Source organism: Lepisma saccharinum, chromosome 5 (genome assembly GCF_977018435.1).
Source record: "Lepisma saccharinum chromosome 5, izLepSacc3.1, whole genome shotgun sequence".
NCBI lineage: Eukaryota > Metazoa > Arthropoda > Insecta > Zygentoma > Lepismatidae > Lepisma > Lepisma saccharinum.
The window spans coordinates 1-223,118 of record NC_139233.1 but is presented as its reverse complement, the minus strand read 5'-3'; the positions used below and the strand labels follow the sequence as shown (position 1 = coordinate 223,118).

The following is a 223,118-nucleotide window of genomic DNA, read 5'->3' as shown; positions in this document are numbered from 1 at the left end:
TAAGAAGTATTTACTCCAGCACCTTAACACAGTGTCTCACGAGTCTCTCTTGACTAATACTGTCAAATGTGAAGTGATTTTATGAATAAAATTTTCCGCCTGATTACGTCTAACGTTGCGCAGATTTGGTAGTTCGCAAACGGTGTAATTATTTCGTGTTACCTTACGCAACAGCAAATACATTTCATAAGACTGTTCTGAACACGACACTTGCGTCAGTAAACAAACAAGCATTTCGTCTGTTGCAGTATCACTGGAAAAGAATATCGTCCTGCAATGTTCAAGCCTCTAGATATTTTCCATTAATAATGTCTAATCACAATAATAAGTTAGAACAAATAACTCGCATTTTCGCAACTACCAATATTCTCGTTTTTCTTCATCACTTCGAAAATTATTTCTCGAAGATATCTGTTATACTACAAAAAGCAATTCAAAATTAAAGTAAAAGTTCAACTACATGTATACCCAACGACATTTACAATATTGGAGGGACAGAATACTTAAAAATTGTTGTTTCAATCGAAGGTAAGAGCGTGGTGTAGTGGTTAGAGTTCTCGATTGGGCTGCTAGCGGTCCCAGGTTCGATCCTCCATACTAGGTGTTCTTTTTATAATTCTCCTTTTATTATAAACAAGAGCATGGTAACATTATTTGTAATAGCAGTGCAGTGGCGCAGGAACGTTTTTCATTTGGGGGGGTACAAAATTCAGCCTCCCATATATAAAAACACACATACTACTGCACATAGAAATACATTTCGGGGGTCCAACCAAGTGTTGCAATAATAATAATAACAATAATAATAATAATAAATAATCTGTGCATAGCACCACGCCATGAAGGCGTATAGGGTTATAATTATAATAATTATATTTAATTAAATTCAAATATTAATTAAATATGTAAGTTAATTAATATTGTATTGTTGTTATTACATGAATAGGTAAAAGATAGTAAAAGAGTAGAGATATAAAAGCATATAATATTCATTATCCAGCTTAGGTCTAGTTAAGATCGCCAAGATTTGCATAAAAACAACTGCCCTGGCAAGGAATTTAATGTCAAATAGAAAAATAATTGAATATTTATTGAATAACAGACAAGGAGTTAGATCCAATTAACGAAAAGTAAAGTTTCTGATTAATATTTTATGGATATTATCATTAGTTGTTTGCATAAATCTTTTGGAACCCTTCGAAGCCGTATGAGCCAAATTCCTTGCCTTCCAAAAAGTTCAGCGGAAATAACCATCGATTATATAACAAATGCTATACAATTATATTTTGATTATTTACTTTTACTTCTTGGTAAGTCTTTCGGGGGGAGTGTCCGGACCCCCTCCTAAATACGTCCTTGATACTTAGGTATAATGTGAAGGCATGGGAAATATTCTGTTTTAGAACAACACACACGAATGTCCTGTTATTTAATGCAAAATTTGCATAACTATTTTTTCTTTATTTTTCTTAGAATTTATGTGTTTTTTAAACAGATTTTAAAACCAAATAACAATTCTGAAACACATAAAGCTCTGGACTTCGTTCTGGCCTTATTTGAATTTAACGGAACGGAAAATCAGGAGTTCGAAATGTGAAAATTGCGAACAAAGATACATCTATTCATTTTAATGCAGGTTGAGATTAAAGGGGGTGAGGAGGATCTTGAGCCACCCCAACCAGGAATAATCACCTCCCACCCACTGGATATAGAAACCACATTATTGAATATACCATACTTATAGAGTTCCACTTCAGTTCATTCTAATTTCAAATTCTCATAGCTACGCATAAAAATATCTTTAAACAATTTATGGCAGATGTGTACCACATCCAATGTCTTTTAGAAGCCATGTATTTGGTATTTACTCAGACATCTGCAGGACGTTGTATTAAAAAAAGGAAAAAAACTGAGTTTATATGGTTCCCGTAAAAAGTCTAACTTTGAAATATTTGTGAAAAATTTGCCAAAGCTTTTATTTGTTATATATTTAGCTGTACCTAATGACACTCTTCAAGCACTGAAAGTACTATCATTACAAATACAAAACCGAAATCCTTCAGATGTCAGAGGAAGCAAGGTAAGGCATACGCTCAAAATGTTTTTTTTTTCGTTTCAATCTTTGGTGGACAATATGAAGAACCGCCCAAGGTTTCCTTTCCTATGTAGTGGTATTAAATGCAGATACATGCGTGTGTTTTAGGGTGACATGTCAATTTCTCGTTTATGTGAAAAGGTAAACTTTAATGTAAGCAAAGCATGTGCGCGTCACAGTTAAAGATTTTCGCATCTACAAAGAAAATCCAAAACACATTCCCACCTCGCCAGCCTCCGGGGTTAGCTTAGCGCGCTTTGACGCCAGAGGTCCCAGGTTGGGCATGTGAGTGTTCATCAATTTCATGATATCATCGCCCATCCTCATTTGTGCGATTAGTCAAAAGTAGCAGAAATGCGAAGTCGAATAAAACATACAAATCAATCAAACATTCTCATCTCACTCAAAGACCTTGCGAATCCAATCCAAAATCTACCAATAGAACCTGCAGTGAGTTTCATTTATCTCGTGCAATCATCTGACTAATGTAATTTTCTTACAGATTAACTTTAGGGTTTAACTTAAAATGGCATTGTGTTGCATTCGATACCAAAATTAGATTTTAAGCAATTAATGTCCAATTATAAGTATACCTAATACATAGGTAAAAATAATCCCCCTCTGATAATATCGCAAATTGCACCTTGTTTAAATGTGTAGGAAAAAAAAAATCACCCAGGAATGATATCGCGATGCGATGAGTCGAAAATTGTCACAGCCTTATCTCGTCTCCTGTGTGGCGAGGTCCGTGTTAATTTTTGTTTCGGTTTCCACTCGGAAGTCATTAAAACTTATTCTAGATTCACTTCATGGTCAGCTAGGCTAATCGGGACTCTCTTAATATTTAGGTTTAATTATAGTTTTCCGAACACCGCCTTACAAAGTTATGAAAAACATGGGTGAGGTACCCCCCCCCCCCCCCAAGTTGGTCTGTAGTATCTCGTCTCGATCGTGTAAGTATTTCGTTTTGGAAAATTCCATTTTAAATATTCAAAAGAAAATGGGATCAGTCATATACCCTTCGAATCGACGCGACCATTTCTTTAGAAAAGTGTACACCCCCCCCCCCCCCCCGCCCTTACACAAAGAAGCATTCGTCTGCAGCGTGATTTTCTGAGAGCAAGTCTGATTCCATCGTTCCACACACATTTTAAACAATTTTCTTCTCCTTAAATAGGTTTCCAAGAACTTAGGTCACTGAACTAACTATAGCAGAACCACGAGCAAAACAACCTGCGCACACCCGCGACTCCTGTGAACCGAACTCTCGCGAGGAGGGGAGGGGTGAGTGGACCATGCTTCCTTATGGCCCGAGCTGAACGGAATAAGGGAAAGCTGCGCGGGGACTTTTCGTCCAAGGTTTTTTTCCTTGTGGTCCCTCAATAGTAGAATAAGTTAAGAATGGTTTGAATTTCTGTGGTAAGGAAGATAATGTTTGTAAGTTATAAACAATATACACTTTTTTATTGGGCGAACTGAAAATAGGTTCTTTTAACAGTAGCACCTTGCGTCTGCTGTCAAATTATCAAGGGGGGGGGGTACAGGGGGTACAACTCGATTTACGGATTTAGAGGGGTACAGTACCCCCTTCAAAAAATTTAGGGGGGTACAATGTACCCCTGTACCCCCCGTTCCTGCGCCACTGTAGCAGTGTATAGTGGCTACATTGTTCTGCATATGGAATTTATAAAAAAATAAAAAATAAATGAATTGACACACATTCAAAGGGATATTTTCATGTATAAGATCTTGAATTATGATACTCTAACGATAATTGTGTACTGCTTCAAAGACATTGACAAATATTAATGAAATAACTATTTATAATTGTGGCAATTCAGGACATACTAATTTTACCCCTTTTCCCACTCGAGTTCAATGCAAGAATATATCCTCCACAAATATCGAATGAAAAGTTTTCATCATGTGCAATTCTCCATTAAATGTTTTCGCCGAGTCGTACTACCTTAGTTTTCTTTGTTACAAACAAGTATTGTTTGCACATTACATGTAGGAGGAGAGTTGCATCTACATTTCACATTGGTCAGCTCCTTCTACTTACTTTCAGGAGCGAAAGCTTTTAGGGTAGTGTTTACCGTTCAGGAGTGTCAATCTGATGGTCGTAGGTTCAAACACTTCCGGTGGCAGAAAATTTTTGGAAGTTTTAGACCTATCCTATAGTGTTCATTGTCCACGCCGTATGAAACGGAATGATTCAGTTTGGAATTAACGATGGAGGGAGGGGAAATATTAAATTACAAAATCTCCATTTCAACGAACCGAGAAGTGGACAAAAATTGGATAATCTTATAAATATACATATTACATTCATGTCTCATCGCAGGTAAAATCAAAGATCTTACATGGAAGATTTTACCTTGCTCTGAACTAAGCCAAAATGCATTTCGAACCGATCTAATACATTCTCCAATACATTTCAAAATGTTATTGAATGTTTCATTTCGATAATTTGACTAATGCATCAATTCTTGACGCTGAAACGATATTTTCTGCAACTACCTCTTCTCTTATCAGTCCCTTCTGTTCTTCTCTTCTCCTTCTCCTCTCCTCTCCCCTCCTTCTGCTCGCTCTGCTTTTATCCCATACCCAGTAGCGAAGCGTAGTCTTACGAAGGAGGCAAGCAATGTTTCAGTACAACGACATGCCGAGGGGAAAGATTCAAGGTTTATAGCCTCATTTACCCAGTCGCTGGATTTGTCAAAATATCGTAATAAAGTGACTGTACTAAAAATAAACCATATGATCCGCAAACGTCACATTTACTTTTTTAAAAAATCCAGGTAACGTTATTCATATGATATTAAACGTTTTGCATATGCGAACTTTCCGCATACGACTAAAGGGAGACGGAATTTCTTACTTACTTATTAGTACCTTTATTTGTTCATTATTATTTAATATGGTCAAACGGTGACGAAACCGATTTAGATAAAAAAAAAATGGGAATCATTTGTTTATTTTACGCTGCATGATGTAATACAGTATTTTTGGGCACCCTAAAAACCTCATTGGAGTAACTTAAACACTAAATAAAAAGTTAAACACAAACAATAAAAAAATCATTTCAAAGCAAAGAAACACATGCATAGACGATGTACTCACCACAATAAATTTCAAACTCTTGGTGTTGGTCGACCCCCTTCCACGATTTTCATTTTAACACTTATCTCTCTCGAGCTAAACGAAGCAATTTTCAATTGCTCAATAATACACCCGCACTTCACATCAACCGTTCCTAAATACGCGTTCATTCCGATAAATTCACAGCACAAAACACGAAGCAACAAACACTCACACTATCCCACGCGCTTTCCACATCTGCAAATGCAAGCATCCACACAAGATCACTTTGAAAATCTCTGAAACAACAGAAAGTGATACCAACCTATTTCCTTAATTTTATCCGTCACAAAGGAAAGATATATCAGTTTGGAGATAAAAATTACGCGGAGGAATCAGAATCATTTCAGCAGAACGAGTATGTACATTAATATTTAAGTAATAAAGTGTCATTCAATGGCGTGCCCGGGGCGAAGGGGGGGGGTGGTGGATGGTAGACATAACCCCCTTTTGGCCCAGTATATCTAAGAAAAAACGTCAAAGGAAGGAAAAGATGACAAAATGGGGACCGTAAAAAGACCCTGGGAACACCACAAGCGTCATAATAATAGAACTTAAAACATATTCGGGCCTGCCCGATGGCGCAGTGGTAGTGTCGTCGCCTTGTAATCAAGGGGTTCCGGGTTCGATACCCGGTGGAGGCACAAGTGTTTCAGATCCCATTTTAAACTGTAGGTCCAGTCCCGATTAGCCTTACTGTGCATAAAGTGGACTTAAAACAACAAATCAATCAATCAATCATTAAAACATATTCTTGTGCTCATAATATGCAGAATGTATACGATTTACTTCTATGCCATGTACAAATATCAGTAGATAGTTCTTTCTCAGATAGCTTTATTTTCACCCCAAGTTTTATTCAAAAGCAGTCATTTATTGAGTGTAAAATTTGTGAAAGAGCTCACTTGAATTACTGCGTAAATAATTTGGCAGTTGCAAACACTGGTAGCGGTCAACACTTCTGGCGTAATTTGAGCTGGACCGACCAGGAAGCAGGGTGCAGGACCAAGGTCCGTCCAATCTTCCCTCCCTCCCTGAGAAAACTCTTCACGGGGGTGCAGAAATTCCACTGCCCCAACTCCCAATGTCAACTTTTTTTACGCGTTTTACATTTCGCGAAATCTAAAATAATTTGTAATATAATATGATATATATGGAATTTAGAACAGTGATAATAACTTCTTTTAGTTATTTTATGACTAACAATTATTACTATATTTGCGATCTTGTTTACGTGTTCATGAAGACAAATATTCGTTACTAGTTTTTGCTGGCAACGTACCCATAGATGAATCCTTCTGCTTTCTGTTGAACTCGGCTATTTTCGGGAATCACGCAAGCTCGGAAAGCACAGCTTTTTGTAGAAGCTTTGTGGACGGGTTCCACCAGAATTTCACGCTTCGCCATGTGACTCCATCGGAGGCCTTATTTTCCCGCAGAACGGCTGCAAGCATTGAGGATGGTGCTTGCTACAGAGCTGCTGGGGGAGTTTGCGGCCGCATTTTTTTCGCGAAATCGAGTGCGATGGAAACTAAATACGGTTAGAACATTAAGTACATTAAATGATATTCGAATTATGCAAGCAGTGCTTGCATTGCTTGTACTATATCTTCGCCTCTGCCCATACCGCCTTCCCTACTTTTCTCGCATCTTATCTCCATCCCACTCATCTCCACTCCTCGTATCTCCTCTCCTCTTAGATTTCCGACTCCACTGCACTCTTCTCCTCTTCTTTTCGTTCTTCTCTTTTTCTCTCCTTTACTTTACTCTCCACTCCCCTCCTCTCATCTCCTCTTCTCTCTTATTTGCTCTATTTTCCTCATCTCTCCTAGAATCTTTTTCCATTCTCCTCACTACATCTCCTCTACTCGTCTATCCTCTCCTTCTTCTCTCCTCTACTTTTCCTCTTCTCCTTTCACTTTCTCTTTCTCCTCTCCTTTGTCACCTTTCGTTTTCTATCACCTCTTTTCCTTTCTGTAAACTCATCAGCGATGAAATACTAAAAAAACTTTTTTTCAGAAAGAATTTTGTCACTTGCGATATAATAGTGATATTTTTAATAATTTTATACAATATTGCTTGCTTTATTCCTTTCGCGTATTTTATAAATATCTATTGTGCATGTGGCAACCCTGAAATTGAGCCTAACTCTACACGCAACCCACCAACGCCTTGTGTAAATTGGGTTGCCTAGTTTAAAATGTCGTTGTCCTAAAACTTTTGAGAGACACTGTACCTGTTATCTTGGAAAAGGATGTAAGTGATACAATTAACAAACTAAAAGGCAGGTCTTGTCCTGATGGCATACCTAATTTTATTTTGAAGGTCTACAATTGCAAATTTATTGGTTTTAATAGACTCTCTTAAATCTAACATTAGGAAGCAATCCCAGACTGATATTTTATTTATTGACTTGGCTAAAGCCTTTGATAGTGTCAGCCATCAGCTATTAATTTACAAACTCGACCAAATGGGATTATCACCACGATTTCTGAAATGGTTTTCCAACTTTTTAGTAAATAGAAGATTCTCTGTTAAGATTGGTGAAACAACTTCTTCTAAAAAAGAAATACTTTGTGGAGTACCTCAAGGGTCGCCACTTAGCCCAATTCTGTTCGCTGCTTTTATCAATGATGTTACATTATGTTTTAAATCTAGCACATGTTTACTATATGCAGATGATATAAAAATTTTTAAGAGTATTTTAACAAATAATGATGTCGCTCAACTTCAGGCTGAACTCGATAGAATGACATATTGGTGCAAGATTAATGAAATGGAAATTAACTTGAAAAAGTGTAAAGTTTTAAAATGTACTAAGAAAGTTCATTATATAGTCTCCAACTATTTTCTTTATGAAAATAAAATCCAAGTGTGCGACAGTCATAAAGACTTAGGAATATTGATAGACTCCTCTCTCATATTTGATGAGCACATTTCAGAAATTTGCAAAAGAGCAAAGAGAATGCTTGGTTATATATTTTTCTCATGGAAAGTTTTTAAAAAGAAAAATACCTTAATATTCCTGTATAAAACGATAGTTCGGCCTATTCTTGAATATGCAAATGAATTATGGTTTCTGACTGCAACCAGTCACCTTCAAAAAGTTGAATCAGTTCAAAAACTTTTTATCAGGTTATTATGCACATAGTTTTTTAAAAAAAATACTATGACCAACATTACTCTGAATGGTTATCACAGTTTAATATGTTTTCCTTAGAAGAAAAAAGAAAAATGAAAAGGAAAAATTTTGTAGAGAAAATATTAAATTTCCAAGTTGACAGTGAATACTTTTTGAATAATATAGTTTATAAAATTCCCAGATATTCCCATAGGTATATCTCAATTCTCACATGCCTAAACAAGGCAAGAGGTTTGTTGAAACCTACAATTTGAATTTATGTTGATGTATAAGATTGTAGGATCCACTGTTTATTTTATAATTATGTATTCAATTTTTTAATTTTGTATAACCAATTTTGACATAGTGATATACCTGGTTGTTTAATTGTTATCATCACTTCAATAATAATAATTATTATTATTATTAGAACAATACACAGTTAATTGCACAATATTATATAAGAATAAACAGTTATTAGTATCAGGGTGGGTCAAAAGTCGCAATACACCTAAATAAAAGAAGCCACTGTGGGGATAGGTGTCAGTGAGTGTTGGATATGCGTGTTGGGGGTGGGGGAAAACTTTATGATGAGGTTGATCTTGACGGCCGCCATCTTGAAGTCCGCCATCTTGGATTCAACTTCATTTTTTTAAATGGGAAGGGGGTCGTGTGACACATAATTTTAGGCTAGAATTTTGTCAGGAATTAAATGGTGTTGTCCATTTTGATGTATCTTTATTTGTGTAGGAGTTACAAAGGTTTTCTCTTCGTTGCAGGTTGACAGGACAACATGAAACTAAGCGACGCTGAACGGGTTGAGATCATCCTAATATCAGGGGAAAGAAGTTCTCGCACCATTGCAGCCGATTTAAACGCTCGCCATCCAGACCGACATCCAATTTCCCACGCCACAGTTGCATCACTGCTGTCCCGGTTCACTGCCACAGGGAGTGTGAAACATACGCCACGGTCTGGGAGGCCACGTTCATCAACAGATGAGGCGACAACCATCGCCGTGTTAGGTAGCTTCGCCCTCAGTCCCACAAGGAGTGTGCGTAGCATGTCTCATGTGACTGGTGTTGGCAGATGCTCCATACGCCGGATCTTGAAGACACATGTTTTTCATCCATTCAAGCTGCAGTTATTACACCACCTTTCTGAAGACGATCCTGACCGCCAGCTTCAGTTTGCGGAATGGGCAACAGCACAGCTTGCAGATAACCCACAGTTTGCCCAGAATGTGCTCTTTACGGACGAAGCTAACTTTTACGTTAACGGGGAGGTTAACAAGCAGAACCTGCGTTATTGGTCAGACCACAGAGAAGATAATTTTATATCCAGAGGAATCCCGCTTATGGCCGTCACCCTTCACCACGCTTGACTGAGCACCGGTAGTTTTCTGAGCACTCTTGCACTTCTCTGTGGTCAGACAGTAACCCACATTGGACTGATCCATCCAAGATGGCTGGACATACCAAAGTCATGGTGTGGTGCGGGATCTGGGGAACATGGGTCATTGGTCCTGTGTTCATCCACAACAATTTGAATGCCGACAGCTACAAAGAGATGTTGGAGGAGCTGGTGTTCCCATCCGTAGCGACGGAGGATGGTGACTTCCCCTTATGGTTTCAGCACGACGGGGCACCACCTCACTACGGTCTGCAGGTACGTGGATTACTCAACGAACAGTTTCCACAGCGCTGGATTGGCCGTCGAGGTCCAGTGGAGTGGCCTGCAAGATCCCCCGATCTCACTCCCCTGGACTTTTACCTATGGGGCCACCTCAAAGCCATGGTGTATGCGGTCAAAATCAATGATCTTCGCCACCTGGAACAGCGGATCATTGATGCCTGTACGGCTATTACACCAGATGTCCTGTTACGTGTGCATACGGAGTGGCAGAAGAGAATGGAAATGACTGTCCAGCATGAAGGAGGCCACATCGAACACATCATGTAAAGTGTGCCACTTTTCAAAACTTGAAAAAAGAAACCTTTGTAACTCCTACACAAATAAAGATGTCAAAATGGACAACACCATTTAATTCCTGACAAAATTCTAGCCTAAAATTATGTGTCACACGACCCCCTTCCCATTTAAAAAAATGAAGTTGAATCCAAGATGGCGGACTTCAAGATGGCGGCCGTCAAGATCAACCTCATCACAAAGTTTCCCCCCACCCCCAACACGCATATCCAACACTCACTGACACCTATCCCCACAGTGGCTTCTTTTATTTAGGTGTAATGCGACTTTTGACCCACCCTGCAGATCTCGTTGAAAACTGTAACTTGAAGTGTAAATATGCAAACTTGTTATGTTATGTTATTCTACAGCTTACGTATTTTATTCGTGTAACTTTGTACTTTTATATTTGACTTAGTATTGTATTAGGTTTCATACTGTGCTCAACACTTAAAATAAACGATTATTATTATTATTATTATTATTACAACCAATTAGGCCTAGTGCTTGGGCAAGAAGCGACACATTGTAAAATCCCCCTCCCAAAGAAGCCAGTTGAGAAACAGGATTTTGTCCGTTCTGCGCTGTGATCGCACACCGTTTCCTGCGACGGAAGAATTATAGTTCAATTTTTATTTTTTCAAGTGAATAAAAATGTCGGTCACTTCGGTGTGAAAGCGCACATAAAATGAAAATGAAAATCGGATGAAAAAGGGAAAAATTGTCACTTCTTGAAGGGAAATTAGGTCTTCAGATTTCCCAAACTCGTATTGTGGCAACACTGAGTCGCGTGGCTGTTTTGACACAGTACCCCTTATTGAACAACACTTTAGCAACCTTTCGTACTGACGTCAGATGAGGAATGCGTACGAGATTAGGTTAGGCCTGTTAGGTTAGGTTCCATTAGCATAAATACAATGAAAAATTATTATTTAGGCTAAGAGAACTAAACCTTGCTAGCCTAACGTGACAACGTAGGTATGTAGCCTAAAATTAAAAAGTTTACTCCCGTGACGTCAGAACACAAGGTTGTTCAAGTGTTGTGAAATAGGCGAGACCTGTTTTGACAACTCTTCGCTGTAGCTGTTTCCTCTCTGGCTCTGCCTGGCTGTGCTGTGAACCAAAAAGTTTTGTGGAACAATTTTAGATTTTGAAAAAATTAAACAGTAAAATATGGCTGATAGTTTACGTCCATATTTAGCTGTTGTGCAGCATACATTGGAAGCAGCTATGTGCCTTCAAAATTTCAATTCGCAGATTGTGGAAAGACATAATAAGCCAGAAATGGAAGTAGGATTAAATGGTGAACTTATATTGGCACCTCTTGTGATAAGAAGAAATGAAAAGGAAAAGGTATTGATTGAAGCTTGCATCAATTGCGTCCGAATTAGCATATCACTGAAGCAAGCAGATGAAGTCGAACGTATTTTGTCTTTTAAGTTCATGAAATTTATGATGAGAAGAGCAGAGGATTTCCTTATTCTTCGCCGGAAACCTATCAAAGGATATGACATTAGTTTTCTCATAACTAATTTCCATACAGAGGAAATGTTAAAGCATAAATTGGTGGATTTTGTGATATACTTTTTGGAAGAAATTGACAAGGAAATTAATGCGATGAAACTTTCATTAAATTCTCGTGCAAGGATTTGTGCCATGGAGTTTCTTAAGTGGTTTTAGGAACTTGAACTAATCATGATTAGTAAAATATGCAAAGTACACAAATGCATGTTTGGCATATAATGCAAATAAAATGTTACAGGTGTGCACGAAAGTTTTTTTTCACCCAATGGGTAAAAGACTACGTCCTTTTTCTAAGGAATACGTGTCATATATCGTTGGAAAGCTTATTGTATAAGGAATTCAACAACGTAAATCCCAAAGCGAGGAAAAATTACCTGGAGGAGGAAATCGATAACAATCGTTGTTGTCCAGATATGTGTAATTGAACGTACTGAGGAAATTTTTCGATGATGAAGCACATATGGTAAATGTCTGTTATATCGGAGACATTTTTACAGAAGAAACTACTTACGGAAATGAGTTTCTGTAGCACTTTGAAAGTTCGTGGAGGTATTTTCTCACCGTAGAATGCTGCGCAACAAGAAATGCAAAGCGACAACATTATGCCGTTGTTTCCATTATGTACCTGCAGATGGCGCGAGCGTCGAAAGTCTCGCGGTCTCGCCAGTGTTTCCAAACATGCCTTTTTTTACGAGAATTTTTTTTAACTATGCTTACCTAACCTAATCTTGCCGGAAATGGTCCATGGGGCTATCGTGAATGTTTTTTGGGCTATCGTGAATGTTTTTTGTTGCTATCGTGAATAGTTTTTGGGGCTATCCGTCAATGGTTCGTGGGGCTATCGTTAATGGTTTTTGGAGCTATCGTGAATAGTTTTTGGGGCTATCCGTCAATGGTTTGTGATGACATAATAAACACAAAATTAGGTATAACACTGCATACCCACTCCAAATCGACAATACACAAGCACGACGCACGATGATCCACAGCTGTGCGTGCCATATTGTATGTTCCGCAACGGAAGAAATGACCCAAAAGAGTAACTTGTAATGTGAAAAATCGAAGTTATTTTCATTTAAAAAGCATAATAGCACCTTCAACTATGTTCCGCAATACACAATTGGTTAGTACGAACCATTTGAAACTGAAAATATCCGATAGAAATGTGTCTCCGATATAACAGACATTTACCGCACATATTTAGGGGTGAAATGAGTGCTAATGGAACCGAACCTAACCTCGTAGGCATACCCCATGAATGGTTCGTAGGGCTATCGTGAATGGCTCGTGGAGGCTACCCGTGCATGGTTTTTGGAGCTAACGTGAATGGTTTGTGGGGCTACCCCTGCATGGTTTTTGGGATTAACGTGAATGGTTTGTGGGGCTACCCGTGAACAGAAAGTGTAAAAAGAAAAAGGTACGTACCTGAAGAGATGCCGGCTGTCTGCAAGCACGGTTTTGAACGATGCACTAAATTATTACTGGGGATAAACATATTTTACACTATCTACAAGTTTTTGGAACCTGTTCTTTTTCATGCACCATACACACGCACTGAGAACGCAAAGAAGCAATCACTACGCAAATAAGCAAAGCCCACACATTCACAATGCGGACACAAAGACTAGCCTCCAGTGTTGTTAACTCCTATCGGTTACCACTAAAAGGCAATAAGGACATAAAGTAGAGTCTATCCACCCAATGATATTTGTGATATTCTTCTTAGTCAAATTTTACGTTTAGGCATTCTCCATTGATGGAAGCAACAGTAAGTGCCATAGACTAGTGAGAATGAATGTAGAAGTAATTTGGAACCTTCCTGAAACTAATCAGCACAGTTTTAATTTTGAAAATGTCCAATTTATTGGTAAAATAAAATGTTAGAGGTACCTTGCGGGCTGCGATCAGCAGTGGAATGCATTTAGGGAGCTTTATTTTAATGCTAACAGAAGTAAACCTGACCTACCTAACCTAACCACAAAAGCATTTAGGGATATTATCAGTGGCGGTCCCTCCATGGAACAGATGGAACAGGCTGTTCCCTCCTACTTATCGTGCTTTTGAGCTATGTAAATTATTTATATTAACATAATAAGAACACTTCTTTCTCCTGAAATCAACGTTTCCAAAAGTAATGCTGAAGAAAATCTTTCACCGTGGCTGGACGTTTGTTTACGTCACCTACCCCCAACGCATCATGGCTCTCACCCTCTACTGTCTGACGCCGAGTATTTCCGACCACGTGCGAAGGTAAACGATCCACACGGCACCACGGAAGCTAAACACTGTAGCTGTTCCCCCCTCCCCCCCCCCGAGATATTGCGGATTCGCTTTTCTTCCAGTTTTTGCTATGTGCTGAAGTTGAATCGCGTCACAGGTGATACATTTGAGTGTAGAAAGTCTATAACTTCCTAATCTCGTTGAGAACTTGCGTCTGACATTCATAACGAACAGTCTAAGCTTCTGCTAGATGCCTTGGCTAAATGCTGGGAAATAGCTTCCGAGGGAACAGCTCACATCCACCAAAGTTTCAAGGCACGCAGTGGCAGGACAAGAAGCGAGTGTTGTATGATCGACCAGCTGAGGACGAAAGCCTTTAGTTCATTGAACTTTGCAGAAAATACAACAAACCAACACATATTCTAACTGAATTAAAAATTAAAACTAAATCACACACGGCATTTTCAAAAGAGTTACTACAACTCTGTAAAATTATTAACTGGATATTTTGGATATTCTTCCAGTGGCAAATTATATTGTCCTTGTTTGATCCTGAGAAGGGAGTCTGGAATAGTTCGGGTTTTGTCGCATTTACAACTACTAATCTAGCGAACGTCATGAAAAATACTCAGCCATCTGTGTGCCATTATTGCATTGAGGGCGTTTGAATTACAAGAATACTCAACTCTATGAAAAAAACAACTTAATCTACGAATAAAGAGATGAAACAGGTTCCGATAAAACATTTTTTTTCTCTGATCACTCAAAAATTTTTCTTTGTTGTGCATCAACAATTTTATTTTTAATGTTTTCTTTATATCACATTATTATTGTCATATAATTTTAACGTGCCTCATGTTTGTCACTTCTGACAATTTGTAATAGAGTATATGTATCGTATATTTATATGGTTAATTTCAATAAAGGTTGAATTTTACTTGATCTGTATTATATTAAGAGACCCATCAAGGGGGGGGGGGGCAAGTGCAGGTGACCTGTTCTCCTGCTTGATTTATCACCGCATGCCACTGGTTATTATTAAAATGCTAAGGCAACTAAACCTTACCTGCCTAACCTAACTACGAAAGCATGTATTGAACAAAATCTTCGAACATTTTGATACGTAGTAAACGAATGGCTGTTGGCAAGTACAGAATTATATAGGAGTATATGGAAGTGAAAAGCCAGTGTCAAGGAAACATGCAGTAAGTAATTGCTAAATCGCTGCAGTATGTGTTAACAGACGTAAATCAAAATCGAACCATGTAAAAGTTGCATACATAGCATGATGAAATTGCAATAAAACAAAAAGGAACTTGGGCCAAAATGTTTCCTAAACAAATTGAGCTTTTGAAAATTGGCAAAACAGAATCGATATCATAGCTGTGATACCACGCATGTGCTGTAGATTATGTATTTCCAAAGGATATTATCTATGAAACAAGTACAAATAGTATAATTTAAGTGCATAGCATGTAATTTTCTTCTTGTATACATATTTTATGTTACTAATATAAGCATTCATGGTTCGAACTTACTTTGTGCTATGAATTTTGTCCATTTGTACCAACGCAGAAAATTTAGCTAAATTGTCCATTTGTACCAACGCAGAAAATTTAGCTAAAAATCATAACACATACGAACTGTGCCTTACTTATGTGTGAAGTTCGTTTATTTCAAACATTGCATTCCCAGAGATTGGCAAGCTTCTCAAAATCTGTTTACATGAACAATGCCGGAAATTAAAGTGTTGCAGTTGATTATATTATGCACATCATGGTATCCCAGTTTATGGAAAGGATTATTTGAAAGAAAAATCTAAAGGAGCAATGGATGGAAATATATCTTTCTGTGACAGACATGTACGCACAGATCAAGAAAATATTTTTATAATTGTTACCTTGTTTCTAAGCATAATAAAGATTTTTTTCCGCACAATATTATAACTTAATAACTTGTTAGGAGTCTGTGAATCATCCTGCATGCAGTAAATATACAAATACTTTTCTGATGAATTTATGATTAAATTATGAAGTTATAGCAGTCAAGGTGGCTGTGGAGCAGAGACTGGTGAAGCCTGAAGTAAGAGCGTATCTTCCGGCATTTACACCCACAGCTGTACGCTGACCTTGGCATGGGATGCATCAGTGCTTCAGTATGCAGATAGCTGGTATCCAATTTGCACGTGTTTGTGAAGTGTTAAGGTGTTATTAACAAGTGTTTTAGATTGTTTTGTTTTAGTTTACGTATTACTGGTGCTTTTCTGCTGTCCAATAATGCCACTCAATCCGTACAATTTGAAACAACAAATTTTTATATCTATGACACTTACGTTATTACTAATTCTTGTAGGAAAGTTAGAATGCAGTTTGCAGCAGAATTCTCAGATGAACCTCTTCCAAACAGTGACAGTGTTCGGATACTTGTGAACAACTTTAGGGAATCAGGGTCTGTTATTAATAAAAAGCAAAGGGTAAAACAGCATGTGCTTACTGAGGAGAAAGTAGACGACGTTGGAGCACGATTGGTGAATACTCCTCAAAAATCCCTCTGGTACCTTGCACAAGAAACAGACATTTTTATGAGGTCTGTGTGGCGAGCTACCAAGCTTTTAAACTTGAAGCCATACGTTAGAAGAGTTGTAAGAAAATATCAGGAGAGAAATTGAAGCATTTTTGGAAGAGGAACTGACACGTGTTCAGGGTAATTCCATGTCAAATTAACCAGTGCATAAACCTTTGATGTCATGGATTTGGCTAAATTTATGGTATACATGTTTCTTATCATCTGAAATAGAGAAAATATATTTTTTAATTATTATTGATGTTGCCAGTTTTTGAGTTATTACATTTTGGAAATTGACAAAATTGCCCAAAAACCGCTCACCACTGAAACTTTAAATACAATTTGCAAGATACCTGTTTGAACTAGAGGGCTGGGCAAGGTCTCATTTTAAAGCTTATGAAGATGGCTTTCATTTGATATACAACATGCTTGTTTTTTTGTGAAAAACAAATTTTTAAAGTTTTTTCAAAATTTTATTTTACAAAAAGATTTCAAAAATTGTATACATATTGGTACAAATCTACTGAAGGTAGTATCTCTTTGGTATGATGAGTGAGATACAGTTAAAGCTCAAGTGCGAGTCATCCCTTTTCTGCAGTGACTTGTTTATTCCTGCTCTCCTATGCTTCTTTGTCCAACTGGATCAGTTGTGGTCTAGCTGTCAAGAGTGTGTACATCTCAGTTAACTTCTGTGCTGTGAATTGTTTGAAACTTGCTTTCTTAGTGTCTTCATTTTTTAAAAAAGAATCTTGATATGGATGGCAAGAAGTGGTCCATTTACTGTTGTAATCCTTTGAAGAAAAAGGGACACTGGTGTAGTAAAGATCTGAGGAATGTGGCAGCTTGGGTGATTTCTTTAATTATGAAATTGAAGAAAACATGAAAATTTGAACTTCCTGTAGACTGTATTTGGGGAAGGAAAAGCAGGCTATTGTTCCAGAAAAAGAAAATCCTTCAGGGCCAGACGATAATGCTGATCCTAGTTGCAGTAACCAAGATTCAGAATTTATGGATGTTGATACAGGGTTCAGCTACTTGCATTCCTCTTTGATCTCTCTTGGTGAGTCTCCAGTGAGTAAGAAGAAACTGAAAAGTTCGAAAAGGTACTGAAAATAAGAAATACTTTACCCAATCCCTTTTTAATGCAGAAGGTGATAAAGATGAAGAAGAATGCCACTGTAGCAATTCAGAATCAGAAATCTTTGAGCATCTTAAAGAGAGATTTAAAACTTTAAATAAAAGTGAAAGGTTCATGATTTTGTCTATTTTGCCCAAAAGTTGGTCATGTGGAAAAATTGAAAAGGAGTTTGGTGTTAGTAATTACATAGCAAGGAAAGCAAAAAAAACTCGTCGAAGAGAAGGGGATTTTGTCCTCACCTGACCCCAGACCTGGAAAAACTTTACCAGAAGAAACAGCATCATTAGTTTAAAGATTTTTACTGCAGTGATGAAGTTAGCAGGCAATGCCTGGCAAGAAGGACTATGTTTCCGTGAGGTACACAGATGGTAAACATATCCACATTCAAAAAAGATTGATCCTGGGAAATCTGAGAGAAATATTCAGACTTTTTAAATCTAAATACCCGCTACTTAAGATTGGGTTTTCAAAATTTCTAGAATTAAGACCAAAGAGTTGCATAATAGCAGGAGCCAGTGGTACCCACACTGTGTGTTTGTACCACTCATCATAATGTTAAACTAATGATAGCTGGAGCCCACTTAAATGAAATACCTCTCACAGGACATACAAAGATTTTCTTTCAAAAATGATATGTAGGGTACCACAACAGATGCATTTTCTGGATGAGTGTGATTCCTGTCCCAGCATAATTGATTTCAAGGAAACCTTGCTAACAAGCCTTGAGGAACAGATTATTGAAAGCGGATATCGGTGATCAACCTCAAGAGAGACGATTTTACAGCCAAACAGCAATCAGTATATTTTTCTGAAAAGAAAAGTTCTCTAGTGCATGATGAAACTGTGGTGACATGATTTTGCTGAGAATTACTCATTTATTTTGCAGGATGAAGTACAAGGGTTCCACTGGGGACCATGAAGATATTCTTAAACGTGAAAGAGTTATGCCTTCATTTCAGACTGCTTGATTCACGACAGTTCTTGTCCATGTTTTCCAAAGAAAGCTTTTAGATTTATTGAAAATTGATTGTCTGCCAAACTCACAGAAAGTATATTACTTCTCTGATGGTTTAGCAGCACAATTTAAGAACCACAAAAACTTTGAAAATTTGTGCAACCATCATAGAGATTTCAATGGCATTGAGGCTGAGTGCCATTTTTATGCAACAGCACATGGTAAGGGAGTGTGTGATGGTATTGGAGGGACAGTAAAGAGGCTGACAGCCAAAGCTAGTCTCCAGAATCTTCTTTCAAACCAAATCGTGACACCAGCTATTTGAGTGGGGAAAGGAGAACATTCCATCAATAACTTTCTTTTATGTGACAAATGACGAATATTTGGATGAGAGACTTTTTACAGACACGGTTTGGTGAAGCTGTAGCTGTAACAGGGACTCGGAAGTTGCATGCATTTATGCCAGTAAGCACAGAAAAAGTGGAAACTAAAGTGTTTTCTGCATCTGAAGAAACTTGGGTACATTGTGTTAAAGTTAATGCAGATGTTGAAAATGTACCCTTTGAACACATCACAGGTTTTGTTGCATGTGCATATGATGCCAATTGGTGGGTGGAATGTGTACTTTCGAAAGATGATGTAGAACATGAAGTGCAGGTGTCTTTCTTGCATCCTTGTGGTCCAGCACAGTCATTAGTTATCCAAGGTGACCAGATGTTCTTAAAATTCCAAGACACGCAGTCCTTTGCAAAGTGGACCCTGTAACAGCCACCAGTAGAACATACCAGCTGAAGCAAGAGGAGATGACACAAGCATCATACATTTTATCAAAAAAAGACTTTCTGTTTCACTAAGCAGTTTCTTGGTATGTATGCTTCTGTATTTATAATGTGGTTAGGTATGTAACATATGTTAACTTAAATCATCGCATGGTCTTGAAAGGATTTCACTTTTCATATGATACGAAAGAGGTACCACCTTGAAATTTTGACTGAACCTTCAGTAGATGTGTACCAATATGTGTAAAATTCTTGAAAATTTCGTTTTTTGGAAATTGTAAAATAAAATTTTGAAAAACCTTTCGTAATTTGTTTTTCGCAAAAAGCCCTCTTCATAAGCCTTAAAATGAGACCATGCCCAGCCCTGTAGTTGAAACAGGTCTCTTGCACATTGTACAAGGGTCGTTCAAGGTTGACTGGGACTTTTATTTCTGCAGAGGAAATAGGTAGCAGAAGAAACACCAAACTATGTCAGTTTTTCAAAGTATTCTCCGTGCGCGCCGAGGCACTGTTGCCATCGTTCTGGCAGCTCCCGAATTCCTTTGGCGTAGAAATAACTTGGTTGTTGTCGTAGCCACTGGAGGACATCGCTCAGCAGTGCTTCGTCTCTCGTGAATTTTTTCCCTCCCAGATGGTCTTTAAGGGGTGTAAACAAATGATAATCACTGGGGGCTAAATCCGGACTGTAGGGGGGATGGGGCAGAACTTCCCAGCGCATGTCGCCCAGAGTTGTTGTTGTTGTCACATTGGCCGTGTGAGGGCGGGCATTGTCATGGAGAAGAATGACATTACCAGATAACATCCCAGGTCTTTTCTTGCGAATGGACTTTCGTACAGCACCACTCAACAATGTGGAGTAATACTGGGCATTAATCGTGCTCAATTTGTCCAGAAAATCCACATGGATAACGCCCTTCATGTCCCAGAAGACACTTGCCATGATCTTTCCAGCGGACGGATGCGTTTTGCTTTTCTTGGGGGGCGGGGAACCTTATGCCGTCACTCCATGCTGCGTCTTTTGGTCTCTGGGGTTGAATTGTGCAACCAGGTTTCAACACGTGTTGATGGATTGCAACAATTCATCACCTTCTGCTCGAAACCGATTCAGAAGCTGTTCACAGACCGTCCTGCGAGTCCACTTCTGATCGAATGTCAGGTGGCGGGGAACCCACCTTGCACAAATTTTGCGGAAGCGTAAGTGGTCGTGAATGATTGTCTCAACACTCCCGACACTGATATTCACCTCGGCAGCAATATCCCGCACTGTTACTCGCCGGTTCTCAAGAATCATTTGCTCAACACATACGATATTCACTGGTGTGACTACAGTCGGGCGAATGTGTCCATGCGCTTCATTTGTCACCAGCTCCCGACCTTCGCGAAACTGCTCACACCATTCGTACACTCTTGTCCGCGACATCGTTTGTTCACCATGCTGTGCTTGCAATCGTCTGAAAATCTCAGCTGGTTTCACTTTCTTCACGAGAAATTTGATTACACACCACAGACTCCACAGCCACAGACACACTGCTTGCCTCCATGTTCGCTGCAACTGCTGCGCAGCACCACATACATCATGTCGGGCGCTAGTTACTTGCGAAGGAATACATTACGTCACCCGCACGTTCCATCATGATCCGGCTATTCATCGATTTTTTACGTACGAAAATCCCGGTCAACCTTGAACGACCCTTGTATTTAAAGTTTCAGCAATGGCAGTTTTGGAGCAAATTTGTTAATTTTCAAAATTCGATAACTCAAAAACCGGCAACATGGAAAAATAAATATATATTTTCTATTTTTCAAATTATAAGAAACGTGTATACCAAAAATTAGTCAAATCCAAAACATCAAATTCCAAAATGTATTTTTTCTTGGTTGGGGCCTCAGGACTTCCCACTTGAATTTTTTCAGACATTCCTTTGTTGCATTGGCTGTGTGTGGTTTAGCGTTATCGTGCAATAGGACACCCTGAGAAAGGTGACCAGGACGTTTCGACGTGATTGCCTTCCAGACCTTCGTTAACGTTTCACAATACCGCTGGGCATTGTCTGTAGCTCCATGCTCCAGGAAGACGACGAGGAGCGGTCCCTTGCAATTGAAGAAGAATGAAAGCATGAACTTGCCGGCACTAGTGGGGGTGTCTTGAACTTTTTTTTTGGTGGAGGGGAATCTGCGTGCTTCCACTGACAACTTTGCCATTTTGACTCGGGCTGAAAGTGGTGGGACCAACTTTTGTCGCTGGATATATCCTTTCCATTCGTCGATAGAATATCTTCCGCTGTCAAGAAGTGCACAACACCCTGCTGCTCCTCTTTGGATGCCCATTACGCATCGCAGTCAGACACCTAATGCCATCTAGTGAGAAAATGTGTGCGAATCAGTTTCGTCACACCTGCACCTCCATTTCGGGCCCATCGATCCTTTTCTAACTACCATAGTTTTGGTGTAATATACTCTGCCTCGTTATTTATTGACTGAGCCTCATATATACAGGGTGTCCATAAAGTCTCACCCCACCCTGGGTATTGTGAGAACGGCTGTAAATAGGAAGAAATGGCGAAACACCTATTCCATGATGTTCAGGGGGAAACGTTTTGAGGCCAACCATCCCCTACCCTGGCCCCGCACAAGGGAGTAGGCTGGGGTCGACTCAATTTTTTCAAATAGCAAAGGGGGTTGAAGAATATGTTGTTTGAAAGGTCTTATCATAACAACAATAATTACAGCAAATCCGGGGTCTCTACATAGCTCCAATTGACAATGGCATGAAATCAAATGTGGAACTTTTACCAGCTTTGGACAGGACTCCAACTCCTACAGTAGTAATCCTAGACAACAGTGGGAGCTGGAAAAATGTTCCTACACTGTAGCATGATTCGCAGATATCCTAGAAGTGTCTACAAATACATATACCCCCCACCCACAAAACCGCATATCATTGTTCCCCCTGAGATTGCTACCAGGAGGACAAGGACCGACATGCACAATCGCAACTCAAGTCAAATGGTGAAGGAGGCACGTAGTTACATGTACAATGTCAATTGAAGGCAAATGGGGGGGTTACAAGATGATGTAAAGGCAATTGCACAATAAGGCGATGCCTTTATTTACAAACAAACTTCTCACTACAGATAAAAATAAATAAATACAGTTGTCTAAATTTAACAATATTTTTGTTTAGTTCAATGAAGAGAAAGAGCTTATTCAAATTCATTTTGTTTTGATTAGTGTAATGATTTAATAAACATTGTTGAATTACGTATTACAATCATGCAGTGAATTCTTCACTGAAGAGGAAAAATTGCCAATTGAAGTGGCACTTGTAACAATCTTATAGTTATATTTTTCTAGCATGATTTTTCAGTGTTAACCTAATCCTGGTAGAATGTTAACATAGTCTGGTGTTAATGATTTGTCATCACCAGCTGAAATGCACAGTATAATTTGTTTGTAAAACTGTACACTATTTCTAAACAACTGTAGAGTCTGTCAGTGGTCGAGATCTTCCAGCGATTCCACCAACATCTGCTGCTCCTCGTCTCTGCCTTTCTTCTTTGTTACCATGATGCTTGGGATTGTTTTCCTCTTCCGGCGATGCACTACACCATCTTGGTTGTCCATCATCTTTATGATTTGAGTCTGGTCAGATGTGTCGAGAGGCGCCACTGAGATGTCTCTCACAGCACGAAACTTACCGCAATTGTTCAAGTGCTCATTCTCAAGTCTGAAGAAATTCCAAACGAAACGCCTGAAATGAAGGAAAATGCTTTGTGTCTAAACAATACTGTCTTCACCAACCGGGTAAATAAACAAAAATCTTAAATATATGGTGTTTTTGTAATTTGAGTCATTGCTTTCATATTTCCACTCAGTATCTTATAAACAGAGCAAGTTAAAACAATATGAAATGGCCTGAAAACTTACTTTAAAAAAAACAACATGAAAATCCAGGTGTAAGGGATGTCCTTCTGAGGATGCACGGAAAAGTTAAGCTCTCTTCCATGTAGTCAAGATTGTTTCATTTCAATCGTATGATTAAAAAAAAGAAATCAAGTGATTTAAACCACCTTAGAAAATGATAATAATTTGTAGACATCATAATCACTTTTGGTGAAAGTTCATTAATCTTGCAATCATTCAATAATGGTGTTGATGAGGCTCTTTGATACTTTAACATTTTCTAAGAAAAAGGATGATAACGAAATATATGTACTGATGGGGTGAAGCTCATAGGAAAGAAAAATGTAATATGTAGAGTGCTAAACACACTAAATTTCCATTGCTTTAAAACCTAATAATTTCATCGGCAAAAATAGCAATATTTGTGTAGAACAAAATACTAATAATGTTAAACTGTAAGTGTCATAGCTGCTGATAATATTTGACAAATTACCAGGAGTTGTATTTTTGCAGGCTAAAAAGGGTGCGTGCGGTTACGTGTTGCATTTCTTTGTCCTGGCATGTGCCAAATTTCCCTTTAGAGTCCCAGCTGTAAAAGTGCTTTGGGGCATGGAGATTTTAATCCTTGTCTTGGAATTCTCTGCATGCTTTGTACCTAACTTCCCTGCAAAAATTCAACATCAAATATTAAGTCTTTGTGCAGTTACCCTTTCCTCATGAAATCAAACACTTTGCACTGAAACAGGAACGAGCGTTTGACAATGCAGGAACAGGGGGAATAATGGAAACAGCTGACTGATCCAAGCTCCCTGCATGCAGTTTAATAATTCGACTACACAGGGACAGTTTATTTTGGCCAAGCTGCAAAAAGCAAACAATACCAGACATGTTTGGAATGCCAGTTTCCCTTTTAGTTGCCCTTTGTTGTCCCTGCAATGTTCGGAACAGGGTGAGAAGGACAAGATACCATCGAAATTTCCCTTTTCTAAAAAAAATCCCTCAATGTATGGGTTGCCTCGACTCCATCACATGGTCTCGAATGGAATGGGTTTGCAACACTACATTTCAGCACCTGCTACTTGTAACGCACCAACCGCTGCACAAATATAGTCCCTAATGATGCAAAACTCCCAGGCAAAGTGCCCAAGCCAGAAGACCCAATCAGCTTTCTCTATGCGATTGTCAGATGTAACAAAACTCTTAAATGTGGCAGTGCGCCACAGTGATCGCACACTTTATCCACTGCCTTTCATAGTGAAGCGAAGAAAATGTCGGTTGAAGCATTTGCTGTTTTGAAGGAGATGATGTTCAATGAATAAGTATAATAATAATGATTTGCATTACAGATTTATTTGGGTGTGCACTTTGCGATATCAGCTGAGACTTGTTACACTTGAAGCTCCTCTTGTGGAATTGGGGATTTGGGGGAGCAGGGCAGAAAGTGGCTTGCCACCCAGAGTCAGGATCTGTGAACATTAAACTGATTGAATAAAGGTTAAGAAGAATATGGTGAACCCCGATTTTACATTTTCCTGCATTATAAATTCAATCTTGACGGTCCCAACATACCAAAATGTTATAAAATTTTCTTTGATTTTACATTTTCCTTTATTTTGAGTTTTTTCAGCTAGGTCCCCTGAAAAATGTAAAATCGAGGTATGTTGGAATGTCAGTCTCAGAAACATATAATCATCTCCAAATATCTGATAATCACTTACCTGAATACCTCTAATGGCGACAATATTGAGGTCATGAGGTCCCCTTGAACGTAGTGTAGCTCGGTGAGTGCCAATGACATGGCCCATGCAAAGCGCAATACGAAGTCCTCAACTATTGCGAAGTAATAGTATGTCTAAAAATAAAAGAACCAAAGTGATAGAATATAATGTACCATTATATATGTTGCTCATGCGAAAATTACATACAATAATGATCATATCAACTACATAATACCAAAAACCATTCAGAATTTAATGTTCATGAATATATGTGTCAGTTGCTAAATCTTTCATAATTAATGACGTTATTATGTGTAAACAGTAAGAAAGGAAAATGAAGTATCTGTACTTACCACTGAAGAATATACGACTTCCTCTCTCAGGAACTTGTTTTCCCCTGCTTTCTTGTCAAAGAGTCCCCAGTCCATTTTTATGTCCCATGCATAGGCATAGCAGGAGCTGATGATGGAAGCCATTATCCATAAGTAGAAGAAGGGGTTTTCTGTTGTTGATTCATAGCTGTCTGTGTGAACACACATAAAAGAATATCAGTTAATTCAATGACATTAAATGAAGGGACATTGGATCTTTACCTTTTGGTACAGACAGCTGTGTTTTGCATAAGGGTAAAATCTAGCATCATCTCTAAACATGTGTCCCTACGAGACAGATAAATCGAATTGAATGGAAGATACTTTGAAGGGATATATTTTTTAGTTATATCTTATTTGTATTTCTCCAACGGACTTGCTTCAAATAAACGGAAGTATGACGCCCAATGACAAGCTTTTACAATCACATTTCGGTACATCCTATTCTTTTCTTTATCCTCCGCGATTTAGCAAATTAAATGAAATCGGTAGAAAGCTGGAGGTCACAAATGAAACATGAGCCGCCGTTTCCAATCGTGAATTTTCGACAACTTTTTCAAGCACTATACTAGAATCCATTTAATTGGTTGGTTTATCCATTGTAATTGATTTGATGTGTGAAATTCTCAAACATTGCTTAACTATAATAAATAATGGATAAACCAAGTTCACAACTCCAAAATAGCTGCATAAATTGAACCTAAAACTACATAATTAGTTGCATTTACCATAATTTAAGGGTTGGAGAAGCAATATTCTTATCATGGGATTGGCAAAACACACAACGACAGATAAACGTATTATTATGTTTATCTGTGGTTGAACCAATCAGCTTGGTCCACTCCAAAGTGGGTACAGTGTTGCAGCTAAATGGAATGGATAGTACATGTGCTGTTTAATTGAACACATTTTCAAAGTCTTTCCTCGGTCTGTTTACCATAACTTCCTACACCTTAAAAAAAATGAATCGCCACTGACAACAGTGTCAGTATTGGCTCAGCCTTAGTAACTTAAACATTTAAATAGAAAGTACTTGCCAGCATAAACTCCTCGAAGAGTACTAAACGCAACAACAAAGAAGGTTGTTGAATATTTTCCGGCATTAACCAAATGCGGGAAAGCCTCCCTTGTGTCGCGGTATCTCCTGAGGCATTGGGCAAATCTGAACCAGGCAGGAAGGCAGTTCACGATGGGACGAGCAATGTACGATTTTTCCATACATTGTCCAGTATCTGGAAAAGTCAAGAAATAAACGGCTATGTAAGACTGGAAGGCATAAATTAAAGTGGTTCTCACCAGTGCTCAATCTGAGGAGGGAATCATCTTTCAGGCTAGGAAAAGTTCCGTAAAGCATTTGCCTGTTTCAGTGTCACATTGTGTATTTAAACCATACAAGCACTTATCCACCTGATCCTCAGAGTGAGGCAAGTTCTTTTTATCAAAATGATTTTTCTTTCGTTACAGTCGAAGTTTTTATTTTTATTTTTAATGACTCCTCCATAGGCAGGTAATTCATCAGAATTACTGCCTTGCAAGGTGTCTGTAACTTCCTCTGTCTAGTGGAAACATTGGGTCCATCACTGCATATCAGCAACTGTACAAACCTTCAAGACACACATTCTCTTGTTTATTATTAAAACATTCTTAGCATGTAACAGTACTAGATAACAAAATTTGCTATATTGTTCATTTAGCATAATATTGATAATCTCATTTTCATTCTTTGTAAACTTATTGTGAAGAATGTATGAAACAGAATATCAGTTGAATTACATGTTTCCAAAAATCCTGCAACTAAGAAACTTTAATTAGACCTAAGCGAGTTACTTGTAGAGGTTCTATTAATTTCGGTAGCCTCTGCCTCCATCCGCTTGGGAACTTGTTAGTAACTCGCTTATGCCTTTTATTCCCCAAATATAAAAGAAACTTTACTCAGGTGAATCTACAATAAGGAATAAAATATAACAACCAGCCATAGTTGCATAACAAGAGAAACTCGAGCTACAATTTGCAGGAATTTATAAACCACAATATGATGAGTCTAATGGGGAGAACCATTTGTTTGCAAAATTTTTAGATGTGCAGAAAATGCTTCCTTCCCAAAATATATTGTTGTGTGTGCAGGCACTCAAGATTAGAAAATTGGATTCACAATTATTTTCTTCATCAAAATAGTTCCACCTTTATGTGGTAGGTATGGGTGTCATTAGCAGAGGGAGACATGGGGGATGTGTCCTCCAGATTATCTGGAAAAAGGTACGATGTATATTTAAGTTGCAAAGGTAACAGTGCTAATAGTGGTAGGAAAGATTGTTGAAAATAATTTGTCTGTGAGGGTGATCTTGTTATAACTTATAATCTTTTTTGAGCCAACTTTACATAAACCCATGCTGAAAACTTAAGGATATGCAGAGAATGTGGTCAATTTGACTGTGGGGCTGTGTTTTTCTCAACAGTAGCTCCAAGTTCAGTCTGTATAGAGTGAGGCAGCTTTCAAACCAAAGTGGACATACAGCATGTGACCAGGGCCGGATTAACCTATGGGCAACTGGGGCAATTGCCCTGGGGCTCCCACCAAAAGGAAGCTGTGAAGGGCCTTTACCAAAAAAAAAAAAAAAATTAACCAGCTGGCTATGCTTGTGAAAAATTACATAAGAAGTTGTATTTGAAAAATAAAAATTTGATATTGTCGTATGTCTACACTCTTCTGGATCCAATTGCAGCACAGCTCTCAGTCAATCTGTCTGTATATATCTGAAGCTCAGTATACTTTATACCATGCAGGGGTGCCCATCCCCACAAAGGCCAATGGCCCAATCCCCCCAATACCTTGTCATGCGTCCCCCCCAAATCATATCATTCGCGGCCTCAAACCATATCGTAATTCCCACGAAGTATTAAATTACGACATCATGTCTACTGAAAGTAACTTTTTTCTTAGCTTTCCTGAACACTATACTTGATAGAAGTGCCCATCACTTAAGACTGGCCCTAAAATCGTTCATCATAATTCCCCGAAACTAGTTTGGATGAATAAGTAATAATTGAGGTCTATTTGAATGAAATACCATGTTAAACTGTCCTAACTTTTTAATTGTTTGATTTTCGAAAAAGAAAACTTAAAGATTTGATTGGTTAAATGTAGTAAATTAAATATAAACTCGCAATTTGGGTATTTAACACAAATTGTTACACAACTTAAGATAGAGATAGAAAATTCAACCTTGGCAAACCAAATAACATGCTCCATTATTATTATTTCTGAGACACTTGGTTCGGACCCCCCCCCCCCCCCCCGAAACATATTTCTAGATACGTGTTTGGTCTGAACCCGCTTAGTATTTACTATATATTGTAGTTATGGTGTTCACTCTTCATAATATACTGTAGACATTTAGATGCAGAATTTTACTGCTGCTATAGCGCTGTAATTTTCGTCATGTAACATTATTTTACTGTGCTATTCTCCCTGCAAACCTATCTGCGATATGTTTGATTGTGAATGACTACTGATTCTAGAATCAGGTCTACCATTTCAACTGCTGAAAATTGGTGGTTAACATATTGAGCTAATAAAGCTCGTAGTAAAAAATAATTTAAAAAATGGGGGGGCCCCACCAAACATTTTGCCCAGGGGCCTCCACCAACCTTGATACGGCGCTGCATGTGACACATGACAAGCACCACAAAACAACAATGAAAGAACAACATTAAGTGCTTCAAGTAACCAGCTTAATCTCCTGAGAGACATGTTGCATAGAATTCTACAGGATCTCAGGACAGTACTGGTTGGAAAGTGGGACTCCACTGCAAAATGACAGCTTGATATTCGTGATCTGAGTATGCCAAGGAACTGTACCACTGTGGTGACACATGCAGCATTTTTTTACCACACTATGTGGCTTCTGGCACATTTGTTATTAACTAACTAACTAACTAACTCTCTAGCCTTCTTAAACCCGAAGGTTTTTGGCTGCAGCAACACAAGTCTTCCATCTGTCCCTATGATGAGCAAGATCAATTCAATCTTTTCCATCCTTGCAGATTTCCTTTAGGTCCATCTCAATGTTATCCCTCCATCTATGTCTTGGCCTTCCGACGGGTCTCTTACCATCAGGTTTCCCAACAAGAATCCTATAAACTCTTCTTCCCCTTCCCATTTGTGCCATATGGCCTGCCCATCTAAGTCTTGTTGATTTAATTATTCTAATAATATCTAGACATGAATACATAATATGCAGTTCTAAATTATGTAATCTTCTCCACTCACCGTCTCCACATTCCCTTTAGGTTTAAATATTTTTCTAAGGATTTTATTTTCAAATACTCTTAATTTATGTTTGTTGCTAGTTTTATGGAGCTGCTTCAATTTGAGCCAGCTCTTTTCTTCTTCCCACAATTATAATTTTGACCCTTTTCCTCTGTGTATAAATTAATTTGGTGAGTCCAATTGGTTACAAAATTTATGTCGTTTAATGTTTGAGCATGAGCCTATGCTATGAGCATAGAATGAGGGAAATTCTCTGAAAAATCTCACCACCAGCTTTCATCCAGTCACCACCATTAGTCAGGTAGAAGCAGATGAGGTACTGGAAGTCCAACAGGGCACTCACGAGGCTGTTGAGTTGGTCAGCCAGCCAGAAATCAGCAAATCCTACATAGACGAATGGAGCACAGAGAATCCGACCCTGAAAAATAAAGTTGAGAATTTACAAAACTAAAAAATCATATGAACCTTTGACACAGACCTAACAAAACTGAATATGACAGCTTTGGTCAATTCCGCTGTTACAAATTAGCCACTATAAAAGTTAAAGTTGAAGATTATACATGATAAAGTCACACCTAAATCATTTAACTTTTCTGTACCCCTGAAGTTTATCCACTTGGAAAAGGACTTTCCTGTTCATGTGTTTCTGATATGATCATGGATGCCTGCACTATGGTCAAGAGGGAGAAAAGGTCACTTGACCTTCAATTTGGACAAATGAAAAATATGACTACCTTTATTTTGATTCAAATATTGCACCATTTTTCTTCATTCTACAAAGATCGGTCAAAAAGTAATGCACAATCCACTGTAGCTTGGGAATGGTAAGGACTAGAGAAATGAAATTTTGTACTTAGAAGCATTGGTCCTTTGGTCCTTTAGAAATGTCACTCAAAGTATGATCCATGTGCTTCACTGCACTACAGCCATCTTTGTTTCCATGACACAAATGCACGTTTGTAAAACACTCGAGGTTGGTCTTTACACAACTTTTCACACTCTTTCACACACGCAAATGAGCTCGTTGTTATCTCCAAACTGTTTCACACACAGATGAGCCTTCAGTCGTCCAAACAGATAGAAATCTGATGGTGCTAGGACAGGACTGTATGGGGGTTGTGGCACTACATCCCAGATGCCCAATCTTCTGAACTATCATGATTGCAGCATGCGGTCATGCGTTATCGTGGTGCAACTTGTATATCCCAATTTGTTGGATTCTTCTCGACATGGAATTAGGTGTTGGTTAGGTGGTAAAGGACCACTGCTTCTACCTACAAAATTTCATTTCCCTAGTCCTTACCATTCCCGAGCTACAGTGGATTGTGCGTTACTTTTTGACCGACCTTTGTATTTTTTACATCTGTATTTGTAATTTATTTGTATCCTTCCCTGAATTCCTGTATTTTAGTCTTATGTTTCATCCCGTATCTGTTTTAATTTGCTTCCACCTAATTCACCTCTTCTCCTTAATTCATTTCCTACCTTTTCTCTCATGGCCGTAAACAGAAGAAACTTTCACTACTGTTGTGCTGTTATATTGATTTCCCTGATCTTTTTAGGTTTATCAAGATTTCAAGCCATCTTGCTTGTTGGCATCTTCTTCAAACTTTAGTTAATTACACATAAAATCATGCACCCATAAGAATTTGTCTTATTCCTTGGAGCATCCTGCAATAATTCAAAGCTTGAAATACCCATGACAGAGATTTTATCTTCCTTTGTTTTTTTTAGGAAAGCTGAGGCTGATGCACTGGAAGGCATTTGCGTATTGAACTGAATCATCCCAGCAAAAGAAGACATTTCTGTGAGTACACACCTGTAATGTAGGAATTGTCTTGTATAATAGCAAATCTAATATTTGTTTGATTTTATGTTGAGTGGGGCTAGACTTGCACTAATATATGCAGTAAAGGGTAAAATTATTTAGCACAAACAATCTTCTCTTTCTCCATCATCTTCTCTCTCTCTCTCTCTCAGTGGCGACTCCTGGAATTTTTGGGGTGTAGGAAGTTATGGTAAACAGACCGAGGAAAGTTTTTGAGAAATGCGTTCAATTACACAGTGACATGTATCGCCTGTACCTAGGATTAGCCATTGGATTTGTAATGTTAGCTGCAGGCCCTCCCTGCCTGTCATGTGTGGATTAAGAACAGCTTTGCCAATACCAACCTCCTGATAAGAAAAGGTGCTGTTTCAACTCATAAATTATGCTAAATGTGATAAAATTATGCTAGGGTTTATTATTATTATTATTTTTATACAATTATTATTAAATTATTATCATCATTTTTATGATGACTGTAGTAGTTTTAAGTTCAATTTTATTTTGCTATTTTGGAGTTGTGAACTGCATTATTGATTGTAGTTAAATAACATTAGGAATTTCGACCATTCAATAAAATGGGTTTAGCATAGTGCTTGAAAAATGTTGAAGAAAATTCTATGACTGGTAATGGCATCAGTTTGTTTTATTTGTGATCTCCAACTCTTTCTACCGATTTCCTTTTATGAAATGTTCCTCCCTTGTTAAATCGGAGAGGATAAAGAAAAGATGAAAACAAGAGGATAAATCAGGCTGTAAAAGCTTGTCCCTTGGTCGGCATACTTCATTTTGTTTGAAACAAGTCTGCTAGAGAAGTACAAACAAGATCTGGAGATTTTCTTAAAAATAAATATTTCCTAAAAATATCTTCATTAGAATTCAATTTCTCTTTTTCCCAGGGTGCCCATTTTTGAGATGATGCTGGATTTTCCATTATGCCAAACACAGAGTACTAGGTGACAACGAAGTTCAAATTTTGCTAGGTTTAGAACCATTATGCTAGGGTTGGCATCACTGTTGAGGAACCCATGGACCTTCCTCGCGGACCGCATAACTGGGCAACCCCCTCATACCTCCACCCTCCCTTGCACTGCCCCTAACCCATCTGCCTGTAGGATGATGAGAAAGGTTCCTCAGCGGCAGGCAAAGACGGTCCGGATATATGATCTATGGACGGTCATCTTTAGGCAACAGATCTGGAACGAGTGGGTGATAGCTAGCACATTGACTCTTGACAGTTAAGTAGGGAACCTTGATTGCGCTCAAAATTTTATAATGCTCATTAAACTCTTAAAAAGTAGAAAACTGGAAATAAGTATAAATGAAACTGTAGGAAGTTCCTCACTTCCCATATGGAGGAATCGCCACTGCTCTCTCGCACACGCACACGCACACACACACACACACACACACACACACACACACACACACACACACAAGTACTGATGTTAACAGCAGTATGACTGGACTCAATGTGCCAATTTGGTAAATTATATGGGGAAAAAACCTCTTGTCTTTCAAGTATAAAACAGGCTGTGAGATGCAGAGAACTTTGTTTTTTTTTTTTGTAAATTCACTTGGGTTGGCTCTGTGGCTGAGCACATTAAGTGATGCACTTTTAATCTTACCACTGACATTCCTGGGTTCGAATCCCAGTCTGGACATAGGTGTTCTTTGTATCTCATCCTCATTGTTGCTATTAACCAAAAGCAGCAGAATAGCAATGCTAAATAACAAAAAATGGAAAACACAAATAAAATTCACTTGGTATATGTCATCCTGTAATCAGCCTGTAGACTAACTTAATAATATGTACTTTAACATTTTCCGTATTATTTTCACATGTTTAATTGTATAATTACTCCATATAAGTACGATTTTTTACTATTTTATAATCAATCCCAGATAAAGAAATTCAAATTCTCTATCAATATGTTTATGCACAGGTCAAGTGTTTGTATCTACAATAATTACTAAAAATTCAATACAAAATGTTTGTTTTTGATTAATTTCATACTTTCAAAGAATTGTATATTCCTATAATTACAAATAACTTCCCCAAAATATTTTATCAACATTTTATTTTCTCATGCATACATTTAACAAGGGGGGGCTGCAGTCCCTCATTGGTAGATGATAAAGTTGTAAATGGGGGGGGGGGGGTTCCTGTTACAACTCACCATGTGTTTCAGCGCCCAAAACCTGGCTTCATGGCGAAATGTTTGTAATGGATTGAGAATGAAGATCGCCATTATAATGAGAAGTGCGAGAGGATTGACGTAGGCTGGGATGCTAAGTGAATCACTGTAGAGAAAACTTAGAACGCTGAGTGTCCAGATGACGCCAAAGATGGAGGCGAGTTCCATCAGATGCTGTTCTGACAAATGGTTGCGTGGGTCGAGCTCAAATATCAGCACATGGTTTACTCCCGACGATCTCCAGCCGTACACGTTGATTCCCATGAGGAACAGGAACTCAACAATCAACAAGGGCCCTCGGTACAGGCGGAACACCGTCTGCCAGTCTTCTCTTCCAGGATGGAATATTGCTGGAAAAGGATATATTCACTGACATAATGGTCAACACTGCTTCATTGTTAAGTTTTCTACTTTTCAAAGCTAACTTAACTGTGAAACTGGAAATTAGTGCATTCGCTTCCAGTATCTGGCCAGTGTTGGAGTTCTTCATATATTGTACTCAGTATAAATGAAAATATTAAGTTAGTTTTTTTATGAAAACTGTGGAAGATCAGATTACTACTAGGGAGAGTCAAATGAAAATCTTCATTTGTTTTTGTTTCTTATCTAGTAGATTTCTTTACGTAGGGTTGCACAAGTATGCTGCATTTTAGCACACCTATTGCTGATCTACATAAACTTCGAGTTAATGCCTGTATTCCTTAACCTCTTAACTGGGTATGACGTAATACTCCGTTCTGGCTCTACTGATTTATAATGGGCATGACGGGATACTACGTTCTCATGTTCTTACTGCTGATATCTGTTGTGTATGACGAGATACTTCGTAAAATTACTTTCTTCTTTGTTTCACCAGATGGCTCTGACTTCCAGACTGTTGTAACTGTTAGAGTTAGCGGGAAGCAACGAACACAGCCCAACGTTCAGTTCTATCGCATATGCAATAATGGCTCAGGCAAATCGGAAGCGACGGCGTGTTTTTCCTGCTGAGGAAATCCGAGATATATTGTAGTTGTAAATCTCGCATATTGTAAAAAGTACAACAAGGACCAATAAAAGAATAAACAATACCTAAATGGTATGCCATGGAGCACAGAAATATTAACTAAAATATTGGTTTACGAAATTCATCAATTTATCAACAAAAATTCCCAGGGCAGATTGGGCTTTCGACGAGGAAATTACCCAGTTAAGAGGTTAAGAAGAATAAGTCTTTGGGGTCCACATGCAGTCACTAATGAGTCACCGCGAAGGCCCATCTGGCTACGAACTGAGGCTATTGTCAAACTTTCTCCTCCATTAGTAAACTTACTGGTGTGGTAAGCATGCACATAGACATTGAATTTTCATTTTTTGAGAAATCTCTTTCAGTTTTAGGCCGACAGAGGAAAAGAAACCATTCTTCTTCATTGGTGCAAGTGTGTAGAGGAGGCGCTATTTTTAAAAATGACAAAAATGGCAGTTCGAAGCTCACTTGAGTAGTGTTGCAGCCTTGAGGTTTTGTAAATAACAGTTGATACCTCGGGTAAATTTGAGCTGTGTACAGTCTATACTACAATTTTTATTGGACTTTTTTAAGGTTTTATTTGACTCTCCCTTGTCAATATAGATAAGAGGAGTATGTTCTCATCGGCTTTAAATACAGAACTTACAAATTTTATTACTTGCCTCATCCACTAGAAAGGTACCCCTGGACATAAAGATTGTATCTCTTGAGCAGTTGAACGAATCTAAGAAGATTGGAATGAATATTCAGGTTCAGTTCCATTTGTGTTTTGTAGTAGTGTACAATGAAGAAGCAGGTCTCCTCTCAGGGCGATCACACTCATTATTGTTAGTTTTGGTCATTTCAAGGTGTGATCACTTAATTTTTAGACATCAAGGGGTGGAATTATTGTCTAGATGTGAAAGGGGAAGATGATCGCCATTTAGTTTTATACTTATTGGTACTTTTAGATATGTTGAAATGGAGACAAATATTGTCTCTATACCGTGAGCCAAAAGTTTTATTTGCAAGTGAATTGCTGTGAAAAGTTGTCGTAGGTTGAGAGGAAGGTTTAGCCTCCTTATGTATGTTGTGTGGTAATGATTCATCAGTTTTTCGATAGAGGTCAGTCAGTTGTAATACTGTGGTTGGGAGTCAGGTTTTCTGTCAGATGTCTGTCCCAATGTCACATTGTAGTGGTGTGCATTACTCATGTATTTGGTTTCCCAACTTGTTCAGTTCAATAGTTTTCCATTGATTACTGAATTTTCTTTCACAATAATATTATATCAATTGTAACTTTTGGTTCACCCTGTACACTTGTCAACTGATGGTTTCAACAGAGAAATTTATCTCTGTATCAATCAGAGCTTATTAGAATTACTTGTTGAGGAAAAAAAAGAAGAATGAGTTACTTAACCCTCCTACCTGAAAGAACAACTGCTATGAAGAGAACAATGAACGACCCTGAGAACAAACCAACTTTAAAAGTTGTCCATGGGCTCTGTTGCTCCCCGAGGGGTGGCACCCTCAGTCTCTTCATTGCCCTTTGCCTGTCGCCTCCCTCAAGTTCTTGAGTGACTGTCATCTCTGTCTCTCGGATAAGGCGGTCAATGTCTTTGTTTGTGTAGAAGGAGGATGTTTCCACATGGTCCATTCTCCATATAGCACCAGCATCCACTGATAGTAACTATTGCAAATGAAGTGAAGCAAACATTATGAAATTGTGGTAACAGAAATTAGTTATATTAGTGAAATGATGGTATATTTTTGGCAAGAGTAGAAGCATCAATATTGCTGATGTTACAGTAAGACTTATTTCTTATTATTTCTCAGACACTTGTTCTGTATGATTTGGTTTGCATATAATTTATCAAGATCCCTATTAGCCTATCTGAGCTTGAAGCGGACTTAGAACAAACAAACAATTAGGAAGTTCTCCATTTGTTCAGTGTGTGGTATTCAACAGAGTGGCAGAAGTTTCAATCTGAATGCACTTGCATCAACTATTATAATAAAGTGCCTTGGAGTAATCAAAAAGCAATATTTGTTTTACTAAAGTTCTCATTGATTGTTCAGGAAATCACAACCATTGCACATGAAATGAATTTTTAACATACTCTCTGCTATTTCTGATCGTATTTTTGTTTTACAGATTAGTGCCTTCCTCATTACCGTAAAGAAAAAAAGTAAAAGTACACCTGTGCGTGTGCACACATGCCATGAAGGCACATAGGGTGATGTGGTCAGCATCACGCCCAGCCACCCTTACCCTGCAGGTACGCATTTACGAGGCTGGGTGGTACTCAGAGCCATGCAGAAACAGGGAAATGACTGGAAAAATTCCTGGTCCAGATCACCTGCTGCAGGATTCGAACCTGGATTTTCCTCGTGGTAGCCAGATGTTCTACCAAGTGTTAGGACATACTTCCACACAGACCCACAAATGTCAAAACTAATATGTTAACAAAAGGAGAAAAAAAAATACATACAACTATAAATGTATGGACTGCTTGGCAGAGATGCCAAGATCAACAAACAGGAAATTACAGTTATTACTGGTAGATAAAGTTATGCTGTATGCACTTATATTTAAACTGACAAATGATAAATGACACATGTGACTTAAAAATTAGCAAATAAATCACAATCTTTTACATCAAAGTGGCACATCATGTTGCATATGCTTGCATTCAATTGGTTGATCTTTAAATGACATACAGCATGATCACGCAACACTTCAGTATTAAACTGGCCTAACTTAATTTAACCTGAATGCAGTCAAATAGCAAAATCAATTTCATTATGATAGATTTAACACGTACCTTATCATGTTTCTTGAGGATTTTACGAAACCCGGTGAAGTTTAGATTCTGGTAGTTTTGCAAGAGGATGAGGCTAAGATAAAACTCGCTGAATGCCAATTTCAGTTCCTGAATCTTCCTCCCAGACACATCTTGCTTCCTCAAAATACCAGACTTGTTTCGGATGTATCCGTTTGCATTTTTATGGTTATGGTCAGGCCCACATAATTCGCTCTGCAAAGTAGCAAATTTTCGAGTTGCTTCTGCTAATTTCTCTGAAAACAATAAACAAATAAATGTGTTTTGAAATTATTAAATATGAACTACATAATTATCACACAATCACATTGTGAACTAAGATTATTCTGATCCGGGGCAGTTTTCTGGGGATAACAAAGAGGCTTTGAGCTTAGTGCATACCGGGTGATACCTTCTCTCCTGCAACTGGAAGTGCAATCCTTTTGAGCAGCAAGCAGTCAGAGTTAGATCAATTAAAAACCACAACCTTTACAATTCCACTATGAAACTGGGATGAGGAGAGGGTAAACACTCTAATAAAGATAATGAGCTATTTACCCAGATCAAACCCTTGAAGCTGGTGTCATTGCTATTCTGAGAGAGTCAAAACAGTCAGTTGACCCCTCATTCCTTCAGAAGGAAAACATCATAGGGTAACTTCGGTGAATAACGCCAGGCGGGAAATAACGCCATTTCAAAGTTTCAACTCTGAAAACATGGACGCATGTAAAGTTAAGGTGTGACTCACCGTTGTGCGATAAACAATGGTACCTGGTAACATTGCTGATAAGAACGGTTGCCATTGTCGAGCCTTCATTTAAGAGAAACACTTTGAACAGTGTAGACGTTTGAGTTGAGTTTAGAGGAAAAAGGGTCCACATTTTCATCGCGCCGACAAAGGTGAGTGTTTTTCTATTGTAGGATTAGATTTTAAATGTTAACAATGCTGTACGTACACAATACGTTTATTACGTAAGTGAATGATGTGTGTACGGTTTTCATGGTCGGTGTCGTAAGTTTAGAACAGTTGGTTAAACTACAGTCTGTTGTTTCGGGAAATAACGCCATTATCGTGTCGGGGTATAACGCCACTCAATTTAAACTCAAATTTAAGGAAATGTTGATTTCGAAAATAGGTTTATCCTTGCTCAGTTACTTTCGAGGCGTACAGATATTTATTCTCGGCTAATTTCCTCTTTCAGATGGCGAGGAAATGTAGAAATATACGGGCCAAATGGTCAGTGGATGACTTGAGGCAAGCTATGGCGGCCATCAAACAAGGGATAGAAGATAGCATGTGCTGCACGTTCCTCGCAGAACTTTGAGGGACTGGGTATCGCGAAAAGACAAAAAAAGTTGTTTTTTTCTAATAACTTACTACAGTAATTATTTTTCCTAGTACAGTTTAGTAAAGAAAATGTGAATGTTTTACTTGTAATTAGGATAATGTGAATGTTTTACTTGTAATTATGAACATGGCGTTATTACCCGACAGGTCTGGAAATAACGCCATTTTGCATTAACACAGAATTTAGTATTTTATTGCTTTCATTATAACAGTGCAATCAATATTTTATTATTACACAATAGAGGAAAGTTCATTCTCCTATACATGTAAGTTTCATGTTCCTAACAATAAAAATGTATGAGTTCTAGAACGAAATGACCAATTGGTGGCGTTAATCACCGAAGTTACCCTATATAATTTCAAATTAGAAAAAAAAAATAGAAAAAACAAACAGCTTAGTATTTTCATATTCAATAACAGAAATAAATTTTAGTTCATATTCAAAGAGAATTGTGAACAAAAGCAGGTTCTGCTACATGATGAGAATTCTGAGAAATGTTTTATCTTTAAATGATTTAAGGACAGTATATTTTGGACAGATTCAACCTGTACTTACATATGGTATCTCTTTCTGGGGCAGTTCACCCAAAATGCAGAAATTTTTTATTTGTCAAAAACGGATATTAAAAATTATGAAAAATGTATCCCTCTCAAGCCCAACGAAACAAATTTTCAATGAATTTCAAATATTACCTCTTCCGTGTTTGTACAAATTAGAAACATTGTACTTTATTCATATAAATTCTGAAATCTTCTCAAAAAAATATGGACATACACAAATACAGCACTCGTATGCATAACTCCCTCCACCTTTCTACTGTCCGCACATCCAAAACACATAATGGTCTAGGATTTCAAGGTGTAAAACTTTATACCAAACTGCCAGAGGAATTCAAGAATCATAATTCAACTAAATTTAAAATGACAGTAAAGAGCTTGCTAATGAAGTATTTGTTTTATAGCACAAAGGAATACTTAGATCATATTTTTCATTAATAGACATAACCTTTGATTTCTCTTCTATTTTTTGTTATTTTATACTCTTTTATACTTTTAATATGCATAAGTATGTGTTAATTCCTTTGTACTCAAAATTATACATGTAATTGATCTATCCCACATCATACTGCTATTTGTACTTATATGATCAAGTGGATGGAAATAAATCAAATATCAAATAAATGAATTAGGCTCAAAACATTGAGTGTAAAATATGGATCCTAGTCCGAACTACCATGTTTTCATATTCTTCCACTTATTTCACCCCTGCCACCAACACACACACACACACAAAGGCTGCATGACTTTTCAAAATTCCTTAAAAATGTTCATTTTTACTTGAGAGGTCACACATGTTATCAAACATATCCATGGTACAGAAAAAAACATATTTATTCCTTTAGCATAATTTCTGACTTACTTCCGTTCCCTGTTTGAGAAAAATGCAATAATTTTTATTTATTGTTAATATCAGAGAAAATATTTTATTTTATTTTTAACTTACCAGAGAAAAAGGTATCGATTTTCTTCAGCTCCTTGTCGCAGAAGTGAAAAAAGATCTCATCAAAGTTTGTGTAGTGCCGTGCCAGAACTTCAGGTTCTACTTCTTCAGCTGATGGGACTTCCTCTACAGTAGTGTAGATCATAGCTTTCATCTCCTGAAAATGATAATAATAATAATAGAAAATAGCCCAATAAAAGAATTTGTACGCAAATACTAAGTCACGAAACTGTGATTGTACTGTACTTGAACATAAAAACAAAAAAACCTGAATGGATAAAGCAGTGGTCGGAAGTAGCATGCTACTTGTAGCGATGCTACTGTAGCTAGTTACAAAATTTGTACCTGTAGCAGTAGCGGTGCTACATTTTAAAAATTGTAGTTGTAGCTGTAGCAAAACTACAAAATTCCTGTAGTTGTAGCTACATTTATTCTCGGAGTTTTGAGGTAAATTTTATATGCAGCAACAGTGGCAAAAAAAAAAAAAATCGATAATAATACTTACTTGCGTAGGAGGTTTAAAAAGACCACGTCTATTACAAGATAATGGCAATACAGATAATCGACATGATAAATGTCCTGAAATCGCAGATTATAAATATCCATGTGTAATTTATTTCATTGGTATATGAATAATTCTTATATCCAGATAACCAAATGACATAAATCAATATAATCCAGCCAATGGCTATTTATCATTAAAAAAAATGTTGATATAAAAACATAAATAAAAATATGTTAATTGCAAAATATGTCAAATTTGAGTAACACCCTAATTGTACGAGTAATACTCGGATATCAAATTTGTACCAATTTCCCACTTATATACGCACAAATCATTCTCAAACACTAGTAAAAATAGGTTACTGCAGCAGCACTACTATCAAAATGATAGAATGATGGGTATCATAACAGAAACTATTTTCTAGTAAGTACAACTGCTAGGGGCTTCTTTTGAATTGAATACCCATATTTTTCTTTAATGAAAAATTAGTGCAAAAGTAGCAAACAGGAGAAGCGTAGCGAGATAAATGTAGCTGTAGCTGTAGCTGTAGGTGTAGCGGAGCTACTTTTAAAATGTAGCGATCTGATCACTGGGATGAAGCCATCCTTATCTGGTCAGAGAAATCATTTAGAAATTTCAAAAACATGCTTTTCCTTTCAATAAGTGGATTTCCAGTGGATTGCTTTGATGCCGAAACATCTGCAACCAAAATGAATCACTGGCACCAACCGGCAAACCATCGAACCTGCAGGAACAGTCTCATCTATTGAACAGATTTACATAATTTTCTGAGAGTTGATTTTGGAATTAATGATATCGATTTATGTTTCATTTGATATAAAAATTACATTTTAAGGAATAAATGTTCATAATCATACATAATATGTAGGTTAAAGAGATACTAACTTATAATTTGTCACACGCAGTGAAAGAAACAGGCTTCACCATCATTCGAACCTGGGTCTCGGGCATACCATGCCATTGCTCTACCAACTGAACTACCAAACCAGTCCCGTTTTCACCTGATTTTTCACTTCTGCTGTTTAGATTATGTTGCATGTAAGGTTTCAATTAATGGAAACCTACTTTTCTTGGGAGCTATTAACAAAGATCTGTAAGCTTATTAAGCTAGTTAATAATAATAATAATAATAACCCATGGTGCAACAGCCCAGTTTAGTGCCTGGGTCTACCTACTGACTGGCAGCCTCACTCCCACATGATCTTACTCACTCACTCAAGGTCAGAGATCATCCAACCAGTTATGGGGTGACATGTGGTCAGCACTACAAACCCCCGGTTGTTGTAGGTTTTCATGACCAGACTATGCTACTCATTCTTAGCTCCCCAATTTCCTCATGGTGGTGGGTGGGTATCGATCCCATACACAGGCCAAAATCTCTGGAGAAAAGTTGTTACGTTTGCCCCCGAGACTCACAACTGCATGCATCCCGTAGCTGGAGCCCAAAGCATGATGCCTTAGACAGCACGGCCACAGTGTAGAACATTAAGTTAGTTAAGTTCTGATAAAATCACAAATTGCATCCTGGCAGTGGAAACAAGGGGATGCATTTTCCAAACAATTTGGAAAAACGTTATGTACGAGTATATGTAAGATAATGGTGCATAGTAGAGCATATCCCCCTCCTCCCCACAATAACTCCCTCATACTACCCTGATGCAGCCTACAGGATTCTGCATCATCCAACATGGCAAAGGTACATGCCAAGGAACTTTTGTTGCTTCAGAAGAAGACCAGACCATCATGGGGAGGGCAAAAGTGGGCTCTAGGCCACTTGAATGTAATGCATAAGAAATATTCAGAAACATTTATAGTAGAGTAAGAATCACGTGCAAAGGGAGATTGATACAGAGGGGAGGATATGGAAAGAGAAAGAGGAGGTTGTAGTAATCATGACCTCCAAAGAGCTCATCCACGGGAAATTCTCTATCAATGCCACTGGAAGAAGACATACAAAATCCTTTTGTCCAGTTCTTTGTAAAAGTAACCTTATAGTAATCTTACCTCATAGTTTATGTACTGCTTCCTCCATTCTGGAGTAATATGGGCTTGTAGGTGCTCAGCGAACTTCATGATGGATAAAGGTCAGGTAATACTGCCACAGGAAAATCCTGAAAGAACAAAATGCAGTGTTAGGTTTGACCCCAAGGCAGGGGTGCCCATCCCCCTCCCAAAGGGCCCCCAAAAGGTAGAACACCCCCCCCTTATGCCGAATTATTTACTCAAATTATTTTGGTCAGACAGAATTTGCGGAACAATATAATACAGACATATTTAAGCAATATATGTTTACTTTAGGTTGTTTAGCCTCACTTTCATGTTTGCTAATATACAACGTAAAACTGCTCACACTCACTGCCATTGTTAGTGTACTGAACTTTATTCTTAACAGGTTGTCTGCTTGACTAACCTTGTATTAATGCGAACTGCAAGTTACTCCCCCCCTCCTTTCCAAATCAATTCTAAAGGCATAAGAGTGGTGTTTCATTTCAACTCAATCGCCGCAATCACCCACGGGTAGGTAGAAAAACTGTACATAATAACCATAACTAAAAATCCATAACAAATCAATCAAAGAAACGATCCCCCCCATTTCTCACCTGCCTCAAGGTCGTGCTGGGATATGGAATCCAGGGTGCAGAAGGGGTGTTATGCTAAGAGTTCCAACAGAGCCTGGATGCGGCGTTAAATTTAACAGCAATGTTAAACCTCGAATTACCTTAATGATGATTGAAAGAATGCTTCAAGTGTTAATGTAGCATTAAATCGATTTATCGCATCTTTAAAATTTAATGAAGTTTCCACAAACTGGTGTAGAGTGAAGAGACCTTCCAGCGTGTTTACAGTTATAAAAAAGCTTCAATTAATTAATTATCCGCTGTTCTGTATTTCATGACCAAAACCTACCCTTGGAGATGAGAATGAGACTGGATTCTTCAAGCCTCGCCTTTTTATAATTTATGGTGATTTATCCACTACCCCGCCCCCCAAGAATGCCCTAGCACACCATAGGTTTTTCTAGACTTACCTAAAAATTCTCAGACACACCTAATTTATTTAGGGCTAAATTTAACTTTACCTCACATGAACGTATTACCCTCCAGTTAAGAGGAAGTCCACAATAGACAGAGATGCTCCCCCCCAGGAAAATGGAAGAGAGCAAGCATCTCTTCCCCTTCTCTCTCTATCTCTATCTGTGTATGTGTGTGTGTGCAGAGCAGAGAAGAAAGAAAAAGTATTTCTTACTCCCACGGAATAAGAAAGAGAAATTAGAGTGAAGGAAGTAAGGATGTTCTTTCTCTATATATATGTAAAGGAAGAAGGGACGGAGAGAAGCGATTTCTGTCTCCTTCTTTTTATCGTTCTTCTCTCTCTTCTTCATTTCCCATCTCACTCTCTTGCTCCTACGAGAGAAAGAAAGAGGGTTTTCTTTCTTCTTTCTTTCGAAAAACAGAAAGAAAGAAGAGAAATCTCTCTCTCCCCCCCCTCTCTCTCTTTTTTCCCCTTTCTTTCCCTTCCTTTCTTTATTCTGTTTCCAGTCGAGAGAGAGAAACAGAAATGGCGCAACAGAGAGAGAGAGAGAGAGAGAGAGAGAGAGAGAGAAACAGAAATGGTACTACAGAGAGAGAGAGAGAGAGAGAGAGAGAGAGAAATATTCTCTCCTCTTCTTTCTTTTTTCTTGTCCCTGCTCTGTTCCTGTACCTATATGCGAGATCAGACACAGAGAGATTTTTCTTTCATTTCTTCAATTACGCGATAGAAAGTCGTTAATCCACCAGCTCCGGCTGTCAATTTTGATGAGAAATAGGCTATTTTAAAAGACGAAAATCGAGGTCGACAAGCCTTATCATTAAATGACAATTTCGAATAAATGAGGTGATCAATCTACCAATGTCAATGATGTGACAACAATTAAAGTCCAAAATAGCAAAGAAACACGTCGCAGGGTCTGTGGCGTCGGGCTAATGAATCGGTGAGAATTCCATTGTCTTCCACCTGCTTTCGTCATTGTTTGTAATATTTTTCTACCTTTGGGTTAATTTTGGGATCCATGCGGCTTCCATGGGTGATGCGGGCGTTGTCTGTCTTCCGCTATTAAGAGACGCGGTCAAATTCATTATGACTGAAACCCGGTTCGAAACCATGTCATTGTTCCAGATTACTAAATATACAGTAAAACCTCGTTAATCCGGACTAATGAGGGGACAAGTTGACCGGTTTAACGAAAGTCCGGATTGACTGAAATAGTCTAAAAGAACAGTAGAAAGTTCATTAAAACTCCGTTTATAGCAACAAAACACGTTTATTATAGTGGATTTAAAGGGCATAGGCCTAAATATACTAAACAGTATAGACCAACACACGTATCTCTACCACGATCGGCGCAGCACAACGAGAAAACCAGTGTTGCTAATCTGTTCGATAGAAAAATCGCTACAGTGCGCCGAGGGACAGCTGTTCGTAGAACAAAAAAAATAGAGAACTCAGCTCTATCTAAACGTTGAGTTTTAAACGCCATGCATTAGAACGAAATTTGCGTAAAATTATGATGCAAAGAAAACTTCTTCATAGTGATTCATTATTTCAATTTGTGTGATAAATAAAGTTAACAATGTATTATTTTTCCATTGCATTAATTGACCTGGTGGCATTTTAACTGTTCACTCCCAATAAGCTTATCCACACTGGTACTGGAACTGCAAAGACACGTGATTGATACACAACTGACACTTTTTTTTACCACTGGTTTGAGAACTAATAACCTGCGCTGCGAACGTGTTAAACCTCGACAATTGGACCACAAACACTCCTCCTTAAGCAGTATTATTGCCTCTCTGTGATGGGCGACAGCCTTTGTTGTACATTTACAAACGATGCCGGTTTCCGCAACAATAACAAGAATAACAAGAAAATAATAACAAGTAAGCCACACGGATTTTTCTTTTGTTATGAACTTGCCACCAAAGCATGCCAATTTTAACAAAGAAAACAATATGCATCGCATTAAGCAGCAAAAATAACATCTTCCTTCCTTCGTACAATTCCTACAAGAACACGTGACAGAGCCGAGAGTTAAAATGCTCATGTATCCACATAATTTATTTCTTTTGAGCAATACTAAAGTGATGAAATATGAACAATAGTACTGGAGGCATTATGGTATTTAACGTTCACTAACCAAACACATGCACTTTCACATACACACACGCAATACACGCACACAACGTCAAACGGGTCAAGTACTTAAAATAACATTATGGTGCTTCCAATCCAACAAAACTCACAGTCACTTTGTCTTTGTCCTTCCGTGATAGAAATAGTGCTTCATTAATACAGTTGGCCACACTAGTTACTAACTAGCCAATGAAATTTAACTGCATAAAAGAAGCAACCATTACGTCATGCTATATTGCCACATTAACGTCCCTGTCAGGGGTGCCCACAAGGGCGTGGGGATTATGGCGCAGGTTGCGCCATCGAAATTGTTTGGGGATTTTTTCCCTTCAAATAATATAAAAATTAACATTTATATATTTTTCCAAAATATATGTAAAAATTTTACACCTAAATGCACCATATTTAATCCATTAGATGAAGAAAAAGTGTTTAAGAATGTTATCGAAGGGAAGGGGATGGGAGAAATATCCACCTCCAAAATATTAAGCCTTATTTTACACATGGGTTCTGGGAGAATTCTGAATTAAACGTTGGGGGGGACAGTATCCAACTCTAGGTCTTAGATTTTAGTTAGAAGGGGATTGAGCATTAAATTGAGGGGTATTAATATTGACTTAGACTGTTGCGAAAAGTTGTTCGAAATATGTTGATTCAAATCTAAAGTGATAGAATTTTTGAGGTGAAATGTACCTTTCAGGCTGTCGAGCCTCAATGGCAGCCGAGAATGCCACAAACTTGTGACGTTTGTTACTTTCTCCCTATCACCATTCATTCTCATCTATCTCTCTCTCTCTCTCTCTCTCACACACACACACGCACACACAACGGTAGAAAAAGTCACCCGTCCGCTAGGACAGAACAGTGATAGCTAATCTGCCACTGCCAAGGACCAGAATCTCTTTCTCTCTGGAATTCTACCCAATGTCCGATTACAATATTTGATTTATTGTCTGGTTATCGACCAAAACGGTTTGTTGTTATCTTCTGGGATTTTGCGACACCGACATCATCCACCACTTATATCAATCCTCTCAATAAATAGTCCTGGAGTGGGGGAGGTTTGGAGGTCATCTGTCGAAAATAACTTCATAATAATAATATGACGCATTAAATATTAACTTCCTTTGGTTATTTCTTTATATGGCCACACACACACACAATGTGGTATTTGAAACATTTTCAGTGGAGGGAAATTCAAGTAACTTCTGTCGAAGCATTTATTTTTATAGTAGAGTGCAACACACATATCTTTGCCGTTGCGCAGATACAAATTTTCGTTTCGTCTCCCTCTCTCTTAGCATCAAGTGTTCTACGCTGCTCGCCAACCTTCGCTATTGTTGCCATATTGTCATTCCATTCCTGGACACACTCGCGCAAACATAATTGAAAACAATTGAATAGCGCTCCAGCTCGCGGTTCACACCGTTCGGCAGGGACGGTAATGTGGCAATATAGCACGGCGTAGTGGTTGCTTCTTTTATGCAGTGCATGTTCATTGGCTAGCTAGTAACTAGTGTTGCCAACTGTAATAATGAAGCACTATTTCTGTCACGGAAGGGGAAAGGCAGGTAAAGTGACGGTGAGTATTGTTGGATTGGAAGCACCATATTTTTATTTTATACTTATTTGACCGGTTTCACGTTGTGTGCGTGTATTGCGTGTGTGTATGTGAAAGTGTGTGTTTGTTAATGAACGTTAAATTCCATAATGCCTCCAGTTCTGTCAAAGTTGAAATCAAGAACCTTGCATAGCCAAGCTCGGGAAACTCTAAGCAACGTGCACGAGTTCATGCAGGAGGAAGCCAGTCAATGTGTTAGCATCCCAATAAAGAATTTTGACAAGAGAGCAGCGGCTGCGACATTTTATTGTCAATATTTTTCCATATTTCTAACTTTAATACATACTTACTTTTACATATTTAAGGAAAATATACTTAATTTTACATATTTCAACAGGTTTATTTCACAAATTGTTCATATTTCATATTTTTGGAATTGTTCAAAAGAAATAAATTATGTGGCTCCATGAGCCTTTCAACTCTTGGCTCCGGCACGTGTTCTTGTAGAAATTGCATGGAGGAGGCTGTCATTTTTGCTGCTTAATGCTATGCATATTGTTTTCTGTGTTAAAATTGACATGCTTTGATGGGTGTCAAGTTCATAGCAAAAGAAAAAGCCGCGCAGCTTATAGTCTAGTGGCAGTATATGTACTTGTTATTGTTGTGGAAGCTGGCATCATTTGTAAATGTACAACAAAGGCAACCGACGGTCGCCGATCACAGAGAGGCAATAATACTGCTTGAGGAGGAGTGTTGTGGTCCAATTGTCGCAGGTTTAACACGTTCGCATGTTATTAGTTCTCAAAGCAGTGTTAGTGTCGGTCGTGTATTATCTGTCGTTGCAGTTCCGTACCAGTGTAGACGGGTTTTGGGTGTGAACAGTTAGAACGCCACCAGTGCATTAATACAATGGAAAATAATAAATTGTTTATTTTGTTTGAAATCACTCAAATAAGGAATCACCAAGAAGAAGTCTTCTTTGCAGCATTTTTGGTAATTTCACGTATGTGTTAGTCCATATTTTGCGAATTTTTAGTCCATATGTATGTAGCTACATACAAAGCCACTTGTTAGTACATATTAATCCTAGTTCTGGTATAATGCATGACGTTTAAAACTCAACGTTAGATAGACCTGAATTCTCTAATTTTCTTGTTGTACGTAAAAGCTGTGCATCGGCGCACTGCAGCGATTTTTCTATCTGTTCCTGTTGAAGATTGTAAATAGTAGTGCCTTCCGCTCCTCATTTGTTTTTATTTTACTCCCGCTGGGAGCTTCTGGCAAGAACGCTGAATGCTGGGAGTGTGTGATTCGAACAGAGGCATGGTGCATGTCGGCTCGCGGCAGCGGGAGAACATTTCAGCTAGCCTACCAGATGTGGGCCTTTTTGTATTATTTCAGTGTGCAAACGCATTTAATTATTATATAGTACCAAGTGAATTAAAGGACTTATATCATATACGAATTTGTTGCTATATCCGTTGTTCCAGCCCTATGGTAAGATAGACAATATGGCGTCATACCCAGAGATGCCAGTTTTCTTTCATGTTGATACGTGGAAGGTATCTTCAAACATTATTGGTCCTCCGCATTCCGGATATAGTGACAGTTTGTTTCGTGTAGGTCAGTGATCATCAGTTGTGGCAGTGCTAATTGTGACAGTGTTACAGAGCAAACAGTGTTTTTGGTTTGCACGCATACATGTTTTCCGCGCTTTCGTAACGAACATCGTTACAACGAATTTTGCAGTGACCTTGAACTCGGTTGCGATTACAGTAGCATTAATCGTCACGGTACGGTGGAATCAGCTGTTTCAGGAACTCTTGTTTCGTCGTAGGATGATGCATTCTCTGTTTCTTCACGACCGTCGTGGGAGGAGGGATTGACTTTCTACGCGAGCATCAAAGAAGCCAATCGGTGAGTAAGTCTGGTTCATTTTACATTTCCTTCCTTGTATTTTCCTTACCTTGCAACCATGGCCGACATTCAGCGTCTTATCAAAGAGAGAAATGCATGCAAGCGCAAACTCAAACGTATAGCTTCGTATGTTGATACTTACGATGAAGCATCAAGCAACATTCTAACAATCAAGACTCGCTTGGAGCATTTAAACGAGGTTTGGCTAAAATTAGAGGAAGTTCAAGACAGCATTGAACTACAATCAGTCGAAGGTGAACATGACGCGGCAAGAGAAGAAATTGAATGTATGTACTTTGATTTGAAAACAAGAATGCAAACTTTGATTGACAAGCATGTCACAAAGCCAGTTTCCCCTGAAACTAAACAATCTGTATCACGAGGAAGTACGCAGGTGAAACTTCCGGCAATTGCATTACCACATTTTAGCGGTAATTACACGCAGTGGGTGTCTTTCAAGGACACGTTCGTGTCGCTGATACACAACAATGTAGATATTTCAAATGTTCAGAAGTTTCAGTATTTGCGCGTATCGTTGAAAGGCGAGGCCTTACATCTAATTCAAAATTTGCCAATGACAGAAGCAAATTACGCTATTGCTTGGGAGCAACTCAATGAGCGATACGACAATAAAAGGTTGATAGCGGTGTCACATGTAAATGATATTTTACATATCAATCCAGTTGTAAAGGAGAATTGTCAGGAACTTCGTGCATTTACAAACACTGCAGTTAGCTCTATTTCAGCGCTCAAAATGATAGCTGAAGACACGTCGTTAACTGATATAATTTTAGTTCAGCATTTTGTTTCAAATCTCGATCCTGCAACGAGAAGAGCATTTGAACTAGAAAGTAATGATACTGAATTTAGCACATTAGATCAGCTCTTTAGTTTTCTAGAGCACAGATGCCAGGCTCTTGAAAAGATTAATCCAGTTACGAGTGAAGGTAACAAGATAGCAACAAAATCATCTACAAATATGCACAAACAGTACAGTGCTAAATGTCAACAATCTTCGAAGTCATATGTTACAACAGATTCTTCATTGTGCATGTTTTGTAAAGCAAACAAACATCGCTTATTTTCGTGTGAAGCCTTTAAGAAAGCTTCTATTTCACAAAAGTATAAATTTTTACGTGAGAATCGCGTATGCTTTAACTGTCTTAGCAGCAACAATCACGTTTCGGCACAGTGTAAATATGGAGTGTGCAAGCGATGTAAACAGAAGCATAGTACTTTACTTCATGTAGATGAAGGTACATCCAATGTAAACCGGCAACGAGAAATGTCATCTGGGGGTCACGTGAACACATCGATGTTAAACAATACAAGCGATTCTTCACAGCATTCAGATCAAGCACCTCAGGTTTCTTATTGTTCAATTAAGCAGAAAGGTACTTCACAGGTGTTACTTGCTACGGCAATTGTTCAAGTACAAGATATAGCGGGCAATTGGGTCAATTGTCGTGCTCTCTTGGACGCGGCGAGTCAGAATAATTTCATTGTTGAAGACGTTGTTCAAAGTAATCGTCTTAGAAAGGTAAAGCATCGAGTTCCCATTCAGGGAATCAACAATTCGTCAGCTGAATCGAGTCATTCAGTAGAGATCCGTCTGAGATCTAATAATAGCAATTTTACGACAAGTATTTCGTGCTCAGTGTTGCCAACCATTACAGGACTAATGCCTTCAGAAAAGTTTGATGCATCTGAATTGAACATTCCAACAGATATTCGTTTAGCAGACCCAAACTTTTGTTCGCCGGGCAAAATACAGATTCTGCTTGGTGCAGAGGTTTTCTTTACCGTTATGAAGCCTGAAAAGAGAACAAAACCAGGAAATTTCCCCATTCTTCAAGACACAGAGTTTGGATGGATTATTGCAGGGAAGATTCCAGCAACATCTTCTAGCAACAGTATTACTAGGTCATTTTTCACGAGAAAGGAAGATTCTCTCAGCTCGCAGCTCCAACAGTTCTGGATCATAGAGGAGATCCACACGAAACTGCAATCACCAGAAGAAATTGCTTGCGAGCAACATTTTCAGCGAAATGTGACACGAGATGAAAGTGGCCGTTATACGGTCAGGCTGCCATTAACTCGATTTCACCAATTAGAAACAAGGCTTCAACGTCAACCACAATTAAAGGCTGATTATACAGAATTTATGCAAGAATATTACCAGTTGGGACACATGGAACCCATAGGGAATTTAAATGATGTACAAACAAATGACTGCACAAAATTTTTCATTCCGCATCATTGTGTTTTCAAGGAATCCAGTACAACGAAAATACGTGTTGTTTTTGATGGGAGTTCGCCATCAACAAGCGGTGAATCAATAAATAGCATACAAATGGCTGGACCTACCATACAGGAGGATTTATTTTCAATTGTTCTAAGATTTCGAACTCACAAGGTGGCATTGGTTTCTGATGTAACAAAGATGTATAGAATGATAAACATACATCCAGATGATAGGCCACTGCAATGCATTCTGTGGAGAAACTCTCCTCAGGAACTCATAACAGTATTTCAATTGAATACGGTTTCGTATGGGCTTACATCAAGTGCCTTTTTAGCAACCAGATGTCTGAAGCAGTTAGCCGAAGATGAAGCAGTTAACTTCCCACACGCATGTAAAGTGTTGCAGAGTGATTTCTATGTTGATGATTACGTTGGAGGAAGCAGTAGCGTGCAAGGTGCGTTACAACTTTATCAAGATCTTTCAGAACTTCTGAAAAGAGGAGGATTCATCTTACGAAAGTGGTGCTCCAACAGCACTGAAGTACTCAACGCTATTCCAGAATCACTGAGAGAGACTCAAAATCTAATTCATTTTCATACCGAAGGTGTTAAGACTCTAGGAATTTCATGGAATCCCTCGGCAGACACTTTCATGATTAACATTGGAGCCAAGTCTGTCAACATGATGTCACACAAATCAACCAAACGTCAAGTAGCCAGTGTTATTGCCCAGATATTTGATCCAATTGGACTACTTTCACCAGTAACTGTAATGTATAAGTATTTTTTACAACAGTTGTGGCTTCACAACATAAACTGGGATGATCCACTTCCAGAAAGCCTGCAAGTTGAATGGGTTCATCTTCATTCTCAGCTACCAGTCATCAGTGAAATGCAAATACCACGTTTCATCCTAACACCTGGTTGTGTCAAGAATATACAAATCCATGGCTTTTCCGATGCATCGGAGAAAAATTATGGCAGTTGCTTGTATGTTCGTTCAGCAAACGAAGAAGGTTACGCCGAAGTGCACTTACTGTGCTCAAAATCACGGGTCGCCCCGATCAAGAAAACAACTCTCCCTAGATTGGAACTGTGCGCTTCAGTCTTATTGGCCAAATTACTCAACAAGACTCTCCCAATTTTGAGACTTAATATTGACAATGTTTATTTGTGGACAGATTCACAAATAGTTCTGGCATGGCTCAGATCGCCAGCAAGCAGATGGAAGCCTTTTGTATCCAACAGAGTAGCGCAAATTCAAGAATTTACTCAAACTTATCAATGGAGACATGTTTCGTCCAAGGATAATCCAGCGGATTTAATCTCCCGTGGAGTTAAACCTCAAGATATTCATCATCATTCGCTATGGTTTCATGGTCCAGCTTGGTTGCAAGAAGATGAAACGTGCTGGCCATCATCATCATCTGACACAAGTCTTAACAACAAACATGTTCCTGAACAACGAAAGCTTCCTGTAACCACACTGGTGTCTCATCTGCAATCAGAGGCAATAATAAACGATTTTTCTACATTTTTCAAATTGTTAAGGATTGTAGCGCTCTGTAAAAGATTCATTCGCAATTGTAAAAATGCAAGTAACAAACAATGCGATCCACTTACTTCAATTGACATTGAAGATGCCACTCAAACGTGCGTCGTTATGACACAAATTTCGTTCTTTCATCGAGAGATAAATGATCTCACTGCCAAAGGGCAAGTATCCAACAAAAGTATCCTTAAAGACTTACACCCCTTTCTGGATAATCAGGGAATTCTTCGTGTCGGAGGTAGGCTAGAAAATAGCAACTTGGAATTCAGCAGCAAGCATCAAATCATTTTGCATCCAAAAAGTCACTTCGCCCGTCTACTAATTGCATCAGAGCATGAACGATTGATGCACGCAGCACCCCAATTGTTAATCTCATCCATTCGAGAAAGGTACTGGATACCTAGAATACGACAAGTTATTAAGCAAATCATTCATCAGTGTTTAACTTGTTATCGTTTGAAGTCATCCGCAGCACATCAGCTAATGGGACAGCTCCCATCCATCAGAGTTACACCTAGCAAGGCATTTATTATGCCGGACCATACGTCATCAAAGTAGGGTCAATCAGGAGTAAAATCACAAAGAAATGCTACATAGCTCTTTTTACGTGCCTAGCCACGAGAGCAATACATCTTGAGCTAGTAACAGACCTTACTTCTGAAGCTTTCATAGCAGCATTGCGACGCTTTACAGCAAGGCGAGGCAAGTGTTCCACCATTATCAGCGATAATGCCACAACATTTCAAGGAGCGAAGAACGAACTTCAGAAACTTCAATTGCTATTTCAATCACAAGGATTCAGTGAAGACATTCAAAGGTATGCAGCACAAGAAAACTTTCAGTGGAAAAATTCACCCCCACGTAGCCCAACATTCGGTGGTGTCTGGGAAAGCGCCATAAAATCTATGAAGTACCATCTTCGCAGAGTCGCCAAGAATGCTGTACTGACATACGAAGAGCTGTCAACTCTTTTGTGCCAAATCGAAGCTTGCTTAAACTCTCGACCTCTTACATCCTTACCTGACTCTCACGAAGAATTTATATACCTCACTCCAGGCCACTTTCTTATTGGTGGTCCACTAACTTCCTTTCCTCAACCAGACTTAACTGATCTCAAGGAAAATAGACTTTCCAGGTGGCAACGAGTTCAACAGTTTCAACAAAGGATTTGGAGAAACTGGTCCCGAGATTATCTTCATGGTATGCAACAGCGTCAGAAGTGGACAACCACGCAGCCCAACCTGCAACCAGGACTACTTGTGCTTCTGAAAGAAGACAACCTACCCCCATTATCCTGGAAAATGGGCATTATAGAAGAAGTGTTTCCAGGGAAAGACAATTTAGTTCGTGTAGCTGTGGTTCGCACCAAGGATGGAGTGTACCGCAGGGCTCTAAGTAAGATTGTGCCTCTTCCAGATGGGAAGATCAATTAAACTTCCATGATTTAGTTTGGATGCTGTGCATTCCAACGGGGGGGAGAATGTTGAAGATTGTAAATAGTAGTGCCTTCCGCTCCTCATTTGTTTTTATTTTACTCCCGCTGGGAGCTTCTGGCAAGAACGCTGAATGCTGGGAGTGTGTGATTCGAACAGAGGCATGGTGCATGTCGGCTCGCGGCAGCGGGAGAACATTTCAGCTAGCCTACCAGATGTGGGCCTTTTTGTATTATTTCAGTGTGCAAACGCATTTAATTATTATATAGTACCAAGTGAATTAAAGGACTTATATCATATACGAATTTGTTGCTATATCCGTTGTTCCAGCCCTATGGTAAGATAGACAATATGGCGTCATACCCAGAGATGCCAGTTTTCTTTCATGTTGATACGTGGAAGGTATCTTCAAACATTAGTTCCATTAGCAACACTGCTTCTTGAGTTGTGTTGCGCATCGCACGGCAGAAATATATGTGTTCGGCTCTATGTCTCGAGCATAAAAAAGGCAACCAGAAATATGTATTTCACCCCTTCAGGTTTCTTCACCCTTTCAGGTTATGAGGAACAATTTTCGGGGGGTTGATCAATGATTTTGAGGGGATGCGTCCTCGGCCTTGGGGGGGATGGGCACCCCTGGTCGTCCCTATATGTTTATCATTATTCATTTATCTTCATCTTCGCAATTAGCCCATCAAAAGTGGAAGAAAAGCGAAGTAAAATAAAACTAAATCAATCTATCTGTTCTTTATTTCTCTCGGTGTTTTTCCATCTCCTTCTACGACTTACTTCCTCTTTATTTCCGTTCTTCATTCTACTTTCAATAATTTCCTTATTTGCAATGGCGGAGTTAAGGCATAGGCCTTTTCTTCCACTCAACCATTTTTACAGTATGTAAAAAAATAAATGTATCCATCCCTATAAATGTTTCTGAAAGTTTCTAATGTAGCTCTTTGGATGGGCAGTCGTGACTAAGAATTTTTCACGGTGGGCTAGAGCCCACTTAGTCCCCTAGATGGTGATGCTTCTACTTGATTGCTGAAATCAACAAAAACACTAGATACTTTCGGATAAGCTTTTCGATCTTGACAATATTGCTAATCTATTTTGGCGACAGAAAACACTTAACTGCATTTACTTTTTCCTCTTGCGCTGTATATCAAACTACAATCATTGTTTCGTTCAACAATGGCTCTCGTCATTATTTGCCGAATGCAAATTACGCCTGGTGCATTGTTTCGAACAAATTCCAGAGAAGAGAGACAAAGGCGAATAACAAGACTCGATTCATTCTTCTCAAATCTCCCTTTGTGTTTTCCTGTCTAAACAGATTAGTAAGCTTACGATACGTAAGATATATATCCATTGTTACAATTTGGTAGGAAGGTTGCGAGAGAATTTTCCTTCTAAGGTTATTTTCACAAGCTCCCGTTGAAACTTATCGAAGTTTCCACCGGTGTACCATCAGGAGTATGCGGCGCCAGGGGGTGTGTGGGGTTGATTGCGCATCCCTTGTTCTATGAACTGCACCCCTAGATTTTCTGTCGCGTCGTTAGTGACAATAATAATTCACGAATGAGTACATCCATTCTCTGTTAGATTCTATGTAACCAATCAAAACCCGTCGTCGCCTTGTAAAGAAGGGGTCCCGGGTTCGATACCCGATGGAGACACATAGTGGTTCGGATCCCACTTTAAGCTGTAGGTCCAGTCCCGAACTCCCGATTAGCCTTACTGTGCATAAAGTGGACTTAAAACACCAAATCAATCAATCAACCAATCAAAAACAATTTATTTTCAAGCAGTTCTTAATATGCTATTGTCCCTCCCGCCTGTTTCTTGAATTGCAAACAAAACCTATGCTATCAAATTATAAGAACTACTCTGATTTGAAACCCGATATTAATTTTTTTCCCACAAGGAATTTAAAATATAATCAGAACAAATGTAAATTTGTTAATTTCGTAGTGAACAACATTGGAGCAAGTAGCCAGCCAGTTTCCGCAACGAGGGATTCAAAATCAAAAAGGGCCTCCCCGATGGCCCAGTGGTAGCGTCGTCGCCTCGTAATCAAGGGGTCCCGGGTTGGAGGCACATAGTGGTTCGGATCCCACTTTAAACTGTAGGCCCAGTCCCGATTAGCGTTACTGTGCATAAAGTGGACCTAAACCACCAACTCAATCAATCAAAATCCTACGTTGGTTTTTAGCAGGGACGTCATTTATGGGGACTCGTCTTCCCCAATTTTTTTGTGGCTCTAATATTAGGTAAAGGTAAAGTTTCCCGTACACATAGATAGCACCGTGCCATGAAGGCACATTTTGGGGATTTGGTGTGATGTGATCAGTACCACGCTCCGGCCGCCTTTACCCCTCCCCCCAGGTAGAGGACAACACACATATCTTTGCCGTTGCGTAGATACCAATTTTCTTTTCGTCTCCCTCTCTCTTAGCATCACGTGTTCTACCCTGGTCGCCAACCTTCGCCATTGTTGCCATATTGTCATTCCATTCCTGGACACACTCGCGCAAACATCATTGAAAACAATTGAATAGCGCTCCAGCTCGCGGTCCACACCGTTCGGCAGTGACGGTAATGTGGCAATATAGCACGGCGTAGTGGTTGCTTCTTTTATGATGTGCATGTTCATTGGCTAGCTAGTAACTAGTGTTGCCAACTGTAATAATGAAGCATTATTTCTGTCACGGAAGGGTAAAGGCAGGTAAAGTGTGGTGAGTATTGTTGGATTGGAAGCACCATATTTTTATTTTATACTAAGTATTTGACCGGTTTGACGTTGTGTGCGTGTATTGCGTGTGTGTATGTGAAAGTGTGTGTTTGTTAATGAACGTTAAATTCCATAATGTTCTGTCAAAGTTGAAATCAAAAACCTTGCATAGCCAAGCTCGGGAAATTCTAAGCAACGTGCACGAGTTCATGAAGGAGGAAGCCAGTCAAGGTGTTAGCATCCCAATAAAGAATTTTGGCAAGAGAGCAGCGGCTGCGACTGGAGTTCCTGAACGAACAATCAGGGCTATCATGAACGAAAGACAATCTCTTGAGATGTCAGAAGGCCCCTCCACATCATTCCACACTCCCGGGAAAGAACGACCAGCGACCAGGGCGGCAAAATTTGAAGAGAAGAAAAAATAAGCCTATTGAAAATTGTGGTCGAGCGAGATATTCTTTTGCGCTTAATAGTATTGAAATAGCCTAAGAAGTATCATTATTTATTTTATATTTTGATGTTTTACTTAGGAATATATTGATTTTCAATTTCCCGTTGCTGCGTAATGACGGGGGGGGGGGGGGGTTCGAAATGGAGCGGCATCTGCGGCCACCGCCCAGGGAAGCAAAATGACTAGCGCCGGCCCTGGTTCATAGCAAAAGAAAAATCCGCGCAGCTTATCGTCTAGTGGCAGTATATGTACATGTTATTGTTGTGGAAGCCGGCATCGTTTGTAAATGTACAACAAAGGCAACCAACTGTCGCCGATCACAGAGAGGAAATAATAATATTGCTTGAGGAGGTTTAACACGTTGGCATGTTATTATCTGCCGTTGCAGTTCCGTACCAGTGTATACGGGTTTTGGGAGTGAACAGTTAGAACTCCACCAGTGCATTAATGCAATGAAAAATAATATTATTTTTTTTATTTTGTTTGAAATCACTCAAATAAGGAATCGTATGAAGAAGTCTTCTTTGCAGCATTTTTGGTAATTTTACGTATTAGTTCATATTTTGCGAATTTTTAGTCCATAGCCTATGTATGTAGCTACATACAAAGCCACTTGTTAGTACATATTAATCCTAGTTCTGGTATAATGCATGACGTTAGATAGACTTGAATTCTCTAATTTTCTTGTTGTACGTAACAGCTGCGCATCGGCGCACTGCAGCGATTTTTCTATCTGCTCCATTAGCAACACTGCTTCATTAGTTGTGTCGCGCATCGCACGGCAGAAATATCTGTGTGGGACTCTACCCGTTGATTGGAGGCTGGGTGAGCCCCAGACCCGCTTTATGCGGGGACAAGGCCTGAAAATTTCCGACCTTAGATCTTATTATTATGAAGAAACTCTAAAGTTCAGGATGGAGTGCATTTTGTGAATTCCCCTTTTGAAAACTTGGCCGAAGTTTTCATTACGTCTTCAAATCACTTTCCATGCACTACTACTTGATATGGCATATAACGTATGTTTTTGTGTGTGTTTAACATGTAGAAAACAATTTATAAGCAATAGTATATGTACACACGCACTCTTTTTTTCTCTCCCCCAATATTCTAAGATATAAGAAAGAATGCAGATAAAAAAAGCAAATAAAGGAATAAAAAGTTTTTTGTTATTTAGCGTCGCTTTTTGCCAGGATGAATGATAATTAGATGCAAGTGATGAAGGGACAAAATAACACACATGCTCAGAACTCGAACCCGGAAACTTCGGTTGCGATTTCGAAAGTCTACCACTTAATGCACTAGGCCACCGGGTCCGAAAGGCTAGTATTTTTTTTTTCATTCCTGGGCACATATGGTCATGATTAACCTAGAGAGAGATAGAGAAGCCATGTCATGTCAAATAAAAAAATGCAAGTGCAACCAATAGACGAAGTGAGAAAATGCTATTTGAATCGCTCACCAGCCGGCGGGAAACAAACGGCAAGCAAAGAAGTCATTAACCATTAACCGAGATGCTCAAAGTGTCGCACACAATGCTCCTAGCCTCACTTGCTTCCTCGCTGCGAGGATGTTATGGCCAACAGCCACGGCATGCATCATTGACGGTCAAGGCAAATGAAAAATCCAACACTGTAACAAATAGATGGAAATTGAAATGCAAAACGCGCGCGTGGTAAAGGTCACGTGATCCGAAATTTTATCTCTCCTCGTCCTCTACCCCTCTCTTTCTCATTTCCCCCTCTTCCTTTCTCTGTCCTCATTCTCTTTCTCTCTACCTGTTCCCTTTTCTTTTTTCTATTTCCTTCTCTCTCTTTTCTCTATCTACACTATGAATGTAGGCAGCGGGCGAGTACATACTCGTACATAGGCTCACCGAATGAGGACTCACGGGCGGCGACAATCCCTTCCTTTAGACAGTAGCGTGCCATAAAATTTCGAGAATAGTTGCATTGAAAATTATTCTCCCTCTTCACCGTCTTCTTTATATGATCGCACGTCAACAGCAACTCCCCGAACGCAGGAATTGTTTTGCATTGCGAGGGGAGAGAGCGAGATTTTTTTTATTAAATCTCTTTCGTTAGAAATCGACAACAGTATAACTTATTACTCATGTGCAATACAGGGTGTCTATAAAATAACTCCGGGGTTTTGAAGCTAAATATTTTATTAAAAACTCAAACTCAGGAAAAAGTAAATACATGTTTTTGAAGGCAATGTTATCAAGTTTTGTTTACAATTTAGTAAATTTCAATGTGTGTCCCTTTTGTAGCACGGCACACATCCAAACGATAATCCACTTCCTGCCACGTGCTGGCCAACATGTCTGGGGTGATGGGCCTCCCCCATGGCGCAGTGGTAGCGTCTTTGCCTTGTAATCAAGGGGTCCCGGGTTCGACACCCGGTGGAGGCACAAGTGGTTCGGATCCCACTTTAAACTGTAGGTCCAGTCCCGATTAGCCATACTGTGCATAAAGTGGGCTTAAAACACCAACTCAATGTCTGGGGTGATGGTTGTCACAGAAGCGATAATTCTTTGCCTTAGATGGTTGACATCTTGAATTTTCTCCGCATAAACCATGTTCTTGACGTGTCCCCATAGAAAAAAGTCTAAGAGAGTAAGGTCCGGACTTCTTGGGGGCCATGGAATAGGCCCTTTCTTTCCAATCCACCTGTCGCCGAATCGATTGTTTAGTGCTTCTCGCACACGCAAGCTGAAGTGGGGCGGAGCTCCATCTTGCTGATAGAAGACGCGACCCTTCTCTGCATCAATATCACCCAATTGAGGAAAACATAGAGCTCTAGCATGTCACAATACACATCACCATTGATGGTACTTTCGGCAAAAATGAAGGGTCCAATAACACGGTCATGTTGATGCTCAATGAACTCATGAGGCGGCTGTGAGCCCAAAATGCGACAATTGTGTCGGTTAACAGTACCACTGACATGAAAAGTTGCCTCATCGGTGAAAATAACATCGTTTAGAAAATCATTGTTTTCTTCAATCTTGTTCAGCATAGAAACAGCAAACTGTGATCTCTTAGTCTTGTCGGTAGGCTTAATTTCATGCAAAAGTTGTACCTTGTAAGCTGTTAGACGAAGCCTCTCGTGCACCACCTTATGAACAGTCGATCTTGGTATCCCCAACTCAGGCGCGGTTGGCCCTATAGCGCACAGGATCAGTGAACCCCCAGTAATATACGATAATCACCTCGAGAATGAACAATAAACAATGTCTTTACATTTTCACATTATTTCGCTAAAAATTCTACACAATAAGTCATGTATTTGTGCCCGTAATACGGTGAACTCTTTTGCTGAGAAGAAGAAACCGCGATTCGGCCGCCCTGATACAGACCCTCAGTTGAACCCCCACAGGACAGCTCTTGCCATTGTGAAAGCTTCGTGCGGGAGCAGAAGCTCGAGGAGGGTATAGGACAAAATACATGGGAGATGAGATTTGCAGAACCTATGTTCAACCCAACGGTCATGCGCAGTTCGTTCTCTCGCAGAAGGCGCGGGACAAGGCTCCGATTTCGCTGCTTCCTCCCTTCCAGTGTTGCTGTGTGCGGTTCAAGTTTGAAGCGCACACATTACATATTCAATATTCTCTTTGTATCATTTTTGTACTGAACTTCTTGGAATAAATGCAAAATTGTGGCAGAGATGGATGAGTGGAAACAAATAAAAGCTGGAATTAGATGCGATGAATTAAAATAAAGGAGATACATTACCAAAATAGCTCGTGCATGCATTCAGAGGTTTTTCCTTAAAGGTGGAAACACTTCGGGTTCGCGAAAGAGAAAGAATGGCGCGAAGACGTGACTCGCTGTCGCTCGGTGTCAATCGTCTCAAATTTGTTAGTTTTTGAAGTGCTTGGATACTTGTTGGAAAGTATTAAGTGATGCTGCGAGTGAAGCGAGGGATGGACTTTACCTAGGTTATGTCACATGATGCAGTGTAGGCGTTGCTGTCCGCGCAGGTAAGAAATGACCGATAGAAATGCACGTAATTAACGTAAACGAACTTCCTTGTCCACTGAAAAAAAAGCGTGTGCTGGTCGACCAGCCCCAAATTTGAACAAAGCTATCTTGTATCAATGAAAGGGTCTCAGGTTCGATTTCTAGTATGCACATGCCATTAGTTGCCATTTCCCTTTAATAAATGTAGGACCAGTTCTGATTAGTCGGCATGGACGTCCGGAAGGGGAAAAGGGGGCAGCCCCCCATGGAAATTGAATGTAAACCAAAAATTATATATTACACGCATATAATTTAATTTCAGTCACAGTAATTTTTGGTAATTATTATAAAAGCGTTGCAGTAACTTCAGACTGAAGGAGTGTTTTTTGCTCCTCCTGAGGAAAAAAATATATTACTTGCCCCTACTTGAGGACGTCCATTCCAACAAAACTCAACTTTTTTCATAAAGGCACAATTTATTGTAGTTTCAGCCCTAAATTTATTCGCACACCCCTAATACAAAACCTTATACTCCCATATAAAAAAAATTCTGGACAAATCTTTTAAGCCCGCCCCCCATCCTTTTGTTAGGCGAAGGAAGTTTATTTTGCGGAAACTGAATATATGTCACATGACTTCAGTGAACCCCCGGGTAAATAATGCACGAGCCGCGCCTGCCCCAACTGAAGACTGCGTCGTGTCAAGGATTTTTTGGGGCTTTGTACGCATCAAGTGCGAATTCTTTCCACGTCCTCTTCAGAAACACGCGGCCTACTTGGCGACTTTTGTTTCAGAACTTCCAGTTTCTTTAAACGCCTTAAGCCATTGACGAATGATTTTGTCCGAAGACGCAACACCACCATACTCGCGTCGAAAGTTCCGCTGTACAGTAACTTGTGGCGTCGTCATTGCACTGAACTACAATGACTGTGTTCGGCTCGGCTCGGCCACTTCAAGGTCAACGCTGCGTTGCCAACCTTTGTTGGAATAAACTCCAAACGGCGTGAATAAAACTTGATGAGCTATTGATTTCAAAGTAATTAACTAACCTGAGTTACCTAATACCGTTTGCACGCTATGATTGTTTACACACCCGGAATTCTTTTATAGACACCCTGTATATGCATTGAGACGTAGAAAACTTTCGAATTTAAATTTCATTGATTGATTTATTTGGTGTATTTTACTTCGTTTATCTGCCGATTTTGGCTAGTTGCGAAGATGAGAATGACTGATGGCATGATGAAATTGATGAATGGACACTCACAAACACCCATCCCCAGGCCATGATTCGAATCTGGAACCCCTGGTGTTGTATGCTAACCAATCCGCCACGAAAACCGGCAAATTTATATTTCGATATGTTATCTTGCATAGAGATAAATAATAAATTGTAGTTGTGTGCATCATAAATACATTTTTAGAAACTTTCATTAAAATTATATTAATTACCGATAAATATATAATTGCCGTTAATAGTCTAAAAAAGGGTCATGGTCTTTTATAGGCAGGTGTAGGGAAGTGGGAATTGACGGTCTTAGACTTTTTACAGTGTGTGTGTGTGTGTGTGTGTGTGTGTGCAGAGGTTTATCAGGAGAAAGAGAGTTAATGATTGACTGACGAAATGGATAGCTTTCACTTCACACCCTACCCAGGAATCGAGTCATGGAGCGCTCGACGATAACCACTCCGCAATAGAAGCTGCCTTTCCTTTGTTTAATCGAGACTACTTTTACTTCCATCACGCCACTCTTGCACTTGACTTAGATTAGGTTATCGCGTATCTTACATAAACAGTAGCGCATTTCGAGACGGGGGGGGGGGGGGGGGAGCTATCAAGCTTCAACTCTCGACTTCTTCTCACCGCGATACAAGGGCGTGCGGAGAGATGTGGTGTTTTGGGACGTGAAGCTCGGTCGGCGCCAAGAATCATGGTTGGCCATCATCCAGCCAAAATCAAGCTGAAAATTGTAAGAGGCAACTTTTGTGATAAAATTAAAATGAAACAATAGATAACGATGAATGCGATGGATGTTGGTACAATTTTAATTGAATTCGCATAATCCTTGAGTGAGGTGGAAATTTGTTTTGGATTTTGGGTGTCCTGTAAGCAAGCCAGAAAAGGTACAGGCGTCGGGCATGCCCTGGTCGTCCAGTCCTTTCCCCCTCTAAGAATTATGTGGATCTAAGTATCGTCTTCATTATAAAAGTGTTCTGTGTTATTACAAGACAGTAAATTTGTTGAAACGAAAGTATAACATATAAATTGTGTCAGAAGAAAGTTTTTGACGTTTTCTTCAAGTTTTCCGAACTCACAGTCCTTTCTTTACCCCCGCTGGTTTGTTGTACTGTACAATCACTCGCAAGAATAAAAGTAGGAAAATTTCACATTTACTTCATTCTGTTTTTATTTAGGGGGTGGAATTGTGCCTGTGTCAGAATTATTGATTACATTTATTTTACGTCGCCTTTCTTCCAGTTTTGGATATTCGCGACAATGGGGATGAAGATGAAACGGCTGACACAGCACAAGTCCCCCCCCCCCCACCCGTGGCGAAGTGATTAGCACATCGCACTACGACGCCGTCAGGGGTCCCAGGTTCGAATCCTGGCCTGGGCATGGATGTTTGTGTGTCCATTCAACAATTTCATCATATCATCACTCATCCCAGCCAAAAGTAGCACAAAAAGCGAAGTAAAATAAAGCAAATCAATGAAGGAATCAACATCACAAGTCTCACTGGCCGTGAGTCCCGGCGCCAGAGCCTTGCTGGTGTCCCCTACGTGTTAGTGAGGTTATCCACAAACACCTGCAATTTTTCACAAAGGCCATTCCATTTTATCTCTAAATTTACCCCACATGCTAAACCCCTGCCTCTGCTTATTCCTGTTTTTCGTTTAATTTCTTGAACCACACGATGCGGAAGCTGGAACACTTGTATTTTAAAGTTTCCGCAAATGAATACGTACGCAAATAATATGCTAAAAGAATACTTACAATATCCTGCTGAACAAACAGAAACTCCGGACACAACAATAGAAGCTACCCGAAATAAGTTCGTAAATACGGCACCGTGCGCTGACGCTTTGACTCACGATCTTGCCGCCGAAGGTTACGGGTTCGACTCCCAGCCTGGGTTTCTTCTTCAGTTTCCCCATCGTCACGATTTCAACAGAGGTAGAAAAATGAAGAGAAGCAGGAAAAGTACAAATAGAAAACTAGGCCGTGAACAATCAAGCAAATGTGGAGGCGAGATTTTCTCTGAACTTGAACTTTGAGATTAGAAACTCGTAGCAAGAAGCAGAATCTCCCCGGTGGACACGGAGGGGGCTGATGGGGTTACAGCCTTCGGAAAAAAACCAAAGTGGTAAATGGAAACTCCCTTTAAAATGATCTCGGGCTCCGATTACAATTTTTTTTAAAACGAAGGTTAAAAATTGTAATTACGAAATATAGTGTATTCGATGCGCAGTGGATATACATCCAACGCCAAAAGAAATAGTAGGTGAATTGTCCATCGTTTTAATTCAGTCTGTTTTCCACAATGTAATAATCTTGAATTGAAATATAATTGTCAAAAAGCTGAAGACAGCAGAGGATGTAGAATAAAATCAAAAAGTAGTGATTGAAAATTTGCCTACTATTATTTTTGCCGTTGCTGTACATTGCTATCCAGTCTGAGAATAAAATTTACTTAAAACAAATGTTGACAGTCCTCTTGAATAAGCAGGCAACACTAATATACATTTCGTCTTTTAAACGAACAATCTCTACAAGTTGTTATTTCATTTTGATCTTCTTTCTGCTGCTGCTGTACAAGAAAATGCAAAGTATTGTTGTGTATGCGTACATGCAGTTAAATAGCTAGATGTTACGTAAACTCTCACATAATTCAGTTTCGATCCACAAGTTGAATGTCAACATATAGCAATCCAGCAGCCAAGGTTCAAACATTCGATACTCTCCCTCCCACGGCAAAACATTGCAAGGTCTTGTAAAGCCCGACTTCCTGGATCACCCGCTGTTGATAAAGAAACTCAACTCACCTCTTTACTTGGGAACCCTGACCTTCTGCCTGCCTCGGGCGTATCTGCTTCGCACGGCAACAACTCCCACCCACACTCAACACAAACTCACTTTCTCCATCTTGCGAGCCAAGTTCACTTCACAACTTGCGACCCATTTTTTAAATTTTTTGAACGACTTGTTTCTGCGCGTTCGATCACGCCGCAGTGTAATAAGGTACTGTCGGGGCTTCAGAACAGGCTTAACTCTCCCGTCAACTGTTCATATGACGTCACCTTAGGTGATAACGAAGAGCGTTGAGTAATGCGCATACATGCATTTTGGACTTCGTGACGTTTTGCAAGGCGATCGCTTTCAGCTGTGCTTTCCCAGCAGCGGGAATCGCTACATGGCTGAGTTCTCAAAATTGTTATTCTGTTGTGTTTGCACTTTGCCGCCAGTTCCTACTCTCCACATCATGGCCTTTCCGTATTTATAACCCTCATTCTGTGTGCGCTTTTTTGTTTCCTTTTTCTGTCTTTCCTGTGCGCTTCTGTTTTCTTCCTTCCTTCTTTCGTTGCTTCACTTTTTGTTTCTCTACCTCTTCCTTTCTCAGTTTCTATTTGCTCGTTTCTCTCGCTCTCATTCTTCTGTTCGTTTATATCCTTCCCTCCTCTCGTTCTCTTTCTATCTTCATATACCTATCTCTATATTTTATTTTTTCATTCTCTCTGTTTTTCATTCGTGTTTTTGTTGTCCATTCTTTTTCTGCTTCTTTCTCTCTGTCACCTACTCTCTCTCTCTCTCTTCTGTTCGTGTATATCCTTCTTCCCCTTTTACATTATTTTTCCTCTCTTTCTTCCTTCCTCTGTTTCTCCATTTTTTTAAATTCATTCTATCTCTGTTCTTTTCTCTCCGTTACTTTATTATTCTGTTTATTTATCCTTCCTTTTTTCTTATGCTTCTGTCTCTGTCTTTCTTGTGTTCTTTTATATTTTCTTTCTTCCTCTTGTTCTTTTCTATCTCTGTCTCCCTTCCTACTTCTCTCATTTTTCTTTCATTCATTCTTGATTTCTTTCTGTCTCTCTGTTTCTTTATTCTTCTGTTTATGTATCCTCACTTATTCTGTTCATTTCTCTCTCTCTTTCTTCTGCTCGTTTATCATCTTCTTCCCTCCTCTCGTTTTTACCCCAGGGTTTTCCTGATGGCGTAGAGGTAGCGGTAACGTCGTCACTGACAGGCATTGTATGTGGTCCTTCCATATTTTCTTCTTATGCCATGGTTTGTGATATTTACAAAGTTTGAAATGAGGAAGCGAAGAAAAACATTAAAAAACAATAGGTTATATTTAAAGATTCGTAGTTGGTATTTCAGATTTAAAAAGTTTAACATATTTAAGAATAGTTCAGTTATGTTTTAGTGTCTGAAGAACGTCTTTTAAAATGCACGTTTTTGGAACACAGAAAATTTCAGCAGTGTGTTACCAGAATATAAGCCTACAAGTAAGAGAAGGAGGAAAGAGGTTACGAATAACAATTACGTAAAAAAATTAAAGCGGGGCAAGTTGAGAATGTCAGTAAACATAATTTAATAGCTAAAACCTGTCTATCCCGGAACATGATGGTTCTGAGCAAAATTTTCCGTCTTAACAGTTTTCCTTCTTATACAGGGTTGACTTTAAATACAGTATAGAGCGCTGCAGGAAATAATGGAAAGACAGATTTACATTTTGCATTAGTTATAATGTAGAGTACTAATGCATGTACGTACATGAATAAAAATGCGTTTCAGTGGCAATAAGTATATCAGAGATTACAATTATGTAACTACACAACATGTTGGTACACTTTTTACAGTATTGTAAGAACGTACAGTACGTATTATGTATCTTTTCTAACCCGGGACCCCTGGCGTCGTAGCGCGATGTGCATAGAGGGAAAGAGAAAGATTGAAAGATGGAATAAGAGAGGTGAAGAAAGATTGAGATAAAAGTGAAGAAAAAGATAGAAACAAAGAGAGATAACAAGAAAAATAGAAAGATGACGAAAGAACAGAGGAGAAATAGACAAAGAAAGGTGGAGGAAGAGGGTAAGAGATGAAAGAAAGAAACGGAATCGTAACAGCTATGAGTATTGTAGCGCTTTCTTTCATATCGACAATGTTACCGATAAGCGAGTGGCAACAGAGGCGTGTTCCACTTACAGTATTGCATTGTTTTCTTGCGAGCGAAAAAATAAAGGAAGAAATTTCCGTCTTACTGAGAATAAAAATATCTCGTTGGTCTTTAAATGGTGTTCCGCTTCCGCGTTAAGGAGGTTTCAGCCTTAAGCAGGTCATTTTCAGGTATAAAATCGGTCCGTTCTGGGGACTTTTTTCCGTATTTATAGGTTTTCTTCTTATAGAGGTTCCGGGATATGTAGTTTTCACTGTGTATATATATATATATATCAGAGAAATGTGTGGTTCTTCTTCCCCTTTCCACCTCTTTGCAAAGAAACAGAGATGGTTGACAAGGCTCGACTACTATTCACTGGATTTTCGCGGTAACTCTCTCATGAGTGGTAGTTCTTTCTAGGAGTTATTGTGGCTAAATCACTGAGCGGAGAAAAAAACAAAAAAACTTAACAAAAATCTAGATCAAAGGCATATTTTTGGGGGACTAGGGTGGAGATGATAACGTCTGATGGCCGGTAACACTTTTGAAATGTCATGCCACATCATTGATATATATATATATATATATATATATATATATATATATATATATATGTGTGTGTGTGTGTGTGTGTGTGTGTGTGTGTGTGTGTGTACGTGCGTGTGGGAGGTGTATATGTGTGTGTGTGTGTGTGTGTAAGTGTGTATCTTCATATCTACCTCATACAGGCACGGATCCACGGGGAGGGCGATCGCCCCTCTTAACAACTAGTTTTTTCTATATATTTTTATTCCGAATATTTTTGAAGTCTCAAATATTCTGTCTGATCGCCAAGTTTAACAGGCTCGAGAATATTGTTTAAAGTTTTATTTAGGCCCACTTTGTGCTCAAGACAGGCTAATCGGAACTGGACCTACAGTTTTGAAAATACTCCATTTTCTTTAAGAGCCGGCCCCCGTGGCTGAGTGGTTGGCACATTGCGCTACGATGTCAGGAGTCCCGGGTTCGAATCCTGGCGTGGGCATGGATGTTTGTGAGTGTCCATTCATTAATTTCATCATATCATCACTCATCCCCAACTTCGCAAATTAGCCAGAAACTGGCACAAAAAAAGCGAAGTAAAATAAAGTAAATCAATAAAGCAATAAATAAATTATCGTTTAATAACGGTGATAAGATTCCTCTACACTAAATTTCTAGATGAAAGTATAATACATAGGGGCATGGATATCTGAAAGGAGGAGGCACATCTTCCCCTTAGAAAACGAATGTCAACCTAAAAGTATATATTTCACACGCATAATTTGATGTCAGTCATAGTAATTTACTTTAAATATCATAATGGGGATGCAGGAATGCGATAATTTCAAATTCAAGTGGTGTTTCTTGAGGGGGCAATACTATTTTCGTGGTAATCTGCGGCGTAGATTGGGGGGCGTTGGTGCAGTTACCCCTCCCACTTCTTGCCACATGGAAAAATACTTTGCTTGTCTCCCGTTGAAAAAATCTTCGGACGTCCATGATTAGGGGGGTGATTGCGTCCCTTGCCCCCCTCCCCCGCCCGGTGCGCACGCCTATGCTCTTAACAACGTGTCTACCAAGAGAAAGTAAACTGTCCTTGTCCAATCCCCCCAGTTTTAGCATCCAATCACCGCCACTGACCGTGACGATGGGAGGAATCATAATAATTTTCATGACGTGGTCGAACGGGAAACGTCATGTATAGAAAGAATTGAAAGTTGGCAAAATAAGTATCTAGGGTTCACTTCATCACTTGAAATCTTCAATGTAAACAAGGGTTGAGAATGTATGCTTTCCTTCTCCCCTTACTTCTGTCAAGTGTAAATATCTCCTCCGCATATTTAAAAGCTTTAAGTGGCGCCCTATGCTTCAGATCCCCAAGCCTACCCCTCGCTAAGGACCTGCAAAGGGTCTCATGTTCGATACTCGGCGATGGCACGTAATGGTTCGGATTCCACTATAACATGTAGCTCGTCCCGATTAGCATATCTGTGCATAAAGTGGACTTAAAAGAAAACAAAAAGTCCAAGAAAATTCATTCTTTTTTTCGTTCATTCTTTCTACATTTTTCTTTTCTTTATTATTTCTCTATTTTCCTCTCTGTTTCTTTATCCTTCTTTCTCTTTCTTCTGTTCGTTTATATCTTTCTTTCCTCCATCCTCTTTCTCAATTTTTTTTATTCTTTCCTTCTCTTGTGTGTTTATCCCTTCCTTTCTTTATCTCTTTCTTCTCCAATCAGAACTGATTTCCAAACATATTATGAAGATGAAGAGACACTCAATCACATATGAAACAACTTGAGCAACAACATTGCTACTCTTGACCAACAGGGCCCAACATGAAAAGAAGTTCAGGCGAGTGAATATGAATGAGAACTGGCCAAAACAGAAGATCTTGCAAAGACTCATTAGCAAGATAATTAGTTCCAATTAGGGACATCTGTAAATATAGTCTTCAATGCTATTTATGCCCTGTCGGTTCTCAGAATCAACATTCCAATGCAGGACAATGCCCTTGGATAATAATTGCTAACTCTTTCACTACATCCAAGTCTTGGTTGAAAACGATTGGTTTGGATCAGATTTTTTGTGGATGAAGTTTTCCAATGTGTTTCGCATACAATTAGACCTGCAGTTCAAAGTGAAATGCTAAGCACCAAAATGTGCTTCCATTGGGAAACAAACCTGATGAAAAGATAACAAAACTAAACAACATATAGGCTGGCATCAGAGAGCCTGTCGTAAAGCACAGCTCTACAATTTTCATTCCCTACTACATTGTTACTCTGGCCTCTTCTGTTATACGAACACCTGTCTGATTATTGGTTTGGTCAAAATTGTGGTGGATAGGTGGTTTCAAAGCTTTGAAGATTTTAACCTGGTTTACCACAACAATTCTCATTTATTGTATATATTGATTAAAGAATTGGGAGCATGAAAATCGAAATATCCATTTTATTAAAACATCGCCCTGAAGCTCGCCGGTTGAATACTCATTGACCCCAACATCTACCAGATGTAGAGCGAAACAACAAGAATTTTCCACTTGGCTCTGCACAGTCAGCAAGGCAACGGCCCTCACCAGTGGTGAGTGCACCTCCACTGTAACTTTCCACCAGCACCAAGGGATACCCCAGGTGAACAGCTGGAGGTGCAAAGTCTACCAGGTCACGAAGAATTCATGAAGTATAAAAAGCCCTGGAGATGGTAAATCGAGACTACATCATCTACAACACGATCGATGCTGATTGACGAGATCACTCCAAGAGATCGCAACAAGTGTGCAGTACGGTTGCGGCGGTCCAGACTACAAAGAGCCAGAAGCCAGCCCAAGTGCAGAGACAAAGCCGCTGAATCTCCAGCCACCTGTTATCGCCAACAACATCTAGGCCAGCGGTCTCTCCAGCATCTCCAGGTCACCCGTTTCCGTCCCACCATCGCAGATGCCAGAAGCCCAGGGCCAGATCATCAAGCAAAGGGTGAGTAGTGCTCAATTGACAAGGCTCCAAACATCCTCCAACCACACCATTCAGGGTAGAGGTGGTCCAGCGAGACCCAAATTGAAACTTTATTTAACTGAGCTATGTACCGGCAGACTCGATCCCATACCTTACCCTATGTCACACTACAATATTTATTACATAGTCCAGCACAGTGGCTGTGTGGCCCAAGGAGTCATGCTTTGGGCCCAGACTACGGGATGCGAGCAGGTTCGAGTCTCCTGGGGGAAGCATAACAACTTTTCTCCTGAGATTTCGGCCTGTGTATGGGACTGGTGGCCACCCAGCATTTTGAGCAATGCTATCAATGAGCACCGTAACCCGGTCATGGAAACCTACAACGACTGAGGGTTCGTCGTGCTGACCATGTGTCACCCTGCACCTGGTTGGATGATCTCCCACCTCGCATGTGCAAGCAAGGCCAGCAGTCGGTAGGTAGGCCCTGGCCCTCACGGTCTGTTGCACCATGAGTTATTATTATTATTATTATTTATTACACACCCAATTTAGATAATTAAAACACCAATGCAGGCATGCAAGTAAAACAAAACCAGAAATCCGACAACTTCAAATTTTTCAGCAATTTCTATATATTTCACATCATCTCCCTTTTTATCTAAAATTGAACCTAGATTTCCCTGCACTAAGAGAAATTTCCCTTCATGTAGCAACACTAACTCTGCAAAGCACTGCGCACAGAGCAGGAAGAAACAATCAGTTTTTGCTTACGTAAGGAATAAGCATGCTTGCTTCCTTTTTAACACCGATGAAGTGATGCAAACTGAAATAAAACAATTAAAATTTTCTTTCAAAGTTATCTTTATTGTGAAAAAATTCTTTGGTACATTTTTTTTTCAAAATACTGTACTCACATTTGTTATAACACAATACATACATATAAAAATATTACTACTTGGACTAGTGAACACCTATATATGAAAAATGTTTGTAATGAAGTGTGAAATGCTATGACATAACAAATGCACAACTTGTTAGGTTCACAATCTAGCATTTGTTACAAATAATGTTACAGTTGTATTTAAGTAATTGTAGCATCTGAAAATACATTATATTCATTCAAAGTTCTCCTCTCCATGCACAACGAGGAAACTGAGTAGCTGAATACAATAAGCAGATTTATAAACTGCTACATTTTTCAGGGACAAAACAGGTAAAATATATTTTTTTAATAATTGTAAAAGTCAAGAAATGCTTGGGTGTCAAGTATTCAGTGGTTATAGGCAATTTTTGTCTCCTCCTTTCCTGTTAGTAAAGCACAGATTTTTGTTATTTTTCTTCATTGTAAAGTGCTAATGTGGTATTTCAAGACACAAATACCATATTTATGAATTAAAAATGCACACCCTGTTTTTTGATGGGGGAAAGTGACAAATATTTTATCTCGCATGTAATGTGCAGTATCATTCAGGTTCAAGAAATGGCTTTCTTAGTTGTAGGTCGTAAAGCTGTTGCTATGACAATCAAGAGGAAATGACATGATACCCATTCAATGCGTCACCTGTTGCTATGTGGACCAAGAGGAGAATATCATCTTGTGTATACAATGAGTGAGTCACCAACTCATCACCCCCCCCCCATCCTCCTCTTCATCCACTTTGCATCCCAAAGCTTTCACTTCTGTAACTATCTTGCCTATTCTGTAGAAGAAGAAAGCAAGATTAAAATGTGAAAGAGGGTGACTTATACTGCTGCTTTCACATTGCAAGTTCTGTGGTATAGGCAGAAAAACAACAAGAGGATTGTGCCAGAATGGCACCACTTTACTCGAAGTCTCAAAATGTTCCGATACAAAGTGAAAAATCATGGGAAACGGCCATTTCACTTTTATAGTTTTTTTTTAAAAGAAATATCGTTACTAAAGAAACCCAACCTGGTAATTTGTATTTGCACCTATTGTTATATGTGTGTTACATGCAGTGACATAGTGAAAACATACATGGTTTTGTGTTGTCCAAATTATTCCGTGCATAATATGCACCACAGTTTTTGGGGGTAAACATTTTGCCAAAAATTGAGCATTACACATAAGTAAATAAGGAGTAAATAAGGAGTCACTTGCAAAATATGCACTACTTTATGAAATGTGTATGTGCCATAATGAAATTTGAAAAAGTAATGAGAAATTCCTGATGCACCAAGTGTGATGATAATGACCATTACAAAAGCACATATGTTGCATCGAAATAAGCCTTGAAGCTTTCCTGCCAATGAATGATGAACAGATTCTCTCGGGCTATCGACCAGTTCCGGAAACTATTCGGAACTTTTGAGAGCTAACGTCACTCTCATCGTCAGGGTAGAAGCCTGGAAACCTTTCCAGAACTCACTTGAGAGAATCTGTTCAAATATCATGCATGTCGTTGGGTTATCAAAGATTGAGTAGTAAGAGCTTCTTTGGTAAACTAGTGTCCCCTTTTTGAGGGGAGGGGATGCAGAAGGGGCAGCTTGATGGTAAAAAAATGTCTTGTTTTCAGTCCGAATTCCTGTTTGGTCACAGTCCAAGAAAACCTGGATCTGGTATGTGCATGATAATGGAGGAGCAGTAGAACAAGGCAAATAAGTCAGCCAATACATGCATGTGAAGTTACATATGCAGAAACTCCACAATTTGTATTTTTCTTATTTAGCTTTGTTTTCCTGCCATTTTTGGCTAATTGCAATGACAAAGATGAATGCCAATTATATGAAAGTGATGAAAACACACTCAGAAAGGAACACCCATGACGGGAATCAAACCAGGGAATGCTGGTAATGAGATCATGAGTCCTGTACTGAATGTGCTTCATCACTGAGCCCCCACATTCAGACTCTACAAACATGGCCAAATTGAAGTGTTCCAAATGCAGTGCAATGAATGAATATAGGTTCACACCTTTTGAATTTTAACAAAAGGAGGAAAAAGTGTGAAAAAAAAGGAGACTGCCAAAAGAGAGAGAGAAAAAAAAACAGCAGGCAACGAAGAGACCAAAATTTTGATGTTTACAGTTAACAATCTAATACGGTGACTTTCGCAGCCTAGGTTGCCGTGGAGTGGTGGCTAGTGCAACGGGAAGTAAGATAGCATCTGCCGGCATTTAGACTCACAGCTGTACGATGACGTTGGCACTGAACGCGTCCGTGCTTCAGTATCCAGGTAGCTGGTGTCAAGTTTGCACGTGTTTGTGAAGTGTTAAATTGTGTAGATTGTTTTGTTGCAGTTTACGTATTACTGTTGCTTTTCTGCAGTCTAATAATACCAGGCTATCCATACAATTTAAAACAACACATTTCTATGTGTGAATCTTACGTCATTACGATTGATTGATTTAGTTTATTTTACTTCGCGTTTTGTGCCTCTTGGCTAATTTGCGAAGATGAGGATGAGTGATGAAAGGATGAAATTGATGAATGGACATTCACAAACAACCAAGCCCGACCAGGATTCGAACCCGGGACCCTTGGCGTCGCAGCGCGATGTGCTAACCGCTCGGCCACAGGGTCGGGCTTACGTCATTACGAATTATTGTACAGAAGTTAGAATGCATTTTGCAGCAGAATTCTGAAATGAACCTATTTCACACAGAGAAGTGTTCGGATACTTGTGAACAACTTTAGGGAATCAGGGTCTCTTATTAATAAAAAGCGAAGGGTAAAACGGCATGTGCTTACTGAGGAGAAACTAGACAACTTGGAGCACAATTGGAACATACTCCTCAAAAATACCTCTGGTGCCTTGCACAAGAAACTGACATTTTCATGAGATCTGCGTGGCGAGCTACCAAGTTTTTAAACCTGAAGCCACACATTACAAGAATTGAAATAAATAAAATATCAGGAGAGAAATTGAAGCATTTTCGGAAGAGGAAATGACATGTGTTAGTGAAAAAATGCCATAAATATGTGGATGCAGGAGGATATCATTTCCAACACCTCTTGCAACAAGGTACATGCTCATTTTAATTGGAACTGTCAATGTAATTGTACGAGGTTATTTCATTACATAGCTAGTGGCTCCAGTTACGCGGATGTTGCATCCAGTTTGCCAGCAGACGCGATCTTACTTTCCGCCATGCTAACAGCCACACCACCGACACCTAGGCTGCGAAAGGCACTGTATTGTAAATTTCTATGAGACTCTAGTACTTGTTACTTAAGCTTGAAAAATGTATGTAATAAAAATATAAGCAAGAGCTTATTGTATTCAGTACACAGCTGTAACACAATGTAAATAATTGACTTCTTTGTTGTACAGCTCTCTCTATTGTCATATAAGTATCAGACATTTCATGTTTATCTTTGAAGAAAAAAATAGATATTATGTTACTAAGAAAACTTGTTTTAGTAAAACATAAACAATTTCTAAATTTCCCTGAAATTACTATCTGTTTCCTTCATTTCACAAAATATCCAGACTTGACATGTGTACAGGAAACTGGCAAAAGATCAATTATGATAATGCATAGCTTACACTTTTAGTCAACATAGTTTAACTACAGTGGAACCTCATTTATATGTTTTTCAGGAAAGTGCGGTTAATAGAGCTGAGCCATGATACTCTTACCAATTACCATTGATACTTGGAAATTAAAAAAAAAAAAAGAATAATAATAATAATTTGTACACGAAACAAATTTAAAGATATATGCCTAACTAGATTCACATCTTGCTACACAGTATACAAAAAATGGTTTACAGCTGTCATTTTAAAGCTTAATTCACAACACATATTCAGTGAAATCATAACTGATTCTTTTAATCTTCACTAGACTCACAGCTACTTTTCATTGTATGATGGTCACTTAAGAGTAAAGCACACCTGCAGATAGTTCTATATCATTCAACATATTCAGCTGTAGAATATTTGTTGTAATATAATTAAGTAATGCCAACATATTACATGACTAACAAATTTTGCTTCTTTTTTCAACCCTCCGTCATCCACGTCATCATGGTAGCACAAATGTCCCAAACGCTGCACTTATGCGGCACCTGTGCCGCCCCATCAAAATCAATGTTATTTACATGAATTATTGATGCAAATCGATGTTGAATTACACTAGCACTTACTGGAAATCAGGCTAAGTATACATGAATGCAAACATGTCCATTTCGGACATTTTTATTGGCTATTAATAGAAATAAAGTAAAAAAATTGAAAGTATCTCATAGAATTACAAGTTTAGACTCTTGAAGCAAATGTTGCAAAATATTATTCTATAAATTATTAAACTTTGCTATATAGTGAAGGAACTAAAAAGTGAACTCACTATTTACAATATTTCACCATATTTTCAAAAAATTATCAACGTATTTTTCAAAAATTTTCAACTAATTTTTCAAAATGAATTGAAATTGTACAACTTATATGGGCTTAGAAGGGAACAATTTGTTCCAAAATTCTCAGTCAACATATTTTTAAAATGTTCAAATCTCAATATGTCTCTCCTACTCTTATGAGATATACGTAAGAAAATACTGAGTGCCACTAAAGGGGGAGCAGTCACTTTAGAGGCATGGAAAGAATGCCATTATTGTGCTGGTAAGAAAAACAATTCAATTTTTTTTTAAAAAAAGACTGCACTCAGTACAGCCGTGAGGGTTACGGAGGGTTAATACAATAGGAAAATGTATTCTTACACTTAAATAATGCATCCTACTTGTTAATATAAACTATAAATACATTTCATAAATTAAGAAAACACTTAATTAATCCAATAAAATAACAATTAAATTGTGCTATTTGTAAAGAAAATGCCATTCAGTCGCATTTATCCATATGTGTTTTAATATTTGGTCAGTCATTGGTCATAAGTAGAGTACAATCGCAGACTGATTAAGCTAGTCTTATGTTTGGTTTGAGTGGGCACGATATCTCTCAGTAATGAACTAAACCATTAACCAATGATATCTGCTAAGCAATGGGAGATAAAGTATACTCAGATAATGTTGGAACTCAGGGATATAAGTACCTCGGTGTATAAGTAAGTAAAATTACTCATGTTTGCTAATTCAATATATATCTTTAAATAACCTCTAACTTAGTACTAAACTGTGCCAATTTATTATTATTCTTATGAAAATAAACACTGGTTTTGTAAATATGCAGTTTCTTTATCAAAGGCCAAAACCCATCACAGTCACGTGGTAATTTACGTTTGGTAAGGAGAAGGATAAACCATTTACGTAAAATATCAGTATTACTACCTTATTGGTAATGGCAAAAAGTTCATACTAAGCCATCCTTAGAACTGAAAAAATTGGATTAAGTACTGGTAACTCACGTTTTGAACACAACGCTCACCATCACAACAAATTAGAAAAAATTGTGTACTCAAAAACACAGCCACAAATTTGCACTTGGTTTCACAGCAATAATTGTGCACTTTACTCACAGTCCTAGTACACCATGTACTGAGTGAAGGAATATTTTTTTTATCTTTACAAGGCAATGAAGTTGAGGAGGCACTTAACAGTGAAAAACAAATTTTGAAAATTGACTGAAAGTGGATTTGATGCCAACATCTAAAGGGGAAAACAGTAAGGCTTCATTTGTTTCTATTTGATTTGATTTTTGTTTTTACTTTGTTTTGCCATGTTTTGGTCAATCGTGAGAATGAGGATGAGGGATGAGGTGATGAAATCGATGAAGGGATACTCACAAAGAACACCCATGCCGAGGCCAGGATTCGAACCCAGGGCCCCTGGCATCATAGCATGCTGTGCTAACCCCTCTGCAACAGAGGTCGGCATACATTTCTGCTTGTACATTCGACTTGTGTGCGGCTTTACAAAGAACAATACTAACACTCTGCAGCCATGAAAAAAGTTGAAATTCTTCTAACAGTTTACAATTCCCTCAACAATGTCATTGCGGTGGATGAAAGATAAAATCACACCAATATATAAGGTCTTCTCATTTACATACCCTGGTAAAGGTAATAAGACAATAATGAAATATTGGGAAAATTTTTAATCCAGCAGAAGAAACTGTATTGTTTTCAGATAGCACTAGTATCAATTCAAATACAATCACCTATCAGTAGGGACGTGAAGTTTTAATTTTCTCTAAATTTCGATGTTATTTATCGCAGTTTAGGGCAAAATTTGGTGTTAATAATTTTAAATCGGTGTAATTTTTACATGGGTTTTCATTGTTCCTTCTATGCTTTAAGATTTGCACATTGATTTGGTTCTAGAAAATTGAGACAAATTTTAGTTTATGACAAAAAATAAATTGAAGGCTTACCTTTGTGAGGAATGAGTAAATTTTTGCATTGGGAAAACTATTTCTTCTCATCAGCCACCCAATATGAAATTTCTGAACACAATCATATTTTCACTCTCAAAGAATATGATTTTCAATTTTTTTTCTCAAATTACTTTTCAGTTTACAAAAACATTGATGGTATTCCAAATATCGTAGTAAATGTTTACAGTATTCACTCACAACACTTCCTATGCAAAAGACACTTCTCAACAGAAAAATTGCAGGTTTTCCCATTCACTCCAATGGAAAGTTTTGCTTTAGCAAAGGGTTCCACTGTTGGAAGTCCCATGTACTTATTGTCTCCTTTCCTTCTTTGAGATAGCGTCATCACCTTGTAATCAAGGGGTCCCGGGTTCGATACCAGGTGGAGGCACATAGTGGCTCAGATCCCACTTTAAACTGTAGGTCCAGTCCCGATTAGCCTTACTTTGCATGAAGTGGAGTTAGACACCAAATCAACCTTCTTTTAGACTTTTCGAAGCCTTCATTCTTTTTGAACAGAAGTATTATCCCCAGCATATATTGCATATTTTACAGCGTTTTATCACGTTAAAGTGCAAAATTCGGAGTTATTCCGAAAAAAATGGCATAATTCGTGGTATTTCATGATTCCGAAACACTGAAAACTTGCTTCCTTTTGCTACCCAAATACATTTTAAACACTTTATTTTTCTTTCCTCAACTTCTCGGTGTTATCGTTAAAACAAAAACTTCACGTCCCTACCTATGTCAATATTTTTTTTGGAAACTGGCTACCTGCAAGGTACATAAAATGCCTACTGACATTTTCACAGTCAGAATAATCTGGGAATTGTGTACAATGCACAATTTTTATTACTACTCTATTAAAATTGGATTCTGTGATTAAATGGTATGCACTAGAATGCTGCAATGAGCGTTTTTTCGCTCGAGCAGCAAATAGTACGCACGGGCAACGATAGATGGAACACAGAATTGATAGTTATTAGTTATTCTCCTCGAGCAAAAAAAAGACCAAACGAGCGAAATACACTCGAACTCTCGAACCCTATTAGTACACGTATTTCCATCATTTGTCTATGGTAGTGGGCCCTCAAATATGGATCGTGAAGTAAAACAAAGTGAAATTGAAAAAAAAAAAGTGAACATAGTCATCATCTCCATGTTAAGATGCAGTTTTGTGTATCTTAACGAGATTCGTGAAAATGAAATACATGATTATGGGCTGAAACAGCTTAGGCTGGCATTTTATGTTTTTCTTTATGTTATTTCATTGTCACATTGAAATGATGTTCAACTGAATGTTATAACTGCATTTTATTAATTCGCAGAATATTATTATCCTTTCTGGTAAGTAAACAATGTACACATACTTCTTGCACTGTGATACGATATTTAGGCAGGTCTGTCAGAATGTTTATCCATTTTACATTTCGGTCTGTAGATATTGCATACTTTCATATGTGTTGTATTTGAGTCTTACATAATAATATATGGAATTATTATTTAGAATTGTAATTGCACCTATTTTAATGTTCTGAATATCTCATATGAGTATTTTGAGGCAAAACTCCGGTAAAGAGATATGACGATGTTGTGTGTTCGAATTTTTATAAATATTCTGAAGAACAATTTTTTACAAAGTTCAAGTAATGGTCTCAATATCAGCATTGGATTTTGTACTTTTTTTTTTGATTGCTTTTCTGTCTCATGATGAGTAGATGAAATTGATGAAGGGACACACACATAGTCACATAGGTGGCCGGTCACCCATGGCTAGGCTAGGACTGACATTTGGGACCACTGAGGTGTCGGTATTTGTATTGTATTGGTTCAAAGTGGTGTGATGTCACCCCTTCAAGGTACAATCATGAATCTGTTAAGAGCTTTGTATCTGATTGGTTCAATTCTTTTAGCATTTCTTATTAGCTATGAAAACAAGAATATTAGGAAATGGAAGACAATATGCAACTGAAAATAATAATTATTTCTCTCTTCTTATAATCTCTTAATGCTCATAATGTTAAAACAAAACCTTTTATACATTTCTTACACCATGTGTGTTGACCCTTCTCACTCCATTCAACAGTAGCGTACGCAGGATTTTATCAAGGGATTATTTCTAAATCTTTCTCCAAATTCACATTACCACTGTTTTATTATACTTTAATTAAATAATAATACTCATAATTAATTAATAATACTTACAATTAATTAATTAGCCAAATTACTACTAATACCACTACTACTATTAAGTAGTAGATATCTACATAAATATAGTATTTATGAAAGCAATAGAACGAACTATACTAAAGTGCAAGCTATCTTGACAGTGACGTCAGCTGGGACCGCACTACAGGTTGATGCGAAACCATTGTATCACTCCGCGCAAAGCATGAAAGATTCTCTCCGTCACAGTTGTTTCTCAGAGTCCGCAGAGAAAGCACACAGGAGGAAGGGAACGTTTTTGTGTACAGCTGATCGAGGGTTGGGTCGGGTGGGAGGTGGGGGGGTAGCAAGGACTGCTCGACTTCTGACACCCTTTCAATGTTGCCAAACTTACATGGACAAAAGGTCAATTGAGTTCGAGTGCGTCTGTTGTGTATGTTGTTTATACCGAAATGAAGGGCAAAACCGTACATAGTGAGAGCCGAGAGGTGATTTGGAATGTTGTTAAATTTTTTGACAACGAAGCGAGAGAAGGATGTTACACGTTTCCGGTAAATGAAACTACAAAGCGTGCGGCGGCTGCAGTTCAAATGTCGGACACTTTCATTAAGAAAATTAGAAAGGAAGGAAATTCAGGGGGGAAATTTACGACACCAGGTAAGCACAGGTCTGCCGAAAAGCGTAGAATTGTTGTAGACGACTTTGACAAGTGTTTGATTAGAAGAACTATTGGTAATTTTTATACGGTTGAACATGAAGTGCCAACAGTAAAAAAAAAAAGAAAAAAAGTGCTTTCGAAATTAAAGAAAGAAACTAATTTTCGGGGTAGTCGTGAAACTCTTCGCAACATTATTTGTAATGACTTAGGATTATATAGTACTAATACTATATACTAATATATAGTATTATATATTAGTTATATCAGCTAATCAAACCCAACAAAAAGCCCCCGCAATATCGGGTCGACACTCTTGCAGCAGAAAATGGCCACACCGTACTTCGTCTTCCACCTTATCATTGCGATCTAAACCCTATTGAGTATGTTTGGGGTATCATAAAGGGTCGTATTGCATCACAAAATGTGGATCGTAATTTGGGCAGAGTACTGGAAGTTGCAAGAAGAAGAGAAGAATTTCAGAACTTTACCAAAGAAGAATGGATAAAATTCGTTTCTTAGATGGTAATATTTACTATCGCATAGTAAGAATCACAACCATGACAATAGATTTTATTGTCATTAATTATTTAAATCGGGAATCGTCACGAACGTTATCCATTCTTCTTCAACCACTGACCGCGCCACACTGAACGTCGCGTTTTGCGGCAGAACAGCTGTGAGGCATCGTGGCAACAGCGTGCCATTTGAGAGCAGAGGAAGAGAAGGACTTCCCCCAGATTCTGGCCTGCTGCCGTTTACCGCGACAGAAACAAGTGGGGGTGGATTTTAGTTCGCATATTTTCAGTTTTTTTTTTTCTTCTTTGCTGAGCAGTATATATAATTTTAACTTTGACTTGTAACAAAATAATCGTGCCGAATACTCTACATTTCAACAAGATTTTAAGTATCTAATATTTTTAACACATTTATATGCTCTGTTTACGCTGTAACGTGTTTTCATTAAGGAACTATATTTTTGTGCTCAAGCCTCGCGAACTTTCCGTTCAAAGGCACGTTGCCATCTCGTATTCTTTATCCGATTCCGTTCATTTTCTTGTATTTATACATCGTGCTCGTTTTAATTGCTCTTTATTTTACATGATTCCATTCTAAAAGAAACCTCGCATTGCGACATGTTGGACTTCCTTCCCTTGCATTTCAAACTATTGAAATTCTTTCCATTGTTTGTCTTTTTTCTTAGTGCAGACAGTGAAAGTATCAACGATGGAAGTTTGCAATGCTGGTACTACGTCACTGTCAAGATAGGTTGCACCAGAGTTTAGTCATTCGATTTTTATCAAATTCTGGGAGCATTTTTTGTTTCTTTCTTACGAAAGAATTATCTGGACAACGAGGTGAGACATTTTAAGTGTCAAGAAAATCCATAAAAACAAGAAAATATATTTAAAAAAAATTTAATAATCAAAGTATAGAACTCATCCAAGAAGCTGCGGTGGTCTGGTCGGTAGAGCGTCTGATAACCACGCAGGAGATCTGGGTTCGATTCCCAGAATTGGTTGGGATTTTTCCGGCTTCTTCCCCGCATAAATGCCCCCGATAATTGACATCTGGATGTTCTTACCAACAAAACATTTTACAATAGTTAAGCTTATTGTCGTTTGAATAATTGTCTAGTTTACAAGGTGAGATATTTTAAAGAGAGACATTCAAACATGCCGTGGTAAACAATGGGAAGGCAGACTGGTGACTGTATTCTGGTCTGCCTAGTCTTTGCCTATACATTAGCCGCTTACGAACCAAGAACTTACTTTAGTTAATTCTCATTGTTCACACAAAAAAATGCATGTTCATTGAACACTGGCGTACGTAGAGGGGTGGCTGATGGGGTTACAGCCCCTACCAAAATTTTGAGAAAATCAGAATTTTCAAATAAAAATCCGTTAAGAACTTTAAAAAATCAAAATGTGTAAATGCAAACCCTCTTTTCAAGTGAGTCCCGATTACAATTTTTGTCTTTGAATACAATTTTAATATACTGTAAAGCTCCAAAAATACGAAATATTTTATTATGCATCCTGCCCTTCAAAATGAAGCCATGTGCTATCCACATTTACTATTCTAGCCCATCCCCCCCAAAAAAAATCCTGAGTACGCCAGTGTATTGAACATTGTTGCAACCGAGGTACAAAACAACTTTTCTCTCTTTTAAATCATAGTTGGCCTCGTATTTTATTTTCAAGAATTCGTGTTAATTTTCAAGGCATTAACTCTGAAAGAAGCGTGTGTTTGGAATGATGTGCTTTTCTCCGTGCTGCATGGAAATAATAATTCAAATTATTATTATTATTATTATTATTAGTAGTAGTAGTAGTAGTAGTAGTAGTAGTAGTAGTAATAGTATTGTTCCAGATCTTTGACTGTGATAAATTCCCCATTTTTTTTTCCACAGCATTTTTAATAATATTTCACAAGTTCAAGGAGATGGGGTTTAAACCCTGTAACCCTCCTTGCATATGCCACTGCCATTCAAACACTTTCAACCAATAGTGGCAGTAATACCAGCTGTCTATAGCAACAATGAGTTCTTATTCAATCACAGCCTGGAGTTGATATCAAATACCACATAATTATAATCTCACTGTAGCTCTTACCAACACATCTCATCTACACCTTATTTGTAATTCTGTTGAGATGAGCTGTTGTGTTCTCAGAGTGTGAAAAAATAAATACAAAACACATACTTGAAAAAAACAACACATAAATAAAACATGCAATGGACATTCACAGAAAAAATATAACTTACAATCTTTGTGTAAACAATATTGGGTAAGAAGTGTGTGTAAAGCTGCATGTACAAATGGTAGAAACAAGTAAACTTTATAATACAAATTAAGCCTGATTAATACTTTTAAAATACTCCATAAAAGAAATATGCACAGTATACAAGCAAAACTTAAGACAATCAATGTGTACATAAAATGCAATTCCTTTGATAAGGCTTTTCCAAGTCTTTCACATTGAAGACTTATTTATTTGGGCTATCGGCAGAATCCATTTCCAGAAGCAAACGAGTGTGCTCCTTTGCCTTGTGTCGGTTTCTCCTCTTGCGATTTACCACTCCGTCTTCATCGTCCATCATTCTCACGATCTGCACTTGATCCGACGTATCCATGGGCGCAACGGAAATATCCCTCACGGCACGGAACTTTCCACAGTTGTTAAGGTGTTCATTTTCAAGCCGGAAGTAGTTCCACACGAATCGCCTGCAGAAGTAGTTACAGAGATATTAAGATATATAATTTATTTTGAATTTTTGACAAATGTCCATTGCTTGATTTCACTTTTACTTCACGTTTTGTGCCTCTTGGCTAATTTGCGAAGATGGGGATGAGGGATGAAATTGATGAATGGACATTCACAAACAACCAAGCCCGAGCGGGATTCGAACCTGGGACCCCCGGTGTCACAGCATGATGTGCTAACCACTCAGCCACAGGGTCCGGCCAATGTCCATTGCTAAGTGACAAGAAAAACACTAGCACCATACTGTGGTATTGTTTTAATAGAATCTCAACATTTCAGTTAATAAACATTAGTCTTCATCAGGATGTTGGTTGGTTGGTTGAGTTGGGGTTTTAAGTCCACTTTATGCACAGTAAGGCTAATCGGGATTGGACCTACGGTTTAAAGTGGGATCCGAACCACTATGTGCCTCCACCAGGTATCAAACCTGGGACCCCTTGATTACAAGGTGGAGATCATCAGGATGTGTTAACAGGGTGCCTACCAAAAAAACAAATCCAAAATTCTTGACCTTTTGTTCCCCATTTTTAACATTTATTTAATCGCCCCCTACTTAGGTGTAGAGTTGAAAATTAAGAATGTAATTCTTAAGAAACAAAGTGAACACATTGCAACCACAACTCAATACAATTTTCGATTTCTAAATATCCAATTTTATCAAATCCCAGTACAGGTATATAACAATGTAAATTCAGTATACTGTACAAACAGAAAATCCAGAGAATTTATTGCTCTACAGACATTTCCATTAAAAAATACTGGATGTAGGACTAAAATGTCACAAACAGAAAATCAAGCAGCAGGAGGTTAACACTTACCACAGTGCAAATGTTGAATTGATCTTTTCATTGATGTCGGCACAATGATTGACAATAGAAAGAATTTTCATACTGATTCTCTAAAGGGTTGATATTGGCTCAGTACAACTTCAAACATTTTAACTGTTCAGGTTTGTAATTATATTTTGGCCACAAAATACATTTTTTAGAAAAATTGGCTATTCGGGAAAGTATGCTTGGAAAACTTATACGTCGTTATCAGCATATAATTACTATTAACTGATGAATGAGATACCCTGCTAAATAATTTCTTTCTTCTGATCCCCCACATCATATTAAGATTTCATAAACCCCCAGGTGGAAAAATTAAGAAGCAACATCTTACCTGGTAACTTCGAGCACAGACAAAATGGTCACCATCAATTCTGCATGAATGTATCCCATCTCTGTCAGTGATAGTGACACCGCCCAGCCAAACCTTAGTAAAAAATCCTCCGCAATTGCAAAGTAGTAATACCACTGGAAAAGGAATGATAAATATTAGTTTGTTGCTTGAATTTGGCTGTTTTAATGGAAATTTCCTAGTTCTTTAGGTTAAATCACACTCATTTGTATTTGTATTACAACAAGGCTTGCTCAAAAAGAAACTGAACTCCTTTTGTACAGTTTGTATGTAAACTTGTTGAAGAGAACCGACAGTGGTGGTGCCTAACGGTGACCTTAGTCATTAACTTGGCCAAGTTTCAAAGCTGTAGATCACATTGAGTGCAGGTGTGTTGAGTGCTCTTCACTCGTTGTCGGTGAGTTTTTGGCAAAGCATCAGACACCTATTGTCCCACAACCAGCCTACTCTCCTGATTTGGCACCAGCAGACTTCTTCCTCTTCCCCAAGTTGAAACCAACCCTCAAAGGTTACAGATTCCAGACAATCAAGGAGAATTTGCTAAGGCACCTACAGGCCATTCCAAAACTGGAGTTCCAGCAGGCACTCCAGGACTGGAAGAAACACTGGGAACGGTGCGTGCACAGTAGGAGGAGACAGGTCCAAAAAGTTGGTGAATGTTACCATTTTATCAATTTTGTAAAAGTTTGGTTTCTGTTTGAACAGCCCTTGTATTTCATTCAATTTTACATCATTTTCTGTTGTTTTTTTAGGTTAATTGGGAGGATATGAACAAATAGATGAAAATGATGAGTGACAATCAGAAAGGAACATCCAAGTTTAGGATGAGACTCAAACCCAGAACCTCTGGCCAGGAGATTGAAGATCAAGCTCTGAAGACCTTGTAAAGGAAAAATGAACTACATTCAAGATGTATGTATTAGCTCTTCTTAAGATGCCTTCCTGGAATGACTATTTTTGTTCACTGTCGCTAAATGCTTCATAATTATTATTTTTTAGTATTTTCCATATATACTGAGTAACTGATACATACCACACACACACACACACACAGATTCATTAAAATATAAGACAAAAATTTACTTACCACCGAAGAATATACGATTTCCTCCCTCAGGAACTTATTATCTCCAGCCTTTTTATCGAAAAGGCCCCAATCCATTTTTATATCCCACGTGTAAGCATAAATTGTACTAACTACCGAAGCTAAGATCCAGAGGTAGAAGAATGGATTTTGCGTCGAATCTTCATAATCATCTAAAAGATGTGAAGTTTTTAAAGCAATGCATGAAAAGTAAGTACAGTGGAACCTGATTTTACATTTTCCTGCAGTATACATTCAATCTTGGTGATCCCAACATAGCAAAATGTAAAATTTTATTCGATTTTACATTTCCCGCATTTTAAGTTTGTTCAGCTTGATCCCATGAAAAACATAAAATCGAGATTCCATCATACAATACAATACAGATGAATCTTACAAGCATTTCCTGCAACTTACAACGAAAAGGAAATAATTTGCTTGGACATATATTCTTCAAAATCAAAATCCTGAATAACATAGTGTCAATAATCTAGTTGTTAATCATCAAATTCTTACTCAAGGGTTACACTTGTAAAGTCAGAAAAAAAAAAAGTTGCATTATCTTTGGAATCAATACTCTAGAATGGTAAACAAGTTCAATGTGAGCACTGAATACAGTGTTGCCAATAAAACTTATTTGTAAAAGTATTACAGTGCTTGAATAAGTGACAATTACCTTTGTAAGTACTTGTCAAAATAGAGAACAACATCACCCAAAATGTTGTGGAGTACTTCCCGGCATTGACAAGGTGAGGGAAAGCTTCTTTGGTGTCTCGGTATCTCCGGAGGCATTGAGCAAATCTAAACCACGCAGGCAAGCTGCCAACAATCGACCTTAGTGTCTTATTCTTCTCCACACATTGGCTCGCATCTACGAAAGAAACACGAAAGTAAACTATACATAATTTGTATATGCATACATTATAGATCTGAACCAATACCGATGCACTTACTGATATATTTATAAGAAATAGTAATTGGAGTTGAATTTCCTTTGGCATAAGGAAATTTTTATTGCGATGGAGGCCATATTTCATCGATAGCTTCTTTATTTCCTTTCCTCCATCATCACACTCATATCTAAGGATCACACTATGTGCCTGAGGTACTACAAATGCAGTGACATTGACTGACAATTGAATTTTTAGGAGGGAGAGGGGAATAAGTAAGTTTTGTAGAATATTATGTTCCTCCATGTTCCTGCCAACCTGATTTATTTAGATTCAACAGATTAAATTCAAGATGCCATCTAACAGCTTGCACTGTTTTCATTAAATTACAAACACTGCGTATGAAAACTCTGGTGATGTTTCATGGGTAGAGGCATGCATATTTCGTTTTAGACGAAAACACAAAATGTGAAATAACACATTGTAATGTTAAATTTTCATGTTTCTGAAAGGTGTGAGGTGCATTTTTCTACCCTGTTTTGTCACAAAATGATGTGAAATGAACTGCAAAATGCAAAATAGACTCTTAAACATGAAATTTAGTTTATTTACTGACACAACACTTTTGTGTAATAAGTGCAGTTTTTAAATCAAATTTAGGATTATAGTTACAATTTTAAAACCAAAATGTCATCTTATATATCGCTTTTGATCCAATTTTTCACCACTATAACATTGAAATTTAATTTTATTTACCGCTTTTGAACCTCACATTGACTTTGTTTTTGTACCAAAATTGTGCTTTTTATTTACCAAAAATATGTGCCTCTATTCATGGGTATTTGTTTCAACTTTTACCATTTTGTGAAGAAGGGTCAAGAAACAAACATGTACATCTTAGTACACTGCGGGAGGCAATTTCAATTTTTCAAATGCAGTGGTAAAAAGGTTTAAGCTATATCATTCTTATCTGACAACGAGACAAATGCCTAAGAAACTTTTTCCTACAAGTTACCAAGAAGTTAAGTTAAGATTTTGGCTCAGCCAGGGATTGAAATATTGTATATAAAAACAGTTGATTTTTTCTAGAATGACCAACACAATAACAATTTGTGAAAAAAAAAAAATCAGAATAGCCTGTGATGAATGCCAGGAAATGAATAATTTTGTGAATCTTATTATTTTGTTAATGTTTTTTTAGTGTTAATAATAATAAGCATGTATTACCCCTCGAAAGAGTGGATTTTCTTGCAAATGCATTTCCTGTTGACACCTGAATCCAGCAAAGCAAATAGTTTAATTTACACGCTGATAATACACCACAGTAAGCAAACCACAAAAACACTGTAAACGAATTCTTTGAGGTGGGATGCTAATTTCGGGTTAGAAATCCATGTACAGTTTGGAAAGAAATACCTCCCCCATAAGACTACTGGTATTAAGTCTCTATGGGGGAAGTACTTTTTTCCATGAATGTAAATCAGACACAACATTCAAAACCCAATAAAAATGACTTAAAGAAGTTAATGTCAGTTTGAAAGACATGAAATTTGCATGCACACAACTAGAAGCAGCAATCAGCACATTAAATGAGAATTAGGGAAGGAACTGAGACGCCCTGCTGTAATGCAATGTAATTGCAGGCCTAAGTTCTGATTGTGTACTTTCATCAAGTGTTTAAAACATGAATTGATCTCTATGACACACACTTAACAAGTTTTCTGATTACTTACAGATTTTGTTTTACAATACAATTTTTTCATTCCATATTTATATTATGTTGACTAGGTTAGGCAGATTGAGTTTGGTGCCTTAGGATTATAATTGTGCTCCCATGTGCCTACAGCATCACTATTTGTACAATGTGAGTAGGTTAGGATTGTTAGGCTTGATTGCCTTAGTATTTCATTCAGCATGTTTTTCATCTCACGCAATGTTTTCCATGGGAAAAAGAATACCTCAAACATAAGCTGAGACTTATGACTTGACCTCAGAATTTTGGTTCCTAGCCTATTTTTTCCTTTGCAGGTAAATAAGATATAACAAGTTAAAAAAAAGTAAAAAAGGTAAAGTGCTTCCCTGTGCATAGCACCAAGCCATGAAGGCATATAGGGGGTGTGGGGGTAACGCCCCACACTTTCTTGATCCGGTTGTGAGTGGGGGTGATGTGATCAGCATCATGCCCCTGACCACCTTTATCCCCCAGGGTTTCCCCCAGGTACCCATCTTATTCGACACTGGGTGGGCACCGGGGCCGCTTCCAACGTTAGAAAAGTTCCCGGATTTGAACCGGCCGGGGATCGAACCCGGGACCTTTAGCATGGTAGTCAGACGCGTTACCGACTGAGCCACCGCGGCCAAAAGTTACGTCAGTGTTTTATTAAAATACAGAACAACTGGTGAAGTTTTATAGAGCCTCAAATAACATATTTTGCTTGTTAGAACCTATTTTAGGAGGTTTATGGACCTATTTTTTTTTCAGGATTTTTGTATGTCACAAAGGTATTTGATTAGTTTGGTACCGAAAATATTAATGTCTTGAAAACATACTTTCTGTCGATTTCCCTCCCTCCAAGTCAATGCTGTTCTTTCAAAGCTCTAAACAAAGCAAAATGCCTGGTGCCACTGTTACCTGCACAGTCCAAAATCCAAAGTGCAAACTTCTGATCCATGTGACCTTGCTCACTTTTGTGTAAGTTCGGTGCTTTGTGGCATTCACGGCTTGCAAAGTAACGTTTTCCGGAACTCAAGGAATTCCCAGGGAATAGTCACCCTGGCATTGTGCAGGAAATAATTTAAGATTTTTAGAACCTAATTTAAGATTTTTAGAACCTAATTTAAGATTTTTAGAACCTATTTTAGGAATTTTACAGCCTATTTTAGGAACCTAAAAGCATTTTTTAGAACCTAAAAATCCGACATCTACTTATGACTCACAAATTATTAGTTTCTGCATGTTTAAAATACACAAACTAGTTTTTCTGAATTTCAAAATTACTTCCATAATCACTTTCCTCAGTGCTTAAACTCCTGTACATTTTTTTTAGTAAAAGCCACACAAAACAAATAAACAGCATGATAAGGAAAAAATAAAAATCTGTCCAAGGTTTTGAGTTCACTTTGGAATCTCCTCTGGACTGGTCAAGAGACGGCAAGGGAGAAGAGTCAGCATCTCCAATGCAATTTGTGTCTGCAGGAAGATGTCACTGCAGTTGTCCAGAGTTGCCAGGTGTCTACATGTTTCATATTATGTTTAACATGTTCCTTATCATGCTGTTTGTCTTGTGTGGTGTTTTACTAAAATATTCTTGATTGTCACTCATGTACAACTTGTAAAAGTCATTCCACAATCAGAATTGTGACCCAATTCCACAAAAAGCATGCAACAACAATGACAACACACCTCCAGCTGTATCTAAATTCCCAGCGTTAACAATGTAGAAGCAAATCAAGAAATGGAAGTCCTGGATGGCAGGCACCATGCTATTCAATTGATCTGCCACCCAGAAATCTGCAAATCCCACATAGAAAAATGGCGCTAGCAGAACTCGGCCCTGTAAAAGTTAAAACATGTTTTGTCACATTGGAAAAAAAAATGTTCATTCTGTTCTAGCAATTATATCTCATTTCAAAGTTAAGAAAAAATACAAAAATAGGTATGAATATTTTGCCAATATTGATAAATTATGGATATAATAATAACCAATACTAATATTTAACTGTTCCTATAAACAGTTTTTAATGTGCCTTGAAGAATATGAATGTCTTTATTAACCTCCTTCACTATGGTAACATGATTAAGCCTTGCTCCAATGATGGAAAAAACAGTAAATTTGCTGACTAAGGCAGTCTACATTTCAGTACACACACACACACACACATACATTAAAAACTTGACATGTGACATTTCAACACTATATCTTCCTTAGACTCAGAACCAAATTATTATTTTTTCAGTTTGGTTCTGATCTGAGGAAGACCCTGATGCCAGCCTTCACGGCATAGTGGTTGGCATAGCATGTTATGATGTTAGGAGTCCCTGCTCCAAATCCTGCCACAGGTGTTCTTTGTGAGTGTCCCATCATCAATTTCATCATATCATCACTGCAGTAAAGTAAAAAAGAAAGTAAAGTGTTCCCCTGTGCTTAGCATCACGCCATGAAGGCGTATAGGGGGTGTGGGGGTAACGCCCCACACTTTCTTGATCCGGTCGTGAGTGGGGGTGATGTGATCAGCACCATGCCCCTGACTGCCTTTACCCCCCAGGTTTCCCCAGGTACCCATGTTATTCGACACTGGGTGGGTGTCGGGGCCGCTTCCATCGTTAGAAAAGTTCCCGGATTTGAACCGGCCGGGGATCGAACCCGGGACCTTTAGCATGGTAGTCAGACGCGTTACCGACTGAGCCACCGCAATTAGTTAAAAGTGGCTAAAATGTAAAGTAAAATAACAGTACAGAACTTACTAAAACTCGAACAGCCCAAAACCTTGCTTCATGTCGGAAAGTCCTCGTGGGGTTGCAGAGAAACACAACCATAAGGAGAAACAGAATGAGGGGATTTATATATGGGTGGATACCAAGACTCGAACTATATATAAAACTCAGCAGGCTCAGAGTCCAGATAACACCAAATATTGCTGCAAACTCCATTATATGCTGTTCGGACAAATGGTTCCGTGGATCCAATTCAAATATGAGGACGTGATTCACACCCGAGGAACGCCATCCATACACATTGAATGATATCAAAAACAGGAATTCTATAACCAAGAAAGGACCTCGGTACAGTCTGACGGCAACACGCCAGTCATCAAATTCCCCACGAGCAATAACTGGAAAAGAAAAGACATTGAGTTAATTCCTAATGGAAGTTAGTAGATACATCACATCAAAAGATACAATGTAAGTCTCAAACAAATACATGTTTATCTAAGACACATTAAAAGAAAAAAATGAATGGTGTATTGAGATTTTTATGTGGGGGTGCTTTTCAACATCTCTGTAGGGAAGGGGGCAAACATTATTGTCAGTGATTTACACTAGAATTTCATAAGAATTATGGCTTGTTCTTCAATACCCAATGCTATCTTCCAAGGATGGGATACATCAGGCTAGATCAACCTGCCATACTTAAAGTACTATATTTTATTATATAATTGAATAGCTATCTCCAATGGTCGCAAGAATAACATATCATTTGTTAATTCAACTCACTAACGTGCACATACAGTGAAACTTCGATTTTGACATTCCCTGATTTTACATTTTGCCACATTCAATCTTTAGGGGTCCCAGTGAGGCAAAATGGTATAAAATTTCCCCAGATTGTACAAATCAATGGGTACCTGCAGGCAACACTGGCAGCCGGAGTGTGGTGCTGATAACATCACCCTCAAAATGGCCAAGATCAAGAATGGGTGGGGCCCTACCCCACATACCCTAAATGTGCCTTCATGGCATGGTGCTATATGCATGGGTAACTTTACCTTTTATCTTTATCAGATTGTACAATTTCCCACATTTTATGCTTTTTGTTTCCCTGATAAATGTAAAATGGAGGTTTTACTGTATTATATGCAATACCTGTAAAGAATTTCCAACAAAAAAGAGAGAGCCAATGGGTAACACAACATAATTGTTACCAACACTTAGACAACTGATGAGACTTACTTGAAAGAACAGCTGTGACCAGAAGCACCATGAAGGAACCGGAGAACAGCCCCACTTTGAAAGTTATCCAAGGACTCTGCTGCTCCCCCAAAGGGGGAACTCGCAACCGCTTCATGGCTTTCTGGCGGTCTCCACATTCCAAATCCTGGGTCACCAGCACTTCCGTTTCTCTGATCAGACGGTCAATATCCTTGTTGATGTAGAAGTGTGCCGTTTCAACATGCTCCGATCTCCACTTCGCTCCATCATCTACGCTTAACAGCTGCAATGAACAAATGTTGGTTTTGCATTTCTTTCTCCAGTTACAGAATATCAAAGTTTAATGCTGGATTTGATACCTGGTGGAGGTACTCATTAGTTTTTCTGTGCATGAAGTTGAGTTAAAAACAAACACCCACAATATGGTACAAATGTTTTTATTACAACTCCATCGTGTCTCATGATGAAAATGTCTGTTATAAAATAATCAATGAGCTGTTTATACGTTTACAGTAAATAATAAGTCCACAATGGAGCCATCCTTTGTTTGTTCGAGTTTGGTTTTTAAGTCCACTTTATGCACAGAAAGGCTAATCGAGACTGGACCTACAGTTTAAAGTGGGATCCGAACCAGTCTGTGCCTCCACCAAGCATTGAACCCGGGGATCCCTTAATTGCAAGGTGATGGGATTATCACTATGCCACAGGGAAGGCCCATAATGGAACCATCCATAGGGCATTTGACTGACACACGGTCTACGTGGGTTTTATTACATCAGGCAACTTTAGTAGGAATTTTTCTGTCAATATTGCTGCTTAAGTGGCTCTTGGATTCACCTAGCCTCCCAGCAATGGGCACTGAGGAATGTATCCAGAACATGGTGCTGATCACACCACTTCCAATATGGCTGGATCTACGAGCCTTCATGACATGGTGCAATACACAAGAAGCAACTTGACCTTCTTTATGGAATTAGGTACATTGATTTACAAGTGAAAGGATAATTCTATAATTAGTTCTTAACTCTCTCAAATTGCCTAGGTATTTCCGATTTGCATACATTATGTCAATAATAGCTATGTCATTTAAGATTTTTAACATTTGTGATGATAATTTTAGAAATACGGAAATATGTAGACATGCTTTTTAAAATATCCCCTGCAGAAGTGTCTATTTACTGCCCACTAGTCTCCTTCAAATTTTGTATTTTCACAGTGAATGAACAACACAACAAAGTACTGTAATTTACAATTACATATTTCTTAACCTAAAAATAAGTATATTCAGTTTATAATGTGACAGTTACAATGAAGTTTATAGAAAATACAACAAAGGCAAAGAAGACAGTTATTAGATATTAAAAAAAGCTAACTTTGAACAGGAATCTGTTGAGAATTGGACATATTACTCAGCATTAAAAAAGAAATGACACACCAAAAATTCTACTGAAATGTAACTACATGTTTCCACTTGGTTAATAATCTCAGAAAGAATGAAATATTTATCAGCTTTTATTTTTTTATTCTATTTGGACTTGGCAATTCGACTTATGGCATCATACTTAATGAATAGAAAACAATATATTTTGTATAAAGGCCACATATCAAGTGAATTTCTAGTACGTTTCCAGAGTACCTCAAGGGTCCAACATAGGACCGCTTCTATTTATTATATTAATCAATGACTTATCGGAACACTTGATTAATTCTAGGAAACTATTATTTGCAGACGACCTAAAATTCTTCCAAAGAATAAAAAGTATTGAAGACTGTGTTTGTCTACAATAAGACATAAATAGATTGAGTGTGTGGTGCTTATGCAACGGTCTTTCTTTGAATGCAGCAAAATGCTATTCCGTTATATATTCTAAACAAAGAACAATCTTAAATTTTCAATATAAAATTAATAATATCAATCTTAAAAAATTGGAAACGGCAAAAGACCTAGGAATCTATTTTGACTCTAAGCTAACTTTCACTCACCATATTAACAAGTAATAAGCGACACTTACAAACTTAATGGGTTCATTATTAGAACGAGCAGAGGCTTTCAAGACACCCAAACCCTTAAGGTATTATATTACTCTTTAGTACATTCAAAACTTGAATTCAGGTCTGTTACATGGAACACTGACAGTATAATACAGACTACAAAAATAGAGCAAGTACAGTCGAAAATGTTACGCTACATGAAGTATAAACTTCAAGGTACCAGGTGATTATAATTAAAGTGACGGTGTTCAGAGTGGTACAGCACGGGCTGTAATGAGAGTAGCAGTCTGAAACTTCGTAGATATGCTAATGAAGCAATGTGCTTGCGAATGTGGATGATGTATGGATTAGCTTTTTAAAAAATGGGACAATATGAATGACAAAAGTGCCCCAATAGGCTTCCTTATCACCTCGGAGATAAAGAAAGCAGCCGAAGTGAAACACGAATTCTCTTTGGATTGGTGACGGAAGAAAAGGGGAGGGACCACTTGTGGGAGAGGAAGTACCCCACAAATCCGTAGCGTGGCACCAGTTGCTCGCACGCTTCACCTTGGCAAGGAACTAGGGCTTTCAACGACACTCAAGCACACTGTGGTTGTGATTTTAACATGTTTTTTCGTGAGTTTTAAGGGTTTTTAAGAAAGGTAGCTTTAAATTTGTATGTGTTGAGCACCATGAAGTGTTTTAACCCCAACCATTTACCTAGTATCCTCACAATGACACTTCTCCAACGTGGCTTGATGTTCCGAGCCTAAAATACGACCACCTGAAGAAGGAAGCAGTAAAGCTTCCGAAATGTAGTTCACATACGAATACATACTCACTTACGTAAGTAGACGAAATTCTCTAACGTATTTTCAGAAAGAGACAAGATTAGAAGGATAGAGAACAGCAGCCATACTGAAGAAAGAAATGGAAAAGCAGGGAAAAGTAGATAATTTGAGTCAAAAAGAAAGGGAAGGGATGAAGAAAATCAAGACAAGAAGTGATGTGGTGATAGAGCAGGCAGATAAAGGAGGAGTCATGGTGGTGATGGAAAGAGAATGGTACGAGAGGAAGTATGAAGACCTAAAAGAGAACTGATATGAGGAGATTTGTAGAACAGAAGAAGAACAAACTATAAGAGAAAGGGTCATACAAGACTGTAGGAGGATAGGATTCAAGAAGTGCGTAAAGGAGACAGGAAGACTGCCCAGTGTGAAAGGCTTTTGGAACCATTGGAAAATAAATTAAAGAAAGTTATTGAAGTGTCAGTAACACAGCAAGAAAGCAGACCAGTGAAGAACAGTGAACAAGTGGTGGACCTCATAAAAGACTTAAGTTGAATGAGATGAAGACGACAATGTTTAGCTTAGACGTGAAAAGTATGTTCCCAAGCATCAAGAGGGGACACATTTTGGACATTGCTAAAAAGAGAATGGGATAGTGAAAAGGGTTTTGCAGATATGTGGATGATTGTTGTGGAACGAAGAGGCAGCTCGACATATTTGCCAAAGAAATACAAGATGAAGAAAGAGGGATATTGTTGGAACTCAAAATAGAAGAAGACAAGATAAGCTACCTAGATATATTGATGAAAAGGAAGAGAGGACAAGAAATTGAAACCGCTTGGCATCAGAAGAAGTGTGAAGCAGGTGTATTCAGCCACAAAAGAAGTGATGTAAGTGAGGTGACAAAAATAAATTTTATAAAGAATATGGAGGACAGAATCAAGAAAATATGCACGAATGTGAAAAAGAAGGCAAAATAAATAGCTTATGGAAACAGCTGGAAAAGAATGGCTACGAGAAGGAGGATAGCTGGACATAAACAGAAGAAGGAAGAAAAGTGGCAGGAGAGAAGAGGAAGAGAAAGAGAGGTGGTTTGGAATAAGGAGTATGGGGAAGACCACAGAAAAGATATGCAAAGTACTTAGGAAAGTGGGCATTAAAACTTACAGGAAGGGAGGGTGAAGCATCTTAAGAATAGCGAAGAATGCAAACAAGAAAAAGGAAAACAGAGAAGAGGAAGAGGAAGGGATTATCTACGAAGTGAAATGTAAAGAATGTCAGATTGTGTACATAGGAGAAACGAAAAAGAGGCTGAAAGACAGGTTGAAACAACATAGGGATGATGTACTACTTAAAGAGAAATAGAAATGTGATATTTAAACACACGAGAGAAACAGGACATGACATAGAGTGGGATGAGGCTAAGCAGATAGGAAGGGAGAAAAGAATACCAGTGAGAAAATGGAAGGAGGCCAAGGAAATAGAGAAGAAGGTCGAAGAAGACACAATGAACTGGAATGGGGGACTGAAGATAAACAAAGAATGGAAGAAGGTGTTAGAAAGAGTGGAAAGGACTAGAGAGAAAGAGGAGAGAAGAAGAACGAAGAAAGAAAGGAAAAAGAGGTTGAGATAAAGAGTCCAACCACCTTCGAGATGAAAGGGAATGTTTAGCTAAATCTCCTGTCAGGGAAGGCCACCTGCTGGAATGTTCTAGGAAAACAACTTTCTAATAGTCTTGTGTCTGGAGGGGAGTAATTTTTGTGTATATATATCATCCTGTTTTGTACCTTGTTTCATTTGTACATGGTACAGAGTCTGAAGAAGACCTTGCTAGAAGGTTGAAACGTTACGTTTAGTTTATGTTTTATAATAAAATAAATTTCTGGCTTGGTCAGCATATTGAGTTTTTCATATCATGGAAACAAGGCTTAATGGTGTTATAATTGAGCATCAGCCTGTTGGGTTCATTTATGGAAATAAATAAATAAATAAATAAATAAATATACACACCTTATCATGTTTCTTAAGAATTTTACGGAAGCCAGTGAAATTTAGGTTCTGGTAGTTTTGGAGAAGGATCAAACTGAGATAGAATTCACTGAAGGCCAATTTGAGTTCCTGGCGCTTTCGAACGGGCTCCGGCTTCTTCAGAAGCGGACCTCCTCTCATTTTGTTCGCCTGTTTACCAAGTTGCTGATTTTCTAAAGATGTGTAAAGCTCGCTTTTCAATGCAGAGAATTTTCTTGTTGCCTCAGCTAGTTTTTCTGTAATTAGAGAGAAACCACCATTATATTTTTCTTGAAATTTATAGGGGTAGGGCAGATTAATCAATATACATTTGTATTTGTTACATATGCTGACATTGTTGTGTTTTGTTCATTTGTTAAAATTTAAATTACGTGTGTCAGCACATATGCATCCATCCAGTTTTTTGTGCAATATTGCTTTAAAATAAATGAAAACTTCAAATATTGTATAGTTTCCACAACAATTAGACTAAGCATTTGAGTGACATTTTTGCGGACCTCCTGAAAACGAAAATACCAGAAAAAAGTCAGTCAGTATTGGCAAAAAAATTCCAACCAATATTTTCCAATGTCAATATCAACATATACATTTGATATCATCATCAAGCAGAAATGAAAATGAAGATGAATGTTGTTCATGACACTAAGTCCCCATGACAGACCTACCCAGAGGGGAACGATATTGGTTGTATACGTCTTGTTTTCAATTTAATTGCCAGTAAGTAACTGTAACTGCATATTTTAACATTTACTCTACAAAAGAACAGGGCATGTGAATTACACTTTAATATTCAATAAAGAAATTACCTAAAGTGAAGAAATTTGCACAAAATTTCTCACTAATTATAGTAAACTTTTGGGTAACTGAGCTGCAGTGGTCCAGTCGGTAGGGCATCTGACTGACGATCAGGGGTGGGTGATCTACGTTCAGAATTTTCTTAGCTTGTGCATAAAGTAGCTCTGGGGTTCATCCTACCTCTGTATTTTCCCTATGTGCCTTCATGGCAAGGTGCAGTACCCACCTTAACCTTTGCTAAATTTTACTGATGCAACAATATGCTTACACCAGCCAATATTGATCCAATTAATGTCAAATTCATATAATACATTTAAAACAAAGCTATGGTATATTGATATGACTGAGACATCTAAAAATAATAATACAAGTAAGTCACAAATTAACATAAGAAGAAACAGCAATGCTCTCTACCTCATTCACTCTTGAGACACCCAACAAAAAATCTTGAATTAATCCAGTGGGTAACAGCTGGAAAGAAGGCCACCCGTTGCCTTGGAGAGTTGCAATAAAATTAATTTATTGTGACATGCCCTCTCCTCTTGTACAAATATTTATTAATTATAATTACCTATCTCCTTGTACAAATGTTTATTGTTATTAAGCTTAATCTCTGCTTTTTAGTATGTGATTCTTGTGGTATTTAATATTTAGACCTATCACTGACCTCTATATTCATATCTTGTAAGAGCTGTTGCCATGGGAATTACGATTGTTTTTTGTCTTTACTTTAAAGTAAATAGGTTAGGTTAAATATAATTTGTAGCATAATAACAGATAAATGGGGTGGACACCCAAAAATCTTACTTCTTTTTTATAAAAATTGCTTTCGCTCAATTTTCGACTATGTAGCTTTCAGCTACTGGGGAGCAAAATCCAATCTTCTCGACAAAATAGATATATTACAAAGAAAAGCATTGAGAATTTGTCTAGGTCTTATACAAACAAGCCCCAATGTAAGTGTTTATATGGAGAGTAAAGAAACATCTCCGAGTCACAGGCGGATTGAATTAACAATAAAATTCCTCCTTAAATCATGAGAAAATCATCCTCATCCATTTAATAAATTGTTTGAAATACAAAAACAATGGGCTGAAGCTGATGTAATAAATCCTCATACCACCTCATATTTCTTTGTGTACTGTCATTACTTATTTCCAGAACTTCGATCCAAGACTTTCACTCTCTCACATCCTTTGATTTATCAACTGGATATTCCATTATATACACAATGTTCAATCCACTTCAAAGATCTAGGACTACATGCTTTTTACAAAGGAAAATGGCAAACGCATGTAATGATTTACACTGATGGTTCAAAGAATAACAAAGGGGTAGGATGTGCCTATTACATCCCACAGAAAAAAAAAATATCAACTGTTTAGATTACCTATAGATTCATCTACTTTTACTGCGGAAAGTTATGCTCTATACAGAGCCTTACAATGTGGAATAGCCGAAGGTTTTTAAAAAAATCTTCTCCTTACAGATTCTTTGAGTGTACTACAAGCATTATCTACATCTTATTACAAATTATGTCATCAATCATATCTTAATATTGCAAAAGGAACATTGACATTCAATTCAGTTATGTTAAAGCACATAATATTAACATACGAAATGATCGAGTGGACTTATATGCTAAACAGGCCAGAGATTTACAACTCATAAGTTTCAATATAGTAATGTATACAGATTTATTACCACGAGTGAAAATCAAACTCGTGGATCAATGGAACAAATGGTGCAAGGAACAATTTAAGGTGGTTGTGGGTAATACATATAGATGGATAGCAGACTTTACTACAAAAGACCCATGGTTCTTTTTATACACACTCCCACGGCAGGTCACTTCCGTACTCCAGCTCATCTAGCAAAGATACATATCAAAACCCAAGAAAATTGCAAATGTGGTAATGAAAATCCTGATGCACAACATTTATTTCTTGAATGTCCTATTTTCTCAATTCAAAAAATCACACTATAAAGGTTTTCAACGTTTAAAAATGTCATTTCCTATATCTCTCTCTTCCCTTCTATCAGAATTATCTCCTCCATTAATATGGCTTCTCTCTGCATATGCTAGAAAATGTATGCTCGAATTATGACTTTTATATAATCACATATGATACTGGTGAACTAGAGTGACAAATTTCAGAAGGAAAACATTAATACAAATTCAATAGCAGAAACAATGTCCAAAGTCGACAGGTTTTTGTTGACAGGGTGATGATAAAGAAGAAGAAGAATTACTTTTAAAAGTTCGGGTTTTGAGTTTTAAAAAATGAACTAAATATATTTTGCCAAAAATTCAGAAAGATGACTAAAATTGACTAACAGTTGACAGGGTCAGAAAAAAGAAGAAGATAAAAAGTGGTCAAGTTGAATTGGATTTTATGCACATAAGTATTTCTTTTGCTAAGAAGTAAAATATACTTCTTTTCTCTTAGTGAAAACTTGACTTTGATTTTTATTTGATCAACGAACGAACACCCAATACCCTGAGAGGCATCACGTGAATGCTATGAGTCTTCATGTGATCATTTTTCTTGTGTTTTAGTTAATCATGTTCTTTTGGCTGAAAGAATGTGTCAATTGTAAAGCATGAATCTGAAATAAACTCACACCTAAACAAGAACAAACCTGAGTAAAATGTGTTTATTTTTGCCAGCTCTTTATCGCAATAATGGAAAAACTCTTCATCGAACTTTGCAAAATACCTCCTGAGTACCTCTGGCTCCACAGCTTCAGATTCTGGTGCTTGCTCAACAGCTGCATACAGCATGGCTTTCATTTCCTGCAAAAGAACATTCCATTACAATATTGTAAATTGTGTGCCTTAAAAGATAAACAGTACAATGAAATCTACATAGTCTTCCCCGTATGAAAATCAGGATACAAACACACATGGACGTAACTTTTTGGGGGGGGGGAGAATCAAACTTGGGGCTTAGTTTTTGGAGTTGTAGAATCTAACTTGGAGATTAACTTTGGGGGGGGGGGTAGAATCAAACTTGAGGCCCAACTTTGGGGTGGAATCAAACTTGGGGCGAGGGGGGGGGCAAATCAAACCTGGGGCCTTATTTTTGGGGGCAGAATTGAACTGGGGGGAGCAGAATCGAAAAGTCTTCGCTACCATAAAAAATCGTTCAGGATAATTTGTTAAATAACTGTTACATGTGTGAAATCACATGAATTACTCTTTAATACTTTTCTCTTCAGGTCTCAGAAGGTTAACAGAAATACCAATAACTTGTACATTTTAATAAACCTGATTTTTTGGGGGGTGCAAGTTCCCCCTCTTGCCCCGCCAAGTTATGCCTATGCAAACACAAAACAGCATGAAATTAAGAGGCTGCAAAGGGTTTCAACTTTTCACGGATATTTCACACCATAAAAGGTAAAAGCTCATTAAAACTGATATGAACTGAACTTGGCACCTTCTTAAAAACACAGAATTTGTCAAGGAGATTTCTTACACTGGACCGTCCCCTTCTTCCATTTTCAGGGAAGAGTGACAAATTCAATAAGAGCATGAGATATATGCTAACGCAAATACATATATGGCAATTTCCTTACCTCATAACTAATATACTGCTTCCTCCATTCAGGAGTAATGTGAGCACCAAGATGTTCTGTGAACTTCATGATGAGTTTCTTTTAAATACTATTTCTTACTAAACTAAAGCATCAGACATCACTGAATATCTGAAACAAAAACAATTCTTTAGTGTACATTACAGAAGAAATTTCATTACAAAACATGAGTAACAACTGCTGCTTTGGTGTTAAAATTTCAGAAGCACCGCTTATTTTGGACTTAGGTAGATACTTATTAAGTCTAAGTTTTAGTGAATAGTAGTCATGATGAAAATTAATTCCCAAACATTTTTTGTTGTTTTCCTACTCACGTGAACAAATGATTTTATCTGTGCAGTGGTGTAGGTGCTTCCTGCACCTTCAAGAGGGCACAGGAGCTCTCCCTATACTTTAACATGTATTTCTGGGACTACATGTACCTCTCTCCCCATTCCCATTGTATGGTGGTGAGTTGTTGCTGGCTGATTACCACCACTTCGTCTCGGGAGCTGAATGCCTCGATAAATGTGACAATCAACTGAAGGAAAGCACCACTCCTTTGAAATACACCTACAAAATCAAATGTAGTTCCTTTATCCCAATATTCTGAAAGCACATGCCTTCAAAATAATGACATAAACAAGCTTACCTCAAAATTATGGCAAAGAAAGAAAGCAGTATTAGTACTTTAGTATTATACGGACTACTTCCAAATAGTATTCTGCCAAATACAATTTCCACTTATGGAACCTAACCTGACCTAACCAAACGACTCATGTTTGCGAGGGGAATATAATTTAACGTAGACAAATGAGGTAGTCCCCGTATAATACTAAAGTACCGAAGTATTTAATGATACATGCATGCATTTCTACTCAGTGTGTGTGTTTTTACTTTACATGGCTTTTCTGCTAATTTTGGCTAACTGCAATGATGAGTGATGATGTAACATTCACAAAGAACAGCCATGGCCAGGCTGGGATTCAAACCTAGGAATTTTGATGGCAAGTTAAAAAATAACAGATGAAGAGGATAACAGAACTAGCAATGGGAATGTGTAAATAATGTCTCCTCGTGGATTCAAATCTTACATTGGCCAAAGGTTACACAACTCATGCTTTATGAAACAAATACACGCAAAATATGTTCTTTTAATATAACCCATAGCGCAACAGCCCATTGAGGGGCCGGGCCTACCTACCGACTGCCGGCCTCACTCCCACCTGATCCTACTCCGAGATGGGAGATGATCTGAGCAGTTACGGGGTGATGTGTGGTCAGCATGACGAACCCCTAGTCGTCATTGTAGGTTTTCGTGACCAGGTTCCTCTACTCATTCGCAGCTCCCAAATATTCTCACGATGGTGGGTGGCCCTCGGTCCCATACACAGGCTGAATTCTCAGGAGAAAAGCTGTTCTGCTTCCTCAAGGAACTCGAACCTGCGTGTGTCCCATAACAACATGCTCTAACTTCCCCATGAGAATTCTCAAAACTAAAATTAACACCTCAATGTTCAGAGTATGAAGATGATATTGTTAGACATACTTAAGTTAGATTGGTTTGTAGATATAGATATAGGCCAAGTTTCACTAGTATTACACTTGGCCACTATTACAGGTTTCCCTGCTCCGTACGATCAGTTACAGCAATACCACTACCCTGCCTCTATATTCTGTAAAATTGAAGTCTAAACGGGATGCGTAGGTACAGATAAAGAAGCTCCCCTGTGAAATTGGAATTGTGTAAAATTAGCCTATCCTGAAAAAGTTTCATTGCTTCGGCCGGTGGTTGAATATACGGTAACAGTTCCATCTTAATACTTTTTTCTGAAGATTAAATATTTTTGTGCTGTTTGCTGCATTTCCCCAGAATATAATGCCATATGTGAGTTGCGATTGGAACAGACTAAAATATAGGGTTTTTATGAAGCTCTAGGATTAAGACTATTTAATAAGCTACCTCTTGATAAACTGCATGCCTGGTTAGTTGCTACACCATTGCACTCAACTCAAGAATTTCTTGAAATTTTATAATATATAAATGTATTTTGCTCTTGATATTGTCTATTGCTGTACAAGCTTAATGACAATAAATTATTATTATTATTATATGGTGTTGCGCAAAATACTTTGGAACACACTTGTACATAAATAATAATAATAAAAATAAAACATTTTGGGGCACTCTGTAATGTAGAGTTTTACATTTGCTGTAACAGGAATTCTCATGCATAAAGAAAACAAGATATGTTTTACTGTAAACACTGTCTAAGTTTGCAAAAAATTCGAACTTGCTTTTAAAGGATAGCCGTTGCAGACTAAATTCTTCTGCGGTACCTGGTATGTTCCATCCAGTTCGAGTTTATTAGCTGCAATTTTGTACTTTTCAGCTTTTTGAAACGACGAGGAATTTTTAATAAATCACGCTCACCTCCTAACAGCACATTTTTGTTGGCGATGAAAAATAAGTTCTTTGACTCCTCCAGTGAATTTTGTAATCGAAGCCGGAATTCGGAACTCATTTGTTACGGTATGGCCGCTTGCTTGGTCAGCTGATAGAGGAGTTCTCGTATTTGTCTCTGCTAAAGGTAACTTCTGGCTGTTAGCATTTCTTTGGTTTCATAATTTTCATCCTCGCCGATATGGTAATTACTCTTCGACCATATTTATAAATTACATAAATGTTTTGGTTGTGTAATTAATTTCTCCATGTTCGAACAAATGGCGAATATCGAGCGGGCAAGTCAATCAATGTAAAAGTGAAATCAGTTACAATGTGCTATAAAAAAAACTGAAACTAATTTCTTATGGATCAGGCATGGTTTATTTATTTATCATATTTTACTATATATCAGCAGAAAACATGTGTTCGTATGTTCTGCTGTGTTGCTTTCATTCCTTCAACGAAAAACAATAGATAAACCACCACATGACAGAGTAAATGGGAACTTGTATGAATATAATAGTGATAATCATAGCCTGCGTAGCGTGCTGCGAATTCAGGATTTCCACCACGAGGGTAGGTTTGGATGCTCCTGGTTAAGGCATAAAATTCTTTGTTATCGTGTTTGTTTTTTCATGTATTTAACGCAGGTGAAGTTAGTGTAAAACTTCGAAAGCGTCTCAACACCTCTCTAATTTATTTAGTCATTTTTAACATTAGTACTTACCTATTCTGCATTGCGAAAGATTCTTCAAGGTGCTATTTTGCTTTTTCACGAAAAAAAGTTCAATTTTTGACATAAAGAGTGATTATTAAACCATTGACGTTAGCCCTCAAAATTCACGATAGCCTCACGAACCATCATGGGGACGAGGTATGCCTACGAGCTTAGGTTAGGGTAAGACTAGTTTACGTCCTTTTTCTAAGGAATACGTGTCATATATCGTTGGAAAGCTTATTTTATAAGGAATTCAACAACGTAAATCCCAAAGCGAGGATAAATTTCCTGGAGGAGTAAATCGAGAAAAAAACAATGTTGTCTGGATATGCTTAATTGAACGTACTGAGGAATTTTTTCGATGATGGAGCACATATTTAGGGGTGAAATGAGTGCTAATGGAACCTAACCTAACCTCGTCCCCGTGAATGGTTAGTGGGGCTATCGTGAACAGAAAGTGTAAAAAGAAAAAGGTACTTACCCGAAGAGATGCCGGCTGCTGCACCATGAACGCAAAGAAGCAATCACCATGCAGATAATGACGTAAAGTAGAGTCTACCCTAGGTTAGTTCCATTTGCACTCATTTTGTTCAATTTAGCATATACGGACAACATCGCTTTTTCTCGATGAAAGAAAATACCAACAAGAACTTCTAAATGCTACAGAAACTCATTTTGGTAAGTAGTTTCTTAAGTACTACTTTACTATACTGGAGACACTTATCAATGATTTATTTCGCAACTTTTTACATTGCTAACGTACTATTCTGCATTACGGAACATTTCTTTAGGTGAAATAATGAATTTCTATCGAAAATAATGTCTATTTCATACATTAACGAGTACTTACTGTTGTTCCTTATTTCCCACAAACCATTGACGGTAGCCCAAAAATTCACGATAGCCCCACGAACCATCACGGGGATGAGGTATGCCTACTAGGTTAGGTTAGGCCTGTTAGGTTAGGTTCCATTAGCACTCCTTCCATTCAATTTAGCATATACGGTCAATACAAGAGCGTATTGTACTCTCGTGCAGAAAGCAAATGGCGGCAGCAGCAATAGCATGTCGGAAATAGATTTTCGTAGAAATCCACATGCATTTGCATTATAATGGATCAAAACTACATTCCCGAACATCAACAATGCTACAGAAAATGATTTGCGTAAGTACTTTCTCCTGTAAATTTGAAGAGATCCATCTCCGGTATAGTAAAGTGTTACCGTTTCTTATGTAAAAATGTAGAAATCGTTGGGACGCTATCGAAGTTTTACCGAAGTTAGCAAAATATAAATTGTGTCCGAAGGAAGTTTTTGATGTTTTTTCCTTCAAGTTTTCAGAACTTAGTTCTTCCTTTACATCTTCTGGCAACCTTTTGATTTTGTAGTTTGTTATCAGGGTGCGCTTTGTAAAGCAAGTCCCCTTTTCAAAAGTTTAAATGTATTAAATCAAGGTAAATTACGTGGGAACGACTGAAGATGACCAGACCCCTCTCTGATTTTCTTCATATTTGGCGTACTCACTAATCACGAATCTGAAGTTAAAAGTTGTCGGAAACGTGTAGAAATTGCTAAATAAGCGAGAATAAGGTTTCGGAATGGAAACCGTAGATTTTCGCGAAATTTTTTGTTTCACAAGCAAATATATATATTCCTGATACTACACAACACCAAATTTTAACTATGTTTGCATAACCTAACCACACGTCAATGGTTCGTTGGGCTAGCGTCAATGGTTTGCAATTATTTTGCAATTTCTAGATCCTGGTACTACCACGACATGAAATTTTAACTATGTTTGCCTAACCGAAACTTACCTAACCACATGTCAATGGTTCGTGGGGCTTGTGTCAATGGTTCTCAATTATTTTGCAATTTCTAGATGTTTCCGACAAATTTTAACTTCAGGATCGTCATTAGCAGGCCTCAATTAGTAAGTATGCCAAATATGGAGAAAATCTGAGAGGGGTCCGATCATCTTCAGTTATACCATTACGGAAGTGTGTGTGTGTGGGGGGGGGATGTCATTAAGTTGCATAAATTTAGAAATATCAATAAAATATACTACATTGAAGTGTTAATTGACTGCTACTGAAATCATACTCCATACTACTATTGATGATACAGATATTTATATCACACAAAAGAAAATGCACAATTCAATCATACTGCCTACAGTACATTCGTTACCTGTTCCATCTCCGCAAAACACCTCTCTCATTTATTTCGTTATTTTAACATTCCTACTTACCTATTCTGCATTGCAAAACATTATTTAAGGTGGCATTTTGTTTTTTCACGAAAATAATTTCAATTTTTCACATTAACACTAATTGTTCTTCCTTTTTTCGCTTCTGTAAGACATGATATGGCAGGCACAGCTTGAGTTGCGTCATGGATCATGTGGGTATGCAGTATTTCCAACCTTCGTAACTGAAAAATACCTGAATAGCCTCACAAACCATTGACGGATAGCCCCAAAAACCATTCACAGATAGCCCCAAAAACCATTTATGGATAACCCCGAAAACCATTTACGGATAGCCCCACGAACCATATCTGGCAAGGTTAGGTTCGGTTAGGCAAGCATAGTTAAAATTTTGTTTATAAAACAATTCGATACAGCTTTAAATTCACCTTCACTTCTTGCAAAAATAACGGCGTGGTTGGAAACACTGAGAGGGAGTTACGTTATGAAACGTATGGAGCAATGGCAATTGTGCGTTGGAGATATGTTTCTCTTCAAAAATACATGAATTCCTGGTTGAATAGATTCAACGATCAAAGAAAATGCCTCAGAACCTCATTTCCGTAAGTAGTTTATTCTGTAAAATTGAAGAAATACGTTTTGGGGAAATGAAACTGTTACCGTACATTCAACCACCGGCCAAAGCAATGAAACTTATTTTTGTTTCCAAAATTTGGTAGCTGTTGACCTTTGGTGCAGAGTGGAATGAATATGGATGATGACGTCAGTGTCACAGATTTCTGTCTAAACGGGATGCTGTAGCGGGGTCACCAAAGGTACAGACAAAGAAGCTCCCCTGTGAGAGAACTTTATGAAATCTAGAGAAGAGCATTTTCTAAATACTTGCTGCTACTTAGATTTCTTCTTATAAATAAGATGAATGAATGTAATGGCTGCCTGTTCATTTTCTGTGAATTTATCCTTCATCAAAGTTGTGAGCAAAATAATATCTGCTGTCTACATTTTTATTCTTCACTGCAGACAAATTATACAAAATAGTTTTACCTAATTTGAAGGTGACAGGAGGGGGGGGGGCTGAGCCCCCCCTGGTTACAGACCTGCCTCCCACTACTTTCTCATCACCCACATCCAACTTAAATCTGCGGCTAAATTCACCATTCGATTAAAATAACGTCCCTAAATGCTTTTAACACCCGATTTCATAATATCTGGTCTCAAACACAAAACCTTCTAGCGTTGGCTGCTTACTGCGAAGTGCTGACACTCACAAAAGACAATTTTCAAATCATAATTTCTCCGGTAAATACTAATTAGTGAGGCTTGTAACTGTGTTTCTCCAAGCTTCGAATTTACTTCCATTATCGTTTCCAGTATTCTAAACCACTTCCTAACATTTCTATGTAACAAAATCATTAAACATTTGAAACTGTTACCATTGTAGGTCTTATACATCCTTTATACTAAAATGTGCAAAATTATAGGGCCCGTTTACCCTCTGTACCCCCTCGAGAATTACGTTGAATGTTCTTTTAATCGACAGATATCGATGTTTTACGTAATGTAAAAGTGGTTCCAGCTTTAGGAAAGCACAAATAACAGAGATATTTGATCCCAAAGAATGGCCCATGTAAGTTAAAACCTGAAATTTCAGAGTATTTTCGCAGCTTTTTATTAGTAAAAACTGTTTGTATGCACACTAAAATAGCGAAAGAACACATCGAAAATAACTGTCAGTATTATAGCTGCTGTTGTGGAAAGTTGTTTTGGGTGCTTTATTCACTTGTGTGAAGCTTTCGGGCTGTTCTGCTACACGGTAAAGTAACATGCTAAGGTAACAGATGTACTGTAGTTCACAAGGACATATTTCCGATAGCTAAAATCAACTGAAGACGTTCATGAACAACAAATCCTTCCTAAACCATGCAAAATATGGAACAATTTTACAATACCGGACCACTCTCCAATTGCTATGAAATTTCACCTATTCACTAATTGAGACCTCCTAATCGCGAATCTGCATGTAATAATTGGCAGTCAATTAGTGAGTATGCGAAATTTCATAGAAATTGGAGAGTGGCCAGGTATTGTAAACTCATGCCCAAAATATTTCACATTCTCCAGGAGGTACAAAGGGTCAAGGGTACCAAATTCTATAGCAATTGAGGTTGGGAGGTTGAGCTATTTGTTTCTTTTGTTTTCCCTGATTGGTATTTTACATGTGATGAAGTAAATGCTAATTTTTAGGGCTAGGATTATCATGACAGCATATTTTTTTTTTTGGTAAGAGTTATGTGTTGCCTAAATATATAGAAATTCATATTGTGAAGAAACTAATTGAATTAAGGTTCCTTTTAATAGCATACTTGGCTATTTCTACGTGATAAAGGATATTTTGATGGATTTTCGGTCATATTCAGCATATTTTCGCTTTTTCAAGAAAATAGTAATTTTCCAAGTGGATTCGTTCTTACTCCCATGTTCACTTGAGTTTTTTTTTTGGACTGAAGGAATATCTTTTTCATTTTTAATTGAAAATTTATAAAAAGTATTCATTGTGCATTTCAACTCATCAGGGCCCATAAAGTGAACTAAAAATAGTATTTATATGAAAATATTTCAGCGTAAGTTAGATATTGATGTTTGAAACAGTCTAGTTATTAGGGCATATTTTCCAAATTATAGTGCATATTTTGTATAAGTTTAGGTCATAAGAGCATATTTTGGCGATTTTAGGTCATAAAAATCCTAGCCCTACTAATTGTTTTTCACCCATCCAGCTAGTATAGCTAGTTACGTTGGAAACAAGCAAGCACTCAACATTTGCTGGTGGATTGGTGTCCAGGATGGAAACTGATGATAATGTGAACAGCACTACCCATTCATGTGGAACAAGTGAGAGGCCTTTTCGGAACTTGCTTCATGAGGAAAGTAAAGAGAGTGAAAAAACAGATGATTGTGCAGAATTTTATTTTGAGTCAGATCACTTGGCACTGAAAGGGAACAAGGATTATACTTCTCTTTTGAGAACAATTGTCATGCTCGAGACACAGCGGATGAGAGCTGTCCAGGTTAGTAAATCAGTGATTTATATTTGTTAGTCCAATTATAGTGCAATCAGTGCAGTGTTTGGCTCCGTGGTCACATCACCCACCCTCGATTTCGAGCACATTTCAAATATTTTAATCCAAAATGAAGTTTCTTCTAAGAAAGGGAGTTTCAAACTATCGTGGAAGGTAAATTTTAGAGTTCTACGGGCTATGAAACTTACATTTTTACAACATTAATATTCCTTACCTACGTAACGTAAATATGGTTTCTGAGGGCTTCCATCATGGATTCATGTCACAGGCGCACGACCTGCTATTCGTTCAGTGCCCGGCCTTGGGATAAAGAGGTAAGTTATCTTCTGAGGTTTATTTTTTTGGTACCTTCCTAATGTTTCAGTGCGGAAAATGTGTTGTGCAGGTGGCTCCGGGCAGTTTCTAACATGCCTTCCAAAGGAACGCTATAGAGAAAGGTGGGGGAGGGGTGGTAGGTTAATTACCCCAGGGACGGAGCCTGGAATCGGCGGGAAATTTGGACAGCAATTTTAATGACATTTCTTGGGGTATAGCCCTGAAAACCGACTTTTACATACATACATCCATCGGTACGGGTGCTACGAAACATGGCCGCAAGTAGAGTATGGGTGCTACAAAACTAACATGGCTCAAATGGCTACATCTCAACTTTAAACGGCTCTACAGTCGTAAATACTTCTTTCCGCGCTCCAGAATTTTGTTCTTCACAATGTGGAACACATAATCTTCGTAAGAAACAAAAAAAAAAAAAAAAAAAAAAAAAAAATCCTTTGGAAATAGAGGGTGGGTGATGTGACCACGGACCCCAGTGTTCTATTCGGTAGGATTTTTTTTTGCAGGAGAGACTGGTTTAATTCCAATGATGATTGATATTAGGTAGGAATTTGTCTCTGCATGGAGTGGCTCTGGGTTGCACCCAGCCTCTAGTAAGTGAGCACCATGGGGGAGGGGAGTGGCAAAGGTGGTGATGGTGACCCTTCTTACCCCCACAACAAACTAGAAATTTTTTAGAGGGTTCATATGAACGTTTCTTGTTTTTAACATGCGGAAATGTATTATAAGTGAGTAATTAGTGATTTTATAAGGTATGGTTTATGATGTCACGCATGAGAAATGCCTGCGTTGTTAGGTTAGGCCTGTTAAGTTTGGTTCTCTTAGCATAAGTATCATTGAAGTGATCATCCCCTTTGCCTTGACAATCTTATCTGGGAAATTATACATTTATGTAAGAGACGTAAAATCTAGTGAATATTGATTGCATTTACTAAAATCTACTATAAACAGACTGAAAATTGATAATTTGAGGCCATTGAACCACTAGCATTTTGTAGGTTAGTTGCGTGTTACTCACAAATGCAAAATATAAAAAAGGAAAGTTAAAAATTGTACATACATATGTGAGTATATGTTCCTACCATAGAACGACGTTTCAGAGATAGACTATCTCCTTCCTCAGGTTCATATAAAAAACTAGGTACTTGGCATAGTACTGCATCACAAATGTAATATGAGGATAGTGGTTAAGGGTTGGTTAAGATTTTTTCCAATACGAATTGATGGTAAGGGATACCAACGTACTTTACCTTCCTATTTTCGATTTTTTCCCCCTCATTTTGATCCCGTTTCTCTTTTTTGTTTTCTTTCCTAATAATTTAATGTAATTTAATTTTTATACCTGTGAACAGGTCTATAGTACAAGTCTTTTTAGGGAACGACATGCTTTTTACGTACTTTTAATAGCAAAAACATAATAATTTTAAATGTATCTTAACCAACCCATAAACCACTATCCTCATATTACATTTGTGACGCAGTACTATGCCAAGTACCTAGTTTTTTATATGAACCTGAGGAAGGAGATAGTCTGAAACGTTGTTCTACGGTAGGAACATATACTCACATACGTAAGTACAATTTTTAACTTTCCTTTTTTATACATTGAACCACTGTACTCCCTCAAGAATTACTTTGAATTTTTATTTAATCTACATATTTCTGTTTTACGTAATATGAAATTGGTTTCAGTGTGCAGAAAACACAAATAATGGAGACATTTGATCCTGCGTAAGTAAAAATGTGCCATCCTGGAGTACTTTTGTAATTTTTTATTAGTAGGAATCATTTGTATGCCCACTAAAATAATGAAGGAACATGTCGGAGATTGTTATCATGTCCAAACCTAACGAAGTAAAATTATAGCTGCTATTGTGGAATGTCATGTTGAATGCTATGTTCACTTGCACGAAGCTTTCGGGCTGTTCTGCTTCCTAGTAAGGTAACAGATGTACTTTAACTCACATTAACACATTTCCGCAAGATAAGAACAACTGAAAATGTTCATAGAGAACGTAATCTTCATAAATCATGCAAAGAACAGGGTGGCAACAGACCTGGAAAACAGGGAAACGTCAGGGAATTTGAGGTGTCAAAAAAGTCAGGGAAATGTCAGTTAATTAAGTCTTCATTGACTTTTTTTTTTAAATTTATTTATTTAAAGATATTGTTACGTAACGGGAACAGGAAATCTCGTTCGTAAGTTTCGTCCTCAACTTTTAGGCCCCTTTTATGCACAAGACAACCACGGCGCCAGAAACCAGTGATGGCCGGAGGAGAGAGAAATTTCTCTTGCCTGGGGTTCTCGGCGGGAATTTTAAATTCAAACACTCTTTGGAGGAAAATTGTTATAACTCTGTCACTATAGGAGCAATCTACTTCGGATAAGTTTTGTTTTACAGCTAAGACATCAGCGCATGCAACCGTGTACAATTCAGAGCACCAGACCGAGAAAGGGGGCCTTGGGGGGGGACACGTCCCCCGAATTTCAATGGAAAAAATATAGAAATCTGGATTTTGAACCTTCTTCTCCCGCTATTTTGTGGAGAAGCCGTGAACTTTAGTATTCTTTTCAAAGAATAGACATTTCTCAAGAGAATGAAACATGTTTCATGTTTTTGGGTGCCATACAAGTAAGCCAAAATGTGAAAATCTATTTTTTTACTAAAAATAGGTAATTTGCATATTGCTCAGAAAATTGTTATAATTCTGCCACTATGGGAGCAATCTACTTCGGATAAGTTTTGTTTTGCAGCTAAAACATCAGAGCATGTGATCGTGTACAATTCAGAACACCGTACCGAGAAAGGGTGGTTTGGGGGCGCGACCCCCGAATTTCAATGAAAAAAACATAAAAATCTGGAGTTTGCACACTCTTCTCCCGTGATTTGGGAAGAAGGTGCGAACTTTAGTATTCTTTTCAAGGAATGGACATTTCTCAAGAGAATGAAACATGTTTCATTTGGGTGCCATACAAGTTGGATAATAAGCCAAAATGTGTTGCTTTTTTTTTATTACTAAAAATAGGTAATTTGCATTTTTGGAGGAAAATTGTTATAACTCGGGCACTATGGGAGCAATCTACTTCAGATAAGTTTTGTGTTGCAGCTAGAACATCAGAGCATGCAACAGTGTACAATTCAGAATGCCGGATTGAGGAAGGGAGCTGGGGGCACGACTCCCAAATTTCAATGGAAAAAACATAAAAATTTGGAGTTTGCCCCTTCTACCCCTGCTATTGTGGGGAGAAGGTGCGAACTTCAGTATTCTTTTCAAATAATGGACATTTCCAAAGAGATTGAAACATGTTTCATGTTCCTGATTGCCATACAAATGGAATAATGAGCCAAAATGTGAAACTGTTCGGAAATGTGGCGTGGATATGTTGCGGAGAGGGGGGAGGTTGGTCATCAATATGAATTTCCTAGGCTTGCTCCAGACCTACCAAACATAAGATTATGAAGGTCCAAAAAGCACATTCATTTTGTATTCATCACCATGATACCATATTGTATCATCGGGCGAGTTCTACCTTACTCTGATGATAGCATATGGTATCATCGGGGGAGTAAAGGTTAAGCCTCTAAATATTACGTGGAAAATGCATTGAATTATGATTTTTTCTTGTCTGTATGGGAGTAGTAAGGGGACTTGTCAACAGATGGAAGGGATAAGAGTGGGTGGCGCTGTCTGATAGTGTCGGACGTCGTAGTAAGGCATTTTGTTGGGTAAACTGAAGGAACATGGAAACAAATAGGTTCCATTGATACATACGATTTTTGTCGAATATCACCACCCGACAAAGTATCTCACATCATGCGACAGAAATTGCATGGACTGCAACATCCAACAAAAATCGCATGCATAAACAAGAAGAGCTTTAGACTTCAAATATGCTGCTGGAATTTTATTACTCTTCTGGCTCACTTCACCTTATTTAATGTATCAGTGCTTATGAAGGTTTTCTTTCATCATCCTGACGTATTACTGGTTTCGCACAAGTTAACATACGTTTACAATGACATTGCACTATTCTTAGATATCAAGAAGAATCCAACCAAACAGGATATATATTGAATACTATCACGAAAAAGTGAAACAAATCTGCATGGGTGAACGTTGTAAAAATTGGCAAGTGCATGCTACCAACCTCAAATTTTCTGCAACACTAGTATTGCAATGAAATTAACGCCACTCTCTGTTTTGTCTGTTTAAACTCGTGAGAGATGGTCATTAATCTCTCACTGAGTAAGGCTAATGTCCAATATTATGAAATAAAATACTAATAATAAATACGTAAATATTTTAATATCATATTTACTGGAATCATACAATCATAAAAGCAAATCACTTTCTTCAAGAATTGACTTTTCTCTGCCAGCCCTGATAAATTTTCACTTTCTATCTACTGATTTATCCGAGGGGTGGCCAGAAAGTAATTTCCAATTAGTAGGGACATTGATTTTTCACAAATGCCAAAACCATGAAAAATGGTAATTGCTGCTAAGTTATGTTTAGGAACGTGCAGTGATGTCTGGACACATTTTTTGCCAGTTCAAAATATCGAAATAATGCAAATTTGGCATAAAATGCGAATTATTGGAATTTTAGCAATTTTTTTAAAGAAATGTCCTAAATCATCGAAAAATTCCTTGAAATCCAACATTCTTGTCTTTTCTAGGCCATGTTTGTGTACATAGAACATGCAAGTTTTCCAACATTTTACTCAAGAGTAAACTATAGAGTTATATGTACATGGAATAATTCCAACAGCCACATTAAATCATGTATTTCCCATGATTTTTTCAACTCCTATTGAAACCATTTGCATCACAGAGCAAAGTGGCAGGGTTCTGCTGATCACATCACCCCCACCTTCAGCCGTGATCAAGAAAGTGTGGGGCCCTAACTCCACACCCCTATACGCATTCATGGAGAAGTGCAGGGGAGCACTTCACTTTTACTTCCTCAAAAATCTGTTCCAACATATCAAACTGCCATGAAAATACGTAGACCATGGGACCTTCAATTTAAAATAATAGTTTAAAAGCACAATGGAGTATTAAGTCTTGGTAAATTTGGCAGATAAATGTTTTAAAACAAAAACGTGAATTTTGGGAAAGGTAACATTAACAAGGAAGCTGCAGGCCAATCACCTACACTTCTTAAATAAAGATGATTAAAAGAAAAGACAGAGAGTTGGCCGGACGGATCTACAGGAAAGATAATTGGCGAGGACTAAGGTATACGACTTTTGGAACTTGGAACATCAGAGGCCTTAACGGAAAAGAAGTTGAAATAGTAAAAGAAATGAAGAACACCAAAGTAAAATATTTAGCCCTAACTGAAACCAAGAAAAAAGGAAATGGAGAAATTGAGTTAGATGACGGATATGTACTGATATATAGTGGAGTACCGAGAATGGAAAGAGCTAGAGGAGGGGTGGCACTTCTGATCCACGAAGAAAAGAAAAACAATATAATAGATTGGGAATTCATAAGTGAGAGAATAATGATTGTTAACATTAAAGAAGAACAAGAAAATATAGTAATGATAATAGTTTATGGTCCAAATGAAGATGATAGTAGAGAATAAAAACATGTTCTATGATTCACTACAGAAAATCATAGATGAAAGAAAGGAAGAAGTATTGATAGTAGGAGATCTAAATGGAAGAGTAGGAAACAATATGGAAGAATGGAGACAGGTAATAGGACAACATGGAGAAGAGACATTAAATGATAATGGTACACGAATCTTAGAATTATGTGTAACAAACGACATGGTAGTGGTAAATACTAAATTCCCACATAAAGAAATCCATAAATACACCAGGGAAAAACCAACAAGAAGGGAAAAATCTATAAATGACTATTTCATAGTAGAGAGAAATACAATGAGAAAGATAAGAGATGCCAGAGTCAAAAGAGGGGCGGAAATTGGGAGCGACCATAAACTATTAATAATGGAAAGAGTAGTACAAAGAAGTAGAGTGCTAAAAACTAATGGAAAAAGAAGACAGGAAAAGCAAAATAAAATAAGAATAAAGGCATACAAATTAAAAGATACAAAAGTTAAAGAAAAATATCAGCAACTAATAGAAGCAAAGATACCAGAGAAACATGAATAGGAAGAAAGAGACGTAGATAAATTGTGGGATGAATTTAAGAAGATTTTGCTACAGTCTGCAGAGGAAAGCTGCGGGACAACATACATTGGAAACAAAATGAAAAGAACGGCATGGTGGACAGATGAGCTGAAAGAAGAAGTCACGCATAAGAAAATACTGTGGAAAAAGTACCTATCAATTAATGATTTAGAAAGCTTCGAAGAGTATAGGAGGCAAAGGGATATAGTTAAAAAGAAAGTGTTAGAGGCTAAAAAGAACTCGTGGAGAAAATTTGGGGAAAGTATGGAAGAGAACAGCCGAGAAAATCAAAAACTATTCTACAAAGTTTTAAAGACCTTGAGAAAAGATAAAGAAAGCCCATTAAAATACATAAAAGGAAAAGATGGTAAACTAAGAACAAAACCAGAAGAAATCATGCAAAGATGGAAGGAATACTTCGAAGAATTGCTGAAGGATGAAACACAAACTAACAGGACGGAGGTTCAAACAGGAAACGAAAGAACAGAAGATATAGAAATGGAGGATGAAGAAGAGGAAATAAATGATATCAAAGTAGAAGAATTAAAAGCAGCATTAAAGAAAATGAAGTTAGGTAAGGCTAGTGGACATGATGGTTTAACACCAGAAATGCTTAAATACATGGGAAATGCTGGAGAGCAACTGTTTTTGAACCTACTGAATGTTATATGGGAAAAGAAAACTGTACCGAAGGAATGGGAGATATCAGTAATAATCCCAATCTTCAAGAAAGGGGATAATAGAGAATGTAGAAACCATCGGGGAATCTCATTGCTCAGTGTGCCAGGGAAGATATATTCAAGAATCCTGGAGAATAGACTCAGAAAATATGTCGAAGAGCAATTGGAAGAAAGTCAAGCAGGCTTTAGACCAGCAAGAAGTGTACAAGACCATATTTTCACCCTCAAACAAATAACAGACAAGACAATAGAATACAATAAAAAGGCACATGTATGTTTTGTAGATCTACAAAAGGCTTTTGATAGAGGTCCTTGGAATGAGATATGGAAATCCTTAGAGAAGAAAGGAGTGGATAAAAACCTAATAAAAGCAATCCAAAGTTGGTACAAAGGATGCAGATGTTACGTGAGGACGAGAAACCACCAGTCAGAGGAATTTGAAATAACAACAGGAGTTAAACAGGGAGATATACTATCACCATATCTATTTATAATACTATTAGATGAAGTAATAAAGGAATGCCATATAAAAATGAAACAATTTCAGGTAGGATACTGGAATATGAAATCAATTAAACTAACAGAGCTCATATACGCTGATGATATTATACTAATAGCTAATACACAGGCTAGTTTACAATATAATCTAAATATTCTTAATGAAGAATTAAAGAAGAAGAATATGGAAATAAATACGGAGAAAACTAAAACAATGATAATCAGCAGAGAAAAGACAAACCATAAGATAAAACTGAATAACGAACCTTTAGAACAAGTGACAAATTTCAAGTATCTTGGAGTAATTATAAACAGTCAAGGAAAAGAAGAGGAAGAAATAAGAGATAGAATCATGAAGACAGGAAAGCTATATCAAATGATAAACCGAGGATTTATAGGCAAAAAAGAAATATCTACCCAAACAAAATTCACTGTATACAAAACAATTTATATACCAACACTTACATATAGCAGTGAAAATTGGACATTGACTGGAAAACACCTGCAAAGTGTACAAACAATGGAAATGAGGTACCTTCGAAGAATAAGTGGGAAAACCAGGAAAGATCGGATAAGGAATCAAACCATTCGGCAATCTTTAAATGCTCAGCCACTACAAGAAACAGTTGAACGTAATCAACTTAGATGGTTCGGCCATTTGAGCAGAATGAGTGAGACGAGACTGCCAAAGCAGATATGGGAAGCACGTCCACAAGGAACAAGACCAAAAGGAAGACCAAGAAAGACATGGAATATGAGTGTCAAAGAGATTTTGGAGAAACGAAGCATAAGATGGAAAGAGGCACAGGAAAAGGCGATGGACAGAAACGTCTGGAGAACTCTCTGTAACCCCTCGACACCGGCAGGTAGAAGAGGACGCGACTAAGTTTAAGTTCTAAGTTTTAACATTAACAAGTCAAAAAAAAGATAATGCCAATTTTTGTTGCCATAATATATCGGTATCTGTCACGTGAGATTGATCGATTTTAATTTTTTTGGGTGCGTCGCCTTATGGTCATTATGCACCCTTCAGTATATACGGGGAATATTCCATTATCTAAAATCCTTACCTTAAAATTAAAAAAAAAGGGGTATGGAAAATAACTGTCAAGATATCAAACTCTCACGAAGAGGCGTAAGCCATGTGACTTACAATTTGAAACAGTAGTTTAAAAACACCATGAAGGTATAATTTCAGATATTTGCCAGACAATGCGCTAAAATGAAAATATGAATTTTGGGAGAAATAACACCGTGTAGTAAAAAATAAGAAAATACACCAATTTGGAAAAAAAAATAACAAAATATCAAGGTCCCTACCGATTAGGCATAAATAAAACAAGAATATCAGTTGTAATTTATTGTATTAGTAACAGTGAGTCCTATCCTAATTTTCGGCATAATCACCACCGTTGTTCTGGCATTTGTCGTAGCATGGCACTAAATTTTGCATGCCCATGGTATATGTGTCTGATTTATTTTCCTGTAGTTTACGGTTATTTCAAGCATAAGAAAACAGTTTTTCTTTGTGACGTTTCAGGAGAACACATGCTCCTTTCATCAGGATAATGTAATAACCGTAAACTATAGGAAAATAAATCTACAATGCAAGCAATGCGTAAATACAAGAAAAACTATGTGTGTCTAACAGCAAAGACTGGAACTATCTCTACAGCAGTGTAGCTGTCAAATTCTTGTCCTGCCAGAAACCTCTTCAGTTGAACAAAGAGATGAAAGTCTGTACATTGAAGGCCAGGGCTGTACAGACAGGGAGTGGTCCAAGATCTCTCACCTGAAGTGATTCAAAGGGCCCGTGTGTACTCAACTGTATGGGGTTGTGCACATTCGATTGGCCTTCCGTGAATTGTCTGTACCATCGTCTGACCATACTATCACTCACGACGTCCAGTCTGCACACGTCACCCGGTTGCTGCTGGCTCTGTGCCAAATTCTGAGTGTGCAATGTAGGCTACATCGCGGTCAGTGGGAGACTGTATGAGAGCTGCAGTCTTTAACCCAGAACTGTCCTAAAACGGCTGCATTGGAACTGTACCAGATTACTGCTACATGCTACTTCCTCCTGCCTGCATGTGTGTGTGTCCCTCTCCGGCCACTAGTGCTGCGTATAGGCACCATTGGAGCTTTTTTCAGGATGCCCCTTGTATATGAACTTTCAGAAGCTTTTATTATTAGAGTGTTCCTGTTATAATTTGTGGTTAGCTAAATCAGGTACCTATACAATGCAATTCTATAAATCCCTTGCGTTAAATTTCTAATACCTACATACCCTTTTCGTCAGCATTAATGCATGTTTTCAGTTTCACAGTACTTCACTTGGATATACTGTACTGAAGCAGAAATCCCATTGATAATGTAAGAAAATATGACACTTTATTTTGTTCGATTCTGTTGTTTCACTTACATGAAAGAGTTAAGTTGTTTGCTTTACAGAGAAGAGAGAAGTAGCTTTATGCATTGAAAAATGACTCCGCACTCATGGTTCTTGCAAGCAGTGTGTTCCAAACCTCAGTGGAAATATCAACATATAATATTGAGAGTGTATATGGAGACTGATAAATTACAAATTGTATTTCTTAATCAATCACTCTGCACTCTTATCTCATTTAGTCGTAACTTTAAAAATAATCAAGTATTTTATTTTAAACTTACTGCATATGACAAAATTCCGTAATCCTTCCCTAGCTTGTGAATTGTAATAATTTTCCACATTCACTATTTTGCAGTTTGAATTCAAATCATAGAGAATAGAGAAATTAAGTCAATTTCATAGAAGATAATATTGGTACTTAACAAAACCATACGTGGATCTGTATGAGTTTATTATTTCCATTTGCAAAAACATCGATTTAGTTTAGTTTGTAATTGTCAGGGAAAAATGTACATTTTGTCCTGGAAAACCTGGAAAAGTCAGGGAATTTCATTTCTGCTTGTTTGTAGCCACCCTGAAAGAATTTCACTTACTCGAAGGAGTACAGAGGGTCAAGGGTATCCATAGATTTTAAGTTTCTACCTCCAGACAATGTAGCTTTTTGACAATCTTTTTTTCAACTTAGTTCTAACTTAGCCTTTGGCATTTAGATGCCATCTGTTCACTAATTCACAATAAGGCACCAAAGCAAAGTCACTTAAATTTGATTGTATAGTGAAAAGGCAAGATCTCATATATTCTATGTGGTCAAAAGTATCCGGACACACTGTGAAACGTGTGTTTATTATACAGGGCGATACAGTAATGCCATCTACCACGTGGAACACATGGTCAGCGATCTCAGTAGTCTGGAGACAGCAGTATGGGACGGTCTGAGGAACTCGCCAACTTTCATTGTGGTCAGGTGCCGCTTGTGTAAAAGTCTGTGCGCAAGATTTCCACCCTCCTACACATCGCTCGGTCCACCGTTTCCGGTGTTATAGTGAAGTAGAATCATGAGAGGACGTGTACAACCCAAAAGCATGCAGACCTTTCATGTTGATCTCCAGAGACCGTCGTACAGCGTAATCGTCAATCACCCATCTCCACCATCACACAGGAATTCCGAACTGCATCATGACTGCTCGGCGTGAGGTGTGGCAACTTGGTTTCCATGGCCAAGCAGCTGCCCATAAGCCAAACATCACACAGACAAATGCCAAACGCTGCCTCGCGTGATGCAAAGAGCATCAAAACTGGTCCATAGAATAGTGGAAAACTGTTGTGTTGAGTGATGAATCACTGAAGACAATGGGGTGAATTCCTAGTGAACGACATCTACCAACCTGTATAGTGCCAACAGTGAAATTCGGGAGTTGCGGGGTTACATTGTGTTCATGTTTCTCCTGGAGGGGGCTTGGGATCTCTTGTTGCTTTAGATGGCAATGTCATGGCACAAGCTTACGTTGACATTTTAACCGCTTTCATGCTGCCACTTCGGGGATGACCATTGTGTCTTTCAACATGACCGAGCACCCGCCCATACTGCAGGGCTTGTGAGGGAGTGATTTGATGACAACCCCTGTCCTACTATTGGATTGGCCTGCACAAGGTCCTGATTTGAATCCCATAGAATATCTTGGGGATGTTTTGGAACACGGACTTCATGCTAGAGCACACTGACCCACATCGATACCTCTTCTCATATCGGTGCTCTGCGAGAAATGGGCTGCCAATCCCCAGGAAACTTTCCTCCACCTGATTGAAAGTATGCCTGCGAGAGAGTGAAGGCTGTCATCAAGGGCAAGGAAGGGCCAACACCGTATTGACTGCCAGTGTTCCCGATGGAGGGTGGCCCAAACTTGTTCTTCATTTTCAGGTGGGTGCCCGGATACTTCTGATCACACAGAGCACCTAAATGTAATTGTAATAGATACCTTCACTGTGTAGAACTGTATGACAATGTAAATTTTTCATTAATTTATTTCAGGATATTGATAAGATACTATCAGTACAGAAACAAGCATTGTCAGATCCAATAGCTTTTGTTGAGAAATTACAAAGAAAGGAAGATTTGGGAATTCCTTCTCCACAAGTTATATGTGATGTGAGTCTTTATTTTTTATTATATTACTTGTGTATTATTCTTGAATTAATTTCAGTGGGTGGTGGATGAATAGAAACCATAGCAACAATTGAAACTGAATGTAGCAACTTTTTGTGATGTTACATGCTACATGTATGTGTTGTGTGTGGGTGGGATGTTTGTGAGTATGTAAATAACTCAAAGAATGACTTTATCAAATTTAATGCACTTTATTAATTGTTTATGAAAAAATATTTCTGTATTTGTGAAATTCTGTTTCTTTGTCTTAAATGCTCATAAACGTTTCTACTGTGAATCACATACTGGAGTCCATCTGTGTATCCTGAAGTGGATGTGCACCAGACACAGTGTGTTCACAAGAGCTGGGCTTACACTTTGATAGTTCTAGTAAAATGTATGTAATTACATGGCCAAGATATGACCACGTAAACCCTATGGTCAGAGCCTTACAGCAACATTACCAACTTCACGATTAGAAAGGGGTGTTGTTTAACCTTAACTACATTGGGAATTTCTCCTATAAAATAAATTCATCTTGTTCAATTGTACGAACAGTGGTCCACTTATTTTATTTGTATATTTGTACCCCAAAGTTTCTACCTTCTTCCTGCCCTTATCATTCCACAGGAGCTAAATACCAGCTGGTAGTAATTGAGTTAGTCCTCCTCCGTAGTCGAGCGGGTTAAGGCGTTCACTCGTCTTGAGATCGTTCGCTGCGGGACGGCGTAGGTTCGAATCCGGCTATGGTCGGAATTTATTTGGCCTAAGTATAGGGCCGGTGGCAACCCACCATCGTGAGGAAATTGGGAAGCTCCGAATGAGTGAGCGTAACCCGATCGAGAAGACCTGCAACGGCTGGGGGCTCGTTGGACTGATCCCCCGACACTCCAATACTGGTCTAAGATCTCCACGCTACAACAGGTGATGGAGGAACAGTGTGGGAGGGAGACCAGCAGTCGGTAGGTAAGCCAAGGTAGGTAAGCCAAGGCCCTCACGGGCTGTAGAGCTATGGGTTATTAGTAATTGAGTTAAATGTTTATTTAAAACTGAAGTTTGAACCAGTTTTACAAACATATCAAATACGAGGATTATATCCACTGCTTTTGATCCAGAAATGTGCCCAGTTTTGCACTGAAATCTTGATGTTTTATGTAGCTCTAGTGATTTGGGAGTACTGTTCCAACTTATAACACACTCTCTACCTGGATGTGTCACATTTTTCACCATCCAACATGGTGTCGTAATTTTCCATAACTCCACAAGTCTCTCTTGAAAAATTATATTATTTAACCGGTTGGATTTTCTTTTGCCTTTCAGCTGCCCAAGATTGAATGGTCCAAATATGATATAGCATTTTCTTCAGTGCCTAGTCGTCCAAACACCAGAACCAGTTCCTACAAACCAACCACAGACATTGTGGAGCCAGATGTGTGTGTCAAAGGATTAGATGGCAAAATACTTGTCAGAGGACGAGTGTTTGATGAGAGCAAACCAGAGACATTCAATCAGGTAAAATATATTATTATTTCTCTTGTAGTTTACGGTTCTTACAAGTGCATAAACACAATTTTTGTTGCAACATTTCGGTAGTTAGTTACAATGTAATGTTAATCAAACAAGAATAAATGTCTGAAGAAGGGTGCATGTTTTCTCCCAAAACATTACATCAAAAATTGTGTTTATGTGCTTGTAAGAACTGTAAACCACAAGAGAAATAATTCTACAATACAAGCAAAACATACATACAACAAAAATTATAATACAGGGCATGATGGAAATAAATGAAACCAGAGATACATCACGTCAAACCCAGACAAAAGTTCCTCTTCCACTTTTCCGAGAGATGCTCAGTGTCTGAACTAGACACCACCGAAATTGCTGGAAAGTACAGTTCACACCTCTGTAAAACGAGTACTATGGCAGTTAGAAAGGCGGTTCCCAAGAAATCATAAAGAAATCTTATGCGCTCTACCAGAAATGCACCATGGGAGATCTGTGGGACCTAATGCGGAAGTGAAAGGGGTATCTGAGGAAGCAGGTGGACATCAATTACATGATATCCAGATACTATTCACAATTACAGAAACACGATAGACGAAACCAGGATAATTTTAGCATGGTTGCATTGCTGGAGGGGCAATTGGCATAGCAACACAGACAATAAATGCAAGCAAAATGCTCGTTAGCTGACGAATGTCATGGGAAAACTTTGTGGTTGAATGTGACCTCACTTGGTAAACAGCTTAAAGGAAGGTATTAAAAATACCCTGAACACCTATGATACACTTTACTTCACAGGTAGAACACTGTACAAGAAGTTACAGCAATTGCTCAAAATGACTTACGTTCATTTGCACACAACAGCGCAACCGTCGGTGTAGTGAATTCCGCACTCTTTCCAATATCCTCGGTGAATTTCATATTTATGCACATGCATCAATCACACGTTCCTCTAACTCGGCAACATTATCGACAGGAGAGCTGTACACTTTGCTCTTCATGTGACCCCAAATACAAAAATCCAATCGATTTAAATCAGGTGACCGTGGTGGCCACAATACAGGCCCTGCACCACCTATCCAGTGCCGACCATAGCATCGCATAAGCTGCTGCCGCACAGGTAAAGCAAAGTGTGAAGGTTTCCATCGTGCATGAACCACATACACAACCGCTGGCGAAGGGGAACATCTTCCATTAGGCTTGGAAGATGATTACGTAGGAACTGAAGGTACCCACTACTGTTGAGTTTGGGAGGCAGGATGTAAGGTCCCAATATGAAATCACCTACTACACCCATCCACACATTCAAGGTGAAATGTTGCTGATGTTGTGACTCAAACATTTCATGGGGATTTTCATCACACCACACATGAGTATTATGAAAGTTCACAAGTTCACGAGTGAATCCAGCTTCATCTCTGAATGAATTGTCACCTAAAAAGCATTGGTGTAATGCAAGTTTTTGCAGCATCCACTCACAAAACCTAACCCTGGCCTTGCAATCTGTTGCTTGGAGACCTTGTACGCGTTGGAGATCGTATGGGTAGAGCAACTGGCGGTGTAAAATGTGCCACACACTGCGGTGAGAATCACCTCGCTCCTATGCTGCGATCCTCCTAGTTGACATCCCTGGTGCTTCTTCAACACATTGTAAAATGCTTTCCTCTTCTTCCATTGTGATACGTGTTGGCTTACCGCTTCTTTCTCCATATTCAAAACTCCCGTGTTCTCGGAGGCGTTGGTGTAATCTTATGAACACGCGACGATCAGGGTGTCGTCGGTGAGGAAAAGCTTTCTGGTACAGGCGTGCAGCCTCCACTGTATTACCGTCTGCTTTCCCATAGAAGAAATGCATGTCCGCATATTCCTCGTTAGTGTACACATGTTCCATTTGAACCACGATACATGCACTTCAGTGACAGACAGTGTTGTACGTATTCCATCTCGAACAGACACACTTACTGAACTACATCTCATGCCTTCTAGCCTTGATGCAAGTCACGCTGCCCCCTGATGGTAAGGATAGGAACTACGCAAATTACGTAATACTAGTAGAACACGTCGTACCTTTTACGTGATTCAAAGGCACCTACAGTATGGAGTACAGCAATTTCCAATAATGTCATGTACGTTTCGATTAGGAATGGTATCGAGACGAGACGAGACTTTCCTTGGTCTTGGTCTCATCTCGAGTTCAAAAGGGTGAACTTGCTTCGTGTACTAGGTGGCCATCTTGGTCTCGATCTCTTCCTTAAAAAAGTCTCGAGGGTGGTGGTCTTGGTCTCTAATTCGAGACCAAGACAAGAACATGGCTGGTCTCGGCCTCGTTACCATCCCTAGTTTTGATTGACAATACGTACGTATGTACATAGGTATCATGCCTACATCCTGCATTCACACCACAACACTACTGTGTCACAGTGCCCAAGTGGTAAAGTGTTCAGCTTACATTCAGTAGGTTGAGGGTTCAACTCCCGTGACCATCGGAAAACAAATTGGTATTGTTTCTTTCATCTTACGTATTCTATTTTTTGTACGGGTGTTTCTTCCGTCACAAAGGTTGGATGGAGGTTTTTCATAGGCCCTCATCGACTCCCTTCACACATCATACTCTTTCCATCTTTTACAAACTACAAACCACAGCTAAACACTGTTTTCCCATGACATTCGTCTGCCAACGGGCATTTTGCTTCCATTTACTGTCTGTGTTACTATGCCAATTGCCCCTCCGGCAATGCAACCATGCTAATATTATCCTGGTTTTGTCTATCGTGTTTCTGTAATTGTGAATGGTATCTGGATATCATGTAATTGATGTCCACCTGCTTCCTCAGATACCCCTTTCACATATTCTTTCTATGGGGAGTCCCTTCCACATTAGGTCCCACAGATCTCCCATGGTGCGTTTCTGCTAGAGCGCATAAGATTCCTTTACGATTTATTGGGAACCGCCTTTCTGACTGCCATAGTACTCATCCTACAGAGGTGTGAACTGTACTTTCCCACACTTTCGTTGGGGTCTAGTTCAGACACTGAACATATCTCGGAAAAGTGGAAGAGGAACTTTCGTCTGGGTTTGATTCGATGTATCTCTGGTTTCATTTATGACCATCACTTATAATACATCCTGTATAACATTTATTGTAGTAGAACAGAGTACAGAAATCTTAAACGGTCGGATATATCTGTGTTTATTTAGAGTAGAGTTCATACTAGTGTTGACATGCTTCAAACAATTGAGACACATGTTTAAAATTTCTCATTTCAAAACATTCTGTTATTTTATAAGTGTCTCTTGACTTCATTGATTGTATTTTTAAGTTAAATTTTCTATGCTGTATTTCAATGTACAGTCACCTGCAATAAAAAAAGGACATGTGGATCATTATTTACTTTCCTGCATGTTTTGTTTGTTGCTTGACACTGGTGGGCAAATTTCAATATCAAAATAAGGCAGAAATTACACCCGATTCAATCATTCCACTGAACAGCTGAAGACCAATTTAGGCATATACTTACTCGTTTTATTTACTCAAGCTTTCTTCATATCATGTGGCTTCTTCATGAGTTATGACGAGAATAGTCAAAGTTAGTACAACTTAGTCATCAGTCTAAGATGGAGTGACAGAGCATTCGACATTGTCTTTCACCTTCCATTTTTACCTTTTTTTAATATCCAACTTCACATTTTTTAAACTTTGACTATGTTGCATTAACTCCTGAAGAAACCACATTATGTGGTGAAAGCTTTAGTAAATATACCAATGAATTACTTGCCTAAACTGGCCTTCAGCTGCTTACTTCAATAGCAAGTCTTGGATAGAATTTTCTGCTGTCACCTTAGAGTTAAGCAACACATGCAATGTCATACAGAAAAGTGTGCATATACGAGGGTGATTCAAATGAAAACCTTATTTATTTATTGTGAGGCAAATGAGGAAACAGGAAAATTATACATACATCATCTTTCGATGTAGTCCCCATGACGTGCAATGCACGTATTCCATCATTTTGGAAGTGCATGGATACCTCGTGAGAAGAATTATCTTGGTTGTGACTGTCACCACTTGTGCACCGTGGTTTTCACCTCTTCATCGCTTTGGAAATGCTTGTCTCCAATCACCTCTTTGAGACTTCCCATCACTGGAGGCATGGTCTGGTGAATAAGGTGGGTGTGTGAGACATTCAAATTTCATATCCTGGATTGTTGTATCCATTAAAAGGGCATTGTTCAGCAGTAACAATACACCTGAAATCATAAGTCCTCGTCGTTTACTCCTGATTGCAGGGCGAAGGTGATTTTGGAGCAGATCTGCATAAGAAGTACTGGTCACTGTTACTCCCTTTTCAATGTAATGTTAAAAAATGTCCCCATTTGCATCCCAGAAGAGAGAGAGAGAGAGCATTACTTTTTCTGCTGGTGGTGGGTGCAGAATATTTTGGTTTTGACAACGAGCTTTGGTGCCATTCCTTGCTTGATCTTTTTGTTTCATGTTGGTGATGGTGCACCCAGGTTTCAACTCCTGTAACAATTCCTTCCAGAAATCCATCACCTTTGACCTGGAAACAACACAAAAGTTCCTCACAGGCATTGACGCAACGATCTCAGTTCAGCAGTCAACTGACGTGGCACCCATCTCGCCGACACTTTATTGAATCGCAGCACATCGTGGACAATATTGTGTGCTGAATCAAGACATATCCAAAATGGAGGCTATTTCCTTCACAGTAATATGTCTCTTTTCCTTCACAAGCTCTTCTGCTGCGCTGATGGGTTCATTCTTCGCTACACAGTGTGCCTGGCTCAGTCGCAGGGCATCCTCCACAGAAGTTACGCCACTTTTAAACTTTCTACACCACTCGTACACTTGTTGTAGGTTCACACACGAATCACCATCCTGCACTTTCATCCTGCGATGAATTTCAAGTGGTTTAACACCTTCACATCACAGATCGCTGCTCTAACTCTGTGCATGTCGACAATGGGGCGGCCATCTTTGCATTCACGCTGCTTCCTTCTTCAGTGTTGCAGCGTCATGTTGCCACCTGTTGGTCATGTTTTCAACTACAAGGATAACTCTTGTCAACTTACAAATCAATTGTACAACTTTTCGGAATTTTATTGCACTTTTAAGGTTTTCATTTCACTCACCCTTGTGATGGTGACCCAAATGCTGGTCTTTCTGTACTTTTAGATTTTGTAATGTAAATCCTGCTGTGAACTGATAACCATGCATATTCTGATGCTTGAGAATTGTAACTATTAACAGTTGTTCAAAATATTGATTAATAATAAAAAGCAATTTATCGGAATTTTATTGAAGGATTCAATCAGAATACAGTGAAATTGCAATTATACGTTTCGCGATAGTACGTTTTTCTCGTTAGTACGTTTTTTTTCTGGCGGTCCCTGCCAATTTCCATAAGGCTGCGTGGTATTATACAGAGTGTCTCACTCGTAAGGGGCCCCGGAAAAAGTGTTATAAAAATCTTAATGAAAGAGGATATGAAACCAAATTTGTACATGACATACCTTTATGGTTGAGAAATGAAGGTACATTACAAGAAGTGCTGGAAGTGACCTTCCCCCACCTGGCCTGATAAGGATTGGTCATCACCATTTCCATGTTGCGTGCTGCAGTGGCCTTGTACGGGGGGTGTTAAGTGACTCTTTGATCCACCCTGTATATTACCTTCTTGCATTTCATAGGTACATCCCTGTTCCATATTAATCTTCAAACACTTTGGTATTGTTTTTTTGTATTATTTATGTATGCATACACAATTATTGATGCAGATTTATTTATCTTTTTCAGCTATGGACTGCGGAAGAGCAAAGGCGACTGGAAGAACTTCTGGTTGATTTCCCTCCAGAAGAGATTGAGATGAGGCGATGGAAGAAGATAGCAACAGCATTGGGTAAGACTACCAGTCAGCTTTGGATGAGTCATGGATTGTGCTTATTTCCTCAAAGAATTGTATTTGATAGTTCTCGTGTTCAATCAACAAGAATTATATCACTCATTGTATTATTATAATGATATCGTTACATCGAAAAAATATAACTGACTAACTGGCTTTTCTAAACTTGAAGGTTGTTTGCTGTCCCTTTCCTGGCTAAAATCAGTCTAGTGTTGACCAATTTCGTGGCCTTTCTACAGGTCTCTTCCCATCAGGTTTCCCAGTAAGAACCCTGAAAGCATTTTTTTTAAATGTGATCAATTTTGTTTACCAAATATGTTTACTGAAGAGTTTATGATAAAAGTGGGAAAGGTTGATATATATTTTTTTAAATTGGAACAACGAACGAGTTAATTGTATTGAGTATCTTGCATTATTTATATTTTTAGTTTCGATAACAGCATAAACCAGAAAATATCACTGTGGTTGTGCAGGCACCAATTACATTATGTTTGAATTATGTTGTACTAAATAACGCTCTCTTATCTGTTCTTCAATTTATTAACATTATGAACTGTAGATTAGCATTATAAGAAGGTACTTTCAGAAATATTCGATTTAATAAGAGTGTGCAGTCATAATTTCTCAGAAATACTAATACTTCATGTTCTTAGTCACCTTACAGCTAAAACTTTGTTCCACATCATTCATTTTCATCATTGTGTTTAGGTCAGAGGTATGAAAGCCATATTAAAAATTGCAAGGAAAATAAACTTTTTTAAATTCAGAACCAAATATTTGTTTTCTAAGTTTGACTGTACAAATAACTTTAATGTAGGAACCTTTATTTGTCTTTGAACAATACAATCAAATTGCAAGATCAATATTCTTTTGACATCAAGTTGAACATGGCCATGTCTGCTAACACTGACTGACTGCAGTGACATCTTCCTGCTGACATAGCAAGTAGAGATGTTGGATTTGCTGCTTCTTCGCAGTCTCCGTTTCTCATCCACCTCTGCGAATGACTGTGAGATGTAGTCGAGGGCTTGGACATACTCTATGTGATCAGAAGTTTCCGGACACCACCTTTGGGCCACCCTCTATCGGGAGCACTGACAGTCAATAGGGTGTTGGCCCACCCATAGCCTTCATGACAGCCTTCACTCTCTCAGGCATACTTTCAATCAGGTGGCGGAAGGTTTCCTCGCGGAGCACCGAAATGAGAAGAGGTGTTGGTGTGGTCTAGCACGAAGTCTGCGTTCCAAAACATCAAAGAGATGTTCTATGGGATACAAATCAGGACTCTGTGCAGGCCAGTCCAATAGGGGATGTGGTTGTCATCAAACCACTCCCCCCACAAGCCCTGCAGTATGAGAGTGTGCTCAGTCGTGTGGAAAGACACAATGGTCATCTCCGAACTGGTCTTCGATGGTAGGCAGCATGAAAGTTGTTGAAATGTCACTGTAAGCTTGTGTTGTGACATTGTCATGTAAAGCAACAAGGGGCCTAAGCCCCCTCCAGGAGGAACATGACCACACTGTAACCCCGCCACCCCCGAATTTCTCTGTCTGCATTAAACAGGCTAGTAGATGTCGTTCACTAAGCATTCGCTACACCCACACCCTACCAACGTGATTCATCACTCCACACAAAGGTTTTCCACTCTTCTATGGTCCAGTTTCGATGCTCCTTGCACCACGTGAGTTGGCATTTGCCTTTGTGATGTTTGGCTTATGAGCAGCTGCTCGGCCATGGAAACCAAGTTGCCGCATCTCAAGCCGAACAGTCATGGTGCTTGGAGTAGATCCTGATGCAGTTCAGAATTCCTTTGGGATGGTGAAAATGGATGATTAACGATTATGCTGCACGACCCTCTTGAACACTCGACAGTCTCTGGAGGTCAATATGGGAGGTCGGTCTGCATGCTTTTGGGTTGTACATGTCTCTTCATTTTTCGACTTTACTATAACATAGGAAACAGTGGACCTAGGGATGTTTAGGAGGGTGGAAATCTCGCACACAGACTTCTTACACAAGTGGCACCTGACCACAATCAAAGTTGGTGAGTTCCTCAGACTGTTCCATGCAGTAGATGACATTACTGTGTCACCCTTTATGATAAACACACGTTCCTCGATGTGTCCGGATACTTTTGATGACATAGAGTATCTTTAACATGTTTTTCATTGAGAGGTCTATCTGTTTTGTGTTATAGTATGTATGAACGAGGATGTGGTGTAAAGATTTTTTTATTGCGACTGTACTAATTAAATGTGTCACATAAGTGGACTTGTTTTCCATTTCAGGGAACAGGACACCAAAACAAGTGCAGAGCAGGGTGCAGAAGTATTTCATCAAACTCCAGAGAGCTGGTTTGCCAGTTCCAGGAAGAGCTCCTAAACTAGAAAATCAGTTAAAGAAGGTAAATGGTATAGGCTGTACATTTCTATGAAAGTACCTTGGATTTTACATTTTCCTATTCAATTTTTTGTTGCTCCCAGTAAAGCAATATATTATATAAATTTCTTCTAATGTCGACCCCCCCCCCTTTGTTTTCTTCATTTTTTTCTTTCCACCTTGGTCCCCTAGGAAATGTAAACTCGAGGCTCCGTCCTTGTTGCCACAACCAGAAAGCACAATTTAGCTTCCAATAGTGCAACTTTCCCACTTTCATCCAAATTTTCCCTTTATCTTAAAAATTGATATTACCATAAAAAAAATTAGGGCTGAGCTGGTACCAGTGGTATTAGTGTTTGCAAGTATTGGTTGGATTTTATTTACTGATGCTTTCCTGGCACTTTGGTCTTTGGTGGGGTCTACTAAAGTGGCTCACAACCATAGGTGTAACTTGGCAGGGACAAGGGGGTGCACTTGCCTCCCCCCACCCAAAACAAATCCAGTTTTCTTAAAATTTTAAACTTAATACATCTTTTGTTAACCTCCTGGGATCTGAGGAGCAAAATAAAGAGTAATATTTCTGATTTCGCACATATCACAGTTACAGGAAAATAATCCTAAATACTAATTTTATGAAATGGAAAACTTCGAGACTGCCCCCCAAAGTTGAACCCCAAGTTCGATTAGGTTCCAAGTTATGCCCATGTGTCCACAACACTTTTGGAGAATCTGATTATCATGAAAGTTTTGCAAAATTCTGTAAAGATTGAGAATTCTTATATCCTCATTCATTGCTTCACTCTGCGTGTACACTCACCTCACTCTGCAGTTTGTTTCTTTATACAGGATATTTGCGGAAGATACAATTCAACCTACAATTGTATCAATATATGCTGTATAAAACACACCTTATTGGCTGTACAACATTTTCAGCAAGTTAACTACTTGTGTCATGATAATATTGCCTTTTAAAAGTTTCCAAGTTATTGCTGCCATTTGCCTTTCAAATTTCTTACATCTAATTTCTTGTTCTATTATTATTATTATTATTATTATTATTATTATTATCGTGCAAGTAATATTATATGATGATGCAACTCAAATAAGTATATTTGGTCTTGTAATAATTATTAACATAAATCTGACTTTATAATTTGGTGCACACAGGAGATATACTATGTCGACATTTAAGCAAAAATGGAGGTTTGACTTGAACATGGGTGTCTGGCATATCATGCCATTGCTCTACCAACTGAGCTATTGAGCCAGCCCTGGTTTTTCACTAGCACTGTTTTAACTGTGTGGAATTTCTCATTGTCAGATTCCCATTGTGGTAACATTGACGGACATTTCCACATAGGCAAAACAGTGAAAGCAAAAAAATCAAGTGAAGCTAAGACTGGCGGTAGAACAAGCACTGTATATCAAGTTCTTTTCAGATTGCATTTTCACTTAAATTTCTGCACAATAAATCAGACTGTGCAACCGGAAATGAGATGAATATGGGTATGGAAAATAACAAGTTATAATCCAAGTGAATCTATCAATATTATTTTAAGAATATTTTTTTAAAAAAAACATTATTTCTAGTTGAAAATATGGGTTAGCCCGGACCCTCACATTAGAACTGCCACTGGACTAGACACTCAAGAATTGTCATCACCTTCTAACTCACATACATGATAGAATTACCTAAGTTAACTAATGTTCTGCCTCAAATTAGTGCCATATTACATTTTATGGTAATTTAATGTTGATGTAATTTGTTGCAGGCATCCCATCGCCATCAGAGAAACAACCGTCTTCTCTTCCGTCCTTCAACATTCTTCCCATCCCAGGATCCTCCAGTGTTCATGTCAGAATTTGATGAGGATGCTGGTTCTTCAGGCACGAATGCCTCCCAGTATCTGGACAATGAACTGTTGGTGAAAGAAGAGCCTGACGACGATTATTCGGTAAATATGAATGCATTTCCTAAACTTCAAGGATCTCGCTTGCATATTTTTCTTAATTTTTTCGGTATAATGCAATATGGTTGACGTGATCTAAATATCACATATTGTTCTTTCTGAAAATCGAAAGTGCAAAGTAGCATATGAACTGGGGAGAAAATATGGGTAAATTTTGGCAGGATTAAAGCTTGTAAAGATGCATTCATGAATCCAAACATCTCAGGGGTGGCCAACCTTTTTTGGTTTGAGGGCTAATTTACATTTGAAGACTCACTGGCAGTCTACTTATCTTATTAGACCTTACAATGAGAGCCTAAAAAAGGAAGCAAAGGGCAATACCATAAAATGGACATTGATTAATTTATTTTATGTATGCATTTATTTACTTATTTAAAAAGTTTTGGCTTCAGTACTGTGGGCCTGGCACCTGTTTTAAGTGATAGTGGTAAGTCTTTTGTTTCTTCTTACCGGGTTCACTCGTGACTTGGCGGCTTGTAGCCCGACTAATAAACAGCAGACAGCAGCCTCACAGCGAGTTTACAGTCTTACGATCGCAAACTTTTGACAAACATCACAGCATTCCACAGGGTTGCGAATAACTGCCTACTGGCCCAGTATTTTGTGCAAACAATGTTGCATCTAACAATATAATCAAACCGGCCATGTCGCTAACAACAATGTGGTGTAGGAGAAGAAAGCTTCTGATTGCCCATTGTTCAGTCGTTCAATAACAAATTGTTGGTTACTCCGAACGGAGAAGGCAAAGGATATTTACATTTTTTATGGTTAATTATTATGTGATTTAACAAAGAAAGAAATTAACTGTTACAACAAAGCTCTTTTCCTGATACTACAGTTGAAAATACAGAGAGGTAAATAATAAAATGTTTTGTGAATGTGCATAATAAAATCCGTATAATATGACAGAGCACCGCGGGCTACCTCTCTCGACTTGCTGGTCGACTACGAGTTGGCCACCCTTGCTTTATACCATAGTGGGTTTCGAAAACTGAGATAGGATTCACAAGGTAAGAAAAACTGATTTCGGCCACACTGAAACATGTCCATTTAGTCCAAGGTGACAGACAGGATTCACAATGGAACAAACGGATTTCAGCCACAGAGAAACATGTTCATTTAGTCCAAGGGGGCTTTCCAAGACACGTTGGATTCATAAAGGAAAGAATGGATTTTGGCCACAGACAAACGACCCTTTAGACCATGGTGGGTTTCAAGGACTGAGATTGGATTCACAAAGGACGAAATGAATTTCGGCCACAAAGAAACATATTGATTTAGTCCAAGGTGGGTTTTGAAGACACATTGGATTCACAAAGGAAGTAATGGATTTCAGCGGCAAGGAAATATGTCCCTTTATACCATAGTGGGTTTCAGTGACTGAGGTAGGATTCACAAAGTAAGGAACGGATTTCAGCCGCAGAGAAACATGTTGCCTGAAAGGGCAGTGGATTTCGAAGACACAGATAGGATTCTCAAAGGAACTGATTTCGGCCAGAAAGAAACATGACCCTTTAGACCAATGTGGGTTTTGAATGCTGAGATTGGATTCAGAAAGGATGGAATGGATTTCGACCACAAAGAAACATGTTGATTTAGTCCAAGGAGGGTTTCGAAGACAAATTGGATTCTCAAAGGAAGGAACGGATTTGGGCCACAGAGAAACATGACCCTTTAGAGCACCCTGGGTTTTGAATGCTGAGATTGGGTCTAAAAGAAAAACTGTCGATTGCGACCACCTTGGGTTTCAAGGATTGAGATAGGATCCACAAAGTAAGGAACAAATTTCAAGTGTGTCCACATTTTTTGGTTTGAGGGCTAATTTACAAGAATCACTGGCTGTCTACTTATCTTATTAGACCTAACAACACGAGCTAAAAAAGGAAACAAAGTGCCAATACCATAAAATTGACATTGATTATTTTATGTATTTATATATTAAATAACTTTTGGCTTCAGTACTGTGGGCCTGGCACCTCTTTTAGGCCATATCTCCCCAGTTCAGTATTTCATTTTTATTTTTGAAATCACATCACCCCACTCATGACCGGATCAAGAAAGTGTGGGGCGTTACCCCCACACCCCTATACGCCTTCATGGTGTGGTGCTAAGCACAGGGGAGCACTTTACCTTTTTTTTATTTTTTATTATTATTAAATCACTAAAAAGTACCTCACCAGCTTTACAGAAAGCTTCCTTGAAAACCTCTCCATCTACAAATGATGTTTGATAAGAACGTCTGTGACTATAAAGGATACTAGCAATGGGAACATCAGAAGTGATCACCATTTCCAGGAAATTATTTTTCGAGTGCCACCTCACACTATCTGAACCACTCAACTTTTTACTTTTCGGAAGCAAAGATTATACTTCATCCAGTGCTCCCTGTATCGTAGCCAACACAATAATCTACCAAACCAATTTGACATTTTAGAAGGCTGTTGTGTAAAAATGTGTAATTACTAGAGGCATGTATATTTTGTTTTTGACGAAAACACGAAATGTGAAATAACACATTGTAATGTTCATTTTTCATGTTTCTGAAAGATGTGAGGTGCATTTTCCTACCCTGTTTTGTCGCGAAATAATACGAAATGAACTGCAAAATGCGAAATCGACTCTTAAACACGAAATTTACCGTTTATATAACGACACGACACTTTCTGAAGTCTGAAGTATCCTATGAGTTTTTAAATCAAATTTGGGATTATATTCACATTTTTAAAACCAAAAAGTCATTTTATTTGCTGCTTTTTCACCCACTATAACAGCAAAATTTCATTTTATAAACTGCTTTTGAACCTGAAATTGACTCTGTTTTTGTATTGAAATTTTGCTTTTTTATTTACCAAAAATGTGCTCCTGTAGTAATTATTGCATGCAATTTTACTTTGTTTTTATTTTCTCTAATTAGTATATTCTAATGCAAAATTGCTAATGCTTTATTTGGACTCCTCTGTTAAGTAAGTAAATACATATTCAGAAAGAAAAGTTTCCAGTTCCTTTTCATACGCAATTCTAATTCAATATGAAACAAAATAGTAATTGAACCCCTATCAAAATATATCGAATTGGTGTGAAAAATTTACTTGAAACTGGACATCAATTTCTCCAACATTGTACTTCTTTCCTTGCACAGGCAAGACATAAAGGAAGGTGCAAATATTATGAAAATCAGAATACTGACAATCTATTGATTTGGTTTATTTTACTTTGCATTCCTGCCACTTTTGGCTAATTGTGTAGATTAGGATGAGTGGTGGTATAATGAAATTGATGAAGGGATATTCACAATGAACAGCCATGCCAGGATTTGAACCTGTGACCTGCTGACATTGTAGCACGGAATCCAGCTAAATGACATATTAAGTAAGGCAATTACTTTAAGTTAGATACAAATACTTCCAAAATTAAATAAGATTAAAGGTAATATTGAAATATTTTATATTATTTAATAAATAGATTCTACTTATTAAACATAACAACAAAAATATAATAAACAACTTTTTTAGCGCACTGTTATAATTAATATATAAATAAGATGCCTGAAAAAGGATTATGTAGTAACCTTTATTTTTCATGGTACAATGCAATAAAATTGAAAAATAGTTCTTCTGTGTACATCAACTTTGATGCCGAGGGTTGTGTAAACAGATTGACAGGAATGACATCTCTGTGGAGTTCCAACAGCAGAGACCCAATCTTGATATGCTCATCGTGCAGTTTTTTTTTTTTTTTTTTGGTTGTGTTCGAAGAAAGTGAATTCCAAAGTGTAGTGTATTTTTTGTGCAAATTCAATAGATTCAATTCATACATCGGATATTCCTGGAACAACTCTGGTAAAGTTTCTAAAATCTTCACTTAGCTAATGTCCGGTATTAGATAGCTTTTCATAATTTTCTCGCAATGCATTGTGTAATGAAGCTTTACTTTCCCACAGAACGAAGATGGTGAAAGTGGGCAAGATTCAGGAGAGCTGGCACAGATCAAAATGCTCAAGAGGGTGATGAAAGAAAAGGAAGTGCAGGAGAAGGGGCCTTACATCGAACATACAGGTTACAAAGTAAGTATAAGCAGCATAATGTTACAATATGGCTCAGATGCCTGAGAGTAGCATTGCATATTTGAAGTGTTTGGCCAAGTTACAACACTTGTAGCCTCTTTAATGGCACACTGGTAACGCACATGTAATCAAAGGGCCCAAGGTTCGATCCCCCAGTTGAGGGACATTATACAGTGCTTATTCTGATCCCACTTTAAACTCTAGGTTGAGTCCCAATTAGTCTATTAGAGGAGAAAGTGGATTTAAAACGAACAGCGGCATGCCCAGGATTTTCGAAAGGGAGGGGTTATGTACACTTTTTCTGGTAGTCAGCCTTCATTTTGCCATCTTTTCCTACCTTTGGCTTTTTTTTTTTTTAGGAATTCTGGGCCAAAGCGGGGTTATAACACCCCCCATCTTTAGGCATGCCACTGAAAACAAGCAAGAAATAAACCACTTTGCAACATTAAAAAATGCTGGTGTGTATATAATGGAAGTTCAATTTTACATTTTCCTGTTTCACTTGTAACTTTCTTGCTTCTAATACAAAAACAAACAATGACAACAAAATAATATATAATTATTTCCTGAATTTTACTTTCAATTTTTTTTGTCATAATCTCCTTATTTGATATTCCACTGAACATTCACGTAGAGGACATAACACAATTTCACATCTCTTTCTGAAAGTCACATTCACTATTACACTTAACTAACATATGAACTCTGGCAAAAAGTACTTGTCAGAACTTATGTCAATGCTATCTTGTTTACTTATTTACTATTTAAAATCATAAGCAACACAAATCTTCTTGTTTCACGTGACATTTCACAAAGTGCTTTATTTGTACTGTTACAGCCACTGAAGATGAAAGACTTAAATCAGTGTACTGAAGTTCTATTTGTTCACCAGGCGTGCCCACAGGGGGGTTTCATGATGTGCCTGCATCATGGGAATTTTTTTGGGGGGGACAAAATTTTATGCCAATTCTACGTATATATCTTCACACAAAAATGGGGGGATCTTATCGTTTGATTGACTTGTTATTGATTTTTAGTTTTGGATAATTATGTATAGTTTCCACCTACCTGTGGTGATCGTGGCAATAGGGTTGAAATGAAACACCACCTCTTATGCCTTTAGAATCGGTTTGGATAAATGGGAGAGGGGGGCATGGTATTCACATTAATACAAGGTTAGTCGAGCAGACAAACTGTGCAGAATAAGGTTGACTAACAATGGCAGAGAGCCTATCACAACACGGGGGTCATTGCCCCCTCCCCCCAACCTTCGAGGGTAATCAATTCTAAATTAGCAAGGGGGGACAAACGTTGACGGCCAAGGGCACCTCCACCTGCAAAAGGGGGGGGGGACAGAGGAGCAATTACCCCTTCGATTTCAAATTTTATGCAAATAAAAATTGATTTTGTAAAATTTTCTTGCTTGCTTCATTCGCATTATCTGCATTTCTAGTTTTTGTCAAGTTTAGAGCTGTAGCTAGGGGCAACGGGAGTCTGCACAAAATTTTTATTCAGAATCAGCCATATCGAGTGGACGTACATCTTTTTCAAAATAGGCACCATTGACAGCTAAGCAAGCGTCCATACGCTCCTGCAACTTTGTGAATGTCTTTGAAAATTCGTCGTCAGGTAGCGAACTGAAGAAAACTTGCACTGCAGTGATCACTTCTTTGTTCGTCATGAAATGACGACCACGTATAGTTGCCTTTAAAAGTGGAAATAGCCAAAAGTCTCAGGGTGCAAGGTCCGGGATGTATGCTGGATGTGGGAAAATTTCTATTTTTCTCTTTGTTGCATAATCCTGAAAAGCCTGCATGGTATGCGGGTATGCGTTATCGTGGTGCAATCTGAAGGAGTTCTTCAAATGCGGCCTCTTTTTTGCTATGTGCTGGCACAGAGTCTCAATGACTCCTTGGTAATACTGTGGCTCTACTCATTCTGTCTTGATCGGCATATGCCTGTTGAAACATTGCATATGTTTGCGCAGCACTTTTCCCCTAAACGCCAACAAAATTTTATGGCATGTCGCTGTTCATCTTGAGTACTCATCACGAAAAGCAATACACAAAAACCTGGAGGAGTAAACGAAACACGTTCCACGTAAATCAACACAGCTGCTCACTAACGTGGTTTCGCAACATGTGACAACTTGCTACGGAAACAGAATGAGTCATCCTAATCGACGCGACTAGTGCCGAAACCATAGGCAGTGTTGCCAAGCCAGGAAAAAATCTGTCTCACCTTCTCTGCGACAGCCTTTGTATTTTGTACCCCCATTGGTTACATTGAAAAGGTTCAAAAATTGTGTTTTTAAAGGTAAGGATAATTATATTTTGTATTTCACTACATAGTTCAATAAGACTGCAACATGTATCTGAATGTTTACACTCTATGTCCACTTTCTTGGAGTATCCTTGCGCATGCTACTCCGTTCCTCTCTCCCACTCAACACGGTTTTCTTCCTCATGCTTCATGTGACACAAACCTTGCTTGTTTGCTCACCAACGCGGTTAACTGCCTGAGTGCCAAGCAAGACATGGATGTCGTTTACTTAGATTTTTCTAAAGCCTTTGACTCTGTCCCTCATACACAACTCATCCATAAACTTTCAAACAGATTCAACATTCACGGTCCTCTTCTTAAATTACTCTCATCTTACTTGCACAATAGAAAGCAAAAGGTTATCATATCTGGTTGCTCTTCGTCATGGCTCCCTGTAGTTTCCGGTGTGCCTCAAGGAAGTTCTCTAGGGCCCCTGTGTTTCACTCTTTTCATGGACGATATTCATGAATATATTTCTCCAGAATGCTCGATTTTATTGTATGCTGATGACTGTAAGTTATTTAGAAACATCGCTTCAGTTGAAGACACTTGTTCCATGCAAGACAATCTCACACACATTGAACGCTAAAAATAAATCCCGAGAAATCTGTTTTTATGAGGTTTACCCTCAAATCCAATTTTACAGCACCATCCTATAGATTATGCAACAAAATCATCCCGTTCGTACAACAGCACAAAGATCTTGGAGTCATTTTCGACAGCAAACTCACTTTCAGCCACCACATAGATTACATAACTTCGAGAGCCATGAAAACCCTTGGGCTAATTTACAGATTTACAGATATCACACATGTTTCTGCCCTCAAAACCTACTTTACATCGTGCGTAGTACCTATTCTTGAATATGGTTCCTGTATTTGGTCTATGGCCTGTGATAGCAATATAAAGAGAACAAACAAAGTGGTAAATTTCTTTATCAGAATAGTCAAACATAGATGCCCAGCCCTTGCAAACTTTTCCAAACATGAAATTCTGTCCACTCTTCAAATTCCCGATCCTTCCCTTCGCCGTCAAGTTTCAGATCTAACATTTCTTTTCAAAATCATGAATGTACAACTTTTCACTAACGAACTCTTGCCACATCTTCACATCCGGATCCCACGTACCAACAGCAAATGCAACAACTTCTTTTACACAAAAGCCTCAAGGCTATCCCTAGAACAAAGGTCATTTCTCTATAGGCTACAAACAAGGTACAACACACTAATTGATCCTCCAGGCTTCCATCTATCTAAGCAGGCTTTCAGAAATGCGTGCATCAAGCAGCTGAAGAGTAATTAATACTTGTTATACCCTTGTTATTGTTTTATTATTATTGTTTAATTTTTATTATTTTTATTGTATTATTCTTGTTACATATGTGTGCGTGCTTCTCATTTGTTAATTTCTATTTTTCTCGCTGTTGATATCCTGATATAAAATGGATCCCCTCTGTATTCAGGATTTCTCAAATAAATAAATAAATAAATAAATAATACATATCATCATGGACGTCCAGGGGGAGGAGGGTAAGGAGGGTTGGGCACAGCCTCCCTGGGAAATGAATGTCAATCTAAAGTTATATATTTCACACATATAATTTAATTGCAGTCAGTAATTTATGTTATTCAGTGGCGGCGATTAGGAGTGCAGTTGCGCTCCCCCCCTTTTTGCTATTTTTGCCCCTGCACTTATGCTAAACCTTATCTACCAAGGGAAAGTAAACTGCCTTTGCCCCCCCCCCCCTCCCAGTTTTGAAAGGTTGCATGCTTGTTTCATTTTTCCTTATTTTCAGCATCGCACCCCCTAAATTTTTTTCTGCACCCCCTCAGCACCCCCTAGATGAATAATCCTGGCGCCACTGCTGGGGATGTTCTACCTTTTTGAGGGGACTGCGTTATGGGCCTTGGGGGGGGGGGGGAGGGCACTCCTGTTGTTCACACAGTTATTCTTACTGATTCCCACAAATACTGATACTTCAAAATTGTAAAGCCAGTCTCACACGGTAGTTAAGTAGTTCTCACTTCCCAATCTACCTCCGACTCGAAACTTCCATAAGATTTTTACGCCTTCAGTTCGCGAAGGCAGCAAAAGTGGTCTCACATGATCCTTAAAATCGCATCTTTAAAAATGGCAACTGCACAAACACTGTGTACCACTTCGCAAGTTTAGATGCTAATAACTGCTGAAAATTTGGGAAAATAATGTTTTCTCTTAAAAGAAAAAGAGAATAACATTGGCCCTGTTGAAAAATGCACCACATGTAACCCGTGGCAGTGAAAGTGAGTATATAACATGTTATTTCAAGTTGATATACCACTTTACCGACACACAATTATAAAGTTGCATTACCCGTGTAGTACGATAGAAGTTGCATATTCTAATGAAACCCTTCTTGTATGGTTTTGAAATATATTCCCAATACAAAATAGTCAAATAAATTACATAAACTTTACAACATTCAAAGTGCGAAATTTGTGGTGTTTACATTGTTACCATATTATATTTATATTTCATTGACACTTCTTTGCTCCTGTAATACTTATTTTGAAATTTACTTTGAAGTCCATGAAGAACTCATTACAATCCATAATTTATATATCATTTACAACACTAGCAGATTTATTTACTGCGATGCTACACAGCACAGTCTATTTCTTACAGCTAACAAACCAGAGAGTACATACATACGTATGTGGCTGTTCAGTGTTTACTTCAAAATAGTATTCATGTCGGTTGTGCAAGTAAAATAACAGTATCACAGTAGGAAATTTAGACATACGTAAGTAGTGTAAGTGTATTGTTTCAAAGTAGCACTTGGTACGAGGCCTTTTTTAGCCTCTTTTTTATCAATTGAATATCACTTTTTGACATATTTTGACAATTTTTTGTCGACGTTTTAGCGCTTAGCGATGTTTTAGTAAAATTTCCCTTTTTTTCCCACTCGCACTTGGTACGAGTGCATTTGTAGCCTTTTTTTTATCAATCGAATATCAGTTTTTGACATATTTTGACAATTTTTTGTCGATGTTTTAGCGTTTAGCGATGTTTTAGTAAAATTTCCCTTTTTTTCCCACCTCACACTTGTAGGTATACCACGCAAGATAGTGTAAATTGATTGTTTCAACGCAGCACTTTGTAGGTATCCTCTTTTTTATCAATTGAATATCAGTTTTTGACATATTTTGACAATTTTTTGTCGATGTTTTAGCGTTTAGCGATGTTTTAGTAAAATTTCCCTTTTTTTCCCACTCGCACTTGGTAGGTATACCACGATCTTACGTGATATAACTTAACCTATCCTTTTTTTTTCGTGCTAAACTGCCTCTACGTGCTTTGACCTACTTTAGAGTAGACCCAAATAGAGAATTCAACGACCGAAAATGGGGCTCGGTGGGGCTCGAAAAAACTTCAAAAACTGACTTTCTCTCCACGTTCCGCGCCTCATTTATTGCGCTGACGATGTTTCACAGCGAAGAAAACAGCACCAAAACATCAAAAACTCACTTTACTCATTTGGGGTTCCGCCTCGAAGTGAGGCTCGGTGAGGCTCGCCTTAATGGTTTTACGTGATATAACTTAACCTATCTTACGATTTTTTTTTAGGATCTTCAGTGATATAACTTAACCTATCATTTTTTTTTTATTTGCACACCAAACTAACTTACATTATATTTTATATAACCTTGTTGATTTTTTTAGTATGTGGCAATTTTTTTACGAATTTTTTTTAAAACTGCTCCGTGACCTTTTTGTTCTTCACGTCGTGGACGAAGGACTTCTCTGCGACCAGGATGACGCTGCATAGAGTATCCTCGGGCAACGGACTGTTGAACTCGCAGACGTCCTTGATGTTGGTGCGATTGTGCGAGAATTCGATGCGAATGTTGTTGCCCGGGATGAAATGGAGCAGGCAGCATGCTTCGTTCTCCTGCTGGTCTGTCTGGTCGAGGATCAAGCTGAAGCCTAACTTCGGGGAAACGACTGCTTTAACGGTATTGTTGCTGTTTGCCTCGATTCCAAATAATCGCCTGGCTCCGAAATTGCGATTATCTTTCATGTGAAAATAAGAAAAGAGCGTTCGCACGACGTCGACCCACGGCGAAGGGATCTTCACCCAGTTCACGCGCTCGATACGCTCCCGAACGAACGTGGAATTTTTTTTGGGGAAGTAGCGTTCTTTGCTCGCATCCAGGTTGAGAGAATCGATGTACGTGGCCCAAGACCACACGTTGTGCTGTTGATCGCTGCTGCTGCTGCCACCACCACCCTCAACGATCTGGTGGAAACGAAAATTATCCGGCAGGATCGTACGTTCGAAGGTTTTGTATTGGGTCGATATTCTTTTTTCCGTCCTCAGAAGGCGCAGAAATTGAGTTTTGAACGCATCAGTTTCGATCACGTCGTGGTACAAATCTTTCAGAACGTTCAATTTGTTTTCCAGAACCGTGTAGTGTAGCACCAAGTAATTGATGTTGCAGTGTATGATGAAGAAGGTTGGGATGATGCAGCAGAATCGATAGATCAGACCCCAGCCGAGAAAGTAATGCGTATGGAAACGATGCTGGGTCGTCCACGTAAATTCGTTGAGAACGTGGCTGTCGCAGACGGTGTTCGGAAAAATCGTTCGCAGGTACCTGGCCGGATCCTTTCCGAAAACCTTTCTCGAAAACGTGTGACGCCAAGCCAGAGCGTTGATGCAATCACTCTTGAAACTAGCCAGCTGGGAGCGGACAGATCGAGCTTCCTCCCCAGATCGAATTGAGTCGCGTGCCTTTCCATGAACTCCAAGTAAGCCTTCGCCGTGGGCCACACGATGCTCGTGACGATCTGTTCCCCCGAGAAATTCTATATAAAATAACATACCTGAAATTCTATTCACAGTATAGATTGAATTTTTTTTTTTTTTTTTTTTTTGAGTTTTGTAATCACCCCAAGAAATTCTATATAAAATAACATACTTGAAAATTGTATTCACAGTATAGATTGATTTTTTTTGAGTTTTGTAATCACCCCGAGAAATTCCATATAAAATAACATACCTGGAAATTATTTTTTTTGGTTTGTGTGATCTGAGAAAGCATAATGGAATCCACCAGTTTGATCGAATGTGTTACTTGCAAAAAATTAATATCTAAAACTAATATTAGCAAACACAGGGCAAGATGTAGCGAAACAGGTTCGAGAATTAATCGTTCGTTACCTTCTAAGCCTTGTGCTCGATGTGGAAAGATGATCAGCATTACACATTTAAGTAAACACCTGAAAATTTGCAAACCATCGACCGAACGAGGAACATCGAAAAGAAAAATCGATAATTCAGAAACGGAAGCTTCCACTTCCAAACAAGTTAAATTATCCGATGAACGAAAACCAATTAGATCTGCATTCAACCGTCATATTCAGGATTTCTTTTTTACTTCGGAACCAGGCTGCGACATTCTTAGTTTCTTGCGTGAAACGAAAACATCCGTGATAAATATTCTAAAAAATAAATTGAAAAATAATTCCATAAAAGTATACGTTGATCTATTTTCCGAATACGAAAAAGTCGACGGTACAACAAGAGTCTTTTATCATCGAACAAAAAACCAGGCTCTTCATTTGGCGGACGTCGATAATTTGGACGGATTTTATTCTGATTTTTCAAATGAACTGGTTAAGAAACATGACGATTTCGAGGCTAAAGGGTCGGGATGGTCTCTGTGTGGAAGTCCTCACACGTTAACCGTTTACGTGAACCGATTCTCGCCTCTTCGCGCTTCCAGCTACGTTCCTCTTCCACCGAACATTCAACACAAGAGGGCTGTGTTAAATATACAGAACAGCGATAACAAGTGTTTTCTTTGGTGTGTGTTGGCGGAACTTCACCTGATTCATTGGTCAAATAATCCAGAACAGGTTTATCATTACAAGCAGCATGAACCTGAACTGGAAAATGCAATGGCTGGCATCGAATACCCGGTGACCATTTCTGATATATCAAAATTCGAAACACGAGCACGAGATGCAGAAGGAAAACGCTTAATCATCAACGTGTATTCCTATACGTGGGATAAACATGTCGTACATCCCGTCAGGATAAGCGATGTCGACGATGACGATGCTCGTGTGATTAATCTTCTTCTTATTTCAAACGACAGTGTTCATCACTACACACTCATTCGTTCACTATCACGCTTGGTCAGAAGTCAATCAACCAAGTATGCAAACAACATCGAAGTTTGCCCGAGATGTCTAACCACTTTCAACGATCGACAACAATCCGATTATCGAAAATACACCGGACGTCAGATTGCTATCCCCCCAGATGCACTGAACAAACAACGCGAAGACAGTTTACGAATTGCGCCATAGCTGATACAGAGTTTGCAACACTTGCAGTCACACCGAGGTCATTCGCGTCCGCAAGAAATGGCTGATCTTCCACCCCAAGTAGCTAGCCTCGAAGACACCCCCTCCCCGACCGCTGACCCACATTTCAAGGGGCCAACAGATTTAAAGCAAGTGCTTTTGAGGTTGTATCCTACCCTGCCGGACGTCCAGCTCGCGGAGGGGGAAGGCCACATTCACGTCTGCCACCTGAACGTTCAGTCCCTCGACAACAAATTCACGGAATTCTCCGCATCCGAAATAAAAAAATTCGATGTTATCGCATTGAGCGAAACATGGCTGCAATCATTTATTCCTGACCCTCTGTACAGCATTCCAAATTTCCATCTCTTTAGAAACGACCGAGACACCCGGGGAGGCGGTACCGCTATTTTCGTTAAGAACAACCTTCTTGCCTCTAACGTAATTTCGGTCAATGAAAGTGACCTTGAAGGACTATGGGTGCGAGTCTCGTGCCCAAAAACAAATAAAAATATTATCGTAGGTTGCGGATATAGACCTCCTAGCGGATCGGTTGTAAAAGCGTGCGCAATCTTGCAAAGGATGATCAGTAGCTTACCACCGAGCCATCAATCAATATTCCTTGGAGATATGAATGTAAATTTGCTGAAAGATGACAAAGACTCAGATACATTAATGGAAACGTTATCAGTCCTAGGACACAAACAACTTGTTACTCTGCCTACAAGAATTACGTGGACATCCGAATCGTTAATCGACCACATTTATTCCTCGAACCCTCACTTGCACACAGTCACACGAACTGTCTATGAGGACATGAGTGACCATTTTCTCGTTTACACCACACTCAAAATTAATATAACGCGCACGCCAAGGAAGTTAATTACTACCCGTAAAATTCATAAAATATACGAACCTCATTTTTTCACCTTCGCGTCCTCTCTTCCGTTCTACGCAAGTACATCTCCCGACTTAACCGTGGACGACAAGGTCAGTCATCTGCAGTCTCTCATTTCGACTGCACTCGGCGAATTTGCTCCCTTGAAAACTCTCAGGGTGAGAGAAAGCAGGAAGCCCTGGATCACCCCTCAAATTATTAAATTAATTTCACAGAAGAACCGCTTGTTCAAGAAAGCGGTGGATCCTTCTTGTGACTATACGTGGGACCAATACAAATCTTTTAGAAATCATTGCACAACAATTACTAGGCAGGCAAAAGTAAATTACTACAGAGATATGGTGAACCAGACCACTAGCAATAACAACTGCAAATGGAAGGTTATCAATGAGATCACGGGTAGAGAATCAAAAACTACAATTAATCATTTACTAGTCGACAATGTCCTCCTAACGAGCCCGTCCGACATAGCTCATTACTTAAATATTCATTTTTCTAATATATGCAAAGCATCGGCGCAAGTTAATCCTCGCAATTCGAACATAAATATTCTAAGAAAAGACCCTAATTCAGCTGTTGTCCAACAAATTGAAGAGTTCACATTAAAATCTGTTACGGTCGATGAAGTTTTGGCAATTCTAAATAAATTAAACGTAAAAAAGGCAGGAGGTTCGGACGGCATTCCCAACAGCGTTCTGGTGGTTTTGGCCCCACTTATAGCTGAGCCCCTCGCCGACATAATAAACACGTCCTTCAAACGTGGCCAATTTCCAACGAACTGGAAGCACTCCATAATAACCCCAATTCACAAATCTGGATCTCCTACCCTAGCGTGTAACTACAGGCCGATTTCCTTAACCTCAACATTAAGCCGAGTTATGGAAAAAGTAATAGAGAAGCAACTGACAACTTTCCTGGAAGCCAACAATCTGATGTCTGATCGACAGTACGGATTCAGGAAGGATGTATCCTCGGAATTATTATTACTTAGTTTAATTAATCAATGGCGCGAGACACTGGACAAAAAAAGCAATTCCCTAGTTGGATTAATTTCCCTGGACGTATGCAAAGCCTTCGATACCGTTGATCACAATTTGCTAATAGAAAAATTAAAGAACAGATTTGGTTTCAATAGCAAAACAATTCTCTGGATGGAAAGTTTTCTCGCAAATAGAAAAATATCAACGAAAGTAGGATGTTCACTTTCCACCGAGCAGTCAGTGTCTGCAGGCATTCCACAAGGCTCTATACTTGGCCCAAAATTATTCAACCTATTTATTGACGATATCACACTAATAAATTCAGATTTATCGATTACTCTGTACGCAGATGACTGCCTTCTCGTCCATGTAGGAGATACGTACCAGGATGTAAAGGAGAAAATGGAAAACTCATTCCCCAAAGTATTAACGTGGTACAACATGAACAACCTGAAACTTAACGTTGCAAAGACTAAGGCCATGGTGCTTCACACCGGTAAGGGAATCCCGGCTAACACGATAGATATTACCCTTAATGACGCCAGAGTACCTTTGAGCAATCATTTAAAATATCTCGGTATCATTATCGACCCTCAGCTAAATTTTAATTATCAAATAAATAACTATATTCGTAGAATCTATCACCATATTTGCATATTTCGAAAAATTCGTAAATATCTTAATAGAAATCTGAGTAGACATTTCTACCTTTCATTTATTCGTCCCGTATTCGAGTATGGTGCTAGTCTTATTTTTGGCGGTAACATAACTCATCTGAAGAAGCTTGAAACTATCCAAAGCAATTGCTTAAGAATCATACACATGCACCCCCAAGAATATAATTCCCAACAATTGCGCAAGTTTTACAATATACCTACAGTCACTTCGAGAATACATTACATCTACTTGAATAAGGTATTCCATAGCATACATAACAAATCATCTCCATTGTATAATAGGATTAAGCTCCGCTCAGAGTTCAGCACCCGAAACACTAGATCGTCCTTACATAGAGACCTAGTAATCCCCAAACCCAACAAAAGCAGATTTGGTCAGAAGTCTTTCTCGTACTTAGCAGCGGTAACCTGGAATTCACTCCCGACAAAGATCAAACTCAGTACCAGCAAAGCGCAGTTCTGTCGTCTTCTACGTTCACATGTCTATAAATTCTAACTCCAGTAATATTATTTTCAGTGCTTACCCCCCCCCCCCCTCCTCACCAACCCCATCCACACACATATATTTTAAAATTTTCATCCCTGTACTTCGAACAGCAATTCCATACACACTCATATCCAAACCCACACACCTTTACACTTTCATTTCTTCTAAATGTGTATAACTCTCAAACTTTCTTTATTTCATTGCTACTATAGAACACTATACTAATGTAAATTCATCACATTTTCCTTAGATGTAGCTTTTGCATATTTTTTTTTTTTTTTTTTACTATATAGGGCATCAAGTCATTATTTGTATTAATTTTGTTCAAAATGAAATGTTGTATGGCTTAATTGTAACCCTATGGAAATAATAAATAATAATAATAATAATAATAATAAACTTGCCGAACATAAAATATATTGCGCCAACAACAGACCGGTTCGAATGTTGATGCCCGAAAAGAACGAAGTGGAAGAATTCAAAATGCACAAGGCGTTGTTGGAACATCCGACCATCATCGTTGCTGATTTCGAGGCGTTCCTCAAACCACTCTCGTACTGCGATCCGGATCCCGAAGTTTCTTCCACCACACCTTACCAGCTACACAAACCAAACAGTTTCGGTTACGTTGTCGTGCGACGAGATAAAATAGATGAACCGTACGTATACCGAGGACCCGATGCAATCGAACGCTTCTTCGAAAAGATGGTCGAGGAGGTTGGGAAAATTGGATGCATGCTGCAAACATCGAAACCGATGCTTCCGTTATCTGCTATCGAACTTCAAAATTACTATGACACCGTCAAGTGTCCCGTGTGCGATAACCACTTCACGGACGACAATCGTAAAGTGTTTCACCATTCGCATACGGACGGTCGCTTCATAAGCGGAATCTGTAATGCGTGCAACCTCAAAATCCAAAAACCAAAATTCGTCCCCATATTCTTTCACAATGGTTCTAATTACGACTTTCATCCCTTAATTAGGAAACTTGGATACGACGCTCAAAAAATAGATATTCTTGCTCAAAACGAAGAACGATACATCTCTATAAGTAAGAAAGTTATGATTCCCGAGACTAAAAATACCATCGAGATGCGCTTCCTGGATTCGTACAGATTTCTCTCTGCCAGCCTGGACGCTCTTGCCGGCAAACTTTTAGACGAACAATTCAAAATTACGAGAGCTAGTTTTCCCAACGTAGACATAGAACTCGTTAGACGTAAAGGGATTTATCCTTACGAATACGTTAGTGATAATTCTAAATTTAACGACGACGCTCTTCCACTTCCAAGAGAATTTTACAGCAGACTCAGAGAGAAAGGAATCACGGACGAAGAATACCAACACGCGCAACTCATGTGGGAGAAATTAGAATGTAGGACACTCGGAGACTACCACGACGCATACTTAAAATTAGACGTGACGATACTCGCGGATGTTTTTCAAGCGTTCAGGAAAACGGCAACGAATATTTATAAATTAGATCCAGCGTATTTCTACAGTCTACCGGGATTAGCGTGGTCGGCAATGTTATTCCAGACAAAGGTCAAGCTGGAACTGATATCGGACGTTGACATGTTGCTATTTATCGAAAGAGGGATACGAGGTGGAATGGTGCAATGCGTACAGAGACATGCAAAATCTAATAACGTACACATGAAAGAAGATTACGATTCAAATCGAGCATCGAATTACATCTTCTACGCCGACGTTAATAATCTCTACGGACATGCCATGGTTCACAAACTTCCTTACGGGGGATTCGAATGGTTAGATCCCACTTCGATAGACATTATTCATTTCGACGATAGCGAGTGTGGTTTCTTCGCAGAGGTAGATCTCCAATTCTCCGACCACCTGCACGACACGTTTTCGGATTTGCCTCCGACTCCAAAATGTCACCCAATCAAATGTCCACCCGACTCGGTTCAAGACAAGCTTTTGTTAACATTGGACCCTAAACAGAGATACGTCGTCCACTACAAGAATCTCCGGTTTTTGATTGGGAAGGGTGTTCAGATAGTAAATGTTAGAAGAATACTAAAGTTTAAACATTCCACGTGGTTAAGACCTTACATAGAAACTAACACACAACATAGAACAGCTGCCACTTCCGATCTAGACAAGGACTTCTTTAAATTAATGAACAATGCTGTGTACGGAAAGACCATGGAGAATGTTAGAAAGCACGTAGACGTGAAATTAATTTCCGATAAGAATAAATGTCGGAAGTGGATAGCCGATCCTAGATTCAAGTCGAGAAAAATTTACAACGAGAATTTGGCACTTTTCAATCTAGATATAAAATTGATGAAATTCAGAAAACCAATTTACGTTGGCGCAACGGTTCTCGACTTGTCGAAACTTTACATGTTCGAATTTCATTACGACGTGATGAAAGACCCTTCTACAATGATAAAATATCACTTTTGTACGCGGACACCGACAGCTTCATTTACAGCATACAAACACCTAACCTCTACGAAGACATAAAAAATCCTTCCATGCTCGAGTATTTCGATACTTCTGCGTATCCTCAACCCAACACATTTGGGATTCCATCTCGTAACAAAAAAGTCCTAGGTAAACTGAAAGATGAATGTAATGGTGATATTATTGTCGAGTTCGCGGGTTTGCGTTCGAAGATGTATGCCATGAGAACAGAGAGTAGCGTCACGAAGAAAGCAAAAGGTGTGGGCAAAAATACGGTGGAGAACAAACTCACCTTCCACGATTACATCGATTGCCTTTACTCACAATCGACGATACTAAGTATAGAACAAAGAATCCAAAGTGTAGACCATGTGATTACAACAAACAAAGTTAGGAAAGTAACATTAAATCCGCATGACGATAAAAGATGTATTTTGTCTTGCGGAATCCACACGTTGCCTTGGGGACACTATCGTTTAGAAATTAGTAAAAATTGTAGGCAATGCAAATGAAAAAAAAACTTTAACTGTCTCACATAGACAATAAGTAACTAGCAAGGACAATGAATCTTTTTGGTTTCCGAAAGCAAACCAACATGGAGACTGTACACCGCTCGACAGATCATGAATTTCTACCTTCCGTGTTAACTAAACTCAACGGTCTGTTGATCATTCACCTCAACAGCATTTGGACTAAATTGGACGAGGACGTGGGCAAGATTTTTTACGTCTTCAATAACAATTTACATTTCTACGAAATTCCGATCGACGGGAAACTTCGGATCACCGTGAATCCCGAGAACGTAGGCGAAATCAAAATATCTACCGGCAAGAACATTTTTCGAATCAAGCACGACAAGATGCTTTCTAACATGGCGTACGATGTTTCAGCAGGAGATTGTTTTTACATGGAACTCCTAGGAGATTACGACAAACTCATTCCTCTCTTCGTAGAATTACGAATCGTCTATCCTATTATAAATAACCGTTAACCAAAAATGCCTAACGACATTTTCGGCAACACTAAGCGTGTAGACCATGCAGAAGAGATTCTCATGTTGGACGTTCGTGTTAAGAAGTTGAGGAGCGATTTGATCGCTTTGCAGGAGACCTTAAACAAAAGTTTAGAGTCGGAGATCGCTACGCTCCAAACGCAATGTCTCGACCCCATTCTGAAAATCGATTCCGAACTGAAAACGCTCATAAAAAATTATGTCGACGTACCTTCTTACGACAACGTTCAAAATATACAGTTAAGCGTGGATTCGCTTCAAAATGATTTGGCCAAGTTACAGCAATTTCAATCGAAAAATGAAGATTCGGAAAAATTGAAACTCGAAATCGAAGAACGAACTTCCGCAATCGAAAAGAATTTCTCTGAACTTCAAACCATCGTGAACGATATCGATGTAGAACGCTTGCACGTCGTCGTTTCCAAATTACAAGAAGATTTCACCGGCACGTTGGAAGAAATTAAATCCAAGTTGCAGACTTTGGAAGATACCATGACGAACCTACCATCGTCGGACGAACTGCAGGTCATCGGTAAAAGCGTCGCGAACATAAAAATTCAATTGGAGGCTTATCGAGATTTCGAACACATTCAAACCACCATCGCTACGCTTCAGGCGTCTCTGGAGTTGATCAACGAAGAAATTAAAAATATTCACGTTCAAGCGAGTGCGTTGACGAGCATTCAAGACACGTTAAGCACGGTTCAGCAGAAGATTGAATATTTAGAAAATTTGAACGTCGAAACGAATCTTGCTCATTTTCTTCACGTACTCGACAACATACAGGGTGACTTGGAATCGTTACGGACGAGCGTGCCTTCGAGCGAAGATTTGGAAAAATTGAAAACGGCGGTGACGGCACTATCCGAATCGAGCGACATCAAAAGTTCATTGAGCGATCTCGAAAGTAGGGTGGCCAATCTCCCCACCTCCAAAGAATTACACGCTTTGAAAAGGAACATATCTCGAATGCTGAAACGACTGGAAACGGTAACGGCGAACGTGGAACAGATTCGAGACGAAATTAGTTCGCTGGTGTCGACCTTGCCCACTTCGCAGAGCGTCGCGGATCTTCACACGCAGTTTACAGAGATGCGAAGCATCGTGAACGATCTTACCGAGAAAAGTTCGAAATTGAATCAAGTCGAGAACCTTCAGAACATCGTCGTCAACATCAGAGATCAAGTTGGAGTGCTGGAATCCACGCAGGAATCGACGCTGGCCTCTTTCGGTGCCAAGTTGCAAGAACTCAACGAAAACTACAAGCAGTTGAACGTGGAAGTGAAAATCAAACCGTCGTTTTCTACCGTAACGGATACCATAGTCGAGCATTTGCTGCCCATCGAAAATAAACTCGGACACGTTCACAGTAATCTGCTCGGCGTCGACACTAAATTCGCCAAATTGTTCACCTTGCAAGCCATCGAAATCAACAGCGTACCCAATCAACAGAGAATCTCCACGTTCGTCGAAGGTAACAAACTGTACATGTTACATCCTTATCATCCGTACTACAAGTTTCTCCTCGATGGCACGATTCAGATAAACGAATTTTCGTACTGGTCTCACGGCAGAAAAGCTAGCGTTCCCACCATGACCTTGATATCGAATCGTGGTGTCCAGAAAGCAGGAAACATTCCTCTGGCACGTTGGAACGAAACGCGCAACATATATGAAATACACGAAGACGAAGATCTTACCGTTTTCGACGTGAGTGCCGGCGATAAGCTGATCGTTCAAAACACAGGTGAGGTACCACCCTCTTTGAATCCCATCACGCTCGTGCTTCTCTTCAAACGTAATCTCTAAAAAAAAATGTCTAGGCAAGCCATCGTCGAAGAATTGCATAAACCTGCACGCCGCAACTACGAACGTTTGGCGGTGGTAACCAAGGGCATCGACGACCTCTGGGAAAGCAACCTCGTCGAGATGAGTAGCGGCAAGTTAAAAAACGTACATAAATTGAACAAGGGCAACAAGTACCTCCTCACCGTCATAGACACATTTTCGAAATTCGCATGGGCTCTACCTTTGAAGGCGAAAACGGGAACATGCGTCACGGAAGCATTCAAATTAATTTTTCGCGAAAGCGGCGGCAGACGACCTCAATTTCTGCACACGGACAAGGGGAAGGAATTTTACAACGCCGTATTCCAAAAGTTTATTCAAAAACATGACATTCGACATTATTCGACCTTCAGTGACGTCAAAGCCAGCATCGTGGAAAGATTTAATCGAACCTTGAAAACACACATGTGGAAACGATTCACGCTTAGGGGAAATTACAAATGGGTCGACATCCTGCCGGAACTCGTCGATACCTATAATGATACGGTACACAGAACGATAGGCATGAAGCCAGCTGACGTTACGAAATCTGACGAGCAGCGTTTAATTTCTAGCGTTTACAGTCCAAAGTACACACCCACGACAAAAAAAAGTTAAATACAAAATTGGAGACCAGGTGAGGATCAGCAAATTCAAACACACCTTCGAGAAGGGATTCACAAAAAATTGGAGCACGGAACTTTTTACGGTGGTTCGAGTTTTACCCGGAAACCGACACACGTATATAATAAAAGATAGTAGCGGCGAGATTTTGAAAGGAAGATTTTACGAAGAGGAACTCTCTAAAACGAAACACCCCGACACGTACCTCATCGAGAAAGTATTGCGTAGGAAAGGTGACAAACTGTTTGTCAAATGGCTGGGACTTCCGGAAAAGAGTTGGATCGACGCGAACGAGGTGATCTTGTGAGTACGTGGAACGTGGTGAAGCGTCTACCGGATTCGGAAAGTCAAACGAGAAAAAAAAAGAATGGCGAGTTGCTCCCCGACAGCATCCGCTGTCTGATCGTAGGTCCTTCGGGGTGTGGGAAAACGACACTGCTCGTGGACAATTTTCTCCTCGCACCCAATTGGTTAGATTGGAAGAACAGGCACCTGTACGTGTTCTCGAAAATTTTGGAGCAATCCAAATACCAGCAACTGATGAAACTGTACGATGGTCTGGACATTGCAAAGTTCGCTTCGGAAATAAAACCACTCGACGATTGTCGTGAAAATTCAGTCGTTGTGTTCGACGACGTCATCCTGGAAAATCAAAATGAAATTCGCAACTTTTTCACGCAAGGTCGTCACAAAGGAATGGATTGCTTCTACCTAGCTCAAACGTTTTCCAAAATTCCAAAACAGTTACTACGCGACAACGCTAATTTCATATGTTTGTTTCGTCAAGATCACACCAACCTCAACCACGCGTACGATGACTACGTAGGCGGAGACATGAACTACAATCAATTTTCGGAACGCTGCTCTACTTGCTGGAAAAGTGACGATTTCGGATTCGCGACGATCGACATGACGAGGAAACCCAACGACGGAAAATACAGAAACAAAATCGACGACTTTCTAAACGTTGTGAGAACGTTGTGAGAAACGACGTGTATAAAATAACGTTATGACGAAACGAAAAATCGAAGACGAAAATCTTAAGCTTCGCGATTACCTCGCGAAACGCTTCAAAGGTTGGAAATCCGAGAATCGCGGATTCTACGAAGAGAAGAAACGTCAAGATCAACCCGTGATCGATGCCATCAGCGGTCTAGGTAAAGAAATTAAAAGTGTCACGGAACAAAATAAAAATTTGATCAACGAACTCGTACCACTCGCAGCTAAAAGTTACACCGTACCCACGCCCATTTCGAGCATTCCTTCGACGCCGTTCGAACTGAAGGATGTACCGGCACGACGTCGAGCCATAGGCAGCACGTCTTCGGATAAAATCGAGTTGGGACCTTTGGCACGAGACTACCTGAGCACGGGGAAGTTCGACAAGGATGAAGTGTTCGGATTGTATCCGAGCATGGAAAGCAACGAAGGCGGCGGTGTGGTTTGGAAGATTGGGAAATCGAAAGTCACCTTCGAAGGCAACGACATTAAAGTCAATTTAGGCGAGAAGGATAGTTGGACCAGGTATCCGGGTACGGTGGGACTGTGGGAACTCGTCGCCAAAAAGCAGCCGAAAGATTACACCGACGAAGATTACCAGAGTTACAAGGAAATTCTGATCATGACGGATGCCTTGTACCAGAACAACGATGCCTCGCAGAATAGGGTGAAATCGAGCAGCGGCGAGAAGTACAGGAATCTCATCAAACCGATTTGGAACCAGGTCAAAACAGGCAGCGGCGTCAAACGCTACAACACGTTACCCAAAGAATTCGTTTGGGTGGACGACGTGAGGAAGCTCGTGGACCGATTGTTGGTGATAGCCGGCGAAGAGAATGCAGGCAATCGTAATTTCTACAACGAGAAGGTTGGCATCGTGGACATGATCAGCACCAAACTTTCCAACTTCATCGTGAACGACGACAAGGGCATAGGTTACCTGATCAAAATCATCAACACGCTGCCTCCGAGATTCTGGAACGTGGCCGAAGGAAAGGGACTCGTGAACGACATCATCAACAAGTTACCTTTCGAGATGCATTTACCTGGCTACCAGTACTGCGGACCGGGTACCAAACTCGAGAAAAGATTGGAGAGAGGAGACAAGGGTGTGAATCCGTTGGACGTCGCATGCAAAGATCACGACATCGCCTACAACACCACTCGCACGGATCTGGACACACGTCACGAAGCAGACAAGAAATTGGAACATGCAGCTTTCGAAAGGTTCGTGAGCAGAGACGCATCGTTGGGTGAACGGGTCGCCGCACTGGGTACCACCATCGCCATGAACACGAAACAAAAATTGGGGTGGGGTATATAAATAACATAGAGTAAAAAAAAAACAACATGTCTCGTATAATTGATTTGCCGCCCGAGCTACTATGTAAAATATTGAAACACGCAGTAAACGGAGATTGTGAGGATGTACATAAACTTGTAATCATAGCAAGAACGACGCCGGATTTTCGCATCCCTTGTGAAATGGTTCTCAAGGACCATCTTCGGGAGATCAGCGGCCTGAGGTGCGGCGATCTCGACACTCTTCTTTCGGCTGCAGCGAAAAAATTAAACGAAAGGATGGACACGGATGATTGGTGCAAGTCTGAACAGAAGGCGGCAGATATTATAACGCACGTCATCTCGTTTTCCGAAGCAAAATCTTTCTTCCTCTTACACACACTGAAAAAAAAATAATAATATACACGTCAAAAAAAATGTACGTTTCAAAAAAAAATATGACAAAAAAATATACGTAAAAAAAAATGTACATGTCCAAAAAAAAAATTGCCATGGAAAAATTTTTTATCATCAAAAAAAAATTTTATCGTAAAAAAAAAAAGTTGACGTGGCATCGTCAGAAAAAAAAATTGTCTCGTCAAAAAAAGTTGACGTGGACATCGTCAGAAAAAAAAGTTGCCTTATCGTAAAAAATTTTTATCGTCAAAAAAAAATTGTCAAAAAAAAAAAGTTGACGTGGACATCGTCAGAAAAAAAAGTTGCCTTATCGTAAAAAAATTGTCTCGTCAAAAAAAAAAAGTTGACGTGGAAAAATTATCATCGTGAGAAAAAGTTGCCTTGCCTTATCGTAAAAAATTTTTATCGTCAAAAAAAAAGAATTGTCTCGTCAAAAAAGTTGACGTGGAAAAATTATTACCGTCAGAAAAAAAAAAAGTTGTCAAAAAAAAATGTACAAGTAAAATGAAAACTTGATATATAAATAACACACATCGTGAAAAAAATTCTACGAGATCTCAAAAAAAAATTCTTCGGTATATATAAATAACACACATTGTGAAAAATTAAAATTCTCTAACACCCTGAAATTTCTCTTCGATATGACGACTGAAAAAATGAGTGATCTCCAAGCATTAAAACAAATGCTAAATTTGTCAGTCGAGTATGTAAAAATTCAGGAATTGGAAGTCGACAAACCTTACACGATAACTTCCGGTTCAATCGTTTCTACGCAGTATGGTCCCAAGGTGCGTCTGTTGCTCAACGGACAATACAGTCTATTTTTACCAGATCGATACGCTATCATGTTATCCGACGAGAAGCTAGCTATCTTAATCGAGAACAAAACTCGAATCGTGTACAAGGGGACAAAGGAACTTCTTGTAAGAAAACGAAGCACGTAATAGAATTTGTTTAATCACAGACACCCCAACCCCCGGAAAAAATATATATATAAATAACATACCATGAAAAATATGTCAACTTGTATAACTCAACTTCCTCCCGAAGTGTTGCACAAAATATTTACGTTCACGTTCGACGGGGATGTAACAAAACTCATAGACTTGTGTAAAGTAACGCCAGAATTTCGTTCACCGTGCAAAATGATTTTCATGGATCACCTCCGAGAAATAAGCGGAATGAAAAAAATGTTCCGATCCCCAGAGACTCTCTTTCGAGCTGCAAACAAAAAAATTGACGATAAATTAGACGAGCTGTACGAGTGGAGGCAGGGGAGAAGAAGATTTACCGTAGACTGGTACGCGTCGAACATTGAAACTGACGATCTTGTAAAACACATGATAGCATTAGGCGAAGCAAAAATTTTTTTTCTTTCCCAGAATACATATATATAAATAACACATCGCCACAGTTTGTTTTGAGTGAGACGATATATAAATAACACACATCGTAAACCTAACGGAAAAAAAAAAGTTGTTCTCTTTCTCAGATAACATATAGCATCAAAAAAAAATGAAGCCTAAGGGTGTCGTGTACTAGATACCATATTCGAATCTAAAAAAATCTAGGTGCCCTCGATGGGTTACTCACCAAGAAACAACGCGAGAAGAAACGTTCTTGCTTGTCGAAAGGACACGGAATGAAATTACTTCTCAGCACACCTCAATTGAGACGCTTGCAGCGTTCGCGGAAACAGCAAAAGATCGTAGGTTTCATATTCAGCATCCCGGCCATCCTGGCAGCATTGGGGGCCGTTGGAAGTTTGGCCGGCGGAAGCGCTGCCATCGCGAAAACCGTCATCGACTCGAAGAAGAACAAGGCGGAATTGGAAGAACAGAAACGTCACAACCTGGCCATGGAGAAGAAAGGGGGGAAGGGCGTGATGAAAAAGTTTAAAAAAAAGAAACAGCAGCACTCACCAACCGAGACATTGAATCTCTGATCGAACCATTACGAATCAAACACTTCAGAGGAGTTTTCATGTCCAACTCGTTACCTTCAACCGTTAAAAGAAGAGAATGCGGCGTAGTCAACTTGGACGGTCAAGAAAATCCAGGCACGCATTGGATATGTTACCACAAAAACGACGACAACAAAGCATTCGTTTTCGATTCTTTCGGAGGTGTTCCACCTACAAATTTAGTCCATTATCTGAAAACGAACAAAACCTCTATATACTACAACGACGAACGCATTCAAAATTTCGGAGACGTGAACTGCGGTCATCTCTGCCTCTCCGTGCTCGCGTTTCTCTCTAAAATAAATAAGCCTACGATCGAAGATTTCCAGAAAGCATTGTGGAACCTCAAACACGATGGGCGTGTTCCATCTCACGAGCGAATCTTCGATCTTGAAACTCACGCTGCACGATGACATCGTCTATCCTAAATCCGTAGCTCTGCGTGCATTCTACAGCATGTACCTCATACCTAACGTCACGCAGCACAACAACAAAATTAGCATCGGAAGCGAACATATCGTCGTCACGCCAGGCCAATACAATCTTTCCACTTTGCAAGCTCAGTTACCCAAAGGCACGTACCTTTCTCAAAATTCGGTCACGCACAGAGTGGAAATCGTGTCGGCGACGGAGACCGTGGACCTGGGCACCATGGGAGAACTTTTAGGTTTCGAGAACGACACGAAACTCGAAGCTGGCATCAAGCACACGGCAACCAATATTCCTAAATTTCTAGCCATAGAGACTCTGAACGTACACTGCAACGTGGCGGAAGGCATGATCACGAAATCTTCGGACGGATTAGGAAGTCACAAGCAGACGGGAATCATCGCCACGTTCAAACCAAGTTCAGAGTTCATGGAACCGATCATCTACACGCCCTCTTCGCCGATCTATTTTCCAGTATGTCGCAACCGCATAGACGACATAGAGTTGGTGGTGATGAACGAGAAAGGAGAGGTGGTGGATTTCGCAGGTGCAACGACCACTGCCATCGTGGAGATCAACGTATAATAAATAACCATACATCATGGAGCAAATCGAAAGTTACGAATTGCAATCTTTTCCTCCCAACCGTCGCACGTTCGCCAATTTGAACGAAGCGAACAGGGAGATCGAATACGACGTGGACGTAGGCGACGGCTTCGTTCATCCTCACAGAGCGGACCTCTACCTTCAATTCGACGTGGTGAAGAAGGATAGCGGAGACGCGTTTCCGCCCAATGCAAATTTGATACTCGTGGACAACTTCGTGCCTCACCTGTTCTCGCAGGTGGAGGTGAGGAAACACGGTACGGTCATCGACAGAATCGATTATCCAGGCATCACGTCGACGGCAGTGGGAACGTTGAAATTATCCAAAACGGACGCGGCGTACTATCAAGCGGGAGGGTTCGAAGCGGGGACCAAAATATCGACGAGAAATCACACGGTACTCTTTCCCATGCGTCTGCTGCCGGGTTTCTTCTCGGACTACAAGGAGATAATGTGGAAGGGAGGACTGAGAGTCACGTTTCGAAGAGCGGCCAACGACAACGACGCACTGATGCGATACACCAACTTGAACGCAGACGGCATGCCGATAGCCAACACATTACCCGAAGCAGCCAAGTGCGTCATCCGGAGCATGGAGTTGAGAATGCCGGTGGTGGAATACGAAACGAACTACGCCCTCAAGTACAAAGCGGAGATCTTGAAAAGTCCTCAGGTACCGATTCACTTTCACGGTTACCAGTGCGTGCAGAAGTTGGCGTCCGGAAGTCACATGGAATTCGACGTGACGACGCAGTTCAACAACATACAGTTCGACATGCCAGATTTCGTCGTGGTGCTCTTTCAGACCGGGCGCGATAACAATCAGGAAAAAGATTCCAGTAAATTCGACGACTGCAAGATCAAGAACGTTTATCTGAAGAACGGTAGGAACGAAGTCTTCCCGCGCGAGAATTACAACCTCGACATGACCAAAGACGATTACCTCAAACTTTACGAAGCTTACACGGCTTACAAGCGCGTGACCGAGGGAAACGTCGACGTGTACTACACGCCCAGCGAATTCAAAGCACGCAGGCCGATGTTCGTCATCAACATGACGAAGAGGAAGCAGGTGGTGGTCAACGATCGCACCAACATCAAGGTCGTCTGCGAGTTCAACAGTCCGTTGCCCGAGGATACTCTATGCAGCGTCATCCTGGTCGCAGAGAAGTCCTTCGTCCACGACGTGAAGAACAAAAAGGTCACGGAGCAGTTTTAAAAAAAATTCGTAAAAAAATTGCCACATACTAAAAAAAAATCAACAAGGTTATATAAAATATAATGTAAGTTAGTTCGGTGTGCAAATAAAAAAAAAAATGATAGGTTAAGTTATATCACGTAAAACCATTAAGGCGAGCCTCACCGAGCCTCACTTCGAGGCGGAACCCCAAATGAGTAAAGTGAGTTTTTGATGTTTTGGTGCTGTTTTCTTCGCTGTGAAACATCGTCAGCGCAATAAATGAGGCACGGAACGTGGAGAGAAAGTCAGTTTTTGAAGTTTTTTCGAGCCCCACCGAGCCCCATTTTCGGTCGTTGAATTCTCTATTTGGGTCTACTCTAAAGTAGGTCAAAGCACGTAGAGGCAGTTTAGCACGAAAAAAAAAGAATAGGTTAAGTTATATCACGTAAGATCGTGGTATACCTACCAAGTGCGAGTGGGGAAAAAAGGGAAATTTTACTAAAACATCGCTAAACGCTAAAACATCGACAAAAAATTGTCAAAATATGTCAAAAACTGATATTCAATTGATAAAAAAAAAGGATACCTACAAAGTGCTGCGTTGAAACAATCAATTTACACTATCTTGCGTGGTATACCTACAAGTGTGAGGTGGGAAAAAAGGGAAATTTTACTAAAACATCGCTAAACGCTAAAACATCGACAAAAAATTGTCAAAATATGTCAAAAACTGATATTCGATTGATAAAAAAAAGGCTACAAATGCACTCGTACCAAGTGCGAGTGGGAAAAAAAGGGAAATTTTACTAAAACATCGCTAAGCGCTAAAACGTCGACAAAAAATTGTCAAAATATGTCAAAAAGTGATATTCAATTGATAAAAAAGAGGCTAAAAAAGGCCTCGTACCAAGTGCTACTTTGAAACAATACACTTACACTACTTACGTACAAACTATTTATTTGAAACAATAATAATTAGTAGACTCTTCACTCAACAAATAAAATATTCGCCCCAATCATTTATATAGCTGTATTGGCTGAATCTTCTTTAAGCTGCCTTGAATAAACAGTCTAACATCTATTGTCTGTCTTTCTTCTTCTACTTCCTACTTCAGCTGGTAAGTCTGCTCCTCAATTCTGATTGGTAGTTCTGTGGTATTAACAATGGATTTAGAGCAGGGGCGGCCGCTCATAAGGACGATACGGACTCCGCATTGCCGTGTGTAACCACAAGTGGAATAACATTACATTAACATTTATATATTAGCTTTTACATTGTCTGAATTGCAAATATTCCATTGCTTATAGATCGTTGGTTAGTCAGTTCTGTATTCAATCTTCCACGACAATTGCGAAGTTTGTACGCCATTGTGCGGGTGAATAAGGAACTTCGAGAGAAATGTGCCAGGGCGCCATCCTCCCACTTTACGAGACGTAGAGCATTCTTAGGTGTGGTCGCGAGGGGTATGAGGCGAGGGAACTGGCTGAATAACACGCGCGGGATCTGTGGCTGGAAGGACGGAGGGTTTGTCGTCTGAAACCCACCCCCTAGGCAAAACTGACCCTCTCTCCGGAGAACGGTAAACAATGAAGAGTTGCCAAAAACAATGAAGTTAACATAAGATAGAAAATTACCAACCGTTGAAAAATATCATTCTGTATTCCATAATCTTATTCTCTTATGACATAAGAGTAGAGCAATAAATAACGCAATTTCCAATGAGGAAAGAAAATATCGGTAACTGAAAATGTACAGACTCTTGCTTGATTTTTGTTATTTACCGTCGCTTTCTGCAACTTTTCGGTAATCACGACGATGAGGATGAGTGATGATATAATGAAATTGATGGAAGAGCACTCACAAAGAACACACATACCCATGCCGGGATTCGAACCCAGGAGCTGTGGCTTTGTAATGCGGTATGCTAGCCACGGAAGTCGGCTATAGATTCTTGTTACATGCAAAATTATCATATATATGCGTTGTATTTTTTCTGAGTTTACTGAAAAGTACATTTGGATGACAGTGATGTGGAGTACATCATGTAGATTTAATTAGAAGTTTTGATTAGCACGTTTGAAAAAAATCCTGATAATGTGACAAGACGGACGTTAAATAAATTTGAAACTCGTCATCTAAACTCACCAAGAGCCGCTACAGGAACCTGTGAACTAAAAATTTCTTCAAATTTGGCAAAATTGTCTGACAACCCCGAAGCAATAAAACGACCGGATGGGAAGACGATAGTATTGACACTTGTTGTTTCTTAGTTTTCCATGGAAAAGTGAAGCTTTTTCGGTATTTGTGTGCTGTAGTTGTGCGTTTGTCGCCGTCGCGATGAACAGTGTGGAGAAATTGTTGGTGCGAAGTTTTTCTACCAGAAGTCCGTCTGAATGAAAAAATAAACATAAAAAACCTAGGCTGAATTTGAATCTAGAACAAGTCTCAAAGAAGGGAGGCCGTGAGTACACTCGCAAATTTTGCATTGAAGGACAAAAGCATTTCTGGTAAGTTTGAAGTTTTTACTGTAGGTCTTCTGGTAACGCAGATATCACCTATCCAGTGAGATATTTATTTTGGTGCCCTATTTCACATATCAATTAGTCATGTTGGACAGGAAACTTTTTCTGTGTAACTTTTTTACTAGAAATTTTCATGATCAATGCACGTAAATTTTCGTCATTGTGCTTATCAAGTTGTGTAAAAATTAATATCCTTTCTTCTGAATTTTCCCCTCTGTTAATTGGCTAAATGTGTTAGAATTCTATTCCTTCTTCCATCTTCTTCGTTTTACTGTTAAATAATTATTAATTTATTATAATATGTGCAATCGTGTAAAAAATGATATTTGGTAAACACAAACGTATCAATTTCTTATCACGTTGGCTGTTATACGAAATTCATCATTTAAACTCACATTACTAGTAGAGCAAATTTGTGCCGGCCCCCGTGGCAGAGTGGTTACCACATCGTGCTACGATGCAAGGGGTCCCGGGTTCGAATCCTGACCTGGGCATGGGTGTTTGTGAGTGTCTATCAATATCACTCATCCCCATCTTCGCAAATTAGCCAAATGTAGCACAAAAGGCGAAGTAAAATAAAGCAAATCAATAGAACAAATTTGTGAGCTATCGCCCCTCCACTTTGGTTCACCACGAGCTGCCACTGATTTAGACGGTTTCTAATTCTGTTGGGAACTGAATAAGAGAAAGCTCTCGCACGATCGTTAAGTAAGAAATCTAGAAGTCGATCACGAAGTGAGGATGTACCTAACTGCCGTGGGAGCCTGGCTTTACTGTTCAAGTAGTTCAGAATATGTATAAAAGTGAACTTGAATTTTTAAAAATATTTTTTTTTAGAGCTGGATGTCTCTCTACCCCTGGTCATAATTCAAAGTGTGAGTAGCAATCACAAAAAAATTGCTTGTTTACTGGCTGCTATCAAAAACAGTGTTCGTTGGCTGTATCTTTTGTAACCGACACACCATCACTGTAATATTGGCCATGTGCACATGGCCCTAGGGTATAATTCATGCTGTCTGGTTTTACTGAGAAAAAAAAACAAAACAATATGCAGCTTCGCCAAGGCAAAATGTATCAAGCATTAAAGCCATGGAGGACCATTTGTAAGTTGTAGCATTTTGTAGCGTAAAGGAGTATTCTATGTGATTCCAACAGAGTATAACAGTCTTATTATATTCAATACTGCAGTAGAAATGACTCCTGAAGAAAGCAATAAACACCTATTGTTTTTCACTCCCCCCAGTGTCATAAACAAGTGCACTTGTTCACAAATGTTGTAAAGAAGTTTGACATGTAGTCAGTGCTGGATCTTCAAATCTAGCCTCCCCCCCCTCCCCCCGTGCAAAATATTACCAAAGGCCCACCTCTACCTACCTACCTACCTACCTCTACACACACACACACACACACACACACGCACGCACACACACATAATGCATGTGTATGGGTGTGTAATTATTGACCTCATGTTGAGTCACATATAAGGGCCTAGAGGTTGATTCAAAACTCCCTTAACATCCCTTATAAAAACTAAAGGAGTTAGTCTGGGTACAATTGGTCATGATAGAAACAGGTTAGGCTTATGGGGAACCACATTGGTGTGTTCCATGCGGAAGTCCACCATATTGGTGGCCGCCATAATGAATTGAACTCATTTTTTTTAAAAAGGAAATGTATGATGTGATGTACCGTATATATGACACTGTTTTCTCACACCTGGAAAATGATGCATTTGTTGCAATCATGCAGACGGTTTCCTACATTTCTCGTGAAATTCTAGCCTGACCAGGGGTGGGTGATCAAAGGTCGGAATTTTTCCAGCTTTGTCCTCGCATAAAGCGGCTCTAGGGCCCACCCAGCCTCAAATCAAATGGCATCCGAAGGGGGGGGGGGATAAAGAAGGCTGCAGCATGGTGCTGATCACGTCACCTCCAAGATGCTCGACATAGAAAATATGTGCCTCCATGGCAAGGTGCCATGCACAGGATACTTTAACTTTACCTTTACCTGTATATATTGCATTCGTTTCTGTACCCCTGAGTAACTACGTTTATTTTTTACATACACATATACGAACCCTCTGCTATGTCAATGGCTGAGGGGCCCCTAGAGGCTTACTTGTCTCCCCCAACCCTGTACTGCAGGGTTTTGTGGGTTGTAGATCCGGCAGTGGAGGGTGAATAAATTACGTTCTTATTGTTTATAAATCTAATCTTTGTCTGTTCAAAACTATCAATGAATTTTTTTCATATTTGTAATACTTCATTTAAGATTCAGACCACAATGGTCTGGATGGCCTATTGCAGGGACTCAACCTGCAAACACTCCGAATGTGAATCCATCACTTTAACCGTCAATTCAAAGGAAGCAATGCTGGATTGCTACTTTTAATGTGTGGTTCTGGTGGCGATAGAGTTTGCACACAGATAAATGTATTATGGGCAGATATTGAACTTGGGCAGCAAATCGTCTGCACTATGAATCTGTGGTTCGCACCTACCGTAACGTGGGAGTCGAACAAACACTATTTGTCATGTGAGATTTAATGGAAAATAATGCACGACGATATTCCTTCTTTGTCTGCATAACAACAGCTTTAGAACAAAAGAATGCAATTTATTCACTCTCCACTTGTATTCACTACATGTCAAACTTGTTTACATCATTTGTGAACATGTGCACTTGTTTATGACACTAGGGGGAGCGAAAAACAATTGGTGTTAATTGCTTTCTTCTGGGGTCATCTCTACTTACTACATGCATGAATTTGAAGTGCATATTTAGTATCTTATTCCTTTCGTCTCCTTCAGTGTGATACCTGTGAAGAAGAGCCCATAATAGGCACCAGGTGGCATTGTGAAGATTGCCCTTCGAGCCTTTCTGTCGACTATTGCAGCGACTGTATCGTCAGCCAACTAGACACCCCTCAGCCGCACTGCCTCGTGCACAATTTCCACCCCTTGAGAAGAAGGGAGGAACGGAGCATCTGGGACCAAGACTATCGCCTGTCTCAATCGTATGGTGGCTACAACTATTTAGACCCAAATTTCATGCCTGGGTAAAGAAGAACGGATTGGAAACAATTTTTGGTAAGTACCATATACATACAGACTGTACACTCAAGTCCCAAGATACGTGGAAGCAAATTGTATGTCACTATTTTTATTCGCTTTTGTTCTACATTCTATACACTCTGCTTTTTCTTCTTCTTAAATGGTGCTGTCTTCCAGGCAGTACATCAATTATTACAGACACCTGAACCCACAGCCAGTATAATCCTCTGTGGGACCTGTGTTTTTTTGTATCCTCTCCATCTTGATTAACTAGTGTAGATAATTTGAAAAAAAATGAATGTACTTCCAAGTGGATTCTTCTGCTCCAGTCCAACATTTTGGACCTATTTCTTGATTCTTTCTCAGGGGTGCCAGGAATTAAAACATGAACAAGGTTTCATGATGGATGTGGTAAACGTGGTTAAATATTACTTACATTAAATTTCGTATTTCCACGTTGCACAATTGGATGGTTATTTCCAATCAATTTCAAAGGCAGTGAGGCTTCAAAATTAATTGGAGATAAGCATCGAATTGTACAAGGTGGGAATATGAAATTTAATGTAAGTAATGAACAAGCTTTAATTTAAAGAAAGCAAATAACAATTACAATGACATTTGTATTGGGATGTTTTCACAGATACCAGTCACTACTTTCCACAGTTCAGGTGTCTGAAAAAATGCCAGAACATTTTTTTTTAGGGGGTAGGGAAGGGGATGGATTTTATGATTGTGCTTATTTATGTGAAACTATGAATGTTTTAAAGCAAAACTCTGACATATTAATATTATAAATATTCTGAACTACTTTCAGTTACAATTTTCAAGCATCCATGTTGATGGGAATCTGTAAAAGTTGTCTCAGCCCTAGTGAGAAAGTTTGGCTGAGTTTCTTGAGGAATGATCTGAAAACAGTCTGAAGCAGAAGCCTCCACTTGTATACTCTGTTCCAGGAGTCTCTGGAGCAAGCTAAAGAAAACCAATCTTCTCCACAAGTAGTGACTTGAGAGAATGCATGAAAGAAAAAGGGATTGCATGGAAGGGACATTGTAACTGCAGATCCCAACTCTCTGTGCATTGTTCCACATATTCCGGAGACGGAATACATAAACCTTTTAAACCCTCCCTCGCACATACATACAGGGTGTTGCCACAGAACACCAAATAACTTTCACAGCACATAGAGGCCATTCATGATGAACACCTTTTATAGAAAACATTGTGCTTGTTAAGGTCTCATTCTATTGCCACAAGTAACATTTTGTACCCTGTATTTATGCATGGTTGCCACTGATAGTTTTCTAATTATTCAAGAGAAAAATAAATGCTAGTTGCAACATTGAATTTGCATCCTATGTGGGCCCGTAGCATCAAAATATAAGAATGCCTTAATGAGTAAAAGGTGAACATTCATACAAACTCTGCTTTGTTGATGTTTTTCTTCAAAGTTTTGAATCCACGTTGTGCAAACTTAACAGCATTGTAATGGGCAATTTAGGTACACTTATCTTTGACCTTGACTGTACAGATGGTTCATTCACTGCATTTTGCTTCATCAACAGTGTTTAATGAATGTTCATTTTATTTATTTAATCTTCTTGTGTAATTCTAAAGAGTGCAGAACTGCACATTTTCCAATAGGCACTAGTCCTGACCTGGAAAAGTTAGGAAGATCAACCCAGGAGTTAAAACATCATAGAGAAGTGTGTTTGTTGTTCCCACTCTTAGAAGAAATCCTCATTCCACATTTTCCTTCCAACTGGATGGTTTCTTTTTGGGCGAATGTGTTACAGCTTGTCTGGTAGAATTACTACATACTAATAACAATTGACAATATCTCCTACACTTACAAAGGGAGGGTAATGATTGTAACTTCTTTCATGACCACACATATAAACTAAAATGGTAGCTGTGACTGTGCAGCATAAAGTTCAATGCTGTTTTGATTTGCTGAATTAATTTTTGATTCTTTCCGTATTCTTGTCTGATTAAACTTTCTGGCATATCCAAAAGTGATTGTTGTAGCACACAAACCTTTTGCCTGTCTTTACCTTGGCAAGATGAATTCAGCTTTAACATCCTTGCTAATTGCTTTCAGGGTCATATCCACGTTGCCCCTCCATCTTATATGTTAGAGGAAATAACACATGACAACAGTAAATACATTTATATATAATTATTATATAAATTTTGTTACAAAGACATAAAAATTATGGAAACTAGTTTTAAAGATATGTTCACCTGGGTTTCTTGCATATCATACAAAAGAATTTCTTAAAAGAAAGGAGGGCTCAAAACATACGCACATTAATGTACATTAAAATATATTTTATAAAAATATAATTAATTTTTTTTTTACATTCTAGTTACCTTTTGCAACGTGAAAGGCATTTTGACTTAATAATGGTGAGCATTGGCTTTGAGGAATGGTTTGTCAGTCTCATCGGATGAAGAGAGGTTCCTGGTTTCAGTCTGGTCCCTTCTCTGGAGGCACGACTTCCATCAGCACTTGCACGAAATACGTGAAATTGTCTGAAAGTGATGGTAAACATTAGCTTACATAAATACACACACTCATTAGGACTCTTTCTCCATTGACTCGAATCAACTTGCTCATTACTTCACTGGTTTTTAAAATCTGGTTATTTAAAAAGCCTTGGAAATAATAAGCTAGATGATTCATGTTATCTCCACTTTCTGAAACATCATTTGAAAATTTGAAGCTAAAGTAGGGATTGAACCATGTGCATTTGCTCCACCACTGAGCTTCCAAGCCAACTCCTGCCTGCATTATTGATTAATGATTAATGGAGTGAAGCTCCGACTGTGTAGGTGAAGTTCTGTTTTTCCACGTTCCTGTTTTGGTTTCTGATTAATTTCAAAGGACAGCTGCCTTCATTAACACGGGTTATGGAAATGGTGGATGTTGAGTGCTAGGTGGTTGTCCAGGATCTTTCAAAGTACAGGGTGTCAGGTGGAGTTTGTAGGTTTATTGCTAGTTCCCGCTGGATGATGGTTATTCTGGGATAGAAGGGACTGGGGTGCTGTGCAAGGTGAATCTTGATTCTTTCTTTGCATCATTTCGGTGTTCACCTGTTGCTTCTTGTACTGTACAGGTGCCAATCTAGCAGAGTCTGCTTTGGCATTTGGCCAAGTTTGGCAGGGCTCTTCCAATCTGGGATACTGGTGTGCATGCTACTCTGATGTAGAATTGTTTTCCTGCCTTATGTTGTGGAGTGATATTGGAATGCAGTCCATTTGGGTTTGGGTTCTTGGTCATCTGTGCATTGTGGGTGTTGGAACTGTCAGCCTCTATGTATCTGGTACTCAGGCCCATTTTGGAGATAATCTTTCATGGAATGCTCTCCTGTAAAGGTTGAGCGACACTCTTGCTTTCTGTTGTGTGTATACTGGGGTCCCGAGTACAGTTTCATGCACTCAGAAGTGATGAACTTGTCTTGGTGGTGTCGGATGTTGAGGTAACCATTTTTTCATTTTGGAATTAGGGGAAATGTGAGGCAAGCATGTAGAAGAATGCAGATTCCATTAGTTTCATAAGGTGTTGAGCCAAGTTCAAGGCAAGTGCTATCGAGGTGTACATGCTGACTAGCTTACAGAAACTGGCTTTGACCACACAAAACCATGAATAAATTGGCACAATTGACTAAATTTTCTGTTTTGTCTTGGAATAAAAAAACTACTAAATTTCAAACCATATCATGATGGTAGACCATCCACCCTAACACACAGATGGAAAAGGGATGCAAAGTAACTAAAATACAGAACAATAATGATACTAAGGTTTTTCTTGACACCAAATAATCTTCATGATACAATAATAATAATAATTACAGATCTGGAGACATTAATTATTGTGCCTCAAGCACTGAAGTACATAATGTGCATGGAATGTTTTCCCAGTACTTGTGAATTACAGTAATTACTGAGTGACCTGTTTGAGATAATACACATGATGAATTGTTGAAGCTCCAAGGGAATGATGTGACAAGCAACACTTACCACCAACCTTCAGAATAAATGCAATCTTTTGTACTGGAGGGAAAATACTTAATGCGGTTTGTACAGATTCATGTTCCTTGTTGCTTGAGTCTTAATGTTCCATGAGAGGAATCTGTGTCTGCTTCAGAAGTAATCTTGCACATTACAATGTTTACACAACCCCTCAGAGTACCCTAGTTGATAATTGTTATTAATATTGATCAGCATAGTACATTTTTATTATTAAAATAGCATTTAATTTGCTAAGTATAATATTCTTACCCATCCATTTTGGCCTCTTCTCATAGTATACGAGAGGTATGTAGACTAATATTCCAGCAACTATGAATGCAATCGCAAATAGATATTCTATTGTTGGATCTGTGACAATAGGAACAAGGGCCAGGAATAGTGCCACCATCACGATAAATATTGGAATTACAATAGGAACCTAAAATAAGAATAAAAATCAGACACACAAGGGAAAGTCTGTGAGTATGCCACAGTTATGGTGCAGCTAATAATGGCAGTTAGTAGTTTTGAGAGGTGTCAGTACATGGCAGTAGAACACAACCTGTAGATACGCTGCTCATGCCCATCTGAGTATCAGAACTGTGTGATTTTTTTTTTAAAAAAAAACTACTTCCTGCAAAGGATATAACACACAATTGGATCAAGAAATTTTCTTCGAGATGCTCAAAGTTTATGGTTATATTCATTCATAACCTATTTACTGACTTTCCTCATAGAAATATGCAGAGGTATGCAATTTAGTTGTGAAAATAATCACTTGTCCGAATATATTCGAGAGATTTTTTAAAAAAACACTACCATTAAAAGTTTTTTTTGAAAAATGCAAAAATTTCTCTTAATTGTGACAAGAAATGAAAATTTATCTTAAATTATAATCACTTTATTCTTTTGTATGAACTGAAGAAGGAAATTGTAATACCATTCTGCAGCAGTAGCAGTGAAATAGGGCATATCATCTTTCAGTGCGTACACAGAACTTACTTTGTAGGGTCTCTCGACATCTTTCTTTGTTCTCCTCATAATAATCAAAGAGACCATTGCCATTCCATAGAAGATCCAGATGAGGAAACTGGCAAAGTCAATGAGTGTGACTATGCTTCCTGAGAATATCAGAATGAGTGTTAGCAATCCCTGAAAAATAAAATAAGATTTTTATCACCACAAATTCTGAAATATAATTGCTAACAAACATCTACAAAAAATAATAACATGCTATATTTTTTCTGGTGACCACATTATGTGCCTCTCCATGCTTATATTTAATCTACAAGTTTCCTTTCATAAATGTTTTTTGCTTTAGTCACTCATTTTTGTATAGGAGCAAGGTGATACCACTTATCAATTTCTGGTGATACAGTAACAATACTTGAACATTATTGTAAAAGTTGTTCAGGATACTCAATGGGTGTACCAAGGCCAATGGTGTATCTCCCCAAATCATGTCATAATCCTCATAAAGTATGACAGCGTGTCTACTGCTATTGCTGAAAGTTATTTTTTAGCTTTTCTGAACACACTGCTTGATCTGATCCCTAAATCTGTCCTTTTCTTCATATAACAGATTAAATATGTTACACCTAGTAGCAGCATTCTGTGTTTTTTATCCCCTGAAACATGTATTGAACTGGTACTTGCCATTGATACTACTCATGTCAGCTAATACCCAATGAGCCCTACTTTTTTCATTGCAATTTGTGCAACAGTGGTAACAAATTACAATTCATGAATGCACTGGACTGCTTACTTGCAATTAGATTTTCACTTGTTTCCATTATTTCCAGCCTCTTCGCCGGGAATTTTCAAGGATAACATGCAAAGGAACGGGTGTCAGATTTTGACACTTCACCCAATCATTGGAATTCCCTGATGACAAACAGACTGGTCGGAAAAGGGTGTGCCAAAAATGTTCAATTTATTTGTAAATAATGGTATAACAGAAGTTATCAAACATTTAAATGTGTTTGATTCGAGTCACGTGTTACATTCCTAGATTAATGCTTAATTTAAAAATTAGGGTTGGACCAGATTAATCTGTACTCTGTGTGGGTTGTTAGTTCTCCAGATTGAGTGCCACGAATGTGTAATTTGGCTTCCACCACTGTCACTCAAACAAACAGAACAAAAGAAAACGCCATGTCTAGGTGTTGCTGTACAATGACAACTAACACATGTTATTTACATGTCGTTTGTGGGTGGTTACCAAGTATCATACTGAAGTTTTTCTGGATGTGAAGAGGAAACAAGGTGATCAGGACTGACATTCTCCTTGATTACAATTTTTGGGATCCTTGGGATCAATTTGTAATAAAAAACTTACATTCATTAATTACAAAGGTGAGTTCATCATTTAGGGTATCACGAAGTGCTTGTCACACTATTTAATTATCAATATCAGTAAATTTTATTACCTAGGTATATTAGGTATCGGTGAAAATTTCGATGTACCTGAAAATAATTTGAAATGAATATTTACCTGTAGTATAACAGCTGGAGTAGGTGTTAACCGCCTGAGGTGAACGTACGAGAAAGCCTCGATCATGTGTCCTTCCCTGCCAGCTACAAAGCATAACCTGCAATAATATTTCCAGTTTATTTATTAAGTCAATTTATGACTACCATAGCTGAATGATTTGTATAATGGCACATGCACAAATGATGAATTAAATAGTCAATTGCAGCCATTACATGAGCTAACAAAGATGTGGGGCTGTATGTGAATAATGGTTCGAGTACACTTGTTATAAGACCAGTAATTTCGCAACTTTTTATTGAATTTTTTGGATAAAGGGTCCTAATTGTGTTGAGCCTTCAACCATGCCACACAAATTAGAAGTCTAGTGGATATATAAGATTGTGCCATAATTATTGATCAGTATGCAACAAAAAGGTTATCAAACCACATTTCTACACAAAAGTGCTTACCATAGCAGCCACATGGAACGAGCATTGTCGTGTAGCAAAAAGGCTAATTTTGCAGCATAAGTTCTTCTTTATTCTGCCAAATTGCAGGTTTTTGCAGTTTTGTACGAATTGGGCCTCGATGGCACAGTATACACACAGCATATTGACCTGAACAAGTGAGGACAGTGGTCGACAGTTCCTCAATCCTTTTTAAAGTCCAACGCCCACCTTCTCACTGTCGAATAGGACAGAACATTAATGCTGCATGCTTCTGGTAATGTTTTGCAACTCTGCACAGCATCTGTTCCAACAGTAACCTTCATTTTCACAGAGAATTTAGCTTTTAAGTCTAAATTGAATTATATTGTGGTTTCCAACACTCAATTGAGCATTCGTGTCACTGTTCCTTAGCAGCTACAACAGGCACACAGTCCATGGGTGCAGGAAGATGCTGCTACAACGTAAATATTGTATCAATAATTTACATGGCTTTAATGTGATCAAAAATTAGGACATAATCCTTGTACATAGGCCCACACCCAATAACAGAGTGCACTCTTCCTTACGACTGTGTCAGTGAGCCTTTTTTTTAATTTCCATTTTCAAAATAACACACTGAAGTTTCTTTTTGACATTGTTTCAAAAACTAATGGACAAATTCCATGCTTTTTTTATTTTTAGCGTAAATCCAGCCACATTTTCACTCACTTTTTGTAACTTCCCTTGCAATATCTTTTCAAGTTCCTTCTTTTAACACGTGTGGTAACCAAGTAGAGCTTGATTGCGGAGTTTCTAATTGTGCAAAATTTGCCACTTCATTGCTGTGGTGAAGTCCAGAAGGTCCAGGAAGAGAATCCATACCTTCAAGGCCAGGAGTGCTTGCAGGCCCTACTTCAATGTTTGGCATTTCTGGGTTGTTTTCATAATCAGGAGGTTCAGACTTCACGACACATCTTTCGGAGTTATCTGTGCTGCTGCACAGGCTGAACGTGCCTCAACAGAATCCGACTGTCCTCTTCCAATGCTTGATGGAGTAAGGATTCCCTCGTCATCTGTTCCTGTTCTCCTGTTATGGGGTAAGCTCAGACAATGTATTGGGAAGTATGGACATTAGTGTAACCCACATCTGAAAGGCAAATTAATTGGGGACACCAATAGACACTTTACTGTGCAGGCTATCAAAAATGCCAAACAGCTCTTTTGTCATTTTATATACTCAGTGTTTCAGCAGAAAGAGGAGGAAACAACCATTGTCATTCCAAGGTAGTAGCAAGGAACAATTGGTTGCTGCAGGAATATGATCAGGATACTTTTTAATCCCTTAACTACCTTTAACATGTTTTAACCCTTCCATGACATTATTTTCTTTTATCTTTAAAGGCGGACCAAGATCAGTCTGAAAATTCAGACATTACGACATGTGGTGTAAAATACAAAGTTTTTTTTTAAAAAAAAAATAATTATGTATATACATTAGGGATGGACCAGTATGAATTTTTTGCTGATATCAATATACTACAGATATAAAATTTACTGATATTCTACAGATCCAATATAAAATTTCAAATGTTCTTTGAAGAGCATGAATGGTTCATTAACTTCCTTAATCGACTTTGTCTTTGAAAAAGAACACTATGTATTTAACATTTCCTTTACAAAACCATGACACACGAATTATATGTTTATGTTCTCAAACAAAATGGTAGAATTTATTTTGCTTACATTTATTGAAGAAAGTTGGGAAGTTATATTATTACAATCAGTCCCACATCCTTGTGAGCTTACGTTATGAAGAATGTTGGAATATTGTGGATATAAATAAATGTTTCAGAAATAAAATGCTTTTAAAAAATCCACTTAGTATATTACTTATTTATAAGCATGCTGGCACAAGTTATAAGCTCTGCCATAATTGCATGTCAGGTTAGTTAATAGTTTTGGATATTGTTAACAATATCTGGTATGCCTTTAACTGTTTGTGCAAATATAATAATCTCACATTAAAATAAGTCCTTAAATTCCAAACAACATAAGGGATGTATGGAGAGACTTTTACAGAAAGCCTTCTCTTCAAGTACCCTGGACTGCACCTTGCGGACTAACAAGCTAGTCTGTGGGACTTGTGTTGTGTGCTGTCCATGTGCATTTGTGATTGCCTACCATCATTCATCCTCATCTTTGCAATTAACCAAAAGTGGCAGAAAAGCAAAGTAAAATAAATCAATCAATACAAAGTAACACGATCATATTATTGCAGTTGTGTGTTCATTTTTGTTTAGAGACACACAACCTTTAATAGAAAGGCTATCATAAATTTTTATGTAGTATCTAGAGGACCGTACCTTGTTACACCAAACTGAATTCCTAGAGCACAGCCAAATGTTGATAATGCTACTCCAAGAGGAATGATAAAGCTCATAACCCCAAATATTCTGTCTCCAAACAACTGGAAAAAAAAAGAGGTACATGAACTAATTAATACTTTTTGAGGTCTGGGAATTTCCCAACATCTGCAAAATTTTGTGCAACATTTTGTGGCTGTACAGGCTAGCTCTTTCTGTCCTGGGCCTCTTGGTTGAAGGATGCCCGGCCATACCTGCATCCTACACATAAACAAATAGAAAATATTATTGCAATGGAAAAGGAGGGGGTTGTAAGTGAAATTATATCAAAGGGAACTTCCTTCATATGCTGTAATATTGTGAAAGGGTCTTTACATCATGAATTTCTACACACGGTTATGTTTTTCCATAACATCAAGTCCACCACTCACATTCGCTATTGGTCGCACTTACTCTTGTGTCCTGCTCACTAATATGTGCGTTAAGGTCCTTTGGAAATCTGGTTCACGAATGTCGTCTCCTTCAGGCACACTTACAAGTAGGCTGTGATGCCGACCACATCCTTGGGGAATTCCAACGATGTTCCCGTTCACCAGGTGGCCGGGTGACGCAATGTCCGGCTGCTTCCTGGAGGGTCAAACACTGACAATCGGTGCCGGTTTCCGCTCATCTGTTAACTTACATCACTCCGTCACGTTTCTAGAACCTGGAAATGCATGCCACAGTTGAATCTTTCCAATAGTATTCCCTAATAATGCTGGCGAATACGCATTGCATGTTGCAAACCTCAGGTGAGTTTCTTTATTCGTTTCTCTTGCGGTGAGCTGTTTGTGCACTGCTCGTGGGACACATCGTTTTGTCGAACTTCTCAACACGGACTTTTCATAACTTCTTAACACATACTGCTCTTGGAAACACCTTCCTTCTCACCTAACTTCTCGGCACTGATTGCTTGACTATCTTAAAATTCAATGTTCGGTTTTGATTTGAAAAGGTTCAGTTTCTATTGGCTGATGTAGAAGAGGGGTTGGTTGCAGGCAAGAATGGAAAGTTTTGGATGTTGGGAGGACAAAGGACAAGGGGTTTCTGGGAGAGAAAGTGAAGAAATATAGTTCTTTGTTGGCTCTCAAAAGGGTGCAAGACAAATGACCTTCGCTGGAACTGACGGGGACTTGGAAATGTGCTGATGTTCGATACAACAATAATAAATGTAGAAGAAAATTATATGTATATTGATATTAATGTGCCCATATGGGAGTAAGGGTTCTAGTTCTGTAACACGCCAACAAATGGCAGTGCAAGGCTGCAAGCACAGGCACAGGGAGCACCAACCTTTATAAGTCAGTGTGCCAAGAGACATCGTCATGTGTACATCGTGAGCTGTGCAGCTGGTGCTCTTCTGACCACGTGTGTTACCACGTCTGTGATTTCATCATGGACAGCAAGTTAGAACAACGAGTGAACGTGAAATTCTGTGTGAAACTGGGCAAATCCGCCACAGAGACGCGTGACATGATTCGGCAAGTGTATGGCGATGCTGCAATGAGTCGTGCGAGCTGTTTTGAGTGGCATGCGTGCTTCAAGAGTGGAAGAACATCACTGGAAGACGACGAGAGATCAGGATGAGCACAACACCTGAAAATGTTGAAACCATTCGGCAACTTGTGCATGAGGATCATCGGAGAACAATCCACAACATTGCTGCCATTGTCGGTGTGTCATACGGAACAGTGCAGGCAATCCCATGTGTGATTTAAACATGCTCCGTGTTGTTGCCAAGTTCGTCCCCAGGCTGCAGACCAAGGAGCAGAAGGAACACCGCATCCAAGTCTGCCAAGAACTCCGTCAGCGTGTCGTCTTCCAGTGATGTTCTTCCACTCTTGAACCGCACGTGTCTGTGGCAGATTTGCCCAGTTTCACACAGAATTTCACGTTCGTTCGTTGTTCTAACTTGCTGTCCATAACGAAATCACAGACGTGGTAACGCACGTGGTCAGAAGAGCACCACCATGTTTTACAGCATGAGCAGACCTCTGCAGCAGAGCTAGTCTGGGCATGGGTTGTTCTTTATGAGTAATCCTTCATCAATTTCATTATATCCATCACTCATCCTCATCTCCGTGAAAAGGCTCAAGTGGTAGAAAAAGTAAAACAAATCAAGCAAACTTTACAGCATGAAAAACCATACAAAAACCAATGTATATTAACTTAAGTATTTATTATGATGCGATTGAAGCTTTCATGGAAAGCCCATTCTTACCACGGCAACAGCTGGTGCTTGTACCATCTCTGGCACGGTGAGCACGGCCATGTAAGCCATGTTCATCATCACATACACAATCGACACGAGAGGAACACCAATCAGTATGCTTCTCAGGATGTTTCTGTAAAAAAGAATGTACAAATTAGACTTACTTGTCTTTGCTTAATATGGCCTACTGTTAGGTAGAGAGCTAGGTAGAACTGAGCATGTACGTCATTATTGGTTCAAATTAGGCATGTGAAGTCTGATCCAAATGTGATGCAATTCAATTCCAGAATTTGCCAGCTGGTTCTCGAAGCTAGCATTCACCAACTGGTGTAGTTAAGATGGAAGAACTTCAGAGCAACGTTCATAATTAATCTGGAAACTATATTGTTTCCGTCTTCCCTTACTTATGAATTGTCCTAGTGAGATCTAAGGTCTGAGTAGTAGTTGAAATATCGGCATTGCCAAGAATCAGTAAGTGTTGAGTATGCTTCAAAATGGTTTAGGTTCCTCTCACATAAGGGTTGTAGCAGTGTCAAGAGTTCATTCCTTTCCTACCAAGGACGAATTTAGGGAAGGGAGGTCCGGATACCCCTTGATAGACTTAACAAGTAAAAAAATTAAATAATGAAAATATGCGTTATTTAACATTTCTTGTATATAATCTAGGGTTGTTTGTTTCAATTTATTTGAAGGCAGTAAATATTTAGTTTTTGCTCAGTCGGTAACGCGTCTGACTACCATGCTCAAGGTCCCGGGTTCGATCCCCGGCCGGTTCAAATCCGGGAACTTTTCTAACGATGGAAGCGGCCCCGGCGCCCACCCAGCGTCGAATAACATGGGTACCTGGGGGAAACCCTGGGGGGTAAAGGCGGTCAGGGGCGTGATGCTGATCACATCACCCCCACTCATGACCGGATCAAGAAAGTGTGGGGCGTTACCCCCACACCCCCTATACGCCTTCATGGTGTGGTGCTAAGCACAGGGGAGCACTTTACCTTTTTTTTTTTTTATTTAACATTAATTTGACATGTGTGTGTGTCTCGAAACAAAGCAAACATAGTACAATGACACTTTTGTTGCATAACAACAACATAATTATTTTATTGGGAGATGCTTGACACTAAACTATCCTACCACACTGTCATGGACATATTTAGGGCGGAAGCCCATGTTTCCGAACCCCCTCCCCCCTTCAAGACTTACCAAGTACTAACATTAAACAATGAAAATTTACATATTTAGCATTTGCTGTATAATCGAGGTAATTTCTGTGACACTTGGTTCAACCCCCCCCCACCCTTCTGCGAAATAAATTTCTAAATATGTGCCCGTTTCCTACATAATTTATTCAACTACTCTACTCTGAAGTCCATTCATTTTATTACATTATTAAGTTTATTGCATCAACATTTCAAGAAATGTGAAATATTTTAGCTCATCAAATATCAGTTTTGAAGACTATGGCACAGCATTTAGTGCAACAATGTGGGGAAAAACCAATTTAAAATGTTCCCTTACTTGTTTGAAATTTGTTTTTGTGAAAATTCTTTGTTTCTGATTAGAAGAATGCTAAGTAGTGGATGTGACATTAATTTGGGAGGGGATCCAAATTTGGTTGAACATGGTATCATCTCAGCCCCAATATCCTTATTATTTACTTTAGCCATTTAACTCTAAGATTTGCCGGCCCCCGTGGTGGAGTAGTTATCACATCGAGCTATGATGCCAGGGTTTCCGGGTTCGAATCCTGGCATGGGTGTGGATGTTTGCGAGTGTCCATTCATCAATTTTATCATATCACTCATCCCCATCTTCGCAGATTAGCCAAAAGTGGCACAAAAAGGGAAGTAAAATAAAGCAAATCAATTAGCTCCCAAGATTTCTTTTTTACTGCTTTTTCTTCTGGATTTAATATCTAGAACAGTAATAGTTGTACTTTTCTAATGTAACATCAAGTAACACTTTTGCCTCTGTTGCACTTAAATAATTCAAAGTATAATCGTAATTGTGTAAAATTAATAACATATAAAATAAAACTTACACTTCCGGCCGTTTTATTTCTTCAGTAACAATTGTAACAGTTGACCTAAAATGGGAGAGAAAAAAATTAAATACATTTGATTTAAAAAGATTAATCTTATAAAGTATGAATTTTACTGTAAAGCCCTCCTTTCTTTTCCCGAACAAGCAGAATCATTTTTCTAAAATATCAATGGCTTTTTGTACATATATAATGAATCTTATGTTACTTTTAACTTCATTACAGTAATGAATAATATGTATGAAAAAGTGTGTGTTTATCTTGCTTTTTAAAATGAGGCCATCCAATGTTGTAACTTACCATCCATCGTAAGCCCAAAGTCCACTATAAAAGGCAAGTGCTATATCTCTTAGTTGAAAACTGGTCCCTTTAAATCCAGTGGCAAGATTTGAAGTGTTCCCTGAAATGGAGAGAAAGCAATCCATGAAAAAGGAAAAACATAGGGCAACAGTGTGATTGATTGATTTATTCACATTTAGGAATTAACAATAATCCATGGTTTCATCAATGTTACATGTTTTTTAACTTTTTTGTAAGCAATACAATATCATTTTCATATAATTAGAATTGTACAATTTGCAAGAGTACATTTTTTTAACAATGTAAAGTATCATTACAATCTTAAGCACTTGCACAAATAAAGTGGAATAGGGAATAGATCTCCTTACTATTGTGCATCAAGGTATTCAGCTACAGAATAAAAATGTCAGTAAAAAAAAATGTTTTTCTTAAAGTCCAAGAGATTCATTAATTTGTAATTTTGAGGTAATTTGTTGCACATTACAAGACCTTCATGATAAGTACTGTTAGTTGAGCAATTTGTTTTGTGTGTCTCCAGATGAAAACGGTGGGAATTTCTTGTTTGGTATCTGAGTACTTCATGGTTGTTGGTAAATTTTGATTCGTTTGAGTGTTTCTCTGTTGAACATGCAGGGGACTGTCAGGATTCTTAGTGTAGCAAATAATGGTTTACAGAATATAAAGCTAGCACAAATTCCATGATTTTTATTATCTTTTTCTGCATTGTAAAAATTTCATTTATCTTTGGTGAGTATCCCCACATAAGGATATTATTGATTCAACATAAGCATGCTATAATATGAGTACTGTTTTCTTATTTATAATATTTCTTAGTGCTCTGGTCATGTGGCACATTTGACTCAATTTATTTAGAAGAATATTGGTGTATTTATTCCATGTTAGTTCTGAATTTATCCATAGTCCTAGAAATTTTGTCGTTATAACTTCTGTTATTTTAAAGTTGTTAAGTTTCACTTGAAAGTTGTAGTCTGTTGTTTGTGAGTGTTTAAAGTGCATGAAAGTCGATTTGGCTGTGCTTAATATCAGTTTGGTTTCCTGTAGCCACTGTGTTAGTTTTTCAGATATACTATCTATTTGTAATTGTAATGCTTCTGGATTTTTGAAGCTAACAAATATAATTGCATCATCTGCATACAGAAATGTGTCTGTGACTGAGGCATGTCATTGATAAATATCAGAAATAGAAGGGGACCAAAACTGAGCCCTGCGGCACCTCTTGTCTCCACAGTGAGGATCTTTGACGTAGTTGATTAAATTTCTATACTGCTTTCGATTATGTAGGTATGACTGAAGCAATATATTGGCCACACCTCTTATTCCATTATTCTGAAATTTATTTAGCAGTAAATTATGGTCAACCAGGTTGAATGCTTTTGTCAGATCAGCATAAAACTCTATTGTTTCCTCTTCCGTTTCATGAGCTTCTTGGACTTTCTTTGTAATGGAACATAGGGCATTATTTATGGTAACTGTTTCTCTGAAGCCAAACTGTAACTTTCCAAACACCAGCCAAATAGTGCTTAAATATTGAGCTAGTTTCGAACACTGAAAAATCTTATCCCAAATGAAGAGGAATGTACTGCAAGTTAATGTACTCATCTCTTTCCCCAGTAAATGTAACAATGTATTATATTAACAACATGAATATTGCATACCAAAAACAATAGAATAATATATTTTCATGAATTCTTACCTCTACAAAGCTCATATATCCCTCCAATTATGACAATAAAACATATCAAAACTTTGCTGACTGTAAAGACATTCTGTACATTCACATACAGTTTGACGCTCATGATGTTGATGTAAGTCATTAAACCTACAAACATAAAGGAGAACAAAGTGTAGAGTACAATAGTAAATTCCTTTTCCTCAGTAATTTCCATAACACACATGTACATGTTCACTAGTAAATATCTGATCACATTTAACATGAATAGGCTATACCAGTTTTTTTTCTTTTATTTTATTTTTATTTTTAATAATGAGTTAGTGACAGTTCATTTATAAATAATATTATTTTGCCTGCCTTCTTCAAGCCTATGTCTGAATTATGAGCATGGCGTGGCTGTATCACCTTGTCAGTTCAACATTCATCCTCATTGTTTTGATTCACCGTGAGAGGTAGAAAAGCGATGTATAATTAATAAAATAGAAAATGGACTGTATGTATGTCATTTAGTTTACAGTTACTATGAGAATGAGTAAATAATTGCAGTAAAATTACACACAGAAATATCCAGTCCACTTCCGGTATTCAAATACAGAAACAATTACTGCATACCCCTCTGCCCAGAAAATCTTTATACTCTGCAACACCAGCGCTAGTCAGCCTGTTGAATAATATGGCACTTATTCAAAGTAGTAACCAGTGCTCGAAGTGGGGTGGGGGATGTAATCCTCAGAGTTAAGCAAGAAATCCTAAGGCATCCCTCACCCATCCCCAAACTAGAACAAGCATCCTCTCAGCTAGGAATTTCCACTTTGAGTAAAAATTCAGTTTCGGAATCACTTACCCAAGGCTAATATGGCGATCATTCTTTTCACCAAAACTACCGTGCTAGGGTCTAAAGGGTGAAGGTAATAAGAAAATGGCTGGCAGACGTATTCTGCAAATGTAAGGGTGATGACTGCTACTTCTGCTGGTCTCAGCACGACGACGTAGATCCATGAACAGATGAAACTAGGAAGCGGCCCCCAGAATCTGTGCAGAGGCCCAAATGACTCTTGGAAATAAGCATATTCTGCTCCCGACTTTGGTACAACTGTTCCTAGCTCGGCAAATGCTAAGGCACCTGAGAAAACACAGAAATAAATACCTATGAAGTTATTTTTGTACGTGCAGTTCCACTTTCATTCATATCTATGGTGAGACAGAGCTAGCAAATCATTGGATGCCTCCAGCATCACTCAAGTTAAAGTTAGTAGCAGTGTTGGGTAGCAAGACCATAAAATTCTCTCACCACTTTCTACCTGGGGTCAACAACTTATTTTATGTTGGGATATGTCCAGTGTTCTCTGCTGAAAACAAAATTCAACACACAAATAATTTCTTGAATGTATATTCACATCTTTTCCCTCTTCTCACAAGGAATGAACTCTTAAAACTTTTTTAACAATTAGAATGCTTAAGTCGAAGAGTGACAGTTTAGCACCAGGTATGCACTTATTTCAATATTGTTGAAATGGGCACTACTACTGAAAAAACAAAACATAGCACAAGATAGTATGAATTTCTCCCTGTGTTGCAAGTGGAAGCAGTTTTTTAAATTTATTATTAAGCTAGGTACGATCTGTGAAAAATATGATGAATAATTATTTATAGACTCCCACGTATTTCTTATGGACAAACAACTTCAACTTATAGCTAATCAAATGGAAATTTCGAATTTTCCTAACAAACAAAATCTTCAACCTGTCCTGTTCCCATTCATGTCTTTTTCAACACCATTGTAAGTTTGATATTCCCATGAGAAGAAGTTAAATAATAATCCCATGAGTGCAATGTTAAGTTTTCTTCCCCTCCTACAACCATCCAGAGCACAGATCTCCAGCTTTGCGGGAAAGTGTGTATGAGGAGGAGCAGTTTTGGGTCCTCGCGTGTGGTTTAGGGTTACCGGACGTCCGGATTTTCCCGGACATGTCCTACATTTTAGCCTTGTGTTCGGCGTCCGGGAGGAATTTAAAAAATGTCATAAATGTCCTACATTTTGAGCATCACATAATAAAATTAGGGAAATACACATTTCAGTTTAACAAAGAGAAATCATTCAAGTTACAAGTCTATGGACTGCGCTCCCAAACTCAATAGTGACATTTATTTTGATACAGTCATTGCCGAAAAATAAAATAAAATAAAATATTGTCCTGCTAGAGGAAAAACGGAATCAATTAATGAACAAAAGTTTTGGGGCCACATTCTGATGATGCGACCGTTCAATGCCTGAGGGTAATTTTTTGCCTTTGGGGTTTATACTGATGAAACAAGGTGTTTTCCATTCTTATTCATTATCTTGATTGTAAAGCAGGGGTTTAGAGAACAAAGTTGTTTAGGGTGTCTACTAATCAAGAAAGTCGTGAAAATCAAGAAAATTAAAGAAAGTAGGCCAAGAAGTCAATAAAAAGTCAAGAAATTATACTTGTGGTCAAGAATTTTTGCTATTCCAATGACTAATTTGTGGATTTAGTTTATTTTACTTAACTTTTCTCCCCCTTTGTTTAGTCGCGAAGATGAGGATGAATGGCCATAAGATAAGATGGATGAAGAGACAATCACAAACATATAGGGACAACAACACGAGTCCCACATAAGATTATACTGGCTGAGAGTCCAGGCGCCAGAGCCTCGCTTGTCTGTAAAATGCAGTCCAGCATGCATTAAAAGATAAAATAGATCTAAATCTCTTGTTGTATACTGCTGCAGTTTACATTTTAACCAGCCTTTTGGTAGGATTTTCTTATTAAATATTATTTTCTTAATTGCTGATTTCCAACTTAACTTATTCGACCCCTACTTAGGTAAACAAAAACTAAAAATAAATGTAAAGAAAAATGCTGAAAAACTCAAGAATTTTGGATTTGTTATTTTGGTAGACAACCTGTTATTCAACTAAAAACTACCCAAGATGAAACTTCTGGAACCATTTCTACGATAATTGCTGAATATTTGTTTGCCATTACAGGTCATAATGCAAAGGTTGAGAGAGTACTTTCATTACCATCAGCACAATGGACTCACAATAGATTTTTTTTCTCTTAAAGTCTAAGAAGTTTGGTACTGGTCCATATGATATCAAAGAGTTTGACTGTTCAGTCTCTCAAATATATTTTGACTTAACCTGAAATTTTGGGGAAAAATTGGCTCCTCTGAGAAGTACCGTTAAAACAGGTGCATTGTTTAGTATATTGTAAATTGTTCGCGACAACCATTCATAATGCACAGCTCTTCGTGGATGTATCCGATTAAAATAATGTGCAATGGCATGCGAACGTCTCTCCATAGACGTCACTTTGATCTCGATGCATTACCGAAGCGCTAAACAAATTTTAAGGCATTTTTCTAACACCTCGAAAAGGAGCAAATTGGTAAAAGAATTCAGTCATAACTTTTTACTGGTTAAAGATACGTCGAAAAATCCTTCACCATTGCATTTCTCGTGAAATTCTAGCCCATTTTGATATGTCGCACGACCCCCTTGCCATTTAAAATTCTGAAGTTGAATTCAAGATGGCGGACATCAAGATGGCCGCCGACCGTGTGGGTGGCGTCAATGTGGTTCCCCCTTGGCCAGATAACGATTGGTCATCGCCAATTTCAAATTCCATGCCGCAGTGGCCTTGTACTGAGGGTGTTAAGTGACTTATTGAGCCACGCTGTATATAAAAACCTAAAAAAGGCTTGATTTAGGCACATAAACCAAAAATAGGTTCTAACAAGCAAAATATAAAACTTTATCAGTTGTTGCATTTTTTAACGAAACCTTGACATAACTTATTAATTCTTACATACCTGTAAAGGTAAAAATAGGTTAAAATCCGAGGTTAGTCATAAGTAAAGAAAACAACAGACTGCTTAAAGTTCACACACAACACATCCTACAAGTGGTTCTTATCTAGAATACAGTCACTTTCCAAAGTCTGTACATACCTAAAAGGGAAATTCCTCCACACACGCTCCAAACTATGAGACAAAATGCAACTGATCCTGATCGCTCGAGTGCACTTGCTGGAGACACAAAAATGCCAGAACCTGCAACATAAGGAGAAATGTGAAAATATAAACTTTCATTTAACACACCACCACACACACAATATAAACATCAAATAGTATAGGTTCGTTACATGTATATACATCTTGTTTTCCCGTCTGTGGGAGAAGTGTGAAAGATTTATTAGAAAATTTAGATTAAAGGGTCTAGAAAAGGTTACTAAAAGCCCTTATTGGGCGAAAAGCAATAAATAACGTAATTAATTTTTTGCAACTCATGTGCGACATGCTTACTGTATATATGCAACTATGAGGATGTTGCAAAGTGGAAGTGAACAAAGATAAGGTGTGGATTTGATTCTTAGCACATGAACATTTAAATCACGAACGTGGAAATGATACACTTACCAATCATAACCCCAACAATAAGATTCACTGCACTGAATAGACCCAGTTCCCTCTTGAGTCCCACGCTCTCCTCTACCTTCTCGACCTTTTTTTCGGTTTCCGTTGCCACGGTGGGCCGGACGTCTGTGCCATGGCCATTTCTGTTGTGAACTCCATCTGAAAGAGTTGGTAAAAATTAGTGATACATTTAGCTCAAAATAAAAAAAAGTAAGATGCGAAGATAAAGCTACTTCCTGCTCATTGCAACATACCATGAAGGCATAGGAGGGGTTTATGGATGTAGCGACCCACATATTCACATCCTAGCCCCCCTCCCCCCCAGATACCAATCTCCAGAGGAACTAAAAATCTTTCCAGTAGTTAATGCACAAAAATGCACCATTCTGATGAACTACTTGTGCCAAAAAGTCAAAGGTTAACGATTATTGTGGATAACAGGAAATCTGTACTAAATGAATTGTTAGGAGAAATCTGCCTCAAACGCAAGATATTCAAAGTTGACAGTTTGAGCGAGAAGTCACAAAATCTGGCATATTTGCAATCCTGCTTGGCGAGTGGGACAGTTGATGCAATGCTTGGTGAGGGGATACCACTCCACTTCAAGCACTGATTATTTTTTATTATATTTTTTGTGATGGGACATTCTGATTTGTTATCTTTTCATCCTTGAAAATAATTTATCAAAATATGTCTGTGTTTTCACTTTTTGAGACTACAGTAGTTTTTTTCCATAACAAACCCTGAAATTTGCTTAGCTTATGTAGGAAATAACATTATTGTAATTAAGAATAAACTTTTCAAAATTCTTCCAAGTAATATCATGAAATGTTTAATGGAGTTTTGACCCATTAAATCTCCCCTTACATGTGGCCATGTATGGACTAGTTCCATTCTAACGATGTTGGTAGTTTGAATTCTTAAGCTTATGTATGCTATGCTTAAACTGAAGTTTGAGGAAACTTTGTCACAGACAACCACTGGTGAAGGTGTTTTACAAATCTTGACTATCTAAACAATCCGGAAATCGTCGTGCGAATTTGTTTTTGAAGGTGGTGATTAAAAAAGCAACGGAGTACCTAATTACATGTGGTAATACATCCTTACATGAACCCAGACTCCTTTGTTTGAAAGTGACAGCGTTACCACTATTTCATCGCGGAAGCCGAATCCTGTGCAAGATATGGATGTGTCATGTATTTCATCGGTTAAGAGTTTCTGGAAGGAGAATTTGAATCTAGTTTGTTTACTGGAGACTTGCGTAACACTTCCCCCTGATAACCTGAACGTGGCGAAAAGTAAAAGCGGGCGAAACCGCTTAGAGCCTATTTGGTAACCGTTGCTAATTTAGCTTGTTGCTGGGGACAGACCCAATAACCCCTTCCACATACGCCGTGACGCATCGGAAGAAAAGTGCAAGGCCGTGGGTAGGCACGTTTGTGGTGTGCTCCACTTCCGTCCACAGCCAGTTGAAGTCGGTGGAAACCAAACCACGTGACCTAGCTGATTTATATGGGCGAGCTGAGTTCAATATGAACGGGGTAACTCACATGTCGCGTGCTTTTGTTTTCACCGACTTCCTTGTTGCTCTGGACATAATACCCTCCAATGTCATCAATTTGCCTCTCTTCCTCTCTCAATGCCACGCTTACTCCTTCGTTCTTTCTGTCTTCATTTCGCTCTTTTTTCTCTCCCCTTCCCCCTCTTTCACTGTGGGTGTGCGCGCGCATCTTCAACGATTTATTAATCGCCCTGTTTAAATGCTTTTTGATTTTTCTAACGGATAATTTAGCATGTGAGTTATGAATACATTCTTATTAATCTTGAATCGAATTATTATTTTAAGTCCACTTTGTGTACAGAAACTCTAATCGCGACTGGATCTACAGTGGGATCCGAACCACTGTGCCATGTGCCTCCACCTGGTATCGAATCCGGGGCCCCGTGATTACAAGGCGACGACGCTTGTTAATCTTATGCAGCGGTGTCCAAGTCCTCTCCTTCGACGTTGTCGTCTTGGCCTTTTCTCGAGTCTCCAAATAATAGGTAGAAAGTGTAACAAATACATCCCTAAGCAGACTAAAACATAAGTTCATGCACGGCAAATACAGCCTACCTATACACAATGGGACAACCAAATCTAGAGAAAACGACTCAAAAGCCGGCCTCCGTGGCGAAGTGGTTAACACGGCGCGTCCGGTCGAATTCAAGTCTGTACATAACGTGTTCTTTCTAAGTGTCCCTTCTTCAATTTCATCATCATGCCGGCCCTCCATGGCGGAGTGGCTATCACACCGCGCTACGACGCCAGAGGTCCCGGGTTCGAATCCTGCCCTGGGCATGGATGTTTGTGAGTGTCCATCAATTTCACCATGTCTTCGCAAATTAACCAAAAGTGGCACAAAAAGCGAAGTAAAATAAAGCAAATCAATCAATTCATCAATTTCATCACTCATCATCTTTCCGATAAGCCAAAAGTAGTAGAAAACCGAAGTAAAATAAACCAATCAATGAATCAAAACGGAGTGGACTTACGTTATACTCAAACGTGTGTATACAACTGTAAATGTAAACAATAAGCAAACAAACAAAAATAAGGTACTGCGTTTTCGTAGTAACTTTTCCAACTGTGCTCAGAACAAAGATGATACCGTGGGATGTTTTTTCTTTAGATCCTCACTGTAACAACACAACGCTATCAAAGAGACCCTTAGGCACCATTTTCCGTGGAGGACCAACACCAATAAAGACACAATTAGAGAATAAATAACTTTGCTCTCACGGAGAAACAAAAAAAGACTGAAAATTTAGGTCAAACACGCCAGAACACTCGCACTTTGGACCCGAAACACCATGTTGGGCACGTGTGCAGGGAACACGTGTTTCTTCGTTTCTTGAAGAAAGAACTGTTGTCTTACCTTGCGACACCTGGCTCACCATCCTATACGCTGAGGGCGACGCACTTCGGGTTTCCCTGAGATCTGCGAAAAAAAAGAGAAACAAATTGAAATCAGTCGATGTTATGAGGCAACGAACTGCTTTGGCGAAAAAAATCTAAAAATAAAAAATAATAGTGATGGGATCGGACCGCTACCCACGACAGACTCCACGCGCCAGCACGTTCTATTTAAAGCCGGCAGGAAACCCAAAGACGAAAGCAACCTGCTTTTTATTGACAGCGGCAGTGTAGCGAACGAACGGCAAAACAAACAACTTCATCTCCACGCTGTTAATTTTGTCCACGAAATGTCTGCGGTCGTGGGTCGGAGGGGTCACTGGACTTCCCCCCTTGGTGGAATAAGAAAAAATGGCCCTTCTCCATTTTGTTTGTATTTCTTAGAGATTACATCGAGGGGAGGGGGTTAAAGGCATCCGGAGCCTGCTGCTGATCACATCATCTCCAACATAGCCGAGATCTATAGAATGTGTGGGGCCCTACCCCCCATATCCCCCTTTATATTCCTGAGGGTTGGTGCACGGGGAACCTTTTGTTTACCTATGTAATAAATATAGTGGAAACTCTTATTAAAAAAAAGTGTAGCAAAAAAATTACAAATTTATTTCTATTCTTTTAGCAAATCCTAATTTTGCTCATTATCAAAATCAACTCTGAAAGTTAGGTTGTTTTTGTTACTATTTACTTGAACATATGTTATCAACCGTAGCTCGACAGCCTTTCTCCTATCTAGACCTATCTCCCTCCCACAATCCTACCTAGAGGTGTGGAGATCATCAACCAGTAATGGGGTGACGTGGGGTCAGCACGTCGAACCCCCAGCCGTTCTAGGAGATATCCGTGACCGGGTTACGCTACTCAGTCGTAGCTCCCCAATTTCCTCACGATGGCATGTAGTAACTCAATTACAGCTACTCATTTCAAAAAGTATGAGCCGCGGTAGCTCAGTCGTTATGCCGTCTGGCTACCATGCGACAGACCCGGGTTCGATCCCCAGCGGGGGAGAACAGGGATTTTTTCCACCTGTTCAAGCGGCTCGGGCGCCGACTCAGCGTCGTATAAAGTAGGTACCTGGAGGAAATTCTGGGGGCTGGGTAAAGGCGGCCAGGGGCGTGGTGCTGATCACATCAACCCCACCTTCGGGCGTGATCAAGAAAGTGTGGGGGCCTAATTCTATACGCCTTCGTGGCGTGGTGCATAACAGAGAGGAACAGTTTACTTATTTACTTCTCATTTCAAAAAGTAACTACTTCCAGTTACTCGTTGCCAGTGTCTAACCGCGAGGCTGACTGATGATTAGATGAAATTGATGAAGGGTGAGCCAAAAAGAACATCAATTCCCCAGTCCGGGATCTGAACCCGGGAACGGCGAAATCAGAAGTCAACCACCTAATGCGCTCAGCCACCCAGCCGGCTCTTACTTGTAACAATAAGTAATTCGTTACTTCCAATGACTAGTTTTTCACATATCGTGCCGGTAATGGACGAAATTTTAAGACAAACGAACACCGATGCCATGGCCGAGATTCGAACCCCCGATGGCGACTCATTAATACGTTTCAATATATTCCGTGCAGTGGCGGCGATTAGGTGGGGCAGTTGTCGATTTTGGAACCCAATCGCCGCCACTGATTCCGTGGCATGCGACACCGACACCAGCAAAATGCAAAATACGGGGAGATTGTTTCTTGAAGAACCGTTCAGCGACACTTTGGTCCAAGTGCGTCAATGGGACACGCGTGCGATGGCGATTTATTCTAATCACCGCAAGGACAGACACAGGAAATGTGTCAACAGGCCTTACATTAACTCTAATAACATAGCAACGAGGTCGGCATTTCTCTCGCCCCACGCCTTGCACTTCGGTTTCTGTAGCTTTTCTACGTATTGTGTTCGTAAGATGAACTTACGAAGTGGATACCTGACCAGGGGTAAAGGCGGCCGGAGCGTGGTGCCGATCACCACCTCTAAAAATGGCAGGCAGATTGAACACGAGCCGTCCTCCGTGGCGGAGAGGGTATCACGACGCCAGGGGTCCCGGGTTCGAATCCCGGCCTGGGTGTTCTTTGCGAGTGTCCCTTCATCAGTTTCATCGAATAACTTATCCTCGTCGTCATGGTTAGTCAAAAGTGGCAGAAAAACGAAGTAAAATAAAGTAAATGAAGCAATGAGCACGGGAACATCATCCTTTATCTAACAGTGGTCCGACTAATCTCGGAGAAACAATTTATTATTATAGTCATCACTGCTAATACCACCGCAACTAATACGAGATAGAGTCAAATGAAAACCCGAAAAGTCCGACAAAAATTACAGGACTGACTGTACACAGCTTTTTTTTATTTTTATTATTTTTTGTAATGAGGTATCGACTGTTATTAACCAAACGATCTCAAGGTTGCAACACTGATAAAGTGAGCTTCAGAACACCACTTTTGTCATTTTAAAGATGGCGCTTTCTGCAGACACATGCACCAGCCGAGAGCAGTGGTTTCTTGCCCTCTGGAAACCTAAAACTTAAGACATTCTAATGAAAATGAAAATTCAATGTGTCTAATCATGCTTACCACGCCAGCAAGTTTACAAACAGAGGAGTAAGTTCATGGACGCCCGCAGGATTTTTTCCAGGAAGGGACAAGCAAGGTGATATTTTTCCAGGAGGGCAAAGGACACATATTTTCCTCCAAAATAGTGATGCCCTCTCAAAAAACACTATTTCAGTCTGAAATTATCATGTTTCTTCAACGATTTTATAATAATTAACATAACAAGTAGTGAATAATCTGACGCGCTTAACGCCGGCTTTAGACGAAATCATTTCCTTTAGCATTTTTGCTAGCATTAATAGTATGTAAATCTTTCCAAAAATCTTATAGCAGATACACGCAAACATTTCATGTAACTTTTCGACTAGCTTTTGCGATTACAATGTGTAAGATATACAGCATGAAAGGCACGTCGAGTTACACCATCTATGCTGAGTGCAGTGTGTTTACATTTGAAACAACTAAAATATTCTTCCATACGTGTACAGTAAACGTTGTAATGTATGTATTTAAGCAGCGCCATTGTTTTGTACCTAATAACGTTTTATGCAAAACGTTATTCTCCTCGGTTGAATAGTTATCGGCTTTTAAAAATGTGAAATGATACATCGTATACATCTCATTACAACTTCACTCGTGACCTAAATGTCGCTTCTGATTGGTTGTGCTACGAAAAATGCTACGGAAATGGGACGGGTCCTATCCTTGAGAAATGTCATAAGATTTTTTACTTTACACGGTAGCGTTTTGATCATGGCGTAAATGTTAAGAAAAATGTTTTCGTCTAAAGCGGGCCTTACTCTCCTAGTGAAGGTTGTGAAGAACAATGTGCAAGAGTAATGAACAATAGAGAATTGCAACCGAAGCGCAACTAACCTCGTCACTTGCTGCGACTGAAAGAGGCTTATCAAAGCATTGTATCTTGTGGCCTAACAGCATATCGGTGACGTAACAAGTGATACGTGACCTCAGCCCTTCTTCCCTTGATACTCTGCTTTGATGCAAGGATAGAAATCCTCTGGATATTTAGGACGAGAACAGGACCTTTTGGACTTCTCGAGACGAGACAGTGTCCGAGATTTTCGGTTCCGTAGAGTCGCAAATGTTCTCGTCTCGGTCTAGATTGATTAATTTGGTGTTTTAAATCCACTTTATGCACAGTAAGGCTAATCGAGACTGGACCTACAGTTTAAAGTGTGATCCGAACTACTACGTGCCTCCACCGGGTATCGATCCCCGAGGCCCCCTTGATTACCAACTGCGCCATCGAGGAGGTCTCGTCTCTATCTACTTATAAATTTAAACCCATTATAAATAATATAGGTTGTATTTAAAGATTCGTAGTTTGCATTTCTGATTAAAAAGTTTGGCATATTTAAGAATTTTTCAGTTATATCTTAGTGCAGGGCTCTCAAACTTTTTCGTTTCACGGTGCCCTTAATGTTTCAAGATTTTTTCCGCGGCTCCCAATTCAGAATGTACAACTATTTAACGCTTCCAACGCTCTGTTAGTGTGGTTAGTTTGCTTGTCTAAGTTGAAAAACAAAAACACATACGTATTTCAAATTCAGAAACATTTTACACATAAAAAGTACTAAATAAGCACACATTGGAATAAGTGTCATTTTCAGTGAAAATATTAGAACATTTGGCGGCGCCCGTGTAAGTCATCCACGGCGCAAACTGTGGGAACCATTGTCTTAGTGTATCAAGAACCTATTAAAAAATTACTATTACTACTATTTTGAGAAATAGAAAATTTCCGTAGTGTGTTACCAGAATATAAGCCTACAAGTAAAAGAAGGACTTAAAATCTGGATGGTTAAAGGTCCAGGAATTTTAAATAAATTCAATTCCGGTTCAGAAGAGAAACTCAGCAAGCGTAAATGGGTTCTGGACCGTAAAAAACCTTTTTATCTGAAGTATTTCAATTCGGTCCAGACACCTTTTTACCAGATCAATTTAAATACGATCCAGGAACCTTTTTTCAATTAAACAAAACGCAACTTGGATCAGTATCTTCTCATAAAGACCTAGGCATTGTTTTCGACGAAAAGCTCACATTTCAGGAGCATATTACAGGCACCACTAAAAAGGCTCTCTTGGGTTTACTGTACCTGTTTCACTGAAATTAGTGACATCTCAGCCCTCACTTTATACTTCAAGTCATTAATTTCCCCAATAATATAATACTGCTCTCCCGTCTGGTCCATGGCTTGTCCCACTCAGCTCTCTAGAATCGATTCAGTCTTTCCCTTCTTCCTGGCTATAGTTCGTTATAGGGTTCCCTCTTTACGTAATTTTTCATCTCCGCATCTCTTGTCTTTTCTAAACTTACAGACTGCACCTCAGCGCCGTTTCAGAATGATTTCAGTTATTTATACAAAATTGTCAATGGCAAAATTTGCTGCAACACACTCCTTGAGGAATTCCACTTTCGTGTACCCTTGCGCACAACACGCAACACAATCTTATTTTACACACACAAAAAAAAACAGACTACAAATTCAAAAAATATCTCTCTTTTACAGACTTGCCACACAATTCAAGATATCTCCTCAAGTATGGATATATTTTCCTCCGAGCTTGCCTTTCGGTCTTCTATTAGAAGAAACGTTTGTAAATAATATCATGTAGTGCCATCTTTTACTTATTTTTTTGTTAATTTGCTATTCATTTTTGTGTTATTTTGTTACTTTCAATTATTATTATTACTATTATTATTTTGCTTTTTCATTGTTGACAATTTCAGTGTAAAATGGCCTGTGCTGTATCTGGAATTTTCTCAATAAATAAAGAAATTTAAATTGTTCTAGAAAAAAGGTTCCCGTTCCGCAGCAAAACCCAAGAATTTCGGGCTTAACAACCCTGCTTAAAATGAATGGCACCCTAGGCCTATTCCTCGGTACGGGGTCCGGTAAACACTACTCATCGTTTCTCTGGAATGTGCTTTGTGTTGCATTCTTCTCCTCGCTTGTTTGTTTCCTTCTCGTAAGACAGACTATGCCGAGAGTTACGTCATCCCAAAACATTACGCTTGGTGCACTCGCTTTGAAGTTCCGTACTGAAAGACTATGAAGCAGATAATGCTGTAAGTGATGCTTAAATCACGTGTGCGGGGCGGTATTTCAAGGGGGAATTTACCCTTTGGTTGCTAATTTTTGCTACCTGGGACAAGTGAACTTGGGTCCACCCCCTACAACCTCCCAAAATTTCAACACCCCAAAAAGTTTTCACAAATACCTAATTTATGGCCAGATAGAGAATTCTGGAGGTGTACGTGTTTAACCGATGCTGGATTTTTCAAATATCACGCTGCACGTATACACGTATATTCACTTAAATGTCTAGCTGGGACAATGTCTAAGGGGGAACAACAGGGGCACTAACTTCCTGCCTTGTAAATCAGAATGACCCATACACGTGCACAGCAGTTTGTCAAACTACCTAGTTTAAGGTCAAATTTGTGAAAATTCGAACAACACGAACATTCAACCCCCCAGATGGTGTATAGTCCACGCGTTTACTTCGTTAACGTCCAAGAACTGTAGGAAGCCGCCGCCACGAACGTGGGTGGGGTTAAACAGCGGGCAAGTAGTTTTCGTCCAAACACACTCAACCTTCAGCCAATGGGCAGCTGTCATTCTGTTCGTCTACTCCACGTGGAGTGTCAGTCCCATGACTGCGGAAACGCTGTTGGCGTACTTTGCAACTTCAATGTGGAGAGGGGTGTAAGGGGTACCTTCCACGTAGGCGCCCAATAGTCAACCTCACTTCCACGTAGTACACCCTGGACTGAAGACTAACGAGGCTCTGGCGACTGGCACTATGGCCAGTATAATTTTGTGTGTTTTGTCCTTATTTGCCTCAGCTTTTAACGAAAGTCAGAAGATTTTAATATTTTATGATTTTAGTTATGCAACGTTAGAGTTGTTATGTGTAACGATAAGGGGCTGCTCACCGTATAATGTGACGGGTGCAAAATAGCCTTAGTGCTGACGCACCCAAAATTTTAAATTCAAATCAAAATTCAATGTGTAGACCGTGGTAAGGTGCTAGTGCGGGGGAGGGACAAGGTGGCGTAGAGCAGATGTGTGGCAACACTGCGCGTTGAATGTGATTGTTGCAGTTGATGGGCGCGTTCGGTGGACTCCAAAGCCAGCCGGCAGTTAACGAAGCTAGCGTGTCGACTATAACGATAACGCTGTCGTCTTGTAGTCGAGGAGTCCCGAGTTCGATACCTGGTGGATGCATGCTGCACAGTGGTTCGATTGCTCTATTTAAACGTAAAGCGAACTTAAAACAAACTTTTGTCAAACCTATCCCTCTTTTGTTAAGGTAGATCATCAAACGACACTTAAGGGAATGAGGTGCAATTTTTGCACAAGTTGCACATTTCCTTGAGGATATTAGGATGCAAAGAGCAAGTTCTACTTGTAGGTTGTGGTTCTTTCCTCACATTGCAGTTTGTATGCGGATTTTTATTAAGCTAGGTAAAGCTTATTAAAACTATCATTAATAAAATGTATTCGACTCCCATGTATTTCGTTTGGAGTAGAAAACGCTCGCCACATAATTTTTAGTAATAGTTCTTCAACTTTCCTCTTTCCTTTCATAATTTTTGAAGTTAAGTTTCGTGTTCATAGTGGCATATGTTGGTTCGGATCCCACTTTAAGCTGTAGGTCCACTTCTGTTTAGCCTTTCTGTGCGTAAAGTGCGTTGATCTCCCCTTTCCTCCGGTTTCGCGAAAGCATTTTTCTTGCCAGAAGTGATTATTTTTTTCTGGACATCTTCCAGGTAGGTTCAGAGATTTTTCGAGAGCTACTGTCACTCATCTTTAAGGACTTGCTGAAAGGATTGAAGATGAGCGTGACGTCAGCATTCCGAAGTTCGGAAGCCTTGGAAAAATCTCTCCTTGTCTCGTGTGTGATATCTGTCTCGTTCTTGTTCCCTTGGCTTGGAAAGCCTTTCTCTGTCTTGTCTCGAAATATTAAGTAACACTATGTACAGCGTGTTATTGAGGCGCATTGTTTTGACACTGCGGACCCTCGAAAAATAGAATTTCACCCTAAATGTACTTATGCATAACCATGCCGAAAAGGTCCTCAGTTGTCACAGTTCGTCGATAAAACTTAATGTAGGAGTCATCTAAAAAAAGAAAAATCAAGTGTGTTTGTGTAAGACTACTGGGAGTCTTAATTTGTGCAACAATAACGGGGAAACCCCCGAATGTATCCAAACCTCCACCCGCATACATTCGAGGGTATGCGCATGTCCCAGAGCCTCTGAAATAAACTGGGACGGCAGTTGCTCGTTTTACGGTTCCCCCAGTATTGTTGCTCATTACCTCTTTATTGGAAATTGAATTACATACAGATACAGTACATACATATATAACATACATAAAATAAAACATACAATGCATTTGATACTTACTTAGGCTCTAGTTACAGTACAAGCACACGTTTAGTTATTGTTGTTTGTTTATGATTGGTAGTTGAAATATTGTTTCCAAATAAACTGTTCGTGTGTCTTGTGCTTGAGTTCCGGATTCCGGAATCCCGGAGTCTGTTAAGGGTGCATTTATATCAGTGTCAAGACAAACCGCCAGGGACAGACTGCAATTAGATGAAGACTATTCGTGAGTTTATACTTGTTGGGAATTGCTCACCCCAGAGGCTGGGTGTTCTTTTCCCCGGCGACTGGTCTTGATCTTCCGGAATATTAATTGAATTTCCTGTCGATGTAAGAGAGCCGAAATTACTACACTTCAGCCTGTAAGGACGATGATTCAACTGGGAACGAGTCGGACCCTGTGACCGAGTGGTTAGCACATCGCGCTGCGACGCCAAGGGTCCCGGGTTCGAATCCCGCCCGGGCTCGGTTGTTTGTGAATGTCCATTCATCAATTTCATCATTTCATCACTCATCCCCATCTTCGCAAATTAGCCAAGTGGCACAAAACGCGAAGTAAAATAAACTCAATCAATCAATCAATCAAAACCGCACGAAATCGCCTAAGTTGAGTCAGATGGCGGTGTTTTGATGTTCCTTTATTGGCTGCCTTTGCAACTGGCAAAGGAACGAATCGGGAATGTGTTCGGCTTACAGTTGCAAGTACCGAAAATCGGTCCCTCCGATCTTTTTTAATAAGAACTTCATATAATCGTAATCAAATTATGCTCTGGCTTACCTTAAAAAGAAATTCTCAACCTGGTTCAGTCCGACCCATATTTTTTCCCACGCTGGTCGTTTCAAAGTTGTCACAATACTGCTTTAACCTAGAATCACGCTCGTCACCAACAACGTTAATATTTGCCATAAAGTCTGTTTCCTATCAGCGAAGCCAACCCAGCGAGGTACTTCAGCTAGGAGAAACTCGTTCACGATTATAAACCTGCGATAACAAAACCAGTCGAACGGAAACTGCAGGATAATGGGAAAACGCAACGCCTAATACTTTATACTTTGCAAAGTTACGGATGTGAATTTTCTGTCATTCTAGCATACACTTCATCAGTCGCGGCTACATTCGAGTACAATAACAGACGAACCACGTGTTAACCGAAATTAAGCCAGTTTTGATCAACTGATTCTTTCATTTTCTCATTTCCGGTAACCCCTTTCTAGCTTCCTTTTATTCTCACTCTTTCAGACCGAAGCGACACGGGTAGCTACAGTCTGTAAAAAGGCATTCACTGCACATGCGCGACCACCGGACCGAGGCGACACGATGCACGATATCAATAAAATGGCCCAGTCCGAGCGACACGTGCAACTTGCTTGTCGCTTCGATACGAAAGGTCGCATTTATTTCTGAAGATTGATTTCGAAGTTCCCTATTATTAGTGCAGTCAAAATAGGAAAAATAAAGGTACTAATTCATAAGCTGAAATTTGGTATGTAGCGTCTTCATAGCATTAATAACAACATACCAAAAGTCCCCGGCAATCACCCGTACGCTAAGTCCACTATATTGGAAAATGGCGGACAGTGAAAGTTTTTTCGAAATAAGGGAATTATAATTCACAGCAAGCTGAAATTTGGTGCATAGCTTCATTATAACATTAAAAATAACATATCAAAAATCCCTGGTGATCGCCCATACGCTACGTTCGCCATATTTAAAAATGGCGAACAATGAAAGTTTTCACGAAATAGGGATCTATAATTCATAACAAGCTGAAATTTGGTGCATAGCTTCTTTATAATATTAATAATAATATATCAAAATTCCCCGGCGATTCCCTTACTTCTTGAAAACTTTCACTGTCCGCCATTTTCCAATATGGTGGACTTAGCGTACGGGTGATCGCCGGGGACTTCTGGTATGTTGTTATTAATGCTATAAAGACCCTACATACCAAATTTCAGCTTGTTATGAATTAGTTCCTTTATTTCGAAAAAAATCGCCTAAAGTGACGGCACTATATGTCCTCTCAATTTGTGTTTACTTCCTCTCTCTTCTTTTTCTATCCTTTTCCTTCCCGTTTTCTGTTCCATTTTCTTTTTCTCTTTCCCTTTTCTTTGTCTTTTCCCTGCCTCTCTCGCTTCTCTATCTTTGTTCCTTTCTCCTTCTCTCTGTGTATCTCACTTCTTCATTTCTCTTCTTCTTTCCTCTTTTTATTCCTTTCATTCTCTATCGTTCCTTTCCTGTCCTCCTTTCTTCTTTAAAATATTTCATTCTTCTGATGACACCAAGGGCGTCCGCAGGATCTTTTCTCAGAGGGGGGCAGGGTCATAGAAACTTTTTAAAATTATTATTATTATTGCTATTATTACTGCTTTTACTGTTGCTACTATTTTTGTTACTAGTACTACTACTTGTTTCTTTTAAAAATTACATTTATTGGTAATTTTCATATTCGGTATATATCTATATATAATTTGCATAGCTGTATACTGACAAAAAGCTGTTTTTTATAGTTAATCAGTGTAAAATAGACTGCAAGCTTAAATGTAACTTTACTTCAAATAATAATAATAGTTGCTGTAACTTACCGCCTGTACGTCACAGAAAACAATACTTTTTGTTATAAAATATCACTACAATTTCACCATTCGAATTACATTAACTCTTTCCAAAAATCTCAGGGGAACAAGCCCCCCCCCGGCCCCTCTGCGGGCGTCCTTGGATGACACGTAAAGATAACGAAATCCCGCTTCGTAACAATGTTTTGATTTCGCTCCTCCCTCCCTTGGGAAACTTTGTGCGGTCGCCCATGGCTATTTCATATATAGCTGGTTCAGTTAAGTAGGTTATGACTGGAACTAAACGAAATTACTACAAACAGAGCCGTTTAGTTCATTGAACGAAATGAAAACAAGTGAACAATGAAAAGTTCTCTATTCCGGAACAAATCTGATTTATTGTTCAAGTCCAGGATACAAACAAACACGATGACATTTCTTAATTTTATTCATTTGCTAGGGAGGGCTTGTACTGAACGGTAGATCCTGAGAATCAAATATCCTAATTTCTACTTCTTAGCGGCAGCCAAGGTTAATACGGTACATAAACTTTTGTATAATGAAAATATAACACCCGATAGCTAGTTGCCTAGTTATAAATCAGCTTTCCTTGCAAAAAAGTTGGATAGGTAAAAATATTGGAAATTACAAGCCAAACGAAGAAGTAATATTCAATGTGTAGATCGCCATATTCAGTCATTTCAAAATAACAAAAAACTGAGGTTTAATAATCGGAACAAAGCATTAACGAAGCACACGTATACGTATATAATACGTATATAGAAACATGTAGCGTGTAAATGAAAGCAAATGTAATTCATTAAAAGGGTAAAATATACCATGTAAAAATAACTTTGTGTGAAAGAAAAAAATACACTTCCTGATGAACGCGAAAATAACGTTAACTAAAGATAACGCAAGGCTTTTATGTATGCATCAATTTTTAAATGAACACGTTTAATATCTATACTTCTAATAACCTTGTTTAATATCACAATATAAAAAACATAGGAAGTAAACATTTTAGCTACTCACTGTATTAGATCCAATTAGCTAAGTAGTGCGACACTATTAACTTCTGTGGTTTCTGCAGAAAATCCTTCTAAGTAATGAAGTTTATTCCATTCTGCCCAGATACAAAAGGCTCGTTCGCCAATGTCATTGTCTTTTCCGGACGCCACTGCAAGGGGAAATACTACGTCATTCGATGCGAAAAGGGCAGTTTCAGTCCATTGGTTCTTGTAAATTACTCGCTTTCACAGTTATGGAGTTATGGGGGAGACTGCGGCACATTTGAACACTACCAATTTTATTGTTTCATTTCAGTCAAAATTGTTTTGTTACATTTTAATTGAAAAATAAACAAAACAGTCTTCCAGTATATACATAATTTTTACACACGAAAATCAAAGTTTTTCCAAGTGAAATGCATTAACAAAACATCGGTAATATGTTCAAATCTGCCCCATGCAAGGGGTGGCATTTGAACAGACATGGGACACTTTTGAATAATGTCTTGTTTTATTAATCTTATTTCAAACCAAATGTTTAACATTATATACGTACTAATAGTCCTCCTCCGTGGCCATGCGGTCTAAGGCGCTGTTTTTTGGACTCCGACTGCGGGACGACATTTTGGTTCAGTCTCTGGGTTTTCGGCCTGTGCATAGGACCGGTGGCAACCCACCATCGCGAGGAAATTGGGGAGCTATAAGTGAGTAGCGTAACCCGGTTCTCGGAAATCTCCTATAACGGCTGGGGGTTCGACGTGCTGACCCCACGTCACCCCATTACCGGTTGAAGATTTCCACACCTCTAGGTAGGATTGTGGGAGGGAGACTGGCAGTCGGGAGATAGGCCAAGGCCCTTCAAGGGCTGTCGAGCCACGGGTTATTAGTTATTTATTTTTAATATAGTACTAATATTTTACATGATCTTAGCTTTGTGTCTGCGTTCTATTTCTTTGATGAAATCTGGGTGAGGGGAAGGCAGATGACCCTCATGAACAATTCCTGGATACACACGTGGCTGTGAAATTTATCGTGTAAATCGACGTATTAGGCCAATATGCCGGTGATATTTTATTGTCATTATAACAGTTTATATTCATCGCCGCAACACAATTTTGTTTGTGTGCAGAGATCCCCACTCTATGGACTTTTGGTTGTTTCGCGCGCAAAATGGCGAATGGAATTGGCTTCAGACGATGCCAGAATGCCCTTCGGTATCGTCGAGATTCCAGTTCCTTTCATTTAGCATATTTGGCAACAGTGAATAGATTTGTTTACACTTTCATAATAACAACAGCGATAAGTTGTTCGTGCAATTTCTCTTTATTACAAAGTGTTCTCTGATATTACGAAATATCTTTTCCCTCAGCCTGTGCTAACTGGGACTGACAAATAACCGGGCACACTGACTGCAGTTTTATCTTAGGTCATGCTGCTTCTTAACCTCCACGAGGCACTTGACAACCGCATCTGTGTTATTTTCTTGTTATATTCGCTCGCCACCGTTTTTCCATGGAACGACACATGTTACAGTGTAATTGTGATTCTAATGTGTTGTACATTTCTTACTTTACGTCGCTTTTCTGTTTCTTTAGTCTAATCGCGACGATGAGGATGAAATCGACAAAGGGATGCCAGTGGCGAGGTTGTGAGTCGACACTCGATGCAATCTAGCATGTTCTTCTTAGCTCTTTTTTATAATAGCGACAATATTTTAGCATCCAATGTTAATTGGCTGGTGCAGGGCCGCCCAAACTACGGTCCGTCGTGGCTTTTCAACTTGCCCGCCTTAGTACTTATAACACTGAAATTAATGTGTTTTGCATTAGCACCACCTTTAAGATAAGTACGTATGACCCACGACCAATGGGCGAGCACGTACTGACACTGCATGTAAAAGGTTTTGGCGTCCCACTATTTCAATTGATACAAGTCGGAGAAGCACTAGACAATGGATAATGTCCAATTAACATTGCCTGCTAATAAAGAACGATTGAGGGAATAAGAGTACAGTATGACCATCTTTCCCCGTATCAGACGTTCTTTTTAGAAAGCTGACAATTGGGGTGCAACCCCTTGATTCAATGTTAATCTCAAGTATGCAGTTTTTGCTACGTACAACATGAGACGGGTACCTTTTCTTTCGAAGAAAAGCTGCCACAGCTGGAAGGGAAGTTCAGTGAACAGCTGAGGTATCCTGCTTCTTAGAAGAAGCCCATGTATTAATACAATAAGGGCAACAAATCTCTTTTCATTGTCGACTGCTGAAAGATTTGTAACCTTCCATTACGGCCCATTGCCCTTGGGTACGATATTACTTTTCTTACTGGTAAAGACGGCAGGTGCTTTGCAGTCACCCCCAGCAAAATTACCTATGTAATTGGTAGTCTTTTATAATGGCCAGCCGTCGAATTCCATTGGTTCCAGATGATTATATAAATAGCAATTTCTCAGAAATTTCGAGAACAGATTTTTTCCGAGAAGGCTCTATACGACTCTATAAATCCCTAGATGTCAGATCACAGGGAATGTCAAAATACTTCCTGCGTTTCGTACTAAACGTGCCTAAAATGGAGGTGTCTGCAGTTATCACTGGCCCTGTAACGCCCTCTGTGATGTCGTAGTGTTAACGCTGTCGCCGTGAAATCAAGAAGTCCCAGATTCGATACACAGACACAGTGTCTCGGACGGATCCCGCTTGAAACTCAATCCCGATTAAGCTACCTGTGCATAAAGTGGACTTAAACTTTGACATTGTAACGGGCACACGTGTTTATGCAATCATAGTAACCGCATTGTGCACAACTAAGATCTGTGAACTGAAAACAACAAACATTCCGTCGAAAGTAAAGTTGCGAACTACTTACTGCGTGTAAGAAGGCTTTCATCGGCGCCATCTTGCTTGGTACGAGGACGATGAATGAACATGGCAAATTTGGAAGAAGGAACCAGCGCGCATTCGCTTCAATGTTAGGGATCGATTCGTACTCATGCGAGTGCTGCACGGAAAACGAGGAGTCGGCATTCGTTTGTAATCTGAGTTAGCACCGTCACGGTCACTTAGGACTATTTATGAAAGGAAGGCAACATGCTCGTAGAAGTAATAAATACAGTGAAACCCCGATTTTACGTTCTGGATTGTATATTTCCTTTACACGTTTAACGTTCCTGGTCTCGATCGTGTCATAAAACGTTAAAAGTTTTCCTAGATTGTACATTTTTTTGTATTAAAGTTCTTTAATTATAGCCCTATGAAAAACGTATAATCGAGGTTCCACTGTATATCTCTTCCGCGATTAAATTGCGGCAAATGTACAAACACAGATTTCGAATCTTTCAAAACAAGGTTGATTCACTTTTTGTGCATGAATTGACACAGCTAAACGTGGAATTTTAGTTTATTTCAATGAACGTGTGTAGTCTTCTCAAATGGTGCATTTCTTAGTGCATAACACGAAACAACAGCTTATAAAAGCACTTTTTGATGCATTTCTCTATGCAGTTTATGCACATTAATTTGTTACTGAAGACAAGTGACATATTTTGGGTTGTGTGTTTATATGCCAAGGTTTTGCTATGATATTCAGTAATAGGAACCTGAGGGCAAGGGCGCCCGCAGTACTTTTCTCAGGGGGGGGGGGAGTCACAAACTTTTATTATTATTATTATTATTACTGATACTACTACTACTTATGTTTTTTAAATTACATACATTTGTAATTCCCATATTCTGTATATTTATAGGCAATTTGCATAACTGTATACTTAGCATTAATTCATGGACAAAAAGCTATTTTTATAGTTAGATCAGTGTAAAATAGACTCTAAGCTTAAATGTAACCCTGCTTCAAATAATAATAATAATAATAGTTGCTGTAACTTACGGCCTGTAAGTCACAGAAAACAATACTTTTTGTTAGAAAATATATCTACAATTTCATCATTCGAATTACATTAACAGTTTCCAGAAATCTCAGGTGCCCATGCTTTAGGGTTTCTAACGCGATAAGCTAACCACGTTGCCATTGAGAAATTTAGCCTGAGCAATAAATATGCTATTTGAAATATACATATTTGCGCCATATTTTACGAGTTTACACTCCATGAAAATTCTTGTCTCTAGTTTAACGTCAGCTTGCCGTTGTCTCAAATGCAATACTAGATGAACGGATACAAAAAATCTAGACAATACATATAATTTATGGCAAAAAATTGCAGTCTAGACAGTTTTTATCAAGAAGTGGGTAAGAGGTGTGTGTGTGAGTGTGTGCATATATACAGACACATGTGTGATAGAGCTCTTAACTAGCGAGGTTCAGTGTTCCCCCTAACCACGGATGGCCTCACAAAAACCAATAAATCTACTTTGATGTTGTAAGGCGTGTGTGCGTGAGACTCGACAGATTGGTGGTTTCGGGGAACCACGTTAGAATACACACACACGCACCTTTACACCGAGAAACCGAATCACTTTCCTTGGGTCCCCAGAAGAAATTAGAGCGGTTTGCTTATGTGACGTGATGTTAAGTAAATCCAGCATGTTTCTCTCCATATACGCAAGTAGACCTGTGTGTGTCGGAAACGTGAATGAAGAAATAGTGAATATCAGGCTCCATGTACGTGAGAGGAGACAATATTTGAGTTTACCCAGGAGCAGCAGATAAAACGATGACCTTTCTGGTAGAGCGTTTGTTTGGAGAAGCGGCAGAACAAAACAACTTGACATGGAAACACACATCTTAGTCTGGGCGCAGGTCCCCTACGTGTTGGGCAACCGATAAGATGATGATTACAACCAGAGTTCAGACAACAATTCCAGCCAGGGTCAGATGCAGATTTTTAAAACTTAAATCCTTAAACATTTCCTTGTTGCACCATCAGGCTTTCCGACAAACAACAACTCCGTAATCTTCAAGTTGAATTCCGATATTCTTTTCCTCTCCATACCAAATGCAGAACTCTAGCTATAAGGGGTGAGCATGAACCCGGGGGTGGGGAACGCCATGCAGTGTTTAGGAGGGGGTCGTAGAGCCCGACACGGCAGTCTCTGCCGCGGCGCAGATCCCAATGGGATGGAAAAATAATACATTTTTCACTTTATTTGAAATCTCACAAATAATGAATCACTATGAAGAAGTCTTCTTTGCATCATTTTGGGCAATTTTACGCATGTGTTAGTCCATATTTTAGTCCATATGTATGTACATATAAAGCCACTTGTTAGGTCATATTAATCCCAGCCCTGGTTATAATGCACGTCGTTTAAAAGTCAACGTTAGATAGAGATCTCTAATTTCTTTGTTCTACATAACAGCTGTGCCTCGGCGCACTGTAGCCTCCTCGATGGCGCAGTGGAAGCGTCGCCGCCTTGTAATGAAGGGGTCCCGGGTTCGATACCCGGTGGAGCCACAAGTGGTTCGGATCCCACTTTAAACTGTAGGTCCAGTCCCGATTAGCCTTACTGAGCATAAAGTGGACTTAAAACACCAAATTAATGAATCAATCAATCGGCGCACTGTAGCGATTTTTTATCTGTTCCATTAGCAACACTGGTTCTCGCGTTGTGTTACGCAGTGCGCGGCAGACTCGTGGGTCAGGCTCTAGAAAAAAGTTTTAATAAAAAGAAGGAAGATTACAGAATAAAATAGACAAGGAGATAAAGAAAACTAGTGTGAGAAAAAGAAAGCAACTAAGGTAAATAAATGTCAAGAAGAGAGGGAGAGAAGAAATAAATAGGTCAGATAAAGAGAGAATAATATAAAACTAAACCAGCGAGAGAGGGAGAGAACAAGAAAAGGAAAATAAAGAACGAAACGACAGAGAGAAAATTGAAATAAACTAACGCCAGAGAGAATGGAAAAGAAAGAAGAGAGAAATAGAACTAAGGAAACGAGAGATACGGAGAACGGAAAAGAAATAAGATAATTTATAGTTTGTTTAACATTAAGCCATCTCCGCAACTCTGATATATGAAACTTCAATGAACATATCAAGTGACAAAAAAGCCTCGCGATAACAACGTTAATACGTCACTGCACAACCGCCTCAGGATACAACTAATGATGCAGGCTTACGTCGTTTGTGCCGAGAAGTGGTTAATCGGGACTGGACCTACAGTTTAAAGTGGATTCGTGACCCCTTTATTACAGATGTGCAGCTTTGGTTACTACGGGAAGCCCGGTTACTCGTGTATGATTCGAATTTTTTAACCATTTATGAAAATGAACGTTACAACTAGAACTTGCACATGAACATCTTACCTGCAATTTTCCTCATAAGCCAGAATTGCCACGGATTGGACTTTTGTGTTCCGGAACCCATTCCCACAGAACATTAAGCACGAAGTACCCGTGGAGAGATTTGGTTTTCAAAGACATCCGGCGCTTTAAACGAACTTCACCGTGAAAATCGCCACTCGCTCCCACGTATGCAAAGATCGACTCCTGGCATAATGAACAGGTGTCTCGATAAACTTCCCTTCTGCAGTTAATCTCGTATGCGTTTCTGCGTCAAACAAAAAGACACCAATTGCCGTGCTGATAACACGGTGCCCTTGAAGTCATCTGTCAGCTACGAGATTTCTGGTAGGATAATTCGTAGCGGTAGCCGGACAATTGCGATGAACACAGAAGTGAAAGATCGGGTGGACAATTGCCATGACAACAGTTAGAAGTGAAAGGGGGGTGGACAATTGCGATGACATTTTAAATCAGGGTTGTTCAAGGTCCAGGAATTTTAAATAAACAGAATTCCGGTCCAGGAGCGAAAATCAGCAAGCGTATCTGTAAAGTATTCAATTCGGTCCAGAAACCTTTTTAGCAGATCATATCAATTTCAATACGGTCCAGGAACCTATTTTGAGACTGAATTTAAATTCGGTCCAGGAACTTTTTCCGGCTCAATTTAAATACAGTCCGTGAACCTTTTTTCCGGATCAATTTAAAAACGACCCAGGAACCTTTTTTCAATGAAACAAAACGCAACTTGACTCGAATTTAAATTGTGCGAGAGAAAAAAAGGTTTTGCTCTGTTACGGAACCAAATAGAACCCATTAGAATATATGAATTTCGGAATCCTTAATAACCCCAGGGTTGTTAATTTCCAGGAATTGTAAATAAATTTAATTCCGGTCCGGAAGAGAAAATCAGCAAGTGTAAATGAGTTCTAGGCCGTAATGAACCTTTTTATGTATAAAGTATTTCAATTCGATCCAGGAACCTTTTTTCAATGAATCAATACGCAACTTGGACCGAATTTAAATTGTGTGAGAAGGGAAGGTTCCGCTTCTGCAGCGGAATCCAATAGAACCCATTTGAATTTATGGGTTGCTGGACCTTTAACAACCCTGTTTTAAATCTTCTATCAAATTGAAGGGTGACGTAACCCGGTACAATTCCTCTTACAAGATAATTATGTGAAATATTGATATTTTCAGCTGGTAATTTGGTTCAATCAAGTTTCTGAATATGGGCTAGAGCCAACAGACACCCTTTGATTGATTGTTTTGGTGTTTTAAGTCCACTTTATGGACTGGACCTACAGTTTAAAGTGGGATCCGAACCACTATGTGCCTCCCGGGACCCCTTGGTTACAAGGCTACGACGGTACCACTGCGCTATCCGGGAGGCCCTAGGCACCCTTTGAAGTAACCCGTTTCCTCGTATGTGCGAATTCACTTTCCAACTCTCTTGTGAATTTTCCTTTTCTGCCCTGGATTAGGTTCCATCCGCATGTACTTGATGTTGGTGTCTTCTGCTTGGCTCTTGAGGCAGGCCAGAACATCATGAATTTTTAGATGCGGTCTTCCAAGCCACCTATTTATTTTCTTGTTGCAAACTTCTACGGCATTATTAGTTCTGTGGCGCCTTTGGTTAGGTTAGGTTAGGTCTTGATCGCCGTAATTGTTCTACCATTAAGTTGTAAAATGACCTTCACCGTGAAAATCATAGCAACTATCCGTGATTTTGGCTTCATCGCAATTGTCCTAGATTCTTCGTAGCACAGGCTTCATCAATGAAGGCGGCTGTGGGCAATTTCAGTCTTTCAGATATTCCAGGCTCATATCGAAACGTAATAGACAATTTTGTGTGCAAGTACCGATTATGGACAGCGGGAGAATATAGTATTTAGTAAAAGGCAGCGGCGTATTTAATATTTCATTTCGGGGCGAAGTTCTTTTTTTCAATCGCATCGCAGTTTCATCTTGACAACCGGTGCTGCTCATAAACTTGCAGAACGATTATCAATGCAAATAATATTGCTGTAATTAAAGTTAATCGTTATATTTAAAACATATACAGTACAGGCGCTGGAAATCTCACCACTTCCATCACCATTTGAGTACTTATTGATTTTCGTTGCTGTGCTTACAATAATATTTCTTCTTTTTCATTTTTAGATACAAAGTATTTTATACAGCGCGATAAGAGCAATATAACAATAAAAACAAACATGCATAAGTAAAAGCAACATTAATAACATAAATAACATTAACAGTTTGAGAATTTGGACAGTCTCAACCTTCTGATATTTATACTTAAAAGTGAAGTGCCTTACTATAGTTTAGTTTAATTTACAAGAATTTCTAACTTCTTTTAAAAGCTTTTGCATCAATGGATGTTTTTATTTCCTTCTTCTCGGTGTATTAGGACCAGTTTGGCGAAGTTTTATAGTTTGTATGAATATGGTGAAAAATTGAGCTCATGGTGCACATTTTATATATTTAACGAATACAGTTTGCACATTTTGCTAAAGACAAATTCATCACAAAATTAAAATTTATTTAACTTTTCTCACAGAACTTTATTTACTATATTTAGAATACTTACTAAAAATACATGTTTCTAGAAGGTCATATTTTGTCATGTTAAGCCAGGGTTGGCAAAATTTGTGTGTTTATAAAAAAAAAACAGTTTTTTGTTTTAAACATGTTTTGAACGTTTTAAACAAGAACCGAAAAAAACATGTTTTAAACAAATAAAACGTTCAAAACAATGCCAAGAAGACTTATTTTGTAAGAATAATGATTAATAAGGAATCTGTTAATAATCCAAGGAAGGACAATGTTCCTAATAAAGTAAACGCCTGACTAACTTCTTAAAATACTTAATTTTTGTTAATCTTAAAAGTTAAATCTCGTATGTAGGCTGTTCAAGAAGCTTCAACTAATGCACAGTTGCCAGGCCCCACTCTATCCACGTGCTAGCTACTCTGTTTTTCGGAATACATTTCTTCGTGAATGCAACAATATATTGACATTAACAACTGTGTGCGGTGTATTAAGTGAGGGACAAAACTTTTCATCCATATAGTATTCAATTTTTTTAAACACTTTTAGAAATAACATACTCGGGCGTTTTAAAGATTATACATCAACTGGTTATACATTTTCAGCCACTCAACAGATTTTTGTGCAGAATAAACAAAATGACACGGAAATACAAAGTTGCAAAACACGCAAATAACCACAAACTATCAAACATCAAGTATCAAAATGTGTTTTAAACATGCCAACCCTGTGTTAGGCACTCTACTCTCTTGCAGTCTCCTCCCCTGCCCACCCAAAGAGCTCCACGAGGAATTTTCAGCATAATTTAGAATAGCAAGGAGAGAGATAAAGGACGGGAGTAAAGTATATAAATTAAAAATAAATCGAAGCAAGAAAGATAAAAGAGGGAAAACGATAGGAATATTGAAACAAATGAAAGCATAGGGAGAAAAAGAAATAGGCAGAGGAATACATAAAAGCAGAGACGATACTAAGAAAGAAATAGAAATGAGAGAGGGAAAGAATAACAGGAAGGGAACAAAGAAGCTAGTTTGAGAAAGAGAGAAAAATGAAATAGAGAATCGGAGGAAGAAAATGAATGAGAGAGAGAGAGAGAGAGAGAGAGAAATAAAGAAGACGTAAAAGAGAGAAAGAAACAGCGAGAAAGGAAAAATGGAAGAGAAACAGAGAAAGGGAATCTAGAAGAAGCAGAGCTCTCCTGAAAATATCTCTAACCAGAAGGAAATTCTCTTGCGACGTCAAAATATGATTAATTCATTTAGTTTATTTTGTGTAACTTTTCTGCCACTTTTGGCTAATCGCGATGATGGCAATGAATGATGGACGACACAACAGGAGCCCCATATACGAGCTGAGTCCAGACGCCAAAGCCTCGTTAGTCTACAAAGAACCAGTCTTCCGAAAGGCTCCCTTTACACCCCATGACGTCATAATGTCGACGGACGTGTTCTACCTTCACTCCCGACGCCCATGAATGCAAACCTGTATTTTGACAATTGCATTCTTATGAAAAATCCTAAATCGAATTTTAGTTATTCCATTTACCCACTTACATACCATGCATTGCTACATTTGAACAGTAACACGCGTTCAATTTGACAAAGTAATAAAAGATCTGACACGAGACATGTTTCAACGAATGAAGATTCTTCGCTATACTCTGTCCCAGCTAACTGTGCAGCAGGCAAACGAAAACAAGTCTCTGCGCAAGCAGCGACGCGAGACGGCTCCACCAATGAACACGTGAGAGGGAACGGGATTGCGCGGAGGGGGAAAAGCGACTGCCTTCCCGGCAGCGTGTACTACTGCGCTCTGGCAACTCGATTTCCTTCGCTTCTCTGACGCTATGCGTGGCCTTGATCCACAGTTAGCTGGGACAGGGTATAGTTTACTAGTGTCAACCGACGGAAAGTTATCCGAGTACATTTCCATGCCTTGCGTTTTAATGTTTTTTTTTAAAGAATGGCTTCTGAACAATGATATCTGCAATTTCGATACGACATGCAGCAGCATGGATGTCCAATGGTGTATTTTCGTCCGTAGCAAAGGCCGTGGACAATCAAGTGCTTTCATTCCTGCACAAGCGAGTTCTTTAGATGACGATTAGACAGATTGAAGTCGATTAGCTCCACTTGTACCCTATCGTGCATTCGTGACAATATTTCAGCCGGGACAATTGAAATGGGACAGTCATGATGAATGTCGTTGCTGTGACAATGCCAAGGATTTTGCAAAAGGTATATTACCAAGTGCGTGCGCAAGTTGGGGGGGGGGGGGCGTATGTGTGGAGCTGCAGCCCTTCATTAGAGAGCTGCGGTAGCTCAATCGTTAGGGCGTCTGACTACCATGCGAGAGAAACACTGGAGGAGGGGGTTAAAGGCGGTCAGGAGCGTGGTGCTGATCACATCACCCCCAGCTTCGGCCGTGATCAAGAAAGTGTGTAGCCCTAACTTCACACCTTCTATACGCCTTCATGGCGTGGTGAAATGAACAGGGGAGTACTTTACGTTTTTCACTTTTTACTTTTGCCCTTCATTAAGAGTAATAGAAAAATTTAATTTTGAGTTTGGAGTTTTTGTTCTAAGTCCACTTTATGCACAGTAAGGCTAATCGGGACTGGACCTACACTTCAAAGTGCTGTCCAAACCACTATGTGCCTCCACCGGACCCGTTGATTTGAAGAAAAAAATAAGTTTATATATGTATGTATGTATGTATATGTATAAATACAACACATATATTTATAATCTTTTTTTAGTCAATATCTGGATCCCTATACCCCTCCCCCTTAACGTATTCTCTTGGTGACATACATTTAATAAACTCCTGGGCATTCTGACAATATCATTCGTCAATCTCTTCCTCCCTCCCCCTCTCACACACATATATACCGTTGGTCCAGTCGGAAGAACGTGACTGTCACGCAGGAAACCCGGGTTCAATTCCCGGGGTGGATGCTTAAACAATGGAGCATTTGCCAGAACAGGTTCTTCTATCTGAACTCCTTCGCTTCTTGCTTCAACAGAAACAACGAAGTTCTTTCTTTCTTTTTTATCGTGATACAAGGACATCAGCACCAGCTCGCCAAAAGTTCACGCTAAACATTTGATTTGACACTAATAGATAAGATGGTGACTGTTCTTAACTGGAACTGCTGCTCTATTTCAAAACAAAACTGGTTGGGTGCTTGATAATGTGTTTCACAATGGCAACATTCTTTCACGCGTAGGGAAATTGCGTTGAAGTGCATGCTACTCATTTGCAGAATTCATTACCGATAGTAATTTGGCTTATCCTACGTCGCTTTTTGACCTCTTTGGTTAATGGTGACCTGAGGATGAACGGTGGTGAAGTGGGTGATGGAGAAGTAAAATGCCTTTCTTGGGATTCGAACCTCGGACCTCTGCATTACGCTGCGCAATTAAGCAGGTGACAGTTGGTTTGATTTGGTTTTTGTTATTTAGCGTCGCTTTTCTGCCTTTTCTGACTACTCGCGACGATGAGGTTGAGTGATATGATGAATTTGATGAACGGACACTCAGGCCAGATCGTTATTCGAACCCACGACCCCTGACGTCGGGCATTCGTGAAGGAATCCTCCCTTCAAATCACCCTCACCGGCAATCGAACCTGGGTCCCCGTGTGGAAGTCAGACGTCCTACCGACTGTGAACTTCTAGCACAAACTTTTACAACCCCTTCACGACTGCTCAGGAAAAAAAAAACTTACTCTGTTCTAGAGATAGTGTTTGCATCTGGGAAATTAGTGTTGCCAACTCACAAAATCGCCCTGTTTCGGACGGACGAGAATTTGTGTTCCTCGAATTATTTTCTTTCAATTACCCTCATTTTAACAAAGGCAACTTTATATCACTTTCCTTGCATTTTTGGCTGGTCGAGAACGAGTAACAGATCAAACACACGATAAAACTGTGTTCGAATCCTCGACTCGGCATTACGATAATCTTGGAGGTCGGTTAGTGTGTAGTCGCGTTTTTGCCACTTTTGACTAATCTCTACGACGATGGCGCATGGCAACTAGGTGAAGTTGATGCACAGTTACTCAAAAAGACACACCTATCCATGCCGGGTCTCGAACTTGGACCGTCGGTGGAGAGATCGTGTGTCCAGCACTGAACACGCTCCGCCACCGAGACGACGATTAGTGTATAATTGAAACATGTGGATGATTATGATAATGTAAACGAGACCGTAGAAATAATTTTCTTCAACCTGTTCTTCAAGCTCATTTTCTCGCCGCTATGTCAATAATGTAATTCCAAGCTATGTTTTGAAGAGGGGAGGTCTCTTCTATTAATTGGCCACGGCCCATCTCACAAGTACAGTGCCTTGTATCACAAGCAAAAAAAAACCGTGCAGGCTCCCCTCCCCCACCCCTTGCTTTGTGACAAGTTATAACAATGGAGATTGGAACTAAAATTTATTTGTCAGCGTAGCCAACCGCACGGTCCTGATTGTACATGTACCGTAATTTCTTGTCCCAATCGGACGTACGAACGAAACGCTATACCGTATGCTAAACGCACGCTCCCGAACAGATATTTTAGTTCTATCGAAGAGAATGAGCAATATCGAAAACGGATATTCTGATTCTGTTACTGTCGACTAGAATCAGAAATTCATATCAACTTCAAAAAGTGCTAATAATGAAGTTCTCTGAACACACACACACACAAAACTTGAAAAAAAAAACAACTGAAATATTCCTAAGATAGAGAAGAAACTGTCGTTCTGAAAGCGGGTAACCATCGTTCGATTTCCTGGATGAGTGATTTTCCCAACAATATCCCTGTATGGAAGGGTTGGGGTTCACCCAGCTTTTAATAAATGGGTAACTGGGGACAGTTCTGAATGATTTCGGGCCCTACCCCCATGCGCCTTTACGGCATGTTGCAACAACTTTACCTTTACGTATATACAATGTGCGTGACTGTGTGATATATGAAGGTATTGTCCAGGAGACACATTTGACATGCGTGTAGGGATTTCACTCACTGAGGAGTTGGCAACTCTGAGTTCAACGTCACGTCCTCGGGTCGTTTTTCTCAGAAAAATAGTCCAGGAGAAAATTATGTAGCACATTGCATGTAAAGAGGAATCGGATTCGTTGATCACTTGTTTGGATGTTGGTGTTTTTTTTCGTCATTTTGATAACCTCTACCCTTTCATTGTATGTGAATTTTAAGCTAAGTTCATGACACTGATCATATATTGTTTATTTCTCTAATAAGAATCTCATGACTATCAATTTCCCTGATTTACTACTATTTCTATTTAATCCACTCACCTATAACCAATATGGCGTCATCTCATATCGAGTATCCTAATCGACCAACCTGCATGTATCTACCTGGGTTCGACTAGGACCTCCATGGCATCATTCGTTCTCATAGCCCCGATAATGAAGAGGTAGAAAAGCGACGTAACATAACCAAAATAGAAGTATAAAGGAGTAGCAAAAGTGACAATCAGTGCCGGATCTACAAATCTTGCCCCTCGCAAAATATTACCAAAGGCACACACACACATACACACACACACATATATATACGTATATATTACACATATATAATGTGTTTGTGTGTGTGTGTAATTCTTAATCTCATGTTGACAAAGTCACATACAAGAGCCTACAGGGTGATTCAAAAGTCCCCTAACACCCCCTATAAAAAGTTAAGTAGTTAGGCTGGGTACAATTGGTCATGGTAAAAACAGGCTAGCCTTGAGGGGAACCACATTGATGTGTTCCAAGCGGAAGTTCGCCATATTGAATTCAACTCAAAGTTTTTGAATGGGAAGGGGGCAGTGGCGTCTCGCCCCTTGGGGCTCCCGGGGCTTAGCCCCTAAAGAAAAACGGACGTATTCACGTAATTAACAATCACCATAATGCATAACTATCACACAGTCTTTTAAAAGGCGATTTTTACCCACGTAAATTCATCGTCTGTTGCAATGGATACGACAGCGCTCCTAGCGGCATTGATGTCAATTATCGTTTTCCGGGGCACGTCGCAAAGGAAGGCGTGGCCTACACCCACCTACGCTACAGTGAAGGTCACATGCTAGCAGAGAGAGGAGGGGAGAGTGCAATGGATTTGGGTGCTAATTCGGGGCTAGTTCCGTTGCGTCGCGTTCGATCTCGCGTGTTGTTGTGTAGTGTTTTGGTGGCTTTCATTCGCTATGTTTGAGTGAGTTTGGCAGGGTTGATGTTCGAACACAAATTGATGAAGGACATAGGCTGTCAATTACAAGACACAATGAATTTGTCCGGAAAAATAGTCATATATTAAATAGAATTATCGATTGCTTAAAATTCTGTAGTCGACATGAACTTGCTCTACGAGGACATAATGAAAGAGAACAATCTATAAACAGAGGCATCTTCCCAGATCTATTATCCCTTCATAGAAGAGGGAAAACTAAAGAGGGAACTTCGTGTTCCTTATTGTAGTGAAGAGTTGAAAAACATAAACTCTATCAGTAGATTGCATTCATTTTTTATGTACCTATTCAGAAACAGTAAAAATGACAAACATAGTTTTAATAACTCCAGTGGCAACAGCTGAATCTGAACGATGTTTCAGCACATTGAAGCGTATTAAAACCTGCTTAAGAAATGCAATGGGACAAGACAGACCAAATGCCTTGGCACTTGCTTACGATAAAGATAGAATACATTTCAAACATAGAGGGCTGCAACAAAAAAGTAATAACAAAATTTGCTGAGCAGAAGAACAGGAGTCAACTTTCGTAGAAAGGTATGTTTCACAACAATACCTGTTTCTTTTGTAATCATGTGAATTGTCATTATATTTTAAATTATTTAAAAAAATAAGTCCTGTTTTGTAGTTTAGAAGAAGATAAAAATACCCGTTTTTTTGTAACATGTAATTTGTCATTACATTTTAAATTCTTTAAAAAAAAGTAAGTCCAGTTTTGTAGTCTAGAAGAAAAAAATACCTATTTTTTGTAATTCATGTGAATTGTCATTATATTTTAAATTCTTTAAAAAATAAGCCCCGGCCAAATTTGAGGCCACGAGACGCCACTGGAAGGGGGTGATGTGTATAGGCGCCAATTTCTTCAGAGCTGAGTAAAGCATAAATACTGGTTTCTTTCTGTTTCCTGTTTAGAATTTGGGACCTAATAAACTTGAGTTAACCTTTTAAAAATTGTAATTAAATGTGCCTTCATGGTACGGTGCTATATGCACAGGGAACTTAACTTTACCTGTATATATTATATTTGTTTTCGTACCCCTGAGTAACTACGTTTATTTTTTACATACACGAACCCTCTACTATGTCAATGGCTGAGGGCCCCCTAAAGGCTTACTTGTCTCCGCACTGCGGGGTTTTGCGGCTTGTAGATCCGGCACTGCTGACAATAATGCCCAGTAGACAACACAAGATACAGACTAAAAGTTACACAAAATACAAGAGGCGACATAAATATATTATAAGATAGTTTGTCCTCACTGACTCAACGCGCAGCTCAAACCCCTGGACGTAGAAACCTGAAATTGCATTCGGTGTTTTCCTCGTATGACATCAGCACACACTAAAAGGGATTTTCCGAACCCCTAAGGTGGGAAATGGCGGGCGGGTCGTTAGTTACTAATTAATATATATATATATAATACTAATAATAAAGAATAATGGTAAGAAATCAAAATGAAATAAAAGTTGTTATAGATTGGAGGACTCGTTTTGATTGTTCGTTGACAAATGAGATTTGAAGATCACGTGTCTCATTTGGACAGTATAGAATTCTTATTAGCATCACAACGGCTGTTGTTGGCAGAAGCAAGTACGCAGGAAGGAAAAGCAATAACCGTTCCGTTTTTGCTTTCTGAATGCCACCAGACGAGTGGAAAGACAAAAAGGTTGTAAAGAGTAATGTTTCGACTGAGGATGAAAGTTCACTGTAGAGAATATTAAGTGCTTCTAAATTACGATTATTGTTGCTGCCTTACACGCGCGCACATAGTGGTTCTGACCGCACTTTAAACTGCAGGGCCAGTCCCGATTAGCCTATCTGTGCATAGAATGGACTTAAAAACTCGCACAGAACTCGAAATATGCTCCGTGCAGCTATCGTAGCAAACACTCTCGCACCGTGACCGAGCAGCGTAACTTTTCTCGTGAGATTTCGGCCGGTGGCCACCTAACATCATAAGGAAATTGGGGAGCTAGGAATGTGTAGCGTAATCCTTTCATGAAAACCAACAACAGCAACGACTGGGGGTTCGTCGTGCTAACTACACGTCACCCCGAAACTGGTCGAATGATCTCCCACCTCGCACGTGGGAGCGAGGCCGGCAGTCGGTAGGTAGGGCCGTTGCGTCACGGGTTATTATGATGGTAGAAAAACATTTTAGTACTTGTATTGTGTATCTGCCACTTTTTGGACAATTCCGACGATGAGATGAAATCTGTGAAGGAACGCTTAGAGAGAACACCCGTGCCGAGGCCGGGATTCGCACCCGGGAACTTCGGATCGAAGGTCGAGTACTTAACGCACTCGGCCATCGATCCGACGCAAACATTTTAAAAATGCCCTTTACGTAGCTGTTCTCGTAAATCCTCTAATTCCATTCGAGGAGATTCACACTTCCAAGTTTAACGAACTGTTATCCAGCCAACATGCATTTCGACACTGGCGCCGAACCCTTCTTTGTTCTACTGTTCAATTATTTCTCAACAAGTTGACGAACAAAGTTTCCGTAGCTCAGGGAGCCCGTGTTCGAAGTCATGTGCTACTGTACGTGAAAACGTGCAACAAGGAGCTGATAATGATCTGGTTTCTACCAGAACTGACGTGTTGATATTTTCTATGAAGAAATACTGCTATCTTCATTTGGTGCAAAGGTACATAAACCTTAAACTTAAAACTCAGCTAGCTTATCTACAGGGTAGGGTTCTTTGTAGACAACGAAACCAGACAGGGTGCCTTCCAATGGAGACGTTTAAACGAATATATTATTTAAACACAGGATACATGGAGTAAGAATATTTACATGATAAGCTACTTTCTTCTATGCTTTGTATTATTTTATTTTCTCTATTTGTATATTCTTCTATCTGGACTTCCTTCTCAATGGACAGATCTGGACTTCCCTCTTAATGGACGTTCTGGATCGGGACTTCCTTCTCGATATGGAGGATCTGGACTTGCCTCTTAATGGACGTTCTGGATCGGGACTTCCTTCTTGATAGACGGCCTGGATCTGGACTTCCCTCTGGATTTCAATTTATTTCGGTTTTGACTATTTAACGAATTCCTTTATCCTTTTCCAACTTTTTCCTCCAAGCTTTGGGAATAATACTAATATCCTCCCTTGGGGCTGCGATCGGAACGCGCCACCACTAACTAGGTACAACAGAGTGTATACTTGGTGCAGCCGATTGACATGCGCATCCAAGTAGGTGCTACAGTTAAACTGCGCAACCAAAAAGTGCTGTGGGGCGTCGATCAGAACGCGCTCGCCACTGATGTAAACAAAATTTCCCCTACGGGAATGGTAAATCAACCAAACAGATGCAATATCTGTTCAAAGACACAAACTTGTATCAGTGCTTTGACTTCCTTAATTTTCATATAACTTACATGTGATCATTGATTTGATTTATACGATATATATATTAATTTACTTCTTTCATATTTATTTTTTGTCTTCTTATAATATATTGTATTGTTTTTCATCTTTCCAATTTGCTTTGTTCTTATTTATAAAGTTATTCACATATATTATGCCAATTCTTAACCTTGCACGCCTGGTGCTGCCATCTCTATTCGTCTTTGGCAAACTATTCACATTACTTGGTCCTATTGGGTACGTAACAATACTGACTGGTCTTCGACATATGCCTGCTACGCTATTGCTACAGGTTTTTCAGATTTTAAAATGGCGTGGGGTGCGTGTCAGGGGCCATACAGCTATCCAGAATTTTTCATCAACTGTTTCACTTAAAAGGATCTTAAAATGGCTTTCGTGAACAAGACAAGGAAAGTTTAAAATGCCGTATGCATCAACAGCACTTCGATAATTTTCTTATAATTAAAATTTGAGTGATTTTAAAACTGTTCGTTATAAATTGACGCGAAGTGGAGGATGAACGATTAGATGAAACGGATGAAAGTTCAATCCCAAATACACGAGGCCAGCGTGCCTTCCCCCTCCCCTCCTAGGATTATACTCGTCGTGAGTCTAGACGCCGGAACCTCCTTAGTCTGCAAGTTGGCTGTGGACCCTTTCGAGGTTTTCCTTAGTTTCAGACTTCCCTTACTTTTCCA

At 38.9% G+C, this 223,118-nt stretch overlaps 4 protein-coding genes and 1 pseudogene across 13 annotated transcripts; 2 read left to right on the top strand and 3 right to left on the bottom strand.

The window, feature by feature from the left end:
* The first annotated feature begins 11,398 nt into the window (after positions 1–11,398).
* On the top strand, positions 11,399–12,054 carry LOC145988167 (actin-related protein 2/3 complex subunit 4 pseudogene; annotated as a pseudogene).
* Positions 12,055–22,597: 10,543 nt separating this feature from the next.
* LOC145987589 (solute carrier family 53 member 1-like) lies at positions 22,598–66,266 on the bottom strand. The gene is made up of 11 exons (XM_083121948.1): positions 66,044–66,266; positions 42,978–43,084; positions 40,451–40,604; positions 37,602–37,855; positions 36,205–36,466; positions 33,774–34,141; positions 30,036–30,186; positions 26,532–26,730; positions 25,481–25,646; positions 25,128–25,261; positions 22,598–23,257 (listed from the first exon to the last, which is right to left on the bottom strand). Exons 2-11 carry the CDS (start codon positions 43,044–43,046, stop codon positions 22,999–23,001), a joined length of 2,016 nt encoding a protein of 671 aa, XP_082978074.1. The 5' UTR covers positions 43,047–43,084; positions 66,044–66,266; the 3' UTR covers positions 22,598–22,998.
* A 16,776-nt stretch (positions 66,267–83,042) lies between these two features.
* Positions 83,043–105,510, bottom strand: LOC145987585 (solute carrier family 53 member 1-like). 3 transcript variants are annotated; one of them, XM_083121934.1, is made up of 11 exons: positions 105,322–105,510; positions 102,985–103,113; positions 102,049–102,202; positions 98,593–98,846; positions 93,842–94,103; positions 92,636–93,003; positions 91,574–91,724; positions 87,957–88,151; positions 87,284–87,453; positions 86,179–86,312; positions 83,043–84,974 (listed from the first exon to the last, which is right to left on the bottom strand). In XM_083121934.1, exons 2-11 carry the CDS (start codon positions 103,051–103,053, stop codon positions 84,737–84,739), a joined length of 1,995 nt encoding a protein of 664 aa, XP_082978060.1. In that variant the 5' UTR covers positions 103,054–103,113; positions 105,322–105,510; the 3' UTR covers positions 83,043–84,736. The 3 variants fall into 3 exon arrangements, with proteins under 3 accessions (XP_082978060.1, XP_082978059.1, XP_082978063.1); XM_083121933.1 differs by having other exon boundaries at positions 105,416–105,510; XM_083121937.1 differs by lacking the exons at positions 102,985–103,113; positions 105,322–105,510 and having other exon boundaries at positions 102,137–102,198.
* Atac1 (Ada2a-containing complex component 1) lies at positions 105,502–177,131 on the top strand. 4 transcript variants are annotated; one of them, XM_083121944.1, is made up of 10 exons: positions 105,502–105,572; positions 111,131–111,421; positions 123,511–123,627; positions 124,945–125,136; positions 130,944–131,046; positions 133,338–133,453; positions 135,201–135,383; positions 139,339–139,461; positions 169,287–169,565; positions 175,343–177,131. In XM_083121944.1, the coding sequence occupies exons 2-9, from the start codon at positions 111,197–111,199 to the stop codon at positions 169,536–169,538; spliced, it is 1,311 nt and encodes a 436-aa protein (XP_082978070.1). In that variant the 5' UTR covers positions 105,502–105,572; positions 111,131–111,196; the 3' UTR covers positions 169,539–169,565; positions 175,343–177,131. The 4 variants fall into 4 exon arrangements, with proteins under 4 accessions (XP_082978070.1, XP_082978073.1, XP_082978071.1 ...); XM_083121945.1 differs by lacking the exon at positions 105,502–105,572 and adding an exon at positions 105,731–106,003; XM_083121946.1 differs by lacking the exon at positions 105,502–105,572 and adding an exon at positions 109,961–109,980.
* LOC145987587 (b(0,+)-type amino acid transporter 1-like) lies at positions 171,703–210,432 on the bottom strand. Of its 5 annotated transcripts, none has more exons than XM_083121938.1 (14): positions 210,274–210,432; positions 192,448–192,510; positions 189,533–189,688; positions 189,065–189,166; positions 185,934–186,212; positions 185,111–185,236; positions 183,397–183,496; positions 183,097–183,141; positions 181,065–181,188; positions 178,805–178,908; positions 176,035–176,131; positions 174,543–174,692; positions 173,811–173,979; positions 171,703–172,061 (listed from the first exon to the last, which is right to left on the bottom strand). In XM_083121938.1, the coding sequence occupies exons 1-14, from the start codon at positions 210,332–210,334 to the stop codon at positions 171,997–171,999; spliced, it is 1,641 nt and encodes a 546-aa protein (XP_082978064.1). In that variant the 5' UTR covers positions 210,335–210,432; the 3' UTR covers positions 171,703–171,996. The 5 variants fall into 5 exon arrangements, with proteins under 5 accessions (XP_082978064.1, XP_082978065.1, XP_082978067.1 ...); XM_083121939.1 differs by lacking the exon at positions 210,274–210,432 and adding an exon at positions 206,881–206,956; XM_083121941.1 differs by lacking the exon at positions 210,274–210,432 and adding an exon at positions 204,039–204,182.
* Positions 210,433–223,118: the final 12,686 nt, after the last annotated feature.

Coding starts and splice junctions, on each gene's coding strand:
- LOC145987585 (XM_083121934.1), bottom strand. CDS start 103,053: ATGAAGTTCACAGAACATCTTGGTGCTCACATTACTCCTGAATGGAGG. Junction 91,725..92,635: donor TTTGGGCTGTTCGAGTTTTA/GTAAGTTCTGTA, acceptor TAACTTTTACAG/GGCCGAGTTCTGCTAGCGCC. Junction 86,313..87,283: donor AAATCGTATATTCTTCGGTG/GTAAGTAAATTT, acceptor TTCCTTTTCCAG/TGGTATTACTACTTTGCAAT.
- LOC145987589 (XM_083121948.1), bottom strand. CDS start 43,046: ATGAAGTTCGCTGAGCACCTACAAGCCCATATTACTCCAGAATGGAGG. Junction 40,605..42,977: donor AGCAGTACATAAACTATGAG/GTAAGATTACTA, acceptor TATCATTTTCAG/GAGATGAAAGCTATGATCTA. Junction 26,731..30,035: donor TGACTGGATGAAAGCTGGTG/GTGAGATTTTTC, acceptor TGACTTTTCCAG/ATACTGGACAATGTATGGAA.
- Atac1 (XM_083121944.1), top strand. CDS start 111,197: ATGGAAACTGATGATAATGTGAACAGCACTACCCATTCATGTGGAACA. Junction 131,047..133,337: donor GAAGATAGCAACAGCATTGG/GTAAGACTACCA, acceptor TTTCCATTTCAG/GGAACAGGACACCAAAACAA. Junction 139,462..169,286: donor TCGAACATACAGGTTACAAA/GTAAGTATAAGC, acceptor CGTCTCCTTCAG/TGTGATACCTGTGAAGAAGA.
- LOC145987587 (XM_083121938.1), bottom strand. CDS start 210,334: ATGGGTTCCGGAACACAAAAGTCCAATCCGTGGCAATTCTGGCTTATG. Junction 185,237..185,933: donor GATCGCCATATTAGCCTTGG/GTAAGTGATTCC, acceptor TTATGTTTGTAG/GTTTAATGACTTACATCAAC. Junction 183,142..183,396: donor CTTTGGGCTTACGATGGATG/GTAAGTTACAAC, acceptor CTCCCATTTTAG/GTCAACTGTTACAATTGTTA.